Consider the following 225,526-nt stretch of genomic DNA (forward strand, 5'->3'; position numbering starts at 1 on the left):
TTTGTCTGTTCTATCAATTACATTTCTGGAATGTGTCTCTGGAGGCGTGGCTGTCTGAGCAGGAGGAGGGGTCAACCAGGCTGAATGATAGAATAAACAGACCAAGAGTGGGAAGTTTGGGGTAAAAGCCAGGGTGCTTGGGGAGAGATCGTTGACTTGGAAGCCCAAATAATAAGACAGAAAAAGAAGTGGGGGTGGAGGAGTAGCAGCAAGGAGAAGATAAGGAAAGGGAGGAGAGCGAGCGGATACAAGAACCAAGAAAGAATGAAGTGAGAAGGGGGATGAGATGAAAGGATTTTGAGGAAAGGGAGAGAAGAGGCAGAGGAGAGTGAATGGGGAAAGAGGAGAGAGGAGGATGGGGTCTAGTCCAAAAAAAAGAAAAGGAGGAGGAGGGATGTAGAGGAGGAGGAGGGGAACAAGACCAAAAGGCTCTTTAGGTTCTCTGGGATCCTGAGGTTTTATATTTGTTCTCCCTCTAGTTCTGATGGTTGTTACATAACTGGAAAAGACTGCTGAATTATTAGATTGTATATATTTTATCTGCCAGAACAAACAAACCCCAGCCAGGCGACTCATCTGCTGTACAGAGACGGAGGCTTGGTCACACTGGCCGAGGTTAATAACTGATTCCCCCTAAACAAACAGCGTGACTTTTCCATCTCATCATCCTGTATTAGGAAACGACAGCAACGGGTGAATCTTTTCAGACATTTTTCCACACCCATCTCCTAAATGCAAGGTCGCAGCTTTGATAATGACATTAAGCTGCCTAAATTGTGTGGTGGCAGCTAATACACGCTTTCCAGAGAAAATGTGACAAGCATTTATGTGAAGGTCTATTGTTTTCCACAGCACTTTTCCACTTATGTTGCTTGAATTGTTCAACAAGTCAACATTTCAGCTTGTTTGTGTGTGGTCGACCTTAATTTAAACTCTCTCACCCAGGTGTTGTCCTTGGCAGTTTTGGGCTTGAACCCTCAAATCAGAGCTATGGGCACCATTTAATATTCTTTGGCTTTGCTTTCTGCAAGGAAAAAGAAAAAGATTGTTTTTCTTTGAAAAATCCAAACACAGCCTTTGACTTTGCACCAGGCGCGCCATTCATGATGAACGGATCATGTGACGGCAGTGGAGGTACCCCTAGTCTTCACTCCTGTTCCCCAGCTACCAAGAGGTCAGGCTGATGCACATCTGGCATTTCCTGTTTCCTCTCCTCCATATGCCCCTGAGTGGTAGCCACACACACACACACACATTGAGGAACACTTACACATATACATATACATCTGTGTCCCTACGAAGTTATTGTATAACAGCATAAGAATGAACTCACACGCTCATTCATGCATAAAACAACAGGTATTCCTGTTCCAAACTCAAATGTTTCCATAGGACTGTAAAAACTTCCAGGTGGTACGGACTTAGTAGAAAGAGAGAAAAATAGAGAAGAGGGGAAGTGGGCAGAAAAAGTGTAGTAACAGCGTTGGCAGAGAGAGAGACATAAATGAGATGAACGAAATAAACACACAAAAGCAATAAGTGGCTGACAGAGAGCAGGAAACACAGACAGAGGAAGGTGGAAGAGAGAAAAAGAGGAGAAGAGGAGGGGGAGACAATGTCTGCATCTCATAGAACTGACAAACACTTTCCACTCCTGTGGATGCTGTGCAGCATGCACTATTTGAAGGCTGTGTGTGTGAGTGTGAGTGTGTGTCTAAAGCCATAGGCAAGATGGGGGGACAGAATGGTGCCGTATGGTTTTCATAACTCTCTGAGGGTTTTCAATTACCCCCCCACCCCAACCCGTCAACCCCTCCAGCCTTCCCTTATACACTCACACACTTTACCAGCCCCCTCTTTCAAAACACACAATTCTTTTTCCTCTACGTAGCACCCCCCCCCTTCCACCCTCCCCCATCTTTCTCTCTTTCTGTGATTCAATCAGAAAGCTAACTTTGCAGAGGCAAACTCCGGTAGGATCAGACAGGAGAGAGTTTCACTGTAATTCCTCAGATTCATATGGACTTTATTTACTTCTTTTGGACTTGGCTGAACGGCAGTTTGCTCCATTCATCTATACTGAACTCTGGGCTCTACTGGTACCTAACTGGACTTTATTTTGGACTTTTTGACACATGTGGACTTTCTTAAGGATTCCACTGGACTGCATGCATCATTAGTTTTATTTAGGGTTTGGTGAAATCTGTTTACTGTGACTGACAGTTTGCCGGTGAATGGAATTTGACTGATTCTGCACAATAGGGACATAGGGCGTGGGCAATACAAAGTAAATTAAGGTAATCAGATGTCAGTTTTGGACTTACCTGCTTCAGATTTGCTTTGAATAGGAGGTCACTTTTGCAAGATTATTTATTTAATTACATCAACAGGATAGAAAAAAAGCATAAAAAGTCTGGGTTGTTAAGTTGCAGTTTGTTAAATTAATTGAAGTGGCTGAATTTGGGTCAGTTTGTTTGGATAGGAGGTCAGAAAAAGATAATAATTAGCTCTAGATAGGTTAAATGTGGACAATAAGGGTTGAATGTTGGCCTGGTTTAAACCTCATGTCTTGGTGGAGGATGAAGACCATCAGGAGCAGTAGCAGTTGCAGCAGCATGAGTTTCCTGTGTGTCCTGTGGCTGCTGACAGTCTGTCTGGTCCCTGGAAGCCAAGGCCAGAGGCTGAGGGAGACTGAGGGGGAGCAGCCAGCAGTCAGTGCTCAACTGGCGGAGAAAGATGCACTCTGCCACCAGGAGGGATGCTATGCTGTCTTCTTCCAGAAGAGAACCTTTAGGGAGGCTGGGCGGAGCTGCCGGGAGCGAGGTGGCACCCTGGCAACAATGCATAACCATGAGGCAGCGGGTGTGGTCCATGAGCTGCTGTCGGCCATTGAAGCACAGGGGACCAGACCACGGCTTCGTCTCTGGATTGGGCTGCACAGACCACCACGCCAGTGTTCAACTACAAGACCACTCCGAGGATTCGTCTGGGTCACAGGCAAATTCTCACCTCTTTGACATTTGACCTCTCAGTGTTCCAAATATTGACCTTCATCACCATATCAGCCATTTTTGGATGCATTCTAATTACATGTACTTGAATAACTGATCTCAGATAAAATTGCCCCCAAATATGGAAAGGTACATAATGGTACAATTTGTCTGAATGTCTGCTATGAATTAAGCATTCAATTTTCCTTCCCAGTCAGCTTTCAAAGATCAATACACTCTAGCAGAATGTTTTTGACAACAATCTAATGGAAAATCTATTCAAAAATGAAGTAATAAGTTAATTAACAACTTGACTCAACTGGAGTCAAAAACATAAAACTTAATTAACCAATGGTACATTTAGGCCCATTTACTATATTGATTTAAATTAAATGCATGTGGACCTATGACTTTTTTCAACTTTCATTAAATCAATTTGATTAAGTATTTAATAACCATCAGGCCTATTCCACAAATAATAATAATCAAGAGCTCATGAATCAGTTTTAGAATGATAACAATGTCTTCAGTAAATGAAAATATAAACCTTTACAGGTACAGGAGGCATGACACTACATTGTCAGATTATGGTACTAAAGTATTGTGCTGCTCTGCAGCCCTAACCTCTTTGTCAGACTTTGGTACCAGGACTAGCCTCCAGAGGGCTCCACAGACTGGATGGTTATTGCATTAACTACTTTTGTTTCACAGAGACAGAGCTGGCACGACAGGAGAAGCTCAATTCCCTTTTGACCTCACTGCTACCTAAAATCTGATTTAGTCATTACACAAATCTAGTCCACTAAAAACCAGATGGATTTTTATGACTCAAAGTGTCTGCCTCTGTCTATACAATACTTTTACTTTTACTTGTATTTTTACGGGCAGCTTTCTTGTTTATTTCACTCTTAAATGATTTAAAGTCGGTTTAAACAAATTACAAAAAATGTTTGTTTTCTCACTTACCTATATAATAGTATTCAGTATAGTATAGTATGGTTTTGGTTTTATATCATTAAGATTTTTGCCTAAACCCTAATACAATTGATGGGAATGGAAGTTTGTTTTTGGTGCTCACAACACTAAAATTTTAAAAGATTTAACAGTTGTACGTCCTTCTGTTTACTCTGAATAATCCACTGTGGGTATTGCAGGTATGTTCATACAGAGAATAATTATACAGATGCCTCAGCTCAATTTGTTGCAAAAAAAGCTGTATTCACTGTGGGCTAAAACTTTAGCAAAACTTCAACAAAAGAACTTTACTACTATAGCAACTGTACAACTATAAACCCAAATTTTTAAACGTAATAAAAATGGCCTTGATTCAAGTGTTTTACATAGAAATTAGTACATATGCTGCCTTGTTAGCAAGCTACTAATTGGAAAACCTCCCCATTTTGCTGGGGGCATGACCGCACCCTCCCCAATAGAAACAATAGAGGGACTACTGAATACTTTTGCTGCAAAAATAACTGTTGCATTTTTAAAACCCCTGTGTGTAGGATTTGAACATTTCAGACTTTGGTGACTCCTAGTGGCAATATCAAAAAAGGCATATTGCTATGCACCCAGAATTGAACCCGGAAAAACAAATGACACCAATACTGTAGATTGCACCAGTTTTCACTAAAATTGTCTCATTTTTACATAAACAAAAACCTTTGCCATCAGAATAATTTGAAAGACAATAAAATCACATGAAAATTGTACACATGGCATCTTTAATCATTATAATCTTAAAGATTAACACATTCAATGTGATATATATGAAATGCAAATTATATACTAGAAGAGAAATTATAGGTAGTATAAATAAAGGAAACTTAAAAAATAGAATTTGTACTTGAACTGACCTTATCCTTGTCTTTATTTTCCAACAGGAGACCAGGATGGCCAGTTCACCAACTGGCTCCGTGAGGACGCCCCTGGGACTTGTGCAGCCCCTCGCTGTGTGGCCATGACAGTCCACACTTCTGAGAGCGCACGTGAGAACAGCGACAATTTCCGGTGGCTTGATGGCACCTGTGGGCTGGCTTTGGATGGATACGTTTGCCAGTACAACTACAAAGGAATGTGTCCACCACTGGAGGACGAGGGTAGAGGCCGAGCTGTTTACACCACCCCATTTCACCTTGTCAGCACCCTGCTGACTCATGTACCCTATGGGTCTGTAGCTGTTCTACAATGTCCTGCAGACGGCTCAGACCCCGAGGCTCCTGCCGAGCAGACAGTACTGTGCATGGAGAGAGACGATGAGACGGTGGGCTGGTCCAGGGATGCACCACTCTGCACAACCAAAGCAGCTCCACAGAACCAGGACTGGTGTAGCGGGGACCATGGATGTGAGCAGTTCTGCCAGAACACAGACACAGACTACTACTGCTACTGCTCTGAGGGCTTTATGCTAGATGAGGATGGGTACAACTGCAAGCCTGACCCCCTGAGCCAAACTGACCCTCCTGAATTGTCTTCTGACTCTGCTGGCCCCACTGACCAGCCCCACATCAAAGATGTCTGTGTGGAGATGGGGTGCGAGCACGACTGTGTGGAGACATCTCGGGGAATCCGATGCACATGTCCCCCGGGTTACCAAATGGGTCCAGATGGCCGCAGATGTTCTGATGTAGATGAATGTCTACAGCACCCATGCCCACAAGTCTGTGTCAACATCCCAGGCACCTTCCACTGCACCTGCCACCCCGGTTACCAGCCAGATGATGAAGGAGAGTGTGTGGACATTGATGAGTGCCTCGATGAGGGAAGCTGTGAAGGCACCTGTGAAAACACAGTGGGGTCCTTCAAATGCCTCTGTAACCCCGGGTACGAGTTGGGCAGCGAAGGAGAGTGTGTAGATGTTGATGAGTGTGTGGGGGAGTCGCCCTGCCAGCAGCAGTGCCTCAACTATATGGGAGGGTACCAGTGTTACTGTGACAATGGCTACGACCTGCAGTCAGATGGACTTAACTGCCAGCCTTCACCTGATGATGAAGAATATTCCACTCTTACCCCTGACCCCAGCGACTCCGCTCATATACCCGGCATGGACCCTATCCATGATATTCCCTGGTCCACCTCATTCACCCCTGACCCAAGTTTTGAAGCTGACACTAACTTTGATGCTGACTGGCTGACAGAAGCCCCTGAAGGACTGACCCCTGACATGGCTCATGGGTCAGACAATCACCTGAACCAATGGGATGCCCTGTCCCCCAGGCGATATCAGACAGCCCCATCCCCAACGCATCACACAGGCAATGAAATTGACAATGAGGCTGAAGCTAAAACAGGAGGTAGAGAAACTAGTGGTGGTGTGGGAGCTGAGACTGCAAAGGAGTCAGCCACTGGAACTGGAGAGGGATCTAAGATGGATAGTACTGAGGATGTTGGGGGCACAGCAGAGGCAGAGGCTGGATCTGCTGATGGGAAACGGAAACACGACAAGAGCTGGCTGCTGGTGGCTCTGCTGGTGCCTCTTTGTGTGTTCCTTGTAGTGATGCTGGCTCTAGGGATCGTCTACTGCACCAGCTGTGCTGTTGACAAGAGCCTGAGCTTCTCACACTGCTATCGTTGGATACTCCCCACAACGCCTCCTGACAGGAGGGACGGCAAAACCCAAGCATGAACCCTAAAATAAACAAACACAGGTGCACACATACATGCACACCCACACATCCAGATGTCTGTTAACAATTCTCTTGTGGTACTGGACTGGTCTGTAAAACTACCTTTTGGATACAGTTGACTGGCTCTACCACTCATGGAGGAAAACTTAATACTTTCTGTTGCACACCCTTTGTAAATAATTCACTCTCTCATCATGTTTTTAAAATTCAATAAAAACCAATAAACTGAAGAAATACTGTGTGGTTTGTAAGCCTATCAAGGTTATAAAGGACCAGTGTGTAAAATTTAGGGCGGTCAACTGGCAGAAATGGAATATAATATTCATAATTATGTTTTCATTAGTGTATAGTCACCTGAAACTAAGAATTGTTGTGTTCTTGTTACCTTAGAATGAGCCCTTTATAGCTACAGATGGAGCGGATCCTCTTCCATGGATCCTGCCATATTGAACGGCCATGTTATTACAGTAGCCCAGAACGGACAAACCAAACACTGACTCTAGAGAGGGCCTCTCACATTTTTTGTGGGTTTCGCGGCCACCTTAGGTTCTCCTACATGTTTGGAGGGGGAGGGATTTCCAGTTAGTTGCAATCTGCGACCTCACCACTAGATGCCACTAAATCCTTCACACTAGTCAATTATCAGAAAGTAATGTCTTGACAAGGGGATGAACAAATGAAAGTGCGTGTGGAAAGAATGTGTGGTTATGGTTTTATGGTTCCTTTTGTGTAAAAACAAATTAAAGACTTTGGGGATTTTCCTAAGCCAAAGTTTCACCTTCAGCAAGGATAGGGGAAGGATGGGGCAAGGGAGGGGGGAGGGAGGAGGGAGAGGGAGGGGACAGTGCAGGCTACAGGCGGAATCTACTGGCAGACCACGTTTCCCGGTGTGTGACCATATCCCCCATGCACATAAACCATGTATAACGCTTATCAATGGGGTCGTGTAATGTTGAAATGTCTCCGATTATCGAAAAGGATACCGACGAGGATGGGATTCGAACCCACGCGTGCAGAGCACAATGGATTAGCAGTCCATCGCCTTAACCACTCGGCCACCTCGTCATGTATTCAACATGGAACGCAATATTGGTAATTATTCATTTCTCCTCCTTCTGTGTTTCAGTGTGGTTTTGGAGTCTAATAAGTTCGTTTTAGACAGCCAATGATTGTGTTTTTCCATGCTTACTCCGGAGCAAACAATAACAGCAACACTGTAAGTGTATCGAAAAAGTCCGGCATAGCTGCTTTGTGATTGGTTAGTGTTTCTATCAACCACAATACACAACCTGTGATTGGTTGAGGGGCGGGTCTAACGCTGAATGAATACAGGAAGTGTACAGCGTGAGACTGCAATTTGACGTTCGCCAGAGCTGTTGAGAGAAAAGAAGGTAACAAGCTGTTGTGTTGATATTCACATTCTACACATCGAAATGTATGAAATTGTAGCTAACCTCACATAGATATGACACGCATAGTATTTGCGACTTAATGTATCGCTTACAGAGATTGTGGCAGTATGTTTCAGTGCTCCAAGCAGCCGGTTTAGCATGCTTGCTACGAGCTAACGTGAAGTTAGCTGTTGTAGTAGCCTGAAGACTGAACGTGTTTCCAGTTTTTAGTTTAACAAGTAGTTTGAATATAGCCCTGCTATCAGTAGGGTGCTGATTTCAAAAGTGTTGTTTTCGACATAAAAGCGTTTCACCAACTTCAATCATGGGTTTTAATAGAAACTGAAACAGAAAAGTGTAAATGGCTGCTTCCTCTTGAATTTGTGGTCAGTTGTGAGAGGTCAAGGTTCAGGATCCAACCTCTGAAAATTTACTCGATCAATCGACTAATCGTTTAAGTGTATAAATGTCAGAAAATAGTGAACAATGTGTATCACAGTGTCTTCGCGCCCTAGTGACATCTTCAAATGGCTTGTTTTGTCGAGACCATCAATCCTACACCCAAATATATTAAATTAACTTTCACATAGAGACAAAGATCAGCAGCAAATTATCCTATTAGAGCCTGAAAGATTACTGAAACGAGTATTTGACCACAAATATCTGTCGATAATTTTTTTGTCGGTAGATGAATCAACCCATCGTTTCAGATCAAACTTCCAATGGATAGCTGTAATCTGAATGAACACTTACAAGGTTTTTGCCTCTGTTTGTCTGTGTCTCAGGCTCACCTTTTAACTTTTAATAATCCTTGTTATGCTGTAATAATATCTCTGACTTCTCTCACAACACAGCACACCCATAAAATCACTGCATTTTCCCTGTGTGCCGCTTCACACACAATTGATTATCTAAAAAACAATAAGTCACAAAATACAAAAAATAGCAGAATCCATTTAAGGAATGAATATCAGTGCTTTAACTATATTAGTCAAATCAGTCGACTTATTAACCAAAAATAATTTATCACAGAAAAATGGCAAATATTTCCCAGCCTCTCAAATGTGAAGATTTGGTGCTTTTTTCTGTTTTTGTGTAATTGATAATTGAATATCTTTGGTTTTGGGCCGTTATTTGGACAAAACAAGCAATATAAAGACCTCACCTATGTTTCTGGTGCATTGTGATGCACTGTTTTACTGACATTTTGTAGACCAAATGATTAACTGTTAGATTAATCAATAAGGAAAATAATTGTTAGTGGCAGCCATTATCCATATGTCAACAAACATAGTATCATGTACAACAATCATTTAGTGTTTTTATTACAGTATCGTTTTGCATTATTATGTAATGTTTACTTGTGCGAAGCCCAGGAAGAGTAGTTGCTGCCTCAGTAATGGCTAATGGGAATCCAAATATACAAGTAAGAAGTATACCATAGTTTGTATTTTACACACAATAATCATGCATCTTATAATGTTAGATTCAAAATCAAGAAGACTTTTACTATACAAGTATCACTACTGTAAATGAGAATGTATGTGTTTGTACAGTACACATGCTGTTATCCTGCCTAACGCCTAGACAGGTGTTCAAATACTACCTAGAGCCTAAAGTAAAAGGCAAGTTAATGCTGTCTGTTCTAACTTGCAATTCTTCTTTTATCTCTGTTTCCCATGCTCTACCTCCACCTTTCTTTCTCATCCCATTAACCCTTACTTCCTTTGTTCTACCTCACCTACCTGTCTCTTTCTCATCTCACTCCTTCCTGTTTTCCCCACTTCTCTTCCCCACTCTAAATTTAGTTCCTTATCACCAGTGTTAAAGATGGTGGATTCTCAGTACTACCTGCCAAATGACATTGGCATATCTGCACTTGACTGCGGCGAGGCCTTCCGCTTGCTATCACCTCAGGAGAAGATGTACGCCCACTACCTGTCACGCGCTTCCTGGTATGTTACTATCCTCAAGATGTAGCAAGTTTAGGTTAAAAAAAAAAAAAAAAGACTTTTTGAAGAATTGAAGTCCTGCTGACTAAAAAGAAAACTCTTCCTGTATTAGGTATGGAGGTCTGGCAGTGCTGCTGCAGACATCACCAGAGTCAGGAAACATCTTTGTCTTGCTGCAGAAAATCTTCAGGAAGCAGACGCCTGCACAGCTTGAACAGGTCGCCACAGCAGTTGGACTCAGCTCTGAGGAGTACCAGGTACACAGTCTTTTTGTCAATGGCTGTTTCTATTGCTGTCTTGACACACTCTTTCATCCTCAATGCAAATATGTAGTAAGATGTTCATTTTGCCATACATTGAATGAAAATGATAGTTATATTTTTTGTGTGTGTGGTATTTAGGCCTTCTTGGTGTATGCAGCAGGTCTGTATGCCAACATGGGAAACTACAAGTCTTTCGGAGACACCAAGTTCATCCCAAATCTACCCAAGGTAAGAAGTCAGATGTTATTTTGGCATATATCACTATGTGTATTGATAAATACACATCCTCTCCACCCCCTGTAAAGCAGTTTATAAAGTGGATGAACACTTGTACAATCTAATGCAATCTGATACAACAACACCATTAAATATGGTTTCAAGAATTTCTACAGAGTGGAATCACAACTTCTCCAGTACAGTGGCAACATATTCGGAATAATTAACCTAACAAATATGGATATTATATTGTACAAGTGTACCTATTAAATTTGCAGGTTAGTGTTTTATAAGATGCTTACATTCTGTAATGCTCCTTGAACGTTGTTTTGATATATTTAAAGATGTTTGCGTCTGTGCCATGTTCAACCAGGACAAGCTGAAAGCTCTGGTGAAGGCCAGCCAGGCATTTCAGGATCAGCCTGCTGAGATGGAGGCTCTGTGGGACAGCTGCTCATGTCTCCTGTACTCCCTGGAAGACAGACAGAAACAGCTGGGGCTGGGCGACAAGGTGGGGGCTTGTGACGTTCAATGCAGACTTCAAGTCAGCTTAAAAAAAACTATTTTATGAGGTAATACTTAATGAAAGATCCATAGTGTTGTCAGGACCGGGTAGATTTGAGAAATGTTAAAAAGTGTCTGCATGCAAAGTACTGATTTAGGACTGGTATTGTAAGTTTTGACTTCTCTGGCAAGCATCCTCAGGAGTTCTTCTTCCTCTCCACTACCCCTCCTCTTATTTTTGAGATGTTACTTGTGTCAGATAAATCCAGTATTTTCAAGTCAAATGGTCAGTAGGCTGGTGTGTTTAGACTTGCTGCTTACTGTGCCTCTGAACCCAAGACTTCCAGGAGGGACTGTAGGTGACTCATCATGGTGACTCCTCTGAGACAATGCATGGCTCATGAAGTATTTTTGTGTTTCTTTTCCTCAGGGAATTACCACCTACTTCTCAGGAAACTGCTGTCTAGAGGATGCTGAGCTGGCTCAGAGGTTCCTTGACTCAAAAGTAAGTTGAATGCACACCTAAATTTAACATACTTTCCCACAGTATGAATATACCACTATAAATTTCCAACATGCTTGTTTTTTTTTCTTGTAATAATCTGTAACCTCAATTCTGACATTTCGGGCCCTATTTTAACTGCACAAGTGCAAAGACAAGTGCAGCGTGGCAGGTCTTAGGAGCAAGGACAGTGTGGGTGTCTCCATGCGCACCTGCTGTTTTATGTGCAGCAGTGCAACGAGCAAAGAAGCTCGGTGAAGGTGAATGTAGATCAGCGCATTTAACACTCTCTTAGCCACTTCACTTTCAGTTCAGTTCAGCTTCACTGCGCTCATAGCTCTGAAACACTTGCACCAATCACACTTAAACATGGTAACGACATCTCAAGAAACTGAAAGCTTTTCTTCAGGAAATGTCTGCACAGTTCAATGCACCACAACATGAACACACATCACCACAAATTTGCAGCAAAAGACAGATGGTGTAGGTTGTTTTTTTTATCATGTAATAACTATAATAACCGTTGAAAATACATTTTGGTGAAGCCGTTTATATGATTGCATCAGACAACACAATTCTGATGTATCTCACCTCATAAATAGTCACAAAGTTTAGTAATTAATGTTACACAACAGTGTTTGCACCGCAGTGTGTTTCAAGCATAAAACATGAGATTTTTGCTAAAATTTGCTAATTTTGCTAAAAAATAAAGAAAAGCTATGATGAGCCCGGCTAACCTGATGTCTCCTTCATAAAATCCCGCTGATGCAATCACCAAAGCAGCAGCAGATTGACATTGCACCAGAAACAGACGTGGTTCTGACACATCTATTTTCAGCACAACATCTAGGACTGAATTTCAACCAAAATTCAACAACTGGCTTTGTGCTGCTTCATTTGAAGGAACCTCCTACCTGTCTGTGCTTCTCTCCCACCTGTGCACCGTGCGCTCTGTGCTGGTCACCAAAATACCACACAGATGGGTAAAGTTAGTTTCAAGGTCAGAAAAATACCATCGTTGCGCCTCCACAAAAATAGGGCCCTTAATCTCCCCATTGTTTTTCTGGATTAATATGTTCCTTATTCTTCTCTCAGCTCTCTCATCCGTTTTATGTGGCTCACCCCATATGTGTCTTTCTTCTTTTTTATTTATCATCCAGCCTGATTTGGCTTATTCTCAGCTATGTTCCTGTGCTTTGTCTTTAGAAACTGGCTGCTTACAACACCCGTCTGTTCAAGAGGAACAATGGAGGGAAAGACTGCTACGAGGTGCGCTTGGCTTCAGCTGTGCAGAAAGGTCAGAACTACAATAAATTAAGTTTTACACAAGAATAAGATTTCTCAACATTGTTTTGGCTCACAGAATTTAATATGTATCACATGTCCTGCAGACTCCACATGATATACCAGACACATTCTAGCTTGTGAACTCAAATACATTATGGTTACCCACAAATGGATGTTGAGAGATTTGTTTATGTAACTAATATTGTTGACGATACTCTACACAAAGATTCAAGTACATTACTGCTCCACAGACTGTGCAGTGGAAGGGGAATGCGAGTCGTGCTGCGGCACCTTCAACTTTGAAGACAAAGAGTTCACTGTGAAAAGGGGAGACTACGCCCCTGTCATGGAGAAAGTCTGCCACTACCTGCAACAGGCAGAGGTGAGAAAGCAAGAAATACGATGGGCATATAGTCCAGTGTGTATTTTAGATGTTTGAAACCACTACAGGAACAAAATAGCCAATGAACAAATTAACAATTTCAAAAATAATGTTCCTGACACAGTTCCATTCTTCATGCTGAATGAATATCTTGCTTGAAATTCTTACCTGTTCCTAAATAATTGACACAGGCCTACGCTGCCAATGACAACCAGAAAAAGATGCTTGAAGAGTACAGACGTAGCTTCACCTTTGGCTCAGTTGAAGCCCATAAAGAGGGATCGCGCTACTGGATCAAAGACAAGGGCCCAATTGTTGAGAGGTGAGGCCAGTGACTCACAGTAACATACAAACATACTTAAGTGAAGAAACCATCGCACCCATGACTTAACAGACTGTCGATCTACTCGCACATGATATCAAATGTATGTCATCTGATTTGTAAATGATGGCACGCATTAAAAGCAGTTCTGAAAAGGTCAGTTTTGATTTGGTGTTGAACACAGGCATCATCAATCCGGTGCAGGATTTTTAAAAAATATTTTTGCAACATATGAATATTGAATATTTATTTAAATGATTCTTACCCAGACGGTAACTTTTCTATCACATCGCTGACCATTAATTTCATGAAAATCTTAAGGATGACTTACAACTAACTAAAAAGTAGGGTCAGAGCACCTTTCACTTCCTCATAGATCTAGTCTAATGTCCTTAATCTTTCTTGGTTGTTTACTCCTTTATCAAGTTCATTCTGACCTTTGCACTTTTGAATACTACTCTCTTGTATTATTATCTGAAACCGTTCTCTCTCTGCTCCTCATTACTCCTTCACTCCCTCCTCCTCTCTCTCCTTCTCTCAGTTATATAGGTTTCATTGAGAGCTACAGGGACCCATTTGGCTCCAGAGGAGAGTTTGAAGGTAACTACCATGGTGATCAGGAACAGTAATATATTGGTTTTGTTGGGGTTTTACTGCTGTGCCACAGAGCTGAAGACTTTTCGGAAAACATTGTTATTGAGCAACTAAAACGTTACTTAATTAGTTTCAAATTACAAGAGGGTTTATATTACTGTCCCCATCTGTTTTGCATGGACTGGACTATTTTTCTTCAAGATTAGTCAGACATTGTTTCAGTGGTTTTTTGTTTTTGGTGCAAATCACTTCCTAACTTCTGGCTTGTGTTGTCGCTTTTAGGTTTTGTTGCAGTTGTAAACAAGGCGATGAGCGAGCGTTTTGCCAAACTAGTGAGCTCAGCAGAAGTGTTGCTTCCTGAGCTGCCTTGGCCCAGGGAGTTTGAGAAGGACACTTTCCTTAAACCTGACTTCACCTCCCTGGACGTTCTCACCTTCGCTGGGAGCGGAATACCAGCTGGCATCAACATCCCCAACTGTATGTACACTGAGATGTGTAAACAGTGTGTCAAATAATACCGTTCAATCTGTTTATGTCTTACAGTATTACACTCAACAACCACAATTGTGTGTCTTTGTACAGATGATGACATCAGACAGTCTGAGGGCTTTAAAAACGTGTCTCTGGGAAACGTGCTGGCTGTAGCCTATGCTACACAAAAAGAAAAACTCACGTTCTTGGAGGAGGAGGACAAGGTAAGGCATGCAACCTTCTGATTCTCTTATTTGCCCGACCTCTCTCTGTTACACGCTTCCATAACTATACATTCTCCTGTGTGTTCGTGTTTTTCTGTTAGGATTTGTTTATCAAGTGGAAGAGCCCATCGTTTGAGGTGCAGGTTGGACTTCATGAACTGTTGGGTCATGGAAGTGGCAAGTTGTTTGTCCAGGTCAGTCAAACGTGATGGTATATAATTTGTAGACACATGTATATTGAATACCACACACACATGCAATTAGCTGTGAGCAACCAGAGTAATATTGAGTTTGAAAATATTTGCGGTTGGTAGTTGATCTGTTGCCCTTTTGCTTCCTTTGGCAAGTGTGTAAAAACATTGATATTCCAGGATTTAGATATTGTTAATTTCATGAACAAATCAGATCTAGATTTTTTTTTTTTCTGTTGTTTGTTTGTTTCTTTTGCTTGATTGGTTGGTTGATGACATCTTTCACTGAGATTCATGTGTTGTTCATCTCTTCCTAACCTAAACCTAGGATGACCAGGGCAAGTTCAACTTTGACCAGAACAAGGTGATCAACCCGGAAACTGGTGAGCTGGTGAGTTTGTCTGTAAACCTTCTTGCTGCCTGGTTTTATAATGATATCATTTTTGAAAACTCTTTATCTTCAGTTGGAGAACAAGACATACAGCAATTGACGATGTGAATATACTTTTTAGGTGTCCAGTTGGTATCGCGGCAGTGAGACCTGGGACAGTAAATTCTCAACAATCGCTTCCTCTTACGAAGAATGTCGTGCTGAGTGTGTCGGACTCTATTTGTGTCTCAAGAAAGAAGTGCTGAGGTATATCATGTATTGCTTGTAGCCTGTATCTCTGGAAATTTGATGTAGATGTACATTACATATATTCATATCATTTTAATGTCCTGTGAAATGACTTTCAAGGGTGTAGTTTTCTTCTGTATTTGGTTGACCCAGAATTTCAGCTGCGAAATGTATGTTTGAGTCTTTGCAAGTGATAGGTGGCTATAGATCTGTGTGTTATATATGATTGGAGGACTTGGCTTGATTGCCTCAAAATTAGCAAACACTGTGGATGTAAATTTCGGTTGACGCTCATGGTAAGTCAAGTCAGTATTATTTTATATAGCGATAAATCTCAACAGAAGTTATCTCGGGGCACTTTTCACATAGAGCAGGTCTAGACTGTACTCTTTAATTTACAGAGACCCAACATTCCCCCATGAGCAAGCACTTGGCGACAGCGGCAAGTAAAAACTCCCCTTTAATTGGAAGAAACCTCGAGCAGAACCAGGCTCTTGGTGGGTGGCCATCTGCCTGGACCGGTTGGGTTGAGATAGAACAGGGAGGGGGAGAGAGAGAGACACCAAGACCAACAATAATAATAATAATAATTATAGGGATATGACTGATATTATTAATAATAATAGCAGACATGGGTGTCAAGCAAGACCACGGCAGCGCAGGGTCCGCAGCCACGGTCCATGGAAGCCCGTGAACCATAACCAGGCGGAAACCTGTGAGACACTAAAACACAAAAACTCCAGGGAAGAAGCCAAGTTAGTAATATTCATTAATGGGCCATGAATGCGTACAGATGGAGCGAGATAGAAGGAAAGAGGAGCTTAGTGCATCATAACTTTATTAGTGCAGCATAACTAGGGACTGATCCAAGGCAAGCCTGGGCCGGCCCTAATTATAAGCTTTATCAAAAAGTAAAGTTTTAAGTCTACTCTTAAACATAGAGAGGGTGTCTGCCTCCCAGACCCAAACTGGAAGATGTTTCCACAGGAGAGGAGCCTGATAGCTGAAGGCTCTGCCTCCCATTCTAGTTTTAGAGATTGTAGGAACCACAAGTAAGCCTGCGTTCTGGGAGCACAGTGTTTTTGTGGGGTAATAGGATACTATGAGCTCTTTAAGATATGATAGTGCTTGACCATTAAGGGCTTTGTAGGTGAGGAGAAGCATTTTAAATTAAATTCTGGATTTTACAGGAAGCCAATGCAGTGAAGCTAAAATCAGAGAAATATCTCTTTTTCTAGTTTTTGTCCGTACACGTGCAGCTGTATTCTGGACCAGCTGGAGAGTCTTTAGAGCTTGTTACGGCAGCCTGATAATAAGGATTTGCAATAATCCTGCCTAGAAGTAACAAATGTGTGGACTAGTTTTTCTGCATCATTTTGAGACAGGATGTGCCTGATTTTAACAATGATACATGGGTGAAAAAAGGCAGTCTTTAAAATTTGTTTACGTGGGAGTTTAAGGACATATCCTGAAGAAAGCCCCAGATCTGTTATGGTGAGGCTGGTGTCCAGGGTAACAGGACAACAGGATGAGGCAACTCATCCTGTTGTCAGATGTGGATTAGAAAAGTTTGCAATTAAAAAAATAAATTAAAAAAAAGTAAATATTTAAGACTAAGAAATTAATTTAAGATACACCACCAGAATGTGTTATAGTCCTCAAACCCTCTAAATCCCCAGATTTCTTAGGCTGGGAGCCCTAAAAAAATCCAGAGTCTATTTTTAAGTAGGTCAGTTATTGAGCAAGAACATAAATGGAGGGAGCCAAACAAAGTACATGTTTCCAGTTTGTTTGGGAGCCCTAAGCAACCATTATGTTTGCTTGTAAAGTCCAGCTCTGTAAAGGGAACGCTGTGTTATTTCTCCATGCATCACACACAATCTCACACTTAGTTGATGACATTTTAGGGTAAATACTTCATGTCATCGTGTCATTTAGGCCCCTTTTTAAAAATAACAGTAATCAGAATGCAGTGGCTATTATTTCTGGTTAAGTCCAGGTGATGTGTAGCTGTTTGCTAACTGTTGCTTTTGTCTCTGTGTGTGTGTGTGTGTGTGTGTTCCAGTATTTTCGGAAATGAGGGCCAGGATGCAGAGGATGTGGTGTATGTGAACTGGCTCAGCATGGTCAGAGCTGGACTGTTGGGCCTGGAGTTCTACACACCTGAGAGCAAGAGCTGGAGACAGGTAATCTGTCATGCTCACTGAGTTGCTTCTCTCCATAACATGCTGTCTCTCTCACTTTATTTGGAGTGGATTGCAACATGTTATAATGAATCATAACTTTCATTTATATACAACTTAAGACGCACAGAGTGTTGGGCGAACAGTGTTTACAAGACAAGTCAACATACAGACCATTAAGCACAAGTTTCTATAATCCGACTGGCTCAGTTGGATGCGTCTGTGTTGTTTTATGATATAGCTTATAGAAAGTCTGTCTGTGTTTACATGAGTGTCTGGAGATGTATACTGTATATGACACAGTATTTGTACAGTACAGAATATATCCTATGTCTGTCTCAGGCTCACATGCAGGCTCGTTTCGTGATCCTGCGTGTGCTGCTGGAGGCCGGGGACGGCCTGGTGGGCCTGGAGGAAGTGATGGGACAGGACGGCAAGCCTGATGCTCGAATCACAATAGACCGAAGCAAGATCCACACTGTGGGCAAGAACGCCATCCACAGGTTCCTCTGTAAACTGCAGGTATATCTACACTTTTCTTATTGCCTGCAGGTCCTACACATGAAGCACAACATGCTAAAGAAAGTACAACAAATACTAAAAAAGGACCTGTTGGATTTGGTATATATATATATATGGTATATACACAAGAGCTGAGTCAAGAGCTACTGGACTTGTTTTAATAAAATATAAAATTAAACTTTCCGATCTCTATACCCGACATGTCGCTAACCTGATTCCACCGATTTGTAGGTTTTAAAGGCGACAGCGGATGTGGAAGGAGGCAGGGCTCTCTACGACGGCTACTCCACCGTCAGCGACAGCGGCACTCACAACTTCTTGCGTCTGCGAGAGACGGTGCTGCTGAGGAAGGAAGCTCGCAAGATGTTTGTCCAGGCAAACACCAGAGTCAACGGTATGTGCTGAACCACTTGATCAACAAGCATAAATATGTAGAAAAGTGATATTTTCAACTGCTTTGCCTGCAGTGTCCCATCCACCACTGGTATGTTTTACACAACTACAGCATGCTGGTTAAGTTAATAACACGAAAGCTGTCTGTATGTCAGACAAACATACAAAATTTATGGATTGGTGTGTATGAAGATTATTTACAATAAAGGTTGAGGGCTGTGCAAAATATGGGAGTTTCCTGGGAGAAACAACAAAGACGGGAGCATGGTGGGAAAGGAGGTGAAAATATGGGAGACAGCCAGGAGAAACGGGAGTGTTGGCAAGTCTGCTGCGCAATTACCGATATATTTTGTGAAAATATGTTTGATAAACATCAAGGGTAATTACACTCCTCTTAATCACCTCAGTCTCTCACAAAATGGTGCTCAAAGAACAATGGTGTCAGTTCACTCATTTGTATGCTCTGAAGTAAGTTTATATTGGCACCACCTCATCAATAATTAATGAATAGTTAAGAGATAAAAACAATTAATAGCATTAAATAGGCTCTGAAATAACATTATGAACATTTCCCTGTTTAAAATTTTGTAGTGATAGACTGCCATTGGACATATACAGAATAAAATGAAGACTCTTGCACTGATCAAGCTAATTATTCTGTTTGTCTCTGACTCTGTGTGGTTTCCAGGGGACAGTGTGGATCTGGTGGAATATGAAGGCAGTGCGGCAGGTTTGATCCGCTCCTTCACTGAGCGCTTCCAAGACGACTCCGAGCAGCTACAGGCCAACATTTTGGAGCTGAGCAAAATGGATGCCCACTGCTGGTGTTGATGGACATCCTCTCCAAAGGCTACAAAAATACCAACAGAAATCAGATCCTTTTTTTTTTTTTTTAACCAAATGGGAACACCACCCGATTCTTAATGGACGTTAAAATACACAAAACTGCTAAATGATCCAAATCTGTTAAGAAGGCACTTCTGAGGAGACTAAATTAAAGTACTTCAAATAAAGCCATAAGACCAGAACAGATCTGCCATAAATACACACCAGCCACAGTATTCAAAGTGTGCTTGACCAACGTCAGGTCTGTCTTTGATAACAGATATAATGATAGATGATAACACAATGATAACACAAATAAAGGTTATTATTAATAAGACACCGTCACTCCTTCAGATGCATTTAGGAAACATTTTTCTAATGAGACATCACTCACTTAAATATTGAGAACTGTCCATTAAACCAATGCTGCCTGACAATAAATATACGGTTCCTGGTTATAAACATATATGTAGGTAGTTTTCTCTTTCTAATCGTGACATGGTTAGAAATTGGCTTCATAGTGTTAATTCACAAAAATGCTCAGTATGTCTGTACTCACAATTATGTCACTGAATTGATAAAAGTTTTACAGTCAACTTTTGGCTAAAGAATATTCCATATTTAAAGTTTAGTCATTAAGTAAAATGTTTGTCCAGCTTTGGTGTTGATGATGATTTGATAAGTTAAGACTGTTAAATAGCTGCTATGACAGCTTAATTTTGACTGTAAGGCAAAAAAAAAAAAAAAAAACCTTAAAAAAACTTTTTCTTTTTGCCAGGTTTGGTATAAGGAAGTCATGGGTTACTTGACTGTATAAAATGATGTGGCATCTGCTGGCATAAAAAACTGTGCTGTTGAACCTTAACAAATAAAATGAGTTTGATAAGATTTTGGTGGTGTATTTTTTGTCTACTAGAACTATAGGATGGTCAGTTAATATCAGATCGTGAATTAATATCAAAATGAAATGACTTTCAGTACATTTTAATGATATAACAAGTAAGTCTAATGATTCAAATAGAGCTTACGTTATTATTTTTATCAAAATGACACATGCATAGGTGCAGTCTGAAGATGTATATGTCTGCAGAGGGGAGTTGTGTAAGTCAAACTGAAATTCCAGCTTTTACTGTTGTAGAAGCACATGTGGTTTCCCATCAGATGATAAATTTAACAACTCAACATCATGTGCAATATATTATGATAGCAGACAATTCAACATGTTCTCCCTGAAGGACACATGGAACCAAAATAATATAATTAAAACCAAACCACGATTGTTGCTGCAAGGACATCTTATTGGTGCCTAATAGTGATTCTGACATCCAGTGCTGAATAGCAACATTTTAATTGTAGAAATCTTCATTCTATTTTGTTTGTTCATTGTTCTACTCATATGATTGTAATTTTCCAGAAACAGCTTGTGATTGATTGCTAAACTCTTAACTCAGATGTCAGAGCGTCTTCAAATGCATCATGAAGGAAAGAGAAGACAGTCACTGTTTGTAACTGTATTACAACACAATGATAATGTAAATTTGATTAAGAAAAAATAAAGTGATGGACTACGTAAGCAATTTTCAGAAAATATTGACATCAAAGGAAACAAAGGGCTCTTGGTTTGGTAAGAAATCAATCAAAAAACAAACAAACTTTATACTTTGATGGGACATACAAAACAACCAGTATGTTCACTTAGATGTTTGCATTTAACTTATCTGTTCAAAATATTCCTCTAAACAATTTGAGGAGCGCATGTGGGATGCTATCATCATAACTACACTAAGTAATCTAAACAGTGCCTCATATCACAAGATGCCATTCAGCAACAGTCTAATAATGATTTTTTTGCTAGAGGCTTGTGCCATGGTCCTGTTGGTGAAGTGGAGTCTCTGCTGCCTCCTCAAGGCTGCTGAAGGAACTGCAGCTGTCATTGTCATTAAGAGAAGCAGCATTAATCTGCAAAACCAGACCCGTCTCCTCCTCTTCCCTCTCTTTGTGTAGCTCTTCTGTTTCATCCTCTTCATCCTCCTCACCTGCTCCCTCTGATCTTTGCTGATCTGGTCTTGAAGGAGTAGTAGGTGTGTGATACGCTTCCTCTGACAGCTGAGAGAAGGATGGTGAGGTGAAGGGAGAAAGAGAGAAGGGGACCTTAGGAGAAGGGGATGGGGACTGATAAGGCGAAAGAGAGGGCGACGCACTGGGTGAGTCATGTGGAGAGAGAGAAAAGGGAACCTTGGGAGAAAGAGATGGGGACTGATAAGGCGAGAGAGAGGGTGAAGCACCAGGAGAGTCGTGAGGAGAGAAGGACGGAGACATTTTGGGGAAAAGGGGAGGTGCCATAGGAGAAACAGATGGGGAGAGATGAGAGAGTGAGGGGGAATGGGATAAACTGATCACTGGAGAGGGCTGCATATAGTCGGAGTCCTCTTGAAGATGCTCCATCACTAGCGCAGCTGTAGCCTCCTCTCCTTCAACTCTGGCTTGTCCCTGAAAAGTTGCTGACGGATGCTGCACTTGAGCCTCACTGTGGGCGTCCTGTGTCTGTGTCAGAGGCTGGAGCTGGGTGTCTTGAGATGTGGGATCAATCTGACGGACTTGACTTGGGTTCCCACCTTGTAAAAGGCCTGAGGGTTTACTGGGTTGGGCAGTTCCTTGTACCCGTTTCTGGGCTTTACATTTGCCTTTAGTTTTGGGCATTAGAGGCGGTGGAGGTGGTGGAGCGAGTGGGGGCGACAGCAGGGTCGACGTTTCTGTTGACACCCGAACCTTGAGGCTGCGTTTGAACATGCGCCGCCTGGAAAAGGCGGTCTGAGACTGCAAGAAAAGGGGGTTGATGAAACACAGAGCACCCAGGCCGGAGCCACAGTCCAGTTCTCTGGGGCTTCGCGTCGTGATTGGACAGAACTCGCGGAACAGGGTGTGATTGGGACCTGATTGTTTGTTGGCTTTGTCAGATTCAGGTGCTGCCTTAAGCTGGTTGTCTGAGGCGGACTGGGGAGCTGAATCAGGCTGAGCTGCAGAGCTTTTCTGTGGGTTAGCAGCGGGCGGGGCTGAGGTTACAGTGTCTGGCTTCTTATCCCCCTTGTCCTTGCAGGGCTTAGGTGCCTCCCGGGGCCCACGGATGTTTAGGTGGGAACTCCAGAATTCTATAAAACAGCATAGATGTTTTTTCTGTTATAATATGTTCTGTTCATAACAGTAAAGATATGATTATTTTAGGCACCACAGGTGAAAACTGGGATTTTTCCTAAATTGGTCAATTTTGAGTGATCACTATATGTTTCTTGTAATCTTAATAATTTCATAAACTGTGCAAAACAAGATTCAAAAATGAGAATGTAAATATTGAATGCATTTAATACTAGATTTACCTTTTGGCAACTTTGCATCTTCTAAAAATTACATCACCCCTTTTGTTAATTTGTAGATACACCAGATTTTACATGGTACAGCATGTATTTTTTATTATTTTTAAATGTCTTTTGTTGTTTTGTCTCTGAAAAGGTATTTAAAAGGGGGCATTTCATAGGATATATACTGTTGATTATATCAAAATTCCTCAATAACGCTCTAACGCGTTTCTCATTCATTCATAGTTCGCTGTAAAAAAGAAAACACAAACAGCTTTTTTTCTGGTGTTTACGTCTGTTACCCAGCAGCTGGGAGTTAATTAGTGTAATTATAGTATGTGTGCGCCTTGTGTAAATAAATCCTTTAAGGCAAGTGTATTTGAGGTTGACGTTACAAAATCTGCTGTTAGGAAACAAAGGGTTGTGGTCACCAACCTATTCCCATATGTGAGATGGACTCAAGCTCTTTGTGAGATGTTGCCCTTGCAATGGCTTCAGGAAGCTCCAGAGGGAAGGGTAATACATCTCTGACATACAGACATTAACACTGACATTAGTTCTTGCAGATAAATAGATATTGACAATGACCAACGTAGAATATGATAAAAAGGAAGTGAAGATAAGGAAAAGAAACAAAAGTGAAAAACACATTTTAAAAAAAGATTAAAAGGGAGGTGCAAAAGGGAGCAGAGCTGTGTAGAATGAGAACGAGGAAGACAAGATTTTACCTGCTGACACAGTAGAAGGAAATTAGTCTTGGGAGGTCTGGAAAGCTGATGGCTGAAGTCTCCAGAGTTAGAGCTGTGGGTGAGGTAAAAGAGAGAGAGAAGGCTGGTTAGTATCAACAGTGTGGTTGTTTTTTGTTGTTCTTATTTGTTAGGATATTGGGTGTGTGGGCATGTGAGTATTAAAATATTTTAGACAGGGACACAATAACAGTTTAATTCCTTGTGATCTGAAAGCTAAATGTAGTCATGTGTCAGTACTGTGTAATACTGGAGCAAGCTGCATTAAAGGACCATATCTGTAGTTTCACATGTCATGCTTTAGCCTGTTATAACTACTACTACCACCCATTTTATAAAGCATGCAATAAGTATTTAAATTGATTTCTTGCATTCCAGGCACCCATTGGCTGCCATTCGATTCCAATCATTTCAGTATGAAAGTAGACTTTCAACAAGCATATACAATATATGCCAACTAGCCAGTGCAATCAGACACATTTTTATTTTATTTTTAACATGTTGTCTTGATGTGTGAGTGCACTGCTATGAGTACAAACTTATGTTACAAAGGAGGACAATCAGTCTTGATGGATTAGTTTGAAGTCACAGAAAACACATATTAAAACTGATCATTGTTCTTACTTGAGTGTTCCTCCCTTATGCCAAACTGCTGAACGAAGGACGGCACACTGTCATCCGCCAAACGGACACACAGCACATTTCTCTGGGATGTGCGGGACTTGCGCACCAGGAACGTCTGCGGGAGAACACAACTGATTACTGAGTGCAGGCGTGAGTGTGTAGGACATAGAAAAAGGAGACAATGGAAAGATACAGTGAGGTGTGCTTGTGATTTTCTTTTGCATTAGTGTGTCTCTGACCCCAGGAGGCTCCCTCTGCAGTATGTGTAGTGCAGTAGCAGGGTTGATCAACAGCTGAAGCCAGACAGGAACCGTGAGCAGGAGACGGTCCAGTACACTGATGCTTCTCAGAGAACCTTGTCCTCTTTGATGCCCCGAGAACTTGCGCACTGACGCCTGGGAGGGCTCCGGGAAATCATACAGAGGTTCTTCCTGCTGTGCCATCTACACATGCATACACACACACACACACACACACACACACACCAAAAAATACACACATGGTTATTAATTGGCTTGTAATTGATCACACAATCCCATAGTGTACACATGCTACAGGTGGTTATTATCTGCCCCTGCGGCTCACAATTACTATAACAGGAGGATGGGTGGGATAGCTATACACACACACACACACACACACACACACACTAACACCTGTGTAATTAAATTTACCTGGATTGTGACAGCAAGTTCAGACTTGGTGAAGTGCAGCAGCTCAGACAGAGAGCTTAAATGAAATAGGAAACTGTGGACACGTAAAGACACAGAAACGCAAAAAAAGGCGGTGTAACATTAAAGATTAAAATTAAAGACAACTCCAGTTAGCTTAAGGCTAATGTTATAAACATATAACACAAGTCTTCCTCCCTATAGAAGCAACAGCCTACATGTCAACATCTGTCTGGATCCGCAGCGCACATTCCTGTGAAACTTGCACATTTCCTCTTCAAATTGTGTTGCACACAATCATCCTGCGGTGCAATCACACGACTTCTTACATCATAACTTAAGCATTCTCACTTTAACATTACACATTACATTAACATTAGAACATTACCTCTTTGCCCTCGATCCCTGGTTTTTATTCCCTCCGGATCCACTTTAGGAGGGCATGCTTCCTCCTCCATCAAGTTCACCACTGTGAAAAGTCTCCTTCTCTACCGCCTTGGCCTGTCATGACGTGTGCTCCCAGATCTGGAGGAGTCTTTCTTCTTTGGCTCCTCCTCTCCCACCGGATATCACCTGGAAACTAATCTGTCATAATAATATACGACGCTGAACATGCCTTCTTTTTTTTTTTACAGCTTCTTACAGTCCACCTTAAAAGTGTCATAACGCCTGCAGATGACATTGTTGAGTCATTTTCAAGCTACTTCATGAGCTGAAAAACTTAAATAGTAGGAAGGATATCAATTAACGGCAACTTTGACTCTATACTTTACAATGAAATGCTCTTTAATTGATTTGCAATCTTGAATGTTGATCATTTTAACTGTGGTACTTTTTTCTTCCTCTTGGCGGAGGAAGAAAAAATGGTCACAAAAGTGGAAAATTAATTATTTCAAAGCATAAGATCCCAGTAATTACATGTGTGTTTTTATTACCAGCTGCTAACCTGCAGCCATAACTTACTATCTTGGGGGAAGGAGTCATTTTGTCCCATTTCATTGACTAGCTGGAGATCACTGGCATTATTATGATGGATTGATTGAACTTAAGAAACTGTGGAGACAAGTTAGCAACACCTGAGGACATGAAAACTATTTTCTCAAGATGGCGCAGTGTAGCACATGTAACAGTGAAGGCACAGTTAGTATTCTATACAAGACTGAATTCTGATTACTCCTGTAAATTAATCTGAGTAAACCCTTTGAATGAGAGGATATTTTTAAAATATGTGACGACATAATTGAACTTATGCATGATATGTATAGCAATCAAAATAATTGACTTTTTCAAGGTATAGACCACACCAGTCGAGAACCATAGAGACCATGAGGGCAACCAAAGGAAGACAAAGAAAGACCATTATTTGTTGGTCTGTTTTTTTGTTTGTGTCTGAGAATGATAGTATCGACAAGTGTAGACACTAGATTGAGTGTTTAGACCATACCTAGAAGAAGAGAAGAAGAGAAATGGGTGAGAGACATAAGTTAGGAAAAGGGAGAGGGTGAAAGACTTGAATCAAAGCCAGGATTACAAGCAGAGAAAAGTTAACAGTGATAGAAGACAGAAATGAGAAAAAAATAAAAGGGGTGACAAAAAAAAAAACATAAGAGATATTTATGTGAAAATTAGAATGAGAAAGACAAAAATCTGAATTTAAAAGAAAAAATGCAGAGAGAAGAGAATATAGAAAGACAAAGCATGAGAGGAGTTAAAGGAAAGAAAAATAAAATATTAAATTAACAACAGTGTTCCTTGCCAGTTTCCATTTCATTTCACTGTACCATTTTCAGAGATCAATGAGAAGAGAATACAACACTAAAAAATCTTGAGACTTTTTAATATTGAGCAGGTAGGACCACAGCAAATAGGCAGAAATAGCAATAAGCAGTATACAATTTCATGTCACTGTACCAAATGCCAATAATAATACTGTATGTCAAGTGGAACTAGCAGTGGTTTCATTTAAGCAGTAGTAGAAGTATTCAGATCCTTTACTTCAGTGAAAGTACCAATACAGCAAAGTAAAAATACTCCATTAAAAGTTATAGTCTTGCATGAAAAATCCTACTTAAGTAAGAGTACATAAGTATTAGCAGCAAAATGTAGTTAAAGTATTGCAGTAAAAGTAGTGGTTTGGTCCGTCTGACTGATATATTATTATATATGACATCATTAGATTATTAATACTGAAGCATCAGTGTGTAAGCAGCATGTTACTGTTGTAGCTGCTGGAGGTGGAGCTAGTTTCAACTACTTTATATATGGTTTTATATGCTTTTTGTAAGACGTCAAAAGCCAAAAAGTTTGCAAACCATCATCTTTAACAACGTGTTGTATTTTAAAAGCTTTTAAAAGCTGTCAAATCTTCATCTGAAAAGTAACTAAAGCTGTCAAATAAATGTAGTGAAGTAGAAAGTACAATATTTCCCTCTGAAATGTAGGGGAATGGAAATATAAAGTAGCAGAAAATGGAAATAGTCAAGTAAGGTACAAGTTCCTCAAAATTTCGTACAGTATTAAATGTACTTAGTTTACAGTCAATGTAATGGTAATAGTGTTGGTGTATTAACATTAGCAGTCACTGAACAAAATGTAGCCTAAATATGCTAATTGCTATTTCGTTATTATTATTAACGTTACCATTATTATTGGTAGTAGTTGTTGTTGTGCATCGTAGCTATGTAACGTTAAATAACGTCTTTTCCAAATTAAGGAGTAACGCTAACTAACTTTGGTCCAGCATTACTAACTAACGATCTTTGGGGAAAGTCTGTAAATTAAATCATGTATTGCCCGACTCAACACCTAATAAGAAAACATGTGATATAACCTGTGCTGTCATAAACCACCTGGTGCAAACTTGATGAAACTGCAACTTGAAGCTTCAAACCGGAGCCGGAAGTGAGGTTTGAAATACAGCTCCAGCACCGCGTTGGGTAAGTAGTCTGTGTACTATGCTGGGATAATTAACGCTTTTCTTCTCTTTCGTGTAAAGCAGAAAACGCGGCAGTATTAGCGGGTATATTTAATGCCATATCGTAACTTACCAGTGGTCTGTATCTAGCGAAGGCAAACGTTTTCAGCCACACTGATAAAACCATTAGCTTAGCATTAGCTAAGTCAGCTAGCTTAGCGAATGTTAGCATGCTAGCTGTTACATCGTTTTAATGTTGGCATTTAACAAGATGGCCAGTAGTTTTTTTAGCCAACTGTTAACCGCTTAACTGAGTTTACATCTTACCATACGACCCCTTTAATGTTACCGTGTAGTGTTTACAGACTTGCTTTTAACATCCTTGGCTTCTTTTGCCGGGAAAGTTAAGCTAACGGTTTTATTTTCTCAGCTAGCTAAGAATACCTGTCGATCTAACGTCGATACGTTTCTCACCAAATGACAATTTAATAACTAAAATATCATATATAATGACCCGATCTGGTAGTATCACTTCAGCTGAATAAAATCAACTATGATCAGTTAGTCGTATTTTTGCCAAAACGGCGAGTTTATATTGAGATTAACAAACCAATTAACTTAAAGTTATCAAACTTAACAGTGCTCCCTGCACTCTTTACTCTTTTGCAGATGCCTGGTTGATACAGAGATGAGCGGTGAGAACGTGAAGTTGTTTGTTGGGAACCTTCCTTTAGATGCAACTCACGAAGAGCTAAACAAGCTCTTTGCGCCATATGGGGAGATCAACACTTGCTCCTTGCTCAGACAGTATGCCTTCGTTACCCTGAAGGGAGAGGGGGCAGCAGACAGGTATGTCACAGCACTTCACCATCATTAGATATTTTTGCACACCTCAGGAATTATGGGGATATGGAAATGTATGCACAAACTATGTATTAATGCCCAGATCCAAACTTTTTTGCCAGTTTTGCTCATCAAGTATGAAAATAGAGCAAGTTTTCCATATTATTCTCAGTTAAACCAATCCAAACTAGTCAGTTTTCAACATGCGAAGCAAACAACACAAATGTATCTTACAATTGAAACTCTTCTGTGGTCTGTGTAATTATAAGATAACTGTACCTATAACATGACTTTCCAAGTGTACCTGTTTGTAAAGCACTAATTAAAAGTCCTAATGTAGAACTTGTCAAAAAACGAGTCCTTTCTTAATATAAGTCTTTGATAAAACCCTAAAACAAACACAACAGTTATCAGTGTGCAGCAGCCTTTTTGCAACTGAAAAATAACACTCTGAGGTGTGACACATTGTGTCAGATTTGTCTTTTAGCACTCTTTCTTAAGCTGCGTTCTAGCGCAGCAGGGGTGTCAACACAGAGGGCTCCGGCCCAACAAAATGCAGGGTCACCTGACAAAAAAAGTTGCACCAGACTCAACTTTTGTTGCAATGTGACATCATCTAACATGGCACTGTGGGGGCAATGAAATAAGTGTAGATGCACATTCTGCTAGGTTACTTAATATGAACAAAATATTTTTATTCTTTTTACCTTGCAATTCTTGCAGCGAAAGACAAAATAGTTGCCGCAGAGATAACTTTCCTGAGTTGCGATATTCTGTCAAAGTATTAAAAACCATTGTGCAGCATATTGGTGTCTAATAAGCCTTCAAATTCGCAAATCTATTTCTCAAACTGGACTTGTTGAATCATATGTCATGTCTTGCTGGTACATTTTCTTGCCACATTGTTGTAATGAAGGGCTGTTTTCAGTCTGAGTGCCTGCTTACGTTATCAAAATGCAACTAGAATTCTGATTATAAATGCAATAACAGACTTACATCAGATAACAAATTTACAAAGTTCATAAATGTCTAAAGCTTGCAAAATAGAACTTCAATCTTAAAAACTTAAAATAACTTTAGTCTTCCATGGGCTAGGAAACAATAAGAACTGTATTGTTACAGAATTGAATACAGTATTGTGAACTGACTGAAGATACTTCAGGTTCTTTCTGTACTCCAGATGATGACGATGATTATCCTTGTTCTTACTCTCACAGGGCCATACGGCATCTTGATGGCAAAGAGTACAGAGGCAGGCCCCTTGTGGTTGAGGAGTCACGTGCACGCCCACCCAACTCCACTAAAGTGTTTGTGGGGAACCTCAGTGCAACATGTTCAGCAGATGACTTGCATGGGCTGTTCTCAACCTTCGGAAGAGTTTTAGACTGTGATAAAGTCAAAGGTTAGAACACCTTTTACCCAATACAGACGATACCACATAAATGTATCTAGGGGTTTTCATGATATCATCATGTTAAGAGTCAGGCTTTAGATCCTAAAGTAGTATTTGCTGAACCATTTTTTGGAAGCACAATAACATTTAGGCAGTAAGGTTTCAATTGTTAAATCATTGCCGTCAATAATGCTAAACAGAAAGTGCCAATGAAAACATTTGATAGATGCATTTTATTTCAAAATCAATGTCTCATGCTAACACTGTTCTCCCTGCTTCCTCTATACTCTACAGCCAGATTATGTTCAAATGTTGGCTATGCATTTGTGCATATGGAGAGGAAGGAGGAAGCCATGGTAGCTATTGAGGCACTCAATGGGACCATGTTCAAGGGCCGTCAGCTGGCCGTAGAGCTCTCCAAGGCCCAACCCTTGATCAACCAGATTGTATCAGGCGGAAATGCAGGCGGTGGTGTAACAGCAGGTGGAGATGAAGAATCTGTGTGTTTTAAAAGTGTTTTGCATGTAATTAAATGGCAAAAAAACAAGTTCTGTTCATGTTCTCATATTTTCTGCCCCCTTCTCCTTGCAGGTGGCAGAGAGGGTCTTCTTCCCCGACCACCTCCCTCACTAGAGCATCACCAGAGTCAAGCAGCTGTGCTAGCAGCAGCTGCAGCAGCTGCCGCTGGACTACCGATACAAGTAAGTTTATTCTCTAGCAGACCACCGTCTTCACTTATGATCTCCGTAAACTGAGATAGGCGTGGGCAAAATATAGCAGCTCATGAATTTATGAACTCTCACAGATGTCAGGCATTTGTTGATAGAACCCATCACTTGTTAAAAACGTACTCTCACAATTCCCAGGCCAGAGTTTTAAATGCCAGTATGTCCAATCTTTTTTTGCAGGTTCAACAAAGTGTCCATAACTCATTCTACAACACCACATCCTTTGACCCCACATATGCTGCCCTGAAGGGCATTACAAGCGCTAAAGGCGCCGATGGGGTGATATACGGTGCTCTTGCCAGCCAGGTGTATGGAGCCGTTGCTGACCAAGTGTACCAAGATATGACCAATCACAATTCTGGGCCAAATGCCTCCGCTGCTGTAGAAGTGGAGCCTCCCAGTGGGCCAGATCCAACAACGCTTTTTGAGGCAGCAAGAGCCAAGTTCTTTCAGGAGGGACAGAAGGTGCTTTAACATTTATTTCAGTAACATGTATAATGTTCTTTTTCATGTATATGTTTGTGTTTCTAACAGTGTCATACCTTTCTTGCATATTGACTGACTTTTTTTGAATGAAAGGTTCTGGCAGAGCAGCAGGCGGGGAGAAAGGCAGCATCCTCAGATAACGAGCGAGACCGCAGCCCAATCAGAGGAAACAGAGCCCCTCTTCTCCCGGACCCTGTTCCTGGTTCCTTTGCTCAGATACGACCCAAACGCCGAGCCCTGCTGCCGACACCACCTGGAGGACCTGAAGAACCTGCAGCTGCCACCACCACAACTACAGAAGGGTCAGATCCTGTTGCTAGGTACACATAACATGATAGGATTTAATGATAGGATGGAAGCAGAACAACAAATGGCTTTATAAATATGGCGTGGTATAAAAAAGCTGGAATAAAAGCATGTTATGACTGTTTCCTTTTGTACATAATAATAATGATCAAGTTAATTTACATAGCAGGTATCAAAATCAATGAATAAGTCCTTTTCAAATACATAAAAACACAAAACCATGAAAAACATCCACTTGTCCATTAATGCATGTCATGTGTGATTTAACGTGTCATGTGACTTAATTTGGCTTTGTTTCTACTCTTATTATATCCACCTGCACTCCAGGTCTTACACAGAATACTACCAGCAAATGCATCAATACCAACAGTATCAACAGTACCAGCAACAGTACCAATACCTCCAGTATGCCTACACCAACCCTCCTCCTCCTCCTCCACCTCCTCCGCCACCACCGGCCACCACCCAGGCACAGGCCTCCACCACAGCCCCCGCACCCCCAGGGACATACGCGGCACCCCCAACGTATGCCGCATCGGGAGCGTACGCACCGCCAGGAACATATGACGCTTCGGGAAGTTACGACGCCTCATCGGAGAGCTACGACGCCTCATCAGGGAGCTACAACGCTTCATCTGGAAACTACGATGCCTCGTCGGGTTATGACGCTTCAGGAGGCTACGGGGCATCGGGAGCATATGATTCATCCGGAGCTTACGCAGCAGCGGGAAACTACTCCACATCCACACCGTATGAGCAGACACCCGCACACGGGCAACCCATGCCCCAGCGCCATGATTACCCTTACCACACGCCAGAACCCCCTTATCGATAGTCCCACCCCCACACAATCCTTCCACACTGCAGACGTGTGTGTGTGTGTGTGTGTGAGTGTGAGTGTGCATGTGTATTTACATAAGGGACAGTTTGAAGAGGAAAATCAGAGAGGGAGCAAGGTCGTAATTCGAATGTGCTTTAAACCCGAAGCATCTTCCCTTTTCTCCATTTTTTTTTTTTCCCACCTAGCCTCGTCTCTAACTAGCTTGCCTGTCAGTTGATGGCTGTTGAGGAAAGTTGGTGATTACACAGATCAACAAGTGGAGATAAGTGGGACAGCTGATAATGTCCAGCGTTCAGAGTTGATAGTTAAATACAGTTTCCTGTGAAGATGTTATCGAGGCACAGCTGTTTCCTTGTTGAATGTTGAAGCTTTAGTGTTGCGTGGGACAAGTTTAGATTCAGAGGCTATGGTTCGATGTCATAGATGAAGCTTTTTGATTGGTGCTGAATCAAGCAAGGCCGTTTACATACTCTACATGACAGTGTTGGCAACAATGGAGGTTTCCTTGCAATATTGCATGGAAAAAGTGAAGTCCAGAATTTATGACACTAAGTTTCTAACTGCGTCATCACACGTTTCAGGCAGGGCACAGAATGAAGAAAACTGCTCACTGATTAGACGAATAAGTAGGTTATATCTCAATTTGAACAAATGAACTGGCACTGTGGAAAAACGGAAAAAAATTATCCACCTCTGTTTTGACCTGTTCACAGGATAGATAAAACTCGTCGTCTTCTTTTCAGAACTTTTCTTGCAGCGATTACTCATGTTTGTACAGGCAGATATTTCTCCATGATGACTGTTTTTAAAATGTATATTTAAGCTGACAGCTTGTGATCCCACCCACTCGTGTTGGTGTAAAACCTCTCTGTGTGGAGTATGTAAAAGGCCTTAATTTGAATTCGGCTGTATCGACCCTTTGTCAAGACATTTAATTGCCTAGTTTTGTAATACATGTGCAAGATTGGAAGAGCGGACAGAGCTGAAGGGAAATCTAAAAGAATTTTGTCTTCACCTGGTAAAGGATTAGAACGTTTGTTAAATGACCAGATTGTTTTGTGAGTGTGTTTCAGGCTGGTTTCACTGAGCTGCCAGGTTTAGTGCTAATCGAGCAATTCACACTCAAAGTGGTGATGTATCAGTTTTTGCCCCCTCTCATTTTTTTTTTGTGTAATGGAACAAATCAGTTTTTTTGGACTTGAGTGGGCATGTCACTCAGATTATGTTGCAGCCCATTTAGCTCTGTAGCACAGAGTGATTTCGTGATTTGCATTTGGCCTGCTGGCATTAAACGCTTTCTTGAGCCTACCTGTTGTGTTTACAGGGTGTGAGGAGTAACTCCAGCCATCCTGTTCACTTTGCCTAACTTGTAAGGGATATTACCAGACTGTGATTATGCCTGTCTGAAGTTTCATAGGAGGGATAGCTAAGTTTGAACTTTTGACATGACTTTGATGAACAACAGGGTTAAAAAAAAAAAATACAGAGTGGATGGTCATTTTCAGCGATTTTAAATTGAAGTACGTGACTTGGATGTGCTCTCGCAGCAGGTTACCGTGATATACCTTGCTTGTGTTTTCATGCTTAACCCAGGCTCTCTGTTTTTCCAGGTCTATAAAACAAACACAAGTCCCACTCACAGGCTTTAAATGTCCTGTCAGTTTTTGGTCAAGGATCAGTGTTTGCTTCTTAAGCATTAGAACAGAATCTCAAAGTAATTTTGTACTCTTGAACATTTTCTTTCTTTCCATTTCAGTTGTTTTGTATAATTACAAATGCAGCTTGAATGCATCAACATCTTTCTCAGATTTTAGGTAATGATCAGTTGAATCTGGGTTTTTGATATTTTTTTCACACTGAAGAAGAGGAGTTGTGCTTTTCTTGGTTTTGTATGTACATATTTGAATTTATTAAAGCCAGAGGAATGGCAGCAAGTATTCTTTGGCCAATGATAAAATCTGCATGTTACAAATACTTAAATAATTTCCAATTGGTTTTAGACTTTTTCATCATTATCTTTTTGTTCCAATCCTATCAGCGGTTGTCATACCTCTGCTCTGATGGAAACCATTGTGGACAAGCTAGTTTTCATACCTGAAAAATGTACAATTTGGTACTTGTGTAAATACTTGAAACCTCACTTTAAACTGAAGAGGCTGTGTCAACCAACATTTGGTTCAACAGTAAGAATACTGACTGTTAATATTAAACTGAAGCGATTGTAGTTGAGTTGTTGTACTAGTCTGTTAAAAGAGGCGACTTGTTTGTATGGCAGTGGCTGAAAAAGGATTACCGTCATGCTTGTAGCATGTAGTGAGTGGTGTTGAGCCATTGTGGCTTGTGAGTGTATGAATTGCGGATTTGAGGTGCACATATGAATTGGACTTGAATCACAGCTTTCACCCCAGTCAGATGCAGAAAGTGATCATTTATTTGCCAATGTTCTAAAATTGGAGAAGAAATGATTCACCATTAGAAAATGATTCACCATTTGAACTGAGGGACAAGGACAAGTACATCTTTTCTAAATGTAGTGCTGTGGCGTGATGCTGATGCGTGTAGTGAAGGGTTATTGACTGGATGTGAGGTGACAGTCTTGGTGCTGCAGGTGAATTATGAAGGTTGTTTTGGATCTAGTAAGGGCTGCTGATTTTTTTTTTTTTTTTTTTTTTTTTTTCCTTCCCCGAGCAGCAGTGAGAAGGGCCGATGACCTTTTGGTTTTTTCCTTTTCCCTCTTCTGATCTCACCAGAAACACACCTAATTTTGACACATCGCTAGGATTACTGGCTTTCTCTGCATTCATATAACACCTAGACTTCTATCTAGATGCATTTTATCTGGGTTCATTGCATTTAACACATGTAAAGCAGATTACACGTGGAAATGATACTAATGCACACCTAATTCCACCTGTATTTTATATAACCTTCAGTAGTTGTTCCGTTCGTGATTGTACCACACACACTAGTTACTCTTATTATTATCTTATTTCTCATTCGCCTCCTGAATTGGTAGTGCTGTGTTAGGTTTAAGTGACACATAGCCTCTCTACATTTCCACATTATTCCACCTTCTCCATGTGAACTGTTAGTTGCATGCCTTGTTGTTGCTGCTGCTCCAGCCACCTTCTTCCTCTTGCTGATTATTGCAGCTAGAGTGGGAGGGAGCCAAACTGAGCCCTTGCCCTGGACGTACGCCACACGCAGCTGTTGCGTGGGATGGGGGAAAATAGCATCGTTAGGCCTGAAACTGCTGTGGACGATGGGGTGTCCCCCCACTAAGGTAAACACTCAGACCACACACTCCTGCCCCTCCCCGAAACACGCGTACACATTCACAGACACTTTCATACACACATACAGACACACCTATGTCCAAACTTTCTATTCCTTACCTGTCTGCAGGGATTTTTATTTGTCAGGAAGTCATATTTTTTTGGACATGGATCTCCCATACTTTTCTAAAGGGAGATTACCTTTTCTTTTTTTTTCCTGTTTTTGATTTTCCTGATCATAATCCCACATTTTTTCCCCCCCAAGCATACATTCCTGCTCCTGACATACTGACCACTCACCCATGTGATCTTTTGAGGACACCTTCTCTTTTAGTCTAAATCTCAAGCCTTTACTGAAGCAGGCATGTTGTGAGTACATCCTGTATCTAACAGCCTGTCACTCAAGAGTACCAGGCAGTCAGAGCCAGAGCCGGATGTGGGACATGTAGGTAGAATGGGTTGTTTTAGTTTTTGTATATGCGCCCCCTTGGGCCACTTCGGGGTTAAGTGCCTTGCTGAAGAGCACATCGGTAGGCCCTCCATTTCAGAGTTGAATAACCTGGCTCAGGATCGGTTGCTGGTTCAACGCTCGACTCCCCTCTCTCCCCAAAAAAAACAACGATTTTTAAATGCCACATTCAACTTGTATGAATGACAATGAACACAAATATCATTTTGTTTTAAATTACGTTTTGTCCTATGTTCTTTGAAATGTTTAATTATCAATAAATGAATTTTCAACTGAACTATATCATTTTTTTTGTGTGAATGTTTGGAGATGTTCATGTACTGGCTAATTAATGTATTATAACTTTCAAAGTGTTAGTGGAGGAGTCACCAAATAACTCTTAAAGAGCTCAGCATCAGATGACGTTTTATTCCATTTTCTTCCAAAAACATCAACTTATGCTTTTCAAATAAAAAAACAATAATTTGATAACAATGCAAACCTGTTGATAATTCTATCACTTTGATATACAAAAGAAAAAAAAAAAGAAAATGAGAAGAAATTGAAGTTATGGAAACTCACTCCCTGCTAACAAGACTTTGTCATGGATACTGCTGAGTTTCATGCCCTCAACAATTAACAGTTTACAGATGGACAGAGTACTGAATGAATGAAGTGAACGCAGTATACACAGTACTGAGGGTATACTGAGGTTATTACGATGAGAATATCTATGTTCTTAAATGGACAAAGGGTGGAGCGTGAAACTACATAGACATCATGTGCCTTTTACTGGCATAATGACATAAAAATGCAGTTTCTGTAGGTCTGGTTTCCAACAGCCGGATACGTTTGAAGTAGCTTCAGTTGTGAATATAAAAGTCTATCCTGTTGAGTATCTGCAGATACTTAAGTCAGTGGTTAACACTCTTGGGAGTCTTCTGTTGTGGAAAATGCAAGACTACAAAAAGCCCATTGTTGTAAGTACATCTTGACACAATTAACCCTCCTTTGTACTTCCCTTTTTGTAGAGTGGAGGTATAAGTATTGTGTGTGCTGACCATTTCCGTAGATTCTTGGGTGGAAAACTTTATAAATCTTTTTTTCTTAGACTTGTTTGCCAAGGCAAGATGAACTGAATGTAAGAGAGAACAAAATAACTTCTCTAACTCACGTCTTGAAGCAGGTTTTCTCAAACTATAAAGCCTGAGAAAACTTAGTAGAAAAAGTTAAATACTATAACTTCTAGTAAGCCTTGTAGCTTTTATGCTGTGTCCCTTCTATTGATATAGCAGGTTGGAGGAAAACTAAGGAAGGGTGTGTTCTTGATAATTAAAACAAGTGCTACCAAAAATAAAATGTACCGAGACTAACAGACGTAGGGTTAAAAACTGTCATTGATCTAAAAAGACCTTGTTCTGGTCTGGACACTTTCTGGAGCTGGTGTATCAAAATCGATTCAAAATAAGGGTGAAGCTTCTGGAGGATCCGAGCCTGGTTTCAGGAAACCAGTCCGTGCTTAGGAGGATGACTGGGAACATTTAATTTCAATTGATGGCAACAGACAGGACAAGACTGGGCAAACACGTTAAAAACACCACACAATGTGGACCAGACCAAACATATATTACAGTACTTTGACTTTCAATCACAACCTCCCATGATGCTGCTGGCATAGTATGAAAAAGGAGTGAGCATTCAAACACACGTATTGAAAATAGCAACGCTTTAATAAAGAGCGATTTTACAAGACTGCAATGTCTAGCTAGCTAGGTGATAACTGGCATTGACATTCATGGTGTTTTACAAAGATGCAGTTATGGTAACTGGGTTTGAAGTTTGATGGGTTACTTGCAAGTTGCATTTCTGCATGCGAGGCAGCCTTCAAACAGTTACAGACCCCTACATTGTAAAACAGTTGATTATGAATGTCAATGAACGTTCACGTCAAGAGGTAAGTAAAAAATCTCATGGAGAAATTTCCTTAACATTTTCCAAACACACCGGTAAGTGAGAGTTCAAACAATGGTCATGCTTTTACCGGGCACACAAGCCAATAAAAAGACGACACTTAATCATGCAAAAAAAGACAGTTTGTCTTTGTCTCTAAAAATAAAAGAACAAACATCCTTTTGAGTTCTGATAACATCCATCCGTAGTGACCTTGAATAAGAAGAAGCTGCGCTTTGATGATGACTTTGGTGCAAAAAAATGTTCCTGTTTCGAAGAGGACAGACCCTGTCCTGTCCACTTCCTCGATGAAGACACTCTTGGTATAGACCAGTTGTGATAGTTTACCCTTGACCCCACCCTCCCCTGACCCCACCCCCTTCCTCCTCAAGATGGACACAAACATCACAAACATCAACCCCGACCCGCCCACCCATCCCTGGATGATGACACCTTTAAAATACAACCATTCAAACACAGATACAGCAATAAATTGTCCCACGTACAGTACGTCATCCAATGGGGCTTCGATCACTTTACAGAGAGCACGTCTAAAAACACATGAACGGCATTACCTATATACAGAGGACACAGTAACAGTCAGGTTGGCCCAGGATGGATCGAGCTGCGTTGTGGGCATGAAGTGCACAATGAAAAGAGCATTCAGCTGACGGAGAAAGACAAACCACTGGAACAAGGAGTAATGGAGGAGAGTGAAACGACAATTTTCCAAAGGAGATATCCAAATGTCAGCTGGCCTCTTATTTCAATGTTCATTCAAAGGTGAAACCTCAGAGAATCTCTGCCTGCTTGGTGACGATTTCTAACACTTGAAGTCTCTGCTGGTAGTAGAGTCGTAGCTGCGGGAGATTGGTTTTTGCGTAGCCAGCAGTTACAGTTCAACAGTGAATCATGAAGATCCGCCACCAGACAGTCGCAATTCTCTGAGGTTAGGAATCAACAGCACAGTGCAGCTCCAGCTGTCTGAAGAGGTTCACCTCAGATTCACTTTGAGATTCCAGGTCCAATGACTTGGGGCTTTTTTTTTCTTTTTTTCGTGTTTTTCAGCAGATGAGTGATCCTAGAGCCACCTTAAATTGATGTTGTGTTGTACAGACTGAGACACAGTCACAATAACACTCACTGCTAAGTTAGTACACGCTACCAGCTCGCTAGAGACCTCTCTAACCGAGGAACATGACCCTGTTCATCTCTATGGGAAGGCATGTGCACACAAACACACATACAGTACATGTACATAGAACAGACACAATCAATAGAAAACGACTTCATCCCCAATCGATTATTGCCCCTTTCAACTGTACATCCCAGCAATGATTTTAGGTTTTTGTGCAGCAGAGCATTGTCCCCTCTTCGAAGGTTTGTGCTATATATATCGACTGTCTGTGGGTCTAACTTGACCTTGGATCTGCCAGAAAAGCCACATTAACATTTAACGTCTCATTAAAGCCTCCCGTCTCTGGCTGTCTGAATTAATCTGTGTGTCGTCACTGCAGGCATTACCAGGGTTGTGATCGGCAGACATTACCCTCAGTTTCTTTCAGGCAGTCTAGTCCTCATTTAACTCCTCTGACTGACCTTTAGATGTCCTGTGCATAAATGTTAACACTACATTAACAAACCTCTTTCCATGTTAGCATTGTCTTAAATACCTCCAAGTGGAGGTGAGACATACTGCGGTAATTACCCATATCAAGTTTTTCTGGAGTATGAAGGACTTCACAAGAGACTAATTTTGGACAGGACAGGGAGGACATCATACAGTTGGGAGTTAGACCGTTTCTGATTGGCAAGACCGAGAATCACCTCCTTACGAATATCACCTCTGTCTGGCTCTCAGTGCATTTTTCACTACTTTTAGAGCAGTATAACAGAACAGGAGTTAGAAGAGGTTATAAAACAAACAAAAAAAGAAAAACAGCATTCTGTACAGAATCCTGATGTGGACACAAGAAGTACATCACTACAGCAGGAAACAGCTTCTAAACAGTCTACGGACAGGTGGAAAAGACATTAACGAGGTTGCATGATATTGCACAGCTGTAGAGGAGGCGGGGAAAAGAAAGAACAAAATACACAGTGTGTACAGCACGTCCCCAAGTAGCAAAGTTAGTCTAAGAGGTTTGTTTACATCCAAATGCAATGCCTGGGTCTGGCTCAGTGCTTTCATCAGTAGTTCCAGTGCAGTAACACATTGGTACCTGGCAACACAGCAATGACATCAGGTACCAAAAAGAGAAACACATACAGTACATACCCTACACAGCTACGTCCATCCACCCGCACACAAGCGTGCCCCCAAATTATCGTTCCACGTCTGATTCTTGATGTGAAGTTGGCAATTAAGAACAAATGGAGCTCATAAAAAGACTCAAAGAGTAATGTTGATGCAGCACACTGAAATGTAAAAAAAGGGACACGCACGCACTCACGCACGCACACGCATACAAATCGATAACTTCTGACATCAGGTGATGGAATGAACCAATCTGAACAAGATGCTAGAATCACCAACACAGACACACACCCTTGGCAAAGTTCACATTGAGTAAAGTGCCAGCAAACGATCCAATCAGAGAAAGAGACGCGTGTCCTCCGAGTTTGATTCAGTTACGGGATGGAGAGGGGAAGTGGGTAAGTTAGGGGAGGAGGTTTTTGTACAGGAAATATTTCTGGATGAGGAGGTCAGGAAGTGGCGATGGAGCTTCTGCACTTCCGTTGAGCTGTCAGTCTTCGTAGCGTCATCACAGGTCGTAATCGCCGAATTGGCAAATCAAACAGAGGATTAGTGGGGATTGATGCAGAGCCTCTGGTGCTCCGGCATTATAGATTCAAAGACAGAGAGATCAGTAACCACATGGAGAGAGGAGAGGAGATTAGAGGGTCAGGCGACACAGAAAACAGACATCAGCATTTCATCTTTCATCCGTCCTCTCTCCGTCTTCCTCTCCCCTCCCTCTTTCTCTCGCTCCCCCTCTGTCCTCTTTCTTCCTCCTGCACTGGATTTGGTTCTGGATTTGTTTTCTTCAACTCTTTCTCTCCATCTCTTTTTCTCTCGCCTTCTCTCTCTCGGCTTTGCTGCCATGGTTACAACATCATCCCTACATGAAGTGCATCTGCAGAGGACGGGGGGAAAATAGAGAGTAATTTAGTTCAACAAAACACCTCATCAAGTGTTGAGGCATCTATTGACAGGCACATTACCTGCCGCAGTGCCCGGAAAACAGCTTCTTAGGGGCATGAGTGCTCGCTTAGCAATTATGTTACTCCGTTATGTTTTGAATAATTGGTCAAAATATATTGTTTGTTCTCCTGAGAGTCTCGTAGCCAACTGATGATTACTCCCTGCGAAAAACACTTTTTTTCACACTTGTTGGTCAATTTCAAAATTATCTGACAACATGATTCATTCTGCTTCTTGAAGGGTTCACAGCTTGAATGCTATTTATCAATCTTTAAAAAATAGTTATGAATGAGTGCATTCATTATTCCAGGAGACTTGCAGGGCATGTGGTAAAAGTTCCATCCTTGGTTGGATTTATGTTGTTGACAGTTTAGGAAGTCCAATGCCATGTCATTTTCCCACATTTATCAGAAAAGTGTTTAGCAACCCCCAGATTGGCTATAACTTTATAGCTACTACGTCCTTCTGAGCTATACATACCAGAGCATAAAAGCAAGCCAGCCCAACATCCAACATTCAGCCAAGCTTCAATGTGGGTTGTTTCTCTCTCACATTGTCTTTATTGCCTACTAAACACATTTATTGAGAGATAAACTATTTTTTTGAGAGATAACTTAAAAGTATTTTATCAGACAAGAGCATCATGTTTATTTGTGCAAGTAGGGTCAGGTCATACTGACATGCATGTGATAGAGATAGAGCAAATAATGATAAAAGGAGCCAGAAATGCACAATACATGACCAAAAGCTAAAATCTAAAATCAGTAATAAAAAGGCAGATTATTAAGGACATAGTTTGACATTTTGGGCACTTATTAGATCTTAGAAGATAGATCTCATGTCTGAAAGTGCCAGCAGCTGGTTAGCTTAGCTTAGCATAAAGAATGGAAACTTTGGGAAACAGCTCACTTGGCTTTGTCCAAAAGTAATGAAGTCCACCAACCAGCACCACTAATACTCACAATTCAACACATTATGTCTTGTTTGCTAAATCCATACAAAAAGCAAAGTCTAGAAATGAGAAGTTGTGGTTTTACGTGGTGTTATGTGCGGGACTATTTCTTGGCTGAGCGTTGTTAATTTCACTCTTTTTTATCTTATTTTCCTTGTTGGGTGTTCATTCACTGACTTGTTTTCATCTTAATTTTCTCATGTAAAGCTGTTAGTTAGTTTGTTTGATGAATAAAGTGCATTATTAATATTATTATTATAAAAAAGGACCCAGATATGCATGTTAACTAAATGGCATTAATAGATGTACTGTCTGTGTGTGTGTGTTTGTGTTACCTGTGTCCCCGGGATGGGTCCGAAGGGATTGGTGGGTCTCAGGACAGGCTGGTTGTACATGACAGGCTGCGGGGGCATCATGGGAACGCCCCCCATTTGATGACTCATCTGAGGAGGGAGCTGGTCAGAGGACAGGTGAGTGCAGGTGCAGAGCAGGGGGAAGGAACAGGATAAGGTGATTCGAGAGAAATAATCATTAGATTAGATATTAGATTTAGAGTAGATGAAAGATTTCTGAATGTATAGCTGAGATTAAAATGGAGGAGGCTGTTTTTTTTTACCATTCCATACACAGGCACTTGGGGTGTCGTCATAGGAAAAGCCACTGGTGCTGGAGCCTGTACAGAAATACAGAGACGAACACAGTCTGAATGTTGGCACAAAAAGTCAATTGTAAATATAACCCTGGTACTATCAACCTCCTGTCTATGCTGTCAAAGATGACTCCCTCACAAAGATGGAAATGCTTTTACGTTCCTAAACATTTGCATTTGTATGCATCTAGGAAGACACTTAATCCTGAGCAAAGAAAGAAGCACAACATCAAGTTATGTTGAATTGAGGCAGCAGATTGGCAGCCTTTAATAACCACAAGGGATGAAACAACAATGTCAAGGCAGCACAATAAGCAAAATAATTCCTTTCTCCTACAATTATTCATGTATCACCAACAATACAAATGACTTAATAATAAAAGGTGGCACCAAGGTTCTTTGGAGGATGTCGTGACAAAATCTGTTGGAGAAAATGTGGAAAGAGGGGAAAGTGAAGTGAAGAAACATCAGGTACTTACATAGCCAGTATAGATCATCCCATTCTTTGGAGAGTTAGAGAAAAGAGAGAGAAGAAGAAAAAATAGTTAACATAGTTTTTCATTTTCACACCACACACCACACCCTTTTCTAATGGGCAGAGAAGGTAAAGCAGACCTTTGCCCATTCTTCGGGTTCCAATCACTTCTACTTTCTATTCAAGTCATGCCACGGACTTTCCAAGCCATTTGCTGAATAAATGAGCGGTTTGAGTTGAGAGGTCAATCAGTCGAAAATTAAAAGATGAAGCCAGATTGAATGGAAGAGACGTGGAGATAATTAGAGTGGAGCACAAAGGACGGAGGCACATTAGGGAGCTCCTTCAAAAGCCCCGAATGCAGCAAAAACATTCTGCTAACAGGTACATTCGACGATTTCTAAAATGATACATTAATCATTAGGAAAAACTGACTTCACTGACAAAATGATGGATGGAATTAAAGAAATACACATTACGATACTTCTTCAAAATATTTCTGCTAGAGTAAGTGCTTCACTGACAAAAAGGCATTTACAGACCTGATCCTGTATAATCCAAACTCTATATTAAATTTAAATAGATATATAAATCTTTTTTTCATTTTCTATAGTTATTTTGTAACTGCTTGCAAACTCACAATGCTATTCGTGTGTTCTTATTTTTGTTTCAGATGATTGAAAAGAGGATTTTTATGTAATAGAATTATATGTAATAGAGTATTATGTAATAGAATTGACTTCATAGGAAGGTGATTTTTTTTCTGATGATATTTAGGTAAAGAGTCATTTTGGAAATCATGACAACAATAAAAGATTACAAATGCACATACAAATTTCCTCTGGAAAGCCGTTGACTGTAGGCTCCAAGTTCAGTGACAGTTTTTTTTTTGGACACCCACACAGGTGTTTTCAATATCTCAGGCTAATTAGATGTCAAGTCAAGTTGAAGGTGGGTGGAGCTATGCAGGGAATTACATGATGTCACGAAAATAACAATGAATCAGTAACTCTGGCCACGCTCCATTTGGCTGTGCCCTTCACTATGTAGTGACAAATGGAGTACAGCAGGTTACAGGTATGACCTTGAATCTCCATCAGCTGATACACAACCACAGGCAGGTGGTGGAAATGCTGTGGTAAGTGTTTATTTAATCTTTCACAGCTTTAAGTGTTGGCAGAGACAATATAATACCTTTACCACAACAAGCCATGTGAAATATGTGCTTATTAGTCTGTATTGTTTACAGTGTTGTTAGCACATATGGTGTTTTGTTTATGTGCTGCACGGAGGTGACGATTCAAGTCAGAATAAATGGTTTGTGCCATTTCATGTGCTGAATTAAAAAGCAGTGGAAACCATACCCTCCATCAGGGCACCCCTCGTCTGGTTTTGAGTGCATCCAATGATAACAGTGTAAAGTGTCCTGCCCATAACTTAGAGGAGAATAAGGGAGCTGTCAATCAAGCACAGTCTGTGCAAGCCAACACTGTCTGGAGAAGAGGTCTAATCAGGTAAGTGCATAAGTGCATGCACAACCCATTTCAAAAAATCTGTGCAGAGCTTGATGACCAAATGAGCAAATGCTGTCACTTGAAGGTGAATGTAGTTTTTAACTCACCATCTGAGGGACGGGCATGGGTGCAGGTGCCATGGGATGGGTGGTGTGAGTCCAGTTGGTGCTGGTGCACATGGTCTTTGACTGCCAGCCACTTCCTCCTGTTGGCTTCTTCTCTACCAGCTGACTCCACTGGAGCTCCGGCCTGATGCACACACAAACACAGACACACACATAAATGCATTTACAGAGAAATAATGAATCATATGAGAGATCGAACACCAATAAAACTTGATACACAACAGCGGCATGGCCCAGTTTTAGATGGCAAGCAAACCCACTCACTTTTTAGCTGGCGTCCCCCCAAACTGCAGATCTGAGAGAGAAAAAAAAGAAACATAACATCAGCTGAAAGGAAGCAACACAGAGGGAGAATAATAGCAGGAAAGACAGACAAAAAGATTATTGAATATTTGGAGAGAGATTCTGTTTACTCACTACCAACGAGGTTGGCTAATGAAGAGTCCAAATCATTAGGCAGCATTTTCCCAGAGTGCAATGGGACTCCAGGGCTGTGAATTTGAGCGGGCGGGGCTGGCTTCAGTAGGTCACCTGACATCCCAAGGTTACCATGGTTACATCAAAGGAGAAAAGAGGGGAAAAGAGTCAAGAGCATAAAGCAATTGGGCTTCACTGTCACAGCGCATCCAGCTCTGAGCTGTGCGTGTTTATTTGAGTGAGTGTGAGTGGGAATTAATTTTCATGCTCCGCTGTATGTTTACATGATTGTGTGAATGTGTGTGTGTGTGTGTTTGGTTGTGTAAGTAGTCCTACCTCCCCAGGCATTGTTATTGTTGGGCACAGTGTGTGTGGTCTGGATGGGGGTGAAGTTAGGCTGCAGGGTGAACAGCTCACTGGTCAGGTTTGGCACACTGCAGGAAGGAATTTTTTTTTTTATTTTTATGTAACCAGAAAAGTCCATTTTAAATAAAAAAGTAATTTACAGTGACAGCTTGGCAAAACGCCTCTAGTTGAAGAACCGGGGTAAAGTGATAAAATGAAACAACAAACCCGAGAAGGCTACTGGTTCACAGACAAAACAGAAAACAAAGTGATATTATAGTTTAGACAAAGTCTCTAAAAGTTCAAAGTTTCTACGATACACAGAAGAAACTTCCTCTTTTCTCCGTGTGTGGCTGCAGATGTTGAGACTCACTGATTGTTGATGGGTACAATGGGTGAGTTGGAGAAGAGATCTGTTGCTCCTCCGCTGCTGTTGGCACTGCCCACTGACTGGGTGCTGGGTGACACATTGGGCGTCTGAATGTCAATCACCTTATGACCGTCCTCCTGCATGGAAAGCATCAACAGTAAATTATTTTTCTTTGTATAATATGATATTTCCATGCTGTTAAGCTTTAAAAAATGACTGTCCTAGATGCTTGAATGGTGCTTGAACGAAAAACCAACTGCAGAAGGTATTTAGATAATTCAAATGTTAATTCATTTTCTGTGCATTATCTTGTCCATTCAACATCAGCAACAGTGTGAAGGACAAATACTGGGTATATACACAAGCACAAGCACATACTATACACAAGCTTAAGTTATTTCAGTGTGCTTTCCTCACATAAAAGCAAGCAGGCATATGTGCATGAATGCTTGTGAGTTTTAAAAGTGTCCTGTAAATGTCTCGCCTTGTGTTGCTGCAGTCTGTTGTCCTCTGTCTTGTCGTCCATACGGCTGAGAGAGATCCCAGTGCTGGAGAGAGAAGACACTGCACTGGACAGAGTGCTGGATCTTCAGGTGAGACACACACACACACACACACACACACACACACAAAAACACAAACACACACACAAACATATTTTTGCAAAACCTGCAGAATTTACACAGTTGCTGTGTAGCTTTCTTTTGTTTGTCTTTGCTCTATTTACTGAGTTGCACTTTATAGTGCTTTGTAACAAGCAGGACCGAGAGTCTACAGCCACGCTAGCAGCTCTGTGAGGCTGCGATGCTCATTATAAAGAAAACCAAACTATTAGAAGGAAAGTATTAGACAAATTGAAATTTTGACTCAAATATCTCACCAACTCACGGGTTCCAGACGATGTCTCCTAACAACTTTGGTGACTTTTCCGGTAGCGCCACCACCAGGTTGTTATTTGTGGTTTTGAGTGAAATGCCTCAACATTTATAACTATCGGATGGATCATTATCACATATGGTACAGATATTCATGTCCCCCTCAGGATGAATAGTAAAAACTTTGGTTAGCCCTTAATGACCATCGTCATGTCAAAGTTTTAATTTGTCCAATACTTTGGTTTATGACCAAATAGTTTCAGCCACAGCTCCAGCGCTCTGGTATATTGTGCATGCTCACTCATTAATGTGGCTTTACTGAGACAAATAATTGCATGGAATCATGTTATTATTTATTGTACTTTTCCTGCTATGACAAGTCAAAATGTCTGCTGTGAAAAAGGTCTATTTTAGAAGTAGAGGAAATCCTGGTAATTGTAGTACTAGTGGTAAAAGTGGCACAGCAGTAGTAATAAGCAGTATTAAGTGGCTGCTGCAGCAGATCTGAGGAGCATCTTTGTGATCTGAACATACCTGCTGGCGGTAGAGAGGTCCTTGAGCTTCCTGCCCTCCAGAGAGGCTAGATGCTGCTCCAGAGCCTCCAGGAGAGAGCTGGGAGCCTGGTGGGGGAGGGGGGGAATGGGGGGGAGGTAAAGGGGTGGGAAGGTGAGGGGGTAACATTAGAACCATGGTCAGGTAGATAAAGTGGGACACTGCTTTCTCTCAGTCCCCTCTCCTCACCTCCTCACTTTATCTCACACACTCAATTCAATTCAGTCACGTAATCCCTCACTCACAGACACACACGAAGCAGCAGCAAAATTAAGACATCACCCTCAGATTCATGTCCACTTATTTACTCTACGAAAGCTCTTTGTTTTTTTTTTTTGTTTTTTTTTTTCATTTGGTTTCATCAGGTTTGGTTGACCAGCATGCACAGATCAGCTGGATCATGCAAGCGAGTCCGCAATGGGACTGACAGCAGACAGAGCAGAGCAGAGCATCGTCCCTGCAGGGCTCCAGAGTCGAAACACAACAAACACTTCTCTGAACCATCTAACGAGCCCATGCAGATGCCAGCAGTGCACAAACGCTCTCATAAACACACACACGTACGCACGCATACACATAAAGAAAATCACAGTCCGAAAACTAAGAGTTAACCCGTGGATTCCACTTTAGGTTAAAAAGACAAATTAATGTATTACTAATTTAATTTAGTTTGGAGGATTAGGCAGTAACTGAGTACCAAAATGTTACACCGCTGGAAGCCAAGGAAGTTAACTCAGTGAAATGAAAACGTCTGTTGAAAAACACGGTATGCACATTGAGCAGCTGGCCAGCATTCTTTATTGGGAAACAAAAAGGATGGATGGGTTCATTTTGACCACATGTGATACCACAGTTTTCATCCAGAGTCTTACATTTCAGCGTCAGAGAACACAATGCAAACACAACAAGCAAAGAAAAGATTTCTCATATACTTATTTTAAGGGGGAAAGAGAGTAAAATGCGAAATTCTGGATATCCTTCTTCAGAGAAATCTAGAATATGCTAAAAGTTTAAAAGTAAAACAGACACATATCTAGAGCTCAGTATAGGCATGGGTCACTATGTTGTTGAATAAGGGCATATAAGGTCTTCATAAGCACTACAAACATGACGTTAATTTAAAAAAAAAAAAAAAAGTCAACCCTTTTCAGTTTGTTACCTGATTTATCACATTGTAAACATCCAATTATGTGTCCACTGAAAAGGATAAATTGTGTATCAGGCCTTCACAGCATGATATGCAGTACTTATGATGGCATTATGTACACCTATCCAAGTCATATTTGCAGAAACCTACTTAATAAAAACCATTCGCTGCTCTCCCCACAGCTAATTCAAAGGGACATAATCTTTTCAGGGAAATGATTCAACACTGCTTATATGGGCAAAAAACCTATTTCATGAAGCTGTGCTGACTTATTTCTATAATAAGCCTTTTGATCAAAACACAAGACTTGATATTTACACTGGTAAAATGCCAGGAAGACTGCTGGAAAAATTCAGACTGATACTAAGCCTCAGTCATGGACATCTATGATGGAAAAAAATGCAAAAAAACATTCTGAAAACTTTTGCAATTCAGCTTCACAATTTGAACCATAAAACAGAGTAAAATTTGTTCTACAATTATTCAAATAACAATAAAAGTAAGTTCCTGCACTAATGCTTAAAAAATTGTGGGAAAAAAAATGGTGCTTCAAGATTATTTGAAGTCCTGTATTTATTGGTTTCTCTCTATTCTAGACTCTGCTCAGACAAATAAAGAAGAAAAGGGGAGTTAAGGAGAGTGAAGAAGAGAGGAGGAGGACGGGGCAGCTGCAGTGTGGGCAGGTCTGTAGGGTGAGTAGGGAACGGGAGCGTTTAGAATGAAGCATTATGGGATTGACTTGACGGATTTATATAGTGGTTGACTGACTGGTTGATTGACTGATTGAGATGAGATGTAGACTGACCTGTGTGAGATCGGGGCTGTCGCCCTGATCTATCCCAACTCGCTGTGTCACAAAAAAGGAGGGAGGGGTAGGGGAGGGAGGCAAAATAAAAATAAACCAAATGTAATAATAAAACAAGGAATAAACCAAAAACCCAACAGACCACAGAGTAAAAAAAGGGAAGAGGCGTGTGAAGGAGGAAGAGGAGGGAGAAAGAAGAATCAAACCCAAGCATTCATTACTTCATGCAGTGGCTGAAAAGGAAAACAAATAAAAGACAACAGAGGAGGGGAAGAGGGCGCATGCACACGCATACAAACACCTATATATATATATATATACAGTATATGTACACGCACACACACATATAAGAACACGCACACACACTGAGATCTGGAGACTGGTTTGAAATGAATGCTGAGCACACCGACTGATTGATCAGGCAGGGCAGAGAGGGCAGACAACAGGTCGCTTGACTGCGAGGTAAGACACATCCAAAAGGAAGACACTCAACTAATGTTGACTTTGAACAGAAAGAGAAGGAGGGGGGGGGCACAGATGACACACAAACAGACAAACACACATTTTGTTAGACAGGTAAGATGAATGGGTCCTTAAAGTCAACGTTAGTCTGTTGTTTTTTTTCTTTGGATCGAGCGGCTGCACCCCAAACCTTCGTCCAAATGGGAACGAAACCAAGCAGTGAGAAAGCCTTTGTAGATGGCGCACGGGATAATGCTACACAGTCTACAGAGGATAAAAACTGTTTATATTCACTGTGAAGCCTAGTGAGGACTGCAATTGTTAATTAGGAAAACAGCCATAGTAAAGAAAAATGAGTTGTTGTTTTTTTAAGAAAAGGGAGGAAACAAAATAGGAGGAAGAGGAGACAGAGATAGTGGTAGAAAAAGAGCTTGCTTGGGCATGCAGTGCAGGCATGTGAACAGGCAGCACGCGAGGGGTCCCTCAACTGGAAGCTCTATATGAGTGGCTCTCTGATAGGCTAAGACTCAGCCATTAATCACTGTCTTGGAGTAACCCCCTCCCCAGGTCAGGGCAAGAGAAGGACAGAACAAAAACAAACAGGAGAAAATCTAGAGGCAAAAAAAAAAGACTTGAAAGATTAAGGAGAAGAAACCCCTGGACACTGATCTACGGTCAGTTTTAGCTTCCTCGCAGACGAGGTTATGGAAAATATCGACCATAGATCAGATAGCAAGGGTAACAGGGGTCTGGAGCAAATCTCAACAGGTCAAAGTAGATTTTCTCTGCAGGTTAAATTCCTCTGAGAAAGAGGAGGAAATTAGAAACAAACATGTAAATATGTCTATATGAAACAAGAGTTGAGGAGAGGAGACCGTTGAAATTTGCTCCAGACATATATTCCCGCCCTCTCCAGTGGTGATTAACTCTGTGTTTCCTCTGTGGAGGGACCAGCAGGACGATCGGACGTTACCTCAGCCACTTTGAGAAACTCGGACAGTTTGGTCATCCTGTTGAGGAAGGTCTTGTAGATCTCCAAAGCTTCTTTGCACTGGTTCTTCTTCATGTCAAAGTATTTCTCTGTGTGTCAGAAGACCGGAATCAGCATCACTATTGTGTTATTTACACTTTAACTTGTTCATCATAAACACATATTTGTCTGTATTTGTCATCTAGTAGAGATGAGAGAGTCCCAGTCAGTATGAAGAGTCTGCTGGACTGTTCTCAGCCCCTCACTCTTCACTGACTTAATAATTTATGAAAGAAAAGGAGGTGATCTTTATAGTCTCTAATTGGAAGTTGAGAGACAGTAGGAGAAAAATTAATTTCCCCTTAAAGATAATGGAGTCACAGTCTTGTGATCTCAACTCTGTCTTGACCCCAACAGATTACTGCAGAAATACAATATGGACTCAATAGAGATTAACTCTGGATATGCCGTATATGGTTTACCCAGCATGTTGATGACCCCTTCATTGTAAGCAGCAAACAACCGTATGGAGTCTTTAAACAGCAACATAAAAGCCGTGTTGATCACTCCGTTGGTCAGCTCATTGGAATTAGGCTGGAAGAAAGAAAGAAAAGAAATGCTCTGAGATCGGATCAAGATGCAGTGAATGCTACCGTCTCCTACACGTGTTGAAGTCATATGTTTACCTGAAAGTCCAGCAGTGCATCCAGCTGGTTCTGAATGATTGGCAGAGTTTTGATCAGCTTCTCTGTGTTCATGGTGCGCATTACACCGTCCGCCCTGGTAAAACACAAGAATACATGTACACAAACACACATGCCACATACACATGGGACTTAACAAGCCTGTAGACTAAGGTGTGTGTGTGAGGTCCTTTAGAACCAAAATGGTAAAGAAATAATACGGATATATGCTGTTTGTGTGGATTATGAATGGAAAAAATACAAAATCTATTCGATGCATAGTTGAAGTAGAGCATGAAATCAAAAATATAGTTGCCAGTTGAAAAGTAGAAAATAATATAAATTATTATTAAATAATAAAATAATATTCACATCCTTTTTAGCCATCCATATATGTAACATGTATGTCATCTGAGAGTGTTTGTTACCCTCGCTTCATCTTGGTGAAGTCCACTGCTGCTAGTCTGTAAGACATGGCTTTTTCATTCAGGTAGCGGCTATAGCGTCTGATGAAGGTTGACATGTTATACCCTGGAGGGCAGAGAGGGGGCGCTGCAGTTAGAAACTGGTCACTTTAGCCCATTTTTAAAGCAGGTTAAGAAGCCGTAATCCCTTTCATGTGGAACTTCTCTATGAGCAATCTGCTTTTCCAGTCGTGTCAAACTGGGCTTTGCACCATCTTGCCTCAAGCTTTAATAAATTCATTTTTACTTTTGCATAAATTTAACCACCAAGTCACCGAGCCTGTGTTCACAAATTCAGCAGCTTCTTGTAACCAAACGAATCACACATTTGTATACAGCTTTGCAATCCTGGATTGTGGCTTCTCTTTGAATCAGCCTTCTGAAATAGCATTATTGATAGTGTTACGGTGCCAGGGAGAGTCCGACATAAAGTCATTTTGTTAGACGAACGGCACTGCTGAGTTTACAAACAGCCCAATGGCATTAAATCACCTTGTAGTGCAGCCTTATCTAGAAAGTTGTTGAGGTTGAAGAGGGTGTTTCTGGAGGCAAGGTACTGCATCAATCTCTGATGGAAAAAGAAGAGAACAGAGGAAAGCGTTATCTGATGCTGTTCCCTGACAATATCAAGTCATGTCCACACAGACACATTGCCAGTGTTTATGCCACGCATTTGTAGACAAGAGCCGCAGCTTTAAAAGCATTTCACTGAAGCTGAGCTGCTCTCGAGGCAGAAATAATTATAATAATAATTAAATGAAACCATATGAGAGGTTTAGAGGGGAAATATCTCATGACTCTGGACTCGACTGGTTTAATCTTTAACAATGCATCGTGTTTTAAAGGCTTATCACATGTAATCTTACTCTGCAGAGTAACTTGTATCAGATAAATGTGAAAGTACAATATTTCCTTCTGAAATGTAGTGAAGTAGAAGTACAAAGTAGTATGAAATGGAAATAGGTAAAGCACAAGTAATTCTAAATTGTACTGAAGTAAAAAAAAAAGAATCTGCTCCTACTATCAATTTAAAGCTTACAATGATCTCATTCTAGCATCCTGTTTTAACAGGAAATACATCACATCAAGGAAGTAAAAATGCCAATTCATGGGGCTCTAAACCTCACTGTTTTCTCTGGTCAGGTAGACTGAAGCCCAGTGGAAAATGCCAGGCCAGGCACACAGCCAGTTTAAGCATCCCCGACGAATTTCCAAAACATCACGTCACTACTCGTGCCACTAAAAGCTTTGTTGTTCGCATACTTTGAGAGGGTCAGCATGCCTGCTGTAAACGCTGCCACAGCCTCCCTTTCCAGTCTGAGACATTCTCATCATTTAACGTGTTTGATGTTTTGGTTGTTGCTCTTGTAATGTGAGCAGGGCAACAATTTGTCACACCGGTCATTGAAATGTCAGCAGGATACTTCATCAGTCCTTGTTGGACACATGGAAAGATGTGGCATCAAAGAAACACGCTGCAAGAGAGAAATTGCTACAACCCGGTGAGCAAAATGTCAGTCTCTGGTTGGATCGATAATTCGAGCTCACTGATTGGCAAACGTCCACATTTCTCTCATGTGTGCGGTTGCAGAGGCGCAGAGAGCATTATATTTTACAGTACAGTTTATTGCATCCTCTCATTGACTTGGTGTTCTGATGCTACACTAACACTTTGTCATCTATTGCAGGCCCGCAACTAAAAACTGCTTCACTGATTAATCTTTTTTCCGGATTAACAGATGAATCTTTGGTCTATGAAATGATTAAATATCAGAAAATAGGGAAGATGCCCCTTCACAAATTCCCAGGACCCAAAGTGTCATCTTCAAATTTCCTTCAGCTTTAAACTAGTCTGCTCCTCTTGAAGCTGATATTCTGCAGCCTACAACTGTTACCACTAACTGGACAACGCAATCTAGAGTAGAATTAAATGTTTATCCTAGTTGACCTTCAAATGAAAATGAGAATGAGCAAAACTGACTTAAGGCCACGAGGGTAAGGTCGTTTTTCTGTCAAGATTGTGTACACCTATCAGGAAGAAAATCACTGCTATTGTACATTTTATTTATATTTTTAACAGTTTCTTTTCAGTTAGCAAAACTGCACAGTTTGTATTGTGCTTTTGCAATAGATAAGATTAAACTCTATTCTTTACTATTTTGAAAAAATAGATTTTAGAACACATTTATAATGTATTTTGATGAGGAAATATAATACTTTTTCATGCCCAGATGCCAAACTACTTTCTTGTAATCAGGAGAAAACACTTTTTGAAAAATAAGTATGTTTGCCCTCTTTGGGCGTCCATACATTTGGTGTGTTCAGCTCACCTCGTTGCCGTACATCATGAGGTGGTGTGTGGTGATGAGCGCTTTGAAAACCACAATCCAGCTGTTGCTGGCTGTGCGCTCCAGCAGTGTGTCTGCCAGGTGGGGGATGCTGACGTTCAGCTCATTGGTGCAGTGGATCAGGTCTGGAGGACACAAACAAACAGCATGAAATAATCTGAACATGCAGAGAAAACTGTAAAAGCAAAGTGAAGGAATAAACAAACAATTAGCAGAACACAGATTATACAGAAACAGGTGTGTGGCCGAGAGCTCATGTATCCTCAAACGCTGCCTCTTTTACTTACTGTAGGTCACTGTGAATTAAAGCACCAGCCACATGCCAAAATCATAATTTATAACCTTGGAGAGCTTACAGGTTGAGTTATTATGAGTGAACAACCACGACATATGCAGCCATATCGACTGGTGACTCAATATTAGCACACAAATCAATGAACAAATGATTATTTAATGATAGAGAAAGTATAGACAGATGAAACAGAACCAAGGCTACTGTATCACAAAATCCATTTTGCGTCTGTAATTCAACAGTGCTGCCTACCTACACCCCCAAAATATCAATAAAATATCAATTCAGATGATGGAAAGGTACATTAGAAGGTCAATTCTATTCCAGCACAATCAACTCCAGGGATGCATAATTTTAAAACTGTGTCAAATGAATAGACTGATGATGAATAATGAACCTGAATTTTCTTCCAGAGCATCTTTGTTAGTGGTGATTGTCTAAAACTGAGATGACCCCAACGTTTACCCTGTGAGACTCACATCTGAGAGTGTAAATTGCCTGTTCAAAGTAAATGTGGGAGGCATTTCAAAAGAAAAATGACTGAGTGTTCTGTTGCGTGTCGGATTCAAAGGTCCGACGAATGGCAGGCTGTGTGTGTGCGTGTTAAATGGAAAAATGAAAAAAAAAGAAAAAGATTCTGTTAACTCAAGAACAGAGTCAAATTTTAAAGCAAGGCAAGAGATTTTATATTTATAATGATATGTCCCCAGATGAATGAATTCAGTAATGAACACTAAACATATGTACAACTGGGACACACTGTAGGAACAATGGCCTAAATTCTTTAAGGATTTCTCTGGCTAAAGATCAAAATGTGAAGTATGTTTAGCGTGTGTTTAATCTCAAAGAATTTAGCACTCCTTGTAAAAGAACTGAGGTTTAAATGGCACAAACACCCGTCTCCTTATGTGCCCTATTGTACATTATATACTGAATATTCTATTATAAATCCATAAAAGTTGTGTCCACAAAAAAGGGGAATGAACTCCATAACCGTTCTGCATTTGATGTGAAAAGGTTTTGTTGAATTACTGTAAAGAAAAGGTTCAATGAAAAAGATTTTCTTCTAAACTTGACCTTGGGTGTTTTTTACAGTACAGCCTTTCATATAAATGGTCCGTAGTGTGCACTTACAGCACTGTATAACAACTTAATGTAATCTTATCAGTGACATTTCTCATCAAGTTTAAGATTCTCAGTAAACTACTCACTTGTGCTCTGAACATCAGTGTTTAGATGAATAAACACAATGTTCTCTCTGTCAAAACTGAGATTGTGCAAATTGTTTAAAACCCAGCCAGGAACAGGATCTCAGCTAATTTTGGTATGAATCACATATCTAATTTAGTCGATTGAACAGTGAAACAACATTGACAGAAGGAATAAAGTGCTGGCTGTGCACTCCGGCACATTAAAACAACCTTCTTATGTCGAGATGCCAAACTACTTTCTTGTGATCATGTAATCGCCGAGTTACTGAGAAAAAAAAACTTCAAGTAGTTTTGGAGTCTGAGGCAAATCCTCCTTCGTCTGTTTCTTTTCACAGGATCAGAGGTTATCAGGGTTTATTTGAAAGCTCTGTGATGTTTTCTGCGCCCACTGAAAGGCTGGGTACCAAACAGTCCCGGTGGATAGCATGGTTAAATGTTTAATGCATGTCGAAGGCACCCGCAGCACCAGAAACTTACCGCAACTAAAGCTTCAATCCCATTCATCTTGACTTTATTTTATGTTATTTTCGGGTGTGAAAACGTCAGCGGCAACAGCACAGGCGATAATAACTGTAACAATATTGATTATAGTCCTCATATGCTCTTCCAGCTTTGCCTGCCATGAATTATCACCTTCTGACCGGCTGCAGTCAGACTCGTCGTAACATTTTCTCTCCTGCTTTAGGGCCAAATATTAATCAAAGGTCAGTGTACTTTCAGTATCTGAAAGCGAAACGTGAAACATGCCCAGAAAACTATATACAAACCCATCAAATGATTCCCAAATAAACACATTTTGAATAAATATCCTTAAACAGCTATGCTAATATCAAAACAGATGATTATAGATCTGGATGGTCAGTGTAAAGCATATTTACTTATTTCTATAAATCTGACTGTATCATTGACATACTGTATATAAATCACAAGTATTTATTTCCATTTTTATTCCTTAGAAATTTATACATTTCACAGTCCCTTCTCCCAATTAAATGTCAGGGGTGTTAATATCACAACCTTACATGGTAATGGGAGCGTTCAGTCATGCTTTACACATTGTTAATGGTTTGTATGTGAATTTCCTCCTGGCTCAATAATTAATTGGACCTTATTGATTCCTAACTAATTAATGTTTCCTGTCAAAAGTGAGCACACACAAACACTGGTAAGGTAGACATGTTTCACACTCTTTAGCCACGTTAGCAAACTACTGGATGGAGGACCTTGAATATTTGTACAAACATTCATGATCCCCAGGGGATTAATCCTACTGACTTTGGTGATCCCCTAATATTTCCTTTAGCATTGTTGAATTGGAATAACTTTGGTGATCCACTGAATTGTAACTGTGAACATGTTAGTATGTAGCATGTAGTTAGTAATAAGACCCTAAAGTAAGATGATGAGCATTACTTACTAAAACATCAAATAGCATTGTAACCTTGAGCATGTTAGCATTCTGACATTAGCATTTAGCACAAAGCACCACCGTAAAGCCTCACAGAGCCGCCACAAAGGTGTTTAAAGATATTATTTTGCTTTTAGCAGAGTAACTGCTTCTACTTCAGTACAATTACACCTAAATAATAGAGCTTCTTCAGTTAAATATTTCCAAGCTGTGTCCACCTCTGTGTATTCCTTTGGGTATTAATATATCATAGGATTTATCATTGACGTGTGACAGTGTAGATAGCCAGAGGGATGTGATGAAGTATCGACTGAATGATTGCCAACTGGGGTTACTGATAAGCTGCACATCAGCTGCTACGTAAATAACACAATTCAAATTAAGATTTAGGGTATCAGTGTGCAAACGTTTATACAGTGATACTGTTCAGTTTGTAATGCTAGTTAGAGTAAAAATATAAGACCAGCTTATGTGTAACTGGAAGGATTTCTCCTCATAAAAACTGGATAATGGGAAGGTGAATTTTAGACTTTCTGTAAAATGTGATAGATTAGATAAAGTCGTTTTTAGGAGCTGAAATTGCATTGTAAAATAAGGTCATTATACTGACACATACTGTAGAGGTGGGAGTAAGTGTGTAAGATTGCCTGTGAGTCAAAACCACATCATCTATTGTATTCCTGCCCTCTTTTACTTAATTTGTCTGACAAACCGCAGGATGTGGGTACCAAGGAGCAAAAGGCCCATGATTATTCTCAACACATTCTGTTGCCTTTTGCAAGCATCTGCAGTACATCACCATTACAAACATGACACGCAACCAAAGAAATCATATGCTGAATAAAACTATTGTGCTTGCAGGGCAGAAGGTCATTTTCCTGATTACTATTCTGCGTGTGATGAATCTGGTTTCTATCGCCACTCTCTACTATCATAGCAATGCAGAGTATTGCTGAGTGAAATCCCATTACTCTGTCTGTCATGCTCGTCATTTGCTATGGGTTGTAAATAATCAACATTGGCTGTCTATGTCACCGACCAGTCTGTCAAGGTCAAGACACTAAAAAAGAAAAGAAAAAAAAAAACAGGGTTTTTGCTCTGAATAGCTTCAATGACCGGCACTGCATTTGATTTATCATGCATTGCATTTGGAGAAGTGGCAGAGCGATTCATCTTTTCTTTCCACTGCGTTCAGAAAGGATGGATCAATAACATCTTGAGTATATTTTAAAGGTAATTGAAATGTCGTGTGTATTTATCAAACGTCTCAGATTAGGTAAACTGATCCAGAGTCACTGCACAGGTGCCTTTGACGTTATTTCTTTCTGATCTAAACAGAAAAAAAACATAGGCTGGATTAGCTTCAAGGGATTTTAAATCCCACTGATGGGAAACTTTGCCAGTAACCTCTGTATCATTATATTTTGTTCCTTTAAGCCTATTCTGTTACCCACATTGATTTTGTTCCAGTTGCCAGTCAGTCCTGCTGAGGGCTTTTAAGCACCCCTTCCATTACCTCAAAAGACAGACCATGTATCTGTCACTTTTTATGACCCTGTTTAACCAGGCCAGTTGAATAAGAATAGACTCTCAAATCCAATGGTGGTCTGGGCGAGCAGTTGTTGCACGTGGGTCGCACACATCTGAACTCTCAGACATGAGAACGACCGTGCATTCTGTCACAGCTGACTGACAAGAAGCTTGTTTTAAAGCAGTTGCCTTCTCTTTACATTCTTTATTCACTTCCACACCGAGGTCCTCTCAACAAGTCGAGCGATTACATCCACTGACCTTCTGATCACCTCCTTCCCTGTGTCCTTCCTTAACCTTAAAAGCACTCAATTAATGCCAGACAGTTGTATGTTAGAGCATGTCATGGACAGAGAAGACAGGTCCTCTGGCAGGAAATAGAAAGTGTTTTTTTGTGAAAACTAGTAGTGTCTATTAGAACAGCTGCATCTGAATGGCTCAAGTACAAAACACTCATTGAACTAAAAATTCAATTCAAGTTTCCAGGGGGTTATTTGAGCCAGGCATGCAATTTCTACTGTGGTGTGGAGTTGTTTTATTCCACTAATGATCGGAATAAGAGCCCCGATCAGAGCAAAAATGCCTCATGTAACCTCCTCGACCAGAATAAACTGGTCCATTCTGCAAGAAATCTCATTGTCCTTGAGAGCAGCGGTAGCCAATAAACCTTTTCATAATCCACGGACGGATGAAAAATCTGTCATGTAAATGTTACTGCTAGATGGTTCTATTTTCAGAATATCTGCTCTCTTGAGTTATGTGACGTTCACTAGTTTCTGAGAGACTGTGACTCATGGCAGGTACTGAGAGTGGATCACCTTTACCGTTTAATAACTGCAGGGTGCGATAAACCAATAATGGTGGTGGTAAATACAGCACTTTCTCTGGTTATTTTCTGTAGCACTTATGAGAATACTCTCTTTTGAATAATTAATCTGATTGATTTCCTTCAGAAATTAAAAAAAAGTAATTACAGTCAGTGTCAGCTGATGGACTGTAGGAATCTTCCAGTATCCATCTGTGCAGGGGTTTTTCCAGACCTCCTGTTTAAGACGGAGCAACAGGCAAAATCTAAAACATTAGACTCACAAATGGCTATAACAGCAGCGCCTCAGAAAATCTAAATATTCAGCCTTTAATTGTGGTCACCTTCGGGATAAATAGATTTGTTTAAAATCAAAGCAGCAGTAGGCTAATTAAAGTTTTGTCGGCTTTTTCATCTTACATGCACTTACAAACCTGCTTTGGGACACCTGTACTTGGTGTTTTCTGCTAGGTGTGCTGACACCGTGGTGGCCTTTCAGTAGGGCAAAGTGATACAGCCCTAATTTAGATGTATTGTGTTGAGGCACCTGATGGCACATCTTGTGAGGGAGCCCAGAATTCCCAGTGTCACCTCTGCTGTGGACATGACTGACTAATCCACTGCCAAACTTGCCGGCTGACTGGATGACCGACTCTCAGGCTGGTTGGCTACCTGCCGTGTTTGTTTCTCTCATCAATGGTCCTTCTTGATTAGCCATCTTGCTATTTTGCCCGTCTGTCTCTCTTTAGCTGGTGGACTGACTGCCTGGGAGTCTGACTGGCAGCACCATTGATTACTCGTGCTCTCTATTGATCATGTCAAGTAATTATTGTAAGGCAGAAAAGCCACCTAACCTAATAATCACTGGTAAAAATCTACATGTGAAGAATCCTCTTCTCTGCCTGTGTGTACATTATCGCTGCGGTTTGCACACACGGCTAATTGGCACAATGTGGAGATAAAAGATCTGTACTGACACCAGCAGTGCTCATTGTAACACCCACCAGCGTATAGCTACAGTACACACACACACACACACACACAGACACTGACTCTCTGCTCCTCCAGCACCTCCGGACTGACAGCAGTAACATATACATTCATAAATGATAATAATGCACCAGAGGACATGAGAGTGAACTTGGGCCTGACTGTGAGATTATAGAAATGAGGAGACAATGTTAGTGATGCTGCAGGAATAATGCACATTCTGTACTGAAGTGTCTCCAGAGGATACAGTGCTGCTGCTGCTGATAGTGGCATTAATAATGGATAGGCCTTACACTGTAAAGCGGATGGTTGCAATATGATTAGCCTATACCAGAGTGGCCTATTTCCCCTGAATGACATGCACAGATAGTACCTGGCTGATTGCCCCTCGCCTTATATTAAAATTCACTGTTTATTACAGGCTAGATACATTGTAATGTATGCTTTGCTGCGTAAATCACGTTTTAATCTAAGGGAATGTAATGGTGCCTAATTAAAGAGGCTGCAAACACAACCGGGGCCGGATGAGAGGATGGGGGGGCGGGTTGGAGGGGGGGGTGAAGAGGCATAATAGATGCTGTTTATACAGGCTACCCTTTGTGAGGAAAAGATGCATGCACACAGGCTATCTATACAGTAAGCAGTGATGGTATGCTTAACCTACAGTCAAGGTGTTTCTTCTTGGGTCCGCTGACTTCATGCGTCGTGGCCTTGCAGACGGCTTTGCTGATGGCAGACCCGGTCATGCTGTGCTGCGCGGCGGCGATCCGGTCCGTCAAAGACTGTCCCGACATGTTACGGTGGAGGCAGGCGGAGTGATGGTCGAGTCGGGGCGGGGGGAACCGGGGAGGACGATCAAAATGTCTTTAGCGGCGGGGAGGAGGGTAGTGCCCTCTGCGAGGATCGGCCGTCTGAGCAGCAGCAGCAGCAGCAGCAGGAGGAGGAGGAGGAGGTGGAGGAGGAGGACAGCAGCGTACACCGACGAGGATCCGGTGGGAGAATTCATGCGGCGGCCAAATAAAACATAAGACGGTCACATCCAGGGAACCATTTAATATTCAGTCGAAGGCATCAGAATGAACCGGCTGCAGAAATAATATAAATTAGGCTATATATAAAGAAGCTGCAAAAATCAAATATATAATCAGAGCGGCCTGCATCAAAAGCAGCTTACTATAATAATATACGACAATGTACAGTAAGCTGTAATGTATCCCTGAAATAGCCGCTGCCAAAGGTGAGATGCGCCTGTACGAGGGTTGAATCCGAAATACAATAATCGAAAGACTACCGGTGATTATTATCAAATCTATGCGGCATCCCCTATGACTGACTCATTTTTCAAAGACGATATAAAAAAATGTCCTTTTCCCTTTTTCTCTCTCTCTCTCTCTCTCTCTCTCTCCTCTTCTTCACCCGGTTTCTCCTCTGAATCTATGCAGACATCCAACCGCAAACGCCTCACAGCACCGTGCGCTGGCTGCATCTAACCTTTGATTTCTATCCCGAGTCTTTTTAATCTTCTTACAAAAGGGTGTATTTCTGTGCTGAGGTTGCCGATAGGCCAATTCCGATTTTTTTTTTTGTCAGTCAAACTTGTGCGTAAAAATGGCATGAATCAGGTGACTGGGAAAGGAGGGCGATTGGGCCACTTTCTCGGGTCCGGGGAGGGCATCTTAAAGCAGAAGGCTGCCCCGGGTTTTCCAAGCATCAGCTGGTTCATCACCTCGGTGCACACACACACACACACACACACACACACACACATACACACGGAGGGCTCAAGACTGTGATGTGCAAACTCTCCCTGATTACCGATGAAATGTAGACACATATATAGGAAGGAAAATCCATGATAACATCAACAAAAAGGTGTTTCATTTATATGATGTCTGCGCCCATTCTGTTTGACTGAAAACTGAATCTGCAGTGACACCGATGTAGTGTGTTTTATGGTATTTTTATGCAGCAGTATGTCTAATCCTGTGTTATTTTTATAATATCACAATATTCCTACATGGAGGAGGATTTCAGTGTGTGTCTATGAGCCCCCCACAGATTACAGTTGTGGTTGTTTATGTGGTACCATAACATACCAGCAAACATAGTGTCCCCATTTGGGGACATTTCTTGTAACTTTAAAACAATTTTCCAGAAATGTTCCAGTTTGATTCATTTGTTCCAGCAACATTCCCAGTATGTGTGTAAATGACATTTCACGTTGAAGTAAATACCAGCAGGGAGGATTCAGTGATGGCTCCAACTTTATTTTCAAGACAAACATCTGAGGAGGGTTCTTAAATCTTCCTCGCAATATGCAATGTTCTGGTAACGTGAACATAATTTTCTATAGGAACCATATCTTTTACTAGAGGGGATATAATGCCTGGGGGAAACTGTACAGAGATGTTATTTGGAGACCATGTGGAAACTTGTTTGCTGGGATTCCTATTTTGGAGGCAAGTGTGCAATATCCCTCAGACGAAGTAAGTTATTTTTTCAAGTAAATATCTTACAGAAGGAGATGTTGCTGTCTTTGTGAACCAAACCAACGTCAAGGCTGATTTCCACATTTTTAGGGTGAAACGTGTCAATTTGGGCTGAGAGGACGTAACATTTCTTTTGACTCCTGCAAAGATCCCGAATGAACAATGCTGAAAACATACTGTGCAGTATACGGCACCACAAAATAGATTTTTATTGCATGTAGTCTGGTGCACACACAGAGAATGCAGTTACAAATGTGTTGCATTACAAGGCCAGGCTATTACACATCAAAGGGAGTGAAGTAAAATGTAAAGCACATACCTAATTTGAAAACATGGAATTTCAAATAACACTTGAGGCTGAATCAACAAAGGCGGCTGGCCTGTCGGTGGCGTGCAGAAAAGAACAGCACATACCGTGTTTTTCACTGGTAAGAAATTGATTTTAGGGCCAAAGAAAAATGTCTCATACCAAGAAGAGAGCCAACAGTTTGACAGTGAGTCAGCTCTGCTGTCAAAGTTATTCATATCCAGAGTAAATCTAAAGCTTTTGAGGATGTTCACATTTGTTTTCGAAATAGAAATGTCAACAATCATGGAGTGAAATTATTCCATGACCAGGAAGAGATGCTTGAAAAGACAGTGAGTAGTACTGGAAGAACCACAGATGTTGTGAAGTGGTCTAAACTTAACCACTGCTATTCCTAATTAAAGAATTCTCGGTCCACTAATAGCCATTAGGTTTTATCAACTAATGGAATAGTCAATTTAATGGACAAATCTGCTAAACTGCCTCTCCTAGATTATCACCACATTTGTGTTTATTTCTGGCTGCAAAGGATTCCTGTGTGTTTTTCTCAGCAGCATGCAAGAACAGATTTTTCCAGTTCATCAGTTCATGATCCAGTGTGAAAGAAATGTCTTAACATACTTGCAGGGCAGTTGTGAAAACACGGGATGTATCCTTCAGATCCATCATGTGTATTAATACATAAAGGGATTCCTCTGACAGCATATTCTGTATAGATGATAAATAATGAATTTACTTTGGGCTGTGATCTTAAGCTGATGGATAGTACGACCTTTGTAATGACAGATAGGAAGTTCAAATATGAACTTTCTGACACAACTGTCCACTTAGTTTCACTCTTAACTTTCAACCATCATCAAGTCAGTCAGTATTTTTGCTAATTTCTTGCTCAGTTTAAACCCTGTGGATGAATTTAAGACCCGTAAAGGAGGACAGGAAGTCACTCACTCACTCATTTTAGGAAATATGCCTGTTTGCTCTCTTATAGAGACTTAGATGAGAAGATGGATATCACTCTCATGTCTGTACACTAAATGTGAAGTTACAGCCAGGAGACAGTTAGCTTTAGCTTTGCATCAAGACTGGAAGCAGTGGGAAACAGCTAGTCTGGCTCTGTCCAAAGGTTACAAAAAAGGTCACTAATTAGGGCGTTATATCTTGAGAAATAGTCCCACCTATAACCCCTTATAAAACTGCAAATTGTTGTTTTTACACTTTAGTTTTTGTATTGGTTAAACAAACAAGATATAACATGCTAATTAGTGAGTTTTATAGGTGCTTGTAGGTGGATTCTGTTAATGTTGGGCAGTCAGGCTAACTTTTTCCCTCTGTTTCCAGTCTTTATGCTAAGCTAAGCTAACTGACTGCTGGTTGTAGCCTTATATTAAACGGACAGATATGAAAGTGATATCAACCTTCTCATCTAACTCGCTGCCAAAAAGCAAGTTAACTTTTACTTTAAGATGTCAGACTACTGTTTCTAAGGTCAAGAATGAACTTTCACGCTCGGTCTATATTAAACATATTAGATATATATGAGTGGAATCTGCAGTTTGAGCTGGTTAATGACAGAAACCTGAATTTGTACTTTGTTAAACAGAACCAAGTTCCGGGACTGGGGGGATAAAGACACTGTATTGTATGTAACCAGTTGCAGTTTACCAAGTTTTGATAAAACTTTTGTTAAAAAATACCTTTGGCAGCACAATTTGCAGTTTCAGCTGCGTTCTTAAAGACTTATGTATGTATGGGCAGGTAAAAAGTGCAAAGAAAGCAAGAGGGTTTCATATTTTTTTTGTCTATATTCACACTGCAGACAGTAGTGGCAAAAGTTTGGAATGTCTTTTCCATATATGTTTTCTTAGTAGCATAAACATCCGTACATATTTTGGGAGCTGGCAGTTCAGCCAAATGTCAAAGGCACGTACCACAACTGAAGTATTTTCAAAACCAGCAAGAGCATTAGGTGGGTGTTGCAGGTACCAAAACTTTATATTAATAATAAATATGGGTTACATCCTAGCAAAACACAGCGTAACACAAAAGTTGTGCAATTTTCATGTGCAAACGTAATGACTTTTAATACTGTTTTAATACGTCTAAAAGAGAAAATTATATTTCAGTGGCAAAAAGGGATGAAATAAACATCCATTGTTGTAAAATCTAAATTGTGAACTAAAACTAAAAAACAAAGATTAAAAGTTGGCATACACTCATTCAGTCTGCCAAAGATCACATTTAATGTTTCTCTTCCTCAAGCAATTTAAAAAATTTGAATTTAAAAACAAAACTTATTGTAAGACTTTTTTAAAGCGTATGCCTAATATGTTGTCAAAATCGACTCTTTTGTGTGAAAGATATTATGTTATGTTGATATTATTTCGTGTTGCCTTGCAGTGTGAACACAGCCCATAAATGTTGGTACATCGCTCACCTGTTTTACATTTTTCTTCACTTATGGCTTTACGCTAAGATTGGTTGAACACAAAAGCAATTTTTCACAAACAGTCCCTGAGCCAAACTTATCTCTGAGGCTGTGGCCTCATAGCCGTTCACTTCCTGGTTGTCTGTGACTGGTCAGGAGTCACCATTTCACACATGACGAGCAGTTGAGATGTTCCTTGGCGGTGTTAGTGTATCCAGTCAGGACAAGGGAACCAGGGTCACGCTCTATCACCGGGGTCTCCTCGTTGCTCAGGATGTGCTGTACCAAACACCGCGTTGCCTCCTCGATGTTTGTGTTTTCCTGAAGGAAGGAAAAAAGACAACAATTGTAAATAAATCATGCACTTAAGGTACATATAGAGTATACCGGTATGTGCTGTTATACCAACACCTCAACATCTGGAAAGTGAATGTTGTTCACACATGCCTACAAATGGCCATCCGTTCTGTAGTCTTTGTTGCTAAGGTTATTCCACAGGTTGTTTATGTTGTCCACTTGCATATTTCAGTTCAGATTTGGGTTTGAACATGTACAGATGTATTGAGAAGTTTATGTTTTGAGTAAAGAACGAGAAAAAGAAGTAAAATTACTAAATTACTAATTACTAACTAGTAAAAATACTGCTGTTTGTTTACATAGCCTAACGAGCCGCTGGACGTCTGCTGAGGGGCGGTTTCTGAAAGCTGGCCAATCAGAACAGAGTGGGCTCATCAGAAGGGGGGCCTTAAAGAGACAGGAGCTGAAATGGCCTGTGTCAGACAGAGGCTGAACTGAGGGGCTGCATAAAAGGCCAGTATAAGATAAATCACTAACTTTGAACTGTCATGCAAAGATGTTCCAGTAGAGCCCCAGAATAACAGTATAAATGCATGATACATCCCCCTTTAAAGGCCCAGGACACCCATACAGGTGTTTTCACTCATCCCGGATAAAACTGTCATGAACTGATAAGAATGGCGAAGATGCAATTTCTTCCACCCAAATATGTGCAACAAAACCAGGGTTTTTTGCAGAGGGTTAGAGAGATAAAAAAGCAAATAAAGCACAGTTGGTCTAATACTGCAAAATAAATGAAAACACCTGGGTGGGTGCTCTATAGGTGTACAGCACATTTAATAGCAGATAATGAATGCTCCAATTTTTGGCTTCCTTTGGTATAATGTGACTCCATGACAGCGTATTGTACTAAGGTGACATTACAGGATTTCTGGTTACTGAGGTTAAAAAAATATTAAAACTGCTTTCTCTTGTAGCCATGAGAAGCCACATATATCCACAAATGTCTAATGCACTAATGCAGCCCTGATCATAGTTAGAGATATAAAATACAGCAAAAACTCAGCCCTGACCTGTCTGTTTGTGCACACTACACTACTATCTCCAACTTGCACGCTGGTGTGTAACTCATTAGACAGTCTCTGAGGGTTTGAATGGGAGGAAAAAAGCACAAGAATAATTCACACCAGGCTGCAGAAATTCCTCTATTTGTCTCTTGAGACCACAGAAAATACTGTCCAACTTGTAGTGTCTGCAGGGAAAAGCCCGACAGCAATTTTCAGAATCATTTCTTTTTCACAATGAGCTTCTGTTGTAATAACATTGCTATTATTTTGTTTTAGAGTGTCAAATGTGTAGTTAACCTTCCTGTGCAAATTATGTATAGAGCAGATGGCTGTCAACTATTTGATTCAAGTCAAAATTAAATATTTTAGTCTTTGCCTCAAGTGAAGTCCTTTTACAACACAATAGCATCAAAAAAGGTCTCTTAACTTTTTATGTTCTTGGCATAAAGTTGCACAGGACTCATTAGTAAAGCAAATGATCTGTGGAAAATGTAACTACTGTACCACCTTGATTTAACTTTAAAATGCTTGACTTATTCAAAAGTCAAATCTAAAAGTCACATGTGCTGTGTACCTTGGCTGAGGTCTCGAACCAGCCAACAAAGCCGTTCTCCCTGCAGAAAGAGTCAAGTTTGGGCTGCTGGGAAGCCAGCTGGTCTGACTTATTGGCCAAGAGTACAGCTGGAACTGGTCTCCCATGGTTCAGAGTCACCTTAGGAAAGAAGAAAGACAGGTTACATGATTGTTGTACCAACTGTAATATCACGTAACTCATTTTTTAGGCAATTTAAAGTATGTTAAGACATATAAATACTCTGCTTGGAATAATAATTTATTTCCCACAAAAAGGTTCAATTTATTCGTTAAAAATTCTTAAAAGTGCATCACAATTCTTCCCCCTCATTGAAAAATACAGAATCTATGAATGAACCACGATCGGCTTCCGAAACTGAGACGTGATGTCATAAAATCATGATCAATGTACACGCCTTAAACTCAGATTTTTGATGAGCACAGCAAAACTTTCCCTTTCAGCAGATGAATGTGAAAACAGCCTTCTAGTGTCAAACTCTGCACATACATCATTCTGCACAGTGAAACTCAAATGTCCAACTGAAGAAACAAGAAGAAAATCAAAACACATTTTTACTGGAGGGGGACTTTAACTATACAAGAAGTTAATGTAAAAATACCATTGTCTAATCTAGTTTAGGGCTGCAGATAACAAATATTTTCATTATCTGTTGATTGTTTTCTCGTTTAATTAATTGTATGGTTGATAAAATTGTGAAAAATGTCGATCACTGTTTCCCAAAGTGTTGTCCTCAAATGTCTTCTTTTGTCCCAACAGTACACAACCAAGGATATTGAGTTTACTATCATAAAAGAGGCAGTAAACCAAAAAATATTCACATTTGAGACTTAAAACGATGAATCAATTATCAAAATAGTTGGCGATTAACTTTCTGATGATCAACTAATTGATTAATAGACTAATCATTGCAGCTCTATTCTAGTCTAGTAAGTAGCTAATCTAAACTCCAAGAGCAAAATATAAATTGTCTTCTAAACAGCATAAAAATGCAGTTTAAACTTCCCAACACACTTCCTGAAGAAGTACTGTATCTGTTGCCTTTTATGCCCTTTCAGTATCATCACAGGCCAATGTGAGTTTAAAATATCAGGATGTTGTGGACATTAAAACAACTACTTTGAACGTGTTGTGATCTTTGGAGCTGCCTGTTCTGTGAATATAATGAAACAGGAGATGACACCCAGGTGACTAAAACGGATGGTGAGGTGTGGATGATAGGTGACACAGTATAACCGCCTTTAATGCCAATTAGGACTGCAACTAACTATTTTCATTATCAATTACTCTACTGATTATTTTCTTGACTAATCGGTTTGTCTATGAAATGATAAAAAATAGTGAAAATTCCCAATTCCCAGTTTCTCAGAGGCCACAGTAATGTCTTCAGTTTGCTTGGTTTGCCTGACTAAGAGCCTAAAATGTTAAGATATTCAATGTAACATCATATATGACAAGGAAAGACAGAAAATCGTTAAATTTTAGGAGCTAAGATCATCAAATCTTTGGCTTTTTTGCTTGAAACAATTAATCGATTTTCTGTTGACTTATCATTGCAGCTCTAATGCTATTGCTTGTGAAAATACTTTTCTCTGCCTTGCTTTCCTTTTCAGCAGACGTTAATCTTATTTTAACCATGACAATAACATTACACCAGCTTTAACTGTAACCTTGACATGAATTGTTGCAGTGTGTGGTTGTGGCCGGCCGTGGGCAGGTACGGTATGAATTTTTACACCTTTGGAAGAGGCAGGATGAGAGTAGAACAAAAAAGGCCTCAGATTGTGCTTCTCTAAAGATGAGTTGACTTTGTGGATCTCACACAGCCTTTCATCTGACCTTGGAGTCCAGGTCATCCTTCCACTTCAACACGGCGTCGAACGTGGAGGCTCTCGTCACGTCAAATACCACCAGTGCTCCCACCGCCTCCCGGTAGTAGACACGAGTCATGTTCCCATACCGCTCCTGCCCTGGGATGCACAGACAGTCATCAGACACACACACACATATTTACGTAAAGACACCTTTCAAGTCCGTAAAATTAAATCAACTCACAGCACGGCATGTTAGTGAGAAATATAGGGGTGTGTGTGTGTATGTGTGTGTATTTGTGTGTGTTTACACTACAGTAGCCGCCATCATGTGACTGTTATTATGAGCATGGGATCACTTGAGTCACAGCCAGGCACAAGATCTACATTCCTCGACCAGGCTTCAAATGACAGGGAGGGACCCAGACATCCACTGGACACACACACATTTTCACTGGGAGCTCACTTCACTTACTAGAAAAATCTACATCTTATCAAGTCCTTTTTGAGTCACTGAGTCATTAAAGTTTGTAAAAAAAAAAAGGTGTAATTTTTCTGCCTTATTCTGACCATTTCTTGAAAATTCTTGAAATAAGTTGACTGCATTGGAAACAGGCTAATATAATCTTACTGTGCTGGAAGAAAACAAGACTTTTAAGAGCCAGATAAAGAGAAGAATTGATTGATAAGATTATGTTTTTCAGTTTTTTTTAAATGGATTTCACATAATCCTACTCTCCTAAAGCTGTTGCTCTCTAATTCATTTACAGCTTATTTCACAAAGTAGCTTTAACAACTCACAGCTCACAACAAAAGCTTTTTGTTTCCAAATAACGCTAAAAAAAAATCACCTGATGTACATAAAGCAGGATTTGTTTGACAGACCTGCTATGTCCCACAGCTGAAGCCGGACCACGGTGTCATTGTCCCACTGCAGCACCTTCAGGGCGAAGTCCACCCCGATGGTGGCTCTGTAGTGCTGGGAGAAGATCTGATGGACGTACCGCTTAATGATGGACGTTTTCCCGACTCCCAAGTCCCCGATGACCAGGACTTTGAACAAGAGCTCTTGCTGCATAGTTGCAGCTCTGTAGGAAAAAAATAACTCCTAAGTTGAACTGTAGAAAATTTAAGAGGGATGCTGGTGCGCAGGTTTCGCAGCAAAACTACAGTAAAGTCATTGAGAGTGGTTAACAGCTTTGGCTCTGGATGAAGACTGGAAAAAATAGCAGCATTTCCTTTCCTCCGGTTCACAAACATAAAATTGTTGCAATATCATCGAGATTTGCGAAAGAAACGGTGAAGATCACTGCGGTCCACCCGTCTCATCACACATGACAGTCTGAGTCCGTTCACTTCACAGCGACTCTCAGCTGCTGTGAGCGACTTCAATACAACATTAACTACTGGTGATGCATTCAAGCGCCCCACGTAAACGTCGGCTTTACACTTTAGGCCGGTGGTTCTCAAACTTTTTCACGTCAAGGACCACTAGATTGACACAAATAGATAGATATATTTATTTGACCAAATTTAAAACATACATGACAGACCGATCACAAAGACAGACTCCATATAAGATTTTAAAAAATTGTCAAGGATTAAAATACACAAAAAAGTCCTTGGGCTTATTTCCATTGTGATCCTCTATTGGAGAACAAGATGGCAGATTGAATAAGAAAGTGTTAAGCAAGAATGACATTAGACTTAATAAAAACCTAAGCAGACAGTAAAACATCAAGCATTTGTACATCTACAAATTATTTAACATCCATTTCTTGAGATCTGATTTAAAACTCCTCTCGACTGGGTTTCACTTGAGTGAGATAGGCAGCTTGTTACACTGACATGAAGCTGTATATAAAAATGTATTTTTCCCAAACAATGTCTTAAATCTCATGGGAATTATATTTGTTAGAGCACAGCAGTTATAGTTTTACAACTGCTGTGTTTTTCTTTTTTAAGGTACTGTATGTATTTTGGACTGTTTAAGTTATATTTTATATTTGTTTTTATTTCATCTCTTAACTATATATTTTGTTGTTTTGTTGTCAGTTGTATTTCTCCTTGTTTTGTAAAATATGTACTTATTTGCTTCCTGTTGCTGGATAACTTTTATAAATATCCAAATAAGGTATTGACAAAAAAAATGTAACACTGTTGGTGGCTAATATTTAAAAAGAAATCAGAATAACCAAATTTTTTGAGCTAAAGGGAAGGACTGTAAGCAAACTTTAGAGAGTCATCTATCGTCTTACGTGTTGAAATAAATAATGTGAAGGATCAAGTGAAGTTACGTTCACGTGCGCTCACTTCGTATAATTACTGTATTTTGTTCCTACAGTCTATGAACGCAGCAGCCTGGAGGATTGCTGCTGCGCCGCTGTGCGCGCAGTTACGGTAATGGTGCTGATGAGGGCGAGGAGACGTGTGATACTGCTGTTGTGTCCTGCTGCCATTTCATCAGCGGATCCTCGCGGTTATATTCACAGTCCTGCTCTAATTAAGCAGCAGCCCTCATCATCTGTCGGCCAACACACTCAACAGGCTGGTTTAATGTTTAAAAGCGGGCTAAATAGTGACGGTAGACAGGAGGCCTACGTAGATAATAGGATGCATGTTATCAGCGGGTAAAGCAACAACACAACCACTGCTGTCTGTGCAGTCTGCAGGATCATTTTTACATCGATATGGGGTTTTCTTTTTCCAGGTGCTGAGCTCTTAACTTCAAGGTGGGTCGTCATTTATTTAATTTTTATTAGATTATTGTCTTGAATGTTAATCATTAAAGTAAAAAATATTTAGGCTAAGTGGGGTGGGCCTCATCATTCAAACAATTTGCTCATTATTTATTGTAAAGTTTGTGGGATATTTCATTATGAATGTCACTGGAGGCCTTCTAGGAAGCTGTGGCTAATATCTAATAGACTATCAGCTAGCAGCTATCGCTTTATGGAGCTTATTTTTGGCTGTAGCTTCAAGGCCTCATTGTGTGTTATTGCTGTATAACAACCAGTCTACTATCCACATGGGGGCTGACTATACACCAATGTTTATTGAGTTGGAGAGGAGTGGCCTCACCCTCCCTCCTTCCCCTCAGATTAGATCACCCAACTGTAAATCACATGGATCTGCTGAGATGATTTGAGCCTATTATTCTCTCCTCATGATGGCAGCCCTGATCAAAGAGTTATCCATACGGTCGACTCAGGATTAAATGTATGTTTGCGTTTAATCTGACTATAAAATCATGAATCTATTTAAAGTGTTTCTGAACAGGGTGTCATTTTGTTGTTGCTTTTATTGTTTGTAAAAGCTTTAAAGTGTATTGAATCTAATCTGTTGTTTGTTTAATTTATTAATTAATTTTTTGTTGCAATTTTCTTTTTTAAAAAAAGACTGAATTTGAATCTGTGACAAAATTCTTCATGTTAAGATTTAATAAGTTTAGACGTGTCTTTTTTGCTGTTTCATGTGTGGAAAAAATCCATAAATTACACATATGTAAATTCATATTTGTTCCATGTTTACACTGTGCTTTAGAGCTGCAACCATTAATAATAAATGATAAATCCATTAATTAATTGACAAATATGCCAAAAATTTGGATTTAACTTCTTAAATATGATGATTTAATGCTTTTATTTGTCATACATGATAGTAAACTGAATATTTTGTTAGTTTGGAAAAAGACATAATCTTTGACTCTGGGAAATTGGAACAGGCATTTTCACTATTGTGAATTATTATTCTGGCATTTTATGGATAAATTTATTTATCGACTAATTGATATTATTATTGATTTCTAAAGAAAACTGCAGCCAAACGTCACATAGATTTCATATCAACAGAATTTGTGCCTGTTACTATGAAATATTCAGCCTCTCTTTTGTCAAGTCTGTTTTTAGTGGTTTTGTGTGACAGAGCTCACACATATAGTTTTCTTAAAAGTCTGAAAATGCACTGAAATGTATCAACAAACTTCTGCTTTTGAACAATTTTCATTTCAGTTATCCCCTCAAAAGAAAAGATGTTTAATATCTAGTTGAAGAAGTCTAATTTGTAGTAATATGGATAAGTGAGTTACTTGATTTTTTTTCCCCCCACAGATTTGATGCGACATGGAGACGATATGGCTTTATCAGTTTCGTCTGATCGTCATCGGAGACTCCACGGTCGGCAAGTCGTGCCTGATCCGGAGGTTCACTGAGGGCCGCTTCGCCCAGGTGTCAGACCCGACCGTTGGGGTGGACTTCTTCTCACGTCTGGTGGAGATCGAGCCAGGAAAAAGGATCAAACTTCAAATCTGGGACACTGCAGGACAAGAGAGATTCAGGTAAAAACAGAAGTCTTTTCTGGGCATTGTACTATTTAGCAAACGTTACTGAAACAGGAGTAAATAGTGAGTTTGTTAGGGACTATTTTCTGCTGTGGATTAATACACATTTTGTGTTTATCTATCTATCCAGGTCTATCACCAGAGCCTACTACCGCAACTCAGTAGGCGGGCTCCTACTCTTTGACATCACAAACCGCCGTTCCTTCCTGAACGTCCACAACTGGCTGGAGGAGGCCCAGAGCCACGTCCAGCCGCACAGCATTGTCTTCCTGCTGGTTGGCCACAAGTATGACCTGGAGGCCCAGCGTCAGGTGACCCAACAAGAGGCAGAGAAGCTGGCGGGCGCCTACGGGATGCGCTATGTGGAGACATCTGCACGAGACGCCATCAACGTGGAGAAGGTGTGGATGTGATCTCTGTCAAAGTATTTTTTTCTTCAGACGAACGTGATCAGCTGTGAACTAAAAATGTTACAGTAATTGAGACAAATATTGAGCTTCAAGGTTAATTCTTGACCTTGAAAACAGCACCTTGATCAACATGCTGTTTCTGAAGCTTTCAACCACAGATGAAGTTGCTCAGTTGTCATGGAGATGGTTTAGTTGTTATCACATGTCTTAAGTCTGGAATTCATGCTTTTACAATTACTGTATTGTCACTTAACAACAGTTTAAAAATACTAAACTTACTGTAATTTGTACTTTGATATATCCACATACACACACACACGACTGTGAATCATTTAAACTCAGTTTCTGCTGCCTCACAATCTGTCTCTTCCTCTGAAGGCGTTCGTGGATCTGACGAGGGACATCTTTGAGCTGGTTCGGAGTGGGGACATCAAGATCCAGGATGGCTGGGAAGGCGTCAAGAGCGGATTTGTTCCCAACACCGTCCATTCCTCTGAGGAGGTGACCAAGGGCAGCCGGCAATGCTACTGCTGATTTACGTGTGTGTGACAGGTGGTGATATTTCAGTGGACTCCATTTGGAGGAGATCTGACTGCGCTCAGTTTTTTGGGACTCATAATATTTCCCTGCTCAGTTACACACTTCTATGATATGTAAGACATTGTTTTATCTTTTCGGGTGCCTGTTTTTGGCTTTTGCCCAAACATTTTGCTCCTAACAGGCGCAGAAGCACAAGAAGCCCTCCTCCCTCACTGTTCTGTGTGCATGTGTGTGTGATTGTAATAACCCAAAACACTCTTAGCAGCTTTTACACAACACTTCAGCTTTACCCCACTTTTCCTGATCTGTACAGTTATACTCCAGTAGCCGGTTACATCTCTAGTCAGTGTATTTATGTTTATGTGTCGACATGACTGAGCCATGCCTCCTCCTTTTAATGCATAATACTCAGAATATACTGCATCCTTGTACAGACTCAATCCAATGAGAGTGACGAGACAGAAAGAGTCTTCAGTGATTGTACATGTGCACTACAAATCCAAGTGGCTTACTGTCATATGTAAAGGCTTCTGAAAGAGCGGAGAGGGGAGGATGATGAAATTGAACTCAAATTGAACCAAAGTTTGAGACACTGCAATCCGCTGACGACTGCTGGAGAAAGAGTTTGCACTGTGAAAATGTTCAATGGAAGGACGAGATACTGTAGCTGCATACTGATAGCCATTATGGGTAGATCATAGCAAGAAGTACCCAGTTCATGTTTACTTCTTTCTTATGTTGGTTTACTGGTGACAACAGTTAAGATGTGACCTTACAGCCTTTCAGAAACTGAACTGATATATGTAAATATGAAGCCTGCTCTTAAAATATCACACAACACCTTCAGGTCATAATCTCTCCTCACACTTATGCCTAAACTCCATTTATACACGCAATCCATGTTTATAATCAGTGCACGCCTCCATTTAAATTCAAATTTTCCAAAGAAAGAAGTGATTGTTTTTTTTTTATTTTTGATATAATGTAAATAGCCTCAGCACCTGGAATCTCATCAGAAAGAGTAGAGTGAATGAATCATGGAAAGTAAATAAATTATAAGAGATTTAAACTCCATAACAATTCAGCAGATTTCAATTCAGATTAGTGACATTTACACGGACTGATTCACGTAACAGTTTAGAGAGAATGGTGGCTGAGTTCATTTGTTTTAACTGCGCGGTGGAAGTGTCTCTTTTGAGTGCCTTTTGAAGGAAAGAAGCCTAAGCACACGCGGTCAACTTCCTGTTTCTAGTGTGTTTATCCTGTGATTATTAACATCTATCTGCTGTAAAGAGGCGGGAAAACACATCGATCTCACATTACACGACTTGTAAATAATTTATTTGAAGCCAAACCCTGACAAAGTTGACTGTTCGATGTTGTGACTCTGGGATGATTATAGCACAAGTGTCATGAATAATAATAATAATAATAATAAATGCCTGGAAATATTAATAAAGATTTGCCTTGTGCAAATACTGGAGGTATATTGTCCCATTAAGCTGACATACAGTTGGGTAACAGGCTGTAATGAGTTATAAATAGTTATCAGATTGACACATTACTGTAAATGACCACTAGAGGGCAGCCTAAGTGTGTGGAGAAGGGAGGTGAGCGGGGAAAACTATTTCACTGCATTGTTTTGTATTTTTAGGTTTTAAAATCAAGGCCTTTTCCTACCAAAACTATTAAAAACATTTTAAAAGTCTAATCAAAAAACTATGGAGCTCCTAATGTCCCGAAAGGTGATAATTTTTTATCTAGTGGGTACAAGTTATTATCTTGTTCCCACAAGATAATAACTTGTACCTACAAGATAGTAACTTGTTCCCTCAAGATGATAACTTGTTCTCATAAGATAATAACTTGTTCCCACATGATATTAACTTGTGCGCTCAAGATAAAAAAAATACCACCTTTTGGGACTTTAGGGGCTCCGTCCAAGACAATAATTTGTTTGAATAATAACTTGTTCCCTCAAGATGATAACTTGTTCCTACAAGATAGTAATTTGTTCCCTCAAGATGATAATTTGTTCCCACAAGATAGTTACTTGTTCCCTCAAGATGATAACTTGTTCCCACATGATATTAACTTGTGCACACAAGATAAAAAAAATACCACCTTTTGGGACTTTAGGGGCTCCGTACAAGACAATAATTTGTTTGAACAATAACTTGTTCCCACAAGATAATAACTTGTTCCTACAAGATTGTAATTTGTTCCTACAAGATAGTTACTTGTTCCCTCAAGATGATAACTTGTTCCTACAAGATAGTAATTTGTTTGCACAGGATGAAAAAAATCCTTTTGGAACTTTAGGGGCTCCATAAAAAACACTCATATTGGTGATATGAATAAAGAAGGGATGCACATTCATATTGCAAAGAGATAAATGTAAGAATTTCAATGTCAAAATGTCATTTTTCTTTAGGCCTGTTGCTGCTGGATATATGTCAGAGGTTAGTGAAACAGCTCAAGGCTAAACTCATAGTGTAGCTTACAGACAATATTGTTGAACATAGTTGAATGAGTCAGCAGTGACACATGGAAAAACCGGGAAAAGGTGGCTTCAACAGCTCATGCTGATAAAATGTCTTCTTTCAAAAATGAAAGGTGATCAAAAACAGGCTCTCTCAATCTGACATAAGCATGAATCATTTTATTTAAAAAAAAAAAAACATTGAAAATACAGCTCATTTTATACATGACAGCCATATGTACAGTATATAAAACACAAAAAGACAAAAATAGATCATTGCTGTTCATGAGACAGCGTTCAGAGGGGTAATGATAGTAGTTTTTTTTCTGAAAGGCACAAGGGCTGGGTATGAAGAAGACTGTGTCACATCACATAAACTTTTAATGATTAATTAACCCTTCCTCAGGAAAGAAAGGAAACACTAATGCTCTGAGTGAAGAGTTTAAGGCCAAGTTGTCTTGACCCTCAGATTACAGTTTGATCCGTGACTGTAGCTTGCCGGACTCCTTTGCTTTACCAGCCCAGGTGCCTTTCTCAGGCAGAAGGATGGTTCTTTAGGCACCAGTTTATAGATTAACATCATCTAGAAAACACTGGCTGAATCCAAAATCTACCCTTACACCCCTTTTCCACAACCATTTGGGAGATATGTCAACTTCTGACATGTTTAACGGGAGAGCATTTTCTGGGCAAAGACAGTGAATTTATACAGAAATGCTTCAATATTGAATCCCCCAGGATCATTTTATCTGGAAAAAGGGGGCAATAGGCTTTCTAATTTAAAATTCAGCAGCATCAAGTGTCAAATGAAATGCCTTCAAGTGGAATTTACAGACCATCTCTTACCACAATTATACTTAAGGTCATATTTTAAAGAAAGTACATTTGTATAATTTACATCATTATACAAATAAGACAGTTTTACACGAATACTGTACAATCTACAGTAAAGCACTTTACTAGAACAACAACAAAAAAAATGCTATTAACAATAAGTTATCATCTCGACTCCAGAGGTTTGGGGTAAATGCATTTTAAAACAATTACACAATTTAGAGACCAACTTTCAGTGGTCATTCTTTGTTTTGGAAAGTTTCCAAAAGCACGTTCATTTGGTCAGAAAGGGACGACGATTGAAATCATTTGTTGATGCAAGACATTTGCAACCAAAACAAACAAACACAAAGATGTAAAAGAAACAAGGTAGACAAAAAAAAGATCAGCAAACTAAAGACTGTACATGTAACGATTAAAATACACTAACCTCTATAAAAAAAGATATTAATTAACTGACAATGATATGAAATGGCAAAAAAGAAAGCTATCCCAAACAATACTATACACATTTAAATATTAACAGTTCTATTAGAAAGAGTAAATAAAGTAGTAAAAATAAAATAAAGTTGGATAAAATAAAAGTGATGGGCGCTCAACAGACAAAGCTGCCAAGAAGAAGTTTCAATTGAAACTAAAAAAAGATTTTCCACCAAGGAAGTAACAACAACAAAAAAAAAAGGTGAAGATATTAACGGTGATGAAAGACAGACCCTTGTTGAGACACAGACCCCCAGCTCCCGGGTCCCAGATACTAATGTGGATCTGACAGAGGAGGATAAATGTCAGTTAGAAACTATTTGTTGTGTATATAATTTTTTAAACCTTCTTCTTCCGGCCAAAATGCTCACTTATCAACAAATCTATCAACCTCCTCAGATCTGCAAAAAATATCTGGGTACAGCCATGTAAAGTGTTTCAAGACAGACAGTAAACAAAACGGGAAATAAATTAACTACAGTGTATGAGATGTTTTATAACTGTTACAAATATTTCCATGTTAACTTGCAGAGAGTATATTAGGGCTGCAACTAATGATTGTTTTCATTATAGATAACTGTGCCATTTATTTTCTCAATTAAATCATTTCTTTATATAATATGTCCAAAAATAGTGAAAAAGGTCCATTCTAATTTCTTAGAGCTCATGGTGACATCTTCAAATTTCTATGTTTTATCTGGTCAAGATATTCAGTTTACGGTTATGTATGACACAGAAAAAAGCTTGAAATCCTCAAATTTTTTGCGTTTTTGCTTTAAAAAAAAAAAGATGATTAATTTACTAATCGTTGCAGCTCTACAGTATATGCAAGTTTGTTTTGGATTTTATTTTGGTCCGTTTGCAATAACACTTCAATAAATACCAGAAAGAATGAAATCTCTTAACTTCTACATTTGCCATGTTGTTCTTGTTTCAATTTTGGAACTATGAGGCCCTTTGTAGGTCGAAAGATGTTTGTCACACCATTTGGCTGATAAAATGTTTTCTAAAACCTTTTAGGTGACCGTGTTTTGTGGCTTATCAGTTCAAAAAAACCTTTTATTTAGAAATTAGCAGTTTTCTGAGATCTATAACAGCAGTTCTGCAGTAAACCAGTTGTGGTTTAATGTGAAAGAAAAGGCCACAAAATGCTGGCAAATACCATTTCAACACAGTGTATATGCTAGACAACATGGGTTATTTATGATAAGCAACTCATTTCATACCATTTTAAATATGTACACATACTGTACGGCTGCTTTCTGGGAGTGGAGGGGCTCAAGGGTAATAGTGTGTTAAAAAAATCATTCCATCTATAAAGCTTGTACTTCAACCTCAGACACAGAGTAGATGACATCAACATCGACTATGTGCTACTGAACTAACTGCACTGAGGCCCTGACTGAGACTGTAAGCCCCACAGCTTCAGTGCTACCCTGTTTACACACACAGCAGACGCAACAAACAGGCTGGTGCAACAAACAAGGACCAATAAACTAGACGTGTTAACTCTATTGAAAGTGATTCATTAGAAGAAACTGAATTTCTTCATCTGTCACGTTGTTGGTGTTCTCTGACTATAAAAACATCATCTTTGCTGTACAGTTTGAAGTCTAGCTCACTGATCCAAGGGTCTCGACAATCGTAAACTCGCTGGCTCAAGCCATCATTTTTAGTGATGCACATTGCGGTTCATATTCACCTCTAGCACTAATAACAAAGAGGAAGAAAAAGAAGAAAACAGCTAACGTGTAACATTCTTCCAGTAAACGGTGTCAGATAACTGATGGTCTAGCTCACTGATCCAAGTGTCTTGACGATCGTAAACTCGCTGGCTCAAGCCATCATTTTTTTTTTAGTGATGCACATTGTGGTTCATATTCACCTCTCGCACTAATAACGGAGAGGAAGAAAAGAAGAAAACAGCTAATGTGTAACATTCTCCCAGTAAATGGCGTCAGATTATTGATGTCAGAGCCACAGTTCTCTGTGTTAGTTAGGTCCATTCAAAGCATGTGTTATAGGCAGGTAAATATCTCCAGAGGGCTAAGGCTAAGTACAAACAGAGAGACAGATTAAAACAGACACATGGGCCAGAATGTGGCTCTGTCACAGTGTCTAGCAATCAAGTTAATCAGCTTCCGACTCAGAGGTAAGATGTGTGTGGCGTTTTCTTGCCTCTCCTCCCTGTAAGCCCAGGGCTGCGTTCCAGTCTGCCTACACTGCAGCATTTAGCTGCCAGAATGAGTGTAGATGCTCTGCAACACTCCCCAGGTCTACGTCAGTCTGTATCAGGGGCTGCTGCCCGCTTCCACATCGCTGTCATCGGGAGCGCCTTTGTAAATCGGGCTCTTGGGCTGCAGCGCGGGCTCATATTTGCGAGTGTTTAACCTGTTGGCAGCTTCACTGCTGTTCCTAATACCATAGAAGAAGTAGATGGCGAAACCTGGAGGGGCAGAAGAGAGGCAACAGGAAGTTACAAAACAGTTAGGTGCATATGTCCCATGAGAAATGAACAGAAACAGAATTAGAAATGTTCAAACGTACCGATAATCATCCAGACGGTGAAGCGGCACCATGTACCCAGGTCCAGCTGCATCATGAGGTAGATGTTGACGAAAACACTGAACAGGGGCAACCAGGGGAGCAGAGGGACCTTGAGAGGACAGAAAATTGGGTGATAGGGGAAAAAGTCAGCATAGCTAGATTTTAAAATTGATATGAATCTGCTCTAGGTACCACACAGTGAGAGAATGAGAGAACAACATGTGCATAAGTGACATTGTACATTAGGAAGCGGGTATCTTAGCCGCTCAGCTGCCAAAACAGTCTTCCAAAACAAAGCACTTGATAGACAAAAACAAAATAGAAATCTCCTTTCAGCGACGCACAGGCTGCGTTCTCAGGGTTTGATAGCTACCTTGAAGGTGAGAGCCTCTTTGCTCTCAGGCTGCCTCCAGATGATGATGACGCAGACGCTACAGAGCAGAGTCAAAATGACACAGGGCACCACCACGGCTGCATTCCCAGATAGAAGCTGCGGGAGATTGTTGGCCAGTATGACACACAGTATAACCATAAGAACAGCTGCAGAGAGAGAGAGGAGGAGGAGGAGAGAACGTTAGTTAAACCGGTTGCGGCAAGTTTACTGTACATTTGTGTTATTTCTGCTTTAGAAACACACATTAGGCAACAGCAAATGCTATTTTTACACTTACAAATAATAGCGGTGGTAGCGTAGACAATGTTCCCAGACGTCTGTGTTGGGGTCTTTCCACTCGGGCAGAAGAGCAGCTTGGCAGTGAAGGCCTCTCGGAGCGGCCTCTCCTCCGTCTCCATCCCGTATTCGTCACCGCTGTCCCCTCCACTTACAGCCACCTTCTCCCCTTCCACCAGCTCCACCAGCTTCTCTGTCTGGCTGGACGAAGTCAGGCTGCCTGGCTGGTACCTGCAGAGGGAAGGAAGGAATGTGTTAGAGTGAGTAAAAAAAAAAAAAAAGATTACTTACAGCTAAACTGTTTTAAGTCCAACATGAGAATGAGGCCACAGCCACTGAGAGCCAGTTTGTGCAGCTTTTGTGACCCATGTACTTTAGCTGTTCACAGATTATGATATAATAATTATGCTTTTTTTTTTACTGGCTTTATGGGTACGGCAGCTGCTAGTGTAATTAACACATGATCACAACTTCAAAAAAAGACTTTGAGACTATGCAGTTAAATAGAAGGTGCTTACCTGAGGATGAGAACACAAATGGCCACTAATGAATATGCCAACAGAGTTCCAATGGACATGAGGTCAACCAGAGCTGCCAGGTCGAACAGGAAGGCCATTAGAGCTGTAAGGAGAGGTGAGACCAGATTTCTTTAAATAATTCAACTGTATCTCTCTTAGAAAGAGGAGCAAAGAAATGCTTTAACAGCTTAAACTGGTAACAATATGAGCATTGATAAAAAAAACCCTCATCTTATTATCTGTTTTTGCAGACTTTTGTTAAAATTATTGTGATATTGATCGCCAACTGACAAACTGCTAGACAGAGCTGAGACAAGAGTCCTAGTTGTGACCCTGGCAGACTATCTCTCAACTGACTTGACAGTATAGGATAGACACAGCAAAGAGCCTGGCGACCCGAGGCGATGGACAAAAGAAAAAAAAGACAAGTTGGATATGTAAATACAGACAAACACAAAAACACAACAGGTTTCGGTGAGCTTACAAGCAACGATGCCAGAAGCGATGGTAGCCAGGAGAGGAGTCTTGGTACGAGGGTTCATCCTGGACAGAACACGGAACAGCAGCCCGTCCTCCGCCATGGCGTAGATAACGCGGGGCATGGGAAACATAGAGCCCAGGAGGCTGTGAGAAGATCATTAGTTAGCATCATACTTTACATAACTTTACAGTGTTATATAAAGAAAAATGGGTGATATGGAAACAAATTTATTTTTCTTTTCTTACCTGGTGGACAGAGCACAGAGAGAGCCCACGGCCACGATGTATCTGGCAGGAGCCCAGCCCACATAGGTGAAGGCCTCGGGCAGAGGACTCTGGGTGTTGAGCTGGTAGTATGGCATCATCATGGTCAGAGCAGCAGACACGCCAAAGTAGGCGAAGAAGCAGATCAGCAGCGAGGCCACGATGCCTACAGGTATGGAACGCATGGGATTCTTGGCTTCTTCACCTGAGGATGTCAATGAAAACAAAAGTTGAGAATGTTGCAAGATCAGTAAATGACGTCTTTGCACCTGAATGAGGTCTGAGGTTTGCTCAAAGTTACATAACATGTCCCTTAAAAATACAGGAAACAGGTGTTCCGTCAGCCCTGCGTCGTGAAAAAATGATGTATAGTAACAGCCAGAGATCCGAGATATTTACACATTTCTTATGTAATATGGAGTGAAACCTTATCAAAAGGTGTTTCCACTCTTGTGCATGCTATCCAAACATTTGTGACCATAAAGGCGCTGGGTCAACAAGAACAGTTCCCATGTCAAGGAGAAGGCATAACTGCATCAATCCCTTAAGTAAGCATTTATATTTCTAATATAACAAATAAACAGAAACACAAGGGATCATTGTGCAGTCTATCAACTGTTTATTTGTTCTTCCAGCTTATCATGAAAGTGAAATTAAAACCACTCACTTGTTGTTGCGATGCAGTCGAAACCCACAAAGGCGTAGAAGCAGGTGGCAGCACCAGACATGACACCAGTGAGGCCAAATGGAGAAAAACCACCAACACCAAATTCCTCCTCAACTCTGAGTGGCAGAAGAAGAGAGACGCACGGTTAGTTTAAACAAACGTCAAAAATAACAAACAAACACAAATGAAACAGTAAAACTATGAGCCCAATACTGACTTGTAAGGCCTGCTGCTGTTGGTTTGGTTTATGAAGCTGATGTAGTCTTCCTCTTTGAGGTTCCAGTTGGCCGAATCCCCTTTAACGAAGCCAGAGATGATAACGAAGCCCAGGACCACCAGGTTAATGCCTGTGAAGATCTTATTCACCAACGCTGACTCACTCACGCCAAAGGCCAGAAGTCCTGAAGGCAGAAAGTACAGGAAGAGAGAGAAGGGAGAGGAGAGATATTCATACTTCATCACCAATAACAGCATGTCCTGGTACGTGGGTGGATGTGTTTGTACTTCATCGCTTCCAACATACCATCAGTCAGTGACACCAATAATTATTTCTTTCCTTCACACTGCTCCTGCCATCCCACACAAGCTGCAATATTAGTGTGACACCTGTTCTGGCTGTTATGCAAGGTTTTAATGCAATGCTAACAATGGCTACTGATGGCCTTATTTTAAATGAGACAGTATTTAATTTAGTTTAAATAGGTTGCTTTTACAACAATTACAATCATATGCCCATTAAGAAAACTATTCTTTATGTTGCTTTTTCAGATAGTTCCATTTGTTTCAATAAAAAAAGCAAACATTAGGGAACATCTAAAAAAAAGCAACAAGCTGTGTAGTAATAATATGTTATCTGATGGAAGATTCCTCTTCACCAACTCACCAGTGAGCAGCAGGACCAGAATGAGGGCGAACAGGTCGGGGTACTCTGCCAGCACTTGCCCTGGTACCTTCATTGCCATGGAGGCTTTAAAGAAGCCAGAGATCTTCTGTTCTACCAAGTTGTCAAAGGTTGAGCTCCACGCCCTCGCCACACTCGCCGTACCTTAAAAAAGAAAAGAAAAAAAGTTGACAATGTGGAGAAAGGAAATAACCCATACTTTGCATTGTTTCCTACATTCTTACTTAGGATTTAAGCGTCCTTAAAAATTAAACTCACCTATCACATAGGAGAGGATGAGGTTCCATCCTGTGATGAAGGCCCAGATCTCTCCGACTGTCACGTAGCTGTACAGGTACGCGGAGCCTGTCTTGGGGACACGGGCGCCAAATTCAGCGTAGCACAGGCCGGCCAACATGGAGGACAGCGCGGCGATGAGGAAGCAGAGGACGATAGCGGGTCCCGCCTTCTCTCGTGCGACCTCGCCAGCGAGGACGTAGACGCCGGCGCCGAGTGTGGAGCCCACCCCCAAGGCGATGAGGTCCAGGGTGGACAGGCAGCGTGCGAATCTGGTCTCTTCACCAGAGCAGTCTAATGCCCGGCGACGCAGCAGGGTCTTTCCAAAGTTGGACAGCTTGCTGGCCATATTTGCTGTGACTGTGTGTGGGCGCTGAACCAGGCTATGTGTTTTAAATCCTTCTAGTGTGGGTGTGTGTGATTGACACAGCTTAAGCAGAACACGTGTGACTGGACAGCGTAGAACAACTTGGGGCAGATGGGAAAGGCTTGTTTGTTATTGGTCCTTCAGCGTAGGTGTGTTCACTTAGGCAACAGTCACTCGAGCAGACAGAACAGGAAGCAGCAGGTCTGTGGTCAAAGTGTTTTACAGCAGCAGATTAGGACCTGTGAGGAAACACAATACAAAAACAAGAGCTCAAAACAAGGTACTATTCACAAACTGCCAAAGCTTACACTTCTCACAGCTCTGTTTGGCACTGTGCTGTGGGATTATAGCATCCTTTCTTTCCAGAAAAGGTGCTCAAACTACAGTTAGTTTAAGGGGAAAAAAAAAAATCAGAGAAATGCATGAAACCTGAGAACAATGATATCTTCTCACCCAACTGAGTCACACTGGGCAATACAAATAAACTTGACAACTTTGTAGGTTGTTTGTATAGTTTAATATTGCGTGCAATGTCTCAATGGGATGTACATGTATTTCAGGTGAGCATGGGTAACACCGGAGATGTTGGAAATATTATCCTTCTCTTCAGCAGAAAGAGATAATAAGTCAGTCAGCAGGTTTGGAGAGACACTTAAAGACACACTTTGCTACACTAGAGCTCGTTTAGATACCAGTTACGCAACTTCCAGGAATTCATACCTCAACCGCTTTCAGCTTAGTAAAACATCATAAGACACAGTGGGGCACAGAGAGACCTCCTGAAGACAAAAGAAAACCCAACGCTGCCCTACAAGGCTTAAATCTAATCTTAATTTTGCCTTGACAAATAAACTTAATGTAGTGCACGCCCATATAAAAACAAAAGAACACCTTGTCCAATTCCTCACCACTCCCTCACTGTGAAAGAGCGCACTCTACTACTTGTGTTTTGTTTTTTCAGCAGATAGACTGACAGAGAGAAGCCTGGGAAAGTAAGAGGCTGCGAGGGGACGATGCAATTCTGCAAGCTAATATCAGCAAGGGAGAAAGAGGACAGCGTGAACCAGCAGCTCGATAAGGTGAACCAGCTGCACCGGGAGGAGGTTGATATATAGTCAAATATGCTGCATATGTAAAAACTGACCCCTACTCTGTGTAAAAACTACAATAAAATGTAAAATAACCTACTATAACCCTTGAGATTGAAATGCTATTGTAGTTCTTTAATGACTTGAATGTACATCACAAAGTTCTTAAAAGCCAAGTTTTACCGTAACTATATTGTAAAAGGTGCATTTTTTCCCCATTTCAAGAACTAATTCTAACAAAATCCTTTGGCCTGTCTTTAAACTAAAATATTGCGTTTCTTACACAAAGAAATAATTTGGCAGTATATAGTTACACTGATTATCATCTCATTCATTATTGATCATTTAAAAAACAAAAAAAAAAAACAAGGCAAAACCCTACTCAAGGACATTTATAACAAATTTTATGTCAGCAGTGAGGGGTCTGTCAAGTTCAGGAAAGGTTGAATGATAATGATTACGCTGGTTTCTGCAAAACACATAGACACACACACACACACACACACACACACACACACACACACACACACACACACACACACACACACCAAGAGCAGTTCATAACAGGCCAAGGACAGTTTGCACAGCACATCTGAACAGGACAGATACAGTTACTTTCTGTTTGTCTTTGGAGGCAGTCAGATGTAGCAACACACACGGACGGGCTTGACATACCGTAAATCACTAATCGAATGCCACTTAAAAATTGAGGGAAATGACACAAGTGTGTGTATCAAAACAATGCTGCTATGTAATGTGCGTCACAGGTTGGCCTTTTTTGGTATCTTTTTGGCCATGTACAACAAACGCTAGAAGAATTCAAGCACACCCCACAGAAAAATGTTGATGGCTTACATTTACTGTAAGTCATTTGAAGTAATAGGCTGATATTAAACCACATGGCTTTGTGCCATTAAAGACTTAGGGTTGTTTTTTTTCCCTCCAAATACTTAAACTCCAAGCTGTTGGTTGTGGAGAGAGAAAGTATGGTGCTTTAACAGGTTAGGCCTGTCAGTTCACGCCACCTTGATGAAATGCTGAACAAAGGATTTGAAGTGATGTGTTCTGTCATGCAGCTGTCTGGATAAGAACACCATATGAAAATACAGAAGATTTTATGCTTCTCTATATACCCTAAACCTAATTTTACTAATGATAACTTACCAAAGACAGTTCATGAATGGGCAGAAGATTACTTCCAATTTACTCATTGTTGAACCCCATTTACAGAACAGTATTTGTATGTATATAAAAAGTAAATAATTTCCTCTGACAGGAAGCAGGAGGCATGGATCCCCAAGACTTGTCATGCTGTATTTCATGGAATACAATTTTTAATGGCTAAGAACGTTACTAAAGAAAGGAGACTTCCTAACTTTTAGACTTTCAGATGCCCGTGAAGAGCCACAGTGCAACACTGAGACCAAAGCTTTGCACATCAGGTGTGTGTGTGTGTGTGTGTATGAAAGTCTGTCAGCAGCAATCCAACATTTGTATTAGTCAAAATGTCTCAGTGTACCAAGTGTTATCTTACTTCACATGTTCACAGTGTCTTGTGCTGTGGCAACAGTCTTTATTTCAGTAAAACAGCGCAACTACTTGAAATGAAATGTTTGTTTAACAAACAAGTTTATCTGTCGTAACAATGTTACAGGTTTGTACATGCAAGTCGAAGCAAGGCCGTGCTTCTCAAGTCAAGGGCAAGGCAAGTTTATCTTATCTGCAAATACTACAGCACGTTTATAATTACTACATCTACTACATCGTGACTAACCATTGACAGTTTGGAAAACAGACCATGACAATGGTTAACTTATGGGTGTGCATCATAAAATAACTTCTGTCTTGAAAAGGGAAACTGCATAAGAATCAGCCTTTTAGTGACCAATTTAAAGACATCCACTTGTCTTTTTTTTGTTATATTACACTATGAGAAATACATTCAGTGTCTAACAATTCCCTAAATTTAGCCGAACATGAAGTTGTGTTCGTCTTGAGATTCAGTGGAAAAGGTCAGCTTTGCAATTTTTCCAACAAGAGGCTTAAAGTATGGGTTTTGGGAAGGGCCCAGCGACGTCAAAGACAACGCCATTGATGTAATGACACCCGACTCCGTGGTGTGACTTGCTGAGAAGGCAGGCACACATTTCAGGCCTATCAGTCACCTCGCAGGTCAGGCTGCAAAGAGAAGAAATGAAACACTAACCGGCAACATAGACCAGTGACTGTGTGGACGTGCGAGTGTGACTGTCTTTGTGGATCAGGGGTTGGTAGAGCTTAAAGGGGGGTGGGGGGGGGAGAAAATCTCCTTTCATGCTCATTACATGTGTGAAACTGAAGATTGAGGGGAGAAAAGGGTGCCAAAAGCAACACTACTCTTTTTGCCTTTTAGAGTCTTTTTTTTGGGTTGAAATGAGCTGTAAGAGATGAGAGGATGATTCAGAGGAGGATACTGTGGCATTTAGGAAAACTGTGGATACACTTGACATTTTTAAACAACTTTTTAAATAATAAAGAATAATCAAAAGACCGTAGCATGCGGCACAGAGCCATATGCAAAACATAAAGTGGTCAGACATCATTTTGGGTTACTGACCAGCTTGTATTCAGGTCACAGAGTATGTTGAAGAAAAAAAAAAAGTCTTTCCTTGCTGTAGATTATGTTATAGCCTAAATATGGTCTGTTCTTTTTCATAGCACACAGGATACAAGCCCTCACAAGGTTTGAGTACAATGACAATATTCTATTAATACCATTAAAACAATATAACCCACTTATCAAAGCACTTCTAGTCTTACTATTTCAAAAGCGAATATCCTGCCTAGTACAGTTAAGTGTTGAGAGAGAAAAAAGACAAACACTGTCAAACAATGACATAAAAACAACACGGAGAGCAACAGACAACCGCAATAATAAACATTCAGCCTTCTGAAGACTGATGGGAAACTGGTACATGGTGGATACGCTGCCGCTCCCCACTTGGTGCGACATTCCAGTAGCATTTTCAACTCGCACACCAGGAACTGAGATCTGAGGGTGTCAATGTTGTGTTAATAAACATTTATTACCAAACTACTGTGCCCAGTTGGCTGTGATCTCCTCAGGGGTTCGCCGCAGCACTGTACATACCTTCACTAAGCAGGACAAAAGCGCTTAATCGAAACTGTAAAGCTGCTAAACTCCCAGAGAACTTAACTTTGGGACAATTTAATTCATAACTGAAGATCAATCCAACAAAAACAAACAAACAAAAAAAAACCTCAGTTGTTGGGAAGTGTTTTGGGATTTTCCTGTCAAAGAAAGCGTTTCTTTCATGAATGCAATACTGACACAGTTCCCACCCTCAGGTTACAAAAATATGCAGACCTGATTACTGTATGACCTCACTTAAGGGTGGTCTCATTAAGATGCTAGAAGCACCTTAACCTCCGCCGATGCCTCCGTTACGTCACTCTAGATGCTAATCTTTTCCTTGTGCTTTTCACGAGGGTGCCCGTTTGTGCAAGTGGGGCAGATTTATGCCAGGTTGCATGGAGGTGTGGCTCACAAATGCGCCGTCTTCAAGCTCCACTACATAACACACACACACACACACACACACAAACAAGAAAAGACAGGTGCGCTTACTGCAGCCATTTTCTGTTCCTGTTAAACACAAATGACTTTCACTGGGGAGTGGTTAGCTTTGGCTTGCTTCCTTCAGCCACAACACAACTAGACCATGTTCAAGTTTTTTGAAAATGGAACAGAATAAATGTTGCAGGACTATGACCAACGAGACTCGGGCCAACAGTGCTCCGGTTACAACTGGCTTCAGGGATAAATGGTCCTGTTACTTGACTTAACATTGCTGCAACTGCTGCCATGGACTCTAAGAGGATTATTTGGAGAAGTAACAAACCTGCTAACCTCATTATAGTTTCTTGCTGCTCCTCGTTTTATCCATATAAACAACGCATGGCTTTGTTTTGACTGCCACTGTTGTTTACAACAATAATAACAACAACACAGGTCTCTGGTTATATGAGCAGACCAGCGATAAATGTTCTCAAATTAAGGTACACAAGAAAAACATGAATCCAACATAATAAAGTGAGTGATTTTTTTTTATATGTCTGGTGCTTCAGCTTTTGTTTTAACAGTAGGAACTGAAACTCTTCCTTTAAAAAAAGGGTGATTTGACTGGCCACATTGCAGACATTCAAATATTTTGCCATATTCACAGTACACATGAAATATTTTCCTGTATAGACACAATACTGGTGTAAATATGTAAATTTGCCCACACTAATTCTTTTCCTAGTTATTGTTTCTTCTTTTTAAAGTGTGCATGGAACTAAAGTTTAAAGATTAGATTTATTAAAAATCCTTTATCCATCTATCTCTAATAATAATAATAATAATAATAATAATAATAATGATCCTAGTGAAAACAGCGGAACCGTCATTTGTGGGGCCAGCGGATAAACAAACATGCTCAGTACCCCGCCAGGCTAAACGTCCACTGCAAAGAGTAAATGTGACCTTGCATAACCCTGTAAGGTACACTGCATCATGCCTGGCTGTACAGAGTCAGTGAACCATTCTTCAAGCATCACCCACTCACTCACACAAACAATGGTTTTCCAGGTGTTTGAAGTAATGGAACAGTACATCTTTTAAGCCAGGAATATATGTTTGTATGTGTAAGGTACACTGCGGTGTAGCATAAAGGCTGTATGCGCGTGACGGACCGACCACTGAGATTGAACTGAACGACCCTTTAAGTCACCTGGCCGGACACCACCGCTCCTGCCAAAAACTGCTCTTGCTGTGAAATGGAATGTGACAAACTAAGAATCTGCTCACTCTCCCATGATCAACGCCAACGCTATTAACATTAGAGGCCGCGAGAACAGAAGTTAAATGTATGCATTATAAGGAAGGATAACCAGTCAGCTGGACACCTACGCATGCCAAGCATGGTTAGCAAGTTGCACCGGTCAGAAAAGATGTATGGAGAAAAGCTTGACAGCAGCCTTCCATCTCATTTCTCCCTCTCAACTATATTTAGATACCGTGTTGACATAAATGACACTTTCTCCCACTTTGCAAACACTACAAGCAGTGAGAAAATCTCAACACAATATACATTCATTAACCGTAAATCTCAACATCTTGATTTGATGTGCCAATGTGCCAATAACATTTCAAATGTGGGCACACTTGAGGTGTGATGCAATGCACACCCTTCCTGTTATGACACAGTCACACACAATTCCTTCACTTTGTGCCATTTCACTAGAAATAACTTATTAGACATGATTAAGCACAAACGGTCAGTAATCCCGCTCAGTAATTCCAAGAGGTGGGAATATTCAAGAGGATGTAACAGATGCAGTACAACGGGCCTCCTCCTACACGTCAAACATTTTGCTTTTAAGGGCAGAATCTTCACTAGATGACGGCAGGTGCAGGAATGTAGTGTACATAGACTGAAGGTCTTAAGAATAGCCTTTTACTATGTAGTGCATGCTATGAAACACACATAATATTCCTTTTTAATTTTGTTTCTGGTGAAATTGTCAGAATAAGTGGGATTGCTCAATTAAAGTCACAACTGCAATACAACCATTGACTTTTAATATTTTTTTTTGTTTGTTTGTTTTTTTTTATTTATTTATTTTTTTTTTACAGTTGCCAGTTTACCATGTACATTTAGTCCGATGCAATTTTATGAGGGTTATAGCTTTCAGTGTTTTTTTTTTTTTTAACTCAGAGGTAATTCTAATATTTACCCTCGGTGATGTAAATCAGGTGGACAAAATATTAGAAATGCCTCTCGGTGTAACGCAATGAAATTCACTCCTCCAAAATTAAGCTGAATAAACGCCTATAAAAACTGGGCAATATAACTTTTATGAAGGTAGGATTTATTGCAGGGCTGTTGTATTAGACTGCATTATATTTTTAACCTAGGTGTACCTAAGAAACTGGCAAGTGAGTACTTGTATTTGCTCTCATATTCTCAGAGTGCACCAGTAAATCAGCTGAGAGTTGTGCAGCATATTCAAGTGTGCAAAAAATATAAGATAAAGGCCTTGTACTGTGACTTGTCAATAATAAGGAGTTGCAGCAATGACAAGCCAGCATGCACAGCTCTAGAAATGATACATCAGGACTTAACGTTTTGACTCGACAAGTTCAGCCTCTCATTTAGCGTTAGTTTTGTCTTTTGCTGGTAATTACTTAACTATGATGCTCAGCCTACATTTAGGAAAGTAACGTGGCATGTAGCTACCTGCTTAGTCCAACAACCTCTCTACTCCACCCCATCAAACCACCTGACCACTGATGAGCACGTTTGGACATCACTACCCATCCCGACTCTCTACTCTTGTTTTAACTAACACCATCACAGTAATTTCACAGCATTTGTTTTTAAATTGTGGAGTGTCTATCAACCGGCTGATGCAACAACACATGCATGGTAGTGAACATTAACCCGGAAGGACGGGATGGTTCACTTTGATGATGGCACTCGCGGATGTTTGCAATCGAGGCTCGTGTAAAAGTGAAAATTTATCGACACTTCAAATAACCTTACTTACCATACTGGGCGATGTTCAGCTGTCCATTTCGATGATTATCAATGTGTCAGTGACTGAGACACCAAGCTAGCTACGTGGCTCAGTCGGCTCTCGCGTGGTGCTAACGTTAGTGTTGCCTTCAAAGAATTAAGAAACATCGTAATTCCCGGATGTATACACAAAAATTACGCGAGAAAGCGGCACAGATGGGTTTGGACGGCATTATTTTCTGGTGTTTTACTTGTGCATGCACTATTAAGAGCCAGCAATGACATGACATGTCTCGGTAACTTAATTGATATGTTATACGAGTAGTTGTTAAGTGTTACAATTCTAATGAATGTATCGGAAAACGAGTTAGTTTAAAAGTTAATGTTGTGTAATTTTATCGTGCCAGTCTTTTCAGTTACAAAGCAGTTATGTGTCGCTTTATTAAATCAATAAAATAACCGCTAAACACGTTATTTTGTTTAGGGATAATTATGTGGATTGTTGGAAATTCTGCGCTTTTGGGGGGGGTCATTGAAAGCATCATTACAACCATTCCCACACCCTATTAACTTAGCGGGGAGTACTGGCCAGATCAAAACAATGAATGAAAACCCGCTGCTCAAAACGCGGAAAAGCGTTCAACCGTGTGTTTAAAAATGACAAGACCACTTAAACGTGTCCCACAATTACATTTCTCGTTTCTGATATGTTTTAGGTTTTCCGTGTACACAATTCAATGGCTAATTTAATAGCTAAGTTACACCGGCTGATTCACCCGCTCAAATGACAATATTAAACCGCCTAACGAAATGTCATCACCGTCACTAAACTCTAAATTTTGCGTGGATAGAAACATTTGAATCTTATTATATTTTAAATCACTAAAACAAACACAATGTAATGTTATGTTCTTTTCAAAAACGAGTGCGCCAACACAAGTGACAACACGAGGGAGGATTGCATCAGTCTACGACAAGTAGGCGTTACATCGGAGGAAGTTCATCTTTTTTAAAACATGTGGCTAAAATGTTTCATTGTATCACTGAAACACAAAGGGTAATTACCTTCAATATCTTGTTGTTGATAAAGCTCACAGGACACCGGAGAAAAAAGACAGAAGTGCTGTTGCCGTGGTCGCTGATGAAATAAACCGTTCGGGTGTGCTTGTTTGCGGTTTTGATCAGCCGGGAGGGGCGGGCGGGATGTGTACAAACAAAATGACGCATGTGGAGGTGGAGCTTTCCATTCATGAATGGAGGTATCGACGTAAGAGCCTTTAGGTTTCTGATAAGGTTGCAATACAATAATCGATGTTTAAGACAGGCTTTAACGACAAAACAAAAAGAAAATGGCAGAAGAAATCGTTTAAGAAACAGAAAGTGAGCGCGCTCGTGAGAGAGAATGTGTTATCTGTGCGCGCGTGCTTTCCCGTAGTATGAATGCCCATATATGGAAACCCATCGCCCCCCCCCCCCCCTCCTCTGAAGGTTATATATAGGCCCTGGCTCAAATGTACCTACATCGCATCCGCTACTGCTTTGTCCCACAGATTAAAAGAAAAAGGAGGGGAAAAACTAAACAATTTCTTTCATGTATATGCACTCAGTGACCCGGGAATGCTGGAGGGTCAGTGGCGGCGTCAAATTCATGCAATTTGCAACATTTTATTCTCATCGTGCAAAAATCTCACCCAAAATTTGGCCTGTACGTATATGATGAAATTCAGTGACCTGATCCATGTAAATAAGCAGTGGGCACAAAAATGAGGTAGTATGATGCAACACCAACACTATATGGCATCAGAGTTAGATAAACACCTCAAAGCGTCAATAAAGAAAAGTCTGCTGCTGCTGCTGCTGCTGCTGACCAATCTATACTTTTGTTTTGAGGCAGTTAATGATATCTGTCAAATCTGATATAATTGTTTTAAGTGAGCATGTGACATAAAAAATGTTTTGATAAGATCATGTAACTTAGGTTATTTAAGAATTGTGACCAAGATGAGTGGGACATTGAAGGTGAAAAATAAATGTAATGTGAAACAAACCAAACTATGTATTGGTGTAACTGTTTCTTAACAATGTCAAACATTTGTTGGCAATGCAATGTCACTACAAGGTCCATTTAGTAGCTGGTCTGGAGCTTTTGATCATACCACACATTCTTATTCAGCAGATGTGGTTCAACCTGTTGTCTTGGAATTGCAGATGATCAAATTTCCATTTTTCTGAGCATTTTAAGGACTTAAGGAGCATCCGCGTTGGACTGAGATTTAAAGCTAATTCTTGACTTTGAGGACAGTAGTCCACAAAACAGTTTCATCACAAGGCAAACGACATCTGCTGGGAGGCTCATGTGATACCATTGAAAGGTCCAGAGCAGCTAATGGACTTCGTGGTGGACCTTATTGTTTCGTCAATTACTGTTTCCAAGAATTAACTTTCCATTTCTACATCAAACATATTTCAGGATGGGAGTTCATTCTTGACCTTGGGAATGTGACAAAGTAATCTCAACTCAAATGTCCATTAACTAGATTTTTCTGAGCTATCAACTGCACATCATGGTCTTCTTCAGTGTGTGAATGGAGTTCGCTCAGCTTTATCAGGTTCTACTGCTGAACCATAAAACTTTGTATAATTCGCTGAACCTAAACCTAATGTATAACTCTTTACTTATTAAATAACTGTTTGTTCACCTTTTTATATTTGAGCTCAAACCCACATGAACTCTGGGTGGAGATCGGGGTCGTAGACTCAGGTCACAACCTGTGTTGAGCCATTTGTAGGCCGCTTGATGGAAAATATGGGTTTGTCCATGTTCTGAAAAGGATGTAGGGCTGGAAGTGTTAGTACTGGACTTGCAAAACAGCACAGGGAGTGTCTGTGTTTGCTTTTCTCTATAAACTACAGTGCTTGAGTTGATAGTTGCAGAATCGTACAAGCCAACAGATAAATTATATATTTTTAACTAGTAGAGTCATTCTGTGTTTTTGTAATATGTTGCAAGACAATTGAATGGTGTGGAAATTGGTGATATCATGGAAATTTACACTTAATCATTTCTGAAGAATCAAGAGTATTTTGACTAACTTGCTATGGGGGGCCCTGGGCCAAAAAAAATGCTGTGGGCCCCTACTGACCTCCTGTTTGTGGTGATTTGGTTAACCACTACTTTGTTTTTAGGAATATGCACCATGAACATTTTGACAAATTGTTCCTCAACAATGCAGATAGACAACGCTGCCATCATTTTAGCTCATATTGTGCTTTAGTGTTGCATATTCCCAAACAAACCTGCAATAAAGCATATCACCACAAACCAACTGAAACACAATGAAAAGGGGTCTTTGTAGGCCTGGGACACCGGGGCAGTTGCCCACTTTACCTCGTTAATAATCCAAGTATGCAAAAGAACACATCATTCTTACTTTCCTTCAGTGATTAATTTTACTTTGAGCATGTTTACACTCCTGCCGACTTTTTGATATAAAGGTGATATAGTTACTTGTTTGTGCTGACTAGATAGAACTAAAAAGAGAAATTAAGGTCTGCACAGATTTTAGGAATGGAGGAATCTGTGTGTGGATTTGAATGAGTGTGTGAGCCACCCACAGATACATACACACCAAGACACTGGAATGTATTTTCCAATACTGTTCAATTGTTATTGTGAATTTTCTTTTTGTGAGTGTTTGGATTTCTCTTTTTTATTGTTTTTATGTCTGTTTCTATGTAATGTTTTTCATACCTCGGACTATAACCAGAGGTAACTTTAAATCAAATGGATTTGTAAATTGCATTTTCTTTCTCTCAACTCATCTCTCTCTGTCTGATGGTACCATAGTAGCCACTCGTCTCAACTTTTGTCCTTGCCCAGTCACACTGCTTTGGGTTGCTCTTTCAATTTACTTCCACTTTATCAAACTAACCCAACTGGGTGTCTCTGCAAATACAACAAGCGTCATTGCTGCACATTGGGTTCCAGTGTTAGAACAGCTAACAAAACACCACCTAATCTCTGTCTTGGCCCACAGTGTTCATCCTGTCTGCCCACTTTCATTACTCAGGACAAGGCCAGCACATCAAAGCTCGCTAGTTTTGTAGGTCCCTAATAGGGAAGCTTAGGGTCTGTGAATGTATCCCAGGGCTCCTACACAGTTTTTAAATTTCATCCCATTTCTGTCACATTATGGTTGTGCTCTATGTGATCAGTTCAAACAGCAGTTGAGTGAATGGTGTGCTGTAACTCAAGATGTATTAAATGTATATGTATAGAACAGCAGCATTGTGCCCATTTTGTTTATAATTCTAAATGTATACGGGATTAAAAAAAAAAATCAATTAATTTTTCCTACTTCTGCCTCTGTCTACTCTGTACATAAACACATATTGCATGTCTCTCTGGAAGGGGAACCCTTCCTCTGTTGCCAGTGGTGGAAAAAGTATTAAGATCCTTTACTTCAGTAAAAGTATCAATACAGCAAAGTAAAAATACTCCATCACAAGTAAGGTCCTACATTGAAAATTCTACTTAAGTAAAAGTACATAAGTATTAGCAGCAAAATGTAGTTAAAGTATTAAAGTCAAAGTACTCATTTGTCCCTCTGACTGATATATTATTATATATGACATCATTAGATTATTAATACTGAAGCATCAGTGTGTAAGCAGCATGTTACTGTTGTAGCTGCTGGAGGTGGAGCTAGTTTCAACTACTTTATATACAGTTAGCTAGTTTAGTCCAGTGGTTCCCAACCTAGGGGTGTGGCCCCTCCAAAGGGTCACCAGATAAGTCTGGGAGGTCATGAGATGATTAATGGGAGAAGAAGAAAAAACATAACTGTTTTCTGACTTTTTCTCTAATCTTTGGTTTAATGAAATATTGGATTATTTGAACATTTATTGAAATGAAACCATGTGAGAAGTTTAGAGGGAAAAATCACTATTTAGTGGAGCTTTGACAACTCATAGACATCTGAGATGTGACCCTGACTACACACTGCTTTTTATAAAATGTCCAAAGCCAAAAAGGTTGTAAACCACTGGTTTCATCTTTAACAACGTGTTGTATTTTAAAAGCTTGTTATATTACCCATCGTGTCAAATCTTCATCTGAAAAGTAATTAAAGCTGTCAAATAAATGTAGTGGATTAGAAAGTACAATATTTCCCTCTGAAATGTAGTGGAGTAGAAGTATAAAGTAGCATCAAATGGAAATACTCAAGTAAAGTACAAGTACCTCAAAATTGGACTTCAGTACTGTATTTGAGTAAATGTACTTAAGTTACTCACACGGTTTGTCACATTTTTATTTCTTTATCCAAATCAAACTTCTATAGATTGGGGATCTTGTATGCTGATTTGTAAAACCTGTGATTCTGGATATGTAGGAATAAATATAACTTTTTGTTTTTTATTTTAATTTTAATTTTTTGACAGGCAACCATATGTAGCTCACAGGATTAGCTCTGTATGAATCTACTGTAATTCCTTGTTTTTTTTTTTTTAAATCACGTGGCAGCTGCAGTTGCGTCCAATTACGGTCATGTCTGCTTTGGATCACCTGCGGGTCAAGATCTACATCACAAGATCACTATTCTAGGACAACTTTAATCCACCTGTGGCAAGAATTCCCCTTTCCGTCTTAATCCCTGCATTTCCTGAAGGAGAGCAACAAGAGAAAGATTAGAGGACTTTAAGATTTATGTTTGGTGAAACAAAAAGACCCAGTGTTGCCACTAAAGTGCCATAATGTGTACTTATTTGTTATGATGCTTCCTTCCTGCCACATAAACTGCATTTTTTATTTACAGCACTAGCACTGTACTTATGTTACTTTCTTTTGTTTTTAAGATTAAAGTATTGACATTGTAATATTTGAATCATGAACATGATAAAAGCTTAATTTTGCTTAATGATTTGTTGACATTTATCACAGTTAAAGCTTATTAAGCTATTTAACACACTGCTGCTTATAATAAATGGGAACTACCCAGAAACGTGGACTGTGTCAGCTGTCACCTTTATCTGTTATTCTGGTAGTTAAAGCCGCTGGAAAGAAAGTGCTAAAATGATTTAGATTTCTAAGTGACTGTATGAAAATTATTAGGGGGGGATTAAGAGATCAGAAGAGGGGGATGGTTGTGTTTTTTTCTTTTGATGGCAGTGTAGGCTGACATTTTGGGAGAGCAGTGGAGTCTTCTTTTTTTCTCGCCCTGAATTTATCATTTATTTCAGTTTTGAATTTATTTATTTGCACAGCTTAAAATCAAACAAATTACATGTCAACAAGAAAAAAAATCAATGTGCAAGTAGAGGGAAAAAAGGCTAGACAGGCTTATTTATTACCTCTACTTACATAATTTACATACATGAAAATAAAAGAAAATGGGATTATAAAACCACAATTAAAGACTTTAAGGAAGAAGACATTTTAACTTGATTAGATGAGTAGTTCCATAACTTTGGGCCCTTGTGTCTGATTGGAAATTGACCTCAGGTTTAGTCAGATGTTTGGGAAGATGAAGATTAGATGATTTTCTGGTTAAGAGTTAGTTTCATAATAGGACCTGAAATGTTTCTCTCTTTGGATTGAACTATTTGTAACATGTTAATATCATAAATTGTGGGTGTTTTGTGAAATAGTTTTTGACAAAGCTTTTTGTAAAAGAATGATTTTGTGAAGAGTTGTGGAGAATGTACTTGTCCAGATTATACTGCAATGAAAAGTTATACAATATAGGTAATAGTTAAATAAAAAAAAGGACAACTTTAATTTGTGCCATGGTTCATAAAGGTGGACTTTGACATATGCAGAGCACACTGGGTCTGTCTCTGTATCAGGGACTAATTAGAGTGGTGGTGCACATTAGAAGTTCCATTAGGATAATTAGGTACAAGGTGGGGTACACAATTAAACGCCTCGCAAGCATTAAGAACACTGCTTTTTTTTTTTTACCAAGTGAAAGATAAGGTTCAACCCTCCCCACCACCCCAATAATATTAGTACAGTCCCTCACTGACCAGGGCACAAGTAAATAGTAGTTTCTTTTGATCACACATAAATATAATCTATAAAATCTTGTATGATTTATGCAATGAATTGTAAAAGATCTTTTTCCATTTCACTGTTAAATTAGGTCATCCGTCAGTCTGCAGTCATGGGTCATCCAGCTCCCATGACTCTGATCCGTCTCACTGCTTTTCAGCGTGAGGCTCTAATCACAAACTGAAAGGTGAGTTTATGCGATTTTTTGCTTCCATTTCTCCCCTCTGAACTGAAAAGAGATGTGCAGACACGACAGAGCAGGCAGCAGGAAATTTAATTGGTGGACAGAATTAACAAGGAACTTCCTCATCACCCATAGTGGAACTGTAATGATAACATGTATTAATACACTTCACAATAATATTGATAGAAAGAATAAAACAGCTGAAAATAAGCGTAGGATAAGCCTTATTTAAGATCAATAAACCAGATGCTGATTACGCTTTTTAACAATGAAATATTGTTCATATAATGAACCTCTTGTCACAGTGCTTAGATATGGTTATTTACCTAACTGAACATTCCCAATAGCTGATTTGACAACACACAGCCATAATGTAGGCATGATGACATAACTAAGACAGCAGAGTTAAAACAAGTTATTGTGAAACAATCCTGTCTAAGAGCATGTCGTGAAAATAAAAATCAGGAGGGAAAAATGTTTTAAATACTGAATGGAACGACGTGTCGCTGTCTTTTTCATGATGCTACATGTTGCTTGACTTTGGGAGGTTATCATCAAAATCACACCTCTGCTAGCAAAAGAAAACACCAATCAAAGCAGGAAATTACCCTATTTTTTTAACCTGATCAAATCAATTAAAAAGACATTCAGAAAACATAATAATCATTGTAAAAAAAAAAAAAAAAAAAAAAAAAAAAAATCTAGCTATGATGACATGAAAAATGGTATATGAACATGTTTTTCTTTTCACGGATTACTGAATCAAAAATAATGTACATGTGTGGAATGACTGAATAAAGACACAACATCAAACAATTTATACATTGGATCTCTTAGTTTTGTCCAGGAGCAATAGTTGTGTTTTTCCTACACCGTTGATACTTTCCACCAGCGTTATAATGCCATGATGTAGAAATAAATGTACATGGAGCAGGTGCAGCAGTCTGTATTGTCTTTGCAATAAGAGAGAAAGAGACAGAGAGAAAGAGACAGATAGCAAACATGAGAAGCTATAAGTTGCTTTGGTCAATGCTGTGCAGAGCCTACTGACACTTAATCCATAATATTGCACTTTTCTTCAAAAGACAGGGTGTTCAGACTATACAGCAGCCCCCATCTCCTTCTCTTTTTCAGATTTTTGACCAACTCTTTAACTTTTCAAGACAGGCAAATACTCAAAATCATATTTCATGCTTTTTCTGACTTTCGATGTGTGTGCAGAAATCCTGTTCTATCAGTATTGTGCATTTTTTTGTTAGAAGCAGCAGTTGCTTGGGCATTACAGTCCACACACAGTCAAAGACACTGAACAACACTGCTAGATGGTCTCTGAAGTGTATTCTTGCAGACTGATTGAATATTTGGACTGACTTCAGTTATACTCATTCAAAGGTACCATGCCTTATTTTGTTCAACTGCTCATTGCTGACTCAGAAGGTCAGAAGGTTGAGTGTAAGTCCTTACTCATAAACATATTAAATGATTTCTATAAACAGATCTTTGCATCACTTCTACAGCTGCAACGATTAGTTGATCAGCAGAAAATGAGTCACCAACTATTTGGGCAATTATCGATTCAGTTTGAGTCATTTTTAAACCATGCCAAAAAGTCTCTGGTTCCAGCTACTTAAATGTGAATATTTCTGGTTTCTTTAGTCCTCTATGATAGTAAAGTAATATTTTTGGGTTTTGGATTGTTGGTTAGGACAAAACAAGACATTTTAAGTTGCATCTTCAGCTTTGGGAAACATTTTTAAAGGACCAAAATCGACAGATTACTCAATAAAGAAAATAATTGTTAGTTGCAGCCCTAATCGCTGCTATTAATATATTGTATTTAAACTGACAAAAACTTTCTGGACTTAAATGCATTTGTCTCTGATTCAGTCAGGCAGGCAGGGAAGACATTATGGTGGCAAAGCTAAACATGGTACATTACACACAACTGCATGCAGTTTTCATGACACGGTGTCAGAACTGAACACATATTTCCTGAGCTGAGGGGGTTGCTGTGCATCAGACTTCACCATTAAGCATCATGCAACGCAAATGTTTGCATCACCAATGTTTGCGTGCCAATTTCATGTTTCTCTGCCAAGATACAGTATGTCACGATGCTATTTGTGTCAGGACATACATGTGACCAATATGAATAGTAAGTGGAATGCAATGTTTTCTTTTTATTGCTGCTTGCTTTATTGCTCTAATGAACTGTAGACATTGACGTTTAAAGGGCGGTTTCACAATTTTTCAAAGTCTATCTTAAAACAATAGTCAGGTGCCCATATGATCACTGAAACAGGTTTTTCTTGCTGTAATCATTCCTCCTGTTCATACCGGTCATTAGAAGATCCCTTCATAATGCACTTTAAATGTAAGTGATGGGGGACACAATCTACAGTCCTTTTTGTATTAAAATGTATTCCAAAGTTAATATGAGGTTTCAATTGTCTAAATTAGTCAAATCATGTGGATACCTTCCAAAGTCTTTTTGGTGCAAAATTCCCTTTTTGTTAACTATTCCTGTAGCTAAACAGGGAAACACTGTCCTGGGAAAAAAAGATAAGGGAATTTTTTACTAAAAAGATAGTGACTGAAAGATAGCCACTTAATTTGACTAGCTCAGACAGCCAAAGCCTCATATTAACTTCTGATACACATTTGAATAAAGTTTTGCACAAATCCATGACTGGTGGGTTTTGTCCCCCATCACTTACATTTTAAGTGGTTTAGGAAGGGATTTTAAAACAGCTATTATAAACAGGAGGGAAGATTACGACAATCAAAACCCGTTTCAATGCTCATATGGGCACCTATTGTTTTTAACACAGACTTTAAAAATTGTGGACCTACCCTTTAATGTTGAACTGGTAGACTCCAGTGCAAGAGACAGGTGTAACTTGAACATAAAGATGCAGGATACATTAATATTCACTTTATGGCAGAATAGACTTTAGCTTTGTTTTTCAGACACAGAATCAGAAATTATTTGATAGAAAACACACAATCATTTATGTGCAGAACCTCATCCATGTCTGAAAAACAGAATTTAGGGAAATAGAGATCTGAATCAACAGTCTGAGCAACATGATGGTGATCAGAAGCATGTAAAGTAATTTGTCAGCGAGACTAACACACATATATATTGCAAAGAAAGCGTGCAAGTTTGCCATGCAGCCAATGATTAGTGCGGTTGATAATGACAATGTATCAGAATTAGTTAGCAAAGAAATGTTTCAAAGAGCTCTAGTCATGGGTAAAGTACAGTACTTATTCCCTATTTAACAATAGTTCACATAACTCAAAACACTAGTGGTGGTTTGACTTTCCACTGGTCTGATACTGGTGGACTGAGAACCTTCAGCAAGCCAGTTTCTGAGAAACAGTTAACTGTAGTACAATTAAAAACTTTCAACTACAAAGTGTATAAATGCAAAACTGGCTTGCAAAATGTTCTTCGTTTAGCAATCACGCCCACATTTTGGGGGAATAACTGGTTGTTTAATGTGACAACCAGGGACTATGTGCGGCATATTTACAAGGTAAAATCTGTGGTCATTTATAAATGGCATTAGCATTGTTTTACTCAAGTATTTGTGAACTATCGCATTTGATTTTTACAGTGCCCATGCAACCACCTTTAACTTCCAGAAAGCTTTTAAGAGACAGGATAAAATAAAGCAAACTTACTTCATTCATACCTAAAACGAAAAAACAAAGAGAACAAAACAGGATCAGAACTCTCATTTACAGTCTTTAGACATTATTCCACTTTATTCACATTATATTACAATCATGATTATATGAAACATATAGGGGGAAAGACTGAAAGTATCGCACATTATTCTTTTAATTCCCGAAATTTGCGAAATTAAGGGCCAAATCTTTACGATACAATCACGACTACTGAGGAGCGCTTTCCGTATTGTACAGTTATAAAACAAATGCACAAGGGAGACAGGTGTCACAGACTTGTCTGAAACATTATCAACATGTCCTGATGTATAGTAGAAGAACATACTCTAACTCCAAGATAAAGTGAATATGACTTTACAATGGTATACACAGACTCAGAGAGAGAGAAATAGAGAGAGAGAGAGAGAGAGGCAGATAAAGAAGAAAGAGAGAGATTAAGAGAAGACGTGAGGGAGGAGAAAGGCAAGAGACAGTCCGTTCTACATCCCAGAGTTTAACCGCCCCACCCGCCCATCTCCCTCAGTAACCCTAGTGTCGTACTTTTCCGGGAATGTAGTTACGGTCAATGCTTTCCTCTTGCAGAAACATGTGAAGACAGCGCTCGTTCTGGGCCAAGGGGTGACCTGCAATTCTACAGAAACATACACACAGACAGACAACAGACCAAATTCATTCGCTGCTTATTTTAAATGCTTTTTCATGGACAGTGGCTGGTGAAATGCCATTGTGGATTAGTCAGTTGACACAGATTAGGTTAAGCCTTGTGCTAGACATTTTTTGGCAATGTCTGACTCTACTGACTATGTGAATTTCTGTTAGTGCCAACACATTTTGTGGCTAGAAAACGTGCAAGAAACATCATAATAACTCTGATACACGCTTTAATAGATTTAACCATCAAACAAAGCCAAGTGATTGAATAATACAAATGAATTCTAGTCTTGCAATTATCATTCCTAACACCCTTTTTTCACTTTACCACATTTTTATATTTGTTTGAGTTACACACACACACGCAAAAACAAACAAAAAAAACAAAACAAAACAAACAAAAACCCCCCCAAAGTATGTTTTTTTAAGGCAGGGGTTGTTGAACTGGCTGACCTGTTGATGAACTGCTCCAGGCCCGATCGTCGCTCCTCAATGAAGGACTCCTCAAAAAGGCCTTCATCTCCGCGGAATGGCAACTGTCTCTTCAGGGCTTTACCCGGCAGAGGTGGTACTACAATCTGAGGGAGTAAAGGGGGGTCAACGCATATGACAGGAAAGGTGAAAAATGTGCGTCACAATGTAAGATCCAAAGTCCACACTCGCTGTGCTGTAAGTCAAATTGACATTTGCATCAGCAAATATGAGCTCAAGTCATAAAACTTTTTTGGAAAGGTAGTGCAGAGGCAATTCAACTCTGAACTAGTTCAACACAGTTAATCAGGAGGTCAAAGACAAAACATTCAGCAGAACCCTACTTCTTATTATACTTGAGAAACTGTGGAGATTATATTCTCCCACCTGTTATACTAGCATTAGCACTCATCAGCTCATTGAAAGTTTTAGTTTGCATGAGCTAGCCAGTTTAAATTATGAGCATGAAATATAAACCATCATAGCTCACTCACCTTACTGTCTCTTTCCAGCTCATTCTTTAACCACTCAAAGTCACTGTATCTTCTTCTCACACAGGAATCCTTCAGTTTGAAAATGGGAAGGTTTGTCTACAAAGAAAAGAAGAAAAACAAAGTCAAAAACAAGTATTTGATTTATACTCTATTCAATTATTTGCATGTCTATTGTTGTAAAGTGAGAATGAGGCCTGTTGAAAAATTGGGAACTAACATGACTGAGTTCTGAAGGTATTGTGGAAGTGTTATGTGACAAAAAAAACAATATCTCTTACAATTGTAATTTAACTAAAATGTTGGCATGCACGCTAGTCTGAGATGAGGATGCAGTTCTTTTGATGTGCTAATCTGTTTTATCTGCTGCTGTAAAAACATTGGTTTATTATTGATTATTTTAAGGACAATCAGCTAAATGTTTGGTTTACCGAAAGTCAGCAAATAGTGACAAAGCAAGGGTCACAAATTCTCAGAGATCAAGGTGTCACCTTCAAATTACTTTTGGTGTCCTACCAAAAGTCTAAAACTGAAAGATATTCAATTTATAATGATATAAAAAGAGAGAAAAGGCAGCAAATCCTCCCATCAGAGGAGCAAATGTTTTGTATTTTTGCATGATTAATGATTTTAATGATTAATTGATTATCTAAATTAATTTCTGTAGACATTATGTTGACAAATGTTTGAGCACCAGTGATTTCTAAAAAGTGGAACATCAAGTGAACAATACAGCTGGCTGAGTGTAAGAAGCTTAGGTGCTGTTAAATTCATTGATTCATTTATTTGTGTGACTTAGAGCTGCAATGACTAGTTGATCAACAGAAAATTTTCTAAGAAAAAAAAAATCTAAAATTCTGATTCTAGCATCTTTGATGTGAAAATTTTCTGGGTTTTTTTTAGTCTTCTATGATAGTAAAATGAATATCTTTGGGTTGTGGACTGTTGGTCGGGACTAAACGAGATATTTTAGGTTGCATCTTGGGCTTTGGGAAACTGTGATCGACATTTTTCTCCATTTTAAAGACCAAACAACTTATGGACAAATTAATCAGTCATAAAAACAATCATCAGTTGCATATGAAGACAACAGCCAGCCAAACCTGCTTCACATCGTACTCAAACTATCACAGGATGCTGAAAAATCTGCAGTTTGATTAAAAATGCAGATTCTGATTTTGTGTTTTCATGGTTTAAGTTGCGTAATTAACACCAATTTAACATCAAGTTATCTGAAGGATTAATTCATTTAATAATTTCTCAATGTTTCATTGGTTAAAGTCTGGGCGATCCTTTCCCATCAATCTCCTATGACTCACTGCTGTAGACAGTGAGTGGGATGTAATCAAGTGCAATGCTTCTCCAGCGAAGGTTGGCGTCTGTTTCCTTGACTGATTTGACTTTGTTTAGATTTGTCTCTGATTGTGCGACAGTGCTATTTGCATATAAAAACGACCTTAAATGAGTTAACCCCAGCTCTGATTCAAGAAGTTCGCCCCCCTTTGATGAGTCTATGAATGCTGTGTTGTATTGTGTTGAAAAAAGCCTTTCGAGGGTAAACACTCCAGGGAAACAGCCACAAACGGCACAAAATGAGGATCTCTTGTCAAGACAAGCCTAGAAGGTTAAGTCACAATTACACAATTACCAACAATGTTAGCCTCAGCTTCCTGAAATGTTGAAAGTTAGCTGTGTCAGTGATTTTCTCTCACACTTTTACAAGCTCAGCAACTTAAGTTAAATTCACTACTACTACTTGTCATCATTTGTATTCATATTATTCTTCTTATTAATAATAATTTAATGCTAAATGAAATATAAGTAACAGACTATGGTTAATGTTACTGGAGAATAGTAGTTTTACGTCTGTTGTATATTAAGATTATTCACCAATATGGCGTTATACTTGGCTTTAGACATCTAACGTTAGCTATGGCAGCCAAAATGACTTTATTTTGTTTATAGTCAAAGCCTCTGCCAGGTCTCCCTTATCCTCTATCTTATTTCCTTTTTTATTGCTCTTATGTCTCTCGTAGCAGCTTTAATTCTGCAGTAACGTTGACGTTAGCTGTTTTACTTTTATACTGTTGCACATGGCATGTTTATGTCATATGGGATATAAACGTGACATGTATAAAATATAAACCTGTACATAAGTGAACTGTATGTATGAACATACAGTTCACGTCAACATCCACGTCAGAATTAAAACTAGGAAAGTCTTCTGATATATCAGACCAAGCATAAAATAATGCAAAAAGGTAAATAAATCTGAATGCCTCATACCAGCCAAAGTCCATTGTTTAAGGTAATAAATCCAAAATCTGATGAATATTGTGCTACGTAATGCGTACCATAAGCCGAATCAACGTTACATAGCAGTTAGTTTGACAAACATTTAACTATAACGTCAACTTTACACCGTTGACTTGGCTTAAAATTGTAAATCTCTTTTTAAAATGTGTGCTAGCAGACATTGGTATGTCCACGAAACTTCTACAGCTTTTACAACATAAACCAATCTCTGCCAAAAAAAAAAAACCCACAAGCAAGGCCGCTGACAATCCACGGTCCTCGATTTTTACTGGCGCGCCATCTCGAGCCGCCCCTGGCCCCCTAACGTCAACGTCATAGTCCGGTCCCCGTTTTGGCTTGAACGGAGCGGCTAAACATGCTAAATGGCTAGCAACAACACTGTAATTACCAGTTAGCTTAGCCAATGAAAGCTAACGCTGCAACAAGGTGTGTTGGCTGGCTGTTCTCAACACCTACCCGCATGCGAACTTCATAAGTTGTGTAACGGTTTCGTCCAACTCCAACGATTTGTGGATCATAAACGTCTATTTCCAGGAAATTGCTGGGGGGGCCGTAAGCATCCGTCAGGTCCTGGGGCTTTGAATTCAACCGGCGAGTGTCGGCCACCGCAGGCTCTGACATTTTGTCGGGTTGTAATTTTTTTTTGGGACGACCGACGGCGAATTAGCGTCAAACCAACTAAATGCGCAGTAAAATCTTAAATCTCATCTGAAGACATCAATTGTTTGCTATAGCTGATCGATTCAGCTAGGGAAGTAGCTGACTTGTATCTCTCTCTTCTTGCGGGGGCCAGCCGCCCTGCGCCCTACCCTTCTTGAATCTGAAAAATGCGTTGACTCAGTTCCGTACTGTCCGGGACACTCTGCACTCCCTCTAACGGACAAGCAGATAACTGGACGGGCCAGTTTTAAAGGACAGGTTCGCAATTTTTCCAAGTCTGTCTTAAAACAACAGTCAGGTGCCCATATGAACACTGAAAGAGGTTTTCCTTGCTGTAATCATTCTTCCTGTTTACACTAGCCATTAAAAGATCCCCTTCAAATGCACTTTCAGTGTAAGTGATGGGGGTCAACATCCACAGTGTGTCCACATAGTCATTTTGTAGAAAAATGCATTTAAAAGTGTATCTGAATCTTATATGAGGCTTCAGCAATCTGAGTTAGTCACATCAAGTCTTTTTTAGCATCAAATTCCCTCTTTGTGTTTCCTCGGACAGTGTTCCCCTGTTGAGCTGCGGTGGAAATATAGTAACAAAAAGAGGGACATTGACACTAAAAAGACTGTAACATCCAAATATATCTACTTGATTTTACTAATTTGGACAGTTTAATAATAATATTAGCTTCAGATAAACTTTTACATAGATTTTTGCACAGAAGGAGGCTTGTGGATTTTGCCCCCCATCACTTACATTGTACATTATGAAGGGATCTTCTAATGAATGGTCAGTATGAACAGCAGGAATGATTATGGCAAGAAAAACCTATTTCAATGTTTATTTGGGCACCTGACTACTGTTCTAAGACAGACTTGAAAAATTGTGAACCCGTCCTTTAACACTGACTAGGTTGTCCAAATGAATTGGTGTAGTTGTACAAATAATACCACAGAACATTTCATGGAAACATGGATTTATTTATCAGAGGCAGACAGGGAAGATTGCACTAGATAGCTGAGTCAGTCTTGGTAATGACAAATATATTGAATGAAGGACATATAATGCTCCACTAAAAATAGGATAGAAGTATAAAAAACAATACAAAATATATATTTTTTAAAAAGTACTTCCAAAGATAATATATGTTACACATTCTGTCATTATAGGCTAATACAGAAATTCTGAGGTTGGAAGCTGGGTGATATATCAGTACACTATTGATCACTGCCAGATACCATGTGGGTATTGTAATATTATTGTAACATGATCTAATAAGGCACCTTTTGTAAAGACTTTATGATAAGCCCAGTAACTAATGGTTGTAAATAATTTACTAACGTTTTGTAGATCAATTAGAAGACATCAGTAGGAACCAAAAATTATTTTGGCTGGCGTCTATTCTTTCTGTTTAGTAATAATGGAGATAATCAATACATGATCATGGTTTTCTCACTATATAACAAGCCATCGAATCTGCAGTTAATATCAAGTCCTTAATAAAGGTTTTTTATGATAATCCATCCAATATGCAGTAACCTAAATGTTAATTTGTTAAAAAATAAATACATTTTGGTCTGGATGCATTGCAAAACTTGTCCAGCAAGTGTCATGTTGGAGGAGGATAACACCAGCCTAAGGGATATTTTAGATCTCACAGTTGCAGATATAGAATTCGTAAGTATTAACCATTAATAAAGCCAAGAATTTAAAATGTACAACTTATAAACCCTTTAAAAATTAGAAAGAAAAGATTAGAAAGTGGTACCCACTTGGTAATTTGACCAGCTGAGCAAGTGAACAATGAAAGCTGCCTTCGGTTTTTGTAATTAGTTCTCATGAAATACGAAGATTAATAGTCATACCCAAATACCAATAAGGTATTTAGTCAAAATGTTGGGATATTAGATTTCATCAATATCATCCAGATATACATGACACCAACATATTGGTTACTTTTGTGTTACAAAACAAACAAGAAAATGTCATTTTGCCACTTTCTCCATCTGCATGATCAGTTAAAATTACCAAAAGTATTGAAAACTTGTTTAAACTTTCTGTGATTTATGCATGTGGGTTTGTTTCATTACATAATGTCTCACTAACAGTTTAAAATATAAAACAAGCACATATATTGATATATAGGCTATCAATGCACACAAACACCATATTGCTAAGCTCGGTATATGGAGAATAACTTCAAAATTGCAGGTAAGGAAATTACCTGACTGATGCAAGCAAGCAAGCACTGATAAAGCGGTATTGATCTGACTATTTTACCATACTGTGTTCTGAGCAATGAAGTCCTGTTTTGAGTACATAGATTTTTATTTCATAATTTTAGTGTAGATTTTTCCCAAGAATGTAGCTGCAGTGCTGAAGTTACATTTCATGTCATCAAGATTTTGAAAATACTGTCAGTTTTTAAGAAACACTTCATTTCTTTTTTTTCCTAATGTGTATGTAAGTCTAAACCTTACATGTAAACTTAAACACACAACATATTTTGCATTTATTTCTCATAAGTCAGTGAGCAAAACAGTAGAGATGCTGAACTGAACACTACTCACTTACTATACTGAATCCATATTTTCAGTGAGTAGCTGAAATACTGGTGTGAAATATTTGTCTCTCATAATAACCTGACTGATAGGTGGTGACTTTTTAGGGCTTTTATTGTTGTCATGTTTCTACCAGTAAAATAATATTTTGTAGGGATTAGAGGAAGGGGAAGTTCTTGTAAGGGGAACTTCATTTTGCTCCCCTTGTATAATGAAATCACTGATAAAGTCAAAACTCTGAGTTACATTGAATGTTGGAGCCTCAAAGTGGTTACATATTAAGTACTTATAATATTTATACTCTAACACACATAACTTTATTAGCAATTAAACTGCATTTTATTAGTGAAAAGTGATTTATAGATAAAGTCTTTGGCAGTTTATTATTTGTGTTAAAATAAACATTTTAAGGAGATTTTAAATTGTTCTTTTTACCTGTAACTACTGCATCAGGTGGTTGATATAGCTTTACTTTAAGTAACGGCTTTTAAGCATCTCGACGTGAAATCTGATCCTCGCAAGAGATGCAAGAGATGCAAGAGATGCAAGAGATGTGTCAGTGTAAGAAAGTCTGGATTGTAAAGATTTGGAAAATCCGACCCTTACTAAGATACCTCCTAAACAGAAACCTGCTGCTCCTCAGACAAAGTGACAGCAACAGAGGTGGAAGAGGAGCAGGGTGTAGACTCTTCTGATTCGTTGGCAAGGATGAAGACGGAGCAGTCAGTTTGGTCAGTGGTGACAGAGGAGGTGGAGCTGTCAGAGCTCTCACTGTCGGACTGGGAGACGTGGCAGTACTCGCGGACAGGACAGGCACGCTCATTGTAGCTAGCCTTAAAACCTTCTTTAAGGCCTTTGGACATTCGCAGCCAATCCTTTAAAAAAGGGAGAAAAAAAAGGATTAATGACTTGCTTTTTAAGTCACTTCATATGAAAGTACATTACTGTTTCTCAGTATTCCACCAAATGGGACTTTCATCAGTTGAGTATGAGCATGGTGGATATTAATCTACAGTCCTACGCCTCAATAAGTTAAATGCTACTAACCTCGATGTCATCATGGAACAGGGATGGCTTTGGAACCACAGGGATGAAGATAATTCTGAGCCTGTAATGGGAGGTAGGCACATTTTCACTCTCAGATGATCATATCAGCAACAGCTCATCTATATTTGTTCCTTGCTCTTAACCTCACTTTTGGCATAAAACATATATCACTGACATCTTATGGTTATATGATGTCTTCAAGGTCTCCCTCTTTTTGGACTGTGGTTAAAAAAAAGACACTATTCCATGAATATAAAACAGTCCTCTTACATGTAAAGTGATTGAAACGGCATTAAAAAAGAGTGTTATTTTCATCACCACTTACATTTACTGCTGCTTTAAATAATTAACATTTTTACTGCATAGTACTAACAATTGATAACAATTTCATTAAGTGTTGATACAAACAAAATGAATGAAAACAAGAGGAAATAAATACACTTTGCTGATGCCCCTTGGCTACACTTTAACCCTGTAACTTTCACATGACATATGGGTCAACACACCTCTCATGGTGCAGCAACATCATGACCAGTAGGACGAGGGTGAGAGCAGCCGAAATTGACACCACTGTGGCCCACACAGACATTGTATTATTCGGTTGATTAGTTTCTGTTTGGGGGAGAGAGAGAGAGATAGAGAAGGGGTGGGGGGGGGGGGCATTGTGATTGATGATATATCATGTGTGCTTTGATGAAAAAGTCACCAAATTCACAGTAACATGAGGTTTGCTTAGTCAAATAACCCAAGCACAGATTGAAAGGGAAATATGTAAGGTTTTACTGCCCTATTGCCCAAACCGATCATCAAATACTGTACATGGGCTGGTTTTCAATGACATTTTTGGCTTTGAAAGTTCATTTACCGCCCTGTATTATGTTTGGAAACAAACAAATAGTGGTAGTTACTGTAAAACATTCTAGCTGATAATTACTGTAGTGTCATAGTACAACAACAAGTGGAAGTCACTTCACTCTGTCCGTACAGGCTATGTAAGTTATGTTGTGATAATTTCTTTGTGCAGTTTTACCCGTGCCATTGTTGGATCCCCACGTAACAGGCTCACTCCAGTCACTCCAGTATTGAGACTCTCCACAGTCGTTCCCTATTCTGCTTCTCACTTGCAGCTCATACACGGAACTACTAGATGGCATGTTGATGCAGTAATTCTGCTTCCCAATACTAACTTTAGAAGACTGTGACATGAAGAAGAGAAAGGAGATGAGCAGGGAAGGAAAGGCAAAAAAAAAAAAGATAACGAATTACAGAATGAAAAAAAGAGGGATGAAGACAATGATGAATCTATTTTCTGTTCCTTCAAGTTGCCCACCTGCCACTTCTTGTTGTTGGACCTGTAGCGAACCTCACTCTCCACACAGCGATGACAGGTCTGATTCCAGTAGTACCACAGGTTAGAGTCTGATACATTTTGGACAGTCAGGTTGGTTGGTGGATTTAACCTGACTGCAGATGACAAAGATAGAGAATATACAATGTGATGACATAGTGGTAAGATAGAAATGCCAGTTTTATTGTCTTATAGTCTGTTTTTATATGAGAATTCTAGCATTGTTTCCCTTTCCTAGAAAATATTTATAGATTTAAGTTACAGCTGCTGCACCAGTAGGTGTAAAAAGTCTCTCCCTTTCCAAATAAAATGGCATCTCTTTAATTAATTGCTTTACTATTTGGAATAATGTTTTGCTGCACTCCAGTAAATAAGCATACCTTTGCCTTTAAGTTCATGGTCCTTCTCAGTCTTGCTGTCGCCATGTTTAAGTACCGTGTGAAATGTATCGAACCTCTGCTCTTTCTTGTAGGGAAATTCACACCCGATGATTGTGTTGTTCACTGACAGATAGTTGCCGCAGTCACTGCCTTTGTCATTATGGAACCTGAATAAAAAACACCATTTAGTCACTGTAGATCCACACATAAAGCAAAGTATGCAGTCATATCAATTGTAAATATAGTAGTGGATCATTTAATAATCAGGTAATCTGCAGTGGGCATATTGGTTGGTGGGAGTTCTTAAATAGGTGATATCAAGGGCTACATGTAATATCAGATTAGGGACATATTCTGTTATAATAAGATATACTTTTCTACATGATGTCAAAAATCAGGGCCTTTGTTTATCAAATCTTCTTGTAATTAACTTCAGAGACCTCTGGAGCTCTCTAAATGTAGCGTTTGATTAATATTTTTTATTCTTAAGTTCGTGAGTGAGAGTAAAAATGAATGATTTTTACTGTTATGTCACTTAATTCCAAAATGTTACATTTAGCGGTTTGATAAATTCAGATGACAAAATTTGTTCTATATTTCGAGGGGTTTTTTTGTACGTACTTGCCGTAGAAGGTGTAATTGACCTCTGGAGTCCCCTGCTTATTCCAGACACAGTGAACAGCTGCCAGATGCACCACTGTACAGTCCACATCTGTCAAGAGACCAACAGAATAGTTTTGTGAATAGAAAATAAACCAAAGATCTGCTCTTCAGTTCATTAACCATTTACTTTAGATAGGGTCGGCATGCTAGTCTTCCTGTAACATTAGGATTACACACATATTCATGTAACAGACGAATAGCAGTTCACTCACACACACACACACACACACACACACACACACACACACACACACACACACACACACACACACACACACACACACACACACACACAATAAGGAAATGGCAGGACAATTACGTCAAGGGGAATTTAGACTCAAAATGTCCATCAAGGAAGTAAGGCAGTACAAGTAACTTTATTTTTTAACTAAATTTGATAATCCAAGTGACTAATTAGTTATTAATTAGGCTTAATCATATTTCTCTGTTGTTGTGCCGTTCCGCCCCTATCTAATCTCGGTTTTATTTTTAGAAAAATGACCAAAAATATAGTTCAAATGACTCAAATATATATTGTAAATGTTGTTTATTATAAATTATTCATTAATATCATATATATAAAAATGAATGTACAAATATTGACATCAAAAAGCCCAGAGTGAAACCATGTAATCAGACCTGCCCTTAAGCAAACTGAAGAACTGCTCAGACACATCTAAGCTAAAAACAAATATTATTCATATGATAAGTTGCCTATAATTCAATATTTAATTAAAAAAAACTCAAATGTTCTTACCTGGAGGTTCATTGGCAATCACAACTCCTGTCAGACATAGAAGCAGAAGCAATGTAGTTGTCATCGTGGCACACCAGCGCACGATGCTTTCAGCATTGGACCACGTCGACTTCTACATGTGAGTATCGTTGCGTTGTACATCTCATTTCTGCTTGAGTGACATTTTGTGGGTTTTGTTTCCTGTCAGCGGAAACTGTCGAGATAGTAGGCTCTAGATAAAAATGCCTATTATTGAAGCTTGTGCTGTGTGGCTGTGATGAAAAATAAGATGCAGACAATTTGTAAAACAATTTTTAAATTGAATAACAAGTCGCAGTTTGCACCTGAAGGATGTTCTTGATAAGGTGTCAGAGCTGTGACAACAATTATAATAATGGCAAATAATATCAGAGGTCTATTATAAATGACTATCTGATGAATATCAGACACTGATGAATATATTGGATTGACACATTTATGTTGTGCAAATTCAGTTTGAACAGCATTAAATACCAAATAATAAAACAACATTTTTAGTTACAATGCAGTGTGGACATTCAAATCAAGTTATTTGTCCACTGACCAAAAGTATAAACAATCTTCCATCAACCAACCATCAACTTTTTAACAAAAAAGACAAAGTACAGAGAAAACCAAATCTGCATAATCCTTTCCAGATGTCTATGGTTGTTATCTGTCTTCCAGGTTTGATTTTCTGATGAAATGTGGATGCAATAGTTTGCTAACTACAAAGTCCAAGATGTCTGATCTTTCCACCAGCACATGAATGATAAATAATATGAAAGATGATTGAGATGTTACATGTTGACGACAACACAATAAGGGGCACCAGTTGCAATTCCTCCTGTAATGTTGATAATCTTGATAAAAGCATAAACCTGCCCCAAGAATGTATATGAACAAAAGCATCTCCACCAGAAGAACATCATTGTTCCTTCATCAACTGCTTTGCAAAATTGGTGACTTTGTTTTTTTTTTTTTTTCCTATTTTGAATCTTATGTTATGTGTATGACAGAATCAAATCAAATCAAAATGTGCAAAAAGCTTTGAATCCCAGTTACATTGATAGTATATCTGTCATGTACACTTTTTAACAAGAGAAGTTCAGAGGTGAAAAGCAACCATATTTTGTGCATGACAGAAGGGACATGTGATGTCTGATATGTGTATCAGTTTTTGTGTGTGCTGCTCTAAAGTTGAGTTTTGTGGGTTTTTGTTTCCTGTAAGAGGAAACTCTCTCAAAAATAAAGATTAAGAAGATTGTGTGAAGGTATACTTACATCTGAAGTGGGACAGTTTATGTATACACTGTTGTATGTTTACATGTATAACAACACACAAACAAATATTTAAATCTTCTAATTAAAGAATGACTACTCAACTACATATCTGGAAGAAACTAATCCTTCCAATATTTTTGTGAACAGTCTCACTTAACTTCTGAAGTAAAAATAGCTAATAAAGTGAACTAAAGCTCATAACTTAGCCTCTTATTTTGTTGATTTAACCTATTTATTGGTATATTTTGGATGTAGCCTGCCTTAAACTAGTAAATTATAGTGATTAAAAGTGTGTATTTAACTCAAATGGCATGCTTACAACATGTAAGCAAAATTAAACACAAAATGGTGATCTCATTCTTTTCCTGCAAAATGCATGCAATGGAAGAGTTTTGTGAAATTTCGCTTGTAATGTACCGGAACACAACTGTGCCCTTTGTCACCAAATGTTACTCAATCTACACCTCTGTGACCATTTTTTTCAACTTGACTTTTGATCTCTGATGCTTTATCTGACATTTCAATTAGTCATTTCAAGTAAATTGGACTGGGTTTTTTTTTTTTTTTTTTGTAGATTTACGTAATTTAGAGGCACTCTTGCTTATCTGACTTTTACTGTCTCTGTGCAGCCTTGAACAGTCATCCAAATGTTTCAGCTAGTTGTGAAAAAGTGACATTGTCAAATGAAACATTTAATTGAATTTAAAATTATTCAGGAATATAGACATAGGTAAGGCCAGAAATCATATTAAAAAAAATCAACATACATACATACATACATCAAATATATCACAAATGAGACAAATAAAAGCAAAAGTCAAAGGGCAAAATAATCGAAATTCTTCTTATATACAATACACTAAAGGAAAGGGGTCATTGGTCCTGAAATGTGTATTGTAACTTTCCAACACAAGATATTCATGAACAAAACTCAAAATAAGTACTGTCAGAGTCTGCTCTCCCCCTCACCTGTTGCCCCCGCCCCCCCTCTGCACATTGCTGCTTCCTCCGGAGCTCTGGACTAGAGACTGTTCTTGTGCAGTGTTGCGTCTTTCCCTCTTCGTCACCGATCTAGCCTGCCTAAGAACTGTTGGACTGTTGCCAGTGCTGTGGTTTGTCTGCCTTGGGAGTGGAAGATCGGGGTTCGAATCCAGGTGGAGCCATACTCATCAGAACTGTGTTTCTCTGACCGTGCTACTATTGTCTTGACATTGTGCGGAATAAAGACTGTAAAATTTATACCGGTGTCATTTGTGCTGCAATTGGGTCCATTCTATACCCGTTACAGAGTACCAAAAGTACTGAGCAGCTTTGCAACTCTTTTTAAGCTCTGCTGTGAATGTGATTCTGTGTGTGAGTGAAGGTGTATGTGAGTGAGAGGTTAAAATAAAACAGGGAGAGAAAATATAAATCATATATATTGTTCAGAAACTGTCCTATCTATGTGGGGAGAAAAGTCAATGTGCAGTAGTCGCTGAAAAATATGTTTAATTGTAATCTGAGAGAAACAAGCTCTGTAGTAAATGTTTCTGTGTGATTACATCTGTAAAAAAATGCCTTTTATTATATTGAATTTAATATTATTGTATAATGAGAGAATGAGTATGCAATAAGCCAGCTCTCTTCTGTAAAATAATTACATTTTGTTGCAGATTTGACTTGCACAGGTACTTGTATGATGAATTATGGAAGCATATTTAACATGCAAGGACTACCGACTGGGGTCCCTGGGAACCATCATAGCAAAATGTTAACTTATTTCTTCTCAAAACATCAGTTATGCAATTAATTGTAAAAATTAAAAACTTTTTTCAAGATTATGATTATTTTAGGAAAGTTAGTTAATTTGCATATTGTGTAAAACATAAATACATACTTTTCTTTAATACAAATTGCTACTTTTATTCCAAGTACAATCTTTCCACAAAGCCTTCAAAATGATTGACAGAGTGCCCCTACCCCCTGATAGTGTGTGATACTTTAAATTAGGGCCAATGGCAAACATGAACTCAATAAATAGTTCCATCTATTAAAACTGCATAGGCTGAATTGGGTGCTTTGGACTGGGGTCCCCCAGGACCCCAGTACATTGGTATTTTTAAAAAACACTAACAGAAACAGAAAACAATGATATGAAGTCATGAGGAACAAGTTGATAGACAAAGTCATGAAAAATTGGAATGATAGAATAAAGCACCTGTGAGATATGACAAAAAGTATACCTCTGGGATCTGTAAATACCCCAATTCGTAGGATTAATGTTGATAAACAAGCTATGCACATGTGAAAAAGATTTTAGAAAAGAAAGCGGTCCTTTTAAATAAAATTATGATTGGGACATGGTTCATTTAAAATTGTTATACACGCAATGCAAAAAATATCTTTCATCACTGCATTCAGAAGGATCCATAATGTACATTAAAGTTACCCAAGATCTATTGTAAATAATTTAAGCATATGCATATTTTAAAATGAATTACCTGTTTCCATTATAATGAAGGCTAACTGTTGAATGGGGCTGTCCTATTGTAATCCTATTCCTTGTCATTATTATGCTACATATCCTATTTCTGTTTATTCCTCTTCTGTTGATATTAATTTGTTTGTTCTATTTTAAGATTTCTAAGTGTATTTCAGTGTCCAGTCTATGTTGTATAACGACAACAAAACCTACAAGCCCTCAGTCCCACCATGAGGGTCGCTGTTGGTGCCAGGTCAACCAGTTTTATTTTGAAGAACCGGAAGTTCCAGTGTTTTGATATTTCCCCCCCCCCCACCCCACCCGCATTCCGCGAAGACCCGCCCTACTCTGCCTCTGATTGGCTAGTACTCGATACCTTCATTGGCTAGATTGGTTAGGTTTAGGCACGAGAAGTCAGATGGTTGGGTTAAAGTAAGAATATGAAGGTCAGAGCCAATCAAAGGCAGCGTAGGGGCGGGTCTTCGCAGAATGCGGATGGGGGAACAAAAACAACGCGTTTTGATAACGGCTGCGGAAGGAGCTGTCAGTTGCTCTCGTCTCGCCGATTTCTCGTCCAAGCAGTACTTTCCCAACACAACCGACACTACTCAAACGACAAATGTAACACAGAAAGCCACAATGGGATTCTCACTTACACGCTTTCTTGGTGTTAAACCGTCGAAAGCGCTCCTGTCGCTACCTTTTCTGTTGACATTCCTGCTCGTCGGGAGCCAAGGCGAGAGCAGTGCAATGGACAACGTCGCAACTGAGAGGATGGCTGAGGAAAGCCACAGACAGGACAGTGCCAATCTACTCATATTCATAATGCTCTTAACACTCACCATTTTAACTATATGGCTGTTCAAACACCGGCGGTTCAGGTTCCTGCACGAAACAGGACTTGCCATGATCTATGGTAAGATCTCTAACGTTAGCTAACGCGAATGTCAATCAATTAACTTAACTTAGCGTTAATGCTAGCTGGCTATGGTGCCTTTAGCTCTTCAAACTGGACCAGTAAGCTAACCTGACAGCTTAGTCTTTGGTTTTAAAGGACACGGGGAGACTCACTGATAGCATAGTGTTAGTGTCAGCATGTCGCATTCAAAATTAATAGTATTTATATAGGTTAGTATGATACTTGTTGATATTCTATTAGATCTATGTATTGTTAGAAAGAATTTGTTCTGTCAACTGTCAAATTAGCAATAGATACAAGTGTTAAACAATAGTCAGGTGCTCAAATAAATATTGAAATAGATTTTTCTTGCCATAATCATTCCTCCTGTTCATACTGACCATCAGATCCTTTTATAATGCACTTAAAGTGTAAGTGATGGGGGCCAGAATCCATAAGCCTCCTTCTGTGCAAAAATGTATTTAAAAGTTTATTTTATGCTAAAATGAAGCTTCAGCCGTCCACATTAGTCAAGTAGATATCTCTGAACGTCATAGTCTTTTTAGTACCAAAGTATTACCAAAGCAAACTCTTTTTTTTTTTTTTTTTTAACTATACTTCCACCGCAGCTCAACGGGGAAATAGTCCGAGGAAACACAAAGAGGGAATTTGATGCTAAAAAAGACTGTAAATGTGGCAGATATCCATCTGATATGACTGACTCAGACTGCTGGAGCCTCATATAAGCTTCTGATAAACATTTAAATGCATTTTAGCATAAAATGACTGTGTGGACACACTGTGGATTTTGCCCCATATCACTTACATTGAAAGCGCATTTGAAGGGGATCTTTTAATAGCCAGTATGAACAGGATGAATTACAGTGAGGAAAACCTCTTTCAGTGTTCATGTGGGCACCTGAGTGTTGTTTTAAGACAGAATTGAAAAATTGTGAACCTGTCCTTCACTATCCTTTAATGGTCTGAACAGAAACAGCTGAAATGGTTCGAAAATATAGGATATTGTTGTTACAGTAGCTAGGAAAGAACAACTCACCATCCCCTCTAACTAGTCAGACACTTGCACCATCACTCATTTTCAGTATGCAATGTATCTTTTCTACCACAATAATGAAGCTCACCCCTTTGAAAAAAAAGCTCAAATTAATATTTGTTTTTTGTTAGACCCCCCGATCTAATTAAAATATGTAGCACACCCAAATAATTCAAGGCAGGTATTTTAAATAGAATATTACCCTAAATCCCTTGACAAAAGATAGTTACTCCAAATCCTTTCTTACAACTTTTCCTTCACTCCCTCCTCCTCCTCCTCTCTTCTCTCCCTGAAGGCCTGTTGGTGGGTGTGATCCTGCGGTTCGGAATCCATGTGCCCCAGAGCACGAGTGACGTGATCCTGAGCTGTGCTGTCAATGCCAGTCCTGCTACTCTGCTGGTCAACGTCAGCGGGCGATTCTATGAGTACACTCTGAAGGGTGAAGTCAGCGGGGGCAAAGGTCACCAAGTGCAGGACGATGAGATGCTGAGAAAGGCAAGGAGATGGCAGATGGAGGATTGGGTGTAGTGGTTGTTTTTGGTGTGCCCTTCTCACCCAGCATTTGAAATTACTAGCTGGCAGACACCAAATGGCAGGAAAATGTCTCATAGATAAATTGATAGGGGTTCGGCAGTAACATTTAAAGTCCCTGATTAAAAACAGTTGGGTTTTGTCCGTTTTACTGTACATAGTATGATAAACAACATCTACAAACTCTGACATATATCTAAACATGATCTCTGTTTATAACAATGTATAAATGTTGGCAGGTAAATTGTGTAAGTTTATCAGTTTGCATAAACAAAAAGACACTATGCACTTTGAAGAAAGTTGTAAAAGATGTATCAGGGGTAACTACCCCTTCTCGAGCAAATATTCGTATAACTTCTTACAACTTACAACTATCTACAGGTGACCTTTGACCCAGAAGTGTTTTTCAACATTTTGCTGCCTCCCATCATCTTCCATGCTGGTTACAGTCTAAAAAGGGTAAGAGAATTGAAAGGAGTTATGATACAGTTATGACACACTAATTGTGCAAACTCATTTTTTTGTTCAATAAATTAGGCAATATTATTTAAAAATAGAGCTTGTTATTCTCCACAGTATATTGCAGTATGCTGCATAGCAACATACAGTACTGTAAAAAATAACAAGCTCTATTTTTTCTATTTTTGAAAAGTTTAATTATTTTACATGTGATTTTTCATATCTTTGTATGATTATTGTGATATTTGTTTGTTTTGCCCCAGTACAAAATAGACAAATAAGTAGAGCTGCAACAATTAGTTAATTAATTGATGAACAGAAAATTAATTGCCAACTATTTTGACAAATAATGACTCATTTTGAGTAATTTTATCTTTGGATTGTGGACTGTTAGCTGGGACAAAACAAGACATTTGAAGTTGTATCTTGGGCTTTGGGAAACCGTCTGTCACCATTTTCTGATATTTTTTAGACCAAACAACTAATTGATTAATTGAGAAAATAATCAACAGATTAATCGATATTGAAAATAATCATTAGTTGCAGCCCTAAAGTACACAAGAACAAGTCTTAACAAATCTATGTCCTTGTCTGTCTCAGAGACATTTTTTCAGAAACATTGGCTCCATCCTTGCCTATGCCTTCATGGGAACAGTTATATCCTGCTTTGTTATCGGGTAAGTTATTTGGTCATCTCTGAAGTAACCTCAGATGGTTTTGTTTTTACCATGACGCCTCACATTCAGACTCAAATACATAACAGATGGAAAATTTTGCCTCATTTCATCTGATCCATTTGTTGACTGGTAAAGCGATGCCAGTGTCTTTTAATGACATCCTTCTTTCTTCCTAGGCTGATCATGTATGGCTTTGTGTCCTTCATGAAAGTTGTGGGCCAGCTTGGGGGAGATTTTTTCTTCACTGACTGCCTCTTCTTCGGGGCCATCGTTTCTGCAACAGACCCAGGTAGGTAGTGCCACATTATCTTACAATATCCATTTGTTCAATATGGAGGCAGCTTGGCACATTATCGCAATCACTGTTTGAGGACTTTCCTTATATTTGTGTGAGTGTTTTTTCTCCTCTGTGTTTCAGTGACAGTGCTGGCTATCTTCAATGAGCTGAAGGTAGATGTGGACCTGTATGCTTTGCTGTTTGGGGAGAGTGTCCTCAATGATGCTGTGGCTATCGTCCTCTCTTCGTAAGTATTCATCACACATCACAGAAATATACACACATACAGTTACAGTATTTTCCACTTCCTTTTCACCCAAGCAATAGTAGTTCCACGTAAATTCCTAGTTCTGTGTTGCTCAACTGCTCTGTAATCAGGCTAATTGTGGCAAATTCAGCTATTTGTGTTGTACATTGCACATGAATGGACACTAATCATACTAACATCACTCCCTGTTATTTCACTGCTTGCCTTCTTCCACCCATCCGTGTCATTCGTCATCTACCTGCACGTATGTATGCAGTGTTCTCCTCCGGTTGGAGAAGCAGGGCAGGCAGGGGGCTGGAGCTGTCCTCTCCCCAGGAGACGATGGCCCAGTCTGGCTCGAGGGGGCGGAGGAATGGCTGGAAGAAAACCAGACATTTACTCCCCGGTGGGTGGGTGGGCTGTTAGCATGGTTGTGGTGGCAGAGTTATAGCGTTAGAACCTGATCATCTCAGTTCAGTCGATGTGATGCAGATCTTTTACTTAGAGTGTAGCCGTGAACCACCACCTATTAAGATGATCATTTCCCTCCCCTACACCCCCTGCCACCGCTTCATACCTGCTCCTGGCATCATTCGTTAGTGTTCTTTATGTTGCATAGACCCTGCAAATGACCAGAAAATACTACTTTCGAATAAGGTTTGATAATATAAGTGTGTAAAAGGTTTATGACTGCTGAATATTAGAGCTGGTGATTTGTTTGGTTGGTCTTGAGGTAATTTGGGCACCTCTCTTCATGAAGGTGTAGTGCCTGAATTGGCTTTTTCTGTACTTATTAGTTCTCTTATTGGATATAAACTAAAGGACGTTGAGATATCCAAGAGCTAATTAGAATTAAGCATGTAAAACCCTAACTTCCTCCCTTTTTATAACTGTAAAACCCAACTCCAGTACATGTGTGTTAAGGCTTTGTAACTATTTTGAAGGGGATAACCAAAATCCACTAAATTTACACAAAATCAGACAAACAATAGGCTTGTGATGTCAGCCGTTCTTGGATTTGGGTTGCTGCAGGTTTGTTTTGATGCCTGACTACATTTTGGAAATTTTTCTGTTTTTGTCTTTATATTTGAGCATGCGTTAGATGTTTGACCACTTCCCCTGGATTCTTAGTAAACGTCTGTTTCCTTTTTTCATGTAAATGTTCGCGTGTACTCTGTCTACGTGACCTTCAGCTCCATTGTGGCTTATCAGCCTGCTGGAGACAACAGCCACAGCTTTGAGGCCATGGCCTTGTTGAAATCCTTTGGCATCTTCCTGGGCGTCTTCAGCGGATCCTTTGCTCTTGGAGTGGCCACTGGAGTCATGACTGCTCTCATATCCTTTTCACCTCTGTTCAGGCTGTCTCATGGTGATTTCTTTCATACCTCATTCACAGTGTCTGCTGCTTATTTGTGTCTGTATTTCTGCTTGTACTTATGTCACCTCTTGTTTTGCTCCTTGACTTTCCTGTTATCACGTGACCAAGTTCACTAAGCTGAGGGACTTCCCCTTGCTGGAGACAGCTCTCTTCTTCCTCATGTCCTGGAGCACCTTCCTATTGGCTGAGGCCTGCGGGTTCACAGGTACACTTGCACCCGGGACTGGTGCATGCAATTCAAACGGCGTCCATTTTGGCATCTGATTTTGACTTGGTTTGACCTGATATTTTAGTCATTTGATTATTGTTAGCTTTTGTCTAATTTACTTTTTTTTAGATTATTATAAGATTTGGTCTAATTTTACTTATGTATTTTAGCTTTTTTTCCTACTTTATGAAAGTCTTTACAGTGACCTTCTATTAAGCATCCAGATAAATTCAGCTGTGTGTTAAGTTTTTTTTCTAATGAAGCAATTCTTAAAAAATAGTGACACATTAATTAATACAGTAAGGATGAATCATTAACACAAGCGCACGCTAATATCTGAACCAACAACAATGCAGTATGAAACTATGTAACGTCACAGAACGGTGTTGATGTCAGTTTGGTTTGATGTGTCATTCTCATGAACCACAAAATTAGCTGAGGAAACTGGTTTCATTTGCTTGTTCAAAAAAAAAAAACTCCTCGTCATTCACAACTTTTCATTAATAAGTTTTTATTTTTGAAGAAAACTGTAATACATGTCACCATAGTTTTTGTTTTCAAGGTTTTTCTAAACTTGATTTTTATCATGAAAAACATTTTTTTGTCATTATTCATTTTTTAATCAATTTTTTTTTTGGTGATTATTTCTTCAAGTTTTTACATGAGTATATCCACAGTTGTATGCATAACAGGTCACTGAAGTACATCATAAAGGCCTATTTAAGGACTGTATTACATCATGCTGTGACTACAACTGTTTCTCTTACCTGCTCCCCATCCTATTCATTATTTTAATCGCTGATTTACCAGTAAGGTGTAATTGAATGTGTTTTGAGTGATACTGAGGTGATATTACTCTATATTTATTCAGGTGTGGTAGCTGTACTGTTCTGTGGGATCACTCAGGCTCACTACACCTTCAACAATCTCTCACCTGATTCTCAGGACAGAACAAAACAGGTGATATGCACTCACATAACCTTTTCTACTTGATACCATTGTGTCTAGTATCTAATCTAAGCAGCTTTAAACATTGTTCTGTAATTACTACAGCTCCTACTAGTGATACACTTACTAATAATAATATTAATGATAATAAATTTGTATAGAATTTAAAAAAAAATCTAGTTTACAAAGTTCTATAGTCACAGATTTGAAGAAAAATTCAGGGAAATGTCCCAAAAGATAATTCTTAGAAGAGAGGATGTCCCTGTAAGTTCTCAGAAATCCACACGTCGATGTCATGTATGCGTTGAAGCAGAGAGCTGTTTGACCTGAAGGCAGCGGGTCCCACAAACAAAAAAAAGCTCTGTTATTTGTGATCTCTTGAACATAAATGTTTTTAATATTACCAGCTAATGGAAGCATATAGAGACTAAATAACAACAACCACATCACACCGTGGCACCAGATGATAGTATAAGATGACTATGGATATAAGAAGCACAAAACTGTTTCTAATGGATTTGATAGGATCTGAACTTGTAGAAACGTGTGGTCAGCTATACCAAAAGCAGCAGCGAGGCTGGAGGAAGCAAGATAGATAAGTTCTTAACTTTATTTAGATATAAATCTTACCTGACGTCTTGTTGCTTTTCAGTTTTTAGTCCTATCATTTAGATTTTTTGGTGTGCAAGAATATTTTTGAAATTTTAAATTTCTAAATTAACAATGTAAATGAGTCACTCAGTAAAAAAAAGCCAACATTTTGCACTAATGCAAGCTTGAGTTATCCAACGACAACACTGAATGATGTTTGAATGAAACTAATCAAACCTTCTATTCAAAATGAATGCAGTGTGGATTTTTCAGTTTTCATTCAGTATGTATGTTTATTTGTCTCCTCCCCTTCAGTTATTTGAGCTGCTGAACTTCCTGGCAGAGAACTTCATCTTCTCCTACATGGGTCTGACACTCTTCTCCTTCCAGTCACACGTCTTCAACCCTTTGTTCATTATTGGAGCCTTTGTATCCTTGACTCTGCTTGGTGATAATGCATCACACAAACAAATCCAGAGACATTTGGCGGAAGAATGTTGTTCCATATAACCACAGTATTACTACCGTTATTGCTGCCAAAGCTGATAATAATACAGTGTATTCATGCAGTGAATTCAGGCACCCAGAGAATAACAGAGCAAACGGAAAGATTAGTCAGTCGTGAGATAGAATTTCCATACTGCCGTCTACCCACAGTTATTTTCCCTTTCACCTTGCCCACACTAGTATTGTTTCTCGAGTGTTCTGTCCTTGACCTTCCTGTACGTAGGTGGCAGTGTTTCTTGGCAGGGCAGCAAACATCTACCCTTTGTCCTTTCTGCTCAACCTGGGCCGCAGGAACAAGATTGGATCCAACTTTCAGCATGTCATGATGTTTGCAGGTACAGAGCTGAGACAACAGAGTGCACCTGTTGTCAACTCTGTGATAACATATTTTATACATGGCGAACATCAGGAGTCTCTAATGTTTCTCAGGCTTGGGCCCAAATTGAGTAAACCGCTTCTCACCCATTAAAATAAACAATCAGTGTAATGGAGCAACCTTGTAGTTTAAAAACATGAGTCTAGATAATTGTGTGCTAAGACAGTCTCCTTTCAGACCATTTATACACGTACTCAGAAACAGTATGATGAATAATAACCTTACGTCAGCTGACATTTACAATTGAAACATGCTAATAGAAACCCCCTACATGTCTCTGCACATAATGGTTTCCTTTTTAGTATGCAGAATATGTGAACCCTTTCCTCTCATAACATTGTTCAATATATTTAACAAACGTTTGATGTTTTAATATAACTGATTCGTGTTGTTAAAATGCTATGGTGATAGATGCCTATACGATCGGGGTGGTATACCAGAAATTAGGTTTAGTGAAAACTAACCCTGAGTACACCCTGAGTACAGTCGGTTACCATGGTAACTGACTCTATGAAGCATACCTGCTAACTGGCACATTTCTCTTAAACAAACCCTGAGTTTCTCTCTGACTCCTCCCTCGTACAGAGCCAGACATGCTGTTTCAGCACATTCATTAGTGAAGGTTTACTGTCTGTCAGAATCTAAATCTTGGTTGGATATTAGTTTTGTTACTAAAGGAACATTTAAAGATACTGTTTTTATGTGTTATCAGTCATTTCTTTGACAGCATTTTTTTCTCTTCACATTCAAATATTACACAGCGTGAATTCAGCCTCAGCTCAGACTAATACCTCTGCATGTCCTTCTGTTATAACACTGACTCTGTGCACAAGATAGCTGTCAGTTTGTCAGAGCAGCTTCTGCACTGAAATGTTTATTGCACATAATGTGTAATCTCAGTTTAAATTTCAAATATTGGTATGAAACCTTAGACACATTGGATCAATGAGTAATTATCTCTATCAGTCATGATGTGATTGGTCGCACTGATGGGACATCGTTCCTGTAATATTGGAGATTATATCTTAATATTTCTGAGTGAGCAGGTTTGTGGTGCAGCTGCAGAATGTAGTTTGAAAGTGAGTTTTTCAAATAGGATGCATAGTCTTAATGTGTTTTAACAGGATTTGAGTGACAGTGTTTAAGTTTACCACATTTGTTGATTTAGCTGAAATAAAGTCACTGAGTGTTGTTGAGCCAAGATACAAATAGACATCTAAAATTTTATAAAACACTACTGTATTTTAAACTCAACACCTGTTCAAATACAAATCACCGAACACATTATTACTGGATCAGACTGTGAGCTTAGTCATGTCTCTGTTCTTTGATCTATATACGTTTCAAATCTTTAACTATATTTTTCATCTTCAGTTGCTGTCTAGTGTTTTTTGTCCGTCAGATTAGGGTTAGGGATATGTAATGTAGCTGCAGCCTGATACACAGTCAGATTCCACTTAATCATCATTAAGGAAACGGAAGTCTAGTAAATGATGAAATAACGGATATTACTTTGTGTTAACTTGCTGACATTTCCTGCTCTGACTCAAGCTCTTTTTTTAAAAAAGATAAATGGGCACCGTCAGCATGCACATGCATTAATATCTCTATATATCCACTGGATTAAAATGGAGGCTCTGCCTTTTATTTATCTGTTGCCATGGTGAATCATAGTATCAGTGCTCCATTGATAATAGCTTTTTTCATTCACCATACATGCGCTTAGAGTTCAGGTTCAGACTCACCGTTTGTTAAACCTGCTCTCTAGAATACCACCAGTTCTGAGGGGAAAAAACACCCACATCACTATCAGCATGCTGACATGCTCACTGATAATGCTAGCATTTTCATATTAATGTTTAGCAGTTATAATGTTTACCATGCTCACACTGTTTGTTTAGAGTGTTAGCATTCAAGCATTTGCTAATTAGCACTAAACCACAGACTGTATATAAAGATAGACTTAGTGAGGTGTGACATAACACATCAGTTTGCACTGGAGCCGGTTTGTAGTCCAGAATTACTGCTTATGGTTGGTGCCATCTTAGAGCCAGGTGCTTCCAAATAATTAAGTACACAAAATTAAATATTGACCAGGTGATGGTGCCAGCGGTCATATGAGCAAAGTTATTACAATTTATCCTCTGGAGGCCATGAATGTGTGTACCAAATTTCGCAGCAACCCTAACAATACTTGAGATATTTCAGTCTGGACCAAAGTGGTGGACCAACATTGCCATCCTAAAAAATGCACACTGCCTCACTCCAGGTCTCTGTTGGTAAAACAGACACAGACACTCTCATTCTTACACTGTCTTGTCTTCTGTGTCCTCCAGGTTTGCGCGGGGCGATGACTTTTGCTCTTTCTATCCGAGACACGGCGACTTATGCCCGTCAGATGATGTTTTCAACCACCCTTCTAATTGTTTTCTTCACTGTCTGGATCTGTGGAGGTGGCACCACACCCATGTTGTCCTTCATGAGCATACCGTAAGACCGTGCATGTGTTTGCATGCATTTATTTCTCAATCTCTGTGTGTGTGTGTACTCCCCTCTATTGAATGTTTTTCTGTCAAAGTCACTGTACCACCCTTTCTCCTTCAGGGTGGGTGTTGACTCTGATCAAGAAAACTCTGTAAGTAATTACTACAGCTTGATATCTCTTGTTTTTGAAATTTTCGTGTGTGAGTGCCTTATCAAGTTGTAAAATAATGAAACAGCAATTTTCTGCTAAACAGAGTTCAGCGATGTTGGATGGATCACAGAGGAGGAACACCAAACACGAGAGCGCCTGGCCCTTCAGGATCTGGTATAACTTTGATCACAAGTATCCTTTGAGCCTTGTTTCACATTTTTGAAATAATAACTTCAGAGGGGTGTATGCTGTAGAAGTTCAGCTTTGACCACCAGAGGGCACTCTTTACAAACTTAAAGAAGTACACACAACACCTGCTTTGACTTGCTTGTTACTAAGCCTTTAAATGTGTTCAAGTCTCATAATAAGCTACTGATGGTATTTTTCAGCAACAAACACATCATTTCAACTGCGATAGATAAAGCCTTACTGGTTCAGAGTCGGCACACTTGCATTAGTTTGTTGACTGATTAACTTTACCTAAATCAAACTGTTAGTGGTCCTTAACACTTTTTTCCCAGCTATCTGAAACCGCTCCTGACCCACAGCGGACCTCCTCTCACTGCTACTCTGCCCACTTGTTGTGGACCTCTGGCTCGATGCCTCACCAGCCCTCAGGCATATGAGGTTTGGACATACTGCATCATTTAAAACAACAAGTGTCACTTCATTAAATGCCTGATCAATAACTTACTGACCATCAGAAATATATGGATAATTACCCATATGATGTGTCATCAGTGTTATTGATATGATTCCCCTCCACACACCAGAACGAAGGTCAGCTCCACGATGATGAGTCTGACTTCATCCTGAACGATGCGAGTGTGAGCTCCATGTACGCCGATGTCACCGTCAGCACGGACGCGTCCGGATCGCGCACCATCAACCGAAAGCGCTCCTCCACCGCCAGCACTGGCGGGGGTCCGTCTGATGAAGGCCTGGATCACGAGCTCGCCCTGGCGGAAAATGAAGTGGCGATCAGGGGCACCCGTCTGGTCCTGCCCATGGATGACCCAGTGGACCCTCCAACCACTGTCACCCTGCCTCCCCCACCCTCCCCACCACACTCTGACCCTCACAGGCACAGACTGTAAGAAGAAGGCTGTCAGGGTGCAGTTTGTTGGTTTCAGCTTCAAGAAAATCACAAATCATCTAACTAGATTTCACAAGAAAACTAAATCTAATAGAATACTTAGTTGATTTGTTTTTTTATTTATTTATTTCTTTTTTTAAATGACAAACTACTTTTACAGTATAATATTCAAGTCTCATGTTGACAAGACCACCTCCCTGTCCAACACGCGAGTTTAAAATAGTCTCAGCTTTGTGACGAACTTAAGGCGTGCTTGATTTAACTCACCTTTGAGGTGGATTACTGTAATCTTGAATGTGACTGCACTACATGTAAGATAAGGTACTGTAAATCAAGAGTACCTCAAGTTTATAGGTTACTTAAAAATCGCAAAAGATGCACATTTAGCCACCATTTAAAGGAGGCAAAAAAAATAAGAAAATGGGGCTGTCATATTTGCTCCAAAGTTTGTACTACTGTGGTGATAATGCCAGTGCTGTTGTCTATGCTCTCTAAAAAACACTCCTTCTGGTTGTGGGGGGCGATCTAAACGTTTCATATACGGTTTACCCTTTTCTCTGTGGTGACACTGCTCGTGACAACAGGTCCTGTATTTGTTTAGCTTACCTCAAGTATTTGTAAGATGAACTGTCAAACATTTCTGACAGTTCTGACAGTCACCCTGAAACTTTGCTCTGGCACCACATAGTAACATTCGGTGCTGTTCAGGAGCATTTACACTACAGTTACATTACTAACCTTACTAATGTATCCACAGACTGACGTGTTGGGAGCTTTGAATTTGCAGGATTGTAGATTGGTTATACTATTAGGCCTAAAACAAAACAACCAAAATCTCAAACCGCTTCCACATCTCTGTCTAGGAGCGTCTATACTACCTTAAATTTTAGCACTGCCTGCCTCTTCTCTTCTGGGTCAGTCTTTTTCATCTCGATTTATTTATTGAACAAAGAGTGGTTTATTTATGTACTGATTTATTTATTTATTTATTGTTTTTTTTTAGCGTGACATTAATGATTATCTTGCCCTGTTCAAAAATAGGACAGCTCGGCGGTGAAAGGCTGTTGTTATTCGGCAGCTTTTCCTAAAAAGCACTGTAACTCTTCCCGGACAAGGTACATACAGCGGGGGAGTCACGAGGGTGGTAGATATTCATTCCAGGAGTTTGTTGTTCTTTACCGTTTACGCATGTTAAAATATCTCCCTCCCGAAATGTAGCAGATGCTTTTACTTTATACTTGGAAACTAGAGCTTCCCTGTGTGTGTATTTTACAAGTGTGTGTGGCTGATGTCAGATTGAAATCTTTCAAATCTACTGATGTGGTTATTAGGGCTAATGTCTGTTTGTGGGTTCTCTGTCGTCATCTGGTTTAATCTCCTTTCTAAAAAAAAAAAAACCAAACAAAACAAACGTAACTGCCGTGTCTTTGTGATGTTGTATCATCAAAGATGACTGAGGGCTGGCTGATCTGTTTTGAATTTAAGTGCCTATTCAGAAATTCAATTACTTATGTAGATTTGTACATATTTTGATTTGCTAATGTGTAGTAAAATCTTTTTTTTTGTTTTTATATGATACTAAACCCTTTGATTGATGTTGAATATTATTTCCAGTATAATTGGGCCATTAGGTGACGGCCTGAAGTGTAACTGTTTGTTTTTGGTGCATTCAAAAGGTGGAGAGCCCAAAAGGGTGCAAACTAAAACATTGTACTTATATTAATGGGAAATAACACTAATATAATGTAATCATTTTGGGAACAGTGTACTTTATCAAAAAAGTATATGTGGCATTTTAAAATGAAATTCGGTCTTTTGCTTCACAATTCGGGGCTGAATTTGAACGCAACATGAACTTGGTGACTGTTTTCCAGCTTTTCATTTGTCAGTAAGGTCAAGGGAAAGATTCTTGTGCAGGAGGATGTCACCTACTTTCTACTGAAACAATGTTTATCTGTTTTGCACCTAGTTTGGCAACCAAGCTCCTCTATTCTGTTCCCACTTCAGTGGAGATATTTTGTGGCTCAAGCATCTCCTTAGTTAACTGGGACCCTTGCCTGTTCTGTTTTCGGCTGAGCAGGCCGGTCTAAGACCACAAGGGTTTTTTTTTATTTTTTTATGACTGAGGTAGAAATGAATTACTGGTCAAAATGTCTGTGTTGATAGTATCAAGCTGCACACGTTGTCCTCAAGCAGTATTCTTGATTTGAAGTTTGAGTTTCTGCATAATCATCCAGAGATATGGACATAAATGGATATGCATTTTTATCCTTTGGGTAAAGTTCTCTTTGATTTATATTTGTTGTTTAAATGTCTTGGATCAATAATAATAAAAAAAAAAACATACTTAGTTTATATGGGACTTTTGAAGAAACAGTTGTAATCTTATGGTAGTAAACACTCAAAACTATCAAAATGTTGAATGATGTTTCTACTGTTTGTAGAAACTGTTGATGACAGTTTGTGAGAAGGAGACCTGCAGTAGGTCTACATGTGAATGTTTTTAAAATGTGAAATTATGTTGAGGGCAAAAAAACATCTCGGATTTGATAGATTTTTCCCTGTGTAGTCCTGAAGTCAGTGCAGTTAGTGACTCCTCTGTCAGACATCTTACGAGTGTACCAGAAGTAAATAAAAACTCTTTAAATTGAGCTGTTTTTGCCCTTTCAATGTATGCAGCCCCATTTTTGCCCACCTATTTTTAAATATTTGCATATATCCTAATATGCTCTTTTAAGTCTTACATCATTAGGCTGCTGAAGCCTGAAGGAATCTCAGTGTGAATCCAAATTATCTTTACCCACCCTATCTGCAGCCTTTAATAATTCATTCTTAATGTGTACAATTTCCTGCTTTGATAAAATAATCTTAAAAGGTGTCCTGTGGATTTTTTGACCACCAGCAGTGCAATGGATCAGTGTTTTTCTGAGTGGGTCAAAATGTTTTTTAAAGTCGATTTTGCAAATGTTTTATGAGAAGAAAATGCATTCAACATGTTTATTAGGCCTCAAGGACATAGACACCATGTATTTTTGTACCACTGAGTGTAATCAGAATATTTGTGTACAACAAAAACTCCACAGGGTGCCTTTAAGCTTTCAACTGTGTTTCACAGTGTTCATCAGCAGAAGTTTATGAGTGGTTAACGTTGTTTTCTATTTCCAAGAATGAACCTTTAGACTCCATTTTCTGCTTGTTTACTTTCCCTAAAATTATTATCAACAATTGATAAGTACCAACTGGTTTGGTTTTATTCCGGCATAAAACAACTTACACATAACACACTCTTCCACATATTGACCAAAAAAACCCCAAACAAAAGCACACAGATTCAAACCAACATTAAACATGGACATGCACAGACACAAAACAAACAAAAGAAAACAAACTGTAAACAGAGTTATGAATAAAATTGAAGCATGACAGGATAAAGTAACTTAATTCCATAACAGTAAGGCCAAGATCAATGGTGGAAAGTAACTAAGTACATTTACTAAAGTACTGTACTTAAGTACAATTTTGAGTAACTTGTACTTAACTTGAGTATTTCCATTTGATGCTATATGTTTCCTATACTTGCTTATACTTCCACTCTACTACATTTCAGACGGAAATATTGTACTTTCTACCCCGCTACAGCTTTAGTTACTTTTCAGATGAAGGTTTGACACAGTGGATAATATAACAAGCTTTTAAAATACAATACATTGTTAAAGATGAAACCAGTGGTTTCCAACCTTTTTTGGCTTTTGACGTCTTACAAAAAGCAGTGTGTGGTCGGGGTCACATTTCAGATGTCTATGAGTTGTTAACAGCGCCACCAAATAGTGATTTTTCCCTCTAAACTTCTCACACAGTTTCATTTCAATAAATGTTTAAATGATCCAATATTTCACCAAAAATCAAAGATTAGAGAAAAAGTCCAAAAACTGAAAACAGGTTTGTGTATCAGAACTTTGTTTTTCTTCTTTCCTCTCCCATTAATCATCTCACGACCCCTGAGATTTATCTGATGACCCTTTGGAGGGGCTCGACCCCTAGGTTGGGAAGCACTGGACTAAACTAGCTTAAGTAGGATTTTTCATGCAGGACTTTTACTTGTAAGGGAGTATTTTTACATTGCTGTATTTCTACTTTTACTTAAGTAAAGCATCTGAATACTTCTTTTGGACAATTAGTATGACAAGGCTGCTGTCGCGAGTGTTCACATATCTTCTCATATTCACTTTTACTTTGAAGGTAAACTCCCTCCACTTCTGTTTGAACTTGATTTTATTTTGAAGTTATACACCACACTTCCGGTCTCAGCCAGCTGTTTTGCGGGCAGCCTGACACAGCTGCAGATATAAGTATTTATAAAGTAAGCGGAGTTCCCTGCTTCCAAACAGCTCGGAGGGAGCCGCGCACCCAACGCCGCAGTCATCACTCTGAACCCGGTAAGCTGTTTATATCTGTAAAGTCTCACCAAACCTCATTTCTTAAGACTTGTTTTGAGATAAAACTGATCATTTACTGCTGAACTGTTTTATAGTTTGTTTGTACAGACATGCAGGTTATATGATGCTTAATGAACTTGTCTTCAAACTCTGAGCTGCACTTTTACCTTTTACTGTAAAGATGTGACAATATAAAGTTATTGATCTTCATGTAAAGCCAGCTCAGAGCAGATCACCTACACAGTAACTTGCCCATGAAACAACTGTGCAGTAGCATGTACTTTACTCCTCTCACACACACATCTTGTGAGTTCATACAGACTTCACTTGCAAAGCAGCATTGTGATATGCAGAGAGGAAACAAGACTTAAAGTTGTCTGGGGCGTTGGCTGTCTGTCCGTCTCTGTAAGTGTGTGTGTGTGTGTGTGTGTGAGCAAGCTACAGTTACATGCTGACTTGTGGAAGAAGCCCGAGCAGCTCCTGAAATCTGTTTCCAGTTAGGAAGTCTCCTTTTTTTCACTCAGTGATGGAACTGCTGAGGCTAAAAAAAAAAAATGCATCACAGAGGTCAATTAAAATTCCTGTACAGCTATTTTTCATTGTCCTGTGAGTGTGTGTGTGTGTGTTTTCGTATCCATGTAAGTGATGCGGTGTGTGCTCTACCAGCTATCGTTAATACTGCTTCCAGTATTAACGAAGAATTTCAGGATCCAAATGTATGACTAACAAATAACTTTGGGGTGTAACAGGTCACATATGACTGACTGTGTAACTGCAACCCTTAAATTCAGATTATTCACACACTGATTAAAAAAAAAGGAGAATTTCCCTGTTAAATGACTCAAGACTGAATGACTGAAAGGGGAAGGGCAAATTTACCGGTAAGATTACAGAAAGAAACATCATGTTGGACATTGTGAAACCTTAACAGATGTCCCAACGGTAACTTAAGAGTAAAATGTCATCTTCATGCACATTTCCACTGAATTATTTTCGATCTGGGGCTCTACTGGAATATCTTTGTATGCTACAGTTAAAAAACTCTCGATTTCTCTATTTCACTCATACTGTCTGCCTCTGTCTGAAACAGGCCATTTTAGCTTCCCCCCCCCCCCCCCCCCTCTCAATGAGCCCACTCTCTTCTGATTGACCAGCTCTTGGAAGCTGCCAGTCGCTGGCTGCGGAGGCTACATCAACAAATCATGAAACAAACTATAGTTGTAGGATTTCACTACTTTTTCTCATTCTTTACTCGCAACGTCTTCTTCTCAAATACATCCGTAAATGTTCGAGCCTGAATCTGATCCGAAATATGAGAGTGGACGATGTGAACAACCCATGGAACAACCTTAGCAACAACATTTGCAACAATGGCTACGGAATGAACAGCCATTTATGGGCATGCACCATGTCAGCTCGTCAGCAAAGTAGAAAAAAACATCGCAAATGAAGCGTTCAGGGCAGGTTGAAGCCTGGGCTTTTGACTCGCAGGGAGCATTTCTACATATGTTAACCTAAAGTTTTGGAACTTTTACCATGTTTAAAATAGATATCAGACATCATAAGAGTATATAAATAAAAGAAAGTCACAAAGAGCATAATATTTCCCCTTTATCATAAAATTTTTTAGTGAATGTTGCTGATTTCTAACAGGCAAATGGAGTTACTTGCAGTATTACAGTCATTTCGAAGAGCACACACACAAACACACGTGTACAAAACACACAGGGTAAATAAACCAAGACTGACCTTTCTCTGCCTGACACACACACACACACACACACACACAGCAGAAGGCTATAGGGAATTTTTAGTTTTATTCAAAGTTGGTGCCTGCATGTTAAAGAAATTACCATGAGCTCAGTGCCATAAATTACATCACAGGATCATAAAACTTTATGATATTTGTCTGACTTCACATCTTGGTAACTCCCTGTTGTGTTTTGCCTGCTGCGAGTTAAATAGGATAGAATGTAAATGCAATATAGGCATGTTATTTGTTTTTCTTTTCATTGATCTCCTTCAGGAAACTAGTGGAGTCCCCCCCCGATAGAGATTTCAATGGAGTCCACCAGTTAATGTGCTCTGACACCATCAAGGTTCAAATAAATTTTCACTGAGAAACAAACTTGGCAACGTCTAATCTTTCACCTGCAGCCTTAAGAACCTGTTGTGATGTTTTTTGATGTGCTGACATCAATCGGTGACTCTGAAATTGACAAAGTGTTGCTGTGCTATGTGAAAGGAAGGAAATTTAATAGCTGCACTCTTGGTGCATAAGCACCCACTCACACACAAATGTTTCTGAGAAAAGAGGAAGCAGCTGCCTGACTAATCATATGTTTGTACCACAATTTACAGATAGGTACACTAGGTTAGGTATAATTTCACATTTGGGGAGATCAGTTTAATCACTTTTTTGTAGCCAGCAGCTAAGCTAATAATCTATGTAGCTTCATATTTAACAAATTTAAGAGAGGTATTGATCCTCTCATCTAACGCTTGGCAAGAAAGCAACTAAATGCATACGTCTTATTATTCCTTTAAGCTTTGTGAAATGTAACACACAGATGAAAAATTAAAGGAAAAATCATAATAAATGAGTGGAGAAACATAAACACATGCTTCCATATAGGGAAAAGAGTATGAAAATGATGGGAATCATACTGTATCTGTTATGGTCTTCACAGTCACCAGATCTCATCCCAGCTGAACCCCTATGGGAGATTTTGGAGCGATGAAAATACCAAATGAGGAAATCTCTTTTCAAGAAGCTAGTAGAGACAATCTACAGATATTATATTTCTGCCAGGGAGCGCTGAAATTATTCTAGAGACTCGTGGTGGCCATACATCTTACAAAGACACTGTTTTTTCCTTTAACTTGTCACCAATCTGTGCATTTATTCAGCCTTGTGCTTTAACACTTAAACAGATAGTAAATGATCTAATGTTTGGTTCCCTGCCTCTTTTTATGTATAGTATTTTATACAGAAATTGTTTGGCATTTGTCTAGAAATGGTTAAGTTCACGTAAAGGTTTGGTGAGGTCAATGTTAGGGGTAAGAATCTGGAAGAATGGTTAGAAACTGGGATTTGCAGAGATTTATGAGGGGAGATTAGAATAGTTTGGAAGCAAAAAAGCCAGACAGACAGACAACGCTGAAGGCTTAAATGTCACAGAAGATAATTTCACTATTAGTTATGGGCCCTCAGTAGTCCTCCAACTGAACTGTTCTGGTGCCAATGCGGGGAGGGTCACTTACTCATATGGAAAATGTCATGGATATTCATGGAAATGGAAATTGGTCATACACTGCTCCAGCTGAAGGTTTCAAGTTTTGTCAGCTGCTCTGTTCTGAAAAACATCTCCCTTGCTGAAATGAGGAATGAGAGAAAAGGAGAGAACCAAAGAAGGAGTGTGTAACTCAGATGGAGAGAGAGAGAGAGAGAGAGAGAACAGGACAGACGAAGCGCGGTGGGTTAAGTGCAGAAAACCCAGCGGCTTCTGGTAAAACCATCATGTCTGTCCTGTTGTAGCGGGACATGCTACGTTTCTTCGGCCTTGCTTTACACGACTCCGATCCGTTGTATCGGCTTTATTCCACTCTCTGGAATGTGGCTCACCGGTGCCAAATACAACAATTATCTTACTTTGTGGAGTACAAATGTTTAACTGAACTCCCTGCTCAGTTTCAAATACTGATGTGTATTTATTTTTGTGATAGTATGACTGGAATCAGGGGTGGGAATGCTCCCAATGTCATATTGTTGCAGTTGGGCCACTATAAGGATACAGTGATCTTTAAAGCTGCTCTGAACAATACTTTCATATTGACAATGGATTAAAGGATTGTGATATGTGATATGCGAGGTGATGCTCATCATGACGAACCCACAGAGAATCATCACCAGACTCTACTTCCCCCCTCCTCATCTCTACAGAGTCTTCCAGCTCTTTGTTATGATTTTGAGTCAGTCTCACTGCTATCATCAGCATCTTTTGCTTCAGCAGCTGCTTTGTTTTCTGTTTTCTTAGCAAAAAAACTCCTCTGATAAACCTACTGTGCACTACCTCATCAGTACCAAAAAGAAGACAAAGTTAGCAGCTAGCTGATAAACATAGTAAAGCATTGGACTTATATTCATCGGGTGGCCAGAAACATGACCTCACATGACGTTTGACATAACTTTATGAGGTGTTTCTATCTCAAAATCGATTAATGCAGGTTCAAGTATTGCAGTTTTCTGTTGAGTTATTTTGTGACTGCAAGTTAAAACTGTGAACTAATTGCAGTAAAAGCACTGCCATTATTTATATCAAGAGTCTGTGATGTTCTGTGCATCTTTTTAGTGATTTCCTCCATTTCTCAGATTATTTCACACATCCCAGAGTAGTTGTAAACTTACTATTTTCAATCTATGGTAGATGTATATAAATGCACAGTAAATAAAACCAACTAGCAACTAGTTTGTGACAATTGCAGGCTGCTTATGAGAGCAGCTTCTTACTCACAGGTCCTAGTGATGCAATACATTGTAGTCTTTTCCTGATGCAGACATCGATATGTCTCTGCCTGTTCTATGATGGATTTCTTCCTGTGAGATAGTTGATCATCGGTGAAGAATTCTGAGTCAAGTGAAAAGCTCTTACTGTTTCTTCCTGAAAGATTAAGAAATGTGACATTTACTGTTGACAGTTGAATATTTGTAATTTTTCCAAGCAAAAATTCCCTAAATTCTCTGGTCCCAGCTTCTAAAAACCTCAATCTTCGCTGTTTTTCTTAGTCTTCTATGATCGGAAATTAAAATCTCTTCAGGCTTCTGACTCTTGGTCAGACTAAACAAGCAAACTGAAGACGTTACCTTGGGCTCTGGAAAACTGTGATGGTATTACTCACTATTTTCTGACATTTTACTGAACAAACAATCAAGAAAATGACCGACAGATTAATCGATAATGAAAATAATTGTTAGTTTAGCCAGTTATTAATGAGAATAAAATAACATATAATTAACATAATAAACAGCCCAATAATGTTATACAAGTATACTGCTAAAGTTTCTGGTGCAGATTCACTTGAAGTATTACTGCTTAAAGGATGCAGGATTTGTAATCACAATCATATAAAGTCCATTCATCAGTTATGCACACAAACCTTCAGACTGTTGCAATTTAAAGGTCATTTATTTCCTGTTGTTCATGACTCACCTTGACATTTTAAACAATCAGTGACCTTTTGTCAACACAAGTTTTACACTGAGGATGTGAATCTTTGTGAAAGCCATTATTCCTTATCTATGACAAATTCTAAATGTACCAATTACAATAGGAGGGACTGTAGATAAAGAGAAGAAAGAGAGTTGAAGATACATTTACAGCTCAGGATCAAAATGAACATGAATGTTTTGCACTGAGTTTCAACTCTAATCTATTTTTAAACCATCAGGAAATCCCATTAAGAGACATTTTCTACCAGCTTCCACACCAAGTCACTGATTAAAAAGTCTTCGAAGAGTTTGGATAGAAAACAGAGCTCACACCTGCAGCCCACATGAAATCTAACGTAAATTCAGCTTTGGTTTATGCTAACGTAAATCTGTAGGCATTAATGAGATGTTAATGTAAACAGAGTCACAGCCAAATCATTAAAGAATTCACTTGTGTGTGTGTGTGTGTGTGTTTGGCTGGGCTGTGCCAACTTCACCGTTCTGATGGAGACTTCCTGTTTCTCGGTTTTCCACTACATTCTTCAGCGATAAGCTCATGCCAACACACACACACACACACACACACACACACACACACACACACACACACACACACACACACGGTGGGTACATGCAGACAAACTAAAACACACACCATTTGAGATTGTCTGGTCATGTTTGGCACGGTTGATCTCTTCTCTCTCTCTCTGTTTCTCTCTCTTTATTTTGCTGCTCTCCTTCTCGTCCTTCATAGTTTTAAACATGCGTGTCAGTTTCTCCTCGTCCATGTGACATGATGTCACCTCTCTGTGCTCTATTTTTTACTCCACAGATCTCTTGGTTGAGAAATGACATAGAAGCTGTGCTTTTTTTACAATCAGGTGGCTGAAACTTTGCCGAAGGTGTGAAAGGATGATCACATAGAGAGCAACAGCAATAGAGAAAACAGCAAGAAGAGATTCAGAAGAATTAAAAACTAAATCAACCAGACAATCTTTTGAGTAGCTGCATACTTAGAAGGATATTTCATTTACTTACATTCATTCCCCGGAGATTTACATTAACCCTGAAAAAATAAGGCAAGTGATATCTATAATTTTATCATTGCCAAAAAATGCCATGAAAAGTCCAAAACCAACAGTAAACTGATAATATTAACAAGTATTGTCTCTGCAGACAAATCCTGATAGATTATTCCTCTGTTAGACCTCCACTGTTTTAAAACACATCAATGAGTCTCACTGTTGCACTGGGTGACATGTGGAGCTGCAACTAATGTTTCATTATTGATTAATCTGTCATTCTCAATTAATTGTTTGTTCAGTAAAATGTCAGAAAATAGTGAATAATACCAATGAACTGTTTGGTCAATTTGTCCAAAAGCTCAAGATGCAGCCTAAGATGTCTTGTTTTGTCCCGACAAATAGTCCACAACCTGAGGAGATTCAGTTTATTATCAAAGAAGACAAAGGACGCCAGAAAATATTCACATTTGAGAAGCTGGAACCAGAGAATTTAAGAAGGTATTTCTTAAAAAAAATGAATCAAAATGATTAATCGACTTTCAAAACGTTTGCCAATTACTTCTTGGCGATCGACTAATCATTGCAATTCTAGTGACACATTATGATGATAAACAGTCACATTAAATCTACTTTGATTCAATGTTGAGAATAAAAGATGAAAACTTGAGTTGAAACTTGAGGTGAATACTTTTTTATTGGCACTGTAGTTCATTTTTGAATCCCACATAAAATTCCTCTGTCAATCTGTGACTGAATAGTCCCAAAAAAAAAAAAATGTAAAAAATCACCATTTCCTTTAGTTTGTGTTGATTTCTTGACAATAAGAAAATATAGAACACCAGCCTAATCCTTTAACTGTAACCACTTCATGCCCAACACCAAACTTTACCCCAAAACACTGTGGAGATCATTTGTTTGTCCCTAAATGGAAGACATTCCCCCATAATACGACTGCATGAACAGATTTATTTCCCCACAATACGATTAATACAAGTCCACGCACCCACATCGTTGTCCTTGGCTGCAGCGTTGCTTTCCAATTTCACATTCAACTGTTTCCATAACGATCAAACAAAAGGTTTTGTATTGGCAGTTTGGATACGAGAAATGATGTATACGTGCTGTCTTGCCATGACACAGCAAGTGAGATTATTTATTACAGAAAATCGTTGCAGAGACATGCAGCAACACTCTGATGTCAGAGAAAACCTGATTTATTTTCCTCTGACCTGTGTGGTTACTGGCTCGCTTCCAGTCAGCCTTTGTTGGCTCCCATCAGATAACATTTTCACGATGCAGATAGCCAAACATTATTATTGCCAGCTCTGCAGCCTTAAACCTGCACAGCACTTCATGCAGCTGTGGCCTGTATGTGCTGTCTCTCTATCAGTTGCTGTGTATTCTTATAAGTTTAGGGAGAGGCAGGAAGTAAAAGAGCCAGAGAGAGATCTAGAGGGCAACAGGTAAAAATACCAGACCAGTGATGCCTTTGACTGGCCGGGCTTGCTGCTTTCCAGTGAAGATGGATGAGTAACCTCACCCAGTCAACACACAAATCAGCTGCTGGTTTTTCCATTAATAAATAATGAATTAGCAGTTTACAGACAGGAAGATGTATGTACACTCCACATGATGTCCGCCTCGGTTTGGAGTTTTTTTTGTCTGTTAAGGAGACAAGACCACAAAAGAAGCTATTTAATCAACTTAACAGTAGCACCTTTAACCTTCAGCCACATACCTCTGTCAAACGGTGCTCTGTCTCTGGGTAACAAGCTAAAATGTGTAAAACTCACTTAAGCTTGACCACATGGGGTTGGACAGGTTACACATCACAGGCTACATTCTGTTTAAGAGGCTTTTTCATGCTGAGAAGAACTGAAGTTTGGTTTAACAGTTTTAATTCCCTCCTACCTGTGCTCAAATTTAAGTATTGTTTTAATTTTGTACGAATATATTTTTTTCCTAAATCAGCAGAACAGTTTTTGCTGCCAGAGGAAACAATTCAGAGCACTTTACAGACATAAGGTCATCTCGTCAGAATACACCTCAGCTCATAGAGTTTAACCACCAGTTAAACTACTGAATGTCTGGGCTGCGAATGGTATTTTAGCCTTGCAAAACCATGCTCTAGGGATGGTAATATCGGTCTGTTGGTCCACTGCTATGGTCCAGACTGAAATTTCTCAACAACTATTGGATGAATTGGCCATGAAATTTGATGCACACATTCATGTTCCCCTCAGGACGAATTGTAATAACTTTGGTGATCCCTTGACCTTTCAACTATGGCATGCTGACATTAGCATTTTGCTAAAGGCACTGCTGTAGAGCCTCACAGAGCAGCTAGCATTGCTGTAGACTCTTAATCTTGTTATAACCCAATCTTTACGATATGTTTTCAGCACTTTTAAAATGAAAAATACTGAAAAAAAGAATACAAATACATATTAGCTGTCAGAGACCAAAAAAAGGGAGACTACTGGGACAAATATGATGGCCCACCATTCTCACCAAAACCAAACCTATCTTTAACCTAAAACCTTTTTGATTTCTAGATTTTTAAAATGGTGCGATTTTACAAGAAGTGAAGTACAAGTCCTTGGCAGAAAGGTATCATGTCACAGCACCTGACAGACAGTGTACAACTTTACATGTGGCTGACAAAGACAATCATGATTTCACCATATTTTCCCCTCGTGTCCCGTCCAAAAGCACTAGAATGGTCATCAGCATTAATAAACCCGTATATGTCTGTCCTTGCCTATAAAAACTAATTCCTGACCCATCTCTGACTTCTGGTGAAGAGCTTAAGGAAAGTCACAAGAAAAAGGGAGGATTTAAACGTTTGTGAATGCAGCCAAAACTCGTGGTAACGTCGGTCTTGAGCCAAAACCAGAACTTCCTCATGTATCTGTGCTGACATGCTGCTCAAACCAGGAGGCAAATGCTATAGTTTGTGGTTTGGGTGGTTTCCTAGGGAGTGGTCCATGGAAGAAGAAGTGTGTGTATGTGTGTGTCGAGGTTCTGTCAAAGAGTTGTCGACGTTCCAGATCTCACCACATTAGTCATACCAGGCATTCCTTCATGTGTTCACCTCACTGTGCGAACACACACACACACCCCCTCAGACACACACACACACACAGCTCTGCTTGGGAGAATTCCTCGCGGTCAGCCAGCGTGAACTTGATGTGGGAAATAACCAAGCGAGCAGACTTTAGCCATCTCTTCCTCTACATTTCTGTGTGTTTGTGTAGCTGTGATTTTTTATATCGTGTTGTGTGTTATTGAGCATCTGAAATCCTGACCCTGTAATCTCCAGGCTGTAATGGAAGTTATGGTGATGAACGTGGTGATTTTGGTTCTATCTTTAGGAATTTTATACATGTTGTATTTTAGGCAGAGTGATTATTGCACTCAAGTCTTATGAGAACTCAGTTAGACATTGCCATAATTGAATATTTGGACACTGTCCTATCCGGTTATGGGACTTCATTTACCTCGAAGGTGGACAGTAATGAGTTGGGTAGTGGACAATACCACAGTGTAAAAATACTCCATTACAAGTAAAAGTCCTGCATTCAAAATCTTAAGTACAGAAGTTTTATGAGCAAAAATTACTCTTACTTTCAAATATCAAAAGTAAAAGTGTTGGTTATGCAGAAAAATGGCCCCTGTGAGTGTTTTATTATTATATATTATATAATTGAAACTTCAATATTGATACATTCACGTGTAAGTATCATTTTAATGTTGTACATGGTCGAGGTGGAGCTCACTTTATATACTGTTGAGTAGTTTAATTTATAACAAAGCAACATATTCCTTAAGCTTAGCCAATGTTTTGAATGATATTTTCAATCTGCAAAGCAACTAGTAACTGTAAAATAAATAAATGTAGTGGAGTTGAAAAGTACATTTCCCTCTGAAATGTAGAGGGGAAGAAGTATAAATTTATAAAGAAGGATAAAATGAAAAATACTCAACTAAAGGCTCAATTTTTATTAGTTTCATTATTTATTTTTATTGGTGATTTTCACTGAAATATACCTAGATATTTTAAAAACAGGTATGCTTAAAACTGCCCTGATTTTATGTCCACATGCATCCAAAAGTAAAGTAAAAAGTCTCCTGCACAAACAGAAAACAAGGTCATCTTGCGATTAGTACAGCTCAGAAAACAGCTTCCGGTAATACAGGTTGAACAGAGAATAAAAGGCACAGGCTTGCAATCATAATTAAACACTTGGAATTTGACATGTAAAGTGGTTTGGTGACTTAACTACAGAAATGCCCTTTAAAACAGGTAATCTTTGGCAGGTGTCTCTATTACAAATGGCAGAACGGCTGACTCAAAAACTTTAAGACATTATAAATTTCATCATCAAATCAAATGATTTAAACTTGTGCTCTTGGCCATTGAATCAGGTAGAGATAAGATGAATGAGGAACTAGCACATAAGCACTCAGACAGGCTATGTGTGCAACAAATGCAAACACAGGTGGACACATAGAAACACAGATATGTACACCTGGTTGCTATGCTTGAACAAATATGTCAATGTCAACACATCAAAGCGAGTAATAAAAAGCATCTTATCAGCCATAGCTGTAAATATCAGAGTGCTCATTTCAGGTGTGGTAGTTTTAGGTAGTCTTCTCTAACTGGAATACTTTGTTGTGAGAAAGATGTGACATTCAGTTCACTTACTGTCACAGAGAGCAACTGATTAGTGGTACAAACAACACACACGCAGCTGTGAAGTGACAGAATGACCGAACTTTTATTGTTCAGATTCTAATTTCTTCTATGATCTTGCCTCTTTTTTTTTTTAATGAGCAGTTCAAGCAGCACACAAAGCTCAAAGCAACCCAGAACAAACTGAAAAATCAGTTGCAGCTGCTGTCGTGATTAGTCAAGTAATAAACAAGTAAATTACAGAAAAGTAGTTGCCGATTACTTTGATAAGATGATTAAGATAAACCGAAACAATCACGCAAACTTGGTTGCTGTGCTTTTACAGAAACAACGTCACTGACAGTATTCAGTGCCTCAGCTATTGAAGAAAAGCATCTATATACCTACAGCGCCCCTATGTGGTGATTATCAGTAGCAAATGTCAAACATCTGCTTGTTCCAGCTTATTAAATGTGAGGCTTTTCTGTTTGATATCAATGTAAGGTGAATACTTTTGGGACTTTTTATGGACCAAAGAACTAAGAAAGTAGTTGTTAGTTGCAGCTCTAAAATCAGCATCATTTTTAACATGATTTCTACATGATGACTTTATGATGAGCAGGATTTTACCTTCCTTCTCCTCTTCCTCTATTTGCTGCAGGCGTGTGTCTCCCTTGGAGTGACGATGGCAGAGAGCTCGCACTGTTTCTACTGTCGGGAGGACCTTGGGGGGAAGAGGTTCATCCGCAGCGAGGGCAAGCCGGTGTGCGTCCGCTGCCACACCAAGTTCTGTGCCAACAACTGTGCCGAGTGCCATCGACCCATCTCTGTGGAAACAAAGGTGCGAGAGATTGGCTGGCAGTTGAGTTTTTCGCACATATTTCTTATCAGGTCTGTTCAGCTTTGAGTGTCGCCCCTTCATTTTCTCCTCCACTTACCTCATTTCTGTTCCTTCCTGTATTAGGAGCTCAGTCATAAGGGCCGATACTGGCATGAGGAGTGTTTCCGTTGTACCAAGTGTTACAAGCCTCTGGCCAAGGAGCCCTTCAGCACCAAGGAGGACCGCATCATGTGTGGGAAGTGCTGCTCCAGAGAGGACGCTCCACGCTGCCATGGTTGCTATAAACCCATACTGGCTGGTAAGACTGCCAAGACTGCTGACCTGCAAACCCTCATTTCGTATTGACAACAGAAGAGCTGCTGGAGGACAATTAAAAATCACCACAGAAAAACTTTACATGTCCCCTGTAAAAATAATTGGCAAGAGCATATAAAAAATGTATATTACAATGATAATGCAAAATAATTACTAATTGAACTTAATTTTATTTGAAATGGAGCCACTTTGACTCAGTTAAATCAGTGAAATATTTCCAAATTCTCATATTACTTTCAGTCATTCATCATTTACTTCTTCACTACCTGTTTCATTGAACTAATATCTCACCATCTCTCATCTTCTGCAGGCACAGAAAGCGTGGAGTACAAAGGAAACTCGTGGCACGATGAATGTTTCATCTGCTGCAACTGTAAACGACCAATAGGATCGCTGAGTTTCCTCTCCAAAGGAACTGACATTTACTGCAGCCCCTGCCATGACAAGAAGTTTGCCAAACACTGCTTCAGCTGCAAAAAGGTTTGTTAGAACAGGGAACAGACACACCCACCCCCCTCATTCTTACTAATGGCATGGACTGAACATGATAGATCTGAAAGGGATATGACTTTTTCAGGCTGTAAATGTACTTTAGTGGATAAAAAATGTTCAAGTGTAGTTGTTTTGATGGTTTGTTCTTCCAAGATTACTACATATTTTGTTACCCTGAGGACACTGTATCAATTAAAGCTGCAAGCAGCGTTGAACGGGCCCTCACGCCTTTGCGCATGTCAGGCCGCGGCGCAGTCGAAGGGCTTCTGTCACGGGCATGTAGATGTCTTCAGACCCGGGCTGTTTTCAGACAGTGCAAGAAGGAGATAAACATAACTTCCTTTGTTCACTATCTTGCCTGCTGCTGGGGCTGCTTTGCTGCAATTTTGTAGGGGGCACTATTCAGCCAGTTTGATTGCACTTCTATGTGGCGTACGTTTAAATGTACATTGTTACTTGCTGGACAAAGACGTGTAACGTTAGTTTTTCACTGTTATCTAACATTGCATGAAGGAGTTAAATATCATTTCCTGTGTCCACTATGTGTTGCTAGAAAACACCCATTAAATAAACATCATGTCTCTGTATATCAACTGTGGAGCACACCTTGAAAATTTCATATGAATCAGATGATGTTTGTCATATAAGGCTGAGTTGCTCACACCTGTGTCATCAAAATTGTGCAAGTTTTGAGCCCGGTCACTTGAATTTCAATCAGTAAATTGAAAAGTCTTGATGAGTTTGTGTGTAAAACAAATTTCCTATATTTCATTGTCTATTTTTAGTGTTAACACTTTTAACCCACATGATCTGGTCAAAGTTTGATTGAAATGTGTACCACTGGACACTGGATTTTAATACTCTTCTTGTGAAATATCCTCATAAATCCCAGGACTTTGGCCAAATCTTACATTAAAAATCACAATTTTTGTAGGAAATTTTGTCCCGAATCCATTGATACAGGTCTGAAAGTGGTCTGACTTATAGTTTAGACATCAAACGCCTCAGTTTGGCACAAAGTCCATGCCCAGAGATTGCCTCTCCATTGGTTTACATTGTAAGGTGTGATGTGGCACTCCAACTTTCAGGGCTTAAAAAATCTAAACCATTCGAGTTATTACAAAGTTTTTAATAACTTTTGTTCAGCACAGTGTGATAAGTCATGTATTAAAGTTTGAAGCCGATTCAATTAATGCCCTAGGAGGAGATAGCGTTTCTTGGGGGTCCAAAATTGGCGCAAAGTCGTACTTTGATGAGCATATTGCAGACTTCCTGTTGGATTTAGGTCAGGGGTGTCAGCATATGATTTGTAGGTCTTGATGAGACGAATAATTGAGTTTTGGTTCGATCTCTCTACGACATTCCTATGGGCCATGGCGGCCATATTAGATACATAGGTGGCGCTATCGAGCACATTTTGGCAGTTTGGGGGATAATTTTTACATTTTATCAAATTTTTCACGAGACCTGATGTGCGTGCCAAATTTTGAACATGTTTAGGGGGTCAAATTTAGGGTTGAATTGGCGTAATAAGAAAGAAAGAATAAGAAAGAAACAAACACAACAGATACAATAGGGTCTTCGCCCCTTTGGGGCTCAGGCCCTAATAAAAAAGGATTTTAATAGAAACACTATGGTAATACTACCATTCATACACTTACTATTCTCTTCTCTTCCATCTGTCTCCAGCCGATAACCTCTGGAGGAGTGAACTACCAGGACCAGCCGTGGCACAGCCACTGTTTCGTGTGCAGCTCCTGCTCAAAGCCTCTGGCAGGGACGAGTTTCACCAACCACCAGGACCAGGTCTTCTGTGTCGACTGCTACAAGAACTCTGTGGCTAAGAAATGCAGCGGCTGCCAAAACCCCATCACAGGTTACTTTAAATTAAAACTGAAGATTAAAATGTACACAATGATTTTTTTCTTTCAAACACTGTATTCAAAAATATATTATGCAACTCAATTATAGTTAGTTTGGAGGTATAATCTAGTCAAAAATTTTACAGGAGAAGCATCCACAAACTCTATATACGTGCAATCTTCATTTACTGAGGCAAGCTTCTGGTCAGGGACCTTCTTGAACTGTCTTTAAACTGTAACCTATCAACAGTTTGAGAAGACAATTTTTAGTGTGGATAGTCGTGTCCCAATTCAGGGGCTTGAATCTCTGAATGGAGGTCCTTGAGACCAGGGTGAACCTGTGGCTCTTAATGAAATGAGACAGTCTAGGATAAAAACTAATTTGGATCAACTTGTAACTTCAAAAATGTACACATTTATCACCAAGCAATTGACCTAAAATGGCCAGGAGAGAGTGATTTATGTAATAACCTGGGATAAAAAACTACTATAAACTGGGTAAATGTTAAAAATACTCATGTTTATAGTGAAAGTTGTGACTTAACCTTCAAAATATAGTTGGCAAATAGTGTACCGGGTTGATAGTGAATATATCCATATAAGTTGCATTCATCTATTTAACATACCTGCTAAATGTTTACCAGTAACTGATGGCCAACTGAACACAAGAACCTGATCAGTAGGATACGGTCACATGGTCCTGACTTTACAAGTTTGGAATAATCCGTGACGCAAATGTAAATAAAAGGGTAGGTTCACCTGGATGGAAGGACTCAGCCCTGGTGTTTTCAGATTGGAGTGTGTTGATGCTATTTATACTGTTACAGGATTAAGAAATCCCACGGTTGGAATGACATATCTGGGTGACAGTGTGGTGAAGAATTTAAAAGTTTAAGAAAGTTACCACTGCTACTGTTCAGTAGTATTAGAGAGTTAACAAAGAAGATGGGAAAAAAATGGACTTGAAGAGAGCTGAAAGGACAGACTGGGACCAAAGTGACACATTAGAACAGGGTCTTAACCCGACTCTCCTCTCCTCTTCTCTCCTCTCAGGTTTCGGTAAAGGCGTGAACGTGGTGAACTACGAGGGCAGCTCTTGGCACGAATACTGCTTCAACTGTAAGAAATGCTCCCTCAGTCTGTCCAACAAGCGTTTCGTAGCCAAGGGGAGAGACATCCTCTGCACCGACTGTGGAAACAAGTAGAGATAGAGAGTTTGGTTGTTTTCTCACAGCACATGTCATCAGCTGTCACATCATTTTTCAACATATAGTCATTATGTTACTTTGTTTGTTTTTACATAAAGGCCAGAGTCTTCATTTCAATTTCATTATCAAGTTGTGTTTTTGGAAGATTACACATGAATCGATAGGAGGGTTGGGACCAAAATGTAGTTTATGTCCATTGTTGGTTGTTTGCTGTGGTTGGAGAATGTTAATCCTGACACAACTTACACTGTGTTGAGTGATGGTAGATGACTAGTTTTGTCCTAAAAAGTGAGAAAATGAGAAGCACTGAAGACAAATCCTCAATGATCATACAGTATATGTAGCGAGGTTTGACGGACTTGTATCAAACTAAATATGATACTAAAATATGTATAAAAACAATGTAATCAGGTTGAGCTTCAAGAATAGACAACTAGCTACATTTTTCAACATAATGTCCAACTTGCTCGTTTCTAAAGCTTTCAACCACATCTTCCACTAGACACCACGAGATGTGAAAGCTTCAGAACAAGTTGGACCATGTGTGGAGAATTAGTTTTTGTAATAAATGTGACATGGGGTTTTGAAGTACTAGAAACAACTTTGCTCTCTAAGTACAAATAGTAGTACATCAGCTATACTGAGGTTATGATGCCACATATGAATCTCCACATCAAGTAAAACACTGATTTTGAAAAGGCCAGTTTTCTTACACACAGTCTTCTTTTCATGAGCTGACGGTAGTGTGAGTCGTCACTTTCAGTCAACACGGTGTATGCTTAAGTGTTAGCATAAGCAAGAGGTTAGCTTGTTTTTTGTTTTTTTTAAAAGTTGAGAAACGGATGCTTGTAAGTTGAAGTTTGGAGACATACATTTGAAATCAATATATTATTTGGGATTGTTTTAACTGTAAGAAAAGTATCTGCTTATGTTAGTGGCTTGTGTGCTTGTTTTTTCTCTTTTTGAAAGGTGATATTTTCTTATGACAAAAAAATAGTGATTTTTAAAAGAATTCATTAAAATTATATCTATATTTTAACTGCTAAGTGCCAAAGGATTACTATGCTTATAGTATGTTTTAAGTGACTGAACTTTTATGCACTTTTCTGAAACATTTCCCTTCTGTCAGTTTTGCTTAAATTGGAATATATGCAAACTGCATGCCTTAATGTGTTGCTGGATTGAAATAAACTTCCTACAAAACTGACCATTAGTTGTTGTTTTTTTTATTTATTTAACATAAAATGTATGGTTCATGTTGATATACAGCAATCTGCAAAATATTAACAGTCAGCACATTCAAGATTTTACATAATTCTCAAACTACATCATGTTAGGTAAAGATTTAGACTGTGGATTATAAAGGGACAAGACCTTTTTATGCCTGTTTGTGGTAATGGGAACATACTAAAAATGTTTAAAATATATTGTCTTGTAAAAAAGGAAGTGTAGAAGAGTGTTTCAAGAGAGATTCAGCTTTACATGTGCAGACACAGTGTTTGAAGAAAGTAGTGCATATTTGTCAAATTGATTGACCTTTCAGCTAATGTCTTTGTGTTGGAGTCAGTTACTTTTTTTTTTTTTACTACTGATAAGAGGATATTCAATATGTACATATCCATTTTCTCTCTCTCTCTGTTCCACCAGTGTCTCTCTCTCACCTGCACACAGGTGAATACACACAAATTACACAAGTGGACCAATCACAGCAACAACACACTGGTCTCACTACTCCGCTCCACACTGTCAAACCATCTTTGTTTGCAGAGACAGGTTTGTGGTTCATCTCATGCTCCGGCTCAGAGTTTGTTGTTTGAAACCAATGTTGCGCTTTGAAGTTTTTCTCAGTATTAAGTATCGCTGTTATTAAGAATTTGGACCAGGATTGTTCTCCTTTATTCTTAAGATTATTTTCTTTATCCAGGTAAGTACTTTCTCTGTTGTTTCAAGGATTGAACAGTCTTTTCTTAAAGACATATAGATCTTCTTTTTAAACAAAGAAGAAATTATTTAAAAGGCATGAGATTCACATGCTTCCTGTATTTTAATGTTTTGTGTCTAAAGTTGTTTTAACTTTAAGCATAATCTGGAAGAAGCTTTTATTCAGTTAATGTACAAAGTTTCTTCCTAATGAAAATAAAATAAACTTGTTTTTTCAGAATTGTGATGATTTTTCTTCAAAAATTCCTGAATGTGTTTGTCACTCTGTCTCTGCTGAGCAGCCCTGCCTCTACTATGGAACGAGGTAGGAAAAAGTTTTGAATGGTTATGGTTTGATAGGTTAATAGAAGATGAGTTTTATAACGATTCATGGTTATGGCTATACAAGAAGGCAAAGATGAGCACTTGGCTTTCAGAGGTTAAATCTGATTTTTCATTCTAACTAAGTATTTGTTATCTTTTAGATTACAACCTGTGAGGCTGAACCACAGTTATGTGATAAAGTCATTGTGTTGATTGTAAATAAGTCAAACATACATATCTAAAACAAACATGGTAGTTATATATATATAGCCACACACTTACATATATGGTATCTCTGAGTTACAGATTAAAAGCTAAAAGATTGAAGCCATGTGAGAAGTTTGTAAATGCATCCCACTTTAACTGAAAGAGTCTGTTATCTTTAAAACATTTCGGTCTCTCCAGCTTCCACAAACTGGTATTCTCTTGTATCTCAACTTACTTAGTATTAAACCGAAATCGTAACGTGCCAGATACAATCTGAGAACAATCTTCTGTGTCAAAAAGAACATACAAGAAACAAAAAAAATAACAGTGAAATTAAAAAACTGTTTTATCATAAGTTAGTATAACCTTTTTAGATTATCTAAAAAGTTTTTCTTAAATGCCAAAATTGACTTTAAGCCACGTTTTCTATCAAGTCAAGTCGGCTTTGTAATATAACAGTAATGTGTCTTTAATTAGGTTATGATACTGTTCTATTTGCAGAACAGTACAGTACATGTGACACTATCAGTGCCTCCTATTTGCTTCCAAATTACAGTATGTTAGTCTATATTAAATGTATGTTTGGGTTAAATCATGTCTTTGTCTAAAATTAATTTTAAAATAGACAGAAAGCAGCTTCAAAGAGATGTAACACTAAAGCTCTCACTGTTTTTTCTTAGCGCTAAGCAACTGATCTATAGATCTACTCCTATATTCTGCATGTTAATGATTTACTCTATATTGTCTGTTTCTGTCAGCCCCTCAGCTCACTCTATGGGGGAAGGTGGTTGACTTTACCTTCGGGTGCAGCCACTTGAGACTAAAGCGTCATATCTCCATCCCCACCCTGCAGGAACTCACTGTTTGCCTCAACCTGAAGTTTAAGGTACAATTTTAGGCACTTTGCATCATCTCTAAAAGATTTAAGTTACATTGCAATAACTTTTAGGGGCAAATAAAAGAGACTGCACAGTCCAAGACATTATGAATCATGAATGTGTCATATTTCATCAACCATATCCAGGCCCTTGCTTCCACACCATGGACTGCCTTCATGTACCGTCATCCAGAGGTTCAGAATCCTGAGCTGGGTTTGGAGGGGAAGGGGGGTCGTTTGGTGGTCTGGTTGTTTGGGACGAAGTGGACTACCCCGCCGATCATCCTTGGTCTGAAACAGTGGCACTCGCTGTGCCTGACCTGGTCACCTACGAAAGACAGACCTGCCCTGTACATCAATAGGAAGTTAGTGGACATCACAGCAGGTGAGTTAAATAATAGACAACCGTGGTAGAAGTTTCTGGACTCTGGAAGGAGCTGCAGGGTGCCTTTAGCTGACAAAAATATCTCCTTTTATTCAAAATTCACTCAGCATTTTAAACTAAAAAGCAATATTTTGTGTGTTTTTTTAAAATAATTTTATTTTTGCTTCTCACAACTGTATTTTATAATCTGATGGTTCTCTGTTACTATGTTTGTTTTATATGTTACAACATTCTTGAGCTGCTTTTGTGTTTTGGTAAGATAGAGACATATTTCCATCTTGGTGGGCATTCAGTTTGTATTTTATTCACGCCAGGTTATTATTCGTATTGGGTTTTGATTTGAGGCAACTTGCATAGCCTGAGATACAAACAAAAGCAACAGCATGGAGATCAGATTAGAGCATTAGAGTTGATGAAATGGAAGAGAGATTTTTGTCCTGTTGGATGTAGAGATTCAGCTTTTATTCTCCTGATACTCCAATACCTCAACTCAGAGTATCTGACAATAAATACAGAGTACCAATCTGACACAGTGCTCTTCTCTTCTCAAAATTAAAACCTGTAAACCCAACTAAATGAATGCAACTGATAGAGGAAGCACTGAATTTTATAATGACATTGACTAGATCCACAGTTCAGCAAAGGATAGGGACACACAAGTCCACTTGTACCATGCAAACATTGTCAGTGTTAAAATGTGTTGCTATTTCAGTGGCAATTACTTGGAATGAATATCAAATCATTTGCCTCAGCAATGTGCTCTATTCCCTCTGGGGCAACTTGCCTTTTCTGGTTCACACTATGTAAATGAATTTTACAGTGTGTCTCTCCTTCTCTCCTAGCTCACGATCCCTCCATTTTTCCCTCATGCCGCAAACTGGCCCCCAATGGGACGCTTACTCTCGGTACCGCACACCACCTGGTAAATGGGAATATCCAGATCAAACCGTTCACCCGCATGTTGGGCAAATTATCTCTGTTTCGGCTATGGGGGCGAGAACGTAGCGAGCAGGAAGTGACGTCACTGCACTGTACAGAAGGGGAGCTGGTGAAATGGGAGAGGGACCACTGGGACGGTCAGTTCTGCACTCCGCTGCCTGATTCCACCCTGCAGTGTGGTGAGCAGATAGAAAACACCTTCTGCCTTAACTGGAACACATTTTCTCTGATTGTTCTTGCTAAAGTTATTTTTTTCTGTTTCAAATGGTTAGATACACCTTTTAATGTCTGCACGTCTGAATATTTTCTACCCTCTTTGCCTCCCACAGTGTTTATACAGCTCCGTCAGTGACCGATTCACTTTTATGCGGTCAATGTAAATGTCAGTTTCATCGAGCATTTTATAGCTTTTTCCTACCTTATTGGTATAGGTTTATGTCCTCAGCGCCTCAGATTAAATATTGACCACCTGTCTTTTTGTCAGTTAAGCAAATATGGAAGCCATTCTATGATCAATAACATTAAGATCAGAAGCATTTATCACACAGCTGTCATAGGTTGTTATTTTCTCTCTACAAACTAAAGCTGGAACCAGCTGAACTTTTCACCATAAAAACTATTGATTTTAATATTGAGTCAAAATTGCCATCAGAGCTTTGCTCATTTTATTATGAATTAAGTTTTTAACTAATAAGTTTTTTATTCTAATTTCTTGACTTAGCAAGAATGAATAAGATGTAAATTTGTAAATTAAAAAGTATATCAATTAACATCTGTCAAGGATTAATGATCCTGGTAAGAAATATATTTTTATTGATAGATACAAAATAAATCAAAATACACAATAATGACACAGATTTTACTTTACATAAAACATATCTGACATGTTTGAACAGTATTAGGTGATGTCCCTCACAATAACATAGAAAGGTTCCACAATGTGATTGCTTCAGTATATACATTGATCTATTGCATCTACTTTTTTCTTCCACACATTCAATTTGGCTCCCCTTATCATCATCAAATTTTACATTTTACTCTCTTTTATATATGACAATGCATTTGTTTATGATAATTTAGAGTAAAATGACAAAACCTGTTTAACAAGAAATGGAAATGCTTTTCAGATTTAATGTTGAAAATACAATTACGCTAAAATACTTACAGTAACTGTACTTGATAGTAAAATTTAAATTTTTATTTTAATCTTTACTGAATTTTAATGTAATTTAACTTTTCTTTACTTACATTTACTTGATGGTGTTTCATATTCTGTTCTGGCAGAGTGGTCCATTTATGAAGTGAGACTGATGCTTGCCATCATCTGTGAGAACGGGAGCAACATCAAGCCCTACACAGCCAGAGAAATCGCACATCACTGGGTAAAAGAAAGAAAGAAAAGAAACAAAAAACACAGATATTGTCAGTGTAAAAGTGTAAAAATGGACTTAAAATGTTCTGTATATTACACTCAATATTGAAACTGTTTATTCTTGCTGTCACTTTGAGCTAAGAAACAATGTGAGCAGTGCAATATGTCAACTGATTATGAAGTAGCTACTGGATACTATCATAACTTCTTGAAATGTAATGAATAAATAGCTAAAAATGTTAAAATAAAAAAGACTTCATAACAGGATTACATAATATTAAACTGTAATTATCACATCATAGAACACGACATATACGACTGATGATGTGATAATAATACGGACAAATCACAAAATAATATACATGATTAGTGTATTTAACAATACAAATTACTACATCATTAAATAATGTGAAAATATCACGTTATCTGATCCATTAGCAGTTCCGAATAAATGTTAAACCTAGTATATTTACACTGATTTTTATTAATGCACATATTACAGAGCTGTTGGATTGGATTGCATTATATTTTACAGGTGTTATTCTGACTTTGTTCACCTGCAGTAAATCTCAGTGGCTGTATCTTCTCTCTGCTGTTTGTTGTTCCTGTAGCTCAGAGAGGTGCTGCCAGACCACATGTATTTACCCAGAGTGTCTGTGTTTGAAGTAAGCAGGTAGGAGAAGATTCTGGTTTACAACACTAACTCAGACTGTATTTTGTAATAAAATACCTCTGAATGTCATTTTGTCTCACATCAATTAAACCATATTTTATAGTGTATGACAGACAAGGGGAACAATGGGCCACATAAGCACACTGAATTTCTCTGGTCTCTTACACAGTTCCAGGACTCAAGACAGCTTTGAAAAAACATCACATGAAGATGATCTGGTAAGCAGGAACATTAGAGCCTGACTGGTAAGACTGGCCAAATGCAAATGTAGCTTTACTGGGGTATATGCTGGCCAATAAGTGACTTTCTGTACTGATATTTCGTTAAAATCATGTTTAAGGTTGTTTAGAAACACGGTCTCCACTACATAGTTTTTAACTGTAAAATGCCCCACTCAGTACATATTCTTTAATAACCAAATTTAAGGGATCCCCATAGATGTTTATGTTGAAATATAATATAGGTTGATGTAATGTTCAGAATTTGTGATTTTTAAGATTTTTAAAACTCTCAAATACCGATATCGGTATTAGTTTCAAAAATCTGGTATTGGTTTAGCTCTAAAGCGTGTGTGGGAATGTTGTGCTTAATATATCTTGTTTTAGTGTATCTTTAAACATTATGTAAAAAAAAAAGTGCATTTTGCAGGGAATTAATGTCTCCTTTCTTCTTCAGGTGTGGTGGGCTAACCCTGACATTAAAAGGTAACATTGTCTACAGCACATCTGCTCAGGTTTACTGTTTCACTTGGTGATTAAGGTTTTCTAAACATTGTGCAATCTGAAAGTGGCTGGACAAAGAGATGGTAGACTATAGCATGCGGGATCTAAAATAACATCTATAATAATTTCATTATAAAATCTATCTATATTTAAATGTATAATAAGTATGTAAAATGTGTTTTTTGAATTCATTTACATTGGCAAAACCTAATAATTTGAATTAATCACATTAAATTTCAATACTATTCTGATCTGTATTCTGTATACAAATCACATGCGGTAATTGTACAGTAAGACAGCAAAGTAAGGAAGAGCAGAGCTAATCACATGAAAAAGAAGTAAATCACAGCTAGGAATGACAACAAAGTGCTTAAAATCATTCTTCCTTTCTTAGAATATACTTTCAAAGAATGATCTAAAATCCTTCCAATGAAACAATCTGAGATGGAAAAATCAGCCTTTGCTTGGACTGCTCACAAATCACATGCACACTAAGGCCATAATCTTTAATCAGAGGTCACAAGTGGACTTGATTTTAAGGGGTCATTAGCCAAAATACATGTGAACCATGACTGTGGAGGACTATAAAAACATTGCTACGCAACCTTTAACTGTCTGTCTCCCCTGCAGATTTGACTGCCTGGCTCATGTAAATGTTATACCCAGCTTGGATGTGTCAGCTGTGCAGAATAGGATGCACACTGACCTTAAAACCCCCTACCGTGACCCTAGAAGTCAGCTACTGCTGCTGGCTGGCAGCATACACGCCACGCCTCTTGGTAGGAAATAGGTTCTCTGTTTGAGCAGAAAGACAAATTACAAATGTGCACACAGGCTAATAATCCTTCCTCTGCTTCTAGAAAGTTTCTCCTCTACCACTACCAGTCCTCCGGATGTGATGACAGACTGCGTTACTGCCACAACCACCACCTTTACAACCGCAACATCACCTGCCACTTTCTCCCCTACCACCACATTTAAAACAACCACCATCACTACCACAAGTAATCTAACCAGTGCAACCACAGCCACCAGCTTTACAACCACAACATCAACTGCCACTTTCTCCCCTACCACCACATTTAACACAACCACCACCACTACCACAAGTAATCCAACCAGTCTAACCACAGCCACCAGCTTTACAACCACAACATCAACTGCCACTTTCTCCCCTACCACCACATTTAAAACCACCACCACCAGCACAAGTAATCCAACCAGTGCAACCACAGCCACCACCTTCACAAAAGGCCCTGTAAATATCTCCGGTCAGTCTGGTCGTAGAAATACTCTAGATTAGTTTTGTGAGGAAAGTTACTTTGCCATGTCCTTGATAGTTTGTTTTTTCTTTATCTCCTCTGCAGTGCTGTATTTTGAGGTTAAGGTGAACGTGTCCATAACAGGAGACTGCGAGGCAGAGCGTATTCTTTCCACCTGGGTATGTCTCCTCAAACAGCAGGACTCTTATTTTTAGAGATATGACATAGATTTAGCTTTACTTGTATTAAATGTGGGCAGTGAAGGAGTCTTGACAATATAAACCATGTGCATATGTTCATTTAATGTAAGCAATTGCTGTTTAGAAACAGTTTTCGAGTCTTTTAAATCTCCAGAGTGCATCATGCTGAGAGCCCTCTGACTCTTCACAGCTCAACACCAGTCTGCCTGATGACATGATAGTGCTCGACCTTCAGATGATCCCCAAAGTTGGCAGGTACAAGTTGCGATGTAGCTGCTACACCATCAGCCCACCATCTGTTTCCAGGAATAACATGCAGTCTAAAACAAGTGGAAAACCTTCAACCACTAAGCAAGAGAACAATTTAATCTGAGTTGTTAATCCCACTTACAGGCATCTTCCTAACCTGCAGCCAAACCTTTCTACTTCTGATAACGTAAGTAATTTAGTATGTAAGTAAGTATCACAAATAAACTATTAACTGTGATCTGAAGATAGAAATTAAATCCTTCACAACTTGATGATCTTGAGACTTGGGTGTTCTAGGGCTTGATCTAGGTATAATAACATGTTGATTAGTGAGCTTTAGAGGTGTTGGTTTGCAGATGTTTGAACCAGACAAAAACATGACAGGGGCATCGATTCTCTCATTCAATCCTCAACAAGAAAGAAAACTCTTCAATTCACCATTTTTATGCCAAAGCTATTCAGTTTTTGTTGCAGAATTTTAGATGTTTATTCTGGGTAAAGGTGGAAAAACCCTTCCACTGAAACTCACAATGATAAAAAGCTTTTATCAAGGTTAGGAAAGGTGAAATTGTTAAATACTACAAAAAATGTAGCTAAACAATGAAATGAATGAATACAATGCGGAAAATGCATCTATTTCACTGGATTAACGACCTGATTTTACATTTGGTTTTACTCTTCATTATTTGGATAATAGTGACTGACATCTAAATCCTGAAATAGCTTTAATCCTTGTATAGTCTGTCTTGAACTGAATTACTCTTTCTCCTCCTGAAAGTTGTATCAATATTTTCATTCTTTCCCAGGTGTCTGTATACACAGTTTCAAGGTATGGATCATGTAACTCTACACACCTTTCACTTAGATGAGGTGCAAATTACCTTATTGTTGTAGACACACAATGAGGCAATAATGACAAAATGACACACAAAATGCAATACATCATATACTTATATCAATTTTGGTAAACTTTTTTCTCCTGAAAATGACCCTTTATATGTAATATTGCATGTGCTTTGTACAGAACTTCATTATATTAAGAGTAACTCAAAAGGAGCTTTGTGCAGCTCATGATTAACTCTGTTACTGCTTGCAGAGAGAGCTGTGTTTTCCAAGTTCAGGTCATGATGTCGCTGTCAGACACGCAGGAAATGGAAGAACAGATGCGATACCTCCTGCTGATCCCTTATAACGAAGGATCCATCTCCATAGCAACCGAGGACATACAAATAAGCCGGATATGTGAGTGAGGTTCACGTTCAGTTAAAGATTACATGGTATAAAATGTTTAAATCTTTCAAAAAATAGAAGGAAATGATGGATTTTAATATCTAACACTATACAAATGAGACTGGCTCTAACAAAATTTATTCTTTCTCCATCTGTGTCGCTGCCTCCCTGCTTTAGTGATACTTCAGTGCAATGCAGAAACCCATCAGACTAGGAAAGGCCTATTTGAGTGGCCCGCCACTTCAGGAGGACAAAATGCAACTCGGCCGTGCCCAAAAAACCCTCGCCGCTACGCCACCAGACACTGGTGAGGGCCCAGACAGTTAATTCATTAAACAACCACACTCACATTCACACCTACAGCATGGGTCTAAACCTGTGATCAATCATTATTACCAATCCTCTTATTTAGATTGCACAACCCCAGTAGTGGAAATGGTATTACAATATCCTACTCAGCTGGAAGTGCCGTTACTTTACTGTTATTTTACTTAAATGGAACTAAATGTCCTTGTTTCTGTGTCTAAAACTTAAAAAGTTACCTTTTGGATTTGAGAATACTGCTGGATGTGATTTGTGCAACCTCAAGAGGCCACAATCCATAATAAATAAATATTGATGTTTGGAAGGTAATATTTACACTGGTTACCATCTTTGTTTTGCGTGTAAGCATGCTAACATTTTCTAATTAGTTATAAACAGAAAGTACAGCTGAGTTTCGCAGGTACTTGATCATAATCCATCATACATGACTACAATTCATCTTGAGGAGAACATGTATGTTGGTACCGATTTCATGGCGATTCATCTAATAGCTATCAAGATATTTCACTCAGAGGATCACCAAAGTCATTAGGATACATCATCTTGGAACCATGAATATTTGTTCCACTCCCTTGAACAGATGTTGAGATATTTCACCAAAAAAAGTGAAAACTTTGAGCTGCTGGTGGCACTAGAGTTTAAGTCTAGGGATCATAAAAGTTAGTAGGTTTGGTGACTATGAATGTCCAAATTTCATGGCAGTTCATCCCAAAGTTGGATTGAGATATTTCAGTGCTAGACCGACTGACCGCAAGACCAATATTGCCATCCCCAGAGCTAACCTGAAGACTATTCTCCATATGGCCACGTTCATTCTGTCAACATGAATTTAACGCCTCAATGAATACAGGCCTATTTGCGTATTGATTACATCCGCTGGTATATATTTACATGGCTGCCTCACTGTGTTCAGGACTCTGTGTGTTGCTGTGTGTTGATTCAGTGTGACAATACTTATTGATGGCTGCTCATGAGCTGTGGGAACCTGTGCTGTAAAAGCATTGATCAGTGTCACTAATGACTGGCGTTAACAGGTAGACAATTCCTGGGATCAACAGCCTCACATCTGTCTCAGGTCTGTTTTTAGTCCATCTGATCAAGATAATTTCCTGCCAAAGTCTGACTTGGATAGGATAAACATAGAAGAAGAATTTGCAGATCACAAAAAAGGTGAACAGTATTTAGAGATTTTTACGATCAAGAATAAAATATCCCTAGGTGGTACGATGAATAAAAGAAGAAGAATGAAACATTTTACAAAGATCTTTAAAAAGGCAAGTTTAAAACTGACTTAGTACAATGTTTGACTTTTTTTTGCTGCCTGTTTGTCTGACAGTAAACTGTGCCTCAGTACCAAGTGGATGGCCCCAGACCTAGAAGACTGTCCTCTAGTGGTGGAAACCATCCCTGATCTCGACCATGTCGAAGTCACTGCTGGTCTGTTACACACTTTTAATTTGTCTTTTATTTTGTAGTTGTCAATTTCATTAATTCAATCTCAAATTTAAGGTTCAAAATGTTATGTTGAAGATCAAGAAAATTCCTAATGACATATTTTAAGTGTCTAAATACTGATGTATACAGAGCCAGTAGTGGGATGAGACGATTACAGATTAACTGGAAAATCTGATACATTATTTCACCAGTTATGTCATTTATCTCTAGAGAATGCGCTGGACATGGTGGAGATGATTGAAGGTTTACTAAGCAACCACTCCAAACTCAACTACCAGGAGCTGGTCACAGTGCTCAACAAGCTGCTAGATATCGTTAACCTCAGTGTGGTCACACCAAACCTGGGCCAAGCTCTAATCAACATCATCTCAAACATACTGGAATCTGACAGCTACCTCTTTCCTTTCACTAACACGTAGGATATGAACTGAATATAAAATCCCATTGAAAGAATCTGATAAACTTTTCAGTCTATTTACTAACTCCTTCTCTGTCTTCCTCTGTAGTATTTTGAACATCACAGAGGCAGTGGGAGACAGAATGGTGGGTTTTGAGGGCTCCTTCACCCTGGCTGCCCCGTCTGTTGCTATCTCAGTGGTGGATGTGGTTCCTGGGCAGTTTGGCAATTTGACTTTCGGAGTGTCATCTCACCGGGAAGGCTCAAAGCCTGAGGTAGGTAAACAACAACAGATAAATAAATAAATATTCTCAATCTGGCCATACAAAAAAAAAAAAAAAGTCACTAAAATAAATAGTTGAACATTATCTATTGTGCTCTTATAATTGATGGGATTAAGTTCATCATTCTATTTTGAAACAGAATAGGAAGCATAAACTAGAGATGCCCTAAGCCAATCCTAACAACTGGTATCTGGGCCAATCTCTGTATATTTTAATGGATCTTTATCGGTTAAAATGAGACTGATCAAATGGCGATCCTTACCTTTACTGTGCCTTGCAGTGTTTTTACCACCTCAACCTGCTCATGCCTTTTCGACTGTCTATAGTGGTAGCATTTCCCTGCATATATGAGTGAAAATTAAGGGCGGACCAGTGCGAGTGACGCTGAGCTGTGACACTGGGATATAAAATACAAAGACTGCTAAACTCCGACGCCAACATATTTGTATTAAATATTTTATCCTTCCTCTCACCTCATTAGCGAAGAGCAAGGTACAAAACATTCAGGTAGCAGCTTCTCATTTTCAGCCGGCACCGACTGTCACTTTCACCGATTAAAATGAGAAATACTGCCGTTGGCAGATTATAACAGCTGGCACTAATTAGCGTTAATTCTGTGAGTAACTTGTCTGTCGTCTGGTAAAAGTGCTCTCGGTTTTTGTCTTTTTATAGTTCCCACAACACCAACAGAGTGGTGGTATGTCTTCTCACTAGCTGATGAAAGTTACATTGAAATTATGGTGAAGATTTTCTTCTGCCTCTCAGTATTGTTTTAATGCGTTGTTTAGCCCGGTTAAGCTAATTAACAATTAACAGAGTTTGTTTTATTTTGTTTTGAAGTTAATATGTGATAAACCATGACACGGAGCTGAGACCTTTTCCAATTAAAAACAGTCCTCATTACTGATAAACGAGATGAAAAGTAATGTTGCCAGCAGAGTTGCTTCTTCTTCTTCATTTAACCCTTTAATATCCAGTTTCTCCTTTTATCTCCCCTTACACTTCCTTTAAGGTAGGAGAAAAAAAATCATCTTATTCCAAACTATCTGGAAGCCACATGTATATTCTGTATCATCTTGTTCCAGCTCTGCATTAAAGCATGTTTCTTTATGGCTGCATCACTCCATCAAATGGACTACATTTTTCATACATATTTGACACATTACCCATTGGAAAATTTGAGATCTCCACTAGAATTTAAACTAAAGTTATGGGAGCCAGGACAATATTTGGCCACACAGCATGAGTTTTTAATAACTGGCTCACCTGCAGCTCAAAGGGATTTTCAATTAATATCCTGAATCTGTGGATCAACTCAAAATCCACATGAAAAATAGCCCCGTCTTTCAAAATTGCAATGTAAAGCATTGCAGAGGTGTATAAGCAAGCATTGTTTTATCCATACTTTAATGTAATTTCATCATCAAATCATATTATGCTGCTGTTAATTAAATCATTAAGAAATGTGTCTTTGTTGTAGATTTTCATCAACAGGTATCCCTTCAACAGTACAGTGGCTTTCATCTCCCTGCCATCTGTCCTGCAGCACAGCTTCCCACAGAGCTCACCACGGGTTCAGTTTCAGTTCTACGGCATCCCAATGCTTTTTAAGGTACTTATTTTACTGTGTATCCTTTCTTGTCAGAAAACATGAAAATAATTCTACTGGAATAATCAATATTTTTTTTGCTCACTCATAAAAACAGTCTTAAATAAATGAAAATGAATGAATGTGTTTTATTATTTTCAGAGCAGCCAACAGGGACAGATCCTCAACACCTTTGTGGTGTCGGCCAGTGTGACTAACGCCACCTCTCCAGTCAAAGACCTTGATGAAGATATCAAAGTCACGCTCCACCATCTAATACCCAATGATGTAGGATCATATGTCCTTAGAGACTTTGGCTAATTATCAAATAATTATTATAAATTAACAATTCTTTTTTGCCTTTGGTCCATTAATACATTTTCACCTCTGTTAAAGCTTTACAAGGACGTACAGTGTGTGTACTGGAACTTCAATAAAGACGGTAAGTCCTGATTTAAATAACTACTCTTCAAATTTTATGAAGAATTGAGTGATATTGTACTAATCGCATAAATGTTGGTCACCATTCAGATGGAAGTGGAGGTTGGGATGATTATGGGTGCAGAAAATACAACAGCAGCTTCGACTACTCGACATGCCTGTGTGATCATCTCACACACTTTGCAGTTCTTTTGGTACGTATTGCATTTCTATTCTTCATAGTTTTGTGGAAAAGGATGCATCAGTGACCTCAGAGAGACTGCAGTATATTTAAAAGTTGTGGTAATAGTAGTGACCGTGGTAATAGTAGTGATAGAAAAGAGCGTCTAGAAAGGAAAGCAGTTCAACTCAAGACTTTACCAGCAGAGGACGCTCAAAGCCCAGTATATCAAATGAAGGCTGGGCAAGCATAACCTTGAGTATAATGCTTTGTAATAAACATAACAGTATATATTACTGGATGTAATAGGTAATAACATCTAAGGGTCTTGCAAGCCCTTATTCCAAAACTGCAAAAATATCAAGCCTATAAATTCTATTGTTTCTGAAATTGACACTTAAATTGCCATATTTTATCACTGATTTACACTTAATAGTCCTAAAGCAAGATAGTAATTTGAGTGTTTCATTGCTGTGTCTGTGAGAATTATTGGTGACAAATAGTAAAGATAGATACAGATACACTCATGCTTATAAATAAGTGTGTGTTTGTATGTGTCTAGGATGTCTCCAGGACTAAGGTGGACCTGGCTCATGAGCAAATCCTGACCATTATCACCTATGTTGGTTGTGGAATCTCATCGCTGTTCTTGGGAATCACTGTTCTCACTTACACAGCTTTTGAGTAAGACTCCAACGACTGAATTGTTGATTTTCAGATCATTTTCTAACTTGTCCACATTGAAATGCCCAACGGCAGTCCTTAGATAAGGATGTGTGTTACACTCTTGAAGCTGCAATGTCAAATTTATTTTAATGCCAAAACCTAATTTCTTCTTCCTGGTATGTTATGTTTTGTGACCATTTTTACACCTGTTTGCCATTACTTCTACTTTATTATGTACTGTATGTCTGTATCTGTTTGCCTTTAATAACTTGTCTATAAACAAAAAAAGCATGAATGTTCCCCATGACGTTAAAATACATACATACGGCACCTTTGCATATTGTATTTTAAAAGCTGAAAATCTCTTATTTGAATTTTAATTTTTCGGTCTCTGTGTCTTACCTTTTGTTTCCTCCCACATGCTCATCTCCATCTCCGTCTCAGGAAGCTTCGTCGAGACTACCCGTCTCAGATCCTCCTCAACCTCTCTCTGGCCCTGCTGGGCTTGAACCTGGTCTTCCTGGTCAACTCCTGGCTGGCCTCCTGGGGTCTGTATGGCCTCTGTGTGGCTGTAGCATTCACGCTGCATTACTTCGTCCTGGCTTCATTCACCTGGATGGGATTAGAAGCTGTCAATATGTACTTCGCCCTTGTCAAAGTCTTCAATGTCTACGTGCCCTCTTATATCCTCAAGTTCTGTGTTCTGGGATGGGGTGAGTCGTGTGTTTGAGTAGACTTTGTGACACTTCTAATAGCACAATGCTGAAGCATTGAGATGAGGCTCATATAAACATGTGACACATGTAACACACAGTATTTCAACTGTCCCTCCAGGGATTCCTCTGGTGATCTGTGTCCTAGTGTTCCTCGTGAACAGAGATGCCTACGGCAGTCACCTCTACACAGACAAGTCACTAGACAACTCTGACGACTTGTAAGTTTTGGCTTCATCTTGATTTAATTTCTCATGTCTTGATGCAGCTTTGAAATAGGGGCATCAATCAGCAAATTTTCAAGATCTGATACCTTGTTTACTGTTTGGCTGCTGTTATTCAGTGAAATTATACACATAACTTGGTTAAATTGGTGAGTTTAATGCAAAATTAAACATTCACATGCAATTAGAAACTACATGTAGTCCTTTACAATTGTGTAAAATGTTATTTTATGGTTCTATTTTGAGTTCCTATGTTTCCAGCTGACAGATCAAACTGTTCTCAGTGGTGCCAAACTGAGAGTTATGTGACATGATGGATGAACCACATGTAGTTGCGAAAAATTTCATGTCATTCATACTTTTTCATTGATTGCAGGGGGTAACAGGGAGAGAACTCTAATAAAATTTTGTTGGGTTGAACCATGTTGTATTAAAATATTTCACACTACAATTCCCACTACAGTGAGACACAGAATTTGTATGTGTTGGCACAACCATGATGACCACCGTATCTCCTCCTCTGTTCCTCTTCCTCTGTCTCTCCCCCTCTTCTTTGTCCCCTTTTCCACTCAATCCTCGTTCCTCCAGCTGTTGGCTGCAGGATGATGTGACATTCTACGTGTCTGTGGTTGCCTATGCCGTGCTGGTCTTTCTCTTCAACATTGCGGTAAATGACTGCATAACTTTTAAGTTCATACACAAGTTCAAACTACTAAAACACTGGCCTACTGGTTAACATATCACAGTATTCTCCTAATAACATTTTTTGCTCCATTTCAGAAGGAATATCTACAGGCCTTTTAAATATTGCACTTTTTAACAATATATTTTTTTATGGCTACAATGGCATATATATATATATCTTGAAATTACTGGAATACCACTTCAAAATAACTATGCCTGACATGACTCAGTGTAACAGCATTTAAGATTTCTCCCATTAAATCATCCAACTGAAGGCACATAAATATCTATATGAAATCTTAAATTACTTTCCTTAACTACTCCATCTTCTTAGGTTTTTATAGTGGTTCTGATCCAGATTCGACACATGCAGGTCAACAGTCCTGCTGGAACCCGCAGCGGACTGATGCATGAGCTGAAGGGAGTTGCCAGTCTAACCTTGTTGCTAGGACTCACGTGGACTGTTGGCTTCTTCACCTGGGGGCCGGCCAGAATAGTTGTGCTGTACCTGTTCTCTGGACTCAACACCCTGCAAGGTTGTTGCTTTTTACTTTTATACAGAGACAATTACTGAAAGCCACTCATATGATTTGTTCTTAATTGGCACATTCAAGTGATTTCAGAGAGCTTTCACCAATTTTCTTGTACTAAAAAATGTTTTTTCTCCAAAAAGGGGAAAAATACCTATTAAAGTTGAATTATAATATCTTAAACTGAATGGATTTTGAGTTTAAATATGTCACAAATTAAATGAACTAAAATAAAAATAAGTAGCTAAAATAAACTTAATGTAGTATTAATATTCTGTAATTTTTTTTTTTTAATTTTATTGTATTGAGTATTTTTTGGTAATTTACAGTTCAGAAGTTGTTAGGAAAGTTGTGTCACTCCTACAGGTGCCCCAGTTTCATGCTTTCATCAGAAGATCATCCTCTGTTGCACCCGACAGTGTAAAGTTAACTACTTGGCAGCTGCATGTGGCAATTTGGTGGCATTCATGAGGTTGAAATGGTTGCAACATGCAATTTACGACAAGTTTGTGCAATTAAGGGAGTTTGGTGAATCCAACTCGGAACCCTGAAGCATACGCCTCAGGTTTAGGATTGGATTACAAAGATATTTCTGAATTAGGCCTTTTGTGTGTGCCGTTCACTGTTTATTTATTGAGTGGCAGTTTGCTTACAGCACATGCAGTTTTCCTCAACAGTCTACTTCATGTTCACAGTTCAAAAGAAACCAACAGAACTCACAGATAAAAAAAGGAGGAAATCAAACAGAACCTGGATGATGCAACTGTTTCACAACTGCTTTTACCTCCTGTTTTATTTCTTTCTTTTATATCTGGAAGTGATGCAACCAGACTCATTCACCGTTTGCTTCTGGAAGTGAAATGCCTTGCACAAGTGCAAATCAACAATATCTGCTGAGGGACAAAAGAGCTGTTGTCAACCAAGATCCAACATAAAGCTCATGACCTCATTTCACTTTTCCAGGTCTTTTCATCTTCCTCTTCCACTGTCTGATGAGGGAGAGTGTCAGAAAACAGTGGAGGATTCACCTCTGCTTTGGACGTTTTCGGCTTGAGGACTACTCTGGTACGTCAGACACACATAGTATGACATAACTTAATTACAGCAACAGTGCGTACATATCATCGACTGAGGAAGACTTGAGATCATAGTTATGAACAGCAACTTCCATGTAATTGGTTTGTGTTGTGAAAGCAGTTTCCCTTTTGCGTTGGACACTTTTGGGGTTAATTACTTACAATAAAGGCAACTCGGGGCTTGATTACTGTTACCCGTGTTTGATGTATTCATCCAGAGTGGAGCAACTCAGCATCAGTCGGAGTTGTGGCCAGACCCAGGTCAAATCCTCCAAGAGTATCAGTACCATCGGTCCACTCAGTCAAGTCCAGCTCCACAGACAGCACGTCAGCTTCCTCCGACTCCAGCCAGAGAGACTCATCCTGTAGTAGACCAAACCTGGGTGAGGAAACAAAGCAGGCTTTCTTCTTGCAAATTCTTAAGTATCAGTCTGTCAACACTGCTATCATCATAGTACACTTAAAAGCCAAAAAGATTACAATCCAAGATACATTAAAAGTTCAATGATAAAAATGTAATTCAAAAATAAAAGCAAAAAGCAAATCAAATTTGTGAAAATGTATTTTGAGAAATAAAAAGCCAAGGTTTTGGCTTCAATTATAATCCTTAATGAATGTTTAAAAAAAACAAAACATTCTTCATTTTTCAGTGGTCTAACTACTTTGACATAAAACTCTTCATTAATTTGTTAATCCCCATCTATTAAAAGACATTTAAGGTCGCAATTAAAAGTTATAATTCATCTTGTTGAAATTCAGCTTTCTTCATATGAAATGATGATCACTGATTTAATCAGACATCACAATCCCTCGACTGCCAGAATCACAGTGAAGGTCACTGCATACATTAATGAGACTGACGTTAAATAATTACAAAAAAGCCTTTGTAATTAAGCCGGTTTAAACACAACTAAAAGGACGCAATTGCTATTTCTTAAAGGTTTCCTTCATAGTCTGGCAGCTCAATTTAAGTTTAACGCCCCCTTACTCCCAGGCATACATGATCAATTCACATATGAGAAAATGTTTTTCACACCTCTAAATTGTTCACAGATGTTTAATTATCTTGCAGGCCTCTTTGTGAATTCCCTGGCTCTACCTCGAGCCCAGAGAAGCCCCTCAGGTGCAGGATCTCTGCCTTCCCAGAGGGGGGTGATTTACCCGACACCTGGCTGGAGGAATCACTTGCTCAGCCAACAAAACCAAAGATGAAACACATTAGACACATATAAGCATTTGCAGACATGCAAATTCCAGAAAAGCTTAAAAATTGAAACAGCAGCTTTAACATGTATTGTATGTCAATACAAGCCACAGAAATAAGTAACTCATACAGTTTGGAGCCGAAATTAATTGCAAAGAACCTCTGTATTCCAGCTTCATAAAATTATTTTGTCACGCATTTCTATTGTTTTTTTTTGTTTTGTTTTTGCTAAATATTGCAAAAGAGCCTGTAATTATGAAGACATGAGTAGTTGCATCAGTTCCAAGGAGGAGTTGGTTGCCAAGCAACTGGTGAGTGGAGCCATGGTGACAATGAACCATAGTACCACACAGTTTGTATGAAAAAATAATAAAATTTTAAATTTATGCTGATGCAAGTCTTCCAGTTTCTTCCTCACCTCATTTCTGGAAGAACATGTGTACTCCAGGTTAAACCAAATAACTATTCTACAATTGTTCCTTAATAACTTAAGGAACTGATAACTTATGTGTCCTTTTTTGTGATAAATATGATGGTCCAAACTTTTTTCTAATTTAGGCCATCTCTGTTGCTCAATTTATTAATTCCAGAAATAGGAAATTTTTCCAAACAAGTGCAGTCTTGGTGTAATATAAACTCACTGAGGTATTTATTAGGAACACGTGTGCAATCTAATGCAATCAAATGCGATAAAATTCTACTTTTACAAAGCTTATACATTTTCAGTTTTTGTTGACATTGAGAGAAAGGTGATAAGTCTACTTTATATTTATGACTGAGGTGGTAGTGGGTGGTAGCTCAGTACTGGAGTGTATTAAATTGAAAAGAATTCCTAATATTTTGTCCACTCCATTAACATACATGAGGGTGGCAAAAACACTACAAAAGGCTGATAATTACTAGATATTTCACAAACCGGTTTCATTTTTGTTTAGAGTTGCAGAGATGTTGCTATGGTTTTGTAGGGTGAATTTTGAAGCCATAAGTTTGTGGATTTCATGAGTTCCTGATTAATTAATACACAGTATTAAAATACCCAAAATTTTACAATAGTTTACAAAATGCTGTGTAAAATGACCACAGACAAAAAATGTAATACGAGAGAAAAAATAAAAAATTCTGCATCATTTTACTTCATTACTACTATTCACCATTTTAATTTTAAACCAGCAATGTCATGTGGGGAGACTTAAAGGAATCGTTCACACTTTTTGAAGCAGGGTTGCATGAGGTTCATATCCATAGTCGTGTATTACCTGCAGTAGATGGCAATCTGCACCCCCCCAGTTTGGAGAAGCGGACAGGAGGACTGGCATGGAAGCTAAGAAATGCACTGCTGTGGACACGGCCAGCAGCGAAATGTTTTTTAGTCACCTAGGAAAAAAAAAAAAAAAAATCAATATCAGTGTAAGTGTACGCTATATTTAAACTATTTTCACCGCTTTACCTTGCCGTCAGGTAATGTAGTTGCCTTGGCAGTACATTTTCTCAACTGTATAACTTCCGTATTCCTACGCATGCTGTGCACTGTATTACACTGGGTCAGAAAGTGCTGTTACTTGATATTGATTTTTCTTTTTTTAGGTGGCTAAAATATGTTTTGCTGCTGGCCCCGTCCACAGCAGTACATTACTTAGCTTTGGTAATTCTGCCTGCTTCTCCAAACCAGGGGGGTGCCGACCGCCATCTACTGCAGGTAATACACTGACTATGGATATGTGCCTCATACAACCCCACATCATAAAATGCGAACTATCCCTTTAGGCTCTTACTTAGAGTAACAGATTTAAATCAGGTTCAGAGATAAGAAATATAGGAATAGAGGTATTAAGTTTAAAAAGGACAAAAGGGGACAACAAAATCTAGCAATGAAACTCTGACCTTCGTATCTTAGGTGCTTCAGATGCTGATTTGACCTTCTGACCTCTAACACACTGGACTTGCTGTGGATACAACTAACTCAAAATATACAGTACTGTGCAAAAGTTTTAGGCACTAAAAGTAAAGTGAGAATGCCTACAAAAATATTGCCATAAATTGTTTTAATTTATCAATGAACTTCTTACAAAAATGAGTAAACAGCAGAAACCTAAATGAAATCAATATTTGCTGTGAGCAGCTTTGCCTTTAAAACAGTAGCAGTTCTCCTCGGTACACTTTAACACAGTTTTTCATGGTAATCCCAGATTGACTCCATGATGTTGAGATCAGGGCTCTGTGGGGGTCATATCATACCTTCTTGTTGCTGACAATAGTTCTTTATGACTCTAGCTGTACGCTTGGGGTCATTGTCATGTCATGAATAAATTTGAGACCGATCAAACACCTCCCTGATGGTATTGCATAATGGATGAAAATCTAAACATCTAGGGTGCCTAAAACTTTTGCACAGTGCTGTATGTGTATATATAAGATCTCAGAATGTTTCAACAGTGAATGACACTAAACTCTTCACACCAGTGACTGGTTGCATTATTTGGTTGGTACATCAACACAAAATACTGTATTTTTAATCAGTATGAGCTTTTAGCTAGAGAACGACAGGTAAGTGATAATGTTGTTCAATTGTACTTGACAGGGTAGACAATGTTCCCCACTTTTTATACTTTTAGCCTTTAACCGATGCTTCTCCACCCACAATTTATTTAGACTGACTACTTCACTATGGTGCATAACAGTAGGGTCTCGTTTATTTTTCTCAAACACCTACACAAACTGAAAACAACACCGACATTTTAAATAAAACAAAACTAGAATTACTGTTAAGTGTAACTAGCGAAGTGCACTGCACAGAACAACAGCAAACAAAATCTAAACAGCAACTTGGCCCTCTAAGTGGCCCTTCTGGGAGGACGTTCAAGCACTAAAGCAGTCCACAAGCTTTTTAGAATTCCAGGGACCCGCTTGTTCGCTCAGAAACTGTTGCTTGACCAGATCTTTGACCGTCTGGTAGACGACGGCTTCCACCTGTAAGAAAACAAACCATTTACAACATCATGCATCATATTTGATGAAGAACTGCATTGAAGCACTGTTACAAAACACTTGAGCATTTGCAGCATGCACTGCACATTCACCATAGCCACACTTCATAGTTTTGCATCTGTAGCTGACATACACCTTGATGCTGTGGTAAGTGGGAAGATCCAGCAGATAGCTATGCCCACCCAGCTGTGCAACTAGGCGGAAAGAACTGTAGAGGGCTCTCTTGCAAAGTCTGCTGGAGAAACCAGGCCCACTCACAGATGGAGAGCTGGAAAATAACAGAAAAAGTAATAAAGTGCACAATAAATAACATTACAATGATGGATGTTGCCATTTACATACATTGATTACTTCATTTATACTATTTTAAAACATTTCTCACCAAAATACACATTGTTTGTGTCTTTAAACATCTAATAAATACATTAAATGTTTTTTCCAAACACCACAAAGTGCTTTTTAGAAATGTTTGAATTCTGCACTGATAACCTTCCATGTTGTTCAATGTATGTCTGTTGTGTATGTCCTTACTTGAGATATGGACATCATTTGAGGGTATGTTGTATCCAGCTCAAATTCATTAAAAAAATCTGTGCTACAAGCAAGTCAATTTGAGTTAGTTGCCCAGTGAAATAACAGCACCTTCTTGGCTGCTGAAGATATAGACTTGCTTTGCAGCGTGTGTAACCTTTTAAAACCACCAATGTATCATGAAGAATCCATCCAGTTAGCTAGCAGCAGCGAGGGACTTCGATGGATAGCATGCCTACAAGTATTTCCTCAAAAGACCAAATATTGTAAATGTTTGTTTACTTCAGCACGGTATTTTAGTAACTTGTACTTTACAATGTTTTGGAGGATGCTGTCTCTACTTTAGGGACATTGCTGAACATAAACAATGTGTTTGGGCAAACAATTTTTTACACTTTCATAGGGCTGTCGCAATATTGCAATACTGCACTATGGACTAGCCATCCGTAGGGGATGGCAAGCAACCACCACAACCGCTATGTTCATGTTTCTTCTTTTTTCATGAGGCTAGGCCCTTCTTGTTTTACACTTTAATGTGTGCGTATTGAATGTTAACCCTCTGGGGTCGCATCAGTCATCTACGATCGTAAAAGCACTTACTTGTTACTTTTAATAATATCTCCCCATTACAACAAGCTGTCACTTATTCTTATAGTCCATATAGTCCAGTGGTCTGGTAATCCATCAAGGAAACGCTTATTTTTGCACGCTTTTGAAATATAATAAAAGTTATTATTCAATGTTTTATGTACTTATTTATCAAACTCAGCTGGCAGTCCTGTTGACCCTCTCCTCTCCAATCACAAGCTGTGTTACTAGGTGGTGGACATGCGCAAACCAGCGTTGGTTACAAAATGGCGTATTGCCGATTTACAAACGTGATTGGAATGATTTATGCTGTGCCCTGAGCATTTAGAAATCTACTGCAATAATACCGCATACTGCACTGCTGAGCCACCCTTAATCACCGCAGAGGAAATTCCTTCTATGCGACAGCCCTACTGTTACACCAAAAATCAGTGTGGTCTGGTTGAGTGAGAGAAGGCAGGGTTTCCCCACAGGCAGCACTTATCGCCACCACTACCCAATTTCCTGTGGGAAACCCTGGAGTGGAACCCTGAGACGTGCATCAGTGGTGACAGGCTCAGTGTTGACCGTGGGGGTGGTATTGAGTATGAAAGCATTATTAGAAGCTGACATTAGCAGATGGGTGTGCAGGATAACTGATATCAAACCATTTAAAAAGGTCTGTTTCAAGACGACTACAATGACTATAGCCCGTTCTATTCCTCAGCCTACTCAAAACTTCCTTTGGCTTTTGATTATTATTACAATTCATATATAACAGATTCTTCTTGGCAGAATTCAAGAGATTTGGTTAAAAGCCGAAGTTTTTAGGAAACAATTAACTGCTTTAGCACTGAAAACCAGAGCATAAAGAAGCTAGGACTAATTGGCATGCTATTTCTACATCACTAAATTAAAGAAGTCTCATGTGACACTAAGCAGCATATCCTTTTGTTTCACACTATAATTTGATTTTTTTTTTCCAGTAGCTGTTTTTACCTCCTTTCAGTTCATCTTCACCTCCCCCTGCACACTTCATGTACTGTATTCTTTCCCTGAAATTGTCTCTCTCCTTTTTCCAGGAGCCTATTTTTCTTTGTTTATTTATAGATTGTTTGAAAGGTGCTGCAGAGCTCACGCTGACACCTTAAACCATGGTGTCACCTAAAACTAATAGTTCATGTTGCAGGACAAAAGCTGAAATACTCAGCAACACTGCGAGCGCCAAGCAGGATCACAAATCTATTTGTGTCTGTAATCTCTGCTCAAGGACAATACAGCCTCCAGTGAGAGCCACGTCTGTGTCACACTAGCTACTGGACATCAGCAGTTGTCTGCAGCTACAAAGCCAAAAGATGGCAGGATCCCCAGGCCTCACTGAGGCTGTCAAACAAATGAACTGCAGAGTCTGCCAGCAGTATTACTCTATCCCTGGAACTGGCTGCAGGAGTGTAAATCGGGTAAGCTGTAGTCAGGTCAAGACTCTCTTCAAGAAGAGTACAGGACGCCCTACTGGTCCCACGTTTTTGATGCAGGGACAAGTTACTGCACAAGTTCATGCAGTTTGCAAGGCAGCGTGCAGAGGATTTATTTCTTGTACGATGTGTCTGCTTCTTACCCGTCAACGATGAAGCCCTTGGTACTGTCCAGAACTTCAATATCCTTGTCTCCGTGGCACCAGTTGATGCTGAGGTCGTCATGCCGCGGGGAGGTCACAACAGGCCCCACTTGGTCACCACAGAGAAAGAAGATGTTGTGTTTCTTGTAGGATGGCGGCAGTAAGTCCTCCCATCCATCACCCAGTCGCTTGTTGGTGATATCAGACACTCCCTCATTTAAGAGCTTCTGGCCCCCTAAATAAACACGACAATATCAGTAACACAGAGGTGAATGACAATCAACTATGTAACATTACATACTGAGAAGACCTCCCATGACATCAAGTATATCATATCATATCAGCCCAACACCTTCAGTTTACCAATTTCAAAAACATCTCACTCACTATTTATGACAACATTGGAAATAAATTATACCATCTGGATGTAAAATACCAAGCTTTACAGTGTTACCAAAACACCACCTTAAAAGGTAATTGTTTTGTGTTATTTATGTCCTACAGGAATTAAAGGAACAGTTTGACATTTTAGGAAATATGTTCATTCGCTGTCTTGCAGAGCGTTGGTTGAGGAGATCCATACCACTCACATCTGTACACTACATATGAAGCTACAACCAGCAGCTTGTTAGCTTGTCTTAACACAAAATCTGGAAATGGGGAAACAGCTAGACTGGCTGTCTCCAAAGATTAAAAAAAAAAAAAAAACACCTGCCAGCACCTCTAAAGCTTACTAACTAAAATGTTACATCTAGTTTGTTTGATCCATAAAAAAATGTAAAAACAACACATGAAAACTCCAAAAAGCTTCTGCTTTAAACGTTTCATATTTAGCGTACAGATATAAGAGTCTTATTTGCCTTCTCATAAAACTCTCCACAATGAAACAAGTACACGTGTTTCCCAAAATATTTAACAATTGCTTTGAGGCTCTTTACCTAGCACCATGCTGGTGATGTAGACTGGCTGGATGAAGTGGCTAAGTAATGCACCCTGGACCCCAGTGACAGTCCAGCAACACAACTTGTCACTACCAGACATGCAGCAGACTTTGGCGCCCCAGAAACTCGGGTCAAGGTAGGCTACAGGGACCAGCAGGCTTTTGGCATGATACTGCAGCTTCATAGAAGTCCATGTGTTGTTCGCAGAGCCCCTAAACAGGATATTACATTGTTTTTTTACTCATTAAGATACCATTCTAATATGGATATTGAAACAATCAAAAGAAGGGTACTTGAAGTAGAAATTCTTAGCTGCTCCTTCAGGACACTGATTGGTGTAGAGATGCAGGCTGATCTTGGGTTTGAGTTTAAGCTGGTGGCTGTCTGCACTGCTCTCAAATATACAGTTCTCCTTGGCCTTTGGATCAGCATCAAAGAACAGCAGAAGCTGTTTGTACAGAAACCTGAACACAGGCAGAAAATACCAATTTCACTTTGAGCCGCACCAGTACTTTCAATGCACCAGAAGCACCATCATCGGGTGCAAGAATGCGAGCGAGACGATCCAGACTGCATGCACTCTAACAACAACAATAATAATAACAACTTAATTTATACAGTACCTTTCAAAACTACTGTTACAAAGTGCTTCACAAACAAGGACAAATAAAAGAAAGCAGGAAGCAATAACATACAAAATCACAGCCAAGAAAAAGCTATTTTTATACATTTTATGTTTAAAGTTAAGATTTCGTAAATTAGGAAATGCTTTAGCACTTCCAATATTAATATTGAGCTTCACATGACTAAGTTCTTCATCTTCTCAGGAAGCCATATCAGCAGTTTGTACCTTAGAAGAGACCGTCTGGCGATGATGATGGCGTGGCAGTCATGGACCATCGTCCCATTGTAGCAAAGCCACTTGTTGCAGCTTAAACGGCCTGCTCCAAACGCCACCACCTTGTAATGCTCACATGGACGACCAGCTGTGTCTAACACTTCTAGGGAGGATATGAAGATATTTTTCTTTCCAATTTATTATTAGCTTTGTCGCTTTAGTTAATGACAACTCCTTGAGACAGAATGACAGAGATAAGATTGAAACAAAACTCTTTAAAAGCCTGGGCAGAATATAAAAGACAGAGAAGCTAGCAAGCGTGAAATACCGTTTGAGTGCACTTCATATGCTATTCTCCTCATTCTCCATTCAAACCATAGCTTGTGACTAAAAGGACAGATTTCAAAAGAGCTTAATGACCTCTAAAATTAAAAATACTCCTAGGAGAAGGAGACAGATTTCATTGCCCAATATGTATTAACATGCTGCAACCTATAGGATATACTGAGTATATATATATATATATATATATATATATACACACACACACACAGATACATATATATACTATATATAACTAATATATGTCAATCTTAATGTTATTTAAATGCTATTTTGTTTCATTGACTTTTGATGCTTTGGCAATATTGTTGTTGTGTTGTTCATGCCAATAAAGCAAATTTGAATCTGTAGGTTATGATGGATCAGATTGACAAATTTACTTAAATAAAAAAGAAAATATCAGCGCTTCAGCATTGAAATGTCAAAATCATGTCCAGAACTTGAGCACGAGGATAAATGTAGTTTTGTTTCTAAGTGAATGGATATAAACAGAAATGTATTCACTTTTTAAAAATACTGTTATTTGTCCTTAAGTCAACTTTTTACCTTTTAATATTTCTCTCAAATTCTCTTAAAGCAATTTTACTGTTAAATGAAAGACTATTTTTTCATACTGTATGTCAGTGTCACATTTATATTCTTTATCTGCACTTGCGTTAAAGTAATATCATGCTTATATTGAACATTTAAACCCAAAACACTACTAGTCATTACTGACTAAATAAGCACTTAAAATGAAGAATTAAGAGCTGTTTCATTGAAAAATAAAGGATATAAGCTGGTCTTTTAATAAATCTAAGGTCAAATAAGGAGCTCACCTCTTATCAAGACAAATGCTGCCATGTGGCTCTTACAGCCTTGGAAATCAGGACACATCTTCAGGAGGCTGTCAAACTTCTCACTGCTTATTGCTGCCATGTGATTCTTGTGCCAGTCAGTTCGCCAAACTGGAAGACAGGAAAAAATAAAACCAAAAGACAGCTATATAATCAGCGATGGAAAGTATTTTGGACATCACCAATCCTCATTATGTCCTTCAAATGCTAGTGATGAGTAGTAATGCTTGCCTTGAACATTTTATATCCTATCATTCCAGTAAATGTCCCTTCAAAGTCTCTCTGGTACCCGGAGCAACACCCCACCTCCCCTCATAATGCATCCCATTGTCTTATCACAAGGCTGATTTCAGTCCGAATACCCAATTAATTGTAATTGTAAATCTTGACAAAGAGTCACTCGAAGCATATTTTTATGTTTTTTTCCCATATGCTGTGTGTATATATATAAATATATATATATATATATATATATCATATTCTGCCAAGAAATTGCCAGAATACATGCTGAAGAAGGGCGTCTTGCTCGCAAAGTCCGTATGGCGATATTAAAAAGTCAAATTGGAGTGCTGTCCTAGTCTCTCTTTTTTATAATTAACTACATAGGATCCAGCACCCAGTCTTCAAGGTCTAATTGTGAGTTGAGCGTGTTGTATCTTATTTACAATAAGTCCACATAAACAAAAGCCTGTTTTTTGTTTTTTTTTAAATGAGCAATAAGCGTTAGCATGAGGTCTTGAGGTCTGATAAAATAACTTCCAGTCTGTAATGGAAGATGGACGGTGACAAATGGCAACAGGGAGGCAGTGTGCTGACTGGAGAAGTGAGGAGGTTATGGGAAAACTTAGGTAGGTTGAACAAGAGATGGGCAGCACCGTTCAGGACTAGCTGCAGAGCACATGCATCATTTATTCTGATGTTCGTCTGTGCCACATGCGTTCTTCCCTGCTCTGCATGTTATGAACAGCGCTACACTGAGACATTCATCCTTATTGTGGCAACAGTCAAACTGGCAGATCTGATTTTAGGAATGTCTACATCATGATTAGATATTGTATGCCCTTTTCCTTCTGACATCACACAGTGCGACTACTATTACTGCACATTCAGTCTTTGTGCTCCAGTCGATGTCCTTTTTCTGGTCCAGGAGGAGCTCTTCATCAGAGAGTACGCTTTCGGCAGGTGACATACCAGAGAGAGAGAGGACAGCTGCGTCGTCATCTGAGTCTTCATCCTGTGAAAACCAAAATCACTCTACTAAAAATTGGGATCATGAGTTTCTCCTCTAATTAATCTGTAATCTTCTTCTCTCATGTTAATTTAGGAATTCATGCTGTGGTCATGCCTTTATCGTCAGATGTGAGCAAACTGCTTACATGTGCTTGCACATGTTCACATGAGACGAGAAGGATGATGTAATGTGCAAGATAAGCTGTGAACATGGGATATAAATGATCAATGTTTAAGTGACAAGGTGGCTGCAGATTAAGTAACACAAATGTTCAGATTTCACGTCGATGATGTCAGATTTTAAAAAATGAATGAATACCGTCATTTATTCCCACATCATTTCAGGTTGTCCGTCAAGGATGCCTTCCAAATAAAAGCAGAGAAGGTTTCCCCCCCCAGGAAATAGGTTACTGGAGGAGATAAGCTGAGTCTGACAGATGCTGACAGCATCTCATCTTCTGTGATAACCTAACATATTCTACATTTTGCCTTTGCTACAGTATGCAACAAGCACCTGACATTACCTCTTTCCATTTATTTACCTCAGCTCCCACTAGGATGTCGCCACAGTCAAGTTTATCTTTGAGTTTGGGGATTGAAGCTCTCTCAATTCTGAGTCTGTCACCTCCTTCAGCGGGTAAAACTTCTTTTACTTGATCATGGTCTCCGGAAGCAGACAGATTTTTCCTATTAGGGTAACAGGAACAGATTTAACTGAGCAGCTGGTCACTCAAAATGTCTGCAAGGAGCAGGGAAGGAGGTTTAGGGCTGGAGGGTGAGGTTCAAGAGCAAGGCATCATTACAAGGTTCACCAGTGTCTAATAAACCCTTTTTCCAACCTGCATGTTTCAGTAGAAGTGTGATGGAATGGCCTGTGGACTCACAAATGAGATCAAAGAGCTTAATTTACATTTCAGGTATTCAGCTGACAAAGATTTTTTTGGGGGGATACTTTGGCCTACCATTAAAGGTAGATTTTCTATTAATGTTAAAATAGAAGAAAAAAATGCAAAAAGCGGATGACTGACAACGGCAACAAAGGTTTAGATCAGATTCAAAGCAAGTACATGAAATGTGTCACAACCAGATGAGCCGCTGGGCTGTTCACTGTCCTGAAACTATGGGTGCACTTATTAATGAGCTTTGGTAACTGACAGTGTGTGCGCCCACACACACACACTGCCAGCAGGCTCCTCACCTATCCGTTCTGAAACCTCAGTAACAAGCTGCCACAACGTAACGTAAAAGTCAAATATCTCTGACAAAGAAACAGTTATGACTTGGTCTGGAACTGGTCTGTCCAAACACTGTCATGGGTAAAGGCAGGATGTGCAGGTACTGGGAAGACATAAATGTCCAATCATTAATCTAGACAAGTGTACAATTAGTAAGCAGCTGGCTGTTCTGGTAGTATTACTATAACCGTACATACAACTCCGACACCTTTTCCATTACCTCAGCGAAGTAGCGGCGCTGTTACAACTTAAAGCATCATCTGTCAACTGGACCCGGGGATGTGAGAGGTGTGAGCTTGGCTCAAAGTCTGGCAGAGACTGAAAACTAGCAGCACCTCTTCTTGGACTGGATTTAAATGCGTCTTGATCCGCCATGCTTTTCAAGCACCCTGTAAAAACAAGAAATTAGGTTAGTGTGAGCGCACTTTTTAACTGTGCCAATATAATCAATAGATTGGCTCCTTTCACAACTGTGCCGGAATTTCCTATTTTTGTTTTGTTTAGGAGCCACGAGCCCTAATTTTGTTTTATTATTTCTATTTCATGGTGCCTTCATCTGATAACTTCTTACAATAAGAACTGTTCTGTTACTAGTGAGGAAATCACATTTGTTTGTTTCTTTAAAGTAGCATCTGACATGACTGACTTTATTTACAGTAATACTAATAAAATTACATGATGCAAATGTTCAAGTAACTTAATAATGAGTAATATTTGTTTAAATCTGAAATGGATTATTTTCAACAACTTGAATTTCTACAAAAGGTCAGTAATTTTGTCTTTGTTGGACTCATTGTTTCCATACATGAACCCTGATAAAATGAGTGATGCAAACTTTTCTCTTGATGTATTTGGTTGTGGACATCAGTGTGCTGGTTTGATCCTGCTTTGACAAGACAGCTTGTCATATTCAATAATAATAATTTTTGCCTATTTTTACCAAATGTTAACTGCAATGTAATATTCATGACGCCTGTTTCTAGCAAACTTACTTGTAGCCAATACACATTTACCTGGAGCTGACACCATTGGTGGATTAATCGGTTAGTAAATCAACAAAAAACTAATAGTTAACTTTTCTGGTGATCGATTACTTGTTTAAATCCCTTTTTCAGCCATTCTGTGGTTGCTCAGTTATTACGATTTGCTGTTTTTATATGTTAAATATCACTGTACTGTTGTTGGTCAGACAAAAAAAAGACATCTGAAGACGTCATTTTGGGCTTAAATTATGATTTACAATGAATTTCTGATGATTTATAGCTTTCTTGCCACATATTGAGAATTTGCTATTGTTTTTAAAGCTATTCCAGATGGTCTGTCCCACTTAATGAAAAGCTGTATAAGATGTAAAAATATTAAGAACTTAAACCACAAACCATTTATCAGATTTATCACAGATTCTAAATGCAATAATGAACATATTTAAAATGAATTAAACAAACAAAGAAAGGTCACCCCAAGAGGAAAGTTCTTTTGGAATCACTTAATTGAGAATATTAATTGGAATAAAACTCGGTCATTACCATATAAATTCTGTATATCCAGTAAGGCTAGACAAGTGTTTTTTCAATCCTGATCCTGCTGCATCCCTGCCTTGCATGTTTTAGATGTTTTCCTCTCTCAACACACCTGATTCAAGTGATCAGCTCCTCATCAAGCTCTGCAGAAGCCTGATAACGACCCATTTGTTTGAATCAGGGGTGTTGAAGCAGAGAAACATCTAAAACATGCAGGGCAGGGATGCAGCAGGACCGGGATGGAAAAACACTGAGATAGAGAAATACATTTAAAAAGCCTACATGACAAATACCCCACTAATGTTTTTGTTTCACATTTTGCTGATGTAGATGCTAACTGTACTTTTTGTAAAAATGAAATTAAATAATTTCTTTTCCCAATTGTAACTTAGTTGCCAGATTGGTCAGATTTTAGTTGTCATTTCTATCATAGACATAATTTTAAACTTTCTGTTACAGAAGTTATAATATATTTTGAATGTAAAGACCCTAAAATTGATTTTATTAACATGATGATTATAAAAGGTATAATCTTATTCACAAATTTTTTCAGTTTTTCAAAGAAATTACAATTGTTCTCTGTTCCATCATGATTTCACATATTTTTTGAACTCTAAAATCTCTTTAAAACAAAAAGAGTACATGTATAATTGATTATTATAATTGCATTTTTGAAAACATATAGAGTAGTCTACTTTTATTATTGTTTATTTTATTGGCATTATCTGTCGATTTTGTATTTCAATTGTATTTCAGATTATAATTTCAATTCACAATGGTTCACATTTGGACTTTGGATAGATAGATAGATAGATAGATAGATAGATAGATAGATAGAGTTATTAAACCACTTGAGAGAAAACCTCTCATTTCCAAGTATAAAATATACAAAGCATAAATACAACAAACACAAGACAAATGACTTACAAAAATACAAATAAATGATGAAATGGAATGTGTTACAATAAATAAAGTTTCAATTAAAATAAAAATAAATGAATAAGACATTTGTCACTACTTTCTGCCATTATTAGCCAACCACCATTAAGCTTATCGAGGAAACAACTGACAGGTTAATCTAACTTATAATGAAAATAATGAATTTTAGCCCTACATTTGACTTACTGTCATAGTAGAAAACAGACAGCGATTTTTGTTGTTTTGCAGTTACTTGTTAATCAATAATAATCAATTTAGCGTTAAAGTCAAGCGAACTAAACTAAACTCGGTCTATCAAGCACCCAGCGAAGATGAACAATACTACCTCGAAGACAGGTGAGCGGTTAGTTTAACTTCCCTATTGACAAAGTTGGCAATCGTAAGTGCTTTGGCAAATCTAAGAGATTGTAAAAGTTTCACTCGTTTTAAAACAAAACTATGAAACATAAAAGTCAGACGTCAACATTGAAGTAGCTAGCTAAGGTTTGCTAATGCTTTAGCTGCTAGCTAACGTTAACTCTTTCTGTCCCGTCCGTCATTCTTAAAATGAAAACAAACATTTTACCGTTTAACGCAGAGTTTGTATGAGGTTAAATGATTTAAACTTCCAAGTGAATTGTGGCCAAACAGCTCCATATGTTTACCTTCAGTTTTTATGCATTCCTCAAAGCTGAAAGAGACGCGATATTGTGCCGCAGTGTGTTTTAAATTGCGTGTTTTGTTAATGTATTTGGTTTATTATGGAGTCGCTACAAACTCTGGCGCCCTCCTGTGGACTCTCACAGTATCGCTGTGTGATATCTTTTACCACTGAAAAGCTTTTTTACCACAAACTGCAGGTAACAAAGCAACGAACACTGTCCAAGAATAAATATAATAATAAAATAAACATCCATAAATTGATTCTGATGTTAGGGAAGGACACTTATAAGTATGTTTTCGTAAAAATAATTGAAACGTTAATGTAGATGTCGGCATACGCAGTATGTAAAAAGATACAGAGAAACACATGGGACACGGTGATCTATCAAAGCCATTCATTTGGTGATAAAGTTTAATATCATTGCTGTTAACTTTATGCAAGTAATGTATCAATAATGTGACAGTAGTCTAGAGCTGCAACAATCAGTTGATCAACAGAAAATTAATTATTATACTATGTTGATAATCGATTAATCATTTTGAGACATTTTTTTCTAATAAAAATGTCCAAATTCTCCGATTCCAGCTTAGCAAATGTGAATATCTTCTGGTTTATTTAGTTTTCTATGATAGTGAACTAAATATCTTTGGGTTGTTGACTGTTGGTCGGGACAAAACAAGACCTTTGAGGAAGTCACGTCAGGCTTTGGGAAACAGTGATCCACATTTTTTGGACATTTTATAAACCAAATGACTAATTTATTAATCAAGAATCGCCAGATTAATCGATAATGAAAATAATCATTAGTTACAGCCTTACAGTATTCCTTCACCATCATTTCCCATTGAAGGACAAAAAAATGGAACAAAATGAGTATCATAATGTATCATGTCACTTCTCTCAGAATAAATGCAGTATGCAGTAAAAAGCAGATGTCCACATGGTGGAGACACAGGATACAAACTCTTTTAGGACTCTTCATGACATCCTCTAAATTGCTTGTCCCGTCCAATGTCAAAGGACAGGACCCTCTAAAAAAACACTTTGCATGCAACAATACCTTACTGCTACTTCTAGAAACAATGGCTACAAATATAACTGTCATAATAACAAGCCGTAATGGATAACAGTCGTTCATGAAAAATTAATACATTTATAAATTCAGGTTTGAAAGTTGTCGATCAGATCCACAACAAAATCGGTAAAAATGGTGTCCACATATTTTTGACTTTATCGTGTATAATCCTGTTAAATTGCTGTGCAACTATTTTACATACGCTTATACTTGTGTAAATAACCATTTCAGTGGTGTCACTTCACATGTTCCACATACATGATAGTTATAATGGGTTGTCAACGGATGGGTGGACATATAAAATGATGGTTAGACAGCAACTGAAGCATGAACTCAATATGTACAAGGTGAAATTTAAAAAATGACCAGGTGGATGTCCACTCATGTCTGTTACACAGTTGAGTAAATGTCATAGTTTCAAATCTCTATTTACACCATGATATCCATTTGGATGTCACCCATATTTGCTAGAAGTTAGATTGAATGTGGGGAAATAGAGGAAATGAAAGGGCTGATCTGTCATGTTTTATGTATAGATGCACTAAATAAGCAAATAGGTACAGAATGGTTTGGTGATTTCTATGAATTTTAAATCTGTAACCTTGCACACACACAACAAACATAAAAGCAAGCACTGAAAAGCTCCCATGATAAAAATGCAGTCAAATTAAACCTCACACAGACACACACAAACACAGTTAAGCTGCCCAAGTGTGTGGCTTTATTTGCAGTAGAGAAAACATTCCCCTGATCATTATGAAATTCAACACTGAACTCCATTTCTCTTCCCTTCACCTCAAGAGAAAACCTATCTGTCTCTCCTGAGCCAAATGAGGCTTTCTTATGAGCGTCAGTGTGAATGTGTGCATATGTGTCAGTGTGTCTGTGTTTCATGTGAGACTGAAATGTTAAGTCACTCCCCATCTCAAGAGAGAGAGAGAGCCCGCTGAGGCGCATTGGAAACTATCCCCGGTGTCCTCTTCATTTTAAATGCCACCTCTTCCCTCCCAAACTCCCCTCTCTTTGTCTCCTTCTATTCCCCTTTCTCTCCCTATCTCCCTCTCTCTGTCGTCCTTTTTTTTTCTCTTTCACACCCACACACTCGCCCCACAGGCTCAGAGATTTCCCTGTTTATTTTTTTTAATGGAAAAAAATGAAACGGTGGTGGCATACAGAACACCATAGAGCTTGATTCAATTTTTTTTTTTTTTTTTTCCGCCCAGGGGTATTGTTTCCCAAATATATTGTCACAGCTTTTGTGTTGGATTATTGACAAGCCAAAACTGTGAAATATTGAGCCTGATAATAATTTTTCTAATCATATGTTTATTGTGTGCATGTGCGTGAGAGTGTGATGGTGTTGGTGGGATCGCATGTGTGAAAAAAACCACTACTATGTACAGTTGATGAGCGCTGTTATTGATGCATCGAACATATTGATTTATGTTAATTAACATTGGAAGTGTTAATTGAACAGAGGAAATGTCTGAATTTCAATCAAGTAGATTTTCCTTCTTCACTTAACACTGATTGTCCCATATTCATGTGCAGATATTTACAGTATGTTGCATATTGTGCGTGTGTGAGTGAGTGAAGTTTGGCGTTTACTGTAGTTACTGCTGATACAACATTGCTTTAGTTACACTAGCAGCATGTTCACAGCTATATGCTTAATTTTAGACTATTTCAGTATATTTCCAGATTATTTCAGTATATTTAATGATTATTTCAGTATATTCATAACTAACAGTCATCAGCTTCGACCTGCATTTTCATGAACTTCAAATGCCCAATTGGGTTCCTCAAATCTGGAATTCAATCCCTAATAATTTTGTAAACTTATCCCCAGGTGTTTTACAGTATTGTAGATTCTGGTTTGCACAGATGAGCACATGAATGTTGGTTGTAGATTTTTTGCTTCTGAATTATGATGATGTTGTGACAATCAAATTTCTCTTTTAAGGGAGCCACATGTGAACCTTTTGGCTTTTTGTCTCTGCTTGCACATCTCTTATTCTTGTCTGAATATTTCATTTTGTTTTAATCAGCTATATCTTTTTAATCTTACATTTTACATTTTATCTTCTTTTTCGATATTGTGCAAATAAAAAAACAAGTTTGGCTTTATATTTAATATCTACAAGTAATTATCTAATTTTGGACAGTGTGGGGTTATTTCATATTCATATTTCATATTGGTCCTTTGTCTTCATCAATCAATATTTTCTACTAATTCTTTGACTTTTTGAACAGTATGGATGTTGTCAAAGTGCTCTTCTTATGATGAAATAGTAAGACTTCCATTTATGATGAATACTGGCAATTTTACCCTTATTTACCTTATTTTTGAAGTTTGGTATTTAATGGATTTTTTAAAAAAGGATTCCTTCTTCTACATCAAAATAGACGACAGTGTGTGAGAGTTGACTGATCTTTGTGGTCTTTTAATGGGATAGTTTACCCAACATCACGGTTATGAGGAACTGATGTGATGCTTGTGCATATACCCCATAAACAAATACACATGAGTTTTTTCAATTTATTTATGATTTATATAGTTAATCTTTTATGACACAGGCAACTGGACAGAAAGGTCATGCATTTGTGAAAATCAATCTAAACTTTTGAGACCATTTTAAAAGCATTTGCTTTTCATATGAAGTTAAAATTACTCTGTGATATCACATGAATATCTGCATACTGATTCAGTCTGCTTTTTTTATTCTGCTGAGAGCTGCACAGTGGCAGATTGAAATCAGACTGGGTGATCGTGCACAACTTCCACATACTCATAGTATTACCCTCTCATTCACATTTAACTATATCAGACTTGCTCGTGAATAAAATATGAAATTTGGAAAACTGAAATCTGAAACTGAATTCCAACTGGGTCACTGCCTCCATGCACAAATGATCGGGGATAAATGGACATTCATATTTTTTCCTAAGTGGATTTGACAGGCCTTTCCCCAGGCTCACCACTAGAGGGGAAAAGTCAGTTGCTCACCCACTCTCTCAGTTTATTTCTGATACTCACACATGACCTACAAATCAGACAGGAGAGAGGGAGACAGAGAGGGAGACAGAGAATGAGGATTTGGCATTCAGGGCTGCTTCCCCTAAATGATCTGAACCAAAGACTATATTTTTCTCCTAACACAACCTTCTTCTTCTGCTTCTTGTTCTTCTTTCTCTTCATAGTATTAGAAGTAGCAGTAATTGTAGTCATTGTACTGGTTAATAAACTATATTGAGAAACCAAATGAATGACCAGTTATTTAAAGGTGCAGTATGTAGGATTTAGAGGCATCTAGCGGTGAGGTTGCAGATAGAAACAAACTGAATACCTCTCCCCTCTAAGAGTGTAGGAGAACCTACGGTGGCTGCGAAAAATGCGAAAGGCCCTCTCTAAAACCAGTGTTTGGTTTGTCTGTTCTGGGCTGCTGTAGAAACATGGTGGGCTCCGCGGAAGAGGACCCACTCTTCGTGTAGACATGAAGGACTCATTCTAAGGTAACAAAAACACAACGATTCTTATTTTCAGGTGATTATACACAAATTTAAACATACTTATGAATATTATCTTCCATTTCTGCTAAGTCCGTTCCACTAGATGCCACTAAATCTTACACACGGCACCTTTAAGAAAAAAGAATTCAAAAGGACATTGCACTTTTAGCAGATATTAGAGAACAACTTGAGGCAACACTACGGCTAATGCACACTATACAGTCTATATTTCACACATTAATTCATTTCTGAGAGAAAAAAATGCAACCTTACTTTCAACTCAAGGAATTAAAAAAAAGAAAAGCATAATCATATTTCTAAAAGTAAAAATGTATTTTCCTCACATTTTCAAAGTGTTTTGAGTGAAATGTCTCACCAGCTTTTGGATGGATTGCTATGAAATTTGGTACATACACTCATGGCTCCCTCTGATGAATTGCAACCCTTTAATGTTTCATCTAGCATCATTATCAGGCGTAAATAATGACACTAACCATGGCTCCATTCCATCAATTTCCCAGTAAAGTCATGTCAGTGAGTGAGCATGCGCAAAACATTTTACCTGCTAAACATTAGCATGTTAGCATTTTCCTTGTGAGCATGTTAGCAGGCTAAAGATATCATTTAGCTCAAAGCACTGCAGCCTCACAGAGCTGCTAGCATGCTAGAAAGTAGACTTGTTAAAACACAGTCCTATGAAATTGTCAATTGTCAACTGTTGCTATCATTGCAACAATGCTACCACTTAGTATACTTGAAACTTCGCCGCCTCCTTCCAAAATGTATTGTCACGCTTTACTAAATGGCAAATGTCTGTAGAAGGCTGAAAGGTGTTGCTGGTAGAGGTGATTTGTGTCTGTCAGTGGTGTCTTAAGTAGTGGCAGGTAATTTAATTCCCTCTACACTCGTATACCTGCTCCATCTTTGGGTAAAGAGATAAAAAATCACATCAGATTTGATAGGTGATCAGTAACCTAAAGCAATGCTGTGCCACTGACATTTCAACAGACAGGCGGACTTAAGATAGCAACGTGTGGAAAAAGACTTATGACATGAAAGGGACAGGTGAATTTCAGAATGATGTATGTGGATCATCTATGTGTGTCTTTGACTGTGTGTATACTTTGTAGACAGGAGGTTGTGTGCACACACAACACTCAACACCTGTGTTGTCCTTTAATCTCAGGCAATTCAGTGGATTGTAGAGTGACACAGATCAAGCTCTTTCACCGGAGCATAAGGAAAGAGACTTGTGCTGATTCTGTTTTTGATGTGCTGTCATCCGACTGTGCCAGGTAGAATCTCAAAAAGGAGGTGGCTGTTGATATTAATACAAACACACAGTAGTTCTAATATCAGAAAAAAACTGAAAGAGATTACTGACACATAGTGAGCTGAATTTAGGAGACAAAAATTTATAATGCATTCATTTCCATTGTCCCTCCAGTCATTTTTCTTTCCCAGCAAACCTTTTTGGACAGAAACTGAGGGGTTGGGAGTTTATGAGGAGCTGAATATGTTTTTTTATAGAAACCCAGCACTGCTCAGTGCTCCTTTCTTTATCTCCTATATAGTCTCCCCCTGACTCTCTACAGTAGCTGCTGCCTCATGCATCTTTAAAAGATGAGAGGGAGGCTCCACTTTCTCATGCCATGTATGACGAGGAGGGAGAAAACCCAAGACAGATCAAGGAAAAACAGTCGATAGCTTCATGTCTAACCTACATATTGTATAAACGCTGTGTTTATATAAAACTTAATCACCCTTTGTTTCTCTTTTTTTTTCTGTGTCGTGCGGTATTCCCCAAATCCTACCTCCTCTTCCTCTGCATTTCGTGCTGCTCTCAGTGAATCTCATCAGGATAATTATTCGCGCACAGGCATCCGAGGCACGAGCATCTGCCTCTCCTTCTGTTGACCTCCCTCTGCCTCCCCCTCATTTTTTTCTCTTCTATCCTCCTCTCCTCTCCTCTCCTCTCCTCTCCTCTCCTCTCCTCTCCTCTCCTTTCTTTTCCTCTACCTCCAAACATGACCCTTCTTTCCCCATCCTCGTCATCCCTCTCCTCCAACTCCTCTCCTTACGCTCCAAAACCATTTCTTTGTTAACTAGAGCATCCCTCCCATTTATTTACCACTTCACAGTCTTTGCAAATTGCAAACATGCTTTGCATACATTGTAAAGGGAACAGAAGTGGTTCAAAGGGGGAACAAAGGAAGCAAAGTTGAAAGGTGAAAGGAAGAAAATAATCGAGTGGTGGAGAATTTTTACCGAAAATATGACTTTAAGAATTAGACGAAGGTGGAAAATCTTCACATATTTGATCAGATGTACCAAAAATGTTGTGATCAAACTCTCAGTCAAACCTTTACTGGTGGTATATACCACTTATTTATTATGTAGCACTTACTGCACAGACATGAGAGAGTACAGATGGATATGGGATATGCTTTGGCCTCTGCAGTAAACTATATGATCTGTGCATTAGCAGAACATCCGGCTGCAAGTCATGGTTGTATCATTTTACATATATAATTGCTGCAGGGTGAAATCTCTTATCACCAAAATGTAATTTGGTCAGGAATATGAGCATATCTTTATGATGAAACATTTTTTGCATCATCAAATTGAAAAGGCTTCATAAACTGAAGATATTGGGAAGTTTTGTCAACCCTTATCTTTCAGCAACACATGCAAAAGTGGAGTCATGAGGCTTACATACAAAGAGATGATGGCTACCACTGTGTACATGCACCTTCATCATATTACTGTAACAGAGGTGTGTAGACATGTATCACAGGATCACAATACTGTCCACAAAGCATATGGCCAACCAATGCTGACCTTGTTTTATTACATTTAAGATGATAGAGTGTCTGTGTAGGTAGGAGACGGACAAACACATTACTGACCAGAGGCATTTCCGGGAATCTAGGAATCATATTAACAGGTGAAGTACACCCCTGAAGTGATTTCCACTTATGAAACCACATGTACTCTTGCTGGCCTGAGATAAAAACCATGCCTGCTCTGTTGCCATCTCAACTCAATTAAGGTATCATACACAGGCGATCTGTCTACACTCCCAAAGAAACAACAAATGATGTGACACCTTGGACAACACATACTTGGTTAATCATCTGTATCACTTCTTTCCTGTGGCCAATGCCAATCTGTTGACAGTGCACACAGCCAGATAAGTAAACTCAACATGGTCATCATGCTGTCAGGCTGGCAAAACTACAACAGAGATTTGCTGATGATTGAAAAAGCATGTTTTGAATGGGAATCCGTGTGCTCGCAGATTGTACCCTGAGTATAAAACTAGCCAGACATTGCCCTCCCCAGAGCGGCATTGCTCTGGGGAGGGCAATGTCAGTCTATCAGTCCGTCCACCACTTTGGTCCAGGCTGAAATATCTCAACAACCACAGGAAGAATTGGCATTCAATTTTGTACAGACATTCATCGTGCCCAGAAGATGAATCCTAATGACTTTGGTGACCATTTGTGGTCCTGAGTGAAATGTCTTGACAAATATTTGATGGATTTCCATGACATTTGGTTCAGATATTCATGTTCAACTATTCCTCTAGAAGTATCATCAAGTCAAAATGTCACTTTGTACAGTTCTTTGGTTTATGACTAAATACCTGCAAAACTAATGACAAATGTTAGCATGCTAACACATTAAACTATGATGGTGACTATGATAAACATTATACTTGCTAAGCATCAGCATGTTAGCTTTGTCACTGTGAGCATGTCATGAGTGAAATGTCCTGACAACTATTGGATGGATTCCTGCAAAATTTGGTTCAGATAGTTCATGCCCCTGACTTTTTATCTAGTGTCATCGTCACGTCCAAATTTGTTTTGTTTTTCGACCAAATATCTTCAGAACTAATGACATTCACTCCCATCAATATGTTAGCATTTAGCTCAAAGCATTGCTGTGCCTAAGCACAGCGTCACAGAGCAGTTAGTGTTGCTGTTGACGCTGTTTTGTGTTAATCCCACCGAGCCCTGTCTCCTCATAAGTGTCTTTAAGGCCATATAACGCCTTTACATTTCAGGCCTGTCATGAAGCATCACTGTCTTCACCTTCCCTACTTGCTATATGTCCTTGTTACATGCATTGCATCTGTTGGCACATTTCTCCAGCACATCTTGTGCTATAAATAGCAAAATGGCATCTGCAATAAATTTGCTCCTCTATGCTCTGAAATTACCACAACATTGGCCTACTGTACAGTGGGATTTGATGTACATTTAAGATGTTCACCAAAGTCAATACAGTTGGCCCTAATAAATCTCTGAAGAATAAAAGTCATTGAATGATAAATTTAATGCAGAAACAGTTATCTGACTAGTTGATGGAGAGAAAATTATTCAACAATTTAGATAACCAATTAATTGTTTAAGTCATGAAAAATGGCAAATTGAATATTTCTGCATTTTAGACTGTTGGTCAGTTAAAAAACAAGCAATCTGAAGATGTCAACTTGGGCTCTGGGCAACTGTAATAAGCATCAAAAATAATAAACATATTAACTGATAATGAGAATAATTCTAAGTTGCAGTCTTAAAGATACTTCACAGTACGTACTGCACATACATCATGTGTGACAGGACAATATAACACTGAATAAAGGGGCTTTCTCAACACTTAGACTAATCTTAGACTCAAACAAAGACATTATGATCTGAAGGAAAGACAGGAAGAGAAAGAGCGAAATCCGAGACTTAGTTAATAGAAGGCACTGCTAATCAAACATCTAATTATATGCCCATAAAAAGAATAGAATGGGAGATAACAATCTTGGGGCAATCTTTCACACACTTGCAGAGCAGAGTCACATTGCAAGTGAAAATGTTGGGGGATGGGAATTCCTCATAGCCACAGCAGGGCATATGCAGTATGCATATTCAGATGGCAGGGAATGCATACAGTATGGTATACTGTACGCATATAGAGGTGTTTCAAGGGCATGGCACTGCATTGAGGTGTGTAGTCTAACTCAAGCATCCTTAAAAACTAGACGCCTCGGGTATGAAATTTTGCAGTAGTGTAAATTTTAATGTAGAAATGAACCAAATATGAAACAAAAGCAGCACAGAATGGTTGATAAAGGGCTTTCTGAATTTGTGTAGCACACAAAAGAGTCAGTGAAAGCGAGGCATGGAGGCGGGGGCATCTATAAGACATCGGCCTGGCTCAGACGTACTGTATCAATTAAACATCAATAGCAAGCAGGGCATCATTCGGACTGCACTGAACCTACTGTAGATGAATTCCAGTGAAATTCTTATATTCAACCAAGACTTCATGTCCAAAAATAGGTCTGTGTCAATGAAACCTAAATGAATTTGTGATTGTTTAAGGAGTTTCATGTGCGCATATGTGTGTGTGTGTGTGTGTATGTGTGTGTGTACACTGGGTCTTTCCCCAGAGCGGTTCTGTTCTGTTCCTCTCCGAGGTGACGCCGGTTACCATGGCAGCAACATCAGCTCTGAATCTTTCTCTCTCTCTCTCTCTCTCTCTCTCTTCCTCTTCCTCCCTCTGTCTTTCTCTCTCCCTCTTCTTTTCAGTCTCTCACCCTGTTTCCCTCTTTCTCTTTTCTCTCTCTCTATCTCTTGCTGCTGCCTCCAGCACACACCACCACCACCACTACCATCACCACAGTAAAGCAGGCCAACAACCATTTACATGGCACAGTTGGTCCTCGGCCAGGCTTTCCCCTCTCTGGCTGGGAGATATATGGAAATTATGGAAATGTTACACATATCAGCACAACGCTATCCCATAATTCCTCTAAAAATACAGGGGCGGATCCCCTTATCTCTGATCTTCATTTGACTTTTCATGGTTCTCACTTTGTTCTCTGCTTTGCTGTATTACAAATGAGACACATAGTTTATCAGATATCCATATCTATAAATACTAATTTAAATGTTTTTTGTATTGGATTAATGATTTCATGTGATTCAAATTTTTTCTTTGTTTTCTTTTATGTATGTTTGTGTGGATCATATACATGTTTTCAGCGATAGTAAACACTTCAAATAGCTCGTAGTCTCTCTAGCTACTCTAGTTTTATTCTGTTTCCGTGAGGTGGAATATTGTCTTTCATTATTTTCTCAGTGATCTTCATCATCCCTCCATCTATTCATCCTCTTTTTTCCATTTAGCTCGAACAATGAAATGACAGGCATCAGAATGAAAACAAAAAGAACAGAAGGGCGAGAGCAGATAGAGCGGCGTAATGTAGAGGAGTGATTTCCATTCCCTGTAGAAATCAATAGACTGAGCTCTAACATCTTGGGAATGTGTGTGAGCATGTGTGTGAGTGTGTGTTTGTATATATGCATGTGGATATACACACATTTAAATCTGTTCAAATAAGTAATTAAATGTCTTTTTATGTTTGTGTGTCTATATGTCTGTGTGCGTGTGTGTGTGTGTGTGCGTGTCAGTGTGAGTGTGGCCTAAAACAGAGAGCCACAGCCAGAGGGTAATCAATACTGACTGTAAATGATGGCTATAATGGGACCATGCCTGTGGTGGGACATTGCAGAAGTGATGTGGATGTAGCCTGTGTGAGTCTGTGTGGAGTGGATATAGTGCTATTTGATCCTGTCTGTGTGTGTGTGTGTGTGTGTTTGTGTGTGTGTGCGCGCTTGTGTGTTATCTGTGTGCGTGTGAGTGTGTCCTCCAGTGCAGGGCAAACAGTGAGGGTGTGGTTGGTGGGTAGACAGGGTCCCAGTCTCAGTTCTGGGTGTACGATAACAGAAATTCAATTGAGCTGGCGAGCCCTGGCCTGTGGGATTCACTGCCTGTGGGTAAGTGTGTGTGTGTGTATATGTGTGTGTGTTTTAGTCATTAGGCAACCTGATCCTCCCGGCTCTCTCTCTCCTCAGGTCTGAATGAAATAAGTGATCAAGGTCTGTACGACCGTGTGTGTATTAATATACTGTGTGTGCGTCTTTGTGTTTTGTTTTGTTTTTTACTTTCATCCTTCCTTTTGTCCTTTCCTCTTTCCTTTCCTTCCTTCTATTCTCATACCTCCTTTATCCTCACTCTACTCCTCATTGTCTTTCCTCCCACTTCTTCCTTCTCCTTCTTCCGTTCTGATCTAATTTTCTTTTCATTAACATTTTAAGTCTTTTTCTATGAATGGAAATCAAAGAGGACACCAGACAGCTAACTAAGAATGTTATTGGTCTCTGTGCACATGACAATAGGTTTAAATCTTGAATCTTTGTTGTTTTATTTTCAGGTTATTAACTGTAGCCATTCAGCAACCTCTAATTTAAAGGGTTTATTCACCCAAATTGATATTTCACCTTCACGCCAATAAATGAATAAAAAAATTTTTTGTGGCGCTCAAAGGAATTTAAAATTCAAAAAATTCACAGCTCAGTACTGCTAGTAGAAACTGTTAAAGGATATTTTAAAACCATCTTATCTGTGTGGCTATCAGAGGTAAGTGAGAGGTGTATTTATTTATATTTATTTATTATTTAGTCTATTTTTTATTTAGGTGAACTAAACCTAAGAGAAAGGCACATAAAAGAAATGTCTTCTCATCCTTCTTATCCTCAATTCCACCTCCTCCTCGACTCCTCCATGCCTCTTTCCCCCCACTCCGCTCCCCATCCTTGGCAGCCGATTGTCCTCTGTGGGCCAAGCACAAACAAATGGCAGCCTCCCTCGGCAACAGCATGATGCTCTGACACACACATGCATAAGCGTGGCTGGCCCGGGCCCGATCACGCGCCCACATTGAGATCTTGTACCTGACTCTGAGACTATTCTACCTGCCCAGGGAATTTGGACGTGTGCTGCTGTTTGTTGTATACTCGCCACCTCCTAGTGGCAAAGTGACACGAGCAGCAGCTACTGTTGCAGACTGTGTTCAAATGTTGCAGCAACAACATCCAGAGGCCCCAGCAATTGTTCTTGGAGACATGCACCATTGCAAATTGGACATAACAATGCTGGGATTTAATCAATCTGTGAAGGGACAAACAAGGAAGAATAATATGTTGGACAGTTGCTTTGTAAATGTGGAGGGAGCATATGTGTCAAGGATAAGACCACCAATAGCAAACTCAGATCATAATGTGGTTCATCTTGTACCAACTTATAAATCTAAATTGAAAAGCATCAAACCAGAGAAAAAAGTAATCAGGGTTTGGTCATTTGACAGTGTAGAAAAACTTCAAGCCTGTTTTGATGGTACTATGTGGGAGGAGTTTCATCATGGCTGCTTGGATGAAATATCATCAGTAATAACAGGCTACACAGACTTCAGTGACGCCAACCAAGGAGATAAAAATCTATCCAAATAACAAGACGTACATAACTAAGGATGTTAAGCATACCATGAATTTGAGGAAGATTGCCTTTGAGAACAGGAACACAAGAGAATTAAAGCATGTAGAAGAACATTTAAGGGGGAAATTACAAGAGGCAAAGAGGGCACACAAGCTACAATTAGAAAAAGGTTTTAAAAGCAACAATATCAAATACTTATGGGACACTATGAAGGGGATAACTGGACTGTCAACCACTCGGAAAGCATTAGTGGCAGATAATGAGGCAGAATTTACAAATCAACTGAACATTTTTTTCTCTTGGTTTGATAAAGGCCACAGGACCAGATAACCTCAGTGCAATTATTCTGAAAACATTTGCAGCTGAGCTTGTGTGTCAACCCATATTTCAGTGTTCTCTAGACACTCACATATTCCCTGAAATGTGGAAGACATCACATATAATATCTCTTCCAAAGAAAGCATGTCCTAAGGAACTAGGTAATTATCATCCTGTAGCCTTAACCTCTATTGTTATGAAAACCTGAGAAAGAACTGTGCAGTACTGTGCTGTGTCAGCAGCTTACCAAGTCTACAGCTGACAAACTGGACATTTACCAGTTTGCATATAAGCGGAAACGTAGCACAGAAGATGCAGTTGTAACATTGATACACCTAATACTGAAGCATTTAGATAAGCATAAAACTACAGCTAGGGCTCTTTTCTTAGATTTTACATCAGCATTCAACACAATTCAGCCAGAGCTCTTACTGGCAAATATGGAGGTTAATCTTCATCTGATTGAGTGGTACCATTCATTTCTTATAAACAAAGTACAGATAGTTAATCAAACATAATCAACTCCCATTGTTACTAAATCAGGAGCACCGCAGGGTTGTGTGAGCTCACCTCTACTCTTCACACTTTACACAGACGATTGTAAAACTGATCAAAATACATTTGTATTGAAGTTTTCAGATGATATTACACTGTTGTCTTTGTTAGGCACCGAAAATGATCCCAGTATTCATCAGTATTGTACGGATAGATTAGTGGAGTGTTGTGAAAAGAATTCACTTATTATTAATCCAAAGAAGACACAAGAAATAATTTTTGGTCTTCCAGTGAACTCGTATCCTCCACCGGTTACTGTCCATAACATACACAGATTGAACAAGTTTCCTCCTATAAATATGTGGGCATCCATGTGGATGCTGCTTTATGCTGGAGTGCACATATAGATTATATTTGTAGCAAGGTGCAACATTTTATTTACTAAGGTCAATTGGATCAAACAAACAGATCCTGTTATTGTTTTCCAGTCTATAATTACAGAGTGTTATGCAGTATGGAATCAGTACATGGTACAGTTGTCTCTCTGTTCAGCTTAAAGCTGGTTAGACTGCTACGCATCTGCTGAAAGATTGTGGGTCAAACGCTTGAGTTGAGTTTTCAAGCTGCATATACTAAAAGAATGTTGTCTCTGGCGGGTGATATTCGTCCAACCCCTCTCACATTTTATTTAAAAAATACCAGCTTTTGCCATCAAACAGAAGATTTAGAGTCCCACAGACTCGACTGAACAGGCTGCGGGACTCTTTTTTTCCTCGGTCCGTAAAACTGTTAAATCAGAATTTGGGTTCTAAGTAGGCCTCAGCGTTCCTGTGTGGACTGAGCACTGACTATTAAAGTGAGAGTGATTAAATTGATCCACTACAGCCACTTATTCGTAATGTCTGATGTAGTATATGTTGTAGTATTTGTTTTGTTGTTTAGTTAAATGTTGTGTTTTGTTATTTATGTGTGTATGTCTTGGGACGCAAGACAAATTTAAGAATATTCTGATAATAAAGTGAAATAAAATCAAATATAGTACTGTACTGTGGGTGCATTTCGCCTGCACATATGTACCAGTATGGACAAAAGCTCATATGACCAGTCATCCATTCATGTGTGTGGCAGATTCATGGCCACACACAGAGAGAGGGAAGCACTGTATGGACTCAAACATGCACTCCACTGCCCAACTCTGTGGCTTTATATTAGCGTAATCCTCGGTTTAGTATGAATCCAGACCTAAGCTCTGACTATTTTCCCATGGGAGATGCTGCCATGGCCTGGTTTTATTGGGACACTGTCATTTAGCTTACACACACACGCACAAACACACACATTCGGGGTGGGATCAAGCTGTAGTCATGCCAACTAGTCCCAGATTGGGTGCTCATGGTGACAATGTAATGAGTGGAAACCAATATGTTGCCTGCCTTTCTGCCTCCCAGTTTTCTTTCTGCCTCCTTGAGTGTTGGGATCCCTTTTTCCTTCATTCGGTGCCTTGGAGCATCTGACAAACTCCCGCTGAGCCCACTTATGTGTCTCCCTCTACTGTCAACTAACGTCTGTCTGACGTGTCGCTACTCTGTGAAGCTTACTTATCACAAAAATCTATTCCTACTGCAATGCAACATGTCAAATGTATTGTGAAGGACATCCTTTTGTGCCATATATTTATATTCACCAGCTCAGAGTTTGAATAATGATCTGGCTTAGAACACTACCATCTCTGAGGTTAATTATTGCACTGCATGGGGAGAAAAATGAATTTTGCTACAGGGTGAAATCAGCTCATATTCACTCACATTCAACTTACTTGAGTTAGTCACTGAACTGTTGCAGAAAACAGAATTATTATAAAAACATTTTCTCATAGGGATCTGAATTCAAGGTAAAAAAAACAGTACATTTACATTTTGAGGTAGGTCACCCATTTGAATAAGGGCAATGAAATCATAGTATTTCATTCAGTCAAGAGTTTAAGTTTCTGTGAGGTCATATGACATGATAACAGTATTTCCATATCTGGTTCCATCATATATATATAATTGTACATGTTTTAAAAGGTTTCACTAATTTGTCATGTGAAACGTTATTGTTAAATACAAAACATCTTCTAGGTCAGCCACCCGACATAAACTGTACATTCTTCAGCTAGGACTGACATAAAATTACTCACTTCACAACTTGAAACAAACGCATGTAGTCTATATAAAAGAATAATTCAGTGAACGAATAGCACAAGCACTTGAAGAAACAACACAAAACCTCCAGTGACATCTTTTGAAAAAGACTGCTAGATACAAAGACTGTTTGATTTGTGTAGCATCACATTCCTTATGCTATGTAGCGCATCACGTTAGCAGCTCTGTGACATTGTGTAGGCACAGTGGTGCTTTGAGCTAAAGCATGCTAACATGCCCACAATGACAATATTAACACACTGAGTAAGCAAGTATAATGTTTATCATATTCACTATCGTAGTTTAGTGTGTTAGCATGCTAACATTTGCTAATTTGCACTAAACACAAAGTACAGCTGAGGCTGATAGGAATGTCATTAGTTTTGCAGTTATTTGATTGCAAACAAAAGTGTTGGACAAAGTGAAATTTTGCCTAACAATAATACAAGAGGAAAGGTTAAGGTATCACCAAAGCTATTATATTTCATGCTGAACATGAATCTTTGAACCAAATGTCATAGAAATCCATCAAATATTTGTTGTGACATTTTGCTCAGCATCACAAAGGTAAGCCTCATGGTGACACTGGTCAGAGGTCCACCAAAGTCATAAGGATACATCCTCTGTGAATCTTGAATGTCTATGCCAAATTTCATGACAATCTATCCAATAGTTGTTGAGATATTTCCTTTAAAATCAAACATCTCAGTGGCACTAGAAGAAACATCAGAGAATCACCAAAGTGATTGTGATTTTGAAGAAGGTGGGTTTAACTTTATTCTCCAGTGTTCCAGTAATAAACACGCAGTGATGAACAGAGGTGAACTGGGAGAGCATTGATGGGATACTTTGAATATGCAAATGCCGTGAGGAAGCAGTATTTGCATGGTAATAGTATCAGTTGCTCGATGAAGCCTCACATTCATTCTACAACCATGCAGAGCAATCACTGGAGCTAATGACTCTCATGAGATGCCATACTATAAGAGATCCACCATCTTGTCATAGCAAACATAGTGTGCTGACGGCGTTATTAAGCTTCCTCCAAATGTGATGAATGTAGGAAAATGCTTGAAAGACCACATCAGATGATAACACTGTTTTTCTTTGCTCAGTGGTCCAGATTGTGCACTCTGCATATCTGAGCTCTGGCTTTGGATATAAGCCTTTGTCCCCAATGCTTCCACTGCCAATAAATGCCCACTTTGTCGAGCTCAACACACAGTTTGACTTGCAGTGTGACTGCTCCACAACAAAAAACAAAGAGGTGTTCAGCTGTACAGATAACTGTCTGTTTCTCTCCTGATGCGGTTTTACTGTCAGTAAGCTGAGCTCACCTACGATCTGAGATTAAGGCGTATGAGCATGACTTGTGACATCAACAACAATTTTGGAGGCAACTGTGCTCCAGTATGCAACTGACACAAGTGTTATATGGAAACCTGAAGCCTCCATTGCACAAACATTGAGAATTGACTTTTTAAGGATTTTCAAGGAAGTAATTGAACTTATTGTGAAAAAAAAACCCACAAAAAATGTCTGGAGTGGATCTTTAAAATAATGTTCATGTCTTCAGTTCAGCCTCTGAACGCTGTGAGCATTATTAAATTTTAGAAGTTGATGAGTTTAGAAAGAAAAACATGGTTTCTGTGGGAAGATACACTATGTGTAGGACACAGTCAAAATAGAGTTTACTGTAAAACAAACAGCTTTCATCATTTCTGATTTGCTGTATCCCACCGTCCTCTCATGAGTGCTGTTTTGTGTCTGACACCGAAGAATAGATTTAAATTTTTCGATCAGTCATCAACAATATCATTTTAATGTTGCAACATTACTTACAGTTCAGGTTAAATATGAATAGAAGTTATGAAATTTGACGAGTAAATGCCCTGAACTTTTTAATAATGAAGCCAATACTCCTGAATGAAAATGTATCTTCCACTCTATTTCCAAACTGCTCCCTTTCGGCCGGCATTTAATTGAGCTATTCTTCATCGTAATTACTATGACACAATGGCCTTGTGGTGATCTCTTCCAGAGTTTCATTACTTGAAATCAATTGGACTTGAGTGACAGATTTGGCCTTGAGACTTCTTTGCCAGTTGTGTTTATATTTATCATATTAAATAATAACACATTTCAATCCTCGGATGACTTCTGTGGTATTGAAGGTTCTAAACGCGTCAACTCTACAAAGGCTTTGACTTTCAACTTAATAGGCACCCACCGTTATTAATGTTAGACTGTCACACCATTTAGTTCCATGAAAAAGGAGACTCATTAGAGAATATATAGTAAGAAAAGAGTGATGGCAGTCATAAATATGATTTAGAAGAAGAAAAGAAATGTACAAAATGCCATGTCACAGCTAGGCTCTTTCAGTCTGGCACCCACAGATTTTGAGGGCTTTTTTTTGCTTTTGCCATCAGACAGCATCACTGTTATTGAGTTTGGTGACATTATGACTGCAGCATTTTATTTCCCAGTTGTGCATCATTGTTGAGAGAGAGAAAAAGACATCAACAGGTGTGAATATCACAGTTGATTCAACTTTCAGGAAGAGTTTGAGCAGACCTTGATAAGATGTCACTTTTTAAAATCCTCTTTTTATCTTTGTGAAAGATGATGAATATTTCATTAGATTTAATTCCCCTACATCCTTGTCTTAGTTGTGCAATAGATTCTATACAAATTTGCATCTTTTTACAAAAGTGTAAGAACAACAAGGTTAAAGCAGACACACCTATCTCCAACCTTCTCTCTTTCTCCTCTCTGTCTCCCACTTTGTTCCACTTTTTTCATAAATCTATCCAATGCGGCTTTCACACAGAGGCAGATTATTGCTTTCCAACTAATACCAGAGACATTTCATGCTCAAGTATGAAAAGGGATTTAAGGACAGAAATCTAATCTACTGTAGTGTGCAATGATGAAATATCAGTGTAATATCTAGAATTTGGGAAACCTCAATAGAAAGCCGGTCCCAGATATGATGGAGCATTTCTAATCCTATCTTGTCCTCCTCCACTACCCTCCTCTCCTACACCCTCTGTTCTCTTTCCTTTCCTTTCCTTTCCTTTCCTTTCCTTTCCTTTCCTTTCCTTTCCTTTCCTTTCCTTTCCTTTCCTTTCCTTTCCTTTCCTTTCCTTTCCTTTCCTTTCCTTTCCTTTCCTTTCCTTTCCTTTCCTTTCCTTTCCTTTCCTTTCCTTTCCTTTCCCCTCCCCTCCCCTCTTTCTCCTGCATAATCCAGAGCATCAGAGCAGATTGTAGCTGGCATACTGCAGTAGCAGGTGTAATCTTAGGGTTGTGTGTCTCTCATCTGCAGATCTCCCTCCGCAGCCTCTCTGATGCTATTTTTGGCACACATGCACATGCAGCAGCATGGTTGAGAGAATGAGGCAGGGATTGGGAGAGGCTTGAGGGGGGGAGGGGAGGGGAGGGGTGAGAAGTACAGGGTTGCCTTCAACGGAAAGGGCTGCTCTATAATCTGACTGCACGCTGCTGTCGATGCTTGAATTTGGTCGGGGTGAGCTGATTTGAGGTGATTGTTGTTAGGCTGGATTTGCATTGGCTACACACCAGATTAGATAATTTGAATCAGGTTGAAAGAGCTCAGGCTGTGCCCACTCTTAAAAAAATGTAGTCCAAACAGGGTCAGACAACATTCCTCTGCACCACCAGTAGGCCTGTCTACTGCCTAGCGTGCCATATTATCTTCACAGCTCCAGCCAGCCATGCATGTGCCTTCACCAACCCTGGAATGGGAACAGCACTATCAGCACTTTGTCTCCACTCAGTTGTTTGCCGGGTGTTGGTGTGTGTGTGTGTGTGTGTGTGTGTGTGTGCGCGCAGAGGGGTTGACATGTTAACAAAACACTATGCATCCCCCTCTCCTCTTTCTTCATCTCCACTCATCTGCTGCCCTGCTAGTGAGTTTGTGTCCAGCCAGCAGTCCTGAGAGTGAAAAGCTTCATCAGCTGAATTACTGGAAGTTAGCTGTCTCAATCAATTAAGTCTTGCTGGCCAGGACACATGGCTAGAGCTGTAGAGCCTAGTTCTCTTATATCTTGTCTTCTATCCTGCCATTCTTTCATTTAGTATCTCTCCTCTCCTCTCCTCTCCTCTAGCACTTTTCCCTTCCTACAGCACACACCCTCTACCCTCTGTTAAACCGCTAATCCACATACATATGCAGCAAATTACATTATCCATACAGAGCACACATCAGCTTTTACTTTCTCTTCCTGCACTGAGACAGTTGTTTTCGAGCCCTATAGGTACATTTGCCTTTACTTATTCAAACAAGCTATAGGAGAAAATGGTCGGCGGGGCGAGGAGACCCTGAGGTCCTGAGATAAGCAGTGATCCCTTTCTGAAAAGTGCTCAGAGGATCCTCACAAGGGCAATATCATCCACACTATCACACATCCACACACAAACACACACACACACACACACACACTCCTGCAGCTACACTCTGTCATGTGGTCAGCTTGATGCTGTATAGACTAACTGTGCTCTGCCTCCTGACTTCAGGCATTTCTAATGTTTTAAAAATTGCACTATTTATGCTGGGTTTCAACAAAACTGCCATGATAATTAATAGAATCTGCATAGATTAGCTTGAAGGTGAGGTAATGTATGACCTAATTTTTCTAACTTTAAAGCTCTTACTCAAAAGCTTCAAACTAGCAGGAATGAATTTGTCATTCAGTTACCAAATGTGGATTGTTTTAATGACTGGAAGAGGAAAGACAGTGAAAATGTTGTGATACCGACACCAACAGCCAACAGTTCAGTCAGCCAGCAAAAGTGAAATGGATTATTAAGTGAATGTGTAGTATGTACATTGATGATATTTAGTGTCTGAGGTCTGAACTCATCACTTCCCTCGAGGAAGTAGAAGCTCTGCACAGTAAGAAGAGGGAAAAAAGAGTGAGCAGCGCACTGCTATATGAAGAGGGTGTGTTGGATATATGAGAGACAGTAAACATCTAACGCTTCATTAATGGCATCAACATTAAAAGACATGTTACGACTAAACGATGTTCGACTAAAGCACCTGGAGGTTTTATGACCGTATACAATCAGCTATTTCAGAAAGATGTTCAGAGAGCTAATTGATTACAGGTTTAGATGTTTGGAGGTTTGGGGGTCAGGCAAAACAACAGAAGTACAAAAAAACCCAACAAAAATCTAGCTTATTTAACCTCGAATCACAAGTTTGTATGGAAGAAAATTTTATTACATAAAATAAATACACAAATATGACAGCGGCACACTTGGTCCATAGATTCTTTTGCATAATACCAAAATATCGAATACCAGAAATATATACAATAAAGTTATGAATGTATCAATGAAGGACACAATGATATGTATAAAGAATATGAAAAGGGATAAACATTAAATGTGTTGTAAACCACTTTATTAAACATTATTTTCTATATCAATTTAAAGATATGGATGACAGCCAATATACAGCATAAGTGGAATACATTGCCAGAGAAGGATTAGAAATCTAAAAAAGATCTAAAAAAATGCATGCGTTTCTCAACGTTATCCTTGATACAGAAGATCTAATTGGGTCTAAGATATCTGATGTCCTATATTCCTCTAAGATAGAAATAAACTGGGACATTACTGTTACTTTTCTTTTGTACTATTTAGCCAAATTGTTTTACCCTGTAATCCACCTTTCTTCTTTATTAAACCTTTCACAAATGAGTCGGCACCACTAAAGATATAGTTGTATTTTACAATGTCACTATGCAGGTAATATCTGTGTTACGGTGCAGTATGTTCCCTAACGGTTTACATTGCTTGAGTAAAATTTCCACGATTAGAGATGATTTCTGTCCCCATGTTTTCCATATGGCTGTGAAAGTCCTCATCCCACCTTGCCAGCAGAGAGAGAGCAGGAGAGGTAAAACATAATGACATTTGGCTTGTTTAGGAGGACAATAAATTAGCTTGTTTCCGAGACGATGCTGTACTTGTTATCATTAATGAGTTAACTCAGTCAGTGAGAGAAGAGGGTTTATGTTTATTTTGCACTGGAATGACACAAATTTAAGAGCTTCACAGTAAAGTAAAAGTTTGTCATGTGATCAGAGTCACATGAGTCCAACAGAGAGTAGATGTGTGTTTACAGCTAGGACAAAGTTTAATCTGAGTGATCTTGTGTGTGTGTGTTTGTGTGCAACATTAGCCAAGATGCCCCTTTTTACAGTGCTGTACATGCGTATCTTGTATGTATTTGGGAGAGAGAGAGAAAGGCAGACAGACAGACAGACACAGGTCACATGGATAACTACACCAGACTTCTTTTCATTGAGTTTAGCTCCACCTTTAACACAATGCAGCGCCATCAGGTAATCAAGAAACTACAGTACCGACAAGTTCCATCACCGCTAATCCACTGGATCAATAATTTCCTCTCCAACAGACTTCAAGCAGTAATGGTTGACAATTCAGTGTCACCCACCATTACTCTCAATACTGGCGTTCCACAAGGGTGCATCCTCGGTCCATTTCTCTACATCCTCTATAGAAACGACTATCAAAGTCCATCCACCAGTGCCCCCTACTTCAAATATGCAGATGACACAGTCATCCTCGCACTGATCAATAACAACAATGACTCTCTTTCTGCCTATCCACATTCCATATCCCATTTTAGTGCATGACGCGATAATAACTTTCTCTACCTTAACATCTCAAAAACTGAGGAACTGCTCTATAGCCCCCCTAAAACGCTGATCCATCCCCCCAGTCTCACCATCAAAGGAGAGAAGGCAGAGGTGGTCTTTCAGATACCTTTCAGATACCAGGCATTAAACTGGAGAATAACCTCAGCTTCAATCAGCATACCATTGACATTTACAAGCATTGTCAACAGAGACTTAAAGCCATCTGTAAACTAAACCACCTGTCTGTCCAACCTCATCCTCTTCTTCTTCTCTTGTACTGTAGCATTATTGAGCCAGTTTTTCTGTATGGCACCATCTGTTTTTCCATGTGCTTACAATCACCAATAAGAATAAACTCTTAAAGATAACTTATTTAGCCAGCAAACCCATTGTTATTCCCACCCCCAACTTATCCGATTGTGTCACCTCATCCCTGACCCGCAAAGCACTCACAATCACACATGACCCAGACCACCCACCCTACCAGCACTTTACCCCCCTTCCTTCTGGCCATAGGTATAGACTACCCATTTGCAGAAAGGCCCGTTTTAGCAAGAGCTTTGTTGCTGCAGTCACACAAGCCTTAAATAAGTAATCTTCCCTTAAGTTACAAGAAATCCAGTCTGTGGTGTGTAGAGTGTCAAATCCATGTCTTTGACTCTGTTGTGTGACTCCTGTAATTAAGTGTCACTGTAAATCTTGTATTTTGTATAACTCTATATAATTCTGTATATCTTACTTGTTTGTGCTATGTATGCACCTACTGTGGAAAAGAATTTCTTCCTTGAGGATAAATAAACTATCTATCTATCTATAAGGTCACATGGGCTCACCATGTGCTGCTGCTTGAGGCCTGGTGAACTGGATTCACACAACAATCCTCTCATTGTATGTGTGTGTGTTTGTCCCGAGAAAAACAGTACAGTTAGTATGATTCAGTGTGCCTTGTGTTTTTTGCTATTTGTCTGGCAGTGAGGATTGAGACTGAAAGGGGCATTAAATGTCATATCGTCTGATAAATGTGAGGATCTTCATATTAGCCCCCCAAAATGGCTCTGTTGTGACAGACAGGAGGTGCCGGGAACGAAAATGCACAACAATTTAAGACACAAGAGAGATTCAAGACAGCTTTAGTGCCATTGTCTCTGACAATGAAATTGTGGTTGCATCCCTAAATAGGTACAAGGCATCAAGACATTTAAAAATACCAGCTCACCAGCTTCATATTTCTGGAGGTTTATATCATCAAAACCCTCTTGGACCATTAATACATCATCAATACTGGAGCATAAAAAGACACAACCTGCCCAAAAAGTTGCTGATCAATTTCTTCCACTGCACGATTGAAAGCACAATCACATAATCACACTGTGGTAAGGTTGCTTCAACAAGGCAGGAAGGACTACAGCAAGTTATTAGAACTGCTCAAGACAATATTGGGTCATAATTAAAACAAAGTATCCTGCTGTACAGTAGATATCTTGATATTTCTGGTGAACTAAGGCTGTTGATGATGATTCTCAAGTGTTCACTGCACACTTCATGACGACCAGGATGAATTCAAGGAGGCCTCTGATCTGCTGTGTCTGTGGTGCATCACATGCAATGTATCATAGCATCATAGCATCATGTCTTAAATGTTGTCCCTTGTCTCAGCAAGTTTAACAATGTATAAAACGACGTGCAAAGTTTTGCCATGGTTGTTGAAATTCCTGATCCTGGAAATCTGCATCATTGACCCCTCCTACCTACAGTCACTACTGCACCTCATGCAGGTCATGAAACTGCAAGTAAATAATTGAATGTATAGTCTGACATGTCTGTCGAGTCAAGGCATAAATGTTGGGTTTTCTCATCCTGGCGTTAAAGTGCAAGTGAAAGTGCATTTGGTAGTGAATGCTAATGAAAAAGATGAAGATGGCAAAACTGAGAAAAGAAAACATGAGCAAAAAACTAAAAAGTGCAGAGCTAATTTACGTGTAGTTTTGTTCTTACTCTCCTGTAAAATTAGTAAATTGGCAGCTATCCTTGTTTTGTATGCCACTCTTGTAAGTCTGTCTATTTCTGTGCTTGTCTGTCAATAGTTAAAATGAGTTTGTAAAAGTTTCAGATAATGATTTTCTTTGGGGAAAAAACTGATGTACCTTGAACTCTTCACACCTCTTTCTATCTCTTAGGGACAGACTGCCCCTGTGCCAGATTCTCTGTTTATCTATCTGCCCTTATATCTCTTTGCCCTTGTCTGACTCCGTCTACAATGTCCAGAACGAAAGGGAGGATAAAAAATGACTGCAGAGAGATGAGCAGAGAGATGGGCAGACAGTCAGAGGCCAAGAGGGACATAGAAATAGGAGGGGTGGCAAGTGAAAGGAGGGGAGAGAAGGTTACAGGTGTCTCAAAATAATGCTGCTGTGAACACCAACATCTCTGAATCACACTATACTGTCTATGGTAGAAGCTGAGACAGAAAGAGGTTGATTGAACAGTGTACAGAGGCTTGAACTTATAAAAGGTTTATTGTGAACCATTAGTCCAGAGTTCTTTTACTGTGTTGTTTTTCAGAAAATGTCCCTTTTGTCTCATCAAGAGGGATGAAAATAACCAATTAAATGTTGCATAGTTCAACAGCTACTTCTTCTTAAACCTGTATTAACAATCTTTTTGGCCACTTGGGGGAAGCCCAACAAGCTGTAAACACAATGCTCACACAGCGTTAGCAAACGGTTGCCTATTTACACATCCAGCAGACACAGAGCAACGTTAACATTCATTTGGTGTTTTTGTGTGTACCTGAATTCCATTGTTCGCCCTCCTTTTGGCTCTGTTCTTGGTCTCCATGAGGCAAATATCTAACTCTTTAGCTGCTAAATGATCTACTGTTTTCATCAGCTTAGCCTCTAACTATGTTGGTCTGCTGTTTGGTGCTGGTAACATAAAGCACTTTTTTTCAGCTTTTTTTTTTTGTTGTTGCTAAAAACAGCTGCCTCCTGCATCTGGAAACAATCCTGGGCAGAGCTTTGAGAATGAAACAAAACAGTAAAGTCGAGGGCTGTAAAAACAAAACAATAAGTTAAAATATGCTAATGTTGGCTGTGGCTGTGGGAAACTGCAGTCAACAGATAAATCTCTGTAGATTTGTCACTATAGACCCATTTCTCATACAAGTAGGCATTTGGTCCATTGTTTTAACAGAAAAATACTGATTAGAGCAGGTTTTAGGTAGTTTTGACTGCAATATTTTACTTTCCTACATTACACATTGTCCTTATTAGCACTGCAACAGCAGGTTAAACCTGCAGAAACCTGTGACGAAAATGTGTATATTCTACAGTATAACCAAATGACTAATTTAACTATTGTAACATCAGATGCTCAAATTTGTTATGATAATAGCTTGATTTCAATTAGTCAACTACTGTTAACATTATTGGTTGGAGTTTAACCTAAAAGTGACAGCAAACAAAACAAATGTATTAGCCTGAAAAATGGGGATACTGTTCCAGAGATACCCAAAGCTTACTAAATATAATGCAATATAATGTTATTGTATATATTTTAATTAGTCTTGCTCTTATCTCCCCCCACTCCCCATCTGCCATCTGCTGTGTTGCTATGCATGTGACAATAAAAGCTCTTAATCGTAAATATATCATAATGCCTTATTTCTATGTAGTAGTCTTTGCTTAAATTGTTTATAGAAGTTCCTACTAGTCATATGAGAGAGACGTAATCTGAATCTGAGATCATTAACCCTTACAAAACTTCTGTCGTCAATGCAGGCATTATTTTCAGACTATATTTGGCATTAAATAGAGAATTTTCATTTCAGACAGATGACTCCATTATGGGAACAAAGTTGCAGCTTTTAAGAATAAGTCTTCTATTGCTAAAATGAACAATTTTTATGAGGTCGGATCATTATAGTATTCAGTATATTCTACTTACTGACCGTTGAACTTGAGCTAAGGATATTTTTTCCAATGCCAACTCTTTAGGTGCTCAGCTGCATCCTCTCCCAGGTCACAGAGGCATAATCCTAGACTAAATTTAGAGTTAAATGTTTCCAGATTTGACAACGCTAGCAGATTATGTCAGAGTATAGGATTTTACCCCACCGAAACAATAAAAATAACACATCACTTTGCTCCTCCTGACAATTAGTTTAACAGGTGCTGTGTAGTTGCCAGGTTTAGAATCAATCAGTGCTCTGACTGTGTGCGTGCATATCGTGCTTGTATGCTTGTGTGTGTGCGCCTTTGTTGTTTCCCTCAGCTGCTCTGTGGTGTCCTAATGGGGCAGGAATAACAACAGGAGATCATAAACAGCAGCTGTGCCTGGTCAGACCACACAGTGCACACTACCAGCAAGCTGATCATATGAAACCCACTCTGAGGTGACACAAAGTGCAGCAGGGAAAGACACAGAAAGTGATGAAAGCCACGGGAGTGTGTTAAGCACGTGTGTTTTACATGTCTTTGTAGCCGCTGCATGGGGATCTAATTTTGTCAGTTGGTGGGTTGGTCTGAACAGAAATATCTTTTCAAATATTGGGTGGATTGCCATGAAATTTGGTACAGACATGCAAGGTCCCCAGAGGATGAATCATAGCAGTTTTGGTGATCCTCTGACTTTTCATCTAGCACCACCAGCAGGTCAAAGTTTCCACTTGTACTGCCAAATATCTTAACATCTATACTCGATGGATTGGTACAACATTTTGTACATTCATGGTTCCCAGATGATGTATCCTAATGACTTTGGTGAATCTCTAACTTTTTATCAAGCTCCATCAACAGATGAGACAACATTTTTGGTTTAGATTAAGTTGTTTTAACAACTGTAGGAGGGACTTCCATCAAATTTAACACATTCATATTCCTGACAGGATGAATTGTAATAACTTTGATGATTTCTTGACTTTTCATCTGTAGTAGCATCAGCATCAGCATGGTAACATTATTATTTTGAAGTTATACCATGCTGATGTTAGTATTTAACTCAAAGCAGCACCGTGCCTGAGTACAACCAAACAGAGCTGCTAGTGTGGCTGACAAAGCCTTAAAAAGATCCCAGGAGGTGAGAATGAAACATTCCTCTATTAGATTTTGGGTCTTATTAGTTCTGTGTGTGAATCTTTTGTCTGATTTCTGCCTTCAGTGCACATTACCAATGGAGAATGTATGTCTTGAAGTTTTATAAAATGCAGAATGATAGTATTTTTTAAAATTTCTTTTTTCTAATCTGCCTTTAAAGCAGGCAGATGTCTTTACACATCCCATGAGAGGAATCAGAAGAGATGCTAAAAACTAGCCTTATCACCCTGCTGGTACTGGCAATAAAAAATGCTGGCACAGGCAGCAAAAATGTGTTCAGTGCTTGTTTTGTTTAATCAATAAGCATATTTTAATATGCCTGGTAGGAAAGGAAAATATCACTGAGGAGCTTTAATTCTTTAAACAAAGAGAGTGACAGAAAAAAACACAGATGAAGGTTAGAAACAAAGAAGAGTGGAGAGTTAATGGAGAACAAAAAAAAAAAAAAGGAAGATTCTGCTGATAGGATGGGATTAACTGTCCAAACCAGGCCGTCATCATCAACACAGACCAGGACATGCAGCATTGGCGTTTGTTACTACGGCAACGGTAACCAGAGATACCGACGTTGGTGTTCAATCACACGGTGAGGTCACCCATTGTCCTGGGGAATCAGATCACCCATTACAGCCAGCCCTCATTGACCTGGTAAATTTATACATCAAACTGGGCAACCAAAACCAGTTCATAGTTTCTTAATGGTTTTGTAATATGGAGCCAGGAGATATATGGAGAAGTAAATTTGAAGAAAAAGTAATGAGACATCAGAAAAGCATTCTTCCAGACTGATATGCATGTCATTTTAGTTGGGTCAAGATTTCTCAACTTATAAAAGACATAGCAAAATTTATTTTTATTGTATGTAAAACCACAAATACTATCCATATTGAGGTTATGATGACTATAGAAGTATGTTACAAGGATAACAGTTGTTTACAAGAGTGCAGCAGAGACACCCAAGTGTTCCAGGAGATAACCTATATATTCAGTTACAATACCTACAATACATATAGTGATCTATAAGTCCCTTGAGATGTCAGTTCTTGTGTGAATGGGGTTAACAAAATGACTGAGCCACTGCAAGGTGAGATTAGGAAACTAAAACATTATGCCAGCAGGGAAGGTGTTGGCTGGGTCCACTGCAGTCATTATTCAGTTTATCTCTTTCAACTCACATGGAAAATGAAAGGTGGCTTTATAATACCCTCTTAGCGCAAAGGAGAATAGATCCAATCAGTAGAGGTGGATGATGACAAAGAAATGTGTCAGGCACAGCGGTGTCCCAGATATCAGTACGGGCTTAAGTACAGGCGTTGTTCCTTAGCACAAGATGTATGTATGTTATGGAGCCAGGTTATTAAAGAAAGCTGTGTGCTGACACCAGGGTCAGAGCAAGCGCCTGGAGCAAAACTAGCTTGAAAGTTCAAGAAAGGGGTGTGACATCAACTGTGATAATGGGGGAAAATATTCACCCATGTTTGAACTACCTTATTTCTGTTTCACCTGGACCAGGTTTTTTTGTTTGAGATGTTGCATAGTCACATGTGATTGAGAAAAGTGCCTTCTGTAACCTCTATAGGTGGTTTGTGGGGTCTGTGTTTGTTGGGATGTCTAAACAAGATAAATAGAAATAAAGCACGCTTAAGTAGAAGAAATGTTTGATTGATTGGCAGCAGAGAATAGGGGGAAAGGTCTAATTAGATTTCCAAGCTGCGGGAAGAAAGAAGAGTCTTTATGCTAAGCTGCTAAAACAAGTCCTGACTCCAGCTCCACCTCACTCTCAGAAAGAAAGCACATAAGCAATTCCCAAAAGGTTGAACTATTCCTTGAAGATAAATCAAATCTTAGTTGATTCATGAATGTAGCTCTACAGTATATAGTTTCTCTCCCGGAAAGTGGAGAAATATCCCTAATAACAAAACAAAAATGCATATACTGTATGCACACTCATTATCTGCTTTCTAACTGCCCTTTGTGCTGTTGTGTCCTGTCGTTTCTTACATCTCCCCTCCTCTCCTCCCATTACCAGATGTGACCTATCACATGCCCCATCTGTCTAATGCACCTCGTATCTCCAGCAATGCCATCTCCACAGCACACACACAGACACACACACACAGCAATGTCTGCCTCTGTCACGACATCCAAATTCATCAGCTTTACAGTGATATTGAACTGATGCAATTGCACTTTAAAAAACAGAATTTATATTCTGATCACAGACATTAGATTAGATTAGGACAGCACCTGTGTACAGTACACATCATGGTGCAGTGCGGTGAGCTTTTACATTTAGGTTTTTCACCTAGATTGTGTTTTTACTGTGTAGCCAACTGCATTATTTATTTATATGCTAAACTCAACCCCAGATTAGGACTGACCTACTTATCTTTTCGGATACCAAAGCCCAGCGTTTCCCCTCACTATCTTTCCTCAAGCAGACGACTGTTTCTGCAACTCCTCCCTCCATCCCTCATCTCTCTGTCTCTCTCCTTGCCTGCCCTCTCATCCCTCTGTTTTTGCCTCCTCTCCTCTCCTCTCCTCTCCTCTCCTCTCCTCTCCTCTCCTCTCCTCTCCTCTCCTCTCCTCTCCTCTCCTCTATCCTCCACCTCCTATTCTTCCTCTTTTCCCTTCCTTGACAAGCAGGCTGTCACGCAGTCACTTCTGTTGCTATGGCAAGGCTGTGGGTGCGAAAATGGAGGACTGCGATCGCAAGACCACCACAGACGACAGAGAGATGAAGGCTAGGATAATGGTGGTAGTGATGATGATGAGCAGGAAGGAGGAACACAAAAGCAAAATGGGGCAAGACAAGTTCGAGACAGCAGGAAGTGAAGACAGCACCAGGAAGAGGAATAAAGGTGAAAGGAAACTAGTCAGGAAAGGGGTGCAAAAATGAGGAAGGAGTTATAATGGAGGGTTTATGATTGTGAGGATTAAAGACAGCAATTCAGTCTGACTGTCCTGAAAATCTACATGAGGAAAGTGAATGAGTAATGCTCTCCCCTCTCTTGACTGACAAGGTGCCCTTAAGCAAAGCGCTCAGTGTGATGGTGTGTCAGCATCAATGTGAATGAAGGCAATGCTGAAAAAGACAACGAATACTCAAGAAACCATCCACGGGTGATTGAAGTTTGAAAAATCTGAATACTGGACTTGATAAAGCTAAAATTGTGTACAATATACTGTATGTTTATACACGTGAACTATATAAGCATGTTACACAGGAGGAGGAGGACAGTGTCACATGTTCTGGTCTTGTTCCTCTTGATGATTCATCGGTGTCATCATGTTTGTCTCCGTGGACTGTGAGGCCTCAGATATAACCCAGACGTCACTCCCTCATGTTGTCATGGTAATTTCATCATCTTATTTTTGCTACCCGTGGCAATCGGAGACATCAGGACACCAAAAAAAGACAGAGAAAAAGAGAGAGTGAGGGAAAGATAAGAGCGGGTGTGACAGAGAAATGCGTGTTTGAGCCAAAGATATAAAGTGTGGTGTGCATACTGCACAGAAACATACACTGCTGAACTGCAGGAAAACTGCATCTCCAAGTGCCAACTGTACAGAAATTGCCAGTTGAAATGTTTATGGTGACTTGTGCCTACATGGTCAACTCAGTCCTCACCTTGATACTCTGCAGCTGCACTGCCTCTGAAACAAAATGGCACCTCTGTTAGGAGTGACGGTGCAGTTTCCTCTGTCACAGAGGGATTTCTGAGGAGCTTCCTTGAAAATAAGTCCTGCTCTTCTTCCCTTTGTTTCTGTCTTCAAGTGTGTGTATATTCTTTTTGTGCAAGCGCATATATATGTGTGTGTGTGTGTGTGTGTGTGTGTGTGTGTATGTAGGACAAAACCCTCCTATGGGGCCTTTTTAGATGACCACACACACATATGCACTCACATACACACACAAATGGATATGAATTGGAGTGGAACAGCAAGGTCATATTTTTTTTTCCCCGAGTGCCATGATACCCTGCCCAGAAGATGATAAAATGGAGAGAAAAAGAGGGACAGGGAGACAAAGGGAAGAGAAGGGGGGATATTTCTTCATAAATGATGAGTTCTCCTTGACCCCAATTATAACAGCAGGATCAGGTGATTATCATTTCTCTTTAAAAAAAAAGAAAAGAAAGAGGAGTTAGATGTCTATTCTGCGATGAAGGTTGCAGGCAAAGAGGAATATTAACTTACTGAATAGTACTTAAAGTAAAAAGAGGCAAATTCTTTCACACAACAGTACTGTATGTTCATTTTAAATGTCCTTGTGGATGACACTTCACAGTTAATGTGCCTTCTTACTTGAACAAATCTCATGTGAGTGCCCAAAATGAAACAGTAAATAGAGGATTTAAGTAGAGCTTAACTACAAAATAGTCACCTGATGTCTAATTTAAAAAAGATCATTTTGTAGACTTAGTTATCCTTTTTATATTATATTATATATTATAAATTCATGTCACAATTTCCAGATAATAGTGTAAAATAAGCCAATAGCACTGCTGTTTAATCCTTGAGGCTGCATTGACTGTTACACTCCACAATATGATAATAAATTCAAATTTTAGCACCTTTCCTTAACACAAGGACACTTTACATACAGAAAACAATGCGTTAGTGTTGGATGAAACCAACAACATATTGACAGTTTTGCTACTTTTAGAGCATTCACAAGAAGTGGTTTGTCCCCAGGGTCATTAAAATCAAAAGGGCCTTTCCCATCAAGGGCATGAATTTCGTGGAAATCTTCACAAGAGTAAAATGTGACCTCATGACGGCGCTGTATGAAAGATCAGAAAATCTCCTAAATCACTGTAATCCGTCCCATGGGGATCATAAGCATCCATGCCAAATTTCATTTAGTTTGGTGAGTAGTAATTGCAACATCATGCATTGGAACAGATGATGAACCTACGGAGTGAATGACAGAGTGAATGACAGAGTGAATGACAAAGACCAACATTACTTATTATACTGTAACATATGTTTACTGCTCTTCAACACTGCTGATGAAGACAAGATGGATGTGCTCAGCTGGCCTGCACTGTTAACACCCTTCATCGTGCCAACCCTTCCCCCTACATGCTTGCAGATAAACTGCTGCCTTATGACCTTTGTTCCACTAAATGCTCCTTACAGATTACAGATCAGGGGGTTGTATTCTGCTTTTGCTTTCTGTACACCTGCCTGTGAGTTAAATGTCTTTGAGTCCACATTTTCTTATTCCATATCCAGTTGAACCTTCATTGGTTGTGTTTCACTGAAAAGTCACTGAGTTTAACAGCAGTTTAAACAGCAACATCTGAGGCGTGATAACAAAATAACTGGCTAACCGCATATCTGGTGATCCCATGGCAAAGAAATGGCCATACAGTACAGTAAAACATCTTCTCACCAGCCAAAAACGGAAATGTGATTAGATGGGATAACCAATGGTGAGGCTGTTTGAAGCATCACCCTGGATGCCAGACTCGCATTTGATGTTTGTAAAACTCATACATCACTTCATACCCCTGCCTAACCTACATTTTACAGAAGCATGTTGAACTGTTTCTGCATTGTTTCGTCATCCTCAACAGGAATGTTAAGTGATGCTCTTCTTGCAGAGAGCATTGCCATTCATCTTTTCAAAGGAGTAGTGGTGGAAAACTGCTCCAAACATTGCTTTATAGTGCTAATATTTATTTATCAGCATAAGTCAACAGGTAATGTTTGATAGTATTCTTTGCTCCAACAAGATGCTTTGTAAGCAATAACTCTTCTGCAAATTGCATTTGGTGATGTTACAAGGAGAATAAGAGCAGACATCTTCTGGATGGATAGGCACCAGATTTTGTACATTTGGTGATCCCTTGACTTAATGCCACTGTGATGTTGACATTTCTTGTTTTTAATAAAATAACTCCAACTCTATTGGATGGGTTGGCATGAAATTTGCCAGCCTCACAGAGCTGCTAGCATTGCTGTTAGCGGGCAATTAGACTGAAATCATCCAGGGAGTCCAGTTTAACAAATATGGGAGTTTTAAAGCTTAGCAATCAGCAAAACACTGCAAAAATATTTCTAATATAGACAGTTTTACATCTCTGGAAAGTTATGATGGCAACAACTATGGTCTTTGTCACAACGGCTGCAAGGTAAACAGTAGCAATATGACATTCACATTACAAAGAAATGCAACAGGAATGTACACTTGCATGCACATGATTGGCCACCGCAGCGCCTTGTCGGATGAAGTTGTCTTCTTATCATGTTTACTAATGTTGGTGGTGAGTAGAAGGTGAAAATTAATCAGGTACAGCATTACCTATGCAACTTTCATGTGTAATACACTGTATAATTGATTTTGTCTTGATTAATGTTGACACAACAAATACATGGTCTAAATTTACACCACAGAAGCAAGACGTCCTTGTTATTATTATTATATTGCCTTTTCACATGCTCCTGGTCTCTGAGTCTCTTGCTCTTCCCTGTGCATCTTTGTCTGCATGTGTGTGTTGGTGGTGGTTAAATGGCTGCCTACAACTTGGCAGAGCTCTGTTTAGACCTCGCTATGCATCTCAATGACTGCAGGCACACTGCAGAATGAGTCAAGCACAGTCAACACTGGCTAAGCATTCAGACTCATCATGGGTCTGAGTTTTCTAAGGGCCAAGGTGTGTGTGTGTGAGAGAGAGTGTGTAAGATGAAGGGAAAGAGAGATTTATTGTTTGGCCTATCTCTCTAAATCACCTCGTATGAGAGATGGACTTTTAATGTACAGTGTGACCTTATCAGGTCAGAGGACACTTGAGCTGTCTGTGTTTTGCAAACAGCAGACTGACAAGAAAGGCAAAGACAAGGTGTTACTGTGACCTCTGTGTTATTCATTGCCTGTTTTGTCTGGGTGACCTGCATGCCCAATGTCATTATGGGTAATTTACCTGTCTGAAAAAATGGCGTGATGACTCACATGGCTTTTTTACAGGCGAGGTGTGACAATGAGCAGCACGGACAGCAAAAGTGTCTGTGTGTGTTTATGGGTAGGTGGGTAAGTGAGTCAGTCCATGCATGTGTGAGCAGGCATAACTTTTCTCTGCAGCTCATGCACGACTTGTGTATGTTCATGCCATGACTGTGTCATTGTGCTCTGCTAAAGCTCTTCAGATGTGCACTCAGAATAATGCATCATCTTTATGCATTAACAACTGTGAGCTGTTGGGTCACGTTATATCTCTGCTTGCAGATTATGCAGCAGCCAGCCTGTATAGTAACAGTGTTTGTTACTCCCTGTGGAAAACCTTTTAATAGCGAACTTTTGGAGACTCTAGGGCAATCAATGTTCTATTAAAAAACTTTGAAGCTGCTCTAGGCAAGATTTTATTGTAAACACGCCCTTTCCTTATCAGTGGGGCTGCAGTAAAGTGTCTCTAAATGGTTCTGCCTTGTTTGAGCGTGCTGTATGCCATTTTCTGAGAGTCACAGTTCAACTTTTCCAATCAGTTACCCCTTTGCTGCATTTGGGAAACACTAACACAAGATTGATATCACCATCATTAATTTTTTCTAGTAAAATCTCCACTGATGTTTTGCTGCACACACAACATCCTCCTTCATAATGGTTTGATTATTCTCAGGCTGCCCTCATTTTATAGTATGTGTTGATGTCCCACAATAAGCTCCACTAGGCATCGCTCCAGTGGTGCTGAATTTAAAGGCAGATTTTCTCCTCTGAGGTACATCTTATCAAAATCCTGTGGAATAATTACTCAGCAGATATTCCCAGAATATCACGGCCTCATTTTTATCCATTGTAAATACAGTTGCTCTATGTATGCTAGCTCACTGTTATTGTATTCTAATTGTGAGTTCGACACATGGATTATGTAAAGTGGTGCTTCAAGATGGCGTCCATTCATTCCAGCAAAAGTTGCTCACCCATTCCATGCACCGCACACACCCAAAAAGGTTTCTTTCTTCCTGGTTTGGAGTCTCTTTCCCTGGACCTGCTCATGAACTTTGCATTTGCTCTGGAATTTTTACTTTCATGAGTCAGAAAATTTGTGATGATTTATGAGAGTAATAATTAACCTTATTTGTAGTTTAAGGTGTCCATTCTACATTTTTATAGAGTAGAGGAGATGCTTTTTGAGCTGCAGTACCGTGATTGGCCATTAGGGCAAACTGGGAAGCCAGGCTGGGTCGCTGCATTGTATCCAGCTATCTTACGCAATACATCCATGCAATGCACAGATACACCCAAAAACACTCTTCAGGCCATTAGCTTGTATGCATTTATTCTCTTCCTTCTCAGGAGACATATTATGTTAATATGACTCTTGGTGGCTTTAAAATTTATATTGGAACTAATTGCTCGTATTGTGATGACACAAATAATGTGCAAGACATTCAGTAAATATTCTTCATTGTTTTATACTGCTATGCTATACTGTTGTGATGGATGTATATAACAAAAATTGACTAGCAATGTTTCCTGTGGCCACTGAGCCAAATCACTGCACTGCCCAGTGCTGTTCAGGGGCTTGGTTGGACCAGTATGTCACAAAAAATTCAGATTCTTGAAAGCTCTTGAGCCAAACTGAGAGCATCTGTGCCACAAAGGGTACAATATAGATCTAACCTACAATACAATATTGCAACCATCATTGCTGAACACACCAAAACGCAGTGATCCCTAAAGCAAATGCCATACTCCTTTTCTGAGAGAGGGGAAGCAAAATACAAATTAATGATGAGAAAAGCAGCAAGCACGATTCAGTTGAATATAGAAAAGAGGTGAAGAAAAGCTTACTACTGCATGACTGTCATCGAGGTGGCCGTGGTTGACTTGGCAACCAAATCTCTGTGGGGTTGTTGGGATAGAAACAGACTGATTATTATTTAGATTTTTTTAAACTTGTGCATCTATTCATGTGCATACATGTAAACATAGATTGTGTGTGTGTGTGTGTTTGAATGTGTGCCTTTGTGTGTGATGATCTTTTCTGACCAGTGGAAGACAGAAATGTCACAAACTATAATTTGTGTACAGTTTAAATAACATTGTTCAGTGCAGCTCCGCATATAGGAAATGACATTTATGATGCTGGATTTGTAGGTTTCCTTCCAACTGTGGCCGCCAGTGCTAAAAACATCCACACTCATGGTTCTGCAAGTCATGTTGGACTGATTTTTGTCTGTGTGTAACAGAGTTTGCTGCATACTATCGTCATCACTCAGTGGGTGCAAAACTCTGGTTGTTATTTCAGTGAAAGCCTGAAGGACATTATTGCATGACAGCAATGCAGCTATCCATTTTAGTTCCTGTGCCTCCTCCTCCTCCACCTCCACCTCTCCTCCTCTTCCTCCTCCTCTTCTTTCTCCCCCGCCTGCTAATCATCTGTGTTTCTCTCTTCCCATCCTCCTTGACACTGTCATCCTCCTCCTCCTCCTCCTCCTCCTCCCCTCACTAGCTCTCTCTCTCCCTTGACTCATCATCCTTGTCCTCCCTTCTTCTCTATCGTCCTTCTCCTTTTGTTTGAGATACAGGACCCTGGGGGACTCAAGGCTGCAGTAAAACAAGTCTGATGGATTCAATATGTCCTGATGAAAGTCCTTGACCAAATTTCAACAATATATTGGAAACAGGAAGCCGTTCAGCTGGAGTACGGCGGAGCCTAAAGGATCCTTTTTGCTTAAAAATTGAGTCAGTTGGTGCTGATGAGGAAGAGCTACTGGAGCACTCAGACTTCTGTGAAAGCTCCATCAAATTCGTAATTTGAAAAATTTCTGAGCTTGTAGCTATAGGGCAGGTGTGTGTATATGTGTATGTGTGTGTGTGTACGTGTACATGTGGGGGTATGGGTGGGCCTCTCTGATGTCAGGGAATGAGTGTGATGAGACTGTGTCTGGGTGGTTGTAAATGTTTGATGGGGTTTGATCCCACCATCTGTCCACTACTGCTGGCTAAGAGAGAGAGAGAGAGGGAGAGAGAGAGAGAGAGAGAGAGAGAGAGAGAGAGAGAGAGAGTGGGTTAAGACAGACAGCACGAAGACAGACAATGATAAAAAAAAAAGAATATAATATCAGCATATTATTGTGTGAGCCCGCAGAAGATTCACCACTCATCTTTAAATGTATGATTGAATGCAATACAGATTTTACAGGAAATAAGTCTCATGATTTCAGATTTAGGATGATAGGTCTATAGACATCATGTTTAGTTTCATGTGTAGACATCTAAAGGCTGTTTACATTTGGTTTTAAAATGCATGACAGTGATCCGAAACACAAGTGGACAGCTGAGACACATCGCCGTTCACACCTGTGCCTATCATGCGTCTCCAAGGTGTCCAGGTGACCACTTGTGTTCAGATTTCGTTACTGCCTACATCACTTCTGCTAGAAGGTCAAAGAGCCCCGCGCACAGTTATTATGTCAGTTTGTCACCAGATAAGCACCAGATTTGTGTTGCATGGGCTAGCTAAGTAAAAAATGTAATAAGAACTAATATAAATGTACTGGCTATTCCAGCTGTTGAGACTGGCAGGACAAAGTCATTTGACGTTGGCATCACCAAAACAACCACCACATCCTGCATCGGTGACGTATTTTCCTGTTACGTCCTTTTTGGGGACGCATCAGGATGCATTAGCCTTTACACAACAAAAAAGATGTGGTCAAGTGTGTCCCAGATCACCTGGGCAAGTGGTTTGAGCGATCGGATCACAATAAGTCTTGGTGGTTGTTTACACTTAGTGTAAACAGGGTCTTATATAATCTAGTATTATATATAGTTTATGTATCATATGTGTAATTGATGTAAACGTGGCTTGACTTGACAATAGAAAAGTAATTACCCAAAATACACCTATTATAGTCTACCTTTACACCTCAATAGACTATCATTATTAGTTAATTCAATCACATCAACTCACCTCTATAAATTGTAGCCTATTAGTCCGCAAAGCTATAGTAGCTGGATGAAGCTATTATTGCAAACAAGTATACTCACTCGCAAGCAGGAGCACTTAAGAATGATGGATATGCAGTGTAGACTTTATTCCAGCTGACATTTAGGTAACAATGTGCCTTGTTCAGCAAAGGAAAAGCATGACAGCATTGTATTTATTGCTTCCGGGGCACCTCAAAGTTTAACCTCGACTGTGTGAAGTAAACAAATACATAAAAAACAATTTTGTGACATTCGCTAGCCATTTATGCTTTTAAAAGGTTCCTCTGAGGGCAATAATGCAGATGATCAAAGTATATGCTAAACAGTTTGTTATAGATTTTGTGAGGTATTGATTGTTGGGTGCCATGACATTTGTGTGTGTAGAGAGTGCTATATATGGCATGTTCGTGATTAATATATGCTTTCACAGCACACATGATGTGTGTGTGATGAATATATGATGAAAAGATATGCATCTACACAAAATGCTCTTTTGTTTGCATGCATGTAGAGTGCTCACGACCCGTTACGGCTCCAGGATCCAGGGTCAGCTCCCCCCAAACAGTCACGTTGCCATGCACCTCCCATGACCCTAGAGGATGGTGACTGGCTGAGCTCCCAGCCAGTGCAATTTTAACAGATTGATCATCTATGTGTTATACTCCAATCAATGACTCTAACTACCAATGGGCCAGATTGTGAACTCTGCAAACTGAGGTCAATAAACACAACAGATCCTGGGGGGGCCCTGAGGGGTAGGAGGGATCAATCTCTTACTAAAGGCCCCTGCCTCGCACTGTCGCTCACTGGAAAGGTCACGAAGACTCTCTGCTTGATAATAATGCTAACGCAGCTCGTACAGAAATCATCGTCCGCCCAGACATCAAATAGGATTAATGAAATCCTGTAAAATCCTGTGACCTCCTGTGCATCTGTGACCTTCCATTTATGGTCGCCCATCCTCAGATCAGTTTGAAAAACTCTCAGTCTTGAGATGTTGTCTAAGATCAGCATTTAGATAAAATCATGTGGCATATCATGCTTTGTAACTTTGCTCTTACATGTATGTCAAATAAAATATCAGTGATCCTCCTCTCATCTAATAAACAACCAGGTCACATTACTGAGGGGCTCAGCTGAGTACAAACTTAAAACCACAGCTCAAAATGTGCTTTAAATAGTTTAATTTTCCATATCAAGTTTGAGAGAAAGTTGAAGAAAGAGAGAACAAGGCTGTATATTATGACTAAAGGAGTTAACCTCAGTTAGCTTTTGGCTGGTAGTGCTGAAGGTCCAAAGGGACCACAGCGAAGAGAGAAACATCTGGAGGAGTAATTAAGACAGAACAATCTGGTTCTCAGAATATAAATCTTTGAAAGGGAGGAATAAGGCTCACAACTCTCATGGATTCCTACAATGACATGGAAAATCATAGTGAATAAACTTGATAAAACATAATTAACCACACAATATGTAGTCTGCATTTGTCAATTTACAGCATTGATGTGATGGTATTGTATAAATGTATCGATAACTTAAACTTAAG

The 225,526-nt window shown here is 39.2% G+C and overlaps 13 protein-coding genes, 3 long non-coding RNA genes and 1 other non-coding gene across 36 annotated transcripts; 6 read left to right on the top strand and 11 right to left on the bottom strand.

Moving 5' to 3' along the window:
• Positions 1 to 1,938: 1,938 nt before the first annotated feature.
• On the top strand, positions 1,939 to 6,844 carry LOC122995293 (endosialin-like). Its single transcript, XM_044370402.1, has 2 exons — positions 1,939 to 2,997; positions 4,874 to 6,844. The coding sequence occupies exons 1-2, from the start codon at positions 2,523 to 2,525 to the stop codon at positions 6,613 to 6,615; spliced, it is 2,217 nt and encodes a 738-aa protein (XP_044226337.1). The 5' UTR covers positions 1,939 to 2,522; the 3' UTR covers positions 6,616 to 6,844.
• Positions 6,845 to 7,599: 755 nt separating this feature from the next.
• trnas-gcu lies at positions 7,600 to 7,681 on the bottom strand. Its single transcript has one exon. It is a non-coding gene; the product is annotated as a tRNA-Ser (tRNA).
• On the top strand, positions 7,645 to 20,345 carry dpp3 (dipeptidyl-peptidase 3). 2 transcript variants are annotated; one of them, XM_044371874.1, is made up of 19 exons: positions 7,645 to 7,708; positions 9,816 to 9,962; positions 10,072 to 10,216; positions 10,361 to 10,450; positions 10,812 to 10,949; positions 11,373 to 11,447; positions 12,651 to 12,741; positions 12,983 to 13,113; positions 13,305 to 13,435; positions 13,977 to 14,035; positions 14,312 to 14,506; positions 14,612 to 14,724; positions 14,826 to 14,918; positions 15,244 to 15,306; positions 15,428 to 15,552; positions 17,600 to 17,720; positions 18,060 to 18,239; positions 18,471 to 18,633; positions 19,321 to 20,345. In XM_044371874.1, exons 2-19 carry the CDS (start codon positions 9,838 to 9,840, stop codon positions 19,461 to 19,463), a joined length of 2,181 nt encoding a protein of 726 aa, XP_044227809.1. In that variant the 5' UTR covers positions 7,645 to 7,708; positions 9,816 to 9,837; the 3' UTR covers positions 19,464 to 20,345. The 2 variants fall into 2 exon arrangements, with proteins under 2 accessions (XP_044227809.1, XP_044227810.1); XM_044371875.1 differs by lacking the exon at positions 7,645 to 7,708 and adding an exon at positions 7,922 to 8,007.
• On the bottom strand, positions 20,226 to 27,719 carry LOC122996237 (ras and Rab interactor 3-like). 4 transcript variants are annotated; one of them, XM_044371877.1, is made up of 7 exons: positions 27,701 to 27,719; positions 25,240 to 25,436; positions 24,420 to 24,623; positions 24,181 to 24,295; positions 23,539 to 23,611; positions 23,246 to 23,337; positions 20,226 to 22,606 (listed from the first exon to the last, which is right to left on the bottom strand). In XM_044371877.1, the coding sequence occupies exons 3-7, from the start codon at positions 24,621 to 24,623 to the stop codon at positions 21,309 to 21,311; spliced, it is 1,782 nt and encodes a 593-aa protein (XP_044227812.1). In that variant the 5' UTR covers positions 25,240 to 25,436; positions 27,701 to 27,719; the 3' UTR covers positions 20,226 to 21,308. The 4 variants fall into 4 exon arrangements, with proteins under 4 accessions (XP_044227812.1, XP_044227811.1, XP_044227813.1 ...); XM_044371876.1 differs by lacking the exon at positions 27,701 to 27,719 and adding an exon at positions 25,815 to 26,397; XM_044371878.1 differs by lacking the exon at positions 27,701 to 27,719 and adding an exon at positions 24,855 to 24,909 and having other exon boundaries at positions 25,240 to 26,397.
• LOC122996239 (RNA-binding protein 4-like) lies at positions 27,440 to 36,383 on the top strand. 4 transcript variants are annotated; one of them, XM_044371886.1, is made up of 9 exons: positions 27,461 to 27,787; positions 28,435 to 28,614; positions 29,826 to 30,010; positions 30,296 to 30,484; positions 30,593 to 30,702; positions 30,910 to 31,194; positions 31,309 to 31,535; positions 31,849 to 32,271; positions 35,515 to 36,383. In XM_044371886.1, the coding sequence occupies exons 2-9, from the start codon at positions 28,454 to 28,456 to the stop codon at positions 35,516 to 35,518; spliced, it is 1,584 nt and encodes a 527-aa protein (XP_044227821.1). In that variant the 5' UTR covers positions 27,461 to 27,787; positions 28,435 to 28,453; the 3' UTR covers positions 35,519 to 36,383. The 4 variants fall into 4 exon arrangements, with proteins under 4 accessions (XP_044227820.1, XP_044227818.1, XP_044227821.1 ...); XM_044371885.1 differs by having other exon boundaries at positions 27,440 to 27,787; positions 31,309 to 31,517; positions 31,849 to 36,383; XM_044371883.1 differs by having other exon boundaries at positions 27,460 to 27,787; positions 31,849 to 36,383.
• A 3,006-nt stretch (positions 36,384 to 39,389) lies between these two features.
• LOC122996238 (phosphatidylinositol-binding clathrin assembly protein-like) lies at positions 39,390 to 62,207 on the bottom strand. 2 transcript variants are annotated; one of them, XM_044371881.1, is made up of 19 exons: positions 61,294 to 62,207; positions 54,376 to 54,518; positions 52,538 to 52,613; positions 52,010 to 52,112; positions 51,585 to 51,678; positions 51,381 to 51,492; positions 50,902 to 51,008; positions 49,467 to 49,508; positions 47,497 to 47,582; positions 46,572 to 46,674; positions 46,091 to 46,224; positions 45,709 to 45,806; positions 45,373 to 45,486; positions 45,220 to 45,250; positions 44,938 to 45,079; positions 43,321 to 43,344; positions 42,809 to 42,865; positions 42,528 to 42,647; positions 39,390 to 41,172 (listed from the first exon to the last, which is right to left on the bottom strand). In XM_044371881.1, exons 1-19 carry the CDS (start codon positions 61,421 to 61,423, stop codon positions 41,158 to 41,160), a joined length of 1,731 nt encoding a protein of 576 aa, XP_044227816.1. In that variant the 5' UTR covers positions 61,424 to 62,207; the 3' UTR covers positions 39,390 to 41,157. The 2 variants fall into 2 exon arrangements, with proteins under 2 accessions (XP_044227816.1, XP_044227815.1); XM_044371880.1 differs by lacking the exon at positions 49,467 to 49,508 and having other exon boundaries at positions 61,294 to 62,203.
• Positions 62,208 to 62,920: 713 nt separating this feature from the next.
• rab38c (RAB38c, member of RAS oncogene family) lies at positions 62,921 to 71,514 on the bottom strand. Its single transcript, XM_044371866.1, has 4 exons — positions 70,503 to 71,514; positions 69,646 to 69,776; positions 67,789 to 67,926; positions 62,921 to 66,171 (listed from the first exon to the last, which is right to left on the bottom strand). The coding sequence occupies exons 1-4, from the start codon at positions 70,693 to 70,695 to the stop codon at positions 66,010 to 66,012; spliced, it is 624 nt and encodes a 207-aa protein (XP_044227801.1). The 5' UTR covers positions 70,696 to 71,514; the 3' UTR covers positions 62,921 to 66,009.
• A 189-nt stretch (positions 71,515 to 71,703) lies between these two features.
• Positions 71,704 to 76,387, top strand: LOC122996219 (ras-related protein Rab-39B-like). 2 transcript variants are annotated; one of them, XM_044371831.1, is made up of 5 exons: positions 71,704 to 72,349; positions 72,718 to 72,836; positions 73,727 to 73,953; positions 74,087 to 74,357; positions 74,745 to 76,387. In XM_044371831.1, the coding sequence occupies exons 3-5, from the start codon at positions 73,739 to 73,741 to the stop codon at positions 74,898 to 74,900; spliced, it is 642 nt and encodes a 213-aa protein (XP_044227766.1). In that variant the 5' UTR covers positions 71,704 to 72,349; positions 72,718 to 72,836; positions 73,727 to 73,738; the 3' UTR covers positions 74,901 to 76,387. The 2 variants fall into 2 exon arrangements, with proteins under 2 accessions (XP_044227766.1, XP_044227765.1); XM_044371830.1 differs by lacking the exon at positions 72,718 to 72,836 and having other exon boundaries at positions 71,705 to 72,349.
• Positions 76,388 to 79,484: 3,097 nt separating this feature from the next.
• On the bottom strand, positions 79,485 to 94,224 carry slc7a3a (solute carrier family 7 member 3a). 2 transcript variants are annotated; one of them, XM_044371214.1, is made up of 12 exons: positions 94,106 to 94,224; positions 85,008 to 85,631; positions 84,732 to 84,893; positions 84,066 to 84,249; positions 83,849 to 83,964; positions 83,164 to 83,386; positions 82,922 to 83,061; positions 82,438 to 82,540; positions 81,921 to 82,150; positions 81,623 to 81,789; positions 81,250 to 81,358; positions 79,485 to 81,148 (listed from the first exon to the last, which is right to left on the bottom strand). In XM_044371214.1, the coding sequence occupies exons 2-12, from the start codon at positions 85,372 to 85,374 to the stop codon at positions 80,994 to 80,996; spliced, it is 1,956 nt and encodes a 651-aa protein (XP_044227149.1). In that variant the 5' UTR covers positions 85,375 to 85,631; positions 94,106 to 94,224; the 3' UTR covers positions 79,485 to 80,993. The 2 variants fall into 2 exon arrangements, with proteins under 2 accessions (XP_044227149.1, XP_044227150.1); XM_044371215.1 differs by lacking the exon at positions 94,106 to 94,224 and adding an exon at positions 93,072 to 93,180.
• A 6,122-nt stretch (positions 94,225 to 100,346) lies between these two features.
• Positions 100,347 to 108,747, bottom strand: snx12 (sorting nexin 12). Of its 2 annotated transcripts, XM_044370660.1 has the most exons (6): positions 108,357 to 108,703; positions 105,588 to 105,683; positions 105,076 to 105,200; positions 104,512 to 104,602; positions 103,966 to 103,976; positions 100,347 to 101,228 (listed from the first exon to the last, which is right to left on the bottom strand). In XM_044370660.1, the coding sequence occupies exons 1-5, from the start codon at positions 108,519 to 108,521 to the stop codon at positions 103,971 to 103,973; spliced, it is 483 nt and encodes a 160-aa protein (XP_044226595.1). In that variant the 5' UTR covers positions 108,522 to 108,703; the 3' UTR covers positions 100,347 to 101,228; positions 103,966 to 103,970. The 2 variants fall into 2 exon arrangements, with proteins under 2 accessions (XP_044226595.1, XP_044226594.1); XM_044370659.1 differs by lacking the exons at positions 100,347 to 101,228; positions 103,966 to 103,976 and having other exon boundaries at positions 104,500 to 104,602; positions 108,357 to 108,747.
• Positions 108,748 to 109,514: 767 nt separating this feature from the next.
• Positions 109,515 to 115,446, bottom strand: LOC122995994 (cytokine receptor common subunit gamma-like). Its single transcript, XM_044371493.1, has 8 exons — positions 115,312 to 115,446; positions 114,513 to 114,603; positions 113,892 to 114,058; positions 113,494 to 113,627; positions 113,194 to 113,359; positions 112,670 to 112,775; positions 112,164 to 112,224; positions 109,515 to 111,991 (listed from the first exon to the last, which is right to left on the bottom strand). Exons 1-8 carry the CDS (start codon positions 115,373 to 115,375, stop codon positions 111,734 to 111,736), a joined length of 1,047 nt encoding a protein of 348 aa, XP_044227428.1. The 5' UTR covers positions 115,376 to 115,446; the 3' UTR covers positions 109,515 to 111,733.
• Positions 115,447 to 119,399: 3,953 nt separating this feature from the next.
• On the top strand, positions 119,400 to 133,586 carry LOC122994835 (sodium/hydrogen exchanger 6-like). The gene is made up of 16 exons (XM_044369581.1): positions 119,400 to 119,969; positions 121,301 to 121,500; positions 121,918 to 121,995; positions 122,596 to 122,672; positions 122,849 to 122,961; positions 123,091 to 123,196; positions 124,390 to 124,531; positions 124,674 to 124,779; positions 125,654 to 125,742; positions 126,637 to 126,750; positions 127,052 to 127,163; positions 129,541 to 129,694; positions 129,809 to 129,839; positions 129,943 to 130,031; positions 130,361 to 130,466; positions 130,613 to 133,586. Exons 1-16 carry the CDS (start codon positions 119,543 to 119,545, stop codon positions 130,934 to 130,936), a joined length of 2,268 nt encoding a protein of 755 aa, XP_044225516.1. The 5' UTR covers positions 119,400 to 119,542; the 3' UTR covers positions 130,937 to 133,586.
• Positions 133,587 to 135,026: 1,440 nt separating this feature from the next.
• LOC122994836 (four and a half LIM domains protein 1-like) lies at positions 135,027 to 151,694 on the top strand. Its single transcript, XM_044369583.1, has 6 exons — positions 135,027 to 135,371; positions 146,945 to 147,124; positions 147,248 to 147,422; positions 147,750 to 147,919; positions 149,621 to 149,807; positions 150,847 to 151,694. The coding sequence occupies exons 2-6, from the start codon at positions 146,969 to 146,971 to the stop codon at positions 150,996 to 150,998; spliced, it is 840 nt and encodes a 279-aa protein (XP_044225518.1). The 5' UTR covers positions 135,027 to 135,371; positions 146,945 to 146,968; the 3' UTR covers positions 150,999 to 151,694.
• On the bottom strand, positions 147,850 to 149,676 carry LOC122994839. The gene is made up of 2 exons (XR_006406676.1): positions 149,593 to 149,676; positions 147,850 to 148,231 (listed from the first exon to the last, which is right to left on the bottom strand). It is a non-coding gene; the product is annotated as an uncharacterized LOC122994839 (long non-coding RNA).
• LOC122994837 lies at positions 150,894 to 173,144 on the bottom strand. 7 transcript variants are annotated; one of them, XR_006406669.1, is made up of 9 exons: positions 172,364 to 173,144; positions 170,940 to 171,087; positions 170,099 to 170,282; positions 167,079 to 167,288; positions 157,583 to 157,679; positions 156,902 to 157,031; positions 154,513 to 154,649; positions 154,251 to 154,326; positions 150,897 to 150,982 (listed from the first exon to the last, which is right to left on the bottom strand). It is a non-coding gene; the product is annotated as an uncharacterized LOC122994837 (long non-coding RNA). The 7 variants fall into 7 exon arrangements; XR_006406668.1 differs by having other exon boundaries at positions 170,940 to 173,144; XR_006406671.1 differs by having other exon boundaries at positions 154,513 to 154,672; positions 170,940 to 173,144.
• Positions 151,351 to 154,242, bottom strand: LOC122994838. Its single transcript, XR_006406675.1, has 2 exons — positions 152,376 to 154,242; positions 151,351 to 152,324 (listed from the first exon to the last, which is right to left on the bottom strand). It is a non-coding gene; the product is annotated as an uncharacterized LOC122994838 (long non-coding RNA).
• Positions 173,145 to 173,770: 626 nt separating the features above from the next.
• adad2 (adenosine deaminase domain containing 2) lies at positions 173,771 to 200,253 on the bottom strand. Of its 3 annotated transcripts, none has more exons than XM_044371636.1 (13): positions 200,249 to 200,253; positions 193,634 to 193,637; positions 185,334 to 185,390; positions 182,451 to 182,619; positions 181,538 to 181,682; positions 180,957 to 180,999; positions 179,748 to 179,876; positions 178,600 to 178,750; positions 178,043 to 178,213; positions 177,747 to 177,961; positions 176,809 to 177,043; positions 174,228 to 174,360; positions 173,771 to 174,074 (listed from the first exon to the last, which is right to left on the bottom strand). In XM_044371636.1, exons 4-13 carry the CDS (start codon positions 182,603 to 182,605, stop codon positions 173,964 to 173,966), a joined length of 1,488 nt encoding a protein of 495 aa, XP_044227571.1. In that variant the 5' UTR covers positions 182,606 to 182,619; positions 185,334 to 185,390; positions 193,634 to 193,637; positions 200,249 to 200,253; the 3' UTR covers positions 173,771 to 173,963. The 3 variants fall into 3 exon arrangements, with proteins under 3 accessions (XP_044227571.1, XP_044227570.1, XP_044227569.1); XM_044371635.1 differs by having other exon boundaries at positions 178,600 to 178,747; positions 180,870 to 180,999; XM_044371634.1 differs by having other exon boundaries at positions 180,870 to 180,999.
• Positions 200,254 to 225,526: the final 25,273 nt, after the last annotated feature.

This window comes from Thunnus albacares, chromosome 13 (genome assembly GCF_914725855.1).
Source record: "Thunnus albacares chromosome 13, fThuAlb1.1, whole genome shotgun sequence".
Classification (NCBI taxonomy): Eukaryota; Metazoa; Chordata; class Actinopteri; order Scombriformes; family Scombridae; genus Thunnus; species Thunnus albacares.

Excerpts from the sequence above, each read along its gene's own strand:
- LOC122995293 (XM_044370402.1), top strand. The coding sequence starts at position 2,523 with ATGTGGACAATAAGGGTTGAATGTTGGCCTGGTTTAAACCTCATGTCT. Across the intron at positions 2,998-4,873 it reads AGGATTCGTCTGGGTCACAG|GAGACCAGGATGGCCAGTTC; the intron begins GCAAATTCTCAC and ends ATTTTCCAACAG.
- dpp3 (XM_044371874.1), top strand. The coding sequence starts at position 9,838 with ATGGTGGATTCTCAGTACTACCTGCCAAATGACATTGGCATATCTGCA. Across the intron at positions 17,721-18,059 it reads AGAGCAAGAGCTGGAGACAG|GCTCACATGCAGGCTCGTTT; the intron begins GTAATCTGTCAT and ends TGTCTGTCTCAG. Across the intron at positions 18,240-18,470 it reads GGTTCCTCTGTAAACTGCAG|GTTTTAAAGGCGACAGCGGA; the intron begins GTATATCTACAC and ends ACCGATTTGTAG.
- LOC122996237 (XM_044371877.1), bottom strand. The coding sequence starts at position 24,623 with ATGGCACAGCAGGAAGAACCTCTGTATGATTTCCCGGAGCCCTCCCAG. Across the intron at positions 23,612-24,180 it reads CATAAGGGAGGAACACTCAA|CTCTAACTCTGGAGACTTCA; the intron begins GTAAGAACAATG and ends CCTCACCCACAG. Across the intron at positions 22,607-23,245 it reads CATCTCACATATGGGAATAG|AATTCTGGAGTTCCCACCTA; the intron begins GTTGGTGACCAC and ends GCTGTTTTATAG.
- LOC122996239 (XM_044371883.1), top strand. The coding sequence starts at position 28,454 with ATGAGCGGTGAGAACGTGAAGTTGTTTGTTGGGAACCTTCCTTTAGAT. Across the intron at positions 30,703-30,909 it reads CCGCTGGACTACCGATACAA|GTTCAACAAAGTGTCCATAA; the intron begins GTAAGTTTATTC and ends CTTTTTTTGCAG. Across the intron at positions 31,195-31,308 it reads TCTTTCAGGAGGGACAGAAG|GTTCTGGCAGAGCAGCAGGC; the intron begins GTGCTTTAACAT and ends TTTGAATGAAAG.
- LOC122996238 (XM_044371881.1), bottom strand. The coding sequence starts at position 61,423 with ATGTCGGGACAGTCTTTGACGGACCGGATCGCCGCCGCGCAGCACAGC. Across the intron at positions 45,807-46,090 it reads ATTGTACCCATCAACAATCA|TGTGCCAAACCTGACCAGTG; the intron begins GTGAGTCTCAAC and ends TCCTTCCTGCAG. Across the intron at positions 42,648-42,808 it reads AAGTGCCTGTGTATGGAATG|CTCCCTCCTCAGATGAGTCA; the intron begins GTAAAAAAAAAC and ends TCCTCTGACCAG.
- rab38c (XM_044371866.1), bottom strand. The coding sequence starts at position 70,695 with ATGCAGCAAGAGCTCTTGTTCAAAGTCCTGGTCATCGGGGACTTGGGA. Across the intron at positions 67,927-69,645 it reads AGGATGACCTGGACTCCAAG|GTGACTCTGAACCATGGGAG; the intron begins GTCAGATGAAAG and ends TTCTTTCCTAAG. Across the intron at positions 66,172-67,788 it reads GGTTCGAGACCTCAGCCAAG|GAAAACACAAACATCGAGGA; the intron begins GTACACAGCACA and ends TCCTTCCTTCAG.
- LOC122996219 (XM_044371831.1), top strand. The coding sequence starts at position 73,739 with ATGGAGACGATATGGCTTTATCAGTTTCGTCTGATCGTCATCGGAGAC. Across the intron at positions 73,954-74,086 it reads GCAGGACAAGAGAGATTCAG|GTCTATCACCAGAGCCTACT; the intron begins GTAAAAACAGAA and ends CTATCTATCCAG. Across the intron at positions 74,358-74,744 it reads ACGCCATCAACGTGGAGAAG|GCGTTCGTGGATCTGACGAG; the intron begins GTGTGGATGTGA and ends CTTCCTCTGAAG.
- slc7a3a (XM_044371214.1), bottom strand. The coding sequence starts at position 85,374 with ATGGCCAGCAAGCTGTCCAACTTTGGAAAGACCCTGCTGCGTCGCCGG. Across the intron at positions 84,250-84,731 it reads TCTGGTCCTGCTGCTCACTG|GACTTCTGGCCTTTGGCGTG; the intron begins GTGAGTTGGTGA and ends TTCTGCCTTCAG. Across the intron at positions 81,790-81,920 it reads CGCTACCACCGCTATTATTT|CTGTTCTTATGGTTATACTG; the intron begins GTAAGTGTAAAA and ends CTCTCTCTGCAG.
- snx12 (XM_044370659.1), bottom strand. The coding sequence starts at position 108,521 with ATGTCAGAGCCTGCGGTGGCCGACACTCGCCGGTTGAATTCAAAGCCC. Across the intron at positions 105,201-105,587 it reads AGCTGGAAAGAGACAGTAAG|ATTGTAGTACCACCTCTGCC; the intron begins GTGAGTGAGCTA and ends TTACTCCCTCAG. Across the intron at positions 104,603-105,075 it reads CTGGAGCAGTTCATCAACAG|AATTGCAGGTCACCCCTTGG; the intron begins GTCAGCCAGTTC and ends ATGTTTCTGTAG.
- LOC122995994 (XM_044371493.1), bottom strand. The coding sequence starts at position 115,375 with ATGACAACTACATTGCTTCTGCTTCTATGTCTGACAGGAGTTGTGATT. Across the intron at positions 113,360-113,493 it reads CCAACAACAAGAAGTGGCAG|TCTTCTAAAGTTAGTATTGG; the intron begins GTGGGCAACTTG and ends TTCATGTCACAG. Across the intron at positions 112,225-112,669 it reads ATGTTGCTGCACCATGAGAG|GCTCAGAATTATCTTCATCC; the intron begins GTGTGTTGACCC and ends CTCCCATTACAG.
- LOC122994835 (XM_044369581.1), top strand. The coding sequence starts at position 119,543 with ATGCGGATGGGGGAACAAAAACAACGCGTTTTGATAACGGCTGCGGAA. Across the intron at positions 122,673-122,848 it reads ATATCCTGCTTTGTTATCGG|GCTGATCATGTATGGCTTTG; the intron begins GTAAGTTATTTG and ends CTTTCTTCCTAG. Across the intron at positions 126,751-127,051 it reads TGTTCATTATTGGAGCCTTT|GTGGCAGTGTTTCTTGGCAG; the intron begins GTATCCTTGACT and ends TCCTGTACGTAG.
- LOC122994836 (XM_044369583.1), top strand. The coding sequence starts at position 146,969 with ATGGCAGAGAGCTCGCACTGTTTCTACTGTCGGGAGGACCTTGGGGGG. Across the intron at positions 147,920-149,620 it reads ACTGCTTCAGCTGCAAAAAG|CCGATAACCTCTGGAGGAGT; the intron begins GTTTGTTAGAAC and ends ATCTGTCTCCAG. Across the intron at positions 149,808-150,846 it reads CTGCCAAAACCCCATCACAG|GTTTCGGTAAAGGCGTGAAC; the intron begins GTTACTTTAAAT and ends CTCTCCTCTCAG.
- adad2 (XM_044371634.1), bottom strand. The coding sequence starts at position 182,605 with ATGGCGGATCAAGACGCATTTAAATCCAGTCCAAGAAGAGGTGCTGCT. Across the intron at positions 178,214-178,599 it reads GCCAGACGGTCTCTTCTAAG|GTTTCTGTACAAACAGCTTC; the intron begins GTACAAACTGCT and ends GCCTGTGTTCAG. Across the intron at positions 177,044-177,746 it reads CATCACCAGCATGGTGCTAG|GGGGCCAGAAGCTCTTAAAT; the intron begins GTAAAGAGCCTC and ends GTGTTTATTTAG.